The following is a 288,358-nucleotide window of genomic DNA, read 5'->3' as shown; positions in this document are numbered from 1 at the left end:
TGGGCAGAATTCATTGTTTTTTTCTCTATTTCCTCTTATTTTCATTCAGACATTTGTTATAGCATGCATGCCATTTAATTGTTAATTTAGAAGTATGTCTCTTCAAAACATGGATTATTTGAATCATAAGTTATTTCTTTTCTTTATGCCCATCAGAGTGCCTGACACATATTATTTAGTCACATTATTTGTTGGGTAAACAAATGTTGACTTAAGACCAAAACAAATTTGATTTATAACTATATCAATTTACAATAGTAAAAAATGTCTATTGGTCTTGATTGTTAACAATGGGGGTAGAATCGATCAGATTTCATGTGTTAACTCTCTGAGAAGTATTTCAATTTTAGGCCAGAGGAATGAAGCAAAGTATAAGCAAGCTACACAATGCCAGTTGGTGGCTGTCTTAGCCTGTTTAGATTGCTATAACAGAATATAGACTGGGTGGCTTATAAACAACAGAAAGTCATTTCTCATAATTCTGGAGGTTGGTAAGTCAAAGATCAAGGTGCTGGCAAATTCAGCGTATGGTGAGAGCCTGCTTCCTGTTTCACAGATGGTGTCTTTTTGCTGTGTCCTCACATGGCAGAAGGGACAAGAGAACTCTCTGGGCATTTTTTATAAGGGCACTAATTCCATTCATGAGGGCTCTGCTCTCATGACCTAAGTATTTCCCAATAGTCCTGCTTCCACATACCATCATATTAAGGGTTAGGTTTCAATAAGTGAATTTAGGGGATGGGGCACAAACTTTCCGCCTACACTAGTGGCTAAGATTTATGCTTCTGAAAGTCTAAGTTTAGGAGATTTGGTGATACCAGGTTGATATGGGGCATGAGAAAGGACCTAGAATGACTCAGCTCTCTGGGTTACGTTCCTGGAGGGAAGTTCGCAATACAGGGGAGAACAGGTTTGGTACGTGGAATGGGGAAGATGGGTGAGTGGCTGGAACATGCTCAGATGGACTCTGAACTTTCAAGTACCAGGGCAGAATGAATTGGGCCTTTCTGAGCAAAAGACAAAGAAATTCTTCAATTATATTTTTTTCTGATGGCTGAGTATTTAATGCAACTATATAGAAGCAAAAGGTCCAGTATCATGTTGTTCCAAGCAAGAAGGCCTCTCAGTCAAGGCTGTTGAGCACTGGAGAGAAGAAAGACAGCCAATAAGAGTACTAGGAACTACTGCAGCATGATAAGCAATTCAGATTTTGTAAGAAAGACTTGATATCAAGATTCTTTTTGAGCCCAGGAAATGACTCAAGTTATCTCTGACATTTAAAAAAATTGTTTAGTCGCTCTGTGTCCGACTCTTTGTGACCTCGTGGATTGCAGCATGCCAGGCTTCCCTGTCCTTCAGTATCTCCCAGCGTTTGCTCAAACTCATGTCCATTGAGTCGATGATGTCCAACATCTCATCCTCCATCATCCCCTTCTCCTCCTGCCCTCAATCTTTCCCAGCATCTGGGTCTTAAAGAACATTAAACACTAACTCCCCATTCTCCATCCACACTCCACCCCTCCCCAGCCCCCTGCATCTACCCACGTACTTTCTGACTCTATGAATTTGACTCTTCTATATACCTCATACAAGTGGAATCAAACAGTATTTGTCTGCACCTAACATATACTGGAAGGCATTTTTAAGGTTAACTTAATATATGTCCTACAAACAGATTGTACCTTCTATTTTTTCCCCCTGTTCTATACAGTAGGTTCTCATTAGCTATCTGTTTTATACATAGTAGTGTATATATATGTCAGTCCCAATCTGGACAGAGATTCAGTTTAGGAAGGAGAAAAATTTGGGAGATGGATGGTGAAAACTGCACAACAACGTGAATGTACTTACTGCCACTGAACTGTACAGTCAAACATGGTTAGAAGACAATGTTTTGTAATATGTGACTTTTGTTGTTCAGTCCCTAAGTTGTATCTGATTCTTTCACAACCCCATGGACTGTAGACGGTGGATGGTAGCCCGCCAGGCTCCTCTGCCCATGAGATTTCCAAGGCAAGAATACAGATGTGGGTTGTCATTTCCTCCTCCAGGGGATCTTCCTGACCTAGGGATCAAGTCGGTGTCTCCTGCATTGACAGGCAGATTCTTGAATGCTGAGCCATGAGGGAAGACCATGTGACTTTTACTACAATAAAAAAAAAAAAATTAGAGAACAGTTAGGCCCACAGAAGGGCAGAAACCAAAGGCAGTCACCTCTGTCCTCTTCCCTCTCCTGAATGTCCCTAGCTTTCTTTTCTACTTCTTGGCCTTTTCTGACATTTATTTCATCCTTCTCTGTCCTGGCCAGCTTTGTCTGTATCTCCATAGACCCTGGTTCCTCAAAACTTTATCATGTACAGGGTCCATTTTGTCTGTCCTTTCATGTCATAGGCTACTTCCTCCTTCAGCTCTCCAGATAAATGACATTGTTTTATTCTCCCAGATTCCAGAATTCTCAGGAGAGAATGCTTATTGTCCATTTCATTTTAAAGATACAGGGGGTACAGGCAGGGCTACCTGACTGCCATCCATTTGTCAGGTATGTGGGTAACAGGCACTGCAGACCAGACCATGGACAGTAAATTCACTGAAAACATCACTTGGAGACACACTACACCCCTTGCAATCAAGATAATTGGTTATTTCCCTAGCTACACCCTCTGTAGAAACAAGGACTTCTATCACAATAGTTCTTTTGTCATGATTTTTAATATACATGAGCAGCATAAGCTTCAAGCAGAGGTTGTTAAATCTTAACATTTCTGGGGGCCTTTTCCAGGACTCATGTAATATCTTTATGTTGTTATCAAATACTCCATGAAATCCAGGCTTGATTTCCTGCCGTAAGGAGGTGCAGTAAGATGTAGAAGCCACCAGATGTCACTATTGGAGGTAGCATTCCACATCCTCCAGCCTGCATCTGAGAAGGTCGGTGGTGCAAATATTTTAGTTAACAGTTGACAGGCCCCAAGAAGTCATCTAGACTGTCCCTTCTGATGGGAAGCCACAGTGAATGGTGGTGGTTTACCTTTAATGATTCTCAGATAAAGAGCAACGTTTATAAAAACCACCCATCTCTGTGGGCCACTTGCAGGACAGAATCACCAAAACAAGTTGGCTCCAAGGTCTTTACACTGAATGTCTGAGTCATTCTAAAGCCAGATAGCCATGGTCTCTGCCTGCTGCCCAATCTCTGAGTGCTTTTATTTTTGTCAAGATCAAATCATTTTAGTAAATGGTATATTTTACCTTCGAAATAGCAGAATCCCTAAGAGTAAGAAATGTTAAGAAAATATTAGAGTGGCGGCAAAGGTTGACTTCCCTTGGCTTAGGACAACAAAGCCCAGAAGCTGAGGGCCTAGGGGAAAGACCACTGGTTAGCAACTCTCTGCTGGCTTCAATTTAACTCTGAAATTACTGTGGAATGTGGTAGGGGAGGTGTTGTGGTTTAACTCACCATGTATTGCTGTCTTTTCGTTTTTCTCTCCCCTTCCTCTTCTGGGCTCCTCTCATCTTCCCTTGCCTCAATTCTCCTTTCCCCTTTGCCCTTAGTTTCCAGTGGTGCTGAAGGCATTTCTTAGCTCCCTCTCTAGCAATGGGTGCTCAAGAAGTTATGACTTTGGAACCTGATTTCCTGTCCCTTGTCCTCTTTTCCTAATATTCTCAACCACAAATAGAAGATTGTCAGCTACTAGAAATGTCCCATTGGGACAGCAGAACCTAAAGAGTAACACGGGAGATCTGGGTGGAGAGGCAGGTCTGACCTAGGCCAGTGTTTCCCAGAGTGGGTCCAGTAGAACTTCACTCCTCAGGATGTATCACAAAGAAGCAGTTCCATGCACATTTAATTCAAGAAATGCCATAGTTCATAGCATCTTTGGGGAGGTTTACCTTGTACATAGGGCAGTCAAGATTCCAATATGTATTCTAGCAAAGAACTGGTGAACTGGTGGTATGCAGAATGTATTTTGGGGACCATTCCCACTGCAGGAAAGTTTTATAAATCTCTTATAAAGATTCCAGTATGTATTCTAGCAAAGAACTGGTGAACTGGTGGTATGCAGAATATATTTTGGGGACCATTGCCACTGCAGGAAAGTTTTATAAATCCAGTCTTAGCTAAGAAACAAAATTTAATCCCTCTACTAAAACAGGCTCGAGCTTTGATTTTTATATTCTGAGATGTTTTATTTAAAGCAAGTAGAATAATATATAGGGGATGTCACTTTTCTATGATGTCATTTACATTTCTAAAAAAAATACTAAATTACTGATACATCTGTAAGACTTCCTTTGGAGGCATTTTTGCTTCTTGAGTTAGCTATAGCTTTAAATCATTTAGTTTAATATTTATTGGGTGCCCATTGTATTCACAGTGCTGTCCAGAGAATGCAAAAAAAAATTAGACATGACTCTGTTCCAAAGGAAAACTGGGAGCAAATCGTATAATCTTTTTCTGTTTATACTCTGCTAGCCTGGTGGGCTGACGTCTATGGGGTCACAGAGTCGGACACGACTGAAGTGAATTAGCAGCAGCAGCAGCAGGTCTGATGCCTATGTCTAGAATAGTGTACACCTTGGGTAAATCATGGTAGGCATTATTAGTTATTTTTTTTTCCTTTGGTTAAATGTTTTGAGTTGAAGAGAACACTTTATAGTTCATCTAGACCTTTCAAACATCTTTTTACCTTGTCACATAAGAAAGTTAAAAACAAATTTCAAATAAGTGGCTTCTAATGGGGCTTCACGTGTGGCTCAGCTGGTAAAAAATCTGCCTGCAATGCAGGAGACCTGGGTTCAATTCCTGGGTTGGGAAGATTCCCTGGAGAAGGGAAAGGCTACCGACTCCAGTATTCTGGCCTGGAGAATTCCATGGACTACAGACCATGGGGGTCACAATGAGTCAGACACCACCGAGCGACTTTTACTTTCACTTTCAATGGGGCTTCCCAGGTGGCATGAGCAGTAAAGAGCCTGCCTGCCAGTGCAGGAGACATAAGAGATGCTGTTTTGATCCCGGCATTGGGAGAATCCCCTGGAGGAACACCCATTCCAATATTCTTGCCTGGAGAATCCCATGGACAGAGGAGCCTGGTGGGCTACAGTCCATGGGGTCACAAAGAGTCGGACACGACTGAAATGACTTAGCACACAGCAGTCTTGTAGTCAACATTCTCTTGAATATGCAACATTGAGCTCCACAGCTGTAGGGAGTACTCCTTAACCCTCACCCCATCTTCCCTAAACCCTGGCAATCTGCCTGCTTTTGGGGAGATCATGGTGATCACTCATTTGCCATGTATCAGGAAGTTTGGTTGTGTTTTGGGGGATATGGACAGTAAGGTGACTCAACCAGATCACAGACTCTCCCTCACTCTCCCACTTGGGTCCACCACCTCTCCAAGGCATTCAGTGTTATTTTCTTAGGTTTTGCCTGAGTTCAACATTCAGGTTCTGCCATTTCACAAATATCCTGCCGTTTTACCTTCACAGCGGATGTGGGGTTCTGCCCATTTGGACTTAGACAAGCCATTCAGAATAATTTCACTCCCTTGCCTCTCTCAGGGTTGTGTTCTCAAGTCTCAGACATAGTGCAATGCGGGGGTGAAGCTCCCAAAGACCATTTCCAGGGGCCTGAATCAAGGTTCCCACACAGGTCCACTCTGCTAATGAACCACAGCACATACCTGGAAATGAGGGTTCATGAGTCCTGGTCTTTCCTGGAGATGACTCTCCATATTAGCCATATTGGAACCAAAGGCAATCACTATTTTCTTCCTATTGTTCCTCAGTGTCTCACACACTAAAGAATCTGCCTGCAATGTGAGAGACTTGAGTTTGATCCGTGGGTTGGGAAGATCCCCTGGAGAAGGGAATGGCTACCCACTCAGTATCCTTGCCTGGAGAATTCCATGGACAGAGGTGCCTGGTGAGCTACAGTCCATGGGGTCGCAAAGAGTCAGACATGACTGAGCAACTAACACTTTCACTTTCATTAGCTCTAATGTCAGTGAAAGCCTGATAAATGTTTATTGAATTGACCTATACATTTTGTTCCTTGAAATATTGTGAGTAATTCTTTAGAAACTGTTTCTTCTTTGAGGAGAAATTTTTGTGGGATGTTGGCAACTTCCTTCTAGATATATCTGTGATTCTAAAAAGGCATAATCCCACTTGGGACAAAAGCCAAGTTCATATCAGTTAAAGCTTAGCTCGTGCACAGGATGAATAAATTCTAAATAGAATTTAAGAAAAATCCTTTTCAAAGCTTCTCCTTGATTTATGGACTTTATAAATATGACCCCTGGAAGATAGCATGCAGGATTATGGGCTTTATCTTGTGTGTTTGCCATGAGGATGAAATAGAATTTTAGAATTATTGAGGCCAGACGCATGGAGAAATTAAATAAGCTCTGTGGATGAAAAGAAATTTTTAGAAAAGTGCCCTATAAGACATATCAGGTAATAAAGCACTGGGGCCAGATGGATACATAGCTATATTGTACAGAACACTCAGTCATAAATTACTTCCAGTTTTAGAAGAGGTTTATAAACATGCTTCAGGAACCAAAGAAACCTCTCCTTGTTCCAATTCCACTGGCAAGAAAAAAAGAAATGTATAGGCAATAAGCTCATTTTATTCCTTAACTCTGTCCAAAAAGCCACAACTGTTAGATTTATAAAGCTATTAAGCAGTTTCTTTGCCTTGATCCAGTGGGTTTATTCTGTGGAAAATTTCTGGAAAGTAATATTTATTACCCACTTAATATTGCAAATACAGTACTAGATAATAGAAAAATGGGTATGGCCAAGGCTTTTACCTAGTGAATTGAGACGCTGAGAAAGCACTCATTTCAACGAATATAGTCGTAGAAGGTTTTTGTAGAAATTTTAAAACTAGCTTGAATCCAGGGAAAATAAATTGGACTTTCTCATCTTGGGGTGTATATTCTTAGAATAATCATGGCTAGATTAAACTATTACTATCACATATGTTTCTTAAAGTGAGGTTTGAAATAGCAACAAATTGGGAGAAATCTTTATGTCCAGGTTTAGTTCATTCAATAGATTTATGCAGTTATTGCAAATAATATAGAATGTTTAGTACCAGAAAGATGGCCATCATATTTTAAGTGATAAAAATGAATTTCCAAGCAGTCTTCATGGTATGATTGGCATTTTGTAAACTAATAGAAAAATGTGTTTGTGTGTCTGCAGTGTCTACCCGTAGTCTTAGAGTCAAATGGACAGTAAAACTCAAGACTATCAGGGGTTTCCCAAGTGGTGCTAGTGGTAAAGAACCCACCTGCAATGCAGGAGACATAAGGGATGCGGGTTCGATCCCTGGGTCTGAAAGATTCCCCAGAGCAGGGCATGGCAACCCACTCCAGTATTCTTGCCTGGAGAATCCCATGGACAGAGGAGCTTGGCAGGTTCCAGTCCATGGGGTCACAGAGTCAGACACGAAGTGCCTGAGCACATGTCAGAGGGAACACTTAGCCCAGGCTGCTGTGGAGGGTGCCACACAGGAATCACAGCTCGTCTGCAGGGCAGGACCAGGCACTGTTTTTCAGTGGGAGTCTTTGCAGCAGTACCACTCTGGCAGATGGACAGGGGAAACACACCAATGCAGGCCAAGATCTGCCATGGCTTGGAAGCCCCAGACCTCATGGCAGCTAAATATTTCTTAAAACTACTCAATATGTTTCCATGGTCTCCAAAAGGAAATCCAGTTACAAGAGTCACCACACTCTGGGAGACCCACGGCTACCTGTCTAATCAGGTATCTGGAGCTCACTCATAGTCTCTTCCAATCCAGACGCAGTTTACCAACCAAGAGTCATCTTCATCAGTAAGCAATATAGCTTAGTGCTACAGACTGAATATTCACAGTCATAAATCCCAAGGTCATAGCATTAAAAGATGGAGCCTTTAGAAGGTTATTAGGTCGTGAAACCAAAGCCCTCAATCATGGAGTTTGTGCTACTATTAAAAGAAGACTGAGAAAGCTTGTTGCCCCTTCCTCCATATGAGGTTATAGCAGCGAGATGGTAGTTTAGGACTAAGCCATCACCCAACACTGACTCTGCCAAAGGCTTGATCTTGGACTTCCCAGCCTTCAGGACTGTGAGGAATAAGTCTCTATTATTTACAACCTGCTCAGTCTATGGTATCTTTGTTAGAGTGGAATGGACTAACATTTACTGTCATAGTTAACATTACACTTGTTGAGCAATCAGGTATTTAGGTAGTCAGTTTAAGACAACATCTAAACTGAGAATAACAATCCAGGCTTTATTTACTGACTGGGATAGTAACAAAAAAGAGAAATTAGGGGTGTCCTTACCACCTTTATCAGGTCTCCAGAAGGTAGAGCTGAATTGTTAACTGAAGGACCAGTTTTCAAAGAGAAGGGCCTTTAACGCTTTACCTGTACTTATAGTATTTATTATATTAAGCTTCTATATTTATTCTTTCTGTTTTGATTTTTTTGGTTCCTGAAGATTCAAATTACTGAGTCATTTGTATACATGTCATCTCCTTTATATTTGTTTAGTAACTTGGATGGAAGTACCACCAGCCTGCCTCAAGGTAAAGCCTCTTACATTATACCTCAGAAGATGCAACCTTAGGCCAGGCCCACACCCACCCTGGGATGACCATGGCTTCAGCAGAGCTTGCTTTTATTGTCTTTTCCCCAACTGTTCTATCAGGCTATTCACCTCTGGTGGTATCACACCCAGCTTTCAGGCTCTACAAATTTCCAGCTGTTTGTTCTATTGCTTTTAACAATATTCTGGGATATAAATTGCTCTATCGTCTAATTAAATTTTGATCCTTTTGCAGGAGTAAAATCTTTGAGGCCAGTCTTTGAGATTTGTTTTGATCCCAGGAGGGCTGTTCTCAGCCATCTTCCCCATAGTTCTCCCTTTTAAGCCTCCACTGGTCTACAATTTAGCTTATCAGTGTTAGAAGGCTACCAGGCTCCTCTTAATTGCTTACACCAACATCTTCACTCTTTTCTTTCTTATTTATTTTATTGGAGTATAGTTACGTTACAATGTTGTGTTAGTCTGTGTACAACGAAGTGAATCAGCTGTATGTATACATATGTCCCCTACCTCTTAGACCTCCCTCCCACCCTGCCCCACCATCCCACCCATCTAAGACACCACAGAGCCCTGAGCTGAGCTCCCTGTGCTTTTTGGAAGGTTCTCACCAGCTACTTTAATGGGTCTATATCCATGCTTCTCTCTCTGTTTGTCCCACCCTCCCTTTCCCCCACTGTGTCCCAGGTCTGTTCTCTATGTCTGGGTCTCTATTTCTGCCCTGGAAATAGGTTCATCTGTACCACTTGTCTGCATTTCACACCTATGTGTTAATATATGATACTTGTTTTTCCCTTTCTGACTTACTTCTCTCAGTGTACATACGCTAGGCTCATCCACATCTCTACAAATAACCCAATTCCATTCCCTTTTTATGGCTGAGTAATATTCCACTGTATATGTGTAACACATCTTCTTTACCCTCATGCACTCTTGGTGGGAATGTAAATTGATATAGCCACTGTGGAGAACAGTATGGAGGGTCCTTAAAAAACTAAAAATAGAACTACCATATCACCCAGAAATCCCACTATTGGGCATATATCCTGAGAAAACCATAATTCAAAAGGACACACACACACCCCAGTGTTCACTGCAGCCCTATTTACAACAACCTGGATGTGGAAACAACCTAAATGGCCTCTGTTTTCAGCAGTGCCCTTGGGCTTAAACTTCCCCACATCTTGTTCTTTGATAAAATCATTTCTTTGAGTGATTAAAAGCTCTCTGCTCTTATAGCTTGTCTCTCCCCCTGGGTAGAACCCTTGTGCCACCGCTCTAGAGCTTGGGAACATTGGTCAACTTTTCTCAGAAAGACACTCTTGCTTGACAAGCAGTGTGCTGAGTGGGGGAATAGGCTGTGGTCTTTTCAACTTGCTTCTCCCAGCATGGAATCTCTGCCCACAAGTGAGGTGGGATCAAGGGGGTTTAGCCTCAGTACTCAGCCTGTTATGCCTGGAATAGAGCATCTGCAACCTGAAGCTGAGAGGATGAGCTATGCTGGTGACCTGGTCCTCCTAGGGAGATATTGCAGTTCCAGACCCAGAGCTGGGGGAGGGGGCAAGGAAGCCTGTGTTCTTGGCTCCACCAGCCTGGGTTGGTGCTTCCATCATGCTGAGCTGGGGGTGGGGGGGATGCCACCAGTTCTTTTTGTTCTTGGGGCTTCCTTGGTGACTCAGACAGTAAAGAATCTGCCTGCAATGTGGGAGCCCTGGGTTCAATCCCAGGGTAGAGAAGATTCCCTGGAGAAGGGAATGGCTACCCACTCCAGTATTCTTGCCTGGAGCATTCCAAGGACAGAGGAGCCTGGTGGACTACAGTCCATGGACTGGCAAAGAGTCGGATGTGACTGAGCGAATAACACTTTACTTGTTCTTACTGAGATTTAGAATTTTTCTTGAATAAATACTTCTCTAAAGGTTCTTTCAGGGTTATATGCCCTTAGGAAAATTTCTAGAAACTTCAAACAATTTTTTAAAAAATAATTTTTACTAGTTATGATTGCTTTGCTGGGGAGGTTTGTGTAGCTCCTCTTATCGCCATTCTAGAAATTTATTTCCCCTTCTTGTTTATAATTTATGTGTCTCAAGGACCAAAAGTCTGTAGTCATTTCATTAATACTACACATTTATTAAAAAGATGGAAAACATATGCAGTCACCTATTAATGTTAATCTCTGTGGCTCAGACGGTAAAGCGTCTGTCTGCAATGCAGGAGACCCAGGTTCGATCCCTGGGTTGGGAAGATCCCCTGGAGAAGGAAATGGCAACCCACTCCAGTATTCTTGCCTGGAAAATCCCATGGATGGAGAAGCCTGGTAGGCTACTGTCCATGGGGTCGCAAAGAGTCAGACACGACTGAGCGACTTCACTCACTGGCTGAAAAATTATGCTGATTTAAATATTCTTATTTTGTTTATGTGTATTTTTTGCCTCAAACTTCTTTTTGAATGGAGAAGAAACTTTTAGTGAAATCTTAGTAGGAAGCTGCTATGTAGCCCATGGAGCTCAGCTTGGTACTCTGTGATGACTTAGAAGGGTAGGATGAGGTGGGTGGGAAGGAGCTCAAGAAGGAGGGGATATATGTATACCATGGCTGATTCACATTGTTCTATGGCAGAAGTCACCATATACTCTAAAGCAATTATACTCCAATTTTAAAAAAATAAAAGAAGCAAGTAAAAAGGAATAATTTTCCCGTTGGTGGTTGCATCATGCCTGCAATCCATTCTCTTCCTTTTACTAAGAGATTTGATGGGAAATATGTCATTAATATGTTCTCCTTATGAACATACGATCTCTTAGTAAATACACTAATAGCATTCATTGATGGGAGAGTCTTCAGTTGTGGAATGTTGTTAGCATAGCAGAATGTGCCTGGTCTGTCTAGAATTGATGTATTTCTGGGGCATGACTCTGTCGAAAAAGTCACAGAAACTATTGTTGGGGGAGGTCAAGACAGGGTGTGGTCGCTGGTTGTCCAGAGCATTGGACCGGAGAAAGCAGAGGCTCCTCATCCCCTGCCTGTCCTTGAAATCTACATTCCGCCTGCTGCAGCCATTCCATAGATGCAGCCCTGAGAGAATAATGTGGTGTCTAGTCCACCTTTACTGAATACGTGACTGAATCCAGGTTTGTTGTTGTTCTTTAAGCTGTGTTGTTGCTAAGCTGTGTGACTCTCTTTCTCTAGTCCACCAGGCTCCTCAGTCCATGGGACTTCCCAGGCATGAACACTGGAGTGGGTTTCATTTTTTCTTTCAGGGGATCTTCCTGACTCAGGGATTGAACCCGCGTCTTCCTGCATTGCAGGCGGATTCTTCACTGTTGAGCCACCCGAGAAGCCTCCTGAGAACCTCTATATAAACTTCTAAGATTCTGATGTGTGGATGTGGAGATACTTGTCTTTCAGCCACTCAAGATGATCCTTGTAAGTAAGCTCCCCTGCTTTGAAACCTGCCACCTAGCAGTCTGGAGTGACCTCTTTCTTCATGTTCTTCCTGCTTTCCGTGTACGGAGGCCAATTTGTCTATGAAGAGATGTTTTGTGACAGAAATAGTGTTCTGTGAAAGGGGGCATCGCACAAGCTAAATATTGCCCAAGGAGGTAAGAAAGGGCCTGGGAAGCTGTGTTGAAGGCCCTGGGTCTCTCCTCTGTTCCTTAAAGCCTAATATGGAGTAAGAACTCTGATTCTGTTGCGTCTGAGAATCCAATGCTTTGTATTGTTTCAACGTTAAAACAAGAAAAAGGGCCACTCTCTTTGGAGCCTGTATGAGTTTAAACACTTTATTGAAATGGCATTAGTAATCACTGAACTCTTTTAGGTAAATAATAAACAGTTAAATTCAAGAGAAGCAGAGAGATGGAGGCTGTGTTTGCTCACTGCCAGCACTGCTATTTATAACATAAATTAGGTATATTTCATCAAACAATTGGGCAATGCAGCTTTAGATCTTTGTTTTTTTCCCTGAAACCCAATTTGCTCTAAGTCAATTTGGCGATTTACTGAAATAGTTTTCTGGGAATTGATTTTTAGTGAATTGGACTGTTTCCAGGCAATACAATTAAAAAATAAAAATATTTATTCCAGTTCCTCTGGTATTTCCACGGTGCCTGAATATAAAGAGGAATTATAGAGAGTTATGGGAAGTGAATACCTTTTTGAGTTAAAACATTTTAATATCCCATGATTCATTTTAAGTAGAATACTAACTTAAGTTTGTTTTAAAAATCAATCCAGGTATCTGCCTACATTTCCCAACCATTCAAAAGGTCTGATTCATAAGAAACTCTCCACATTGCTTGTTTCTGCTTCTTCAGAGCATATACTAGTCCTGTGAACTTGATAAAAGGCACAGAGGGGAAAAAATTTCCCAATTAGCTGGGGGCAGAACTTTAATAGGATGCAGGAAAGGAAACTGATTAAGAGGTTTTAGCTCTGGGTGCATTTACTCATCACTGGATAAGTCATGTAATTGCCATGCCTGTTTCCCAGGTGTGATGAGGAAGTATATCACCGTATCACTATGGTCCTTTTCAGGTCAAATAGCCAGCAGCCATCAAAAGGCATGACCCCATGTTTCAGCTGCTTTGTTCTCATGTAAAACGTTGGTCTTCTAGAATCCTTCTGTGTGAAAGAAGCAACTGTCATCAATTTATAAATGCTTTGTATTAAAAAGAATTTCTTGGCTAACTTGGTTAGGATGGGAACACATTTTCACACAGAAATGATATTAAATTTATGGTTCAATTTCTAGCAAGGTAGCTAGAGAGAACCCTAATAGCATTATTAGTTTTATTTATTTCTGCATCCTGTTGGATCCTAAGATCTCTCTGGAATCATAAAGTTCAATAATGTATCACCTACAAATAGCAATGCCAGTCTTTAAATGCAGTCTTTTCCTCTTCTTCATTGTCCATATCCCACATACAAGCAGAAAGGTTGAATAATATAAAAAATTACACCAGTTGACATTTATGATAGTTATACTATGTCTAGTCGTTGTGCTAAGCCCTTTATGCATACTTTGTCATTTAATTCCCACCACTTTCACCATTTTATATGTTAGCAAACTGAAACTAAAAATTAAAGTGACTTGTTCAGAGAAATAGAGCTGTTAAAATGATCACCTAACCCTGTGCTCCTGCCTGCCCCCTTGTGGCAGAAACACCACAAAGGGACGTCTCCTGCAGCCATAATCGGCGTGTAGAGAAAGTGAAAGTGAAGCGTAGTCACTCAGTTGGAGTCCGCCTCTCTGCGACCCCAAGTACTGTAGCCCGCCAGGCTAATCTGTCCACGGGGTTCTCCAGGCTAGAATACTGAAGTGGGTTGCAAGTTCCCCCTTATCCGCAGTTTCAGTTACCTGCAGTCCACCACGGTCCAAAAATATTAAATGGAAAACTCCTGAAATAAACAATTTATGTTTTAAATTGCATGCCATTGAATAGAGTGATGAGGTTTCTCCCTAACCCGCTCCTTCCCACCCAGGATGTGAATCATCCCTTTGTCCAGCCGATCCAGCCCTTTAATCACTTAGTAGCTGTCTCAGTTATCAAACGCACTGTTGTGGTATCACAGTACTTGTGATGAAGTAGCCCTTATTCACTTACTGGTGGCCCCAAGATGCAAGAGTAGTGATGTTGGCAATTTGGATATGCCAAAGAGAAACAGTAGAGTGCTTTCTTTAAATGAAAGAGTGAAAGTTCTCAACTTGAAAAGGAGAGAAAAAAAAGTTGCATGTTGAGGTTGCTAACATCTACAGTAGGAACGAGTCTTCCATTAGTGAAATTGTGAAGGAAACAGAAATCGGTGTTAATTTTGCTGTTGCACATTAAACTGTAAAAGTTACAGCCACGGTGCATGATAAGTGCTTAGTTAAGATGGAAAAGCCATTAAATTCATACAGTAAGATATTTTGAAAGAAAGACCACAATTTACATAACTTTTATTGCAGTATATTGTTATAATTATTCTCTTTTATTATTAGTGATCATTGCTAATCTCTTATGGTACCTAATATATCATTAAGCTTTATGACAGGAAAGTAAGTACAGAAAAAAGCAAGATATATATGTGTGTGTTGTGTGTTAGTTGCTCAGCCATGTCTGACTCTGTGACCCTGCCAGGCTCCTCTGTCCTTGGGATTCTCCAAGCAAAAATACTGGAGTGGGTAGCCATTCCCTTCTGCAGAAGATCTTCTGGACACAGGGATGGAACTTGGATCTTCCTGCATTGTAGGCAGATTACCATTTAAGGGTTCTTGAAAGTATTCCCCACGGATAAGGGACTGTCTAGTGTGTCGACCAAATTTTGTTTCCTTGGCAAGAATCTTCTTACAGCAACTGTTAGACTAGCTCAGTTTTCACTACCTAGGTTTTCATAGTCTTGAATTTATAGTACTCATCGCTTTTATACTAGCATTTATGTAGTTGTTTAATTAAAGTCTCCATGCTTGTCTAGATAGTAAGAAAGAGGTGGTATTATGCAACAAGGTCTTCCTAGGTGGCATAGTGGTAAAGAATTCACCTGCCAATGCAGGATACACAGGACACAAATGGCGGGTTTGATACTCCAGTATTCTTGTCTAGAGAATTTCATGGACAGAGGGGCCTGGTGGGCTACAGTCCATGGGGTTGCAGAGTTGGACATGACTGAGCGACTAACGCTAACACTCTCTGTGTCAATGTTTAATTGAAATAGTTTCCTTTGAGGCAACTTCCAAAGAGTCAAGAGGTTTACTATTTGTGCAGCAATTTCTTTTCTTAAAAAAATATTTATATACTTGGTTGCACCAGGGCTTAGCTGTGGCACACAGGATCTTGGATCTTCATTGCCACATACACAGTCTTTTAGTTGCAGCATGTGGGCTCTAGTTCCCTGACCGGGGATGGAATCTGGGCCCCCTGAATTAAGGGCACAGAGTCTTAGCCACTGGACCACATGAGAAGTCCCTGTGCGGTGAGAACTCTTCCCCTAATCCATTGGTTCTTTTAAATTTTTTCATTTGCTATTTATTTTGCTTATTTTTAATTTCTACCAGCTTGATTGAGGTGTAATTAACACAAAGAACATTGTGTACATACAGCATGATGCTTTCATATACATACATTTTATGAAATGATTACATAGCATTCTTAATTGAGTGTCATTTGCTGAGGCCTTGATAAAACTTCAGGGGTTTCTTTTTGCCTTTGGGGAAGCCTTAAGGCATCAACTCAAGGTCCTCAGTATTGAATCTCATTTCTTGCAAATTGCTGGTGCAAACACTCTGCTGCAGCCAGGCTCCCTGGACCGTGTCCCCATCATAGTTTTCGTCATCTCTCTGTCCCCAGACTATTCCTTCCACTTTACCTATTCCTCTCATTCCTATTGTTGTTCAGTCGCTCAGTTGTGTCTGACTCTTTGTGACCCCATGGACTGCAGCACACCAGGCTTCCCTGTCCTTCACCATCTTCCTGAGTTTGCTCAAACTCATGTCCATTGAGTCAGTGATGCCATCCAACCATCTCATCCTGTCGACCCGTTCTCCTGCTTTCAATCTTTCCTAGCATCAGGGTCTTTTCCAAAGCGTCAGCTCTTTGCATCAGGTGGCCAAAGTATTGGAGCTTCAATTTTAGCACTTCCTCCCTTCCAATGAATATCCAGGGTTGATTTCGTTTAGAATTGACTGGTTTGACCTCCTTGCTGTCCAAGGGACTCTCAAGAGTCTTCTCCAGCACCATAGATGGAAAGCATCAATTCTTCGGTGCTCAGCTCCTATGCTAAACCCTAATGACCCTTTGGAGGCCCAGTGAGCTCCACAGAAGCCTTCCGGCTTGACCCATCCTGCACCCACACCTGCATCCTGCCGAGTCACTGCCATTCCCCCTTCTTGCCTACTTTTGGCACAGGCGTCTCACCCAGCGGCAGGATCGCCAACTGCTTTTTCTTTATCCCCCTTCCTCCCCGAGTCGTTTCCCTCCTTGAAGCTGGCTGTAATACTGCATGTTCTCCGGTAGGTGGCAACATTCACAAACAGAATTCAGGCAATTCTGTTGCTATGCGCAGCAGGACAGTATCCCTAAAGAGAGGCACAGATGCCCTGAGCTGCTACCTCCACTGATCTTGTTCACTAATTAGAAACATTTGCTTCCTTGGAGTCACAAAAATGTTCCCACTATTATTCTGTTTTGTAAGGGGAAACAATCTGAGTTGTTATTTAAGCGATTGCATTTTCCAGCCCTCACAAACTTAGAAGATCAGAAGGGATCAAAACAGAGCTCTCTTTTATCATGTTTTTTCAAGGATTTAGGGGGAAAAAATCATGATTTTTTTTTTCCAATTTTGGTGTGGGAATTTTATTTTTTCAAGATGCTACTGCTGCTGAAATTGTGTACAGGAATCTTTATCATTAAAAACAACGAGAGGGAGAGAATGTCTTAAAAAACATGGTTAGATTGCTAATTGAAAACAAAGACATTAAAAACTGGACATACTGTTCAGAATTCATTTTCTCTTTAACCCCAAAATTTGAGAGTTGGTTGCTTTATGCAATGGAGAAGTTGGTACATAACCCTGGTACATTTGGTACCCAGGCTTTTCTAGAATAATGACAGAGGCATTGTACTTATCTAAGACCACTGTTCTTCTGAGTTCATATGTTATTTGTTGCCAGTGACTAAGGCATCTTCCTTGGAAAATAAGTGTACTCCCTTTTTCTTGTGTTCCTCTGGAACTTTAGTTCACCCGTGTGAATTTTGTTTCCTGTGGCAAGTTTTTCTTGGATCACCCATTCCCTAATGTCACTTTCCCTCAAACTTTATTCATGTATGCTTACAAAATGCACGCATTATAAGGAAATGAGACTGAATTTTAGCAAATGAATTGAAATGTGTACTTCTGAATATGCATTGGGCTTCCCTGGTGGCTCAGAAGTTAAAGAATCTGCCTGTAATTGTGCTTTTCAGAGAAGCTGTGGAAGGCCATGGATTTATTTTAATGTGGCTTTAAAAAACACCTCTTTTGTCTTATTTCAGAGCCTGTTGTAATGGGATAAGATCTGTTCTGGGGTCATTCCACGGGTCCTGAGTTTTTAATTCTGTACATGTCTTTCACAATCTTGTGTTGTTCAGATGGTGTTTACCTCATGAGCTTTGTATCACCCTATTTTCTTTCTAGTTAGGGTTTGTCATTTGATTCTTGAATCTCCACAGCTTCTGGACTACCCAAGCCACTCTTTGAACATAATTTGATTTTTTTTTAAAAGAATAACTGTGCATTGTTTTATAACAGTGTTGTTTTCAAAGTCAGAATTTATTTTATGGACTATGAGAGGGCAGACGCTCAAAGTTGGCAGGGTTGTTTCAACAATGAAAATGTGTTTGTGAAAATTAAAAAACAGAAAGAAAATATGAAGATGTAGCTAGATATGCAGCCTAACCACTCAGAAGTTTCCAATGCAACAAGCTCCTTTTCCATTAGAACAATTCTCTGGTGTGGTTAATTGCTTGTGTAGTCAGTTTTGGCATCATTATAATTTGTTGTTCCAAGTCATGCTATGGACTAGAGCATTCTGTGCCTTTTGCTCAGCTCGAACGAGGCAATTTACACTTCATTGTTCAGGATGAAAGTGGATGTCCAATTAAAAAGTTGTGCATCAACCAAAAAGAAAAGGGAGGGAGAGAGAAATAGCTACTGCTGAGTAAGGGAAGCTGAAAGACAATAGTTTATTAAATTTCCTTCCAAGAGCATGCTGCGGGGGTTTTGTGTGTGTGTGCTTGAAAGGTTAAAACAGAGTCAGTTCATATTAACCTTTGTTCAGAGGAACTCTTTCCTTGAACTTGCAGCGTGGTTCCAGCCAGTGCAGAGTCTGCCTCTGACACACTCTGGCCCTTCACCTCAGGACTTGCCCAGGGTGAGGAGCGTGTTTGTTGAGAATGCAGATACCTACACGGTGGAAGACAGCATCAAAGCCTGATGTGCAAAACTCAAAAAACAGTATACGGTTTTACCCCTTTCCAATTTCCTTGCACAAAGGCATTGACAAAAACGCTGAACCAGATGTGTTGAGAGAGTGGTCTCTTTTCTGCCACATCTGTTTCTTTTAATCTGGCTGTCCTTTTTCTGCTGGTCCAACTCTGTTTGACTTTAGCACTAATCACTGTATCAAAGTAATCTGTTTGTAGGACATAGATTAAGTTAACTTAAAAATGCCTTCCAATACACTGTCAAGTTCAATTCAGTTCAGTAGCTCAGTCGTGTCCGACTGTTTGCGACCCCATGAATCACAGCATGCCAGGCCTCCTTGTCCATCACCAACTCCCGGACTTTACTCAGACTCATGCCCATCGAGTCAGTGATGCCATCCAGCCGTCTCATCCTCTGTCGTCCCCTTCTCCTCCTGCCCCCAATCCCTCCCAGTATCAGGGTCTTTTCCAATGAGTCAGCTCTTCGCATGAGGTGGCCAAAGTACTGGAGTTTCAGCTTCAGCATCAGTCCTTCCAATGAACACCCAGGACTGATCTCCTTCAGGATGGACTGGTTGGATCTCCTTGCAGTCCAAGGGACTCTCAAGAGTCTTCTCCAACCACCATAGTTCAAAAGCATCAATTTTTTGGCGCTCAGCTTTCTTTATAGTCCAACTCTCACATCCATACATGACCACTGGAAAAACCATAGCCTTGACCAGACGGACCCCTGTTGGCAAAGTAATGTCTCTGCTTTTTAATGTGCTATCTAGGTTGGTCATAACTTTCCTTCCAAGGAGTAAGTGTCTTTTAATTTTATGGCTGCAGTCACCATCTGCAGTGATTTTGGAGCCCAAAAAAATGAAGTCTGACACTGTTTCTACTGTCTCCCCATCTATTTCCCATGAGGTGATGGGACCTGATGCCATGATCTAGGTGCAGACAAATATTATTTGATTCCACTTATACTAGCTACTTAGAATAGTCAAATTCATAGAGTCAGAAAGTACAATGGTAGATGCCAGGGGCTGGGGAGGGGAGGAGGCATAGTCTTAGTGTTTCATGGGGAAGGAGTTTTAGTTTAGGAAAGTGAAAAATTTGGGAGATAAAGGATGGTTAGAGTTGCACAGCAATGTGAATGGACTTAACGCCACTGAACTGTACAGTTAAATATGGTCAAAATTGTGTGTTTTACATTATGTGACTTTTACCACAGAAAACATTAAAAAAGTAATTCATGTATATATATAAACATAATGAAATAGGACTAAAAGTTTATAAAGAAAAAGCACTCATCTTTTTGCTTCCTCACACCCTCTGTCCCAGGCTCCCTGAAAGTTGATCATATTAAACTCTTTTAGCTGTTGCTTTTAGTATTTATTATACTATTTCTAACTCATATGCTTATACTGATATTTTATATTTTTCTTAATTTGAATACTATTCTTTTACTGTGCATGAGGCTTTAACTACCTTTCTCCTCCATCCCCATCGCTTGCTCTGCCTGTGTCCCCTTCCTCATAATCTCTTTATTTCCAAATTTGGGGTTAAATCAATGCTCAGTGTTTACACAATTCTGACCATATCAGTTGTTCAGTGCAGAAGCAAGTAGTGTTTGATGATAAAATTTCCTTTCATGTCTAACTTTTTAATCCTGATGTTAATAATTGCCTTTTTTTAAAAGCCTTGAATAGCCAAAGCAATCATGAGAAAGAAGACTGAAACTGGAGGAATCAACCTGCCTGACTTCAGACTATACTACAAAGCTACAGTCATCAAGACAGTGCAGTACTGGCCCAAAGACAGAAATATAGATCAATGGAACAAAATAGAAAGCCCAGAGATAAATCCACACACCTATGGACACCTTATCTTTGACAAAGGAGGCAAGAATCTACAACGGAGAAAAGACAATCTCTTTAACGAGTGGTGCTGGGAAAACTGGTCAACCACCTGTAAAAGAATGAAACTAGAACACTTTCTAACACCATACACAAAAATAAACTCAAAATGGATAAAGATCTAAATGTAAGACCAGATTTCTTCTATAAAATTCCTAGAAGAAAACATAGGCAAAACACTCTCTGAGATAAATCACAGCAAAATCCTCTATGACCCACCTCCCAGAGTAATGGAAATAAAAGCAAAAATAAACAAATGGGATCTAATTAAACTTAAAAGCTTTTGCACAGTGAAGGAAACTATAAGCAAGGTGAAAAGACAGACTTCAGAATGGGAGAAAATAATACCAAGTGAAACAACTGACAAAGAATTAATCTAAAAAATATACAAACAGCTCATGCAGCTCAACACCAGAAAAATAAACGACCCAACCAAAAAATGGGCCAAAGAGCTAAACAGACATTTCTCCAAAAAAGACATACTGATGGCTAACAAACACATGAAAAGATGCTCAACATCACTCATTATCAGAGAAATGCAAATCGAAACCACAGTGTGGTACCATCTCATGCTGGTCAGAATGGCTGCTATCAAAAAGTCTACAAATAATAAATGCTGGAGAGGGTGTGGAGAAAAGGGAATCCTCTTACACTGTTGGTGGGAATGTAAACTAGTATAGCCACTATGGAGAACAGTGTGGAGATTCCTTAAAAAACTGGAAATAGAAATGCCATATGACCCAGCAATCCCACTGTTGGGCATACACACCCCAGTGTTCATCGCAGCACTGTTTACAATAGCTAGGACATGTCCATTGGCAGATGAATGGATAAGAAAGCTGTGGTCCATATACACAATGGAATATTACTCAGCTATTAAAAAGAATGCATTTGAATCACTTCTAATGAGGTGGATGAAACTGGAGCCTATTATAAAGTGTGAAGTAAGTCAGGGAAAAACACCAGTACAGTATATTAATGCATATATATGGAGTTTAGAAAGATGGTAACGATGACCCTATAAGCGAGACAGCAAAAGAGACACAGATATAAAGAACAGACTTTTGGACTGTTTGGGAGAAGGCAAGGGTGGGATGATTTGAGAGAATAGCATTGAAGCATGTATATTATTACCATACGTGAAATAGATGACCAATCCAAGTTTGATGCATGAAACAGGGCACTCAAAGCCTGGGTGTACTGGGACAACCCAGAGGGATGGGATGGGGAGGGAGGTGGGAGGCGGGGTTCAGGATGGGGGACAAATGTCCACCTGTGGCTGATTCATGTCAGTGTATGGCAAAAACCACCACAATATTGTAAATTAATTAGCCTCCAATTAAAATAAATAAATAAATTTGAAAAAATAATTGCCTTATTTTTTCATTGCCTTACTTTTCTCCATATACATTAATAATTTGTTTTCCAAATATATCAACAGACTTGTCAAACATCTGTCAACAATTTTTTTAAACACTCAAAGCAGTTAAAAGTAACCTATGGGTCCCATTTCCTCTTCTCACCCACCACCTTACCTTCCCCAGATTTCTGATTCACCAGACCCTGGAGAGTTTAACACAGGAGTCACTGAGGCGCATCTCTGGTCTTAGGACACTGTTTTCCAGATCCCATGCTTTTCCTATCCCTTGATTTTCTGAAGTTCAGCCTTGCTTGAGAAGCATATTTTTTGAGTTATTGGGCAGTCTGAAAATGTCTTTATTCTATTCCACACATTGATTAATTAACCTTTAGTCACTAAGCTGTGTCCAACTCTTTTGCGATCCCATGGGCTACAGCCTGTTAGGCTCCTCTGTCCATGGGATTTCCCAGGCGAGAATGCTGGAGTGGGTTGCTATGCCCTCCTTGAAGGGATCTTCCCAACCCAGGGATTGAACCATTTCTCCTGACAGTTTGACTTAATTTAGAATTATGTCCCCACCTGCCAGGATTTTGAAGGCCTTGTTTACTATTTCTGATCATCTATTTTTTTCTCTCCAGCTTTATCAAGGTACTATGCTCAGTTGCTTTAGTCGTGTCTGACTCTTTGCAACCCTATGGACTCTGGCCTGCCAGGCTCCAATGTCCATGAGATTCTCCAGGCAAGAATACTGGAGTGGGTTGCCGTTTCCTCCTCCAGGGGATCTTCCTGACCCAGAAATCAAACCCACATCTCCTGCAGGTGGATTCTTTACCACTAAGCCACAGGGGCAGCCCGGTATAACCAAGGTATAACTGACAAATAAAATTGTTAAGATATTTAAAGTGCCTAAAGTAATGATTTGATGTACGTATATATTGTGACTGGACTTCTCCCTATTGAGTTAATTAACACATCTATCATGTCAGCTATTTACCTGTCTTTTTCCTTTGGTAAGAAAATTCTATTCTCTTAGCAAGATAATCTAATTTTAATAATCTGTTTAGAAATCAGATGCTATTCCAATTCCCATTTTCTTTGTAAGTGAATTATTATTGTTGTCGTGAAATCTGTGTAATCGCTTAGAATTTTGTTTATCTTTGGTATCCTAAAATTTCATGGCAATGTGTTTTTATGTGGGTTTTTAATAATTTATTTTATGTGCATTTGTGGGTTTTTTTTTTAGCACGAAGACCCCTGTCCTTCAGTTTTTGAAAATTCTTCAATTTTATTTCCTCAGTATTTCTTTCCCTTTCCTTCTCTGTTCTCTCAGTCCAGAACTTTCATTAACTGGTTAGTGAATCTCAGTTCTAATTTTGATTAGAATTAGTAGTCAATTTTAATTTTTTAAAATCTTCTATACTATTATCCTTGGCTTTAAGGATTTTTCCTTCTTCCATGTGGTCCACATACGCATATTCAAAGACTTAAGAAATGTGTAACTCTCACCTCATCTGAGAGCCCTTTTTCTTTTAATATCTAACAAGGTTACTTGAATACTGCAAAACCATTGCCTGTAGAAATCCATCCGGCAAATTCACAAGGAACTCACATTCTGATGATCTTCTCTGACAAGGGCATTTGTGTTTTTCTTTAACCTATGCTGCTATAGTCTAGATGTGAAATGCAGATCTCCTCAAATTCCCCAAACTGCTCTCATACAAAGCACCTGTAAGCAGAATTTATTTTAGTGAATTCAGATGAAGTGAGTTATTTAAATGGAGTTTGAATGAGACTGAGTTTGAGCTGATTCAGGCATTGAATTGAGAAGGGTTTTTAACTGAGTGGAGACAGAGTCGGGAAAACTTTGATCTGAGTAGAGTTTGATTTGGGTAGAGATCAAATTGAGAAAAGGTTGAGTTGTGTAGAGACCGAGTTTTCTAAAGCTCGAGTTCTGCAGAGAATTAATTGAATAGTTTGATAGAAGATTTGGGTGACATGGACTTGGGATCATATTTCATAGAGTAAACACACTAAAAGTCTATAATAAATTCTCCAAAATCCTTTTGGGTTCCTCCTTTTTTTTTAACCTTTTCTTTTTGGCTGTCTGGGCTTTTCTCTCGTGTGGCAAGTGAGGGCTACTCTCTAGCTGTGGTGCCTGGGCTTCTCACTGCAGTGGCTTCTCTTATCGCAGAGCACAGACTCCGGGCACGTGGGCTTCAGTAGCTGCGGCTCCAGGCGCGAGAGCGCAGGCTCAGTGGTTGTGGATCACGGGCTTAGTTGCTCCCTGGCATGTGGGATCTTCCCAGATCAGGGATCAAACCCATGTCTCCTGCCTTGGCAGGAGGATTCTTCACCACTGAGCCATCAGGGAAGCCTGGGTTCCTCAGTTTGGGGGTCATCTTTTGGTTCACTCCTTATGGAAAAGGGAAGAAAGAGCTTCATCGTCAGTTATTCTCCTGGTTCTGCTCTCTCCCTTTCTTTCTCTCCTCCCCTCCTCCTGCTGATTCTAAAACAACAAATTCCTTTTCAAGTTTCCCCAGAGCAGTTTCATGATCTTCTGTGACAGCCTGATCCTTCCTGTCTCAACATGGCAAGTGCTCATCCAAGTTTCTCAAGAGACTTTTGATTCGTACAATGGAGAGAGAAATGGCAACCCATTCCAGTGTTCTTGCCTGGAGAATTCTTTGGACGGAAGGGCCTGGTGGGCTGCAGTTCACGAGGTCGCAGAGAGTCGGACAGGACTGAGCAGCTGACACACATTGATCGCTACAAAGGTATGGTTAAAATCGGTAAAATGATACATTTTTTTCCCCACTGTGTTACCTTTTTAGTTAAACTAGTGATAAATTTTAAAATGCTCCTCTTTTTTTTTTTTTTGGAGTACATTGCATTGAAGGCTGGGAGTATATTCGTCAATATTGACATGGAGAACAAAAAGGAAAACAAGGTTTGCTCATTGGAAAACGCAAAGATGTGCTTGTATATGAGCCCGTACATTGGTGTAGTTCTCTGTGGTTCCAATAAATGAATTGGTCACAATGGCAATGGTAGTTTATTTTAAAGCAATTGTGGCAAATTGACTCTGATGAAAAGATGCCACTATACTGTTCTGTCACAACCTCACCCACCTAAATCTCTCCATATGAAGTTATGAAATTCCATTTGGTGAGCATATAAAGAGCCAAGATGACATTTCCCACCTTAGATCTAACGTTTCAGAGCAAATTAAGATAACAGGCGCTGAATGTTTACTAAGTGCTAGAGAGAAACGTTGCGTGAGTCACAAGCCTGTCCTTCAGGGAAGTTGGGAATTTTATTAGTGACATGACACATGAACAGAAATAATTTTTAGGTAATAAGACAGAGCATGGATTTATGCAGGGATGAAATTGTAGGGTAAAGCTCTGTTATGGGATTTTGGAGAAGGGAAGGTTGTTAGGGTTTTTAGTGAGACTGAAGGCCTGTGTGAGCAGGCTGGCCCTTCACCTTGCCCCTGCAGGAATGTTAGGCTTATCAGGTGAGAAGGGTGTGGGGGAAGGGTTGAGTGAAGGTGAAAAAAACAAGGAGATGAGATGGTAGAGGAGAATTTCTTGGGGAAGACTCGCAGCTGAGGTCAGTTAGGAAAGGAGGCATTGATGAGTTCTAGGCAGAAAAGGCTGGATTTTGGCTCCCTGAGAAGTAGCTGCTCAGGTATGACTGTACATGAAGAACAAAGAAGGATGAAATTGTTTAACTCTGAATCCATTTCCCTGGTTACAGTGTTCTTCATTTGCTTCTACATGCTTACAATTCTTTCTCAGCAGAAAGAGGGAGAAATTTTTTTTTTTACTTTTTCAGTGATGTGAAGGGAAAAAAAATTTAAGAACTTTAATTTGTTTTGTATACATGGATTAAAATAAAAATGCTGTTCACTATGTAGGATTTCTGCCTGGCTGTGTCTGCTAAACTGCCAGCCCACCTGGAAAGGAAACCACTGTAAAAACTTATTTTTTTTCTTCAGGAAGAGCAGGCCTGTGAAGCTGATCTCCTGTGGTCGATGAAGTCTCAGTAAAGCTGCTGGCGCCATCAAAGATCATCTTCGGTTACTTATCCAAGTGAGGAAGCCTCTTCTGCTAGCTACATTCTTTTGTGTATATCCAGGTATTTCTGTAACAAAATTTTTTTTCCTATGGAAAAGGATTGAAGTATACCTGCAATTGAGTTTCAGTTATTTTAGAAAGCCTGGCTGACTGAGGAGGTAGGAGATGGTCAGAGGAACCAGATGGTAGGAAAGGATGCCCATTTTGACCTTCAGATGGATAGGTTTGACCTTCAGAGGCTCTCAGAGCTCTTACTTTAAAAAAAAAAATGGAGTATGGTTGACTGACAGTGTTGTGTTAGTTTCAGGTGTACGGCAAAGTGAATCAGTTATACATATACACGCATCCACTCTTTTTAAAGATTCTTTTCCCGTATAGGTCATTACAGAGTACTAAATAGAGTTCCCTATACTATGCTGGTGTGTGTGCATGCTTAGTCGCTCAGCTTTTTCTGATTCTTTTGTGACCCCATGAACTGTAGCCTGCCAGGCTCCTCTGTGCATGGGATTCTCCAGGCAAGAATACTGGAGTGGGTTGCCATTGCCTTCTCCAGGGATCTTCCTGACCCAGGGATCAAACTCTGGTTTCCCACATTGCGGGTGATTCTTTACCATCTGAGCCACCAGGGAAGCCCCCCATACTATACAGTTGTTCTTATTAGTTATTTATGTTATATATAATGTGTCAGAGCTCTTATTTCTGGAGAATCCACCACATATCATTTTAATAAGTGAAAACTCACCTATATTCTATGATAAATGTCTTTATATGGAAATACTATTTGAGTTGGTATAATGTTACATGTAATAACCATTTTAGTGAAATATTCATTTTGATTGTTGCAGGGTTGAAAAAGTATCTGGGGACAAATAAAGACTTTTTTGATCTCTGTTAGTTCTCAACATTTTCACAGGCTAGTTGTTGGACAGCTGGTAGGCTGTGGGCACTATGTCTCCAGGGCACTGTGACCCTGGAGGGGGGGGTCACTCAGAGCAGACCTAGAGGACTGATGTCCCAATTTAGACTGGGCAAGCAGCTTAGGGACTCAGGGCTGCTTGTTGTTGAGACAAAAACTATGCTCCTGTGTTCTTGTTCTAACCACGAACCTGCTGAACTCCTATCCTTCCTTTAAGACCCATCCCAGCTCTACTACTCTGCCTTCCCATGGGCACCCAGGGGAGAAGGCAGAGAGATGGCTGCTGTGTGTCTGATCTGGGAAGCCCTGTTCACCTGGCCCCCAGCCTGTGCCCTCCTCAGCCCCCGTCCCTGACCACGTGTTGGAAAGGGAGCCTACCTTGCCTTCTCAGCGCTCCAGAGATCCGCTGTTTCCACGCAGCCAGATTGAGATCCGGGGGCAGCCCCGCGGGGACACGCGTGGAGCCAGAGGGGCTGTTTCCAGTCCTTCAATACAGCTGCGCTGTCATGCAGGGAGGCGTGGGCTCCGAATGACCTAGGTGGAAGAGAAGTGCTAGCCGGAGCTGACTCCTGAGTACACCGGAGATGCTGTCTGAAGAACTGCAGAAAGAATTGCAAGGAATTTTGCAAAGGACTGCTTGAGCGGTGTGGCTAGATGTTTTGCCCTCCACACTGCGGTACTGTAGGCCCTCTTGCCCTCCGTATATGCAGGTTCAGCATCCTGGGATTTAGGCAGCTGGGGATGGAAAATATTAGGGGGAAAAAAAAAGCTCTAGAAAGGCTCAAAAAGCAAAACTTGAGCTTGCCAGATGCCAGCAACTATTTATTTCCCTTGTAGGAGATATTCTAAGTAATCTAGAGATGATTTTGGGTATGCGGAGGAGGTGTGTAGTTTATATGCAAAGACTATGCCATTTTATAAAAGGGACTTGAGCACCCTGCAGAGTTTGGTATGTGAGGGGGTCCTGGATCCATTTCCCCCATTGATATACCCAAGGATGACTATGTCGGTGCTGATAAGACCTGTGTGTGTCCATAGGCTGATGAGGTTGGGGCTCATTCAGGTGCTTCCACAAGCCTTCTTTCCTCCTAGCACTTCCAGCTCACTCATTGATCAGACAAGCTTCACATTAGGTGTTAGCAGCCCAGTTTAAGGGTCCAAGCGCCTTACCTTTAAATTACTCCTGAATCTATTCGAGGAGCTGTGTGTGTAAGACTGTGTGGTGGGGTCACCAGCAGGGTGGCTCCTAACACTGGCTGGGTGGGGGCGTGGTGGTCGAGGAAGGCTTCCAAGAGGAGTTTTGAGTTGGGTTTTAAAGGAAGGACAGGAGTTCAGCAGGTTGGTGGTTGGAACAAGTGCACAGGAGCACAGTTTCCTCTTAACAACAAATACATTAACAATCTGAAACAAATACAATATTATAAATCAACTATTTGTTGTTGTTGAGTTGCTAAGTTGGTTCTGACTCTTTTGCCCCATGTCCCTGCCAGGCTTCTCTGTTCGTGGGATTCCCCTGGTAAGAATACTAGAGTGAGTTGCTATTTCCTTCTCCAAGGGATCTTCTTTTAAATTTATTAATTTTTTAATTGAAGGATAATTGCTTTACAGAATTTTGTTGTTTTCTGTCAAACTTCAACCTTAACATGAATCAGCCATAGGTATACATATACCCCCTCCCTTTTGAACCTCCCTCCCATCTCCCTCCCTGTCCCACCCCTCTAGGTTGATACAGAGACCCTGTTTGAGTTTCCTGAGCCTACAGCAAATTCCTGTTGGCTATCTATTTTCCACATGGTGATGTAAGTTTCCATGTTACTCTTTCCGTACATCTCACCCTCTCCTCTCCTCTCCCCATGTCCATAAGTCTGTTCTCTGTGTCTGTTTCTCCATTCAGTTCAGTTCATTTCTGTTCAGTTGCTCAGTCGTGTCCGACTCTTTGCGACCCCATGAACCGCAGCACGCCAGGCCTCCTTGTCCATCACCAACTCCCAGAGGCCACCCAAACCCATGTCCATTGAGTCGGTGATGCCATCTAACCATCTCATCCTCTGTCGTCCCCTTTTCCTCCTGCCCTCAATCTTTCCCCAGCATCAGGGTCTTTTCAAATGAGTCAGCTCTTCACATCAGGTGGCCAAAGTACTGGAGTTTCAGCATCAAAATCAGTCCTACCAATGAACACCCAGGACTGACCTCCTTTAGGATGGACTGGTTGGATCTCCTTGCAGTCCAAGGGACTCTCAAGAGTCTTCACCAACACTACAGTTCAAAAGCATCAATTCTTTGGCACTCAGCTTTCTTTATAGTCCAACTCTCACATCCATACATGACCACTGGAAAAACCATAGCCTTGACTAGACAGACCTTTGTTAACAAAGTAATGTCTCTGCTTTTTAATATGCTGTCTAGGTTGGTCATAACTTTCCTTCCAAGGAGTAAGTGTCTTTTAATTTCCATTGCTGCCCTGCAAATAAATCTTCTTGACCCAGGGATAGAACTGGTGTCTCCCACGTTGGCAGGCAGATTCTTTACCTTTGAGTCACCTTAGAAGCCCCAGCTATACATCAATTTAAAAGAAGTGTGTTGAAAGCTTCAGCTGGTGCCTGGCATTTTTCTAAACACTTTACAGACATTATCTCACTTTATCAGAGCCCATAGACTAGAAGCTGCTTGGAAGTAAATGTTGAGTGGAACTGTATTTTGGTGTTTACCCTAGCTTTTTTCTTGGATCCTTTTATTTTTTACTTCGTTTATTTGTTTGTTTTTAAAATTGAAATATAGCTGATTTACAATGTTGTGTTCATTTCTGGTGTATAACAAAGTGATTCAGTTAAACACACACATACACACATATGTATATTCTTTTTATATTCTTTTCCATTATAGTTTATTATAAGATATTGAATACAGTTCTCTGTGCTATACAGTAGGGCCTTATTGTTTATTTTATATGTGTGTGTGTGTGTGTGTGTATCTGTTAATCCCAAACTACTAATTTCTCCTCCCCCACTGCCCCTCTTTCCCTTTGGTAACCATGAAAGTGAAAGTTGCTCAATCCTGTCTGACTCTTTGTGACCCCATGGCCTATACAGTCCATGGAATTCTCCAGGCCGGAACACTGGAGTGGGTAGCCTTTCCCTTCTCCAGGGGATCTTCCCAACTCAGGAATCAAACGGGGGTCTCCTGCATTGCAGGTGGATTCTTTACCAACTGAGCTATGAGGGAAGCCATGTTTGCTTTTTATGTAGATGAGCCTGCTTCTGTTTTTAAATAAGTTCGTTTGTATCATATTTTGGATTCCACATGTAAGTGACATATATGATATTTGCTTTCTCTGTCTGACTTATAGTATGATAATCTCTAGGTCTGTCCATGTTGCTGCAGATGGCATTATTTCATTCTCTTTTATGGCCGAGTAATATTTCATTGTATACATGTACCACCATTCATGTTTTGGACACTTAGGTTGCTTCCATGTCTTGGCTATTGTAACTAGTGTTGCTATGAATACTGGGGGGCATGTATCTTTTCAAATTAGAGTTTTTCCTGATATTTCCAAGAGTAAGATTGCTGGACCACATGATAATTCTATTTTAAGTTTAAGAAACTTCCATACTGCTCTTCATAGTGGCTGTACCAGTTAACATTGCCACCAACAGTGTAGGAGGATTCCCTTTTCTCCATACCCTCTCTGGCATTTATTATTTATAGACTTTTTGGTGGCAGCCATTCACTGTACTTTTGATTTGTATCTTTCTGATAATTAGTGATGTGGAATATCTTTTCATGTGCCTATTGGCCATCCGTATCTCTTCTTTGGAGAGATTCTATTTAGGTCTTCTCCCCGTTTTTCGGATAGGGTTGTTTGATTTTTTGTTATTGAGTTGTATGAGCTGTTTGCACATTTTGGAAATTAAACCCTTATTGGTTGCAAATGTATTCTCCCAATTGGACACTTTTATTAATGGTTTAATGAAGGCTTTACTTTTCCTGTTACTTGTCCACTGTGTGATATTTCATACCTCTTGGCACTTACATACACATCTGTTTTATCAGTTACCATCTAGCCCACGCTTTGGACAATTAACCGCGCTCCCAGCACATCTCTTGAATGATGGAATTTTTCAAGTTTGTATCTTTTCCCTCCAGTAAGAATATAGCCCCCCCTTCCCCCCACCTGTGATCCCAACTCAGAGTCGCACCCGGGGTACGTTGCTTTCTTAGTACTTCTTAGCCTTTTGTCAAATGTCTAAAAACTGTGGAGCAAAGGAGTGTGATTTTTTTCAAGGCTCAGAACAAAAGCTTCATGTGTCTTACACAACAGCCATGTGGTGTACGTCAAGTGCCCAGTTTACAAACTCTAATATAGAACATATTTGAAAAGACTCCCAGCTAATCCACACTGAGAATATCTATGCGCTTTTGGGGGGATTTTGGCATGAGTGTTTCTTTTCCGGAACAGGTGGTGAAGCTAAATTTGTTTGGTGTGCTTGACATACTTGGAGCCTGATATTAAAAGACTTCAGTGGCTGCAATAAACAGTTCTTCCTTTCTTTGTTTACAGGGAATTGGGACTTTCTCTGGGGTGTTGGATTTCTGTTGCTGCCCGCAGGCGGGCTGGAAAGTGTCCTCAGCGTGTTCTTCCGCAGGGACAAACAGCTGGGCTGACTTGGTTTGGAAGCTTTGTTGCTTGGCTCTGAGACGTGGCCCCAAGTCCTGACATTTGGGGAATAACTAGTTTGAGTGATTCCTTCAGGGTCACGGAAACTAAAGAAATGTATGCCATTTCTTCATAACGCGCATGTTTGCATATATGTGCTTCCTCACAGGGTTTCCAGGTTATAAGATGGTGGGGAAGGGATGTGGGTGCAGGAAGAGACATTGGTATAAAAACATGGGAAGATTTGCTAGTTGTTGGATTTGAGAATCTTTCAGATCTAAAAGCAGATGATTCAGTTTTTGTTTGTTTTGACTAAATCAGATGACTGTCCCCGAATCAGCTTTGTGATGAAAAGTGAGGCTTCCTGCTAAGGAGGAGGGTGGCTTGCTCAGTTATGTCCTTGAGGCAGGGCAGCCCTGATTCTTTCAAAGCATACGTTTTGGATGGACAGCTCTTCAGTTTAAAGTTCCAGGCTGCTGGAACTAAATAAAAATAAATGGAAAAAAAAAATAAAATAAAGTTCCAGGCTGCTACTGGGATTGGCTGTTAGAAACACTTTTATTGAGTCTGGTAAGCAGAGGCCACAACCAAAGTACCTTCGTTCTACCACATGTGACTTCAGCTGGGAAGTGTCACCAACGCTGTGTTATCTCTATGGATTGCTTATGATGATTGCTTTCTATAGCAAACCTCAGTCCAACTGTCAAAACTATCTTATCTGCAGTGGCCAAAACTAGTGCTTGCATAGTTAAGGTTGGTGGAAAGTCTTCCATTCTCCCAGTTGTTTATTGGTGTTTTCTTTCAAGATCCAGAGGCCTGACCTTTCAGTGTGTGGTGGTACAGGCTTGTTGCAAGGATCAAAGAGCTAAACTTAGTTTGCATTTAGAACCTTTTCCAGGTGCAAGTTTGAACTCCTTCTGGTACACTTTCCCCTTTTGTTTTTTGCAGGCGCTGCCATATGGTCTGTAAGAAAATGAGCTTTAAATTCTCAGGTTTGGGTTCAGATAACAAACTGTTATTTGTTGAGACTGTGACCTGGATAATGATTTACGACACAGGTACTGCTGTGTTAGTGGAGGACAAAGTACAGTGGCTTCACAAGGAGAGAGGCTTCCAGCTCTCTCGCATAACAGAGTCCATGCTTTAGAGTTGATGTGACAACTTCATAGTATCTGGTTTCTTGTGCTACCATCTTCAGCACACAGCTTCTGTTTTGTGGTGAAAGATGATTGCTTCAGCTCCCAAGGTCAAATCTGTATCCCAGCCAGTGGGAAAAAAAGAAGAGAAGTGTGTGTGGGAGGTGTCCCTTTTAAGGGAACGACCTAGAAATTACACATGTCACTTTCACTCAGAGCCTGTTGTCCAAGATTTAATGGTATGGCTGTTGTGCTATGTTTATATCCATCCAAAATTTGTATGTTAAGCCATAACTCCCAATGGCAGTTAATTAGGCTAATTCTCATTTACTATTTAATCAGGTTAATTTCTTTGGGAATTAATTAGGTTTAGATGAGGTCATGAAGATGGGATTCTCATGATGGAATTAGCACCCTTAAAAAAGAAGAGACCAGAGAGCTTGCTTTGTCTCTACGCTGTGAGGCTATAAGACAGCAGTCTGCAAGCCAGGAAGAGGGCTCTTGGCAGGAACAGAGTCAGTGAGCACCTTGATCTTGGACTTCTTAGTTTCCAGAACCATGAGAAATACATTTCTGTGGTTTAAACCAATCAGTCCATGGTATTTTGCTAAAGCAACCCGAGCAAAGACAGTGGTCATGCAAAGGAGTTGGGAAATGTTGTCTTTAGTCAGGTGACTATGTGCCCGGCTAAATTTGGATGTTTATTTCTAAAACAAGAAGAGGATAATGGGTATTTGGGACAAATCGCCTCTTCCAAGGACAAACTATTTACATTTGCTGTGTTTAATCTTCATCTGGAAAGTGAGATCAACTTCATAGAATTAGGAGACTTAAATGAGATGATGCTTACAAAGCTTTTAATATGGTATCTGGGACAGAATAACTGTTCAGCTAGCTATGAGTAAAAGAAAACATGTGGGTTTAGTTGGATTCTTGCCTTTTGTTAGGGTAGCTTTTATTAAACATTTTTTTGGCTTTTATGTTTATCTTAAAGCTTTATCCCCAGAAGAAGATTCACTGTATCACAATGGCAAAGTGATGACTTTTTCTTTTGCTTCACTTTAGAGCTTTAGCTGGACTTCTCTGGTGGCTCAGTCAGTAAAGAATCTTCCTGCAATGCAGGAGACCAGGGTTTGATCCCTGGGTTGGGAAGATCCCCTGGAGAAGAAAATGGCAGCCCATTCCAGTATTTTTGCCTGGAGAATTGCATGGACAGAGGAGCCTTGTAGGCTATAGTCCATGGGGTTGCAGGCAGACACGACTTAGTGACTAAATCACCACCACAGAGCTCTATCTAGTGACAAAAGAGCAAGATGTGAGGTGTTTGTGAAGGAGACCTTGTATCATTTTGAGTGTTAACCACTTCCCCCTCTATTTCATCAAGAATTGCCTCATTTGCAGCCTTCATCAGAAATGCCATAATTTGGAGCTCTAGTTTCTGAAAATGAGAAGAGAGGTTGATTGCTTATGAATCTCAGAGAATAGTTGCTAGAGCTTCTAAGAAAGAGGCAATTCCTGGAACCCAGCGAAGGGTACCAAGGCCTTTGTCCACTTGTGATGGACACTGACAGTTGGTATCTAATAAAGCTTGGATCTCATATTTCTGAGTTGCTCTGATCTCTAGAGTGAACTAATTAGCTGAATTTGAGGTTTTGATGTAAAAGTTATGCCTCTTCCCTAAGGTTTTCATCATTTCAGCTGATTTTAAGTTGTTATCCATTCTTATTACACAAATTTTGCATTTAACAATTAAAGACTTACTCTCATTGGACTGCTTTGAGGCACAAACCAGGCACAAACAAATCTGTACAACGTTAGTACAGATTACCAACTGTTGCCTGAGCCTGTGGTCTGAGGAAACAAGGGCACAGCATTGGGACCACACAGGGTGGAGGCAACCGCCACAGACTTGCTCATGTGGGAAGGAGCAGTGGAAGGTCAAGAAAGTCCTCCCTAGCCCATGAAAGGTACAGAAGCTGACAGCCTCCAAGGCTGCAATGCAACTGGTAGCCACTTAAAAAAAAAAAAAAATATATATATATATATATATATACACATATATATATATACACACACACATTTTATTTATTTATTACTGTGCTGGGGCTTTGTTGCTTCTGAGCACGGGCTACTCTCTTGTGATGTGCAGGCTTCTCTTTCTGGTGGCTTCTCATGCTGCAGTACGCAGGTTCTAGGTCACGTGGGCTTCAGCAGTTGCAGCAGGTGGGCTCAGCCTGGACTCTAGACCAAGCCTCGATAGTTGTGGCTCATGGGATCAGTTGGTCCATGGCATGTGGGAACTTCCCAGAACAGGGATTGAACCTGTGTCTCCTGCATTGGCAGGGGTTTCTTTACCACTGAGCCAACAGGGAAGTCCTGATAGACACTTCTGATCTTCCTCTACTGAATTGTTTTACAAACTGTGCAATTGTGAAATGATTTGGTAAGCTATGATAATTATTCTTTAGAAATTGAAATAGAATAGAAAATACCAGAGTGCATCACAGGTTAACAAGAGAAGTATGCAATATTTATTTTAATTATCTATGTCTACATATGCAAGTTTTTGCTATTGTTAGCGATGGGCAAAGATGTTTGAAAGCTATTGTTCTAGCATAAAATGTGCCAGTATTATCACTGTAGAGCTGATTTTCTGTGGTTGTTTTTATTTTCTTCTGATAGAGTCAGACTGTGGCGATGGGGAGACAGGCTTTTCTAGGTTTTGTAATCTGTATCTCCCCCTTTCACAAGATGGGCTGAAATCATCATAAAGGCTAGATAGCTCAATCAGTTCCATTCCACAAATCATTGTTGATCATAAACTGTGTACAGACACTGTGCTAGGTGGTGTGAGAGATATGTAAAACCCTTTACTGCCCTCCAGGGGCTCATAAACTAGTAATGGTGGCAAAAGATAAAGGAATATACAGATAATTCAACCACAAGACTGATTGTAATAGCAAATATAATTAACTTTGATCCAAACATTATGAATTAACTCTCACAATTTAATTTAGATAATTAAAATAGTCTCATTACCCAAGAATCAATTATTTTGTATTAATACTCTTTCAGTTTTGAAGTTTTGAAATTCAATATAGGCAAGGGTTTGGTAAGGTGGATACTCATGTATTGCCAGTCGGAATGGAAGTTGTTATTTTTGTGGAAAGCAATTGATGAACAATAATTGGCTTAAAAATACAGTATTTTCAGTAATTCCACTTCTAGGTATACTTTAAAAAACCGGAGACTTGGACAGAGATTTTCTCCAAAGATATTTATTGTAAATTCATTTTTTTTAAGTAAAAAATTAAGAATTTATAATTTATAGGAGGAATCTATGTACAACCTGGGTCTCCTGCATTGCAGGTAGATTCTTTACTGTCTGAGCCAATAGGGAAGCCCAAGGAAGTGTTTGTCATGTTTGACTCTTTGAGATTCCATGGACTGTGGCCTGCCAGGATCCTCTGTTCATGGAATTCTCCAGGCAACAATACTAGGGTGGGTAGCCATTCCTTTCTTCAGGGGATCTTCCCAATACAGGGATTGAACCCAGGTCTCCTGCATTGCAGACAGGTTATTTACCATCTGAGCCATGAGGGAAGTCCAAGAATATATTACATATTGTTAAAAGTCACACTTTCAAGAAATAGGTGAAAATACTGGAAAGTGCTTATATGAATTAGTAAATGAAAAAAGCAAGAGTTAAATACCGAATAGACAGTGTGACCACAATTCTAAAAAATTGTTTGTGCATTGGTGAAAGGAAAAAAAAAAAACTGAAAGGAAACCCATCAATATGTTAAGTATTTAGTCTCTAAATTGTAGCATCTGGGTGACTTTTATTATCTTCCTCAAAAGTTTAATGTATTTTCTACAGTATGTAATTTTCTGTTTTATAATCATAAATAAAAATACCATTTTATAAAAACTATAAATATTACACTAATTCTAACATGCCAAATTGAATATATTATTTTTAGAAGAGCCTTTCTTGGACTATAATGACATCTTTTTGAATTTAGTGTGTAGTCCTAATCTTTGCCTCCTTCCCTCACTTTGCCGGTTGGGGAGATGTTTGCTATGGCAACAGAAATGATGAGAACAGTCTTAACTTTTAAGAAGATTAGAATGTAAAATGTCTTCTAAGCAGTTGGCCCCATCTATATACCCATTTCTATTTCCTGGGGTCCCTTTACATTTAGCCCCCTAGCTTAGGGCTTACCCTGAAGACCTTCACACTCAGTCGTGGGACAAAAATGAGTGGCTGGACATATCTATGGATGTATTTAATTCATCCATGCTATACCTAGTTTTCCTCTACCATGGGCAATTTTGACCCAAGAGAGATTAAGCTGCTTTTGAAAGAATATTTTGTATTAGAATCTTTTGGTAAATTCTCTAAAGACAGGAAATAATAACTACTAACAATTACTGAGTGATTCTTTTAAGTGTCATGCCTTAACAGTCCAATGTAACTTAACTTGCATTATCTCATTTAATTTTAACAATAACCCATCATGCAGTTCGTTTTATTATCCCTGTTTTATCCATAAGGCACCTGAATCTCTAAAAACATTAAGTAACATGTCTAGAGTCATATTAGCACTTGTACAGAGCTGGGTCCAAGCCTATGGGATGGGGAAGAATCTATGTTCTTAGACTCTATGCCATTCAGTGTTCTATGCATTCCCTTTTCTGCCCTCTGAGATCCATGTTTCTACATAGGCTAGGTAATTTTAAAGAATCCCAATGTCAGAAGAGATGTTCTATCAGGACTATTACTGTAATGGCAAAATTATTCCGAATTGATTTTGTCATGCCAGCTGCCTTTAGGTTCATTCTATTAAAATTAGCTTTGCATATTTCTGCCCTACACTCGGTGAGACTCATGTTTTAATCTCCTTGCAAATCCAGAAAGAAAAAAAGAGTAAAGTCATTTTATTGCCAGTAAAAATCTTCTAGGTTTAGTCAAAGCAAGTTATAATTTCTGGCACTCCTTGGCTCATTAGCTCTTCCAGATGGTGCGTGTAAACATGGCAGGAGCTGCAAATTGTGTGAAGGCCGAAATGTAAATCAAGAAATAAGTATTCATTATAATTTGTATGACAAATGGAAAGCCTATAAAGCGAAACAGTGCATTGCTCAATCAATTTCATCCCATTACTTTTGGGATTCCCCCAGGGACTATTTTCGGAAAAGGACTTCCCTGATTTTGTCAAGGTCAGTTGTCATTACAGTGTTTAGAGGAGGAGGCCTTAGCTCATATATGTTTGGGGGCATCATAGCTGCATTCTTCTCTTGATGATCTATGGGCTGATTTTAGTTCTTTAAGAAAAACTAAAGAGAGGAAAATGGAACCTTAAAAATTTGAGGGTCATTTGAGCAGGAAAAGGAGGCTGGTTGCACATGTTCTCATGCCCACTGTGGTGGATGTGGTGCTGTCTTGTCCAGATTCCTCCCCTCTCTAGGACGAAGGTACTCATTTCACTATATCCTGCTGGGAGAGTTCATGGCAGATGACTCTCAACTGAGATTCTGAAGAGATCTTCCTGGCCCAAGGTCACATGTCTTCTGAGCAGTCCACATCTCTGGGCTGGTTAGTGCCTCAATGTAAAGGTTTAGTTGCCCCTCCATCCCCCCGATCTCACCCTCCATCCCCCTCCTCAACTCAGAACAATTACAAATGGCCCCCCAGTACCCAAGATCCTCATAGGATTGGCTGAGGACTTTCTTGCTACTGAATCGCAATCCCACTTTCTGTGACATTTTAAAATATATTTTTATTTTTATTTTTTTTTCTGTGAAAAAAAGTAGTAATAGTTTTGCACCCAACATAAGAAGTAACAGCATGAGGTGGTAGAGAGGGCACCAGACTAGGAATCAGGAAACCTGGGGTCTAATGAAAATGGTGCCACTATTAAGCTCTGAGATATCAGACAAGTGATTTATCTTCTATGTTCCTTATTTTTCCTATGTTTCCAGTGTAAAGCCTGTCTGGGATTCAGCAATTCTTCCCCAAGGCTCTCCCTAAGGGAGTGTCCTTTGACTCTAAAGCTCTAAAATTGTATGTGATGTCTATGCATTTTTTGTGGCAAGAGGGGCCATAACTTCCATCAGGTTCTCAAAGGGCTCCACAGAAGTTCAAAAATCAAAGCACTAGGTGATTAGCAAGTCATCTGTCTAACTCAGGCTAAAAACTGATACTTCTGTGAATACTGCATGAATTAAGATGAAAACAATAGAATCTATAGTGAAGAGGCATCTTTACTGACTCTAGTTCCTAGAATTTGGGACTAAGCAGGGAGATAAGAAACTTCAATCTAGTGAGAGAAGTTACAAAAATAGGCAAACTTTGTAGCAGTTCACAGTGGGAATTTCTTGAGAAAGCCACAAAGAACCCTGGTTCATTTGATCCTTGGAAAGTGGAGACTTTGAGGGATCAGCTTCAGCAATCTGAGGGCATCTGGCTACATATTTAAAGTTATGGGCTTCCCTGGTGGTTCCCATAGTAAAGAATTGGCCTGCAATGCAGGAGACCCAGGTTCGATCCCTGGGTCGGAAAGATCCCCTGGAGAAGGAAATGGTTACCCACTTCAGTGTTCTTGCCTGGAGAATCCCCTGGACAGAGGAGCTTGATGGGATATACAAGCCCTGGGGTGTCTGGCTGCATATTGAAATTTATACCTGTGACAAAGGCAAGCTGACCTCTGTGCTGGGAGAGATTGGAAGAGCACCTCTTTATGCAGCAGCTTATGGGAAAGGATGACAGAGGCACCCAAGATACTTGCTTCCTAGGAAGAAGAGATGAAGCTTATTCTACAGAAGGGAAAATGTCAAGTAAGCATCAGAATATAGCACAGCTTGGAGGGTTTCCTTCCTTTGCCAGTGTTTAAACAAGGCAGAGAAATCTCTCTTAACACCAATGGGGAAGGATTCCTATCCTAGAAGGAAGACTGGACTAAGCTGTCTTACAGTTGTCTGGGTCAGGGTTTTTATGAACTTGGTGAAGGATTCTGATTCATGATTGCTGCATGTGGAAGATACAATTAGTAGAAGAGCTGTGACAATTAGAATATCATGTAATGATGAAAAAGAAATAATGAAACCAATCAAGAGATAATCCAAAATTTCCCCAAGTGGAAATATTGTCTGTATAATTCAAACCTGATAGATCCAACTAAGGCTCAGAGTTGTTTTTGTTTGTTTGTAAAACATCTATACATTTTAAACACACTTTCAGTTTATGAGAGATTACTATTCGTATCTAGAAGGTGGCTGACAGTATCTTAACAAAGGATGGATCAGACAAAATAGATGAGAAGAATAGCTTCTCTTGGGTTTTCCTGCATACCTCACATCAAACGCTCCATGTTGTTGATCACGGACCATCATGGAGGTGTCTTAACTGATGCTGAAGAAAACATTTGCTGTCATGCTGCAGTGCTTCACTGTTCCTGTTGGCCTCAGGGTGTCTTAACTTTTCTTGAACAACAAGTTCAAGACAGTTGAGCTTGTGGAAACTTTTTATTTAAAACTGAAGGTGTGGTTTTCCAGGCTCCAATTCGGTGCCTTGGTGAACCATCTTAAATCTCTTGGGGGCTCTCTGAATTGTCTTTTTTCCTTATTTTAAATAGTTTGCATTTGTATTGAAATTGGCATTAATGAAAATTATTGGAGGTACAGAGATAATGCCTTTCCATGCACCTGGGTCCACAATAGTTAGCAATTTAAATGATGCAGTATGTTTGTGTATATTATGTGTTTTGGAAAAAAACCAAAATTCCTTATATAGGGTTCCTCTAACAGTGGAAATTTGATTCTCACACTACCCATTATTATTGCCAAGAACTGACATGCCTCTGAACATACCCCTGAAAGTGGTAGTTTTATCTCACTGGTGTGTTTATGTAACTGTTGAAAACAATGTAACAAAATATGCTATTAGTACATTTTCCACAGCCTGTGGATAGAGCTAAGGGCCCTTCACTATAGTCTCTGTCATTAATTGCACATGTTTCTGGATCACCAAATTTACTCAAATATTTTTGTCTTTCTAGTTGCATCAGTCATTGTTTGTGTTTCACTGAAGTAGACTTCTTTGAGCACCTCAAAAATTTAAGTTGCCTATACCCACAGCAGGCTGGTCTTTTTTCTTTATAATTTTCAATACTGCTTAATTTTCTGTTTGTAAGTTCATCTTACGACAGACAGAAATGGTCTTTTTCTTTTTAAAATTAAATCTACAAGAATTTCTAGAAATACATCATTTATTTTTATCAAACTTGATTCTTTTCTCCTTGGATATTACTTTACAAGTTAAGTTTAAGTTATTAAAAAACTGTTCATCAATATAAAATTTGTGCTTTAGGTTATGAAATAAATTTTAATATTTTTTCACAATATGTAATGAGATGATCTTACTGGTAGATATGAAAAAAAAAAGTTTCTCCCTGAAAAGTTCATTAGCTGAATTCCTATTTCACTAGCTTTTTTTTTTTTTTGCAGTATGCCTCAAAAATGCATCATGTGATACTTGAATAAAAAATGACTGAAAAACTGCCTGCAGAACCAAAGACACCAACAATATATCTATTGTAACTCAAGTTATCATTTACACTTATCATGATTACTAGTGACTGTGGAAGCATATTCTTTATATGTATGGGCTTATTAAGTCCTTCCTCATGAGATATTAGCCCATTTTATATACAGTAAGCATGAAAGGAACATTTGCATAAATCCATCACATCTTGTTTCCTTTACCATTAATCAACCCCCAGACATCATGGTGAGGTGGTTCTCTTCCTGCTACCCCTTCTTTCTCTCTCATCACATCCTCACCATTCCCACACCTAGCTGAGCTCTTCATTATTTCTCACCCCTAGATTACTCTAGTATCCTCTGAGCTGGTATGTCATTCACTGTGCAGCTGTCTTCTTCTTCTAAAATACAAGAGTGCTCTTGTGTTAGTCAGGTTTTTTGCTTGCAAGTGAGTGAAACTCAATTCAAATTGTATTAAGCAGGGCTTCACTGGTGGTTAAGTGGTTAAGAATCCACCTTGCGATGAAGAAGACACCGAGTCGATCCCTGATCAGGGAAGATCCCACACGCTGAGGAGCAATTAAGCCTGTGTATCACAACTCCTGAGCCCATGTGCCACAACTCCTGATGCGAACTCTAGAGCCTGTGCTCTGCAACAGGGGATGCCACTGTGATGAGAAGCCCATACACCACAACTGGCAGCCTTCCGCTTGCTGTAACTAAAGAAAGTCTACATGCAGCAAGAAAGACCCAGCACAGCCAAAAATAAAAGTAAGTAAATATTCTGTTAAAAAACTATGTTAAGCAAGAGATGTAGGATTTATTGGCCTATATTATTGGGAAATCCAGGAGATGGGTCTGATTAAAGGCCCAGCATGATGTAGGGTTTCAAATATACACAATGGGTATGTTGGTCACTGGCAGCCCAGGATTCAGACTCTACCAGCTGCATAGTTCTGCAAAAGCAGGTCAGCTTCCCACATGGTTTTGGCAGGATGGTCCCAAGGAGGGTCACAAGTCTATATATGAACCAATCACTGAAGCTTGAGCCATGCACATCTTTCTTTGGGCAGGAGCTGGACTTGGAGGACAGAGTCAGCCCCACCATCAACCCATGAATAGCTCCTATTATTGCTGGAGAGGAGAAGAGAGACTTGGTAGGTGAACACAACAGATGTACAATGACAGTCCATGTTGAAAGTCTTGCTACCACTCCCAGCTGCGTTTGAATAATTGCCAGAGTCCTTAACATGTTATATATTTCTTATCTACTTGTATGGTTTTAATTCTGCTTCTCTTTGTTTTTGACTGACAACTTGTCTAAGGTTCAATTTAGATAGCACATCATAACTTCCTTCTAGCCTGTCAAACTGGGTTGGGGATTCCTTGCCTGATTCCAGAGCACCCTAAACCTCTGCTGTCCTAACCCTGAACACATTTTCTTTTTGGTAATTAGTGTTTATTAACCCTGAAATTACTAGAGAAGCCTCTGCTCAGGAGCTTAAAATATAACCTATGCCTTAGCCCTGTGTGTGCGTGCTCAGTTGTGTCTGACTCTTTGCAACCCTATGGATTGTAGCCCACCAGGCTCCTCTGTCTATGGAATTTTCCAGGCAAGAATGCTGGAGTGTGTTGCCATTCCCTTCTCCAGGGGATCTTCCCGACCCAGGGATTGAATCTGCATCTCTTGTGCTTCCTGCATTTGCAGGCATGTTCTTTATCACTTAGCCGCCTGGGAAGCCCCATGCCTTAGCCCTACCCTAGCTCAAATCCATCAGAATTTTGTGATGGGAAATGGGGGGATAGCCTGTCTATCTTCACCATCATCAGCACCATCATATATCTATCCATCTATCATCAGTCTACTTATCTACCTATTACATATCTATCTATCTCATTTTTTCTTAAGCTCTGTAGGTGATTCTGAGGACAAAAAGGATGACTGGGTTTCATCATTAATGCTCCATCCAGATCTAAAATTCTGTGGTTCTGAATCAGGTTGATTATATTCTTTGCAGCCAAAGATGGAGAAGCTCTATACAGTCAGCAAAAACAAGACCGGGAGCTGACTGTGGCTCAGACCATGAACTCCTTATTGCCAAATTCAGACTTAAATTGAAGAAAGTGGGGAAAACCACTAGACCATTCAGGTATGACCTAAATCAAATCCCTTATGATTATACAGTGGAAGTGAGAAATAGATTTAAGGGACTATATGTGATAGACAGAGTGCCTGATGAACTATGGATGGAGGTTCATGACATTGTACAGGAGACAGGGATCAAGATCATCCCCAAGGAAAAGAAATGCAAAAAAGCAAAATGGCTGTCTGAGGAGGCCACACAAATAGCTGTGAAAAGAAGAGAAGCAAAAAGCAAAGGAGAAAAGGAAAGATACACCCATTTGAATGCAGAGTTCCAAAGAGTAGCAAGGAGAGATAAGAAAGCCTTCCTCAGTGATCAGTGCAAAGAAATAGAGGAAAACAATAGAATGGGAAAGACTAGAGATCTCTTCGAGAAGATTAGAGATACCAAGGGAACATTTCGTGCAAAAATGGGCACAATAAAGGACAGAAATGGTATGGACCTAACAGAAGCAGAAGATATTAAGAAGAGATAGCAAGAATACACAGAAGAACTGTACAAAAAAGATCTTCATGACCCAGATAATCACGATGGTATGGGCACTCACCTAGAGCCAGACATCCTAGAATGTGAAGTCAAGTGGGAAACATCACTACGAACAAAGCTCATGGAGGTGATGGAATTCCAATTGAGCTATTTCAAATCCTGAAAGATGATGCTGTGAAAGTGCTGCATTCAATATGTCAGCAAATTGGGAAAACTCAGCAGTGGCCACAGGACTGGAAAATGTCAGTTTTCATTCCAATCCCTAAGAAAGGCAATCCCAAAGAGTGCTCAAACTACTGCACAATTGTACTCTTCTCACACTCTAGTGAAGTAATGCTCAAAATTCTCCAAGCCAGGCTTCAGCAATATGTGAACCAGGAACTTCCAGATGTTCAAGCTGGTTTTAGAAAAGGCAGAGGAACCACAGATCAAATTGCCAACATCCACTGGATCATTGAAAAAGCAAGAGAGTTCCAGAAAAACATCTATTTCTACTTTATTGACTATGCCAAAGCCTTTGACTGTGTGGATCACAATAAACTGTGGAAAATTCTGAAAGAGATGGGAATACCAGACCACCTGACCTGCCTCTTGAGAAACCTGTATGTAGGTCAGGAAGCAACAGTTAGAACTGGACATGGAACAACAGACTTGTTCCAAATAGGAAAAGGAGTACGTCAAGGCTGTATATTGTCACCCTGCTTATTTAACTTATATGCAGAGTACATCATGAGAAACGCTGGGCTGGAGAAGCACAAGCTGGAATCAAGATTGCCAGGAAAAATATCGATAACTTCAGATATGCAGATGACACCACCCTTATGGCAGAAAGTGAAGAAGAACTAAAGAGCCTCTTGATGAAAGTGAAAGAGGAGAGTGAAAAAGTTGGCTTAAAGCTCAACATTCAGAAAACTAAGATCATGACATCTGGTCCCATCACTTCATGGGAAATAGATGGGGAAACAGTGGAAACAGTGGCTGACTATTTATCTGGGATCCAAAATCACTGTAGATGGTGACTATAGCCATGAAATGAAAAGACACTTACTTCTTGGAAGGAAAGTTATGACCAACCTAGACAGCATATTAAAAAGCAGAGACAGTACTTTGTCAACAAAGGCCCATCTAGTCAAGACTATGGTTTTTCCAGTGGTCATGTATGGATGTGAGAGTTGGACTATAAAGAAAGCTGAGCACCAAAGAACTGATGCTTTTGAACTGTGGTGTTGGAGAAGACTCTTGAGGGTCCCATGGACTGCAAGGAGATCCAACCAGTCCATCCTAAAGGAGATTAGTCCTGAGTGTTCATTGAAAGGAGTGATGTTGAATCTGAAACTCCAATACTTTGGCCACCTGGTGTGAAGAGCTGACTCATTTGAAAAGACCCTGATGCTGGGAAAGATTGAGGGCAGGAGGAGAAGGGGACGACAGAGGATGAGATGGTTAGATGGCATCACCGACTCAATGGACATGGGTTTGGATAAACCCCGGGAGTTGATGATGGACAGGGTAGCCTGGCGTGCTGCGGTTCATGTTGTCGCAAAGAATCGGACATGACTGAGTGACTGAACTGAACTGAACCCAAGATTTGATAGGATGATGACCTACTCTTCTTTTCCTCTCTCTCTTTCTCTTTCCTCTATTCCCCTTCTCTCCTTCTATATCTGCCTTTTGCCTAGAAGATATCCAAGCTAGAGTTTTCTTAAATAAATACAAAGTATTTTCTTTTTATTTTAATTTTAATTGCCCTTAGATGCTTGGAGGCCATCTCAGTGATGCTGAGATTATCTGAATTATTAAAAAATGCGTTACTTTGTCTGTTGCCTCTTTATCCTAGCTCCACGCAGCATCTCCTCCTAATGGGGCCAGCTCTGGAGCTGTGCCTGTGGGCCCCTTATAATTACGTCTCAACAGCACGGCCAGTCAGGCCTACAGTGAACAGAGTCGTTTGAGGCTCTTCCTGTAATGTTTCAGGCTGTTGTGTTGTTGACATTCAGCGCATGTGTTTGTCATTGACACACAGGCTCCCATTCCAGCTGGAAAGCTTTGCCTTTCATGTTGAAACTCTTTTAAGAAAATGTCCCTACTTATCTCCAAGCCAGAGCGAGTGGATGGGAGGGAGGAGTGTGTTTAAACGCACTGCATTTCTGGGGATGCCAACAGGACTGTTTTCATTTGCTCCCCACAATGGGAGACCTCTGCGGCTCTTCCTGAGATCCTGACAGAAGCGTGTTTGTCTTTAATGTCACGAGGAGAGATAGAGCAGCTGTGTTTATGGTGGGAGTTACCTGTAATTTATGTTCTAACTTAAACATCTGGGAAGATTAGCTGTTTCCTTTAATTTAAAGACCTGAACTCTTTCTTTCTTTTTTTTTCAAAGCTCAACTCCTTAAATTTTTTTAAACACCAGGATGACAGTTAAAAAATCAGATTTCTGGCGTCTAGTACAGAGTTGGTAGCATTTTAGAATGTGAACATATACTTAATTTCAATCCAGAAAAGCATCTGCAAATGAGGAAAAACTCACTCAACTGGTTTTCTATGTAAGAGCTGGACATTTCTTAGGGGTTTTGTGAGATCCAAGCTGATCATATCGTGTGCCTCCTTTCTCACTAGTCAGCTCTCTTACTTTTTTTATGTCATTCAAATCATGCTAAATTTTGTTATCCTGGGAAAGTGGCTTCCAGGGACATTGGGGAAAGTGAGCTGGGTCAACACAACTCAGGTTTGGGGACTGGGAAGACGAGTGGAGGGGATAGTCACTGTGAACTGATAATCTAATGGAATCCCAAGTGTTTGTTTTATAAACACCAACAGATGGATTCCTCCCCTTGCCTGACCCCATGAAATATGGTTTGCTCTCATCTGGGACCTTGAGAGGAAAAATCTATTTATTTGTTTCTCCTCTGCTAAGGGAAATCAGATGATTTGTTCACACTTATCTTTAGGACTATTTCTCTTAAAGCTAACTTGAAAAGTTTACCAGACTCTCCAAAGAAAATTAAAATATAGCATCATTTATTTATCAACTCAGCAAACACCAAGTGCCCACTCTGTGTAGGCATTATGGAAGAAATAAAAAGGCATCTGCATCTATATAAATACATTGAATAAATTATGATAAGTACTTTAATAAGTCATTACACAGAACTGCCACTGGTCACAGACATCAAAAAAGACATAAAGTATTTGAATGAGATCTAGGCTTAGTCTATAATGCTTTTGTGTTCTGTGAATCTTGGGACCCCTTGACAAGAGTCAAAGGGAGTAATCTGACTGGATTCATTTTTGTGAGCCTTCATTGTCTCATGGTGTTGCTGTTTTCTTTACTAAAATTTTCTGAATTCTGATTAGCAATCAGTTATAGAATTTTCCTGAGAATTGACTGTCACTGGTTTGTACTTTTCAAAATTTCTTTCTATCTGAATGTTATTTCGATCTTTTATGTTTCTCTAACTTTCCTCTACAGATAGTACCATCCACAGGGAATGGAGAATTAGTGTTGCAATCTGTAATCAAGCTATCAGCAATATGGGAGCTCACAGTTCTACATTAGCTTGGTCAAAGTCAACATGACTTTTGAGAAGTGTACCTAGTCCACATTCTCCCCACAAAAGACTTCCAGAATTGGTCGACAAATTCCTCTAGCTACTTAGAAAGCACCCACCAGGTTTTATGAATTCAGTTTGAATTTGTTCCAAAGTCATTATAAAGACCTCTTTGCACTGCCAAACACCTTTTAGTAAGTCTAAAATTATTTTAAAATAAGTTAAAAATAATACAGTTTATTTAAATAATTATTGGTTGTGAGCCCTTTAGATTGTTTTCTTTTTTTGAATAATTTTATAGTGACTATCTCTGTCATAAATTTTGGTGTATATTCTATTTCCTTATAATACATTCCTAGAAGTGCAAATGTTGGGTGAAAATATATGCATGTATATTTTCTCTCTTTTTTCCCTTTCAATTTTATTGAGATACGGTTGACATACAACATTGTATGTTTAAGGTGCACAGCATAATGATTTGACTTGCATACTTCAATCATGAAATGATTATCACAGTGAAATTTAATGATCATTTGTCATCTCATATACATACAAAATTAAAGAAATAGAGAAAAATGTTTTCTTACGATGAGAACCCTTAGAATTTGCTCTTAATTTTCATATATAGCATATATGAAAGCAGTGTTAATTATGTTTATCATGTTATACATTACATTCCTGGTACTTATTTATCTTATACATGGAAATTTGTGCCTTTTGATTGCCTTCATCCAATTTTTCCTCTCTCAACCCCTCACTTTCTGGTAACCACAAATCTGATCTCTATTTCTATAGTTTTTTTAAAAAATAATTTTATTATTTATTTAGACTGTGCTGGGTTTTCATTACTGCACAGGCTTTTCTCTACTTGTGGTGTGCGGGCTTCCATTTGATGGCTTCTCTTGTTGCAGAGCATGGGCTCTAGGGCATGGGGGCTTCAGTAGTTGCAGTTCCTGGGGTCTAGAGCACAGGCTCAATAGCTGTGGTACATGAGCTTAGTTGCTCTGAGGCATGTGGGATTTTCCTGGATCAGGGAGCAAACCCATGTCTCCTGCATTGCCAGGCAGATTCTTTACCACTGAACCACCAGGGAAGCCCTCTATAATTTGTTTTTGAAATAAAGTTGACCTGCAACCTTGTGTTAGTTCCTGTTATATAATATACTGATTTGATATTTCTAATGATCAAATTTCAAAATGGTCACTGTCATAATTCGTTACGATGCATCACCATAGAAAGATACTATATTCCCCACACTGTGCATACCCATAACTCATTTATATTTTATAACTGGAAGTTTGTAATTCCTAATCTCCCTCACCTTTCTTTTCTACCCTCACCTCCCTTCCCTCTGGCAACCACCTGTTTGTTTAAAGTGTATTTATATTTTTGATACACATTATCAAACTGTTCTGTAATGTTTCTCAACACTATGATTGGCTGTTTTAATGCTTAAGGTATTTTTTAGTTTGATAGAAAGCAATGATACTTCACTGTTGCTTTAATATGCATTGCTTCTATTACTAAGGAGAGTAGCGATCTTTTTATGTTTATTACCCATTTGTACTTGGTGTGTGTGCATAAATTACCTGCTTATGACTTTATGAATTTTATTTTTGGCAGTGCTCCCATTTATCTTAGTGATTTGTTATCAGGTCTTTAATGTGATTCCAAGTCTTGTCCCTCTGTGTTGAGATTCTTTTCTCAGTTGACAACTTTGGAGTTTTATGTTTAATTTGTTAAAGTATGAAAGTTTTATTTAAAAAGTATTCTCTCTTCAAGAATTGGAAGCATAATGGTATATAAGCAGCAGCATCTAAGTAACATCCAAAATTGATAACTCCACTTGTAATCAATCTTTATCCTTAGGCTTAGCTCAGGCACTCCAACTCTTTCTGATCAGATGAGTTCCTGATGAGTTTCTGATTAATCCTGACTCTTAGGGCATGAAAATGAAATACATAATCTGTGTTCTATCAGCTCATTGGTGCAAAATTCAACACAGGACTCTTCTCTCTTTCCAAATCCTACCTTCTCTCACTAGTGGTTTTCTGAGAATTTAAATAAGACCTATTATTTTATTTCCCACCAGCCCTGCTCATGCATGGACACCTCCTGTGAGTCAGACTTCTTTTCCCCCGAATCTTTTTTCTAATAGCTCCATGTCATTGCTCCCATCTTCAGTCAATTTGTCCAGAAAAGTCCCCTCCATTCCCAGCCCCACTTATCCTCTTGGAAAGTCTCTCTACATTCTTAGGACCTCAGCTAAAGGCTCATATGTAAGCCTGATACGAAGTGAGTTGATTGTTAGAGAGGAGGGCCACATGGAGTTCTTAAATATGATAAGTCTGACATCCCAGATGAACAGAAGCTTGACATGGCTTAACAATTTATGCAGGTGATTTCATTGCTTCTGACATTTCTATCATACTGTACATATAATTTATTTATTTATTTTTCCTCTGAGAAGTTAGAGGACATGTTTCCTGAGCCCTGGGGACTCAGACTGCTGTTCCCTTCAGTGGAGCCTTCTCTTGCTTCTTGGGCAAGTTCCCAGCCTCCGCTGGGCTTGTATGGTGCTGTGCATGTGTCTTTCTTAAAATAATTGCCTGTTGTCCTGACTGTTCTCCCTCTATACATTTTTTTGGCCTATTCTGCTGCAAGTTCAGTCAGAGAACCCTTGGGGTCTTATTCATTTTTCTGTCTTTTTCTTTATTTTTACCCCCAGTGATGCCCTATATATAAAATGTGCTTGATAAAAGTTTAGCATTGTTAGTCCTCTCTTTATAGGAATTATATTTGTAGCATGCTACAATTGAGAAATACAAGTTTTACTTTATAGCCAATAGTCTGTCAATCACACAGTACATATATATTAGAAAAAAGTAGAAATATTGTTAAATAAAAGGAATGAAAGGAAAATGTTCTGTAGTTACCCTTCTCAGAAGTTGCCACTGTTAATATTTGGGCATATATTCTTCCAGAATTTGAAGACAATGGTGAATAAAAACACTTACTGAGTTTTTATTGAGTCCTCACTGTGTGCTAGGCACTGCTAAGCTCTCCATGTGGAAGTTCTCACACCATCCACATGTTCACACTGTGAGAAGGCAACTCCTATTTTCTCCATTTCAGAACGGGAGACACTGAGGTTTAGGGAGGATAAATAACTTGCTCAGGGTCACGTGACTGACGAGTAGCTTAGCCTGGATTTGAACCCACACAACGTGAGCCCAAGCATGCATGAGTCAACAGACCATGTTGATGGAAGTGCGTATATCCAGAACCAGACTCACCGGGCTTTACCCCAGTTCCTTACTAACAAGCTGTGTGACTGTAGGCAAGCTAATTAGTCTTTTTGTGCCTCAATCCCCATTCCTTTATCTTTAAAATGGGGTTAATAATGATATTAACTCCAAACTCTGCACAGAATTGTAAAAAGGATAAGACGAAATAATTTATGTGAAGTACTTAGAACAGTGCCCACCTATATATAGTAAAATCTGAATTGTTAGCTTTATAATACTATGTTCATTGAATAACAGTCACCATACTATAATCTTCTTTGTAAACCTTTTATTTATTATACTGTGAGCATCATTTTAGTTCTAAATATACTTGTACCACATGATTTATAGGACCATACAATAATCTAGTTCTTTGAATGCACCATAATTTACATAACAAATTTCCTGTTTCTCCAGGATGTGGGCATCACAAGATGTGGATGGCTGCAAGAACTGTGGCAAGGCTAACGTAAGGTAGATGCTCAATAGAGATTTGTTGACTGATTGAATGAATGCATATAGTTGAAGTTATTTCCAGTTTTTCACTATTAACCATGTTTTTTTTTTTAATTCTTTTTTTTCCATTTATTTTTATTCGTTGGAGGCTAAGTACTATTAACCATGTTTTTAAGAATTCTTTTATTTGCAGGAGATTTTGAAGTTTAAAAATTTCACTGTGCTGTAATACATCACCTTCTAATCATTGTTTAAGAACCAAAATGTAACTCTTACACTGATGTAAAGACCCATTGAAAAAAAAAAAGAAACAACCCATTGAGTCTAAGGGTACCCATTTGGTCCAAGAGAAAAAAATACATAAGCTAAAGTAAAGGTACATGGTTACATTTAAAATAATAACTTTAAAGAGTCTCTTTCATGAAACTGTTTTCAAAGAGTGTTTTACTATGTGGGTAAATTTTAACAAAAATTGCTCCAATTAACTCCAAGTACAGTGACACACATATGCTTTGGTTACACATGTGAAACTCATTTAGTCAAGAGACTTCGAGTAGGAAAAAATGCAACTTTGTGGGAAAAAAAAAATCCCCATTACAATAATGATAGAGTAGTTGCCCAAGATCTAATCACATGCACATTTAGCAGAAAGCATTTTAGATTCTTTGTCACATCAACGTCTGGTGACTTTCTAACTTTTCCCAAACAGCTTCACTCTGGCTTCAGAATTCCATCTTGTGTTACACAGATCTGTGAAGTTGCCTATGGAGACTTAGGAAACTTGGAACATTTTCAGTTTCACTTGAAAAATGTGCTACTGTTCTTCAATCCATTGACCTACGGAGGAAAGTAGTGATGAATGGAGAGGCAAGATTGTTCTGATGTAGTAAACAACTCAGAGAATGCCTTTAAGGAGATGATGAGCCTGGCCAACAGAATGTATTGACCAGAAGGAAGATAAATAGTTGATGACTAGCTTGAGGAACAGCGGTAGCAAAAGATTATTCCAGAAAGGGAGGAAATCTAGAATCCACCCAAGGATATCCTTTTTTTTTCAGTTGAGACTGTGTCACTTCTAGATAGATTTTGTTTTGGGGCCTTGAACTGAACTGTAAACCATATCGTCCAGCTTGTTTGGAGGGATAAGCATTGAAGTTGCTTCAGACTTGACTGTCAGTTTCACTTTCATTTCAGTTTTGTTCAGTGTGAAAATGATAGTAGCTGGCTCCTGCTACTGTAGTTACATCACTTGGAGCCTAGACTGAAAATGTAGTAGGAGACTGCAGATCTGTGTGTGACGGTGGATCCGTTCACTAGGCGTCATAAAAGGAAAGAATTTTTGGACAGTTTGGCCTAAACTCCACTCACAGCCTAACAATAGGAGTATGACGTAAAAATAATCTTCCTAGGGTTACCTTTCCCTTATGTTCTTCTCTTTTTATCTGCCTCTCAGTTTTTGTTTCTCCTGTTCTCTACTTTTGATTCTTCCTCATCTAATCTCCTGCCCCCCACCCCCGCCTTTAAATGCATTTCTCCTTTTTTCCTACATTTTTTCCCCTGCCTCCACTGCTACCCTGCTTTTCCTCTCTCTCCCTGTTCCTCTTTCTTCTCCAGGCCTCTCAGGTTTTAAACTGCTGACTTCTAAACTTCATGGAGCTGAAGTATTATTTTGATGGCAATTGTGAAAAAATTTGACTGCTTGTAATTTAAAAATAGTTTGAGGACAGTATTTATTTTTCCAAGGAAAAACCTGGGCTCCACTTTTTCTGATTTTCATTTTATTACCTAATATAAAGCACTTCAGTAAGGTCTGGCACAGGAAAAGTACTACATTAAATCTTAGTGATTAGCTTTCCCTTGATTCAGTTTTTCCCTCTGGAACAGTCAACCTTGAAAGAAAAAAGATTTCCTCTGTTTTCCCTAAACAATTCAAGATGGCCAGTTGCTGTTGTCCTTACTGATGCTCTTAAGGATGGAATGTTCACCCTTTTTCCAGCCCCCTGTTTTAGTAGATCATTATTAAATTGTCTACCCAAACTTTATTTCAGTGTAATTTAAGCTCACTTAGCAGAAAGAACAAATAAACGATGCTTCCTTGAGGTAACAGTTCAAATTCTAGGAAATGCCTCTTAGAACCTTTTATAGCATAGTCCATGGCCAGAGCATGGGCTTTGGGGCTCAGGTCCACGAGCAAAGCATTTACACTGTTTCAGCATCTGATTCTTCATCTATCAGGAAAGATTCCAAGGACTGTTGTGAAAATTAAAGAAATCCAAGCTGACAGAACACCTAGAACCTGTGTTTGGTGAGAGCCTATTACATGGCAGCATAAACCTCTGGAGCTCCCATTGTCCAATATTCTTCTCATGGAAATGCTACTAATTCTCCCTCCTACCTCTCCATGATCTGTAAATAATTAGTGTGGTTTGGGAGTATTAAAAAAGAGAGATCAGAGATCACTAGGTATGGACAGAGAGGGAGAAACGGGGACAGCCTATCGGTCTTCGTACCTTGTACCCAAGGGCACAGAGACTGCCTCTTTGGCAGCTGAGTGCCTAAACCTGGGAACTTCCCAGTATAGAGCTAGGAGAAGAGCTAGTAGCTAGGAGAAGTAGTAACTCACAAGTATCTGGTTGGTGCAGAAACCAAGCAAATGTGATAAAGGTCTCTCTTTCAAGTGTAAGAGTTATACAAGACAGTGTCACATGTGTGTGTGTGTGTGAGAGAGAGAGAGAGAGACGGAGAGATGGAGAGACTAATGGAATTAAACCCTTCTCATAGCAATGCTCAAGTGCCCCTAGAACTTGAACAATTTCATGTACAGTTTCTTGGTACTTTCCCCAAATTAACCTAAAAATGCTGAAACCAAAACTGATCCAGTCCAGAAATGTTTTTGTGAAAACTCACATTGGGTGCACTCTTAAGGTTTCAAAGGTTCTTACTTGCAGGTCATTATTTACTGGTGTGCTGTCTGTGGTCATCTGTGAGCTGGACACCGGCCATTTAATTGTAACATCATTAGTAGATAAAGTGATCCAGCTTGCAAGTGGTTTACTTTCTGACCAAATAGATAAAAATGAATTTAAAATTTTCTCTACAATGACATCTCTTTGACTTGCTTTCATTATGCCTTTCTGGATGAGGATAAAGAGGGTGGCAAGCTGACTGGCAGGTGGAATCTTCTTTGACCCAAGATGTAAACATCACTGGTCATGGCTGTTGTGAGTAGTTATATAGAGGTAAACCTTGCAGAAAATGGGATGTGTTGAATCACTATTGATTCTGAAGTGCAACCATAATGCTTTAATAATTCAATATTTTGCTTGCTCAAGTTCATCTTTCTCAAGTATGCCTATAGACAGTACCTTGCTGATGAGTGACAGTCTGAGAAAATCTGTCTGCTGGAGAAGCTGTATATGGAGGTGTAAGATGTTTCTAGTGCTATTAGGAGAGAGATGAAAATTGGACAGCAAGAGGAGAACAGGTTAAATCCGTGGGCAGCTAGTATTTAAGAAGAAGGAAGGACAGCCACCTTTCCTCCTGGGTGACCATAGCAGAGATCCTGTGAACGAGGACACTTATTTCTCAGAATCTGAAATCATATAAAAATCTCTGAGACTGTGGGACTCTTCTCAGGTCACAGACCTCAAAGATGTGGCAAGATAGGCTGGGAGGGGTCTGAGTCTATCCAACAGAGTTTCCTTTTTCCTACAGTTTCAGGAGTCAAAGGATGATTGGGTAAGAGAATGGAATAGTAGGAGGAAATAATGGGAGAGACAGACTTCTGTAGGCATCCTATACCCCTACGCATCTTGATGGGCATGCCAAGAACACAAGGGAACATCACTTTACACTCAGGACGGTGCTCACTCAAGCAGTGAGCAAGCTTGAGGCATGAAGTCAAGTCTCCCTTTGGGACAACACAGACTTGGTTATGCTTCCCATGACATGGTGAGCTCCCAGAGCTTTGTGTTTCTCTCTCGTAGAGGAGTGCCTCCCACCTACTGTGTGTGGGCATCTGTCTGGACCTACACGTAGCCTCTACTTGAAGGCCAAGCGGAACTGATGGAAACATACTAATGCTCACAGTTCTTACTGTGCCGTGAGTTCCACATCTCTAACCAGACATCTCATGTCTTCTGCTAGCATCCATGAAAATGGTAGCAGGGTAACAAGTTAAAATCAAATCCCAGACATAACAGGAAAGCAATTCAAAAGTTTACTGAAATGTCTCAAAAAGAACTTGAACCTTCATGGAAGCACTTTTTTTTTCCCTCTGTCTTTCATAAAGTTGCTCACTTATCCTTAAAAACCATCAGTAAACTCCGAGGTTTTGGCAAAGCTGTAGAATTCATGGACTCTTTAAATTTGACCTCAAGAGTCACTGAACTTCCTGAATTCTTCCTTCAGCACAAGAAAGAGGCCATGAGGGCACTGATGGTGTGTGTTTGATAGCGAGCAACTGCGGTCTTGGAGAGGTCAGCCAGCCATTCTTGCCCTAAGGCTATATACTTAAGGCAGTCCAATTTTCAAACATCTCCAGAGATTGAGTGAATTTAGCCATATTCCCTCAGGAGCCCATTGTAACATTTCACGTTTTCCCTTTTAGGATGTTTTTCTGCTTTATAATTTAAATAGAACAAAAAGGCTTATCATGAAAGTCTTTCCTTTTGTGGACTTCCATGGATATTTAGAAAACTGATCAGAGAGGGAAAAACAAAGCATCTTGAAGTTCATTGTCAGTTTCTTTTCTCAAGGTTGACTGAATGGTGTTTCAATTTTATTTAAAAATCTTTCTCTGTGAATATCATTCCCGTAACTGTTCTATGATGATTTCTCCAAGGAAAATAGGAAATAAATTCTACTTATATTGTCTCAAGATTGTCTTTCCACCCTGATAACCCTTGCATATACTTTTCTTCGTCTGCCAGAGCACCATCTACTAGGAATTGTATTAAGTGGATCCTTTAATTGGGACACTGGAATAATTAAGTTCTAAGACCACTTCCAATATAAGGTTTATATTATTTGGTGAATCCTATATCCCTAGTTTATGCACATCTGTGTAAAGTAGCAACCACTCAATTCATTATTGCTTGAGATAGCATGAAAAATTGTTGTTATTTGTCCAACAGAGCATGTGTTTCCAAGGATGCATTCAACAAGAGACATCATCATTTCTATATGCGTCCTTATAAATATGTTTTGTCCTTGTATTTCAATTTTTAGTAGGCTCATAACTATTGATGTTAATCAGTATCTTACAATTAAAAATCAATCTCTTTTTTAAAAGTCAAATGGAGATATAAATAATATCCCACGTGCTAACTTTCCTTCATAGTCTGATAGAGAATATTGAAACTATCATTTTTTCTCCTTTTCCCTTACATTTTTCAAGTTCACCCAAAAGCAGGTTATTGTTTCCCTTCTTGACTTCTTCAACCATTCACTTATCAATCACCACATGTTTATTTGGGCCTTACCTTGTGCAGGTAGCTGAGATTTAATAATCTAATTGAGTGTAGTAATTTAGTATGTAGCTGTTTGCATAAATTCTTTATTTTTTTCCTGGTTAATTCCTTAGTGACATTTCTCTGGCATGGGATTTCCTCTATTAGGCATGGAGTTAACATGAGTGGGGAAGATTGTGCAAAGGCAGTCTTGAAGAAGATCCCGAGAAGTCATTAAAATTCTGCTTGATTAGGTACTTAGAAGAACTTTATTTCTGCTCTTAGAAGTATTACTTTGCCTGTTACAATAATCAACCATTTTAAGTGGTGTTGCTATTAGTACACTAACCATTAAAACAATATATTCTGCCTGTGAATTTAGTCAAATTTTAATAGTTTAAATAAAGTCAGGAAAAAGATGTTGTAGAGTAACTTTTGTTGGTATAAAAATGTTTATAAAATGATAAAAATCATGACTTGATGATTTAAATTTTTTTCATTTTGCTCATAGTCATTTTCTAATTTTTCTATTATTAATGCCTGTATAACTGATGTGGGACCTGTTGTCCAGAGTTGTATTTTTCAGTTGTTCAAAGGGTCAGTAAAACCCATTAGGGCTCATGGTGATCCTGCCATATTGTGGAAAACAGTACCATACTGTTTTGATTACTGTAGCTTTGTAGTATAATCTGAAGTCAGAGAGCCTGAGTCCTCCACCTCTGTTTTTCCTTTTGAGCATTGCTTTGGCTATTCAGGGTCTTTTGTGTTTCTATACACATTAAAATTTTTTTATTTCTAGTTCTGGGAAAATGCCACTGGTAATCTGATAAGAGATTGCATTGAATCTATAATTGCCTTCAGTCCACATCCTCATTTTAAATCTGTCCAATGCTACATATAGAAGGATTTTAGAGACTAACAATGGTTTTTCTTAATCTTAATTAACAGATGACTTCAGCTGCATCCTGAATATAGTTTCCTTACCTAGAACAAATTGGTCCTGTCTTGGCTACTTGAGTTAACAATTAAATTGGCATTTCTCTCCAGTATTCAATAAGTAGAAAATATCAGGAAACTTTCATTTACAACTGGAACAAGAATAAACTTTGGCTAAATTGCCTCTGATAATACCAACATCATGACTTTATGCCACCCCATGGTCGCCTTGGGACCTTGGCCATTCCCACTCTTCAGCAAGAGATTATATAGGTCCAGTACATTGATGACATCATACTGGTAAAATCAGAGGATTGTGAAGTAGTGCGCATCATAATGCTTTGGTGAGATACTTAACATGTTGGTCATGAGACACTTGTGTATCAAAGAGTGGGAAACAAAGTCCTAAAATAAGCAAGGCTTTCTCATTTATACTTTAAGCACTTTTGGCCTCATCGGCCACTGTAGAATAAGATCACCAGATGTGTGTGGGCAGTGACCAGCATCATGCAGGTACAACCTGACTGTGCCTCACCCTGGGCCTTTGGCACCTGTCTCTTACTGACCACCTTGGAGACTCTGACACTGTTGCCTGGGACACCTGCAGGTACCACCTTGACATCCATGTGTATATAAGCTATTAAGGTGGGGGAGTGATGGCTCCATAGCAATGTGACCCTGGATTAATCCAGCTGGGTACTCTTGCCTAGAACTTTGACTCTTAAAGGCCTGGCACAGAGATGCAGGGACAGCCAGAGATTATTTATATGGTATTGGAAGTAAGAGTCCAGGAGTGTAATGATGAGTGTCCAGTGTTGGTATGTCTAGTGGTAGAGTCCAGAACAGTTCTTGTGGGATGATTTTGGCTGTGTCCTACTTGGCTACCTTCCTTGGTTCCTGACCATTTTTTCAACATTGTTTTTGAGTCTTCATGTTGATTCTCTGAGCTACTCAACAGCTTTCCAACAAGTAACTTTTCTGCTTAAGTAGTTTTTACTGATTGCCATGCTGAACCCTGACTCTAAAATAAGAGAGTTATATCAAATGACTTGTATAGTGATTACCTCATCTTTTTTTCACTCTATTATTATATTGTTTCCATTGCATCAGTGTGTATGCTTTTGTGAAGTTTTTGTAAATCAACAATATTTTGATAATAATTAAGAATGAAATAAAAATTATGCTCTATTGGGCTTCCCTGGTGGCTCAGTTGGTAGAGAATCTGCCTGTAATGTTGGAGACCTGGGTTTGATCCCTGGATTGGGAAGATCCCCTGGGGGAGGGCATGGCAACCCACTCCAGTATTCTTGCCTGGAGAATCCCCATGGACAGAGGAGCCTGGTGGGCTGCAGTGCATGGGGTCACAAAAAGTCAGACATGACCAAGTGACTAAGCACACACATTAGGCTTAAGTTTTTAGTTTTTCTTGGGGTCCTCTTGAGAAGATGAGTGTAAAGAGCAGAGAATTGAGTAAACATCAGTATGATTCTTAACCCATATGAGGCTTTCTTACTGAATGTTTTGAAATAATTTTATTAAAACCCAACTGGGTGATTTATTGTAAAGTTAATGGCATGACTTTTTATTGGATAGGCTAGTTCTGTAGGTTAATGAGCGCAAAGGCAGAATGTAAAAATTTCCACGAAAAAGTTTTGTGAACAAGAAAAACGTAAGGTTTTGTTTCTGTTACTTTTGTTATATACTGTGAACTCAGTTTAACACATGGTGACTGAATGATCTGATGTTTGCTGGTCATTTCTTATATGAAGGTAGTGTGAAGGATCTGGGATGGATCTAAACTGCTCTAGCTAAAACAGTAGAGAGATTCAAGGAGACCCAGAGGAAAGATCCACAGCCAGGTACTGAAGCTGGAGAAGACGCAAAGTCTATGTGGGGAAAGGTAGAGAGAGAGGTGACCCTATGGATATAGAAGGATATGTTTTGGAGAAATGGAGATGTGTCATGGAGATTTTGGAGAAAAATACTTTGTGGGTGATATGAGCAATCTGTCTCCCATGAGAAATCATAAAGCCCATATTGCATACAGATGCTTGTGGATAGAAGTCTTTATTTTAAAGGAAATGAAGTATAGGGTACAAGTAGAAACAATGTGTCAAGGCAGTTGACACCTGGATTACAGAAATCACTTTTGTAAAGTCCTCTATATATCATTTTTCACTGTTTTTAACTGAGGCTCAGTTGAACTATAGTAAGATTTTGCTCAAGAGGTTCTTTTCTTTTTTTCCTCAAATTTTAAACTTTTTATTTTGTATCTGGGTATAGCCCATTAACAGTGTTGTGGTAGCTTCAGGCAAATAGCAAAGGGGCTCAGCCATACATATATATGCATCCATTTCCCCCTAAACTCCCCTTCTATCCAGGCTGGCATTTAACATTAAGAAGAGTTCCATGTGCTATACAATAGGTCCTTGTTGGTTATCCATTTTGAATATAACAGTGTGTACATAACCTTCCCAAATTCCCTAACTATCCCTTCCCCTCGGAAACCGTAAATTCTTTTTCTAGGTCTGTAAGAGGCACTTTTCTTAAGTTATATCTGTTTTCACACAGATTTGGCCTATTTCTACCAACCAGAGAATAGCATTTCCTGAGGTTCTACTATGCACCAGCCACTAAGCCAGCTGTGTATCAAGGTTGGGGAGCAGCTCAGTGGGAGTTGCCTGCCTGGGTGAGAAGAAGCCAATTACTGGTTTGTCTAGGATTGTCTGTGAGTTGTGATAATAAAAAACAAGTCCACTTTTATTATTGTTTTTAAATTCTCTACAAATAGCTGTGAAAAGAAGAGAAGCAAAAAGCAAAGGAGAAAAGGAAAGATAAACCCGTTTGAATGTGGAGTTCCAAAGAATAGCAAGGAGAGATAAGAAAGCCTTCTTCAGTGATTAGTGCAAAGAAATAGGGGAAAACAATAGAATGGGAAAGACTAGAGCTCTCTTCAAGAAAACTAGAGATACCAAGGGAACGTTTCAAGCAAAGATGGGCTCAATAAAGGACAGAAATGGTATGGACCTAACAGAAGCAGAAGATATTAAGAAGAGGTGGCAAGAATACACAGAAGAACTGTACAAAAAAGATCTTCATGACCCAGATAATCATGATGGTGTGATCACTCACCTAGAGCCAGACATCCTGGAATGTGAAGTCAAGTGGGCCTTGGAAAGCACCACTATGAACAAAGCTCATGGAGGTGATGGAATTCCAGTTGAGCTATTTCAAATCCTAAAAGATGATGCTGTGAAAGTGCTGCACTCAATATGTCAGCAAATTGGGAAAACTCAGCAGTGGCCACAGGACTGGAAAAGGTCAGTTTTCATTCCAATCCCTAAGAAAGGCAATGCCAAAGAGTGCTCAAACTACCGCACAATTGCACTCATCTCACACGCTAGTAAAGTAATGCTCAAAATTCTCCAAGCCAGGCTTCAGCAATACGTGAACCGTGAACTTCCAGATGTTCAAGCTGGATTTAGAAAAGGCAGAGGAACCAGAGATCAAATTGTCAACATCTACTGGATCATTGAAAAAGCAAGAGAGTTCCAGAAAAACATCTATTTCTACTTTATTGACTATGCCAAAGCCTTTGACTGTGTGGATCAAAACAAACTGGAAAATTCTGAAAGAGATGGGAATACCAGACCACCTGACCTGCCTCTTGAGAAATCTGTATGCAAGTCAGGAAGCAACAGTTAGAACTGAACATGGAACAACAGACTGGTTCCAAATAGGGAAAGGATGGATCAAGGCTGTATATTGTCACCCTGCTTATTTAACTTATATTGTATTTAACTTGTATATATAAATATATATATATATATAAATGTATATATATATGTATATATAAATACATATATATGTATATATACATATATATATATAAATATAATATTTAACTTATATTATATTTAACTTGTATATTGTCACCCTGCTTATTTAACTCCTTGGACTGCAAGGAGATCCAACCAGTCCATCCTAAGGGAAATCAGTCCTGAATATTCATTGGAAGGACTGATGTTGAAGCTGAAATTCCAATACTTTGGCCACCTGATGTGAAGAACTGACATTTGAAAAGACCCTGATGCTGGGAAAGAATGGGACCACCGAGGATGAGATGGTTGGATGGAATCACTGACTCAATGGACATGAGTTTGAGTAAACTCTGGGAGTTGGTGATGGACAGGGAGGCCTGGTGTGCTGCAGTCCATGGGGTCACAAAGAGTCAGACATGACTGAGCGACTGAGCAACTGAACTGAACTGACAGATAATATTCCTCCTTTTTACTTGCACCTGGGTGTATATCTCCTCTCAATATCCCTTTTGTAATGCCACGACTGTAAGTTCTACATATGTTACCTGTTTTACCACTTAGAATAACTCTGCAAGGCATTGTTACCCCTTATTATGGACAAGACTTGAGGAGATTAAGACCTTCACTGGAGACAAGAGCAGAGTCAAGATTTCAACCCATCACTTCAGTCCTGCAAACCTTTTCTATTCTGACTACATCGCCCTGCCTCCTCAAGTCAGCCTGGACAGTGTGCCAGGGGCCAGGTTTTCTCTAGTTGAGGATTTGGTAGATTCTCACTGCTATCTCTTCTGCTTCTACCCTCCTGGAGGATATAGGGCCACTCTGGGCAATGGATAGATACCCACTGTCCCTGATGACAAAAATAGCTTGGTTGTCTTTGGTCTATCAAGCTTCTAGCAAGTCAGCTTTGGTTGTGCAAAGGACTGTATAAAAGCAGTGACTAAATTTGGACCTATAGGACAGGAAAGCTGTCCTACTTTCTAATGCACTTGGCTCATTCTCAAGAAATAAACATAAATAGCACTGTAGCTTGCTTGTGATTAAATGCCAATCTCTTGCATGAAAAAGTTGACCTTTAAAAAAATAGCTTAAAGTAAGTCAAGTATCATGATGAACTATCAAAACTACTTCACCCTTGGTTAAAATGTGCCTTTTCTGTATTCCCCCAGTGAAAGGATGGATCCACGAGAGCAGTAGATTAAGAGTTCAAAGCACTTGGGAATGCTGGCTTTGAATGGAACTAAACATTAAGCAGCAGCAGAAGAATGCTTCTTAACTGATTTTGAATTGCAGCCTTCTTTTTCCTATTTCCCCCATTTTAGGCCTCCTGTCTTCAATTCTGAATATTTATTGTTAAAACATACTTACCAAAGGTAGGATAGTTCTTCTTTGTGGCTTTCGTGATAAAGAGTTTCTCTTGCTTGTAAATTGACATGCCAAATATTTTTGACTAAAGTCTAAACAAGACAAGCATATGGATTATATTTGTTTTGAAATAAACATGGCTTTAAGGCTTGTCTGTGGTAGAAATAGCACAGAGGGAGAGAAAAATACAAAAGTTTGGCCTTTTCTAACATCAAAACACTTGGAAATGTTTGGGGTCAGTTACAACCTCAGCAGAACAGATGTCTTCATTCTTTGAATTATCCTGTTATTCAGCTAGAATCCTACACTGCTAGTCAGTTGCAGGGGGGCTGGCTGGAAACTTTCCTGCTCACTTTCCATCTGCCTCCTAACCCCTGGCCCTTATTATTTTATGGTGGAAGTTGACTATAGAGCTATCAACCGCTTAATCTAATTTTCAGATTAAATTATGCTTTTGCCCTTGGTATCATTTTTGTCCATATGTGATCCATAGACCCAAGGAGTGTGTTAGAAATGCAGAGATCCAGCCTCCATGCCAGTCCTAATGAATCCACACCTTTGGGTAGAGCTTAGGGATCTGCATTTTAACCAGATTCCCAAACACACTGAAGTCCCAATCACTTTGTGTTCCAATCATTTCATATTAACTAAAGGTTTAGTCTTTCAAGTTGTTAGCCTATGCATCCTTGGGCTCTATCTAGGTAATAATAATTTTAGTACTGCTTAAGGTTTTAATTCCACTAGTGTGTATTGATCTCCTACATTTGTGCCAGGCATTTTCACGATCATGATTTCAGATAATGATAAATTATCCAGTGAAGTATTTTATCTCATAATAAAGATGAGAAAAAGCTGAGGCACCCAGATGTTAGGTGACTTGTTCCTACAGGTTTACACAAATAGTTAATGGTGGAAGTAAGATTGAATCAAGTTTCTGACTTCATTCAGTTCAGTTCAGTTCAGTCACTCAGTCGTGTCCGACTCTTTGCGACCCCATGAATCACAGCACACCAGGCCTCCCTGTCCATCACCAACTCCCGGAGTTTACTCAAACTCATGTCCATCAAGTTGGTGATGCCATCCAGCCATCTCACCCTCTGTCATCCCCTTCTCCTTCTGCCCCCAATCCCTCCCAGCATCAGGGTCTTTTCCAATGAGTCAGTTCTTTGCATTAGGTGGCCAAAGTACTGGAGTTTCAGCTTCAGCATCAGTCCTTCCAATGAACACCCAGGACTGATCTGCTTTAGGATGGACTGGTTGGATCTCCTTGCAGTTCAAGGGACTCTCAAGAGTGTTCTCCAACACCACAGTTCAAAAACATCAATTCTTTGGTGCTCAGCTTTCTTTATAGTCCAACTCTCACATCCATACATGACCACTGGAAAAATCATAGCCTTGACTAGGCAGACATTTGTTGGCAAAGTAATGTCTCTGCTTTTTAATATGCTGTCTAGGTTGGTCATAACTTTCCTTCCAAGGAGTAAGCATCTTTTAATTTCATGGCTGCAGTCACCATCTGCAGTGATTCGGAGCCCCCCCCCAAAAATAAAGTCTGACACTGTTTCCACTGTTTCCCCATCTATTTGCCATGAAGTGATGGGACCGGATGCCATGATCTTAGTTTTCTGAATGTTGAGCTTTAAGCCAACTTTTTCACTCTTCTCTTTCACTTTCATCAAGAGGTTTTTTAGTTCCTCTTCACTTTCTGCCATAAGTGTCGTCTGCCATGGTGTCATCTGTGTATCTGAAGTTATTGATATTTCTCCCAGCAATCTTGATTCCAGCTTGGGCTTCTTCCAGCCCAGAGTTTCTCATGATGTACTCTGTATATAAGTTAAATAAGCAGGGTGACAATATAAAGCATTGACCCATCCTTTCCCTATTTGGAACCAGTCTGTTGTTCCATGTCCAGTTCTAACTGTTGCTTCCTGACCTACATACAGGTTTCTCAAGAGGCAGGTCAGGTGGTCTGGTATTCCCATCTCTTTCAGAATTTTCCACAGTTTATTGTGATCCACACAGTCAAAGACTTTGGCATACTCAACAAAGCAGAAATAGATGTTTTTCTGGAACTCTCTTGCTTTTTTTGATTATCCAGCGGATGTTGGCAATTTGATCTGTGGTTCCTCTGCCTTTTCTAAAACCAGCTTGAACATCTGGAAGTTCACGGTTCATGTATTACTGAAGCCTGGCTTGGAGAATTTTGAGCATTACTTTACTAGCGTGTGAGATGAGTGCAATTGTGCGGTAGTTTGAGCACTCTTTGGCATTGCCTTTCTTAGGGATTGGAATGAATGAAAACTGACCTTTTCCAGTCCTGTGGCCACTGCTGAGTTTTCCCAATTTGCTGACATATTGAGTGCAGCACTTTCACAGCATCATCTTTCAGGATTTGAAATAGCTCAACTGGAATTCCATCACTTCCATGAGCTTTGTTCATAGTGGTGCTTTCCAAGGCCCACTTGACTTCACATTCCAGGATGTCTGGCTCTAGGTGAGTGATCACACCATCATGATTATCTGGGTCATGAAGATCTTTTTTGTACAGTTCTTCTGTGTATTCTTGCCACCTCTTCTTAATATCTTCTGCTTCTGTTAGGTCCATACCATTTCTGTCTTTTATCGAGCCTATCTTTGCATGAAATATTCCCTTGGTATAGCCCAACTTATATTTCTGATATTGTTGTTCTTTTTTTCCTAAATATAAGACCCTGATGCTGGGAAAGATTGAAGGCAAAAGGAGAAGGGGATGGGAGAATGAGATGGTTATGTAGCATCAATGACTCAATAGACATGAATTTGGGCAGACTCTGGGAGATAGTGAAGGACTGGGGATCCTGGCATGCTACAATCTATGAGGTTGCAAAGAGTCGGACACCACTTAGCAACTGAGCAGCAACAACAATTGAGCTTCTACCACAGATCAGGTACTGTTCTTAGTGCAGGAGATGAAGTAAGAGAAGATGAGACCCCTGCCCACGAGACCCCATTCTCATGGGAGAAGACAGATAGTAAACAGCTCAAATGGACATAAGCACCCCATTAAAGAGCATGTGATAAATGGAGATTCTAGTTTAGAATCTCCAGATTCTAATTCAGAAAAATTATTCTTATCATCTTTATTGTTACATAAAACTAAATAAGACACTATTAGTCTTTAGGGCTAATAAAGTTCTTAGTTTTTATATCCAGCAGATGATGTAAGAATTGCCGATAAATGTTAATTAATGAGAGTTGTTACCAAGGAAATATATAATCTAGAAATTTCCTTCTATCTCATCAACAATCTTAGCTGTGATCCACTGGTCAGACAGGAAAGAAATTTTTAAGCTGTTTAAGCACTTAACTCGGTGACACATCAGGTATACATTCTTTCTGATTACCTTGAGCATCTTGGCCTCTAGATAATTGGAAATGGATTTGAAAAATAACAGAAGTAAGTATCTCCACTCTTGAGTTAGCCATGGAGTCATGTGGGCCCTATGCTTATTATATTTTGAAACTATCTTGAACACTTACCAGAGAGCACTTTTATTTACTTCTTCTACCTCAATTGTGGTTCTGCATTTCCTGAAAGGAAAATTAAAATGAGTGACTAATGTGAAATAGAGAGAGAGGGAGGGAAGGAGACAGAGAGAGAAGCTTCCCATGTCTTTTCCTGAATCCAGTGAGGTTGCCTGACAACAAAGCTCTTAAATTCCTTTCACCTATTTCCCTGTTGAAGTACCTTCTTTGAGTTTCACTTCTCCAGGCTCTTGAGGGAGTTTATGAAAGGAATAATCACTGAGGACTCTTTCTGTCCCCTCTCAAAATGGCTTTTGAGACATTGCTCCTTCTGTTTTCCTAAGCTATTTTGAGGATTCATGTAAAGAGTTATTGGAACTTAATGCTCAGAGAAATTTTATTCTCCTGACCAACTCTGCCTGAGATGTCCTCTCTGTGAATGCCTGGCTGAAGCTCCATTCATTCAGCTCATTCCCTTCTTACTCACCATCCCCCTTCTGAGGAGCTAATTATCCTGTCTACCCAAGCTCTGCATTTTGAACATGGCTTCTGCGGCTGAGTTTTTCTCAGTTTCCTTGTCTGTCTTCCTCAGTGTTACCCTGAGGGTGATAATCATGATTTAGCCATCTCAGATTCCTTTCCATTCATTACAGTGGGCACCATATGTAACATTTTTTGAATTCAATTTAATTGGTGTAAGTTTGAGACTAGACTAAGTTTTGAATACTGAGAAGTTGTTCTGATAACTGAGAGAGACCGGGAAGTTATAGAATCTGTCCCAGGTGTCACCAAGGGATGTACAACTTGGTGGGAAAGGGGGCACAACACAATCAGGGGTGTTATAATGAAAGAAATTAATCTCTTTCCTGTGAATAGTGCTAGACTGTTGAGACCGCTCAACAAGTTGGTTGCAGTTGGGCTGGCTGTAAGGACTGTCTTTGCAGTTGTAACCCCGAATCCACTCTCCCTTTTTTTGGTGATAGGTGGCTTATTTTGCTTTAGAGAATTATCTCTCTCCTGTCATATATCATATATATATCTCTTGTGGACTGCCAGTTAAGGCACCAGCTCTTTTAGCCCAAAAGGGGACATGTGTTGTGATGTAAGACCAATCTCTCATGAGAAACTGAATCTTGAAAACACAGACCAAAACCTAATAATGCTGATGCTCATTCATGTGTGGATCCTAACTCTCAGTGGGTATTTGTTCCTGTTTTCCCTGATTTATTCATTCATTTACTCAATGAATATTTATTGTATATTTTTTGAGGTCCCAGGGATTTTGTAGGTAACTCCCTTATCTGTCAGATGGGGCTGACATTCTATGGTGGTTCTTTACTTTTCCTCTTCTTAGAGCTACCTCATATCCTTCTAATGCATTCTTTTTCTGCTGTGTGAGCTGAGCTGGTTTCTGTTGCTTGCAGCCACAACCATGACTGATCCCCTGATCATGTCCACTGTCCTTACCTTCCCTAGCTGATCCAGCTCAGGTTCATTTCACCACACTGCCAAACATACCCAAAAGCCCAGTTATACTACATTGTAACAGACCCTGGGCATTGGCTGATTGTTTTCAGATTTGACTATTTAATAAAGATGCAGAAGACTCTGTGAGAACTCTTGGAGGACTCCAAGGCACAGGTTTTTTTGTTTATTTTTTCCCCTTGGTTTATGACTCAGGGTACTTTCTCATGGCTTTGTACACATTGCTTCTTCCTACTAGAATGCTCCTCTTTTTCTACCATTGCCTACCCCGGAAAATTCCATCTTTGAGACTCAGTTCAAAGATCACCATTATTTTCAACCTCTGCCTCAACAGTTTATTCTGTACTAGGAGCAGGGGCACGGACTTTAGAACCAGTTTGTTTTCATTCACTAGTTCTGTATCCTTGGGCAAGTGGCTTAAACTCTTTGAGCCTCAGTTTGCTCATATGTGAAATGGGGATTATAACAGCTGCCTCTCTTTGGGCTGTTGTGGAGATGGAATGAGATGGTACGTATAAACTGCCTGGCTCAGTGCATGATCCAGGGCCATTGCTTGAAGTATTTTAGTTTCTTTTATATCAGTTTAGGTTTCAGCAAGAAATTACACCGAAATTAGGATAATTTACAAAGTTGGGAAGAGTACAAGAGAATTACAAGGGGGTAGTGCAGTAATCTAGGGTTAATAAGAGTGGAGGAAGAGCTGACACCAAGCCTGAAGGGACGGGGAGGGAGAGGTTTGTCCAGAATGTGACCTTGAGACGATCAGTGAGCTGGAGTGGAGGGACATAGCCAAGTGACATTGCAGAAAGAGGGATGGGAGTAAGTACTGTCACCTCATTCTCCTCTTGTCTCCTCTCAGTGTTTCCAACGGGAAGCCAGGGGCCAGGAGCCTGTTGATCAAGCCCACACAGGTCAGCTTTCCAGTCTATGGAGCAGGGGAAAAAGAAAGGAAAGTAGGTTGGGAGAAGTGGACCAAAGGAGCCAGGTTAATCATTTAATCTCACTATATTCAAGTACTGAAAAAGAAAAGAAAATTAGTTTAAGTGGCCCCATTTCATTTTTTCAAGTAAAATTGTAAAATTACTGTTTTGTAGGTAAGAAAGTGTAGTGTATTCGTACTTTCTCATGGCCAACTCAATAGTCATTCAGCCTGGTATAATAATTTAAGGTTGTCAGTAACCTACTGATAACCCCAGCCAAGGCCCCCACTTTTTCCTACACTGTAATGTGTTTTATGCATAGCTGAAGGCGAAGGTTCATCTCTGGACTATGGCCTCCCCAACACGATGCCTGAGTAACATGGGCCAACAGCTCCAGTGTTCTGGATGTTTCTAGGGTAGCTGGTGGAAGAAGAAAAATTATCTGGAGCTTAACCTTCTTGATTTACCTCCATTTCCCTCTATATTCCATCTACTCCTTGATCTAGGAAGAATACATGTTTTAGTGCCTCTCCTCCCTGACAAGCTGGAATGTTGCCTCTCATTATCTCCTCTTTCCTAGCCTTGTGACTTATTTAGCCTCTGTGATGAAAGGGATCAGGAAGAAAAGCTAGCTTCTCCATAAAGGAACAAAATTAGGAAGCAATTAAAAATATTTGTTATATTTGTCCCTGATTATAATTCAGAAGTCCCTAGAATAGATAATTGTATTGGGTTATACCATTAATTTTTTTATTCTTTAAAAATTTTTTTTTTAATTGAAGGATAATTGCTTTACAGAATTTTGTTGCTTTCTGTCAAACCTCAACATGAAATCAGCCATAGGTATGCATATACCCCCTCCCTTTTGAACCTCCCGCCCATCTCCCTCCCCATCCCACCCCTCTAGGTTGCTACAGAGGCCCTGTTTGAGTTTCCTGAGCCATTCAGCAAATTCCTGTTAGCTATTTTTACATATGGTGATGTAAATTTCCATGTTACTCTTTGCATACATCTCACCCTCTCCTCCCTTCTCCCCATGTCCATAAGTCTATTCTCTATGTCTGTTTCTCCATTGCTACCCTGTAAATAAATTCTTCAGAACCATTTTTTCTAGATTCCGTATATGTGCATTAGAATACAATATTTATCTTTCTCTTTATGACTAACTTCACTCTGTATAATAGGTTCTAGTTTCATCCATCTCATCAGAACTGATTCAAATGCATTCCTTTTTATGGCTGAGTAATATTCCATTGTGTATATGTACCACAACTTCTTTATCCATTCATCTGTTGATGGGCATCTAGGTTGCTTCCATGTTTTAGCTATTGTAAATAGTGCTGCAATGAACAATGGGATACATGTGTTTTTTCAACCCTGGTTACCTCAGGGTATATGCCTAGGAGTGGGATTGCTGGGTCATATGGTGGTTTTATTCCCAGTTTTTTAAGGAATCTCCATACTCTCTTCCATAGTGGCTGTATCAATTTACATTCCCACCAACAGTGCAAGAGCTTTCCCTTTTCTCCACACCCTCTCCAGCATTTATTGTTTGTAGACTTTTTGAGGATGGCCATTCTTACCCATGTGGGGTGATATCTCATTGTGGTTTTGATTTGCATTGCTCTAATAGTGAGCGATGTTGAGCATCTTTTCATGTGTTAGCCATCTGTATGTCTTCTTTGGAGAAATGTCTGTTTAGGTCTTTTTCCCGCTTTTTGATTGGGTTGTTTGTTTTTCTGGCATTGATTTGTGTGAGCTGCTTGTATATTTTGGAAATTATTCCTTTGTCAGTTGTTTCATTTTCTATTATTTTCTTTCATTCTGAGGGTTGTCTTTTCACCTTGCTTATAGTTTCCTTTGCTGTGCAAAAGCTTTTAAGTTTAATCAGGTCCCACTTGTTTACTTTTGTTTTATTTCCATTACTCTAGGAGGTGGGTCATAGAGGATCTTGCTTTGACTTATGTCACTGAGTATTCTGCCTATGTTTTCCTCTAAGAGTTTATAGTTTCTGGTCTTACATTTAGGTCTTTAACCCATTTTGAATTTATCTTTGTGTATGGTGTTATGAAGTGTTCTAATTTCATTCTTTTACATGTAGCTGTCCAGTTTTCCCAGCACCATTTATTGAAGAGGCTGTCTTTGCCTCATTGTATATTCTTGCCTCCTTTGTCAAAATAAGGTACCCATAGGTGCATGGGTTTATTTCTGGGCTTTCTATCTTGTTCCCTTGGTCTGTATTTCTGTTTTTGTGTAAGTACCATACTGTCTTGATGAGTGTAGCTTTGAAGTATAATCTGAAGTCAGGAAGGTTGATTCCTCCAGCTTCATTCTTCTTTCTCAAGACTGCTTTGGCTATTCGGGGTCTTCTGTGTTTTCATATGAACTGTGAAATTTTTGTTCTAGTTCTGTGAAAAATACCATTGGTAATTTGATAGGGATCGCATTGAATCAGTAGATTGCATTTGGTAGTATAGTCATTTTCACAATATTGATTCTTCCTACCCAGGAACATGGAATATCTCTCCATCTGTTTATGTCATCTTTGATTTCTTTCATCAGTGTCTTATAATTTTCTATGTACAGTTCTTTTGTCTCTTTAGGTTAGTTTATTCCTAGATATTTAATTTTTTTGTTGCAATGGTGAATGGGATTGATTCCTTAATTTCTCTCTGATTTTTCATTGTTAGTATACAGAAATGCAAGTGATTTCTTTGTATTAATTTTGTATCCTGCAACTTTGCTAACTTCACTGATTAGTAATTTTCTGATACTATCTTTAGGGTTTTCTAAGTACAGTGTCAAGTCATCTGCAAACAGTGAGAGCTTTACTTCTTCTTTTCTGATCTGGATTCCTTTTATTTCCTTTTTTTCTCTGATTGCTATAGTTAGGACTTCCAGAACTATGTTGAGTAATAGTGGTGAAAGTGGACACCCTTGTCTTGTTCCTGATCTTAGGGGAATGCTTTCAGTTTCTCACCATTGAGAATAATGTTTGCTGTAGGCTTATCATTTATGGCCTTTACTATGTTGAGGTAGATTCCTTCTATTCCCATTTTTTTTGAAGAGTTTTAATCATAAATGGGTGCTGAATTTTGTCAAAGGTTTTTTATGCATCTATTGAGATTATCATATGGTTTTTATCTTTCAATTTGTTAATATGGTGTGTCACATTGGCTGATTTACGTATATTGAAGAATCCTTGCATTCCTGGAATAAACCCCACTTGATCATGGTGTATGAGCTTTTTGATGTGTTGCTGAATCCTGTTTGCTAAAATTTTATTGAGGATTTTTGCATGTATGTTCATCAGTGATACTGGCCTCTAGTTTTCTTTTTTTGTGTTGTCTTTGTCTGGTTTTGGTGTCAGGGTGATGGGGACCTCGTAGAATGAATTTGGAAGTGTTCCTTCCCCTGCAATTTTTTGAAAGAGTTTTAGAAGAATAGGCATTAACTCTTCTCTAAATGTTTGATAGAATTCTCCTGTGAAGCCATCTGGTCCTGGGCTTTTGTTTTTTGGGAGATTTTTGATCACAGCTTCAATTTCAGTGCTTGTAATTAAGTTATACCATTAATTTTTTACCTTACTGGGAACAAATGAACAAAGATCCTTTCTTTGAGAGCTGGTTTTGATAGAAGTGGGGAGGAAAGAAATCTTATAGTCAAAAACATTCATGACCAAAAAAAAGTGCAAATGAAATATTAGGGAGATAAACTTCAACCACTTCCTCTTGAAAGATATCAAATGAACCTGACCCTACTCACAAAATTGTTTTCCTCCCTAGATTCAGCTATGGGACCAGCCTCATTTATTTATTGATTTACGACAGTGCTTTAGGCTGAGTTGTTTCAGAATCCAGTTGTGTTTTATTTTCTGGTATTTTGAGCTAAGTCAGGAGTTTTCATCCCCAAACATTTCAGTGATAAGAACTCTTTATTTTCCAGACACTGGATTTTACAGGCATTTCCATTCTGTGAATTGCCTGGTCTGGCTTTTGTCTAGAAAAGATGTCCATTCCAGCCCTTGCCAAATGAGAGATAGGATGCCTGAATTTCATCATTCCCCTGGGGGTAGCAGTTTGAGACAACCTCATGTGCCTGTGTATATGCAGGGTCTTTGATTTCTCCATTCCTTAAATCTCATTTAATATCAATACTTTAGTTGGGGAGTAAACATGAGAATTTCCTGGTTTACCCACAAAAAGGATGAGAAGCCTAGGAAAGTAGAGTCTTTATATGTTTAGGGATAAGTGAAATCCCAATAGCAGTTCATAACATTAGTGGTGGGTTATTTTCCCTGATAGAGAACAAATGATTTCACTGCTGGTGCAAGTAACAGTGTAGAGAGAAGTCTGGCTTCCAGTGGAATTCCTGCTTCACTCCAGTAGGTAAAAACCATCTTTATCTGGGAGTGAAAGGGAATAATCGATTGCTTTGGAGAATGTGTGGTCATGGCTATTATGTGGTAGATAAATCTGAAAGGCATGGTCTTTGGGTTCAGATGGTAAAGAATCTGCATACAATGTAGGTGACCTGGGTTGATCCCTGGACTGGGAAAATCCCCTGGAGAAGGAAATGACAACCCACTCCTGTATTCTTGCCTGGAGAATCCCATGGATGAGAAGCTTGGCAGGTTATACATAGTCCATGGGATCACAAAGAGTTGGACATGACTGGACGACTAACACACTTTGGGTTTGACCTGAGTTCCAATCCAAGCTCCATTATATACTAGCTGAGTGACATTGGGCAAGTTACTCAGAGCTTCAATTTTTTCATGACTTCAAAGGCAAAAATAGCACACACCGGAGAGACCTGTAAAAAGGGGACAGTTTCAGAGCCTGGTTCCTAAAAGGGTTTCAGAGATCATCCTTTCTGCTGTGGATGTTGCTTTTCTTTGCAAAGATGGAAAGCTAACATCCAGAAAATTAGTGATGACAAAGTAAGAAGAGATGATTTTCTCTTAATAATTGTCCACAGTAAATGGCAGCTGGCCATTTTCTCAATTCAGGGAGCTTCATTCTGTGAAATCCACTCCTCGATAGTCTTAAAGTAGTCTCTCTGAAAATTTGGTGAGTCATGTCTCATAGAAACTAGTTTTAACAAAATGCTGAAGTTTCCAATTGTGCTTAAGGGAAAGACAATGAGGGACACTGGGCATGTACATAATAAATGGCTTCTTGGTTCAGGCTGTTAGGACAAAGTACCATGGACTGAATGGCTTCTAAATGACAGAAATGTGTTTCCCCCTGTTTTGAAGGCTGGAGATTTATCAGGATGTCACTGTGGTTGGGTTTTGAGGAGAGCCCTCTTTCAGGTTGCAGTGTCATTTTCCAGTCACATCTCACATGATGGAAGAGAGCCAGTGAGATTTCTGGGGTTCCTTTTCCATTCATGAGGGTGTTGCTCTCATGATCTCGTTACTTCCCAGAGGCTCCTACCTCCTAACAACATTACACTAGCATTTAGGATTTTAACAATGAATTTTGTCAGGAGACAGGGTGGATGTAAACATTGAGTCCACAACAAACAGTGATTTTGTAACAGATTTGCCCGCATGTGGTAGTTTCTCCCTGGAAGGGAAATCATCTATAATAACAGGCCATCTACTACCTGCTAAATATTTTCATTATACACACCCTTTTCTGATCTGTGAAATACATACAAGACTTAATTCTAAACATTTGCTTGTGAACCCTTAGCAAGAAATACATTTTAATTAGGTGTGTGTGCATATACAACATAATTATATACTTATATATAAAATTAAAATGAAACTTTCAGGAAATAATGCTTACCCTTATGCTATGAAATGCACCCTTGATATTTTCTATCCTGTACCATTTCATTTGATTAAAATGTTGATAGTAACTCAAATTGGTGTTATAACCTGCCCTGTGTACATGCACGTTCAGTCGCTAAGTCATGTCCAATTCTTTGCAACCCTATGGTAGTCCACCAGGCTCCTCTGTCCATAGGATTTCTCGGGCAAAAATACTGGAGTGGGTTGCCATTTCCTTCTCAAGGGTATCTTCCTGACCCAGGGATCAAACCTGTGTCTCCTGCATTGGCAGGCAGATTCTTTACCACTGAGCCACCAGGGAAATCTATGACCTGCTAATGTGAAGCAAATTGCATTTTGAAAAATTCTGCCCTACATTCTAGGCACTGGTATCTAAGTTTGTTTTTTATAGCAGAAAAGACGTTTCAAGAGTATGTGAGACTTACCCAAGGCCACATGGCCAGGAAGTGTCAGAGTATGGGTTTAAATCCAGAATTTTGAATTCCACGTTGTTTATACCACAATACGCTGCCTTTTGTGGAACTTCCCTCTCTTCTTCTTCTGTATATGTGTATATATTTGTCTCCCAAACACACTTAGCTCTTCAGAGATCACGAAACCATTTGTTAAATCAGTCCTGGAAGCAATTAAAATAACTCCACTAGACATGAAAAGTACAACAGCCGCTAGAAATTTTCTCCTTTGCAGGGTTCTCCCTGAGCATGCTCTACACATAGAAAAACTGGTCTCTATTCATGTGTTTAAAAGTATTTTATTTTTCTATTCCAAAGAGAGGCACAAGTTGCTGGTTGAAATTGAAAAGAAAAATATCTACTTCGTGTTTGCCTTTTATTTTGCACCCACTTGGCCTAGAAAATGAATAAAACCAAGACACTAAAGTCAAGAGGGCAATGTTGCACTCCTGGATTCATTTTGGTGACGTTTTACTGACACCTTAAAGCAAATCAGAGAATATGACACAGACACATTTTATTGCCTATGATGTTATTCCAGTGATGTTATTTTTTGGAATTCTTAAAATAAGTTTGCAAATCCCATTTAAAAATGCCTAGTGTGTTTATTAAAAAATATTTGAGGAATCTGGAAAGGCTGTTAAATGGCCTTTCCCCACTTGCAGTTAGATGGAGGGATTTACCTTATCTGTGAGATTTTTCATTGAAGAGTTCCAAGAGTCTGACAAGTTAAAGCCCACCAGTGCCTCACAGACAGCGACTGCCTTGATAACTCTGCTCTGTCCAGCCTGGAGCTAAGCCTTCTAAGTCAGGCATATATTTTAACATTCTAATTCTAATTCAAGTTGCCAGCATGTATAAGTGATTACTGCAAAGAACTGCAGTTTGTTTTGGAAAAAAAAGAACAAAAAAGAAACAGATTTCAGGCTTTGATATAACTCAATAGCTACTAAAGATTAGACTACAGCCTAGATAAAAAAAATCTCCGTTATGACTGGTTATCCAATCAATCAATGAATAAGTATAAAGTGTTTACAATTGGCTCTTCATAGTCCCAGGTCCTGCATCCATGGATTCAATAAAATATGGATAGAAAGTATTTGGGAAAAAATTGCAGAAAATTCCAAAAAGCAGAACTTGAATTTACTGCATGCTGACAACTGTCTACATAGTATTTACATAACATTTACATTGTGCTTGGTATAATGAATAATTTAGAGATGATTCGAAGTATACAGGAGGATGTGCCTAGGTTATTATGCAAATACTATGCCATTTTATATGAGGAACTTGAGATACAAAAATCTGTGGATTTCAGTACCCATGGGAGTTCGGGGATCAGTCTCCCATGGATACTGAGGGATGACTGTGTTGTTGTTGATGTTTAGTTGCTAAGTCATATCTCACTCTTTTGTGGCACCATGGACTGTAGCCCACCAGGATCCTCTGTCCATGGGATTTCCCAGGCAAGAGTACTGAAGTGGATTGCCCTTTCCTTCTCAGGGGATCTTCTCAACCCAGGGATCAAACCTGCATCTCCTGCATTGCAGGCAGACTGTTTACCACTGAGCCTCCAGGGAAGCACAAGGGATGACTATACTATGTGCTGAATTCTGTGGCAGGTTGTTTATTATTAAAGGAGTACATTCATTGCAAAATTAATTTCTTTATGCCTCCTCTGTTCAGAAAGCATTTGGGTGACTGGGAGCTTGCTCTGAGTCTTGTTTCTACTTCTGACACTTGATGCAGTGCCTCTCAGAAGATCACTGGAAGCAGACTTGAGGATACAGAAGTTGATTTCCCTGCATAATGACTATAAAAATTCACTTTGCTCTGTAGAGTAAGATCCCTTTTCTTAAATTACTAAAGTTCAGAGAAGTTTGGGATTGTAGTTATAAACCAAAGTGATCCTAATTACATATAGTCTTTGGGGTCTGTTTGTGTGTGTATTTTTGTTCATTCATTTATTGTTAAAACAGAGACAAATAAAATTAAAAGCTGAAAAAAAATCCCTGTCCTCAGAAGCATCTGTTAACTTTTGACATAGTAGTGCTTAATTCAGGGATCAGGTTTCTCGAGAAAACTAATTGTTTCATAGGCTTCTTCACAGATTTTTGGTTTCTCTGGAATAAGGAATTCCAGGAAACAATGGGCTACATGTCAGAGAGCCCAACAGGGATTTTTATAGGTCCACTGAACCAACCATTATGTTGCAGTTGAGTTTTAGGAACAGGATTAGGAGATCTTTTGTTAAATAAAATTTTGTTGAACATCTGCTTTGTCTGAAATAGAGCCTATGAGGGCATAATACCTGGAACACAGTAAAAGCCTAATAGATAAGCTTAAAAAAATTTTTTTTTCATTTATTTTATTTTTGGTTGCACTGGGTCTTCATTGCTTTGAACGGTTTTCTCTAGTTGCAGTGAGCTGGGTAGCTTCTTCTTTGCAGTGCGCAGACTTCTCATTGCGGTGTCTTCTCATGGTGGAGCATAGGCTCTAGGTGCGTGGGCTTCAGTAGTTGCAACATGGAGGCTCAGTAGTTGTAGTCCATGGGCTTTGTTGCTCCACGGCATGTGGAATCTTCCCAGGGATCAAAATTGTGTCTCCCGCATAGGCAGGTGGATTCTTACCCATTGTGCCAATAAATGTGTTTTGAAAAAATGGATGCTTAATTCTTGATCCTAATCTCAATGAAGCTTGAAATCTAGTGTTATAAACAGACACTGATTTTGAGTGAATCATTTGTTCAATATGTATTTATTAAATGTCTACTACTGATTGATATTTTTTCTGAGTTCCAGACAATAAAATGGTGTTAACAATGACGAAAGTATTACCTTTGGGACCATTAATCAACCTTGAAATTGTGAGTTGAAACCTCAGTGTCATAGTAATGTCAGTAATTAATAGCTCTTGTTCAGTGATTATTATGTACCAGCTACCATATTAAATGTTTTACAAAATTATGTAATCCTCATGACCCTCCTGGGTGGTACTGTTATACTGTTTTAATTGTTATGTCATTTTATTGTTGAGAAAACTGAGACTTAGAGAGGGAAGGTAGGTAATATTCCCAAAGTCGTAAAGTGAAGAAGCAGTGAAGGTAGGATTTTAATCTTTGTGGTTATTTTTCCCCATTCTTGATAATTTTTTAACCTACAATCTAGCAGTAACTCTTCACAATTAAATAAAAAAGTAGTCTCAGAAGAAAAAAACCTAGGAAAAAAGGATCTCATGTTTCTTCACTGAATTCATACTGTAGGTGAGAAAGCAACACTTCAGTTGATGGTTGATTCTGGTCCCCCTTATGGACACCGGATTCTAGGCCAATGCCTGTGTTTAGAGACCTTAGATGATACAGCATGAGGTTTTTTCTTTATTGCCTGAGTTTAATTAATGACTGCTCTTTGGTTAAACCTTATGAATCTGTGTAAATCTCATCACAAGTGAGACTGAATCTTGTTTTGAAATATTTCTTTTTTTCCCCCTAAGTACTTAAAGGCTTCTCCTGCCAACTAGAGTTTTTAATTAAAAGCACAGTGCCCTGGATAGGATGAATTCTCTCCTGGGCTCTGCTCAGGACCTACTTTTTATAGTCCTGTTGGAGGAGAGAGAGGCTTGTGCAGAGGTTTACTCCAATCCTCAAACACCCACACCAGGTGCTAGGGTGGCCGCAGAGTGCTGTTAGGGGTTGAAGTTCAATCAGATCATAGGCTGAAAAAGTTATGGTGCAACTCCTGGGAGAGACTATTTGTGACTTTCAATAGTCTTGCTTCAACAGAGAGAGTAGATTAATAATATTCATAATCCTCAGTGCTGGGCTGATAATTATTTCCTTGGGTTTACACATCTGAAACCACTTACTCTACCTCAATCCCTCTTTCCCTATCAAAGGTCAAAAAAAGAAAGGTTCAGCTGAGTTTTATTTTCTTAATATATTTAAAATTGAAGTATAGTTGATGTACAGTATTATTTAAGTTATAAGTATACAATACAGTGATTCGCAATTTTTAAAGGTTATATACTCCATTTATAGTTGTTATAAAATATTGGCTACCTTCCCTGTGCTGTACAATATATCCTTGTAGTTTATATCATACATAATAGTTTGGACCTCTGCCTTTATATTGCCCACCCCTCCTTGGAGATTGGTCAGAGTGGTACAGGTATCTCTCTCTGGCTCTGCCTCTCCATCCTTTTTCTCTCTTCCTCTTCCGGTCCTTCTGTTAGTCCCTTTCCACTATTCACTTAGAGCAAGAACTTACTTTCTTTGATGCCTAAATGTCTAGTTTGTGTAAGTATCTACCTCATGCAATCTTGAGAGTAGAGTAAAATAAAAGAAATAATCGAAAACTTAGGAAGAGTTCTGAGGATGTCAATCACAGGATTGACTTTGTGGGTGGAAAGCCTGTGAATCTGACCTGAACTTAGTTTAATGCCGTGTTGTCACTGTCTTGAAACTATTAATATTTTTTTAACTAGGGAACCCACATTTTCATTTTTAACTGTATCCCACATGTCCTGGAACTGGTCCTGGTTAGCGGTAAAGAGGAAAGACCATGCTTTTCCCAAGCGCTGTCATTTAATGCAATGACTGTTGCTGACAATAACATGACTTAATATCCTAAAGATTTACCTTTGTGAATGTGTGTTAGCACACCAAACTTCCTTTCTCTCTGACCACTACAACAGAGCTAAAAATTGATTGCCTTGTGATATGTTTGACATAACTGGCTTTTACATACCACAGAGAAATTTGAGCTCCTTTAAAATCAAAGGATCAGCATTGTTTGAGGATTTACAGCATTTTCAAAAACATGGCCCCAGGTTCACCTGCTTTTCTGATCCCCAGGACAGAGGAAATTCTGGAGAGAAGCACTGTGAAAATATGAAAAGAAGCACTATGGAAATATTATTCATGAATCCATAAATCCCACAAATATCTCGGATGCCTATGAGGTAGGTGCCAGACATTCTCTTGCCCACTGGGGTTCTAATCATGAACAAGACACACCTGGTCCCTGCCCTCCCCGAAGCCCCAGTCTAGTGGAAGAGATCAGATGTTACAAGAGGTGCTGTGAAGAAGAGGTATTGAGTGTTATTATTGCCAAACCAAACTTGGGTTTGCTCACCCACATGCAGTTGAGTCAATCTACTGATGCCAGGTTGTGGTGAAGGAAAGTGCAGCTTTTATAGCAAGTGCCAAGCAAGGAGTCCAGGGCAGCTCATGCTCTAAACACCCAAACTCCCTGATACGTTTCAGGAGAGGATTTTTAAAGACAAGGTGAGGGAGGGTGTCTGCCAGGGTATGTGATCCACTCGTGAACATTTCTCTGATTGATTGATGGTGAGGGAACAGAGCAGTGTCACAGGGGCTAACATTATCAATCCTTAGGTCTAGGAACTATGTGCCTGTGATCATCAAGTAGTTAATTTCTTGCATTTGGTGGTGGTTTTAGCATCTGTAAAAGAACTCAGGAAATGTGCATCAGCTACTATTAACTAGTGCTACAGAGAGGAGCTACAGCAGAGGATGTGGGGGAGGGCTCTGTCCTGGAAAAGCCCCATAGGGTACTGCTCATTTACTAAATTGATACCTGAAGGATGAAAGGAAAAGAGGAATATTATCTTCTTAGTGCTGACTTTAGGGGCAGCTGGCCAGATGTGTGAAAAGACCTTGCATAGATCTACACTAAAGATCGCTTTCAGGTCAGTTTGTCCTGAGTTTGAGTGTTCTTTTTGCTGCTAACTAGCTGTATGACATCATAGAAGTGACTTAACTGCTCTGAGCCTGTATTTATCATCTGTGAAATGGGGATAATTATGATACCTACTTCACCTGGCTGTGATAAAGATTGAGGAGTTAATTTTCTCTGAAATCTAGCACAGTGCTTGGCAAAAGTTAAGTGTTAAATAAATATTGGCTGTATTGTTTCAAGACATATTAGCTGTTTTCCCGGCATAGCAGCTGTTATTTTTATGATTAAGACATGAAGTTCTGGAGCAGTATTGCAGAGATTGATTTACTAATAAGCTGGGTTTCTTGTCATGCATGGTTTGGGCACACACTTTTACTGCTTTTTAGCACCTCACCATATCTGAGCAGCCTTTCTACTGTGATGAAGGAGTTTTCCCTTCTCAGGGGGGATATGCAGCAGCCCAGGGCCTCAGTAAGACAGTCAGTCAACACATGAGATCTGCTTTGTCCTGGGAGGGCCAGAGGTCTGAATCCCATTCGTTGTGTTCAGTTGCATTGGAAACAGGAAATGATGTCATTCTCATAGGATTAAAACCAGGGATCTTTATTAGTATTATGGATATTCAAGATGTTGAGGTCATAGCCCTGAGCAAGAACTGGGAACCCTTATAATCCCTTTGAAAAGCACTGGTTGTGGGCAATTTAGCTGTGGTTTTAGCTGATAGCATCTAAAGGATGCTGAAAACATAAACGTTAGTACTCAGGTCTGCCATCCGGCCTCCGAATTATTACCATCTGTCTTCACTTCATTGATTCCCTGTGACACAGTCATACCTGCTCCACTGTGGCCAAACCAGGTCAGATAGAACAAAATCCATGACTGTTGTTTGTGGCACCCGGCCTAACAGTCTGCTCATCAGAGAGTTGATTCCTTCCCAGAAACAGGATAAAGGGCTGTTTGGTTTTTTTGGTCTAAGGTTTACAAAAGTTCTGAGCATAGGGCCAGGAACCTTTGGCTGATTTGGATCATCTATTTGGCAGAATTTGTTCTGAAATATCAGTTTCAGTTTCTTGAAGTGCTTTGGACTTCCTGTCCATAGCTGGTTTTGTTTTGTTTTTTCTTTTGCTTCCTACTCATCCACTGATACATAATCAAAACTTACATCCAAAGCACTCTAGAAAAAGGAAGCCCTAGTTTCTGCAATTAAGGAAACTACAAGGAGTTACACTCGGATTGCTGAGATGGAACAAGCTCATGTGAATGTTAATCTGTGCATCCGTGGCTGATATGTCGGCTATTAAATCTCTCATTTAATATAATGGAGGGTGGAATTCATGCTGCAGCTTTGATTCATATGTAATTCAGAGGTTTCATTGGTCAAGAATCCAATGGTCTGATTGAGAAGTCTGATTTACCATCTTGCTCAGTAAAACTGAACGATTTAACAATGATGTTGCTGCTGGTGGTAATAACATCTGGGTTGTCTGTTACTTATCTAGTACATATCTCAGTTATTATATGTTTAATCTTCCCAACAACACATATACTATTACTATGTTTTCAAAGATGAGGAAGTCATCTCAGAGAGACTGAGCAATTCGCTCAAGTCCACACAGCAAAAAAGTGGCAAAGCCAGGGTTGGAAGTCATGTCTACCAGTCCGTGATTTGTGAAATGTGTTGCTTCATAGCTATGTGATGCAGGGCATGGTGTTGACACCTTGAAGGCTATATTTCCTTTTTCATTAGATGGGATACAAAGACAATTGTTATTGTGAGGATTAAAATTAATATATCTAAAAGGGCTTGTAAACCTGTAGAGTGCTATCAATATGTAACTTCATATTATAAAGAAAACTTACAGAGAATCTCCTAAACACACAACTGGGCTGTTTTATGCCAAAGCAGGGCTGGACTCCCTCTTTTAGAATTTGTTGGTGACAGCTCTGCACATGTTCAGCAGCTTCTATGACATTTGCACTCAGATGAATGGGTCACTCACTGGTCACATTTGAGAAAGTTTTATCGTGCTCATTTGTATCTTAAGCAAAATGCTGGGTGCCGATTATGTTCTGTCACTACTTCTGCCTTTCTGGAACTTGTGTTTCCCTGGTGGAGAGATTAGGATTGAATCCATAAGCATCCAAGAGGGAAAAGTGCCATTTGGAGGGAAAACAGAGGATAGGCATAATTAAATGAAAGAGGAGGTAACTCTTGAATAAGTGATGTATAAGCTGAAACTTGAAACTCATCAGTGGGAGTCAATTGAATGCAGAGCAGGCAGCACAATCTAGGCATATAAAAGAGCAAACTTGAAGGCCTTGTGTAAAGAAATACTAATAATACTTAATTACAGTCATTATAAAAGCTAACACTTAGTGAGCTCTTATTTGTGTGCCAACCGACTATACCAAATGCTTTACCAGTATTATCTCATCTTATCCTTAAACACTCTCTGGGATAGATGCTATTTTTATTCCTGCTCTACAAATGAGAAAACAGGCTAAAGAGATGAAGTAACTTATCCAAGGTCATATAGTGTGTAGGTCCTGGAACAAGGGTTCAGATTCAGCCAGGATGATTACAAACTCACATTCTAAGCAGTGATTTTGGTCCAACCAAATAATAAAAAGTTGGTCAGTCCATCTGCTAAGGGCTCAGTTGCAGACAACAGAAACTACTTTAGCTAGGTTGAGGAAGAAGAGATTTACCAGGTACTCAGGGGTTTACAAAATCACTGAAGGAGCTGGAAGGGAAGTTCTTTGGGTGAGAGTCCAAACCAAGCTCCTAGAGACAACCTCTTACTCATTGAACCACGTCATTACTTCTATGACTAGGAAAACTGTTGCTGCTGCAGGAAATCAAATCTGGAGACCAGTGACTGCAGAACCAAGCTGATTCTGGCCCAGTTTTGTATCAGCAAAAGAGATGCCTCATTTTCTGCCTTTTCCCTGCTTAACTGGGCTCCCAGGTCATCTTCTACAAGTGCTTGTGATTGGCAGAAGGAGATCACATGCTGGTTCCTAGCTGCAAGGCGGATCAAGGAACTGTAGTTCTTAGCTTTCCCAACATGTGATGCAGGGAGGCATGCTAGATGGGAGTGGGCAGTCAGTCCACAGGCTCCAGCTCACCCTTTGGAGCTGGAGTGCAGGAGTCAAGCAGATGATAGATGGGACCATATTACAAAGGCCTTTTGGTCATGTTAAGGAATTTGTATTCTATATAGAATGCAATGGGAAGCAGGGGAGTGGCAAAGTCAGATAATTTTTTAAAAAGATTGGCCTGACTGATTCGTGAAAGGTGGATTGGAAGAGACAGCATTAGATGCAGGAAGGTTATTTACAGGCTGTAAGATGGAAATAATTGAACAGATTTGAAACAGTTTTCGGTTATTAAATCAATGTGATATGGTGTTGAGTAAGATATGGGAAGCTGCAAGAAAGGATGATTCCGTTTTCAGGCTTGAGAAACTGGGAAGATTGGTTAAAATTTGCTGAAATGAAAAAGCCTGGGGAGTGCCTTGCTTGGGCAAGTGTTGGGGGAAGAATTGGACAGTCAGGAGTTCTATTTTGTATATTTCAAGTTTGAGATCTCTCCTAGACAGACCAGTGGAAATGTTAAATGACGAGTTGTACATGTCTCTGGAGTCCAGAGGATCAGGACTAGAGATAGAAATTTAGGAGTCACTAGCATATTTATTTGGGCTTCCCTTGTGGCTCAGCTGGTAAAGAATCCACCTGCAATGTGGGAGCCCTGGGTTCGATCCCTGGGTTGGGAAGATCCCCTAGAGAAGGGAAAGGCTACCCACTCTAGTATTCTGGCCTGGAGAATTCCATGGACTGTATAGTCCTTGGGGTCACAAAGAGTCAGACACGACTGAGTGACTTTCACTGTCACTTTTTTCAGAATATTTACTTAAAGTCAAGAAACTGGATGGAATCACCTGCTCATAGAGGATGGTTTAAGAGGAGAAGGAGGCACAGGGTGGAGCCACTCCGGCAATTATAGGGTTAGGATGGAGGAGGTGGCACCAGCACAGGAGAGAGGATGAACCGCAGAGGTAGGAAGAGAACAGAAGAAAGTGGGAGGAAGCGAAGGACAGTGATTCATGAAGGAGGAAGTGATTTTTTTATGAAGACAATTGTTCATTCAACCTGACAGAATGGAAAGCTTGGTGACTTTTGGTATTTTGGGGAGGGCTAAAGAGTAAGTTGAAAAGGTTTGTAGGCAACATTTCTGAGAGTCTTGACCGAGAAGGAGAACAGCTGATGTATAACCCAAACGAACTTTTTGGCTGGCCCAGTACTTAGGGGACTATGTGGTTAAGGGCAGTTTGTTTCATATGTGTTTTGAACTCACTGGAGCATGCAGATGCCAATGGGAATGATCCCGTGGAAAGAAAAGAGGAGTATACTGCCGGATGGGGAGCTGCAAAGTGAAAAAATGAAGTTCCTGAGAGGGAGAGAGGGCGTGGGATCCTGGCCCACCATCTGAAGTGGCCTTCGATAGTCTCTTTTAACAGGAAGCGATGACAAAGGGGGAAACACAGTCTCGAACAGGCTGGGGCTTTGGTGGTAAAAGCATGCTGGAAGGCTTGTGTGTTGGTTTCTGTTTTTCTACTAAAGCAGGAGGCAAGCCTGGGGTATCAGTCATTTAAGGAGAGTATAGTGGTCCCTCGGTCTGAAGAGGCAGAGCTTGAGGTCTAGTTCAGTCCAGAAGGCTGCCTCCGTGTTCCCAGGCAGAACTCTAGTGCGGCTCTTTGTTTAGTTGGGTAACCAATGGATCTTTCTGCTCTCTGGCCCTGATAAAAGGATTTCTACTCCAAAGTGAGTTATCTTTTCCATCTCTAGAAACCAAAACCACTGAGCAAAGCTCACACAGTCATTTCCTTGCTGTGATAAAGAAATGTTAAGTTCTCTTCATTAGGCTCATCAGAGCTCATGTTACATGTATTCATTATGGACATCGGGTACTCACACTTGGATGGAAGAAATATGAATAAATAGAACAATACAATATGGAGTGAGATGAGAAATCCTGGATTGGAAGGGGGGGTGAATGCCAGATGTCTAGGGAACAAGAAGTAAACCCAACCCACTTATTTGCAGGCGTATTTTGGCCCCCAGTTTCTATGTTCTTTCCAAAATCTTCAGCCACATTATTCACAGCTTCCTTCTTTCCTGATGGGAAAACTCCTTCTCTGAGAGTGGTAGAGAAACTCACTAATGAGAAATATTAGAGTATTAAGAGCAGAAGACAAGCATTTCTTCGCAGTGGGTCCTAACAGATGAAATGCTTTATCTCTGAGTGGAGAATGAAGATGTCACATCCCCTGAAATATTGAAAAGGGCCAAGTAGCTGGAGGATACAGAGTGTGGGCACCCTGCCCCTGCCCCAGGCAAGATGAAGAAATGACTGTTTTCAGTTGGAAGTTCCCAAGATACTATGATTTAGTGCCCATTAAGAGGCCCCTGTGAGTTGTGATTGAGTGAAATAGGACACATGTTTTGCTTTATAATCCATCTGATGCCCTGACAAAGGCCAAATGTTTTGGAGGATGTTTTAAGCTCTGGTGAAGGTTGTAAGGCTTTAACAGGCAGGAACTTGATTAAAATAGCAGTTCTTGTTTTGCTTCTTGAACTAGAAAAAACATGCAACAAAGAAGGGGAGGAGCCTAGGTAGTTATATTTCTTTTGCTTTTTCCCAGTCCCTGTCTTATTTATTAGTCAGTTTTTTCTTTAGAAGCTGTTTCTGCTATTATGTTTGCAGTTGGCTTGTTACCTTAGCAAGTCCTGGTCAGAAGACATCATCTAAAGAGATCTCACTCTGGACAGTTTTACTGTTTCCTTCTTCCTCTCCTTCACAACATCGAACATCAACTTCTCTGCCCCTTTTCTGAAGATTTGTCATTATTTTATAGGTGGATTTGAAAAAAATCCTATGTATTTTAGTGTTTTCTTCCTTCTCTTTCTCTGATAATTGTTGTTGGACATCTCTCTGGGTTTTCTACTTTTTAATTTTCCCCTTTCACAATTCACTTTGAGTATGTTTCTCTTGAGCTGAAATCTGCAGAACCTGGAGACAGGTGAGCTGACATCAGATGTACCCTTTTATTAAGGCTAAACTAGGAACTGGGGAGCAGAGCTCATTTCCCAGTCTCCACCAAGAATGGATGGGGCTCCTGGGAGCAGGTGGGAGCTATCTTCCACCGAAGACTCAAGGTCACTGGGATTTCTACTTACCCTCTGAACCCAGGGCGTCACAACCCCCAAACATCCAGTTCAATTTTAAGAGGATATGAGGTTTCTGGGAGGCTGAATATGTAATCCTTGTTCTTTTGATGTCTGTGTAACCTTTGATGTTTGTGTAACTAAAGGCTTGGCCTTTAGTGAATTTTCTCATTGCTTAAACCTCTGAATGCTTATAAAGTGGGTGTTTGTGCATATGTATATGTTTTTATGATAGCATATTATACTTACAAATTTTGAAAATTGGATATCTTCATGGGTACAAAGGAAGGAACCCAGCATGGTGGTAGGCGTGCAGTGTCACAGTCGAACCCTCTTCCTAAACTTGGTCACCTTTGAGAAGCCAAAGTTGGCTCTCAATAAGAGTTGAAGCAAAAGCCTTTGTTTTACTCTAAGCCCATTCCTGAAATTCCCTAAACTTTCCCCCAAATACTCTCCATTTGGTAAAAAACAAGTTGGCTTGGGAATAAATCCTGCTGGTTACGAGAAACAGAGACCATCCTCTTCAGAGGATGTGATCATGTGAGAACTCATTCATTTTCTCTAACTGCATTTCTTTGAAGAATCTTTTGCAAGAGGTAGGGGTTGGAGGAGAATTTGCTAGTTCACCCAAGAGACAGAGTCTGGGGCTCTGGTGAGCATGGCATTTGGCCTGGGCAATCCTGGTCTAGGCTGTCGAGGCTTAGCTAGGGACACAGACTCCAGGGGAGCATGGAACAGGATTGCTTCAAACATAGATGGTCATTCTGTGTGGTCTGTGTGACCAGCATTATCATGCTTGGAGCATTCAGACACTTAGGCTACAGGATATGGTCCTCAGCCCTACCTTTGCTCTAAGAAGGAAGGAGTCCTGTCATTGCAGGAATTGGCATATTTGGCTCTGCGGAATCCTCCAGTTCACTCAAGGAGGAACTCTCTTTCCTTGTTAGTTTTACACCCAAGTGCCACTTTCTTCCTTAAAATGTGACCATAGATGGATGTTACCTTGGCCCATAGAAGCAACTCTGATATCTGGTAGGCCTGGGCTGGGCACAGAGGTGGCCATTGTTTAATTTTTGAGCTGTAGCTCTTCCTGTCCCTTTCTTCCAAGGATGAAACCTCAAGCAAATGCCTCCTGCTACTTTAAAATTTACTCTTTGATGGAAACTCTGGAGGATCTGGCTGTCAGGTTCTGCTTTCCTTCCTACATGTCTCTCCTTGAAGGGCTCTATTTTTTAAGAACAGGCTCTAGAAATTGACGTTGTCAGCCATGGTAGCCCTGGGGCCTCATGGAAAGGAGAGATGAAAGATAGCCCTGTAACAGCTGGAGATTGAATAGTAGAAACTTACCTTTTGAAGTTCCACTTTGTTCTTCCTGCCTCTGCATTGATGCTGAAAGACAAAATGAAAAGCTGGGACCCAGTACTCACTCTTCTCTTTCTAAGCAAGTAGAAGACATTCATTACAGGATGAATGATGTGATATTCATGAATGAATTGTGTGACTTTCTGCATTGATTTAATTGTGCTCTGGTTCTTTTCATGCTATTCATTGCTAAAGGGATAAAAGTATTTTCTATTGATCCTTCCTGGAAAATTCAAATGAAGATGGGTTTTCTGCATGTGGTCCTGATTGATGCTTCAAACAGTCGTCCTCTACTGAAGAAAGACATATCTTCAGGAACATGTCTGTTCCTTTCTATGGGATCTCTTCCCTTAATCCAGATGGAATAGTACCTAGTCAGAGGCTCTCAGGGTCTCAGCATTGCTCACAGATCAGCTTTAACAAAATGGGGAGGCTTGGCCTACAGACACCTAAGATAGGATGATGGCCGACAAGCCATGTTGAGGACCTGTTCACCTCAGGTGTTCTAAATTCTGCTCATATGCCACCCTGTGGCCCCTAAATTGCGGTGTTGGGGTTACTCTGGAGCCCTCTGCCACATACAGGTGAGTGGTATGTGAGCTTTGGAAAGGAACCCTGGTCCCCGTTCTCCCCTTTGCCTTTTTCCAAGCTATTCTCCTAGACTAGATGTCCTCATTTCTCCCTGGTGTTCCCATTCCTGATGTCATTCTGTTTCAGTGATTAATTTAGAGAAATGGGAAGGAAGAGAAGAAGGAAAAAACCTGAGAATCAGTCTTTTTCTGTGAGCTGTACCTAGAGTTCCTCTACCTGATTGATATCTTTTTCTTTTTCAAATGCAGAATTCCACTGAATGTGGTAAAAAAGACAGACAGAAAACCCTGACCCCATTCAAAGCAAAAGTCCCAGGACTCAGTGAAAGGGAGAAGAAACCAGTCAGCTCTTCCTTTCATCTGACATGCATTGCTGTCTCAGGTGACGGGGCACAGAGAGTACACATTCTAGTCCGAGGTTCCAGGCCCCCATCAGAGCGCTGTGGGTCAGTCACAGAGGCCTCCTGAGTGCAAATGAGAGGCCAGCCCCTCTGCCACCATCTAGCCTAGCACATCCTACCACCAGCTCCTGGTTGCTAGATATCTGCACCCTCCTCTGGTCTTTCCAGTTTTCCTCAGTATATTATATATACATATATAATGTGACTCTGATAGAGTCAGAAATTTTTAATTGTGCTCTGGTTTTTTCCATGCTATTCATTGCTAAAGGGATAAAAATGTTTTCTACTGATCCTTCCTGGAAAATTAAAATGAAGAGGGGTTTTCTGCATGTGGTCCCATCAACAAAAATTTAATCACATCCAATCTAAGAAAGAAATGGTAAATTTTATTTGTGCTAACTTGAGACTTATTAATTGTAGAAGGAAATGGCAACCCACTCCAGTGTTCTTGCCTGGAGAATCCCAGGGACAGCGGAGCCTGGTGGGCTGCTGTCTGTGGGGTCGCACAGAGTCAGACACGACTGAAGCAACTTAGCAGCAGCAGCAGAGACTTATTATCCGGAGACAGTCTGTCAGAAAGCTCTGAGAACCATTTCACCTGTGGGAAGTCTAAGCACAGTTACGTGAGTTTTTGAGACAAAGGGCTACATATCAAAGTAATATATAGACAGTCTGCATATCCTACAAGGTGAGTAGTGGGTTATTGTGACCCCTTATCATGTATGGATGTGAGTGTTGGACTGTGAAGAAAGCTGAGCGCCGAAGAATTGATGCTTTTGAACTGTGGTGTTGGAGAAGACTCTTGAGAGTCCCTTGGACTGCAAGGAGATCCAACCAGTCCATCCTAAAGCAGATCAGTCCTGGGTGCTCATTGGAAGGACTGATGCTGAAGCTGAAACTCCAATACTTTGGCCACCTCATGCAAAGAGTTGACTCATTGGAAAAGACCCTGATGCTGGGATGGATTGGGGGCAGGAGGAGGGGGGCGACAGAGGATGAGATGGCTGGATGGCATCACTGACTCGATGGACATGCGTTCGAGTAAACTCCGGGAGTTTGTGATGGACAGGGAGGCCTGGCGTGCTGTGATTCATGGGGTCGCAAAGAGTCGGACACGACTGAGTGACTGAACTGAACTGAACTGAACAGGATTGAGAAAGGAACATTATCTCCAAAGGAGTTACCCTGCTGGTGTCAGGAGGAAATAGCTTTTGTTTTTGTTGAGTAGACTTTCCTGTGTCTTCTAAGGGGGATCTAGTTAATGTATAACACAGATACACATTGCACAATAAGGGGATGCTCAAATGGACAGAGAGAGGATTTCATGTGTAAATGTTTTTCTTGTTCTGCCTTAAAATGATTTTATTTCATCCTGTCTTAATGTACTTTTCTCTCTGCTGCTGCTGCTGCTGTGTCACTTCAGTTGTGTCCGACTCTGTGCGACCCCATAGACGGCAGCCCACCAGGCTCCCCTGTCCCTGGGATTCTCCAGGCAAGAACACTGGAGTGGGTTGCCATTTCCTTCTCCAATGCATGAAAGTGAAAAGTGAAAGTGAAGTCGCTCAGTTGTGTCCCACTCTTAGCGACCCCATGGATTGCAGCCTACCAGGCTCCTCCATCCATGGGATTTTCCAGGCAAGAGTACTTGAGTGGGCTGCCATTGCCTTCTCCAACTTTCCTCTCTACTCCACCTGTAATCCATATATTATCTGATTCCCCTTTACTCCTTAGAGATACAGACTTGAACACCACCATTTCCACAGTCTTTGGAAGTTTAAGTTCTCTCAGAAATTTTTACAAATTCTCAGGGACCTTTTTTTAAAAAACACTTTTTTTTGGAAACTATAATGTAGTTATGGTCTAATCACATGTAGAATCTACCATATATTTTATTTGAAGATAGGTCCTACACGAGGGCTTCCCTCATAGCTCAGTCAGTAAAGAATCTGCGTGCAATGCAGGAGACCTGGGTTCGATTCCTGGGTTGGGAAGATCCCCTGGAGAAGGAAATGGCAATCCACTCCAGTATCCTTGCCTGGAAAATCCCATGGACAGAGGAGCCTGGCGGGCTACAGTCCGTGGGGTCGCAAGAGTCAGACATGACTTAGCGACTAAACCACCACCACCTACACACATTAAATTTATAAGGATCTTGTATTCACCTTAATAATAGCTCTTACTGATTTCCTGATCAAAGTCTCTTTCTTACTATAGCAGCAAGCATCTCCAATTCTCCCCACCTCTCCAAACTTTTCCATTCTCTGTATTTGTTTTGAACTTAGAAAGACAAAATACTTTCTTCCAAAATATTGAACTTCTCAAGGATTTAGATCTTGTTGCATTTCTCTCTCTGGGTTGGGGATAAAAGTAAATATTTGCAGGTTGTGCAAAGAACTAAGAATGGATTCCTTGGTACAGATGGAGAAATGTCAAGGATTCATTCAGTTCTTTCTAGAAGAAGGTGGAATGCATATATACAAATAAAAATACATATTGAGAAAAGTGGGGACTTCTGGCAAGTCTACATTTCCTTTTCCATATGTTTTCTAACTCTGTTAGCTTGCAGACTCTGTTTTGCAGTGAAGAGCATCCACCCAGATTCCATCAAATGCTAGCCATTCTGAGTGCCCTCAAACTCCAGTTAATATGGGAAATTGTATGGAATGGGAGAGACTCTGGATATCTCTCATTCAGGAGTTCAATTGGTGTATCTTTGTTTTGTTTTTCTTTCTTTCTTTCTTGTTTAAAGAATTTCTTCCTGGATGATAAAACAGGAGACTACAAGCTCCTGGAAGCAATGAAACCCTGTATATCATGAAAAGGACTGTGAGCTAAGATCACATCCATCATCATAAGTAAAAGGTTTTCAGTACTCTCTGTGTAATTCCTTCTGTGTATTTACACACACAACTCAGTTTTATGGTATCTAGAGATTGAATTACAATCCTTGGATACATGCTTAAGAGTTTTTGTTGTTGTCTCTATCAGAAAGAAATTTTTAGAGCCTGTGGCTCATGAACTACAGATTTAATAAGTGCTACTAGTGATTCTTTCCATTTGTTTGTGTGCAGAAATGACTCTGACTAAACAGATTTTTTTTCAACTTCTTTATATTTGTTGAAATAGGCAATTGTTCCTAATTTAACTACAAGAAGAATAATTTCATTTGTATTGCATGAAAAATACTGGTTTCTATTTTTATTATAGCATGTTTCCCAATAAAAATTATTAAAACATGTAGATTATGCTTGCCAGTGGTAATTCAATAAGTTAGAAAATAATTAGGATTATCCTTAAGCTAGCATCTCTAAGTGTATTGACCAGTTTTGGAGGCTGCTCTGCTATACCCTTACCTTCTGTAATACCAGAAGCTATCCAGCACATCGTAGGTGTCATAATACATTTGTGGTATAGGAAAGAGTTTGTGCACAATTGTGTGAGAGGATAACCTAAAGGGTAGTAAAAAGCTCAGAGAGTTAGCACAGAAATTGTATTAAACTTTTCCAGGGATTCTTCTACTGATGGCATTAAAAGAAGCAAAAGAGGAGGAAACCTGTAAGCAAAACAAACCAAAAGAATTCCTCCAAAGAAAGAACAAAAATCACCCCATATATCCCCAGCTGCAAAGGGGAATAAGCCATCTGTTGGGTTCTGGCCACATGTTCTCCACTTCTGCCTCTGTGGTCATGTCACCTGCCCCTCTTCTGTGTCTCTTCTTTTGCCTCCCTCTTGTAAGAACATTCATGGTTGCATTTAGGATTCATCTGGATAATCTAAATAATCCATTTCAAAATTCTGAATTGACTCACACTTGCAAAGTCTCTGTTGTCATAGAAGGTAACATTCACAGATTCCAGGAATGATAACGTGGATATTTTTGAGTCTTTATTTGGCCGACCCCACCTCTCTATCTTTGTTCTCTTCTTGAACACTAACTAATTGGACTGACTCTTGATTTACCTTCTCTGTCCTATTTTCCTCAGATGTCTTTGTGTTCTGTCTTCTGTCTGTCTTCTCAATTATATTTTCTGAAACATCTTTTGAAATTTTAGCTTCTGCGGTCAAGTATTTAATTTCCAAACATTACTTCTTGCTTTCTTAATACTCTTTAAAATATAGCACTGTGTTCTCGTTTCATGGATATAATATTTCCTCAAATGTCTTGTGGCTGTTAGCTATCGGTTTCATTCATATTTAAGAAAGAGGCATCTCAAGGTCATTTCTGTCTAAAGTTTGTTGACAGGCAAGAATGTGCTAAGACTTTGTGGGTAGTTACTTTTTACTCAGCTGATAATTTTCCCTAGAGAAGAGACCAAATCACACATATAAGTTTTCATCTGCTTTGTAAGTCAATTGTCATTTGTCCATTTGTTTGTCAACTTCCAGATTTTGTATTCATCTCTCATCTGGTATTGTCATCTTTAAAAGAGTGAGAAAAAATTCACGTAACATCAAAGTAAACATTTAAATGTGGATAATTCAGTGCATTTTGTACCCTTACAATGTTGTGCAATCACCACATCCATCTAGTTCCAAAATATTTTTATGATCCCTCAAAGAAACTCCATACCAGTTCAACAGTCACTCTTCATTCCTCCCTACCCACCAGACCTTGGCAACCACCAATATGCTTCTGGTAACTGTACCTTTTCTGAGTATTTCATATAAATGGAATCATAAAATATATGACTTCTGTGACTGCCTCCTTGCACTGAGAGTTAAGTTTTCAAGGGTCACCCACTTTGTAGCATGGGTTAGCATTTCATTTATTTTTATTGCTGAATAATATTCAATTGCATGAATATGACCCATTTTGTTTATCCATTCATCAGCTGATAGGCTCATCTTCTGTTGTCTTACTATTCTGTTTGGCTGAGTGAATTTGTGCCACTTTATACTTTTACTGATGATTTTTTAGAATTTGGAAAAGAAGCAGAAAAAAATACATGTTTACAATTTGCCGTATTTAACCCAAAGTTATGCCACTGTTTTAAACTAACCATGCAGATATATTGTGCTTCTCTTGACTAATACATAACTAAAAAATTGGGCTTGTACAAAACAAATTGGAATGGGCATTGTTCACTAACAGACCACAATTAGAATAATGTTATTCCTTATCAAAAATTTGTATTCATATTCTTTAATATGCTAGAGTTGGCTTTTCAAATAGCTCCTTAAAATAGTTTATTCTTATTTTTTTGTTTTTACTTTTCAGTTACACGTAGTTATACATTATGTCATCATTAACTCTTAAATTAGAGGATTGGCTCTAAAATTGATTCAAGAAACTTCACTGACTGGAGGAATGAGAGACTAATTTAACTGCCCCACTCACCTTCCAGCATAATTCTGGGTCATAATGGATTCTCCATAGAAACTGTTAGATTTGTTTAATTGGAAATATGACAGACAATGACTTAAAAGATTTTGTATATATTGAGTCTTTTATAATTCACTGTCAAAACAATATGATAACAATAATAATGAAAATCATATAATCATAAATCAGCCATAGTCTCTCAATTACAACAAATTAGGAGTTTTTAATGCTGTCATCTGTGGGTGTGTGTGCTCGGTCACTCAGTTGTGTCTGACTCATTGTGACCCCATGGACTGTGGCCCACCAGGCTTCTTTGCCCACGGAATTTTCCAGGCAAGAATACTGGAGTGGGTTGCCATTTCCTATGCCAAGAGATAGTCCTGACTTAGGGATCGAACTTGTGTCTTTTGTTCTTCCTGTATTGATAGGTGAATTCTTTACCACTGTGCCATCTGGGAAGCCCAGTGCTCCCATCTAGTTCTTACTTATTGACATCCCTAATGCTTGCATAGTTATAATCATTTAGGTAGATTACAATTCAATATTCTGTTTTATTTCATATATATATCATAAGCATTTGTTTTTATTGCTTTAAAAATCTTCATAATCACCACTTAGTGGCTGAATTGCATTTCATTATATTGGCATACCTAACGTGCTTATTCATTCTCCTAAGATTAGGTATTTGGGCTGTTATTAGTCCTGTTGAATAACTGTGAGACTTGAATGGAGGTAGTTAATACATAATTAGAAGGAAAGTGGTTCTACTTATAGATCTTAGGCTTTGTCTCAGACAAGCCTGGGTTCTGTTATTTTGGTTCAGTCACTAGCTTTTATTTATTTTTTAAGTACAGTACTCAGTTGAGATCTCTTTCATATACAGTGAAATGCACAAATATAAAATACATAGCAATGAGCTTTTAGATATGTTTATACCTCTGTGACCACATACACCACATCCCCTTCCCCTGAGTATAACCACTATTCTGATTTCTGGCACTATAAATTAATTTCATCTTTAAAAATTCATATAAGTTGAATTGCACAGCATATGGATTTTTTTGGTATGTCTTTTGTTCACTGAAATGTCTTTGAAATTTGTCCATGTTATTGTGTTTATCAGTTTAGAAGTTTGTTCTTTTTAATAGCTGAGTAGTTTTGCAGAGTAGATAGCCCACAATTTGTTTAATCTTTCTTCTGCTAATGGACATTTGTGTTGTTTCTACACTGGGGCGATTATGGATAGAATTGTTCTGATTGCCATGAATATTCTTGTAGAAGTGTCTTTTAGAGACAGGCACTCAGTTCTCTCGAGAGCCTATCTAGGAATGGAATTTCTGTATTATAAAGTAAGCAGAGTTGGTGAAGTTAACAAACATGAACAACATGCTGCAATCACAATACTGAGCAAGATGGAAAACATGCCAAGACCTGACTTGAGTAAATCTTTTAATCTCTCTGAACTTTAGTTTCACCAACTTTAAAATAAAAATATAATACCTTGCCTGAAGAGTTGCTGTGAAGATATAGTATATGTGAAGAGTATAAAGTACCAGGCATAGAATCTGGAGTGTAGTAAGGATTTACTGAATGGGAGTGGTGATGATGGTGGTAATGATGATGAAGAAGAAGATGATGGTAATACAATCCCTGTATATGCGCTGATGGGTAGAGTTGTTGAGTTAAAATATAGAGCTGACTTCTTTCTCTAATCCTTGAAAGAAGTCTGAAAATTTTAAAGACAGTCCTTTTTGACCTATGACTGGATCTATGGTTTTTAACAGGAAGCCCACATCCCATCCCTGAGATTCTAATTTATTCCTCTGAAGATGGGGCCCCAGCTCCTGTCTGTATTAAATGTTCCTCTGGTGACATGAATCCACTGTCAGTGCTCAGATCCACTGCTTAGCAGAAGAATTAATTCATAGCTCACTGTGTCAGACTTTGCCATTCTTTAGTTCTTCGAGGTAGCAGACTGGTTGCATTACTTTTATGTTCTTCTTTCTGCTGACAGCGTCACCCTAGTCACATCTGAGACTCCGAAACCATCTTTGAGATGTATGTCTTATTGTTGAGCTTCCTCCCCTCCTTTTCTCTTGTTTCTCTTATGAATCTCTAGCTGTCGATTGTACAAGATGTGCTTTTGTTCCCCATTTGTTGCTTGGCTTCAGTATGCCGTCTCAGTCTTCTTAAATGTCACCTTCTCAATATTTTCTTCCTATTTCTCCCAGTGTTTTTACTTTTCCATTGAAAACAAACACAAACATGGCAACTCCTGCAGCCTCTGGCAGCCGGCAGTCTGCGTGCCTGGCTGCTCCCACCTTGGAGGTACAGATTATCCTGGCAGACGGTTGAAAGCTGCTGCGGCGTAGGAGCAGCTGGTTTTTCTTCTCTCTTTTTTTTTTTAATTTAAATGTTAGTTTACTTTCACTTATATTTATCAAATTAATGTATGTTTCCTATGGTAGAAAATTTGGAGAGTTAAGTCTAAAGATCCAAAAAACAACTGAAATAATTTGTGCAACTTTCTCCTTTATAGTCAACAACCAATTTCAGCTCCAGCAATTCCTACTTGTATGGCCCTGGGTTACTTCTTTTCCCTGAGTCTGTAGCCTTACATGTTAAAGATGGATGCTAACAAAAACCTGATAGAAAAAATGGGAAAAGACATAAAGGGTAACTCACACAAAAAATATAAACTGCCTATTAAACATATGAAAAAATATTCAATTTCACTCATAAGATAAATGCTAATTAATGGCAAAAATGTGAGGCTTGACAGCACACTTTGTCAATGAGGCAGGGGACTTGTAGGCACTCTTCAATATTACAGAACCTTACAGAGGAGAATTTGACACTTCTTACACAGACTGCATGTATGTTTACATTTTGTTCCAATAATCCTGCTGCAGAGAATTTACTCTGAAGGTGTATTTTCACAATATGAGATATACATGCCCAAGATTACTCATTGCAACATTATTCATAATTGAAAAATATTGGAAGTAACCTAAATCCTCAAATATAGGAGATTTTTATTGAACAAGCTATGAAATATTTATGTTAAGAGGACCATGCAACTTTAAGAAAGAAGGATAAATAGCTTCATAAACACAAGAAAAAGCAAAGGGCAAAGGAGGACTGTATATACAGTATAATATCTTTGTGTGAGAAACATAGATAATAATAAAATATACGTTGCAAGAAAGATCAATCAGAAGCTAATGAGATTGATTACCTACAAAGGGTGGGTAGGAACAGGGTAGAAAATATAGGAAAGTGAGTATATTCTCTTGTGCAGTTTTTGATTTTTGGCATCATGGTAATATTATTTCAGTTTCAAAAAAATTTGCATCAATAAGAATATAGTGGAAAAAAACCTTAGAATATAAATAGAAGTAGATGAACCCAACTTTCAAACAAATTAACTCAGAATGGTGAAAAAGAGCTAAATTAAGTATCTTTGAACATGGTAATTTTGCTATCATCAGTCAAAAGATAAATCTGAACTATTTGTCCTAGGTTAGCTTTTTTGCATTATATGAATTTAGCAATTATGAAATTACTCTCTATATATGGTAGCACTGAACAGATGAGTAAATATTAAGATACTGATTTTGCTGGCAGCCAGAATTCTCACAGTTGGGGAAAAGGGATATAGACAATTATCTATAGATGTTACAATAGTAGGTGAAAGTTTGATGAATGATGCATTTATACATACTCTCAAAGAATCAAGAAAAGGTAACATCAGTGGACAGATCTGGCTGATACTACCTGATGGCTTCAGCCTTAACATCTCCAGTTATGCGGTAAACTGACATCATGTACCTCTTGATATGATGCACTGAGGACAGAATATCACATACATGGCACTCCTGTCAAACAGGAAAGGAAATTTTTAGGGAAATTTACAATGCACATGGCTCATGCACTTAAAACATGTCCATGCCATGAAAAGCAAAAGTTGAGGAAATGCTTCAGATCAGGGATGACTGAAGAGACACAACATCTGAATGCAGTGAGTGATCCTGGATTGGATCCTGGATTTGAAAAATATTGATATATAAGACATTATGGGGAGAAGATCTTGTATTGTGTGAGTGTGTAATTTCCTGACATGATCACTCTACTGTGGGTGTGAAAGAAAATGCCTGTTCTAAGGAAATACACAATGAAGTGCTTAGGAGTAAAGGGACATGATTTATACAAGTTATTCAGCTTGTTCAGAAAATGATTTGTACATGTGTGTTTGTGGAGAGAGATACACAAAAAAAGAGAAACATGGCAAAATATTAATTGGTAAATACAAGTGAAGGGTACAGAGGTGTTCTTTGTAGTATTCCTGTAAGTTTTTCTTTGAGTGAGAAGTTATTTTAAAAGAGTTATTGAAGTTAAAATAAAGACACAATAGGAGTACTTAGGGTATTGGTATAAGGACTAAATTGAATAATCTAAAAAATATTTTAACACAGGGCCTGGCATAGAGGGGAACACTCAACTAATTGCTAGATATTATTGAACTAAAATGAATAAATCACTATAGTAATATTTTATTACTATAGAAATTAATAGTCACTATCAATATATATTATTAAAACATAATATTAAAACACTTGTTATCAATATTATATTAATATTTGATTGATATATCATTTATCGATAATAGCATTTGTACTTTAATATTAATTACTACTATCAATATATAAATATTTATTGTTATAATAAATGATTTTATTAAAATAATATTATACAAAAATCATACTTTTTCACTTAAATTATATCATGAGTAATTTTTAATGATATGTGATATTGTTTGTACATTTCACAATGAAAATCTTTTCTAATTTTGAGTGTTTATTTCTACTTTTATTTTTTAATTCTTTTATAAGTAACATCTTACTTCTAAGTTTATAAAGTAACTTATAAAAACTATAAATTTCTGTACCTTTTCCTGATTGTATAGGACAAGGAGTAATATTGCAAAGTCAAAGGGACAAACATTTTAAAAGCTCTTTGGTTAGCTGCTAGTAGTTTTCCAGAACGATCGTCCCCTTTTCCTCTTGTACTGGCAAGCTATAAATGTGTCTGTTTTATCTGTCCTCATCAACATTGCATGTTATCAGTTATTTTACTTTTTAGAAGGAGCTGATTCTTAGGAATTAAACTGTTTCTGAGTGGTAGAATTTTGTTAGTTTTTAAAATTTTCCACTTTATACTTTTGTTTATGGCTTGGGGTTTCCCTAAGAAGAATTATCAAAAATATCCCAATGAAATAATTCTTTAAAAAAAAGATGAGCTTAGTTGGTCAAAGTAATAGTGGAACCAGTGTAGACTGTATGGTTTCTATATTCACTAGGAAAATCATTCTGTCACCCAGGAAAATTAGTTTCACAAGTGTTTGGACCTCAGATAGATTTCCCAGGAGGACAGATAGATATGGATTCAAATCTTGGTTCTTTCATCTACTAGCTCCTGGCTTTGGGCAAATTATTGGACTTTTCTAAGTTTTTGTTTTCTACTGGCAAAGTAAAAATAAAACCACCTTCTTTATGGTGTTTTTGGGAGGTTTAAGAAAGGTAATACAGACACCATGCCTGTAACTTACTAAATGCTTTATAAATATCAGTTTAAAAAATTGTCATGCAATTGACAGTGTTTTCAGTAATCTTATAGGAAGTGAAGCAGTGGGTGCTGCAAGCTTATAGGTAGTTTCTCTTAATCTAAGCCAGGAGAATATTACCAAAGTGTACCTAAGAAAGTGAATTTTCTGTGAGGTTAAAAGTTGTCCTAGGATTTGGATCCATGACTCCAGTGATCTTAGTTTAATAATACATTGAACCAAAGGTCTGCAGGTCAGATGACCACATCCTAAATACTTGATTATGTTCCTGCACTTGCCCAGGAGTTCAGTTCAGTTGAGTTTAGTCGCTCAGTTGTGTCCGACTCTTTGCGCTTGCCCAGGAGAGAGACCACCAAAGAACAACTTTTGCTAATTTGATGCTGACCTAAGACTTTTAGAAAGGGGAACCTTTATTTGGTTTGATTCTGAAAGTAACAAAACTAACAGTTTTGTTTGTATCTAAAAATGCTGTCAAACGGTACTTAGATTACTTAGGAATCAGACATGTTGGAAAAGATATGGCTATTTCCAGTTTCTTTAAATCAATTTTGACTTGGGGTTAGAATGGAAAAAATGTGCAATATATTCTACCACCAAAAGACCTCTTCACAGGGCAATTGTCTGTTTTTAAGTGACTGGAAAGAAAATATATTTCCTCCACTGCTAGGTTATCACTGTGAAACTGGATTATCAGTTGTAAAAATGCTCTTAATTGAAGGTTTAAAGGGAATGGATGTTGAAAAATTAAGTTTCTATTTATCTTTCCAGGAAGCAGTCATCATAAAATGCATTCCCTTGCCTCTTGATAGTTAGCAGATGCTACTACACCCCCACAAAATATGCCCCCAGAGCCTTAGCCTATGAAGTAGGATCTGCCACAAATGTCTGAGGATATTTACTTGGCCAAGATTTATGTTACACATTGAAATCAAGTCTCATCTTAAAGGAAATAATCTATTTGATTAATATTTATGCATACTCGTGAATAATTTGAAAACATATGCTATGAATTTCTAGGGTAGAGTGGTGAGACAATGTGCCAAAAATATGCATTGATGCATAGGCATAGAAATGGAGCTTGTTTTGAAAAAGAAATTCCATTTCTCTTTGGATAGTGTTTTTTTTTTTTTTTTCTGAATTCCCTTTTCAATCTGTGGAATAGGGTTCCATTAATCTACATTGATGATAACTCCTTTTAAAAGTTGAGATAAATTCAATTATACCTGAAGATATCAAGGTGAAGGGTCTTTCTTTCTGGGAGCTTATGGAAAGAGATGGGAAATTTCTTCAGCTATGCTGGTAAATGGCCTCCCTAACTTGCGGTCCAGAAGTGCTTCCTGTGGTGGTAGTTGAGGGAATATGCTAAAGTGGTGCAGGTCACATTTTCAAATCTTGCTTTATCTTCAGATTCTTCAATGATCAAATGGCTCAACCTGTGACTGTGGTGACTGGCCTTTCAAGAGGGAATTTATGATTGTTTTTGTGAAAACTGAATTACTGCTGAAATGCTGTGACTTGCATGGAACAGAGTACCACTTGCTGTTGACTGGTCATTCCCATGCAATCTAAGGGCGCTTCATTAGGAGACTGAGGGATTTCTCCCTTTCTACTCTTTTGTTCTTGGCAAGTAGAGTGTTGCAGCATTCTGTTATAAAAATAGCTCCAAAGCACCAAAATTTGGCAAATTTGTCACCTTCCGTTGTAATCATGATGGGGGTGGTTTGAGATTACTGTAATTGAATATAAGAAGATTGTTTCAAAACAGAAATTCTTACATCACTCTCCATTGCAGCCCTCAAACTTCCCTGCTGCTAAGTCGCTTCAGTCTTGTCCAACTCTTTGCGACCCCATAGACGGCAGCCCACCAGGCTCCTCTGTCCCTGGGATTCTCCAGGAAAGAATACTGGAGTGGGTTGCCATTTCCTTCTCCAATGCATGCATGCATGCTAAGTCGCTTCAGTCGTGTCTGACTCTGTGAGACCCCATGGACAGCAGGCCACCAGGCTCCTCTGTCCATAGGATTCTCTAGGCAAGAATATTGGAGTGGGTTGTCATTTCCCTCTCCAAATTTCACTACTTCTCCCTAACTCCAATTTTAATTATGCTACCAAAACGACAAGTACATCTGAATATTTTCAAATATAAAAGTTGGAAATGTATACTTCACGTTTGACATTTATTGGGAGAAGTCTAAAATGCTCTGTTAGTTCAAGGCATTGACATATCTTAACAATGATGGATAATTAATTAATAAGTGTTAAAATTATTTTATATTTAGGAATATTTGAAGTCTTTCTAGCAACCTTATTGTTTACCTATGTTAAAGATTCTCCTTGATCCACCTAGTCCAGTGTTTTCAATTTATTGATATTTCTGTGAATATAGAAATAATAAAACTTGTCTTTATTGTTTGTATCTCTTATTCCAACTAACCCCAAATTGAAGCTAAGATCCTTGTCTGCTTAAAGTCAGATCACCTTAGTCAGCAAAGAGGATTCAATTTTGTATTTATATGCCATTTTAAATCATGGCATGCCATTAATCTCAAGCAGAAATAGAAGTGTCAGTCATTACTTAATCATCCATTTAAGAAATTAATCATATTATAGGGGAAAATTCATCAAACTGTGCAGAGCATTAGAGAAAAAAGTAAAATTATCAGTATATCACAAAACAACCAATGGTTGATCTCAGAAAATGATTGTAAAATCTAACTTTTGGAATTTAAAAACTCACTTGGGTCTCATTAACTGCTACCAGTTTGCTGTGTCAGAGATGGCTTCTATTCTTTTTATCCAATATATAAGCTTAACATATAGTTCTGCCTCAGAGGATATATGTTTGCTTCTAATCCACATTAGACCATGCTTACTTTCAGTAAATGCAAAGACAAAATAGACGTCTGACTTTTCTTTTTACCCTTGAAGGACAAAGATACTTCCAGATAATTAGCTTCTCTTAAGAGCCATTGGAAGGACTGATGCTGAAACTGAAACTCCAATACTTTGGCCACCTCATGCAAAGAGTTGACTCACTGGAAAAAACCCTGATGCTGAGAGGGATTGGGGGCAGGAGGAGAAGGGGGCGACAGAGGATGAGTTGGCTGGATGGCATCACCAACTCGATGGACATGAGTTTGAGTAAACTCTGGGAGTTGGTGATGGACAGGGAGGCCTGGCATGCTGTGATTCATGGGGTCGCAAAGAGTTGGACATGACTGAGTAACTGAACTGAACTGAAGAGCCTTTCAGGTTTGGTGAAAGTATGTTTTAGAGAGAAGATAATCTTGGTTATTTAGAGAGTATTTAGATATGATTCCTTCCTTCTGCTTCATGGAAAGCACATTAGGTAGGGTATCATAAACATCTCTATTACAATCCCAGTCCAGCCAGTTGGACATGAATTTCTCTAGGTCACTTTGCTCATCAGTAAAATCGGAAGGATAATGCCTTCTCTATTCACCTCAAAATTTTTAGGATTAAATAAAATCATGAATGCAAATATGGAATCATGAATCATAACACTATTTGTGGAGATAGGAAAAATATTCTTTGAGGAGAAAGTGTAAGCTCTGTAATCTTTAATTTATTCCTTGCTTTCCAGAAGCCCTGTTTCCTTTGATTCAATCTTGGCTAATATAACCACAGCTAAAGCCAGACTGTTGATCCAGAAATTGTTACATAAGGATATTGGGAATGTTTGCAAGATCAGTAGTTCTCAAACTTTTGGTCTCAGGGTTTCTTTGTACTCTCAAAGTCTTATTGAACATCGCTACAGAGCTTTCATTTATTTGAGTTACACCTCTATTTAGCATATTAGAAATTAAAACTGAGAAATATTTAACTATTTAAAGGAACAAAAGTAAATTTATTATGTTACCATAAATATTCTGGTGGAAAATAACTATAATTTTGAAAGCAAAAAAAAAAAAAACCCATGAGAAAGTGGTGTTGTTTTATATTTTTTTGCAAATCACTTTAATGTCTAGCAGTACAAAACAGCTGGATTTTCACAGCTGCTTTTGCATTCAATCTCTTGTAACATCACATAGCCTCTAGAAAACTAAGTTTTATACCCATGAGAGAATAAGGAAGAGAATATCTTAATATTGTAAAAATAATTTTGATCTCATGGAAGTCCTGAAACAATCTTGGGAACCCCCAGGTATTCCTGGCTACTTTTGAGAAGTTTTGGCTTAGAAGGTACTTAAAACATACATTCATCCTGCATTTTGATGAGGGTAAAGCCTATTAGAATGATACCGTAATCTGATTTAGTAACCAAAAGTGTTTTTTTCTAAACCAAAAGTGTTTAAAAACCTGTTACTGATAATCTCCAATGAATTTAACCATTTTTTAAAAAATTGAGAGGTAGTTGAGATATAACACTGTGTAAGTTTGTATACAATGTGTTGACTTGATATATTTGTATTTTGTGAAGTGATTACCAAGGTAGTGTTAGCTAATCCCTTAACAGTTATTCTTATGGCTAAATATACTAATTTGTTTTCAGGAAACTGAGTTTTCTGTACTTCACTTGTATATAAAGGGACTAAAAATACCTTTTTTATTGTCAGAGACTTATTAGTACTTCTCTGACAATGGTTTTTTGTATAATTGGTAAAATAAGATTACAGACTTATTTATTCAACCAATTTAAGAGGAATACTTTACTTTGACACAAATGTAAAATGGTATTATTATTGTGAGTGAGACCCAGTAAAGTAAGAGAATCACCTCAAGTCACACAGCTGCCTGATGGGAAAACAGCAAATAGAATCTGATCTTCTGACTCCTTATATAGTGCTTATATCACAACTAGTTCTTTACTTTATTGGAACTCTTTACTTTTAGTAGAAGCCAGGAAATGCCTCCACTTTCAGACCACTCAGGTCCCTTATTGTAAACTCCTATGATGCCCACACTTTCCCCTCTTAGTACTCATCGCATTCTAATTTCTAGCTCACTGTTCATCAGCCACCAGATGGTAAGCTTAATGCAGGCAGAACTCACACCTGCCTTGTTCACTGGTTTGTTCCTGATACATAGCAGACTCTGGACAGGTTTTTATGGAGTGAATAGTGTTGCAATGAATTCTGCGGTGAATAATGTTGTAGAATTAAGAGTCAGGCTAGGTTTGACTAGACTTGGAAGTTAATGTAATTATTTAAAATCCTGCTTTAAAATGCTATAGCTAAAATATACTTTATAACATAGCAATCTCAGACCTGAAATATACCCAGGAGAAAATAGTACATAGGTCCACCCAAAGGCAAATACAAGAATGTTCACAGCAACTTCATTCAGATTGGTCCCAATCCAGAAAAACCCCCAAAAGAGACATAGGTAAGTAAATTATTGAGTATTCATACAAATGGTATATTACACTATAATAAAAAAGAGAGAAACTGTTGGTGAAAAGCATGGATGTATCTCACAAAACTTACGTTGAGTGAAAGATACAAGATAATATATACTGTATGACTCTATGTATATTAAGTTCAAGAACTGTTAAAACCCATCTATAGTTATTGAGACCAGAATAGTGGTCACCTTTGAGTTTCACTGAGTGAGGAGGAGGGTGTTGACTGGGCAGGGAAATGAGGGAATCATTGAGGGTGGTGAAAATACTCTCTGACTTGATCTGGGTTGTACTTACATGAGTGGATGTGAGCAGGCACATTCATCATGCTCTATACTTAAGATGAATGTACTTATATATACTTCTATATATGGATGGGCATTCTGGTTCTTTCCACTCCTTGGCAACTGTGAGTAGTGCTGGTATAAATGTGTCTGTGCAACTATCTCTTTGAGATCCTGCTTTCATTTTTGGGAGGGGTAGAGATCTAGAAATAGGATTGTGGGATTATGTAAGTCTATTTTTTTTTTTAATAACTTCCATACTGTTTTCTATAGTGGTTCCACCATTTTATAATCACATCAGCAGTGCACAAGGGGTCCAATTCCTCCATGTGGAATTCTTAAAGACCATCTTTCCTCTTTGAGAAATTCTCTGGGAATTGTGACCAGAACTACCCTTTTTTTACACTTTTGAATGTTAAAAATATACTTATTAGATATAATTTTTCAGAGAAATTTTAAGTTTACAGAAATATTGAATGGAATGTATCACTCAAAGTGAAAGATACAGAAATTTTTCTTATACTCACTACCCCAATACATGCACAGCCTCCCCCATTCTCATATCTCCCACCAGAGGGGTATCAGTACCATCTAGATTATATAGTCTATATTAAGGTTCACTCTTGGTATTGTATGTGATTTGGGTTTGGACAAATTTGTGAGACATCTATCTACCATACAGAGTAGTTTCATTGTCCTAAAGCTTTTCTGTGCTCTATTTATCCTTCCTATCCCTTATTCCCTTATTCTTTTTTATTGTCTCCATAGTTTGGCCTTTCCCAGAAGTCATATAGTCAGAATAACCCAGTATGTATCCTTTCAGAATGGTTTCTTTCATTTAGAAGTATGCACTTAAATTTCCTCCATCTCTTTTCATGGCTTGATTGCGCCCTTCTCTTTTAAGTGCTTGAGAATTAATGCACCATGTAGTCAAAATAGAAAATAATTTTGTATCATAACTTGCTAAGAGACTCAAACTTAATTATTCCAACCACTAACAGGAAAAGATGATTATGTGACATGATAGCAGTGCTAATTATCACCACAATGGCAATTAAATTACAGTATATAAATCTATCGAGTTAACATGTTGTACACCTTGAATTGACACTGCATTTTATGTCAAATATATTTCAATAAGAAAGGGTTCCCATTGCCTTCAAGATTGAAACTGACATCTCTCATGGTGCCTGGCGGTCCTGCCCAGCTGCTTTCCCATCCTTCTTCCCTGTTCCCATTCAGAAAATCTTCCCCCCTCTACATTGTCCTGTTGTGTCAACATTCATGGCTCCCTCTTCTTTCTTAGTTGCCCTGGGCTTCTATCTCCTGCTAAAACTAGTATGGAAGATGACTCTCTTCCTTCCGGATAGTAAGCCATAGGAACTAGACCTGGGCTGCTGGTGGTTTTCTTTATCACAAAAAAGCCTCTATGTACCAGGAGAAAATAAGGTTAATATGCAAATTAAAGCAGAGACAAAGTTTATCAATAGAGAGACAGAGAGCTAATGCTGGATTTGAGTTAATGAATCCCAAGATCCATTCAAGGTATTAGAATTGTTTAGGTCCAATGAGCTAATAAATGCATGTAAGTAAAAATGTACATTAGGTGGTACATGTTCAATAATTGTTAGTGATCTTTAATCACATCTCAGTGTACAAGTTATTTCTGTTGTCTTGTCTTCTTCTAGTGAATTGTAAGGATTTTGAGAGCAGGCACTAGGTCTTACTTACTCATCTCTGTCTTTCCTAGGATTAGCACAGTGCCTGGCATATACTAAGGTTCAATAACCCCATTGAAGATAATTTAATAGATCAGCCTGTTCTGGTTTCTGCTAGGCACACTCATTGTGTGACTTCAGCCTCAGCTTCTAAACAAGTCCGGGGGGATTTTTTAATAGATTTGTGCCATTTACTCCTGAGAAAAACATCTTTTGCCTATGGGTGTATTCTGTTACTTTCAGTGTTCACCTCTTGGACTAACCTACCATGATTTTTTTTTAATATAGCAACTATTTTTACTTTGTTTTTTTTTTTTATGATGCAAAATACATTATCTTTTGAGAGAGTTGGATTTTTTTTTTTTTTCTTTAAATCAATAAGCCAAGACTCCTAACTCCTTGTATTAGGCTTAGAAAGATAAAACTGTCCTGGTGCTAAGCTTTGAAAGACCAAATCTCTCACAAAGATAGTTGAAATGTAAAACAACTCAAAACTAAATTGCTTATGTTGCCTTTGGTACATTTCCCTTTTCCTGTAAAAGAAGAAGATAAAAAGTATTCTTGATTTTTTTCATGCTTTTAATATGTACATGGAAATCCTAATGTCTGTTTACTTTAATGCTAGTGTTTGAAGCTGTGTTAATTGCTAATGAGAAAAGTACCGTGCAGTGGAACGAAATGAGTCAGTTTATTCTGATTTCCTACCTCAGTGTGGTGGACAAATATGGAAATGATAATCCTAGGAGTTTCCACTTCCACAACCAATAGCTTTGAGTATGGAGGAGGGGAACCATTTTCTCAAATAGATTCTGTGAAGAACATGTGACTTGAGCATCCGTCCTCATAAAATGAGAGAACTTGAATCTTTCATTTCTCCAGCTGGACCACTGGCTTCAAACATAAAACAAAGCGCTGGGAGAAGGATTTTTTTTATTAACAGCTGTCTTGCTGGGTGTGTACATGTGTCTATTTAGAAAAGGCTGCTCTTTCAATGTCTCTCCTGTCAGGACACCCTCTTCTGGCACCCTTATTTGGAAGATCTTTAAGATATTTTACAGGGAGACTTTTAGACATCTTTTAGAAATATTGAATATCTTTTAGATTTTTTAAAACAAAATCTTAAAAAAAAACTTTTAGAAGTAAAAGTTATATTTTCTTCCTTTCCAATCCTCATGCTTCATTATTGTTATTATTTTTACTGTATTGGCTACAACTTCTACAATGTTGAATTGTGGTGATTGTAGCAGGCATTTTCTTTTTAGTGGTTACTAAAATTTTGCCATTAAGGATAAGATTTCTCACAGAGGTCTTTGGGTAAAAAGATTTCCATTCTGGTCTTAGCTGGCTAATAGTGTTTTTTGTTTGTTTATTTAGTGAATGAGTGTTGAATTTTACTGAATACCACTTTTTGGCATTTATTGAGATGATCGCATGGCTTTTTTCCTCCTTCAACGTATTAATGTTGTTTTTATTTTGAACTGTCATTTTAATCCTGAAATAAACCCTATTTGGGTATAATATCTTTAAAAATACATAGAAAGGTTAGATTTGAAGGTGTGTTATTTAGAATTTTGCACTTCTGTGTAAAAAAGTGATCTTGGTCTACACTTTTAGAATTTCAAGCAGAGCACATGGCTCTTTTTTCCGCCTTGCTGGGTTTATTTCATTCCCTGTTATTCTCTAGCCATCCCAAACTCTGAGGACGGCAAGTCTCTGCCTCTACACACTCCCACTAGGTTGTGTTTCTGTTCTTTTCTTGTACATAAGGGTGTTAATCTTGCTTTCATTTTACTTACTTATTTGCTTTAATTTGATCTATTTAAAGTGGACCCTTCCACTCCTAGCCAATAGTCTTTTTTGCAGCATTGTTTCCCATAGCCACTGAGTTTTACAAATTCAGTGGAGGGACTTCCTTGGTGGTTTAGTGGCTAAGACTCCATGCTCCCAGTGCAGGGGGCCAGGGTTCAATCCCTGGTCAGGGAACTAGATCCTGCCTGCTGCAACTAAAGATCCTGCATGCTGCAATGAAGATCAGAGATCCCTCATGTCGAAACTAAGACCCGATGCAGACAGATAAATAAAATAAATACAAAAAAAAAGAATTCAGTGGAAAACCATCTTCACAGTACGATGGATAACACTTCTGTGCTAGGTGTCATCAGCAACACTTAAAAGGCACACTCCTATTTTTTTTAACATAGGCTTTTGGTGAAAGTGTTGGCTGTGCTCCTTAGAGAATGCTATATTCTACGGCAGTTTAACAAAATTGTACATGTTTACAATCCAAAAAGGTATGGTCATTTCCAACACATGGCATTCTGTATTTTTCACATCACATCTAACCCTAGGGTTAGAAATAGAATGACTTCTTTAAAATGCATTTTGTTTCAGTACTAAGTTCAACAACACACGCTTTTAGTGGGAGAATTCTTCGTTGTTTCTTTGGCTAAGTTCTTTTAAAACATTCTGACTTTGCATTTCAACTCGTTCAAAGAACACTTTATTAAAGTTGATAACTATATTATTTCAACAGCCGCTATCCACTGGTGAAAGATATGAGAAAGACTCACTTATTTGTATAAGTGGGTACCTCAGATTTCAAGATATTTTGGCTAAACTAACTCTAGTTCTGTTTATTCTAGTGTATGTTCAGCACAAAGTTAGGCCAACCAGCATGTGTATAATTAACTTAATGAAAATTACATTTCCTGAAATATGTTGCAATATATAAGTTTTTGTTGTTTTTTGCTTAGAATGCTGAAGGGATTTTTTTCCCCTACAGAAGTAGTATAAAACATTTATTTCTGTTTCCATATGAATCCACAAGCTTTATTTAGCCCAGATGTTAGGAGAAGCACATCAATGCAACTACCTACTATCATTCCTTTCTCAACTAATAGCATCTAAAATCATCTTCATTTCTTTGCAGGTGAGATTTTCATAAGCTGGGAAGGTTTTAAATGTAGTCTGAGAACAGGATTGTCTATCACACTGTGTTTCCTGTCATCATTAAGGGGTTATTTCTTGTTTTTGTTTTTTTAAAGATTAGTACATGAATCATACATTGCCACTATATTTTGTTTACTAATACTTTTGTGTAGTGAACACTTTACTTATAGAGAGCTTAGTGGTTCTTGGAGACATTTTCATCCATTTATTCTCAGAGCAAGAGGAAGGATCAAGAGATTCTTGAAGATTTTAAATTTCTGCTGACTCCGAGTAAGTGTACACGTACCTTTCATTGCTAAAGCATCCATAAGGCATGTTTTAGAATGAAATAATTGTTTCTCTCTCGCCCTTTGAATTCTTTTTCATTTTTTATTTGCTTTATTCCTTCTTCACATAATTTTCTTCCCTTTCTTCTCCATTTTCTTCTTTCTCCCTCTCATTGCTTCCCAGAGAGAGGGTCTTATGTGGTGACCTTGTTCAGGAAAACAAGTCTTGTCTGAACTGGATTTACAGTGCCTTGTTCTTTAGGCAAAGGTTTAGAATAACCAGACATGTCTCAATGTAAACATTTCCCCCAAAGCAAGATAACACTCCAACTTCTCTATTTATGGTCAATTTAAAAGTTAGCCCAGATACTAATGCCACTGTTTTATTTTTTTCTGGTGGGGATGAAACACAGGAAAGCATTTTATCTTGCAGTTGTTAAGGAACAAAGCGTTTACCCACCCACTGAATCCCGCCCAGTTTAACTGAATGAATCTCTGTTGAGAGCACGTTTCTTGACCTGTGATAGGGTGGAATCAGTGGGGTCATAAACTATATGCAAATGAGATGAGATTTACAGAATTTTTCTGGGTTTTTAAAAAAGAACCAGACACATGAAAAGCCTTATAAACTGAAGAACTAAAGTGGTACTTAAAACCAACCCCTAGAATCTCCTCTTTTCCTTTAAAGGCTGTGACTAAAGTTCAAAGAGGCCAGGTCCCCTCCCTCTCCCTCCTCCCTTCTGAATGCAGGACATCTTTTCTGAATCTGAATAAAAACCTTTCAGGCTGGGAATTTATTTCAGGAGAGGCTTAGGGAAAAAAATGTTTGAAGAGTTTGAAGGTTTAGGAAAAAACTTGTGTGAGTATGAGTGTGGGTGGGTATGAGCATGTCTGTGTGTGTACCTACGCATGTGTGTGTACCTATGCATATGTGTGTTTGCACACACATGGGTATGAGGGTGTGTAAATGTGTGTGCTTGCCTGTGAATGCATGTGTCTGTGTGTAGGTGTGGGTGCATGCACATGTGTGGGTGCCTGTGTGTGGTGTGTGGGGTGATTGTGTGGATGGGGTGTGGGTGTGTGCCATGTGTGTGTCTGTGAGTGTGTGTGCCTGTGCGCTGTGACGGGAGAGGCAGCTTGGGATCAGCCAGTGGCGGAGCAGTTAGTACAGAACTAATAGTGAGAAAGGGAGCTGGGGAGAGACTAGAAGAGACGCCACCGACCTTTAACAAAAGCTCAGTTTTGTCCCTGCGGACCCAGCCGGCAGAAGGGACTGGAGAGCTGGGGCGCTCTGCCAGGGAGGTCGGCTCGCTGCAAACCGTTGCGGGCATCCCTGATCATCCCTTTTCCCTGGGAGTCCTGAGCTTGGCAATCGGGAAGTTTTCAAAGCTTCAGCAGCGACTGCAGCCTTGGAGAAGACCAGCAAAGACTGTGGAGTGTGTATGTGAACTTCAGTTCTGTATTTTCTTATGGGGTGGGTTAATGGATTTTTAGTACAAAGAGAGCTGAAACTCAGCTGACCTGAAAGACTGGAATTTCAGCTCTTCCCCTCCCTGGGCTGTTTTTCCTCCCCCTTTCCTCTCAAAGCCCTTTAAATCAGAGATTACCGGGTCAGTGACTCTTATCCCGCCTGCCTGCGCCAAGGGTTTCTAGCTTTTGACTTGGCAAGGAAAACCACTACCTGTAAGTATCTGCTTTATGTATTTCCTCTCCTCTTGACTGTGAACATTCTGCTAGAATGCCCCAGAGGTTATTTGTGTGGTAGCATTAACTCCGAGTAATGATACAAGAAGTAGATCAAGTCTGCTTGCAAAAGTTTAATTCTAATGTAAACTCACAAGGTGGCAAATTGGAGTGTTAAAGAGCCTTATGTCCCAAATGGGAGGCTCTTTATTACATAATACAAATTTATAATTCTCTTCTCAATCTATCCCCAATAGCATTCACCAGTGAAAAAACATTTTTACATTCTGAATTGTCCCTTTTCCCTGCCCCCCCAAATCAGAATATTTCTTTTCAGCTAAACAAAATGGCAAAGAGAAAAAATGCAAAAATTAACAAAACAGATAATATCCTCATGGTATAAAGATACAAAAGTTTGGATGAGATGATTTTTGGATAGCTTTGCTTTAGTTTAGTTATATATGTATATACATATTTAAAGTATGGTTTCTTTTTTTATGGAGTTGAAAGCCAGTGTTGGAGAGGCAAAGAAATCATATTGTTCTGAAGTTTCTGACTGATTTTTAATCTCTTTCATGTATCTGGATTTGGCCTAGAGACTTTTGTGCTGTAGTAAATGATTTTTTTTAGTTGTCATCTGGATCCCAGAAATAATTTTCAAGGCATTTAAGTTTTGTTTCTGTTTTTTTCAATGCTTGTGTGCAGTCTTGTTGTGTGGTATGAATTACAAAGCTTAAAAAGAGCATTTCGGGGGCTGGTTGGAGTTTATGGCCTGGGAATCTTGCTGGAGAGATTAACCTCTTCAGGACTATTTTACAGACCTAAGCAGGAGATCCTAATGTTTTACAGGTTTCTGCTCCAGAAAAGTGATGCCACCATATTCAGCACTGCTTAAAGCTTGAAGCTTTGCTTCTTAGTCCTCTGCTTTTCTTTGATAAAATTGCCTTCAGAAATAACACTAGGAAAGTGTTAAATACTTTCCCTCTTTCTCTTCATCAAAGATCCTCAAAACCCAATGTCCCTAAGAACCACTTGGGGTAAGGCAGGCACCTAGGCCGCACCCCCAGAGGAGTTTAGACTTGGTGGGCCGGGGGTGGGGGGCTGAGGGGGTGGGGGGTGGAGGGGGCAGGAATTTCCCCGGTGATTCTCATGCAGGCAAGATCACACTTGGATGAGTAGTGCTTTACATCGTTCTTGGCAAATTAAATTCTTGTCATGTGCTCAGTTAATGTTAAACCTCACACCTAAGTAATAAGCTTGAGTGTGAGCTGATGTTGAACACAAGTTACATGAAGCATGGTTTTGCATGCTTGACTGACAAACTAGAACTTTTAACCAGCTCTTCTGCCATGAGTAAGAAAAGCAGTCAGGGAAATGTGCCCCGATTCCTTGTGTTGGACTGTGTGGTCTGACCTGCTCTGCATGGCCAAGTTATGTTTGTCTTGGAAACTTTAAGCCCAAGGCTCTTCTTAGTTCTTTATCAACCTGCTGGGAATGGTCTGCTCTTGGGGACAGATTAGGCTGAGTGGGTTGAACTGAGTTGGATTATTTCTTGGGACCTGTTCAGTAGAAGTATAATTCCTAGAAATCTGTTTTGATTGGACAAACTCACCAGGATTGGGAGAAATAGGAAATGATTCCTCCATCATGTTGAGGTCCTCATTAGACAGCATATGAAAGGAAGAACTCAGCTTCCATCCCTGTCACCAGTGACAATGAATGACATAATATATTTACAGTAAAAAGAAAATAGGATATGGTCATCAGTGCCCTTTTCTTTTTTTCCTCTCTTCATTCCAGATATTTGTAGGTGCCTGCTACATGCCAGGCTCTGGGCTGGTGCCAAGGATTCAGAAAGATCAGTGTATATAATATGGATAGACACTTTGTCTTCATGGTGTTTCATGTCTTAGGTGTCGCTAACCGATCTTATATGAGTCACCTATTCTTGCTAACTTTCACTTCTGCCATCAATAAAACAAAAGTGTTGAATTAAATGCGCTTCCGGTATCTTTCTAACTCTGATATTCTGACATTGATGGGTATGCCTCAGTCTTCTAAACATAGATATAGAGGGGTAAGAGCTTTTCAGTGTTTGCTTTGACCACAGGCCCAAAGATTTGGCTTATTGCTTTTCTTAAAAATTTAAAAAAAGTACCATTGAAGTTTTCTTTCACGAAGAATCAAGACTGCTGATCTAGTGAGTTATAGACAAACACCACCTTTTCAGAGCACACAGTCATGCTCACAATGGAAGCCTGTAACTCTCTGGAAAAGCTGTTCCCTGGGCTGGGTTACATGGGCCAGCAGCCTCTTATCTTGTCTGAATCTGGTGTTGCTCAGCCTTTGGAGAGCTGGGTGGTCTGAACAGGGCTTGCCGGCTTCCATACTTGCACAGCTTGCTCCTTGACCCTTTCATTCAAGTGGTTTGATAGCTTTTGTGATGCTGGGTGAGGCTCAAACAGAGACCTTAGAGGGGCTGGAGGAAAAAAAAAAACAAAACAAGTCCCTAATGAAATCTTACATTTTTTGTATACTGTAGTTTCTTTTACTGCAGTGAATGGGGCAACATTTCAAAGGGTTCTAAAACTTGACCATCAAGATAAGAAGATCAAAATATAGGCATGATCTATGTGTTTTTCTGACAAAATGAAGCCTCCAGCTGTCTGAAGACACTGCATTAGGATGGGGAAGTGCTCACTGGAGGACAGAGTATAGGGATCTTGCAAAGTTAAGATATTTTTGACAAAAAATCTTCTCTCTTGTTGGTAAGTTTAATGGGGAGGGCAAAATAGGCTTTGGTTTCACTTTCACCCCTCTCTTTTTCTGAGTTGTTGATAGGATGTCAGAAGACTCCTTTAGTGCATCGTCAGCAGCTGCTAAGATTGTCATTCTTTGCTCTCAACTTTGTCCCTGAAACCTTCGTATCTGGCTTCCTTAGAGAGAGAAGCAGATAATGCCCCAGGACTCAGCTGAGCTCCAAGTCCTTCCATTGACATGGCCCACCTCCCTGGGATCCATCTCTGCATCCTATCAAGTGTTACCATCTGCTCAGTATTTACAGATGCTCCTTGAATTCTTCTCTTACCATAAACAAACCAGGACTTTATCTTATGAGGTTGCACTCAATACCACAGTATTTTCTATCCCAGGTCTAAATTTCTTGTTAGCACAATTTTTTTTTTTTCATTTTGTAAATTATAAGCCAAAATCATTGAGTAGTTATGAGAATTCCAGAGGGGATCAGAATTCCCAGATGAAGATTCATCCAAATGTTCAAATGTTGTTGAGTGTTTCCTATCAAATCCTGTTTATTGCCTAGATTTGTTTTTGTTTCCGTAAAAGTGATTCTTCTTGAAAAAAAAAAAACACAATAACATCCAAGAGCAGTGCTTTAGTTCTGTTTTATATAAATCTTCTCTTTTGCTATCACGTGGTAGGATGAAATATTGTTGTCAGTAGGCATTAGTGCCTGTTGTGAAAACAAAAGGTAGTGTTTGTAGACAGCCCTCTTCAATATTAAATCAGAGTGGTATAGTAGAAAAAAAAGAATGGCCTTTGGATAAATTTCAATTGGGTTCCCATCCTAGGCTGTAATGTTCTTTGGTTTTATGATGTTGGCCAAGTTACTTACCAGTTTCCTTGGGAGTAAAATAAATGTGTTGATGCTTACCTTCCCAGGTATTTAGAAGGGCTAAATGACATTTGGAAAGCACCCAGGATGGTATATGACATACGACTGGTTCTCAGTAAACATTTCTTCTTTAGAAGAGGACTAACAGGTATGAAGGCTGGAAAGAGTTGAATGTGTGACAAGCCACTCAATTTATAGGTCAAAGGCGAAATGGGAAATAGAGCTTTCTTCCAGGCCTCATAGACTGGGCAGAACGGATATCTGTCCACCACTTCCTCAGCCTTACCTTGATTCCTTCTTCCAGGTTAAGAAGAAGCATGAAACAGATTCATAAGCTCAGAGATCGCCAGAGGGATTCATAGGGAGAGAACAAAGGCAGTGTGAAAATCATTCTGTCCTCTTCTACCTGACCCTTCTGAATTAGAGACTTGTACAGCCGTTTCAGATGCATATATAAGGAGAGGAATCAACTTGTTTCTCTTGGGATTTTGCTCTACTGTAGCAGGCAGCCCAGCCTCAAGGGGGAGTATTTGTTTGTGATTTTGAAACTCTCCAGTTGCCCTGTGGTCAGCCTAGGAGCTGTCACCAAATGGAAAGACACAGTCATTCAGACATGTGGTGTGAGTACTCTATCTCTCTCTGTCTTTCTCACTCTTCTAACCAGTTTTAAGGCCGAAGTTTAAACTGGAGTAAGTCAGTCTCTCAACTTACATCTATGGACCTCCTCTGCGCCAAGTCCAGTGACCAAAACTGGAGATAATTTGAGTGAGCAGAACAATCATGGTTGTTATCTTCAAAAAGCTTTCAGACTAAGGTCAAAGGCAGACATGTTTTCAATGACTGCAGGTGGGCATCGTGTGGTAAGGGTATTGCAGGGTTCTATGCCAGCAGTTAACCTAGTCTGGGAGGTTGAGACCTGCAGGAGGCGTAGAATTTAGCCAAATGTAGGAGTAGGCAGGAGAGGGGAAAGGGCATTCTTAGCAGAGGGGACAGCATGAACAAACCATGTAAAGGCCTGGAATGGGGAAATGCCACAAGTTTAGGAAAGAAATGAAAACCCGAGTGACTAGCTTGTTAGTGGCGAGGAGGAGAGTTGTGTGAGAAAGAGGCTGGAGAGATGTCAGGGGACAACTACATAGGAAAATCCAGTCCCACAGTTAAAGGGACCCCAGAAAGTACCTGACCTACACTCACTCCCTGAGACAAAGAACCCTGCTGACGTCTATACCTCAGCCCTTGCTGTTACTGGATGGCTTTGAAGGAAAGTTCTTTCTCAGAGGAACCCATCCTCCTGGTTCTGTGTATGGGAACCACAGAATAAGACAATTTTTTTTCATCAATTATTGCTCAAGTAAATCTCTGTCCCATACACATGCAGTTGATGTTTTGGAATGTAAATTTATATGTTTGTGTTTGTTGAAAGTGAACTTGGTGGCTTCCATTCATCATTCCAGCCTCCATTATCTAAGATATACATCCTGACTATGTCCTCAGTGATAACAGTTAACCTTGCTGGATTTTGGCTGTCTGTGAACTGGATAAGCTAATCTCTTTATCTTTGTTTAGGAATTTGGAAAATTGTTGAGCCAGAGGGTGCCAAAAGTGGAGCTCTGGGCACCACCCAAGCTGTTTCTCACAGAAAGGTCCAAGTATAAATGAGAAGAACTCAACAGTGTCAATGTGGGCTGATATTCTTGATTTGACAAGAATGCTAAATGTACAGTTCAACTCATCACTGATTTCATCTGTCAATACATGTGTTGAGTGCATATCACACACAGCAGAGAGTTCTGTCCTCCAGCTTTGAAAAACAGAGTCACGCAATTGTGTAGGATGTGACACATGCCCCATGGTGGGTTTAAGTAAAGTGTGACTTCTTTGCAATAGCAGGAAGAAAATCTTTCCAAATGGAATGATGAGGTCTTAGGACATCTTGAAGGAGGCAGTTCACAAGGCATTAACATGTGAGAAGGATTTTAATAAGAATGGAAGCAAAGACATTCCAGGTAGGGCAGACATGAGGAAGGGCATACAGGTGAGAATGTCCATCAAGACCCAGTGATGTAGTACCTGAGGTTGCAGGAGGGGGACGCCTGTGGTTTGGGGATACAGAAACCCAGAGGTGATGGCCAAAGACCATGGAAGCAGCTATGTAGTGGGAAGCCAGGTGAGGTCAGATTTTAAAGAATACTGTATTTTCAATGATACTATATGACCAAGAGAGAACAAAACAGAGGATGGAAAGAAAAGGAAGAGAAGATAAAGGAGAAAGAAGCATTTGTGAGATAGAAAGGGAAACGGGAAGTGTATTGAGTCACAGAAGCGATTGTGCAGACAGTGTGGGTGGAGGGCATTGTTGGGCACTATTGAGATCAGAATGGACTATTCAGAGATCAGAATGGACTGATCATCAGAAAGAACTGTTCAGAGAAAAGTCCAGTTTGCTGTCTCCATTGGGCAGTCACTGGCAGCCTTTGAGACAGCCATTTCAGTGGACTGGTAGTAATTTCCTTTTAGGAAATACAAGGCTGGTGAAGGAGTGGGTAGAGATATGTTTATTTGGCTGTGCCAGGTCTTAGTTAAGGCATGTGGAATCTTCAGTCTTTGTTGCAACACATAGGCCCTTTCAGTCGCAGCATGTGGAATCTAGTTCCTTGACCAGGGATCAAACCTTGGCCCCCTGCATTGGGAGTGCAGAGTCTTAGCCACTGGACCACCATGGAAGTCCTGAGACAATGTTCCAAGGAGACAGTATTGTTGGTCATATTGAGATATATAATGGGAAAGGGGAAAAGTAAATGTTTGGTGACTATTATAGCAATAGTCACAATAACAATAGTGGTAGTAAAAAGCACTAACATTTATTGAACACCCACTCTGTACTTAGGTGTGCTCACCATAATGACCTCATTTTATTACCTCCTTATAGACTCTTTCTCTAAATACAGTCACATACTGAGGTCCTGGGCATTAGGATTTCAGTATATGAATTTTGGATGAATGAAATTCAGCCCATAACACATTACCACCATATCATCTTGCAGTAGTTAGCTGATCTTCCAAATTCTTTAGATATTACTGCAGCCAAAGAAAATAGAATAAAACCTGTGGTCTCATAAACCCACATTTAAAAATAGTTTCTATTGCACTCTGGATTTAGAGTTTGCTTCAGGATGAGGTGACGGGGAAAATTCCTCAAGCAGGACTCCCTTTGCATTTTCGAAAATCTCAGATGGCACCCATTTTGCCTTTTCTTATTTGGCCATAAAGCCCACACGGTGCTGACCTGTTTGTGTTAGGAATGAGCAGTCTGCCCTGTGCACCATTTTGTATTACAGAGGCTATGTCACTTCAGTCATTAATTGTTGCTGAATCACTTTATTGGGAACTACTAGTCTTTATTTACTTCTCATGAAGTGGAATTCCCTGGTCTGTGGCTTTATAAGTTGCTTTGATGCCAGGCCCTTATGGTGCATGTACATCACACGCTATGGGATACAGTGGTAGGATGACTCTGGAGGTCCTCAAGTATCTCTTTCTGCACCACAGTTTGCCTACATTAAGAATGCCGATTGATGGTAACTGTGTGAGCTGACACAGACACGGCCAGAGATCGCATGGCATTGCATAGCAGCCTAACTGTCAAAGACAGCTCTGTGCTTACAGGCCCCACATCTGAATTGCTAGCTCTGTGGCCAGAGAATTCTGACATGAGGACTTTAAAACCTAAAACTTAAGACTTCAGCCTTTCAAAATTAAGATTTTTCAGAATTTTTAAGACTTAGACTCAAGACTTTAACATAATAACATGGTAAGGAGAACATGTACCTTTGATGTGCATGCTCAGTCATGTCCAACTCTTTGCGACCCCACCAGGCTCCTCTGTCCGTGGGATTCTCTAGGCAAGAATACTGGAGTGGGTTGCCGTTTCCTCTTCCAGGGGCCTTGGAGGTGGCTCCCCAGCCCTAGTCTTACTACTTCACTCTACTGAGGTGGTTTTCAGACATGTCAAAGAACCTAGCTTCAGTCTGGGCACCAAAGTTCCTTTGACCTCTTATACTTATAGGAGAAGGAAAGAAAAGTGCAGTTGTTTCCAGCAGCAATTCTCAATTCTGGTTGCTCATTAAAGAAGTTTTGAGTTCACGTGCCTGGACCCCCACCAATATAAATTAAATCTCAAACTCTGGGAGAGGTGCTTGAATGATGGGGAAGGGAAGTCAGTGATGGGCCTCACTAGTGTAGGGGTGATGCCAGAGCCAGCTCTTTCACTTGGTGTTTCCCGTTGTCAACACTAGGGCAGACCACCTTGAACCTTCACGGAGATTGCTGCTTCCTTCTGGGCCAGTGGAGTGGGGCTAAAACCAGGAGGGTGAAGTCTCCCCTGCAGCCAGTTCGTATCCTCAGGTCCTGGGAGACCTGGATCAACCGCCACATTGCATACCTCTAGGGGGCGCCATTCACTTTGGGGGCTGTGAAAACAGCACCTTTGGCCCCCTTGGGGCACAGTTACGACACAGACATTGCCCTGGAATTTGGTGTACTGACCTGAGTGAAACTAAGGGAAGGACTCCCAATGCCTCTGGTCAACACTGTAAACATTAATTTGGTTTCCCACGAAAAATTCTTCCACCATGATGAGTTTATGTAGTGCTGAGTGGCATCACATTTCGAATTGCACTTGCCAGTTAGTCTGGACACCCATGCCTATGGTAAACGTCTTCTTGTGTGTGCATGCATGCTAAGTCTCTTCAGTCGTCTCTGACTTTCTGCGACCGTATGGACTGTAGCCCGCCAGGCTCTTCTGTCCATGGAATTCTCCAGGCAAGAATACTGGAGTGGGTTGCCATTTTACTTCTAGACAAATTATTTGAAAACCAACTTTAAAAAAATAGCTTATTTGTGTCTTGGAGACTCTAAGGAAGTACTTTAGCCAAGAGTACTTTTGTGCTCTGTGTTTTTTTCCTTTAAAATACTTCTCTAACTTATTGGTGTTTGGTATTGTTTTATACTGCTGTTCTTATATTGTACATTGCTTTATTCTCCACCACAGATTTGTTCAACAGTAAGTCATCTAATCAGACTTTCAGATACTTTATTTACAGCCTGTGATGTTTATGGAGATTTCATTTTTGAACCAGTACTTGAAGCGTTTTTAGTCTGGCTGGCTGAGCGCATCTTCGCACTTTCCATAGCCCACCCCAAGTTCTGCCAAAGGAAGCAGATCAAGGTTGGCTTTTGTTCATGCAGTTAAGAATCTTAAAGCAGTTAAGCTCAGTGGGTCACAGAGGTATCAGGGACTCCTGCGTGTGCAGAACTAACCCTGGCGCTGGGTTATGTGTTCACATGTGGAGTCTCAATGTGGGAGCGTGTCTTAGGAACCAGAGAGACTTGATGGTATCTGAGTGGCCCTTGAGAAGCAGGGGACACACAGATCCCCAGAAAGGACAGAGCTAGGCTGCCTGGAGAAAATCACACTCATTTCCAGGCTTTAGAAGTGGTGCAAGTGAGAAGTCGCTGTGGTTTGTCTTGTTTGCTTTTGGCTGCTGGTGGCTCTACACAGCTTTATGTAAAATTTTCTACCTCTGTCTGGATGTTACTGGAGGGTCAGTTCAACCTCAATTGTGGAGCATGTCCAAGGATGGCTCAACTAATAACTTTTAGAAAATTAATAAACTTTAGTTTTTGAGCAGATTTAGGTTTATAGGAAGACTGAGCAGAAAGTGCAGAGAGTTCTCACATTCCCTCCCTTCAGTTTCCCCAGTTATTAACATCTTGGTTTAGTCTGGTATGTTTGCTACAACTGATGAGCCAATAACTAAATCAATATCTAAAGCCCATAGTTTATATTAGGGTTCATTTAGGGTTTATATTAGGGTTTATTTGTGTTGTCCCTTCTGTGTGTGTTGACAAATGTTTAGTGACATGCATCCACTATTACAGTGGTAACATTTTCAGTGTGTTTTAGAAAAAAAAACAACAAAACTTTGATTCGCCTGGGGTAGAAAGGGGAGGAGAGGAAACTGGCTTTGGTTGAGCCTTGTGTGTGTCTTGGGGACCTCAGTTGAGCCACGATTTATTTATATATAATAGTACATTTAACTATTTGGCAACCCTGAAATGTGTCAGTTATTGCATAGATGAGGAAACGGAGCCCAGGGAAGAATGAGAACCTTGTTCAGGGAAATGATTGAACCAGGAAAGATATACCAGTCTGGTAGAGTTGATTCAGAATCTGTGCTGATTACCACTATATTTTCTTTCACTTCAGCTCCAATCCTGCATCAGAGAATTAAGCCCTCTATCCTTCTTTGTATAGTACTGATAAATCAGAAAGTTGTTTACAGAGTTATTTGTAAACAAACAAGTATTTGTTTAAAAAAAAAGTGAACTGTTAAGTTTAAGTATCACAATAGTTTACTGCATCTCAGTATATAATACTGTGGTTTACTTGCCACACTCTGCTTATGTTAATGAATAAAGCAGCAGGCCCAAGCAATTTTTTTCAACCTTTGGCAAATCACAGCCTCTTAGGCCCCTATTTCCTCACCTTGACCTTGGGTGCTACAGCGAACAGGGTGAATCTGGGCTCTCCAGCTTGTCTGCTGCGATTGAATTCCACCTCCATGGTTTATTAACATTTGCCTTGAACAAGTTATTTATCTGTTTTCTTAGAGTCTTTGGTATAGGATCTATTCCATAACTTGTTGTGAAGATTAAATGAGTTAAAACAGTACCAGAGGTGAAGTAAATACATAACACATGATGCTGCTGTTGCTGAAGATAACATGTACAATTTGGAGGAGAAGCTCCTTCCAGTTCTGTAATTCTGTCAATGGATATAGTTAGTTATAGCGAATGTGAGTGTTTTCTATCCTAAGTTATTCAATTAAAACAAGCTGTTGTGAAAATTTGTATGATACAACCCTCTGACTAGAAGCAAAATGAAAATAAATTATGGCCATTTCCTAATGTTCAGGTAAATACCTCTGATAACTTAAGAAACTTTAATAGTCATTAAGAACAAAACTATAAATCGAGGCGCAAAGTCTTTTCCCTCTGTGATCAGTTTTTTCTATCTTTGAAGGTAGTTTTAGTAGAAAGTCTTCGTAAAGAAAGGTTGAATGTCTGGTTTCCAAAGAGTGCCCTGGAATTTGGATTTCTGATGTAGATTCATTAACTGTGGATTTATCAAGTGTGAACAGAAACTTTGTAGATACCATGTGGCCATCCTGTATCTTAATCATTTTAATTCTATGACTAATGTCTCTTGAATGATTTTTCAAAGAACCTGGATTTTTAAATTAAAAATGGTTTTCTATAAGTTTGCAAACTTTGGACTTAATGGATTTCTTTCTGCAGGAATTCTTAGAGCCTTTAATAAGCTCATATTATACTGTAAATCTCTAAAAGGAGTTTTTGGCATTCTGTACTTCATGTATATTTGGATATAGAAGACTTGTGGAAAACTTTTTAACATCTCCAACATGTGCATTAAAAAAAACACAGCTTGCAAACTATGGCCCTTTTCAGCAAGATAGACACTGAAGTGTTGAAAAATCTGAGAAAGGAAACCTTCTAATGAGTTTTTGTGATAGTCAAAGATCCGTATTGGCAACCCTGTGCTTGATGGTACAACCCAAGGGGTCTTTCTTTCCATAGTTTTCTGAGTCTGTGCTTCCTTTGACTGAAGCCAAATGTGGCCTCTGTACCCTGACACCAAATTAAATCTCAGAGGTAGACTTTTGGGTGGAGTAGAAAAGAATAGCTTAATTGCTTTGGCAGGCAAAGGGGCCACAGTCGGCTAAGGCCCTCAAAACTAAGTGTCCCAACCTGGAGTAGGCAGTGAGAAGTTTTATAGTAATGGTTCAAAGAGAGTGTGACAGCTCAGGGCATTCTTCTCATTGGTTAGTGGTGAGGTAGTGGGAGTCAGCATCCTCAACCTTCTGGGTCCAACTGATCTTGGGTCTAAGTGCTTGTGGGCAGTTTATGGTTAACTTCTCCCACCTGGTGAGAGTTTCAGTGTCTGCAAAACAGCTCAAAGATATTGTCATGTATGTCCCATGAGGGGGAACCAGGACCCTACCCCAAAGCTGCACTATTATTTCTTAACTGTTCTTCCCTTGTCTCTGCATCCTCTCGCTTCCCTAATTAGTGACTATTTGAACCTGCCAGTGGAAACTCAAGGAAGGTCACGGTGGCTGAATGAAGCCTATTTCCTGTAATCAAGAAATGGGGGACAAAGAAAGATTTTCATGTTTGGTGGCTCCACAAGGTCCAGCTTAATTTCATGATCTAGAGTCAGTTCAGTTCAGTCGCTCAGTCATGTCCAATTCTTTGTCACTTCATGGACTGTGGCATGCCAGGCCTCCCTGTCCATCATCCACTCCAGAGTTTACCCAAACTCATGTCCATTGAGTTGGTGAGGCCATCCAACCATCTCATCCTCTGTCATCCCCTTTTCCTCCTGCCTTCAATTTTTCCCAGCATAAGGGTCTTTTCCAATGAGTCAGTTCTTCACATCAGGTAGCCAAAGTATTGGAGTTTCAGCTTTAACATCAGTCCTTCCAGTGAATATTCAGGACTGATTTCCCTTAGGATTGACTGGTTTGATCTCCTTTCAGTCCAAGGGACTCTCAAGAATCTTCTCCAACACCATAGTTCAAAAGCATCAATTCTTTGGTGCTCAGCTTTCTTTATAGTCCAACTCTCACATCCATACATGACTCCTGGAAAAACCATAGCCTTGACTAGACGGACCTTTGTTGGAAAGTAATGTCTCTGCATTTTAATATGCAGGTTGGTCATAGCTCTTCCAAGGAGCAAGTGTCTTCTAATTTCATGGCTGCAGTTATCATCTGCAGTGATTTTGGAGCTCCCAAAAACAAAGTCTGTCACTGTTTCCACTGTTTCCCCATCTATTTGCCATGAAGTGATGGGATCAGATGCCATGATCTTAGTTTTCTGAATGTTGAGCTTTAAGCCAACTTTTCACTCTCCTCTTTCACTTTCATTAAGAAGCTTTTTAGTTCTTCACTTTCTGCCATAAGGGTGCTGTTATCTGCATATCTGAGGTTATCGATATTTCTCCCGGCAATCTTGATTCCAGCTTGTGCTTCTTCCAGCCCAGCATTTCTCATGATGTACTCTGCATATAAGTTAAATAAGCAGGGTGACAATATACAGCCTTGACATACTCCTTTCCCTATTTGGAATCAGTCTGTTGTTTCATGTCTAGTTCTAACTGAAAGGAATATTATTGGACTAAGCACCTGTGATTTAGGGTGAGCTGCATGGGTTAGGAGACATTGCATGGGTCTGGATGTCAGGAGACCTTAGGTTCCAATGCAGGCTCATTTCCAGATTATGGATAATCTTGGTGTTTAAAGACAATTAAAGATGACAATTTAGGTGATACACACAAACTTAACACTTCATGGAGTGAATAGTCTCCTTTGAGAGAACTGCAAATGGGCAAAAGGCGAGAAGCTTTTATAAGATAATGAATAAAAAGAAAACATCTGATTAGCTGGGGCTGGGTTGACAAAGTCAACCTTCTTTAGGGTAAGAAGGCCCAGAATTGGTGTTTGGGGATTGGCTGACTAAATACACCGTGTTTCTGGTCAAGCAGAACATTTACAGGGACATGAAGGTTTGGTTGGCTGACATGGCATCCTGGGAGGGAGTGGCTCCGTCTTGGGCCTTAACAGTTATTTCAACATTGGGTAAAATCACTTAATTGCCATAGGGCTTCCTTTCTTCTGTAAAATAAATGGGCTTCTACATGAGGAAATCCAGTGTTCATGGACATAAAAAAAAAAAATAAGCCAAATCTCAAGTAAATAAAGGAATGCAAGTTAAAATAGTGACAGGCTACATTTCACTTGGAAAGTGAGGAACAATTAAAGGGGATGATATTGAATATCAGTGGGACCAAGGCTGGTAAGGGGGTAGATTAGTGCCATCTTTCCATATAGTATCACAAGTGTGATATCAAGATATCAAGAACCTGGTGTGCTGCAGTCCATGGGGTTTCACAGAGTCAGACATGACTGAGCAACTGAACTGAACTAAAGAAACTCTAAATAAGTTGTGCATCCTTTGATCTTATAATCCCACTTCCAAACAACCATCAAAAGGAAAGAACTAGAAAAACAAGCTGATTTAATTAAAGATTTTTCAACACAATCTATTAACCTAGTAACTAGCTCAATGTAACAATGAAATGACTATAGATGTCCATGTAGAGGAGGCAGTGCACAAATGAAAAGTAAAGATCACAAGGAATGTTTAATAATATGGAAAATGCTTAGAAAAGAATCTTATATTACTGAAAAAGAATTATATGCAATTCTTTTTATAGTGTAGTTCTAATTAAATTTAAAAACTGTGTACATATACATACTTAAGAAAACCTAAGGGTGTTTTCTTTGGGTATTGGGAAAGTGTATTTTTTCCTTTTCATTATGTTTTTATATTTTTGTCCTTTAGTTAATGAGCGTGCATTTCTTTTATACACACAAAAGGAAGTTATTTTCAGAAAAAGCTAAATTGATAAATGAAATGAAGGATAAAAACTGATTGATTTCTGAGTGTTCTTATAAACCACACATCTGTGATTTAGATTCCATTTTAGAAAAAAATTGGCAGAATGAAGGAAGCAAAACGTTATAAACAAAATCAATACATATTTTATTGATTTAATAGAGTGGAATTTGGAACTGGCTTGCTTGCCTTGAGGTCTTTAAACTGTGCTTGTAGTGTAAGGAGTTGGAACACTCAGATATGGATAGGCAGGATTTCTGCGTTAATTAAATGATCTTAAAGTAACAGCTACTTCCTTGAAAGAACATTGCCTCCAGTGAAACTTTAACTCCTGCAATAGCCAACCATTACTGTCTGGGACCATATAGGAAATTGTTTAGGGTTTGCATACTGTAGGAAAAAGGCCCCAGGGATAGTGAAGCAATAGCAGAGTTTAAGATTTTGTTGTAATGCGAAGTGGTATAATACAGCAGTTAAGTGCACAGGTCCTGGGGTCAGTAAATATGGGTTATAATTGCAAGGACACAGACTTGAGTCAAGCTCAACACGTTGGGCCAGTAACTTAACCTCTTTTACTTTATTTTCCCAATCTGTAAAATCATTGCTTTTGAAAACCACTGTCGGAGTTGAGATATCGTATACAAAGTCCTTTGAACAATGCCTAATCCATAGTAAGCACTTAATATATTGTGTTTTTTACATGATTATGATGTCACGTCCTTAACTCATGGTTTATTTATCTATAAAATCAGCATGATAATAGTAACTGCTTTGTAGGTTTGTTGTGAGAAATAAATGAAAATAAACATATAAAGAATATGTCTCAGTGCTGTATATATATATATATATATACACACACACACACACACATAGTAAGCAAAAAGTACTAGTTGTCAAAAAATGAGAAAAGACATTCAGCCTTCCATATCTGTGCATTTCGTATGTATGTAGCCAATGACTGAAAATATTTGAAAAAAAATTCCAGAAGTTTCCAAAAAGCAAACTTTGAATTTGCTGTGTACTAGCAACTATTTACACAGCATTTACATTGTATTAAGGTATGATAAGTAATCTAAAGATGATTTAAAATATATGGGAGAATGTTGCATGGGTTATATGTAAATACTATGCTATTACTGCCAAAATATTGACTTTCTCTGCCCACTGAACCTGAATAAATCCTCTGCCAACAGAGAACACAGCAGGCTAGTACCTCAGGACGGTGCCTCTCTTCCTTGTGGAACTGAGAGACTTCATATAGCCTGGGTCTCCTGGTTTTAGGGTAAATGATAAGACTCAGACTAATAAAGTGAAAGTGAAAGTTGCTAAGTCTTGTCTGACTCTTTGCAACCCCATGGACTATACAGTCCATGGAATTCTCCAGGCCAGAATACTGGAGTGAGTAGCCTTTCCCTTCTCCAGGGGATCTTCCCAACCCAGGGATAAAGTCTTGCATTATCCTTCTTGCTTTGTTTCAAAGCCATCATAGCTGGCAACAGGTAGCCAGGTAATTGGGTCCCTTTGTCTCTGGTCTATTGTGCTGCGGCCTTCTTTCTGAAATGTAGAAAGAAAGAAAACTACTAGGGATGGTCTGTGGTAAAGGTAAGCACCAGGTGCAGGATATAATTAGCACAGAATTAAAGAATGATAGGTGCAGAATGTAGCTCCTATGGAGTTAGGGGGCCAATAGGTGCAGGATGTAGTTTACACGGGGTCAGATTTGTTGTTCAGTTGTTCAATCATGTCTGACTCTTTGAGACTCCATGGACTGCAGCACACCAGGTTTCTCTGTCCTTCATTATCTCCCAGAGTTTGTTCAAACTCATGTCCATTGAATCAGTGATGCCGTCCAACCATCTCATCCTCTGTCGTCCCCTTCTCCTGCTGTCTTCAGTCTTTTCCAGCATCAAGGTCTTTTCCAGTGAGTTAGCTCTTCGCATCAGGTGGCCAAAGTATTGGAACTTTAACTTCAGGGTCAGCTTAGTTTGGAGAATAGTAAGCCTTGTTGTAGACTACAGATTAGGAACACTTAAAGTAAAAATTAAGAGTGATCAGTCCTGCTCACTGTTCTCTTTATCTTCTTTGTTCTCAGGAGAGAAAAGAAAGAAAAACTCGTTCCTCTTTTTTCCTTTTCAGTGCAACAGTGTCACTCAGGACTTGAGCATCATCCTGCAGTTTGGTGTCTGGGGGAGTGGGGGTGGGGCCTGGAACCAACCTCCGTGGACACAGAGGACAACTGTACTAAAAATTGTTAAGAAAAAATGTTAGAAGTCGCAGTCTATTTCTTTCTTCTCCAGTATTCTATTCTCCCTTTCTGAGAGAATTCTCTCTGGAAAAGCCATGGAGGGTAAGATCGCTGAGGATCCTCTACCCTTGTGGGATCATTGAACAATTAAAACTCCATCTGAGGTGATGAGCTTCTTGAAAGAGAAGAACCAGCTTTGTATTTGTGTATTCTCAGGACTGTTTTTTTGGGCTTCCCAGGTGGTGCTTTTAGTAAAGAATCCACCTGCCAATGCAGGAGACACAGGGACTCAGGTTTGATCCCTGGGGTCAGGAAGATCCTCTGGAAGAGAAAATGGCACCCCACTCCAGTATTCTTGCCTGGAAAATTCCACGGACAGAGGAGACTGGTGGGCTACAGTCCATGGGGTCGCAAAGAGCTGGACACCACTGAGCACAGGGCTGAATTTTGTAGTGGCTCAAAAGCAGCTCTATGATGGAGGAAATGGAGCAAGATTGTCAGGATAGAGGACAGAGCGCTTTCCCAGGTTGCCAGAGCCCTGATTCTCCCAGGCTCTGCTGCCTCTGGCTATGACCTCAGGCCAGCCTTAGATTGACTCCTTATTGCTTGTAAAAGGAGCAATTAGACTTCTTTATCTCTCTCAGGGAAAGAAGGTCAAAGCAGGTGGTGGATCTGAAGTCCTTGGTAAAGTCTGTCTAATTCTTAATTTTCTCAACTACAATGCAAAAGAAGAGAACCACTTTCTCTGAGTTTGGATAGTTAAGTTTTTCCCTGGGGGCAGTTCTCCTGATTTCCAGTTCATTGTTCCTGGGTGAATCAATTTATGTCACATTTGATTCGGAATCATTTCAGCTGTTCTATGGATAATTATATTCAGCTACGAGTTTGTGTTTAAAACTTTTATCCTTGATTCATATAAATTACTTTGAAAATTAACTTGAGTAAAATCATGGTTTCAAAAATTCATTGTAAGTCATTCCATGATGGCTTCTATGTTCCTTCTCACTGACGTCTCACAGATTTTAATGTAGAGTACAAGTCAGAAAATCTTCATTCTAGTCAAAGATCTCAAAATCTCTCTAGGTTTTAGTGAGTGGGAATGGATTGATCATGAGTTGGCCATTTTTTACTCAAAATGTTACTTCTCTATTAGTTTATTTTCTTTCTTAAACACTTTAGGGTACTTGTAGGATCTGAAGCTGTGAGTCATGAGGTAATAACTTCAAGTATAGGGAAGATAAAAGATTTTGTTGTTTATAGCATCTTTGGTTGATTGGTGATAACTATCCAGAGTGCCGAGAAGGATATCAGGCCAGTAGGGGCTCTGCAAATAGCACAGCAAGCCAGCAAAAGCTATGATAGACTATGGATGATGTTTCTGTGTTGGGCAGATATGGGGAAGGTGCTTGTATTGTGTAGGTATCATTGTAAAATTATTCAGAAGAGCAATAGTAAATATGAATCTCTTCAAGGCACATTATTATCATTGTCCATCAAGAATTTCCATTGCAGAGAGAAAGGATAGCTGGGATCCAGTTTTTTTCCTTGCTGTGCACAGATTATCTCAGATACATATGATGTTATCTCAGATACATATGATGCCAACATATGATATCAGCATATTTATATCAACATGGAGCATACATTCTCCTCTGATTAAACTGAATGTGTAATTATGAAATAAACTGTTGGTTGTTCAGTTGCTAAATTGTGTCTGATTCTTTGTGACCCCATGGACTGTAGCATGCTAGGCTCCACTGTCCTCCACTGTCTCTCAGAGTTTCTTCAAATTCACATCCACTGAGTCGGTGACACTATCTAACTAGCTCATCCTCTATGCCCCTTCTCTTTTTGCTTGCAATATTTCCCAGCATCAGTCTTTCCAATTCCTCTCTACCAAATTAAATGTTACTAAATCATTTTCTTCTGTTCAGGAAATTTACTAAGAAAGTTTGGGTAGAGAAACCTTTCTGAAATTTTTTAAGGAAGAATTCAGAGCAGGGTGGTTTTTCCACTTTGCAAACATCTTTGAACATTTTTGTTGGCTTGTACAGGTATCTTTAGAATACATGATTTCCACATGAAGGAAAAAAGGCAAGAGTGGGAAATGGCTTGTAAGAGCATCATTGATTTACAGGGTTAACATGAGGGTTGTGAAATACTGAGGAGCAGCTGAACTGTACAAGCAAGCAGACAGAATTTGTTTCTATTGCAGCATCAAATTAAGTCCCTCTGGCGAAAAGTCAGTTTATAAGAGTCCTTATGGAATCTGACCACCTTTTTGCTTCCCCTTGCAAAAATGCTACCAGTCATTCGGCTGACCCTGAGGTTGCCCATAGCAGTGATCAGAGCAAGCTGGGAACAGATGGATTCTAAGGCTCTGACTTGGCCCTGTGTTGGGGTCAAGAAATGGAGTTCTCAAGATGTGTTGTTAGGTTTCCCACTGGGGTGTTGTCCAGTGAATATTGGCTGCCCCTGGACATTGCAATTTTGTATCAGAGATAAAACAATTCTATCATTTTATTTGGTGGAGATAAAATGAATTATCATCTCTGAAATCTTGTTTGATTCAGAATCCTAATTTCCTTTACTATTGTTCTGTGGGTTTTTTTTTTGTTTGTTTGTTATTTACTTTTTTTTTGGCCCTTTTCTTCTCTGTTCATCCAAATCTTTCTCTCTTTCCCCTCCCCTGCCACCTTCTTCAAGTAAAAATTCAGAAAAATACTTTCCATGTAATATCTACATACTCGGTTTTCTCAACACCAAGAGAAAAATATAAGAGCAAAATTAGAATATGAGTAACACACAAATATAGCATACTCTTTCTGATCTGTAGTGCACCTAATTTGGTAGACCAGTTGACTGAAGGATGAATTTTGCTTGATTTTTGAACTTGGAAATTATTACTCTTGTTCTCTTCCTCACTCCCTAATTGTGTTGCTTCAGGTTGTTTCTGAAATATTAGGATTCAGTGTTTTACTACTATCTCTGTCTTAGGACACTGGGGAAGAAAAAGAGAAAATCTGAATGTCAATAGAATATATTTTATTTGACTTATACTGAACTTTATTCTGCTGCCTGCTGCCTGCATCCAGGACCAAGTTCTGCCATTCTGTTTTTCTTGAGACAAGCTTTGCTGTCTTATTCCTTTGACATATTTTGTAATAGTAGTGTTACATTTACATGGGGCTTTGCAATTAAGAAAATATTTCCACATGGACTATTTCATTTGGCCTCTCTGGGGCACTGGAAGAGGCAAGATGGATGGCCCCATTTTTGAAAGAGGAAACAGATGTTCGTAAAAACCAAGGTTAGAATCCAGATCTTCAGATTCATGTCTACCCTTCCTACATCACTGTGGCACAAGGAGCCACAGAAACAGATTTACTTTTCTTTCTCCCCTTTCTCTTCCTGGTAGATGAACATTAGAATCTTAGTTTTTAACCTTATTTTCTGATAAAAGACTTACTATGATAGAGAAAGAGCTATTGCCCCATATGCTATTAGGTAAGAAGTTACAATACTTAGCTGATTAGTGACTAAATGAAATTATTATAATAAAAAAACTTGAAGAATAAGGTGGTTATTAACAGTGTAAAAGTTCAGTCACAAATAATGAAATAAACCCCAAATAAAAGTCGGTAGCTCAGCTGGTAAAGAATCCACATGCAATGCAGGAGACCCTGGTTCAATTCCTGGGTCAGGGAGATCCATTAGAGAAGGGATAGTCTACCCACTCCAGTATTCTTGGGCTTCCCTGGTGGCTTAGCTGGTAGAAAATCTGCCTGCAGTGCAGGAGACCTGGGCTCAATCCCTGGATTGGGAAGATCCCCTGAGAAGGGAACGGCTTCCCACTCCAGTATTCTGGGCTGGAGAATTCCATGGACTATCCATGGGTTCACAAAGAGTTGGACATGACCGAGCAACTTCCACTCACTCACTCAACAGTGGCTTAAACTGGAAAGCAGTTTACATTCCCTGCCAAGTAAAATTCTGGAAGAACAGGCTGGTATGCTGACTTTGCCTTGCAAATGCCCCGAACACCCACACTCCCTCGGGCTCACTGCTCTGGTAGCCTGAAGTGTGGTTCTCTTTCTTAGTGTAAGGCAGCCTTTTCAATCTGGGCAACAAAAGGGAAAGAAGCATAAAGATAAACCCATGAATAAAAAGGAAGTTCTTACTTTCATGAGAGAAGTAGACATGAACAATATAAATAAGCAAATGTATTATGTTAGGTGGTTATCACTGCTCAGGAAAAGGACCTGGGGATGAGATTATCATAGTTTTAATGAGATAGCTAGGTGTGGCCACAGCATCAAGGTCACATTTGGTGGAAAATTTGAAAGGGGTGAGGTAGAAAGAGGGATGTCTAGGGGAAGAATGTTTATGCCAGAGGGAGCCACAAACGGGAAGGTCGATTTTGGTTTGTTTGAAAAAAAAAAAAAAAAGCAAAGATGCTAGTGTGGCTGGAGAAGGGTGAGCAAAGGGAAGACAAACAGGAGATGAGAGAGGTAAGGGGGAAAACAGATTACGTGGTAAAATACCTTACAGGCCATCACAAGGCCTTCAGCTTCCACACTAAGATGAGAAGCTGTTGGAGGCCTAGGGCAGAGAAGGGATGTGATATAAGTAAAATCCAATAGGAACCTTGGCTGCCGTGCTGAGAAATGCCTAAAGGGGAGGCAAGAGGAGAAGTAGGGAGGTCCAGTAGGATGCTCCTGTAGTCCAGTGGAATTGGTGGTGGCTTGGACCAGTGTGGTACCAATGGAAACAGTGAGAAGTATTTGGATTCTTGGTATGTTTTGAAAAAAAGTGGTGTTTTACATTGCTGTACTAACGCATTACTACAAACAGTGGTTGAAAACAACACAATTGATTATCTCACAGTTTTCACTGGTCAGAGTCCAGGCATGGCTTATCCTGGTTCTCTGCTTCAGGTTGTCATCACCCTGAAATCAAGGTGTCCATGGGTGTCCCTTCTTATTCGGAGGCTTGAGTCAGGAAGAACCTTCTCCCAAGCTCATTTAGGTTGGCAGAGGTCATTGCCTTGTGACAGCAGAACTCCTAGCGGCAAGCTTCTTTAAGTTCATCAGGAGAGCCTCTAGCCCACTGGCTAAGAGAGTCGTAGTCATGAGAATGACATCCCATCACCTTTGTTTTATTCGGTTGGTTGGACATATCATTAGTTCTGTTGTCACTTAAAGGGAGGGAACTTCTGTGTACTAGGAGACTGGAATTTATTGGAGGTCACCCTAAGGTTCTGTCCACCACAATGAACAAACAGTTTTATTTGTTTGTTTACTTAGATGTGTGAAACAAAGAAGAGAACAAATGAAAACCTGGAGTTCCATTTACTGAGATAAAGAAGACCCAGGGAGGGGAGATCAAGAGCTCAATTTTGGCTACAGCAACAAAAACAAAAAACTGAGCTGCCTGTTACACACCCACAGGTTGCTGTGTCCTTCTCCGAGGGATCTTCTTGACCCAGAGATCAAACCTGTTTCTCTTAGGTCTCCTGCATTGGCAGGCAGATTCTTCACCACTAGTGTCCCCTGGGGTGTGTTCACGTGCACCCACAGGGAGATATCAAATAGTTGCATGTATGATTTAGAATTAAGGGAGAAGGTGAGAGATATAAATGTAGGACTCATTAGCCACATTTAAAGTAAGTGGTATTTAAAACCAAGGAATGAGGTTGCTAGGGAGTTGAGAGTAGACAGAAAACAGTTCTAGACCTGGAGGTCCCCAACATGAAAAAGCCAGAGAGTCTGTGGAGAAGCAGGAAAGAAGGGAGATGAGTGTCTGAGAGTATAGAGTCCTTGTAGTATCCTTTATAGGTTGATTTAATTCATTTCAATCTCAGAAAGCCAAGTTTTTTTCTTTGATCTCTCAGTTTGGGGAGACACCTACCCACCCTGCTGGCTCTTTCTCTCTGAAAGCACTGCTTTTTTGAATGCCCTTAGATGTCAGAGGTTAATAGAAACAAGTTGTGAAAGTTCAACAAACAGTTTGCATTCTTGCCCAAACAAGCCAACCTAATTCAGCCTGAGAGTGTGTAACATGGTCAGTGGGAGGGTGGTACTGTTTTATTTTGGGACTGACTGAATAGAAAACAGGCTGCTCTGTGAAGCATGTAACCCCTGGTGTCAGGTGACACAGATCAGGCACTACCTCAAAAGCAAAGGCTTCAAACAGTGACAAGAGAATGAGCCTTCCACTAATGTCCTAGAAGTGGATGAGACGGGCCTTTCTGTCTACACCTTCCGACATTTATTTTCATGTATAGAAATCATTAAAAGTATGAAAGTGTAAGACCTTTCCATGGGCATAATGAACTATGCTTTGTTCACCTAATCATATGTTGGAGTTAAAGATATGTTTCAATACCATTTACTTTGGGTTAAAATCATTTCTGTTCTCACAGGACACAGAAAAAAAATCATGAAATTCTAAGTGGTTAAAATAGAAAAAAGTACTCCACTTGGGCAAATTCAGTACTTTCTATGTAATTAGCATTGTAGATGATGTATAAATGCATGTACATCTGCCATGTCATTAGCTGTGTATGTTGAAGCTATGTTACTCAATTCCTAGTGCTTGTTACACCTAAAACAAAACCCCAAATGTTCACTTAGAAAAAAATATCTTTTCGCCAATTTCCACTCAAGCATTTCTTAGGTGTCTTCATTGCCTGGCAAAGTGTGCACAGGTGACAAATTATTAAGCCTTTTTAAAAAAAGTGGGTAGCACTGATTCAGAATTAATCATGTTTTCAAACAGTGGGCAAATAATTCTATCAGTTCTCTTGCACAAATTTGGTTACAGTCCTCATTTATCAAGTGAGGAAACAGAAGCACAGTTCGACAACTTTCTCTGAAGGCAGGGGAGCAAACCCTGCCCTTGGCAGTGAGGCGGGCTGGCTCCTGTAAGACCACACAGCTGACATCCTGGTGGGGACCCGTGGAGTCCGGAAGCAGGAGTTACCTCAGGGGAATGAAATGACTGCATTGCTTTTCACATGGGCCTGGAGGTCAAGTTAGTTTATTTGTTTTTAATTTAGCTGAAATTATAGGCTAGTTGAAAGATTCCTTTGGTGGTGGGGGTCTTTTGAATGAGTCACATAAACTTTTGGTTTCTCTCTCACTTTCCTCCAACCCCTTGTCCCATTTGCAGGATTAAAAAAGCACTTGGGAGGTATACATTAATCTTGCTGGCGTTGTCAGGAGTGATCAGCGAGTTTTATTAAAAGCTCTGGGACTGCCTGAAAGACCTCCTTGTCTGAGTTTGAAATGAAAGGGACATGTTAAGATCTTGGGGCACGTTGTCAGGACCCTTCTCCCTGCCTCTTGGACTATGAGCTGACACCCCTGGAGGAAGCCAAGAAGCCCTCCTTTGTTGAAGGGATTTCCCTGGTGAACGGAAACGACTTGGCCCCTGTCAGCATGAGCTCTCTGAGCTGGGCTGGGCTTGGTGCCCTGCTCCTGCTGCTGCTGCTCTCAGGCTGGGCCAGCTCCACCTTTGTCCGTGTTAACCAAGGGGTCAGGGTGATGAAGGGCAGTTCTGCCTTCCTGTCTCAAGATGACCTGAAGTTCACCATCCCCAAAGAGAAAGATGCCTGCAAAGTGGAAGTTGTGATGAATGAGCCAATAACCCAGAGGGTTGGGAAACTCACTCCACAGGTAGGTCATATCTGAGATTTGCTATTTAGTAGTGTGTATGAATCTGAGTGTGTGAGAATGTTAGGGAGGGAGGGGGGAGAGGAGAGAGAGAGAAAGATAAAAGGTCTTCTTTCAAGCTACCAGAGGTGAGTGATGTTAAGAAGTTCAGATTTGAAATGGTGGAGCTGCAATTGGTTGGCATAATAATGTGTTGTTTTTTCTATGCAAGGTGAAACCTGTTAAATTTTTTTTGAGGTATAATTGACATACAACATTGGTTTCAGGTGTACCAGGTAATGATTTGATATTGGTCAAAACTATTTTTGAATGTTCTTGGCTGACTGTAAATTACAAATCCAACAGGAGTTACTCCTGTTTATGTTAATACCTGTGGTGGAAGGCTGGTTCAAACTAATGGATGGATGGATTTTTAAATGAAAAATACATAAATTGACAAGTCTTTCCAATTTATCCTCTTTATTGAAGAGAATGCATGTAAAGCTTACTAAGATCAGGGAATCAAATACCACTCATTTTAGGTACATCAGCGCTCTCTGAGAAACTTAGCGGGGAAACAGAGAGAGGAAAATGGGGACAGAGAGAGACAAAATGAAAACAGGGCCAGCCTTCCAAGGGTTGGAGTGGGCAGTCTCCTGTGTAGTGTGATATGGACAGTCTTTATGGGGCTATAACTGCCCCAGATTATCTCACCCTGGCCAGTCAAGGTGCCTTTGGATAAGATGTCAGGGTTCCGGGACAATTTTAGGACACACTTGTACCACAGAATAGCAAAAATAAAATGTGAAGACATTTTCATCTATTACCATCATTCAAACAGTCCCTTGAGTAATGGAAGAGATCTGGAAAAGAGATATGAAGATACTTTAAATAGTCACTGTTCTTCAAAAATGCTCACGTACATTTTTTTCCTTTTAATCATGGCCTTGGAGACCTTGTCATTTAAGGGTATTCTGTGCTCAATCCTTTTGTAGGATAAAGAGTTATCCTCTAATTCACTGGGTTTAGGAAAGCCTGAATTATCAAATATTTGTTTAAAGTAAAAGTTTTTCTCTATACACAGTAGAATATTACTTCTGGTATTATTACTTCTTCTTACTGTAGTTTAACTTTCCTCTCAATGCAAACAGTTTTGATAATATTCAACACTGGATGTGACTACTTCTTCTGGCAAAATACATCATTTCTATTTGCTGAACTGTGAGCATCAGTGTTCTTTCTGTCTATTTAGCCGAAAATAAAAAAATCCATCAGCTTATTCAAAAGTGATAATAGATGTTGTAAAGAAGAACTAAAGAGACAGAGATAGGGGACTTCCTTGGCAGCCCAGTGGTTAAGACTTTGCTTCCAGTGCAAATAGTGTGGGTTTGACTGATGAAAGAAATCAAAGATGACACAAATAGATGGAGAAATATATCTTGTGCGGGGTCAGAAGAATCAATATAGTGAGAATGAGTATACGACCCAAAGCAGTCTATAGATTCAATGCAATCCCTATCAAGCTACCAACAGTATTTTTCAGAGAACTAGAACAAATAATTTCACAATTTGTATGGAAATACAAAAACCTCGAATAGCCAAAGCAATCTTGAGAAAGAAGAATGGAACTGGAGGAATCAACCTGCCTGACTTCAAACTATACCACAAAGCTATAGTCATCAAGACAGTATGGTACTGGCACAAAGACAGAAATATAGATCAATGGAACAAAATAGAAAGCCCAGAGATAAATCCACACACCTATGGATACCTTATCTTTGACAAAGGAGGCAAGAATATACAGTGGAGAAAAGACAATCTCTTTAAGAAGTGGTGCTGGGAAAACTGGTCAACCACTTTTTAAAATTAGAACACTTTCTAACACCACACACAAAAATAAACTCAAAATGGATTAAAGATCTAAATGTAAGACCAGAAACTATAAAACTCCTAGAGGAAAACATAGGCAAAAACACTCTCTGACATAAATCACAGTAGGATTCTCTTTGACCCACCTCCCAGAGTAATGGAAATAAAAGCAAAAATAAACAAATGGGACCTAATTAAATTTAAAAGCTTTTGCACAATGAAGGAAACTATAAGGTGAAAAGACAGCCTTCAGAGTGGGAGAAAATAATAGCAAACAAAGCAACAAAGAATCTCAAATATATACAAGCAACTCCTGCAACTCAACTCCAGAAAAATAAATGACCCAATCAAAAAATGGCCAAAGAGCTAAACAGACATTTCTCCAAAGAAGACATACAGATGGCTAACAAACACACGAAAAGATGCTCAATATCACTCATTATCAGGGAAATGCAAATCAAAACCACAATGAGGTACCATCTCATGCTGGTCAAAATGGCTGCCATCCAGAAGTCTACAAGCAGTAAATGCTGGAGAGGGTGTGGAGAAAAGGGAACCCTCTTACACTGTTGATGAGAATGCAAACTAGTACAGCCACTATGGAGAACAGTGTGGAGATTCCTTAAAAACTGGAAATAGAACTGCCATACAACCCAGCAATCCCACTGCTGGGCATACACACCAAAGAAACCAGATCTGAAAGAGACACGTGCACCCCAATGTTCATCGTAGCACTGTTTACAATAGCCAGGACATAAAAGCAACCTAGATGTCCATCAGCAAACAGATGGATAAGAAAGCTGTGGTACATATACACAATGGAATATTACTCAGCCATTAAAAAGAATGCATTTGAATCAGTTCTAATGATGTGGATGAAACTGGAGCCTATTATACAGAGTGAAGTAAGTCAGAAAGAAAAACACCAATACAGTATATTAATGCATATATATGGAATTTAGAAAGATAGTAACAATAACCCTATATGCAAGACAGCAAAAGAGACACAGATGTAAAGAACAGTCTTTTGGACTCTGTGGGAGAAGGTAAGGGTGGGATGATTTGTGAGAATAGCATTGAAACATGTATATTATCATATATGAAATAGATCACCAGTCCAGGTTTGATGCATGAGACAGGGTGCTCAGGGCTGGTGCACTGGGATGACCCTGAGGGATGGGATGGGGAGGGAGGTGGGAGGGGGGTTCAGGATGGGGAACACATGTATACCCATGGCTGATTCATGTCAATGTATGGCAAAAAACCACTACAATATTGTAAAGTAATCAGCCCCCAATTAAAATTAAAAAAAAGAAATATGAGTTTGATTTCCAGTCAGTGAGCTAAGATCCCACATCCCACAGGCCTCATGCCCAAAAAACTAAAACATAAAAAACAGAAGCAATATTGCAACAAATTCAATAAAGACTTTAAAAGTGGTTCACATTCCCCCCAAAAATCTTAAAAAAAGAGACTGATAGCTCAAATTGAAATCTCTAGATATTCCACTTACCTCCCTATGGTTATATCTGATTATGAAACACATCAGAATTCTACGGAGGGCTCTCATGTTGGGAGTATTGCTTATGATATTGTAACTAAATGTCTCCTTCCAGTTTCCCATGAGCTTTTTCTTTTATCAGTCAATGATCTTCAGATGGGCATCTAAACAGTGTTAGTTTGTGCTAATGGCCCCAGGTCACACTTGTATTCCCAAGTGTGTAGTGATTGCAATATCTCCCCACTTTCTTCCAACATGTAACTTCTGCTGGAAGGTGTGTTTGATTGACGTCTATAAGTTAGGGGAAAGGTAGAGGCCTGGGATGGCTCACGCCTCAAGCCCTGATGCACTAAATGTGATAGTAGCATCAGTGGAGCCCTCACTACAGGCACTGGGGTCAAAAGTAAAACCTTGGGGTTTTGGGGAGCAGCAAAATAGAACCCTAATCCTACATGACTGGAGTCCTTGATAGAGTGGGGACTCAGGGCTGTATGGAAAAAAGTGGATGCCTTATAAAGACTGAATTTGATAATGCTTCCAATCAATATATCAAAAAAAATTGTTCAACATTTATTTAGAAGTAAAGTTGACTATTTTGTGAGGGAAGAAGAGAGGGAAAATTCCCCCTGTAGTGCAGAGATATTAAACTCTGGCCTCAAGCATGCAAAAACAACACCCTCTTATTCCCCAGATTCTCCCTCCTTGGAAAGCATTTTGGGGAGAATCTACTGTGACTTAAACCTCTGGGGATATCCTGTCCCTCTCTCCATTACGAATAGCCTATGACTTCTAAACACATACAGCACTTTCTATGAGAATAATGAAAATGTCATCATTTTTAGTGATACTTTAATGGTCCTCATCACTTGGCCAGTTCTGAGGCCCTGGAGAGCAAAAAGGGATCCCTGTGACCAGATGTAAGCAGAACACTTATTTGGTCACAAGAATCAAGGATTGTAGGAGATCTCTAAGTCACCTCCTTTTCAAACTTTCTCTGATCTTAGGGCAAAAATCTATTACTAGAAAGATGATGTGGAACAAAAACAATGTACCTGTCTGGTTTAGGAAAGTCAGCATTGTAAGTCAAAGGGACATGGCTCCAAACATCCACAGAGGGTCCCCTAGTGTGCTGTGGTTCATTAAAGGATCATGCTTCAGTGTATGCATAGCCAGAGGTACCTCTGACATCTCAAATGAATTTTTCTCATCTAAGAATCCACCTGCCAATGTAAAATTCAAGACTCAAGAGATGTATATTTGATCCTTGAATCAGGAAGATTCCCTGGAGTAGGAAATGGCAACCCACTCCAGTATTCTTAACTTGGAAAATTCCATGGACAGAGGAGCCTATTGGGCCACAGTCCATGGGGTCACAAAGACTCAGACACGATTGAACATGCACACATGAAGTAAATATATTTATTTTCTTAAAATGTGGAGTTTCATTACCTTCTGGACAAATATTGGAGCTTTGTACTACCAAGAAATCTGTATATCCGGAAAAACTTTGTTTCTCAGATCACCAGGTGATCTTCCTATTTTCTTATTGTGATAATTTCAACAAAACCAAGATTCCTAAGTGAAAAGTGCTTTTTTGAGGAATATGTGCCTGTTTTTAATACAGGCAGATGCAGTTCTCCCTAGGGATTTATGTCTTTTGGAGTTTTTGAAATTAAGCATAACCATGTGCATGCATGCACGCAAGTGCACGCACACACAAACACACAGTGTAAGCATTACTCTTCAATAGAGCTTACTAGGAAGGTGAAAGCAAGCTTATGTGAGCCCATTCCTAGTGAGATGACTGTATTAACAACACCCTGCTGTGTAATGAACAATTTCATGTGATTTGCACAGAAAATGTTTTGTTTAACATCTGTTCAATTAGTGTTTTCATTTCATTACTGAAGTTTGTGTTAGGACCAACAGGTTCATTTTCCTATTGGATATTTGGAAACGGATGCGCTTGGCGCACACCAGTACCTTCTGTCTAGAGAACCCTCTTGACATAGTCAATTAGAGAAGGTCGATGGCGATATGTTTTCCTCATGTTTTAGGACAAGACTTACCTCCACACAGTATTGCTCACACCTGTCCCAAAGCAAGAAATTTCCTGGGTGGAAAAGCACCACGGTTTAGAGCTGAGCTTGCTCTTCTGAATAGGAAATACAGCGGTAAGAAAATATCTCTCGTTTGAACCAGTTTACTGTCATTAAAGTGAGTAATGAGTTAGGAATGTGTGACCATTTAATTATAAATTGTAATTGAAAAGCAGTTGGAGTGGAAAAAAACAAAGCTAGACAGTAATTAGAAAAGGATTTAGCTCTCCTTTGTTTTGCTTAGTAAATTTATGGACAATTATGGTTGTCGCCTTTTATGAAAGGAAAACATATTACAAAACATAAAACAGATGTTTCTTTTAACAAAGCAGATTGTCTCTTTATTACCATGACTATTTGTCAATGATATGGGGAAGGTCTTTCCTTTATCTCCTTCCTTGTTGTCAATTAAAAAGAGGAAGCGAAGATGTGTGTAGAACAGGAATACAAATAAATGATCTCCTCTTCTACAGACGTCTTTGCTCCCTCTTTCTGACAGTAAGGAAGGAGATAAAGAAGAGACCTTCTGACTAGAGTAGAGTCAGAAAGGATTATGTTTTTGGTAAATGTGTGAGGCTGTACTTAGGTACAGGCTAAGAAGCATGAATTCAGCAGTGATGACATGTAAATACCTCGAGAGTATTTCTTAGTACTCTACCAGGTCAGATTGTACAGAATGGTATGACTGGAAGAGAAAATTTTTTTAAAAAATATGACCCCAGAATATAACAATTAGAAATTTCCTTAATAGTTCTGAGTTAGGTGGTACAGTTAATTATAATTCTGCTTGAAGAGAGAAAATTGCCTTGATGTTGCTGTTTGTCTCATAAGTCATTTCTGTTATTACATGACTATTAAACACAGTCTTTTGCAAATAACTGAGAAACTACTGTGGGTCTTGTTTGTCTTTGATCAAACACAATAGTGTCCATATTAAGCAGCTTCATCTTTAAATATAAAAACACTATTTGGAAAGGAAAGCAATAAAAGGAGAAGAAAAAATACACACAGAGCTAATATAGCATGTTGGTATGTGGGGTAAGACATGTCTTTTCCTGTGTACATACAGGTATACCTCCTTAATTGCTGTAAACCCCTGAAAGGTGTTGGTAAATAATGTTTTGAAAAATGGGACCATATTTTAAATATAATATAAAAAGATAATTATTTAGAGATCATCACTGTTTAATTTATCTGCTTCATCTGCTTGGACTTTCATAATTTAGACATTCTCAAAACAGGCAACAGCTGTATAAGCAGGATGGTCATGGACATGGCGGAGAAGGCAATGGCACCCCACTCCAGTGCTCTTGCCTAGAAAATCCCGTGGACGGAGGAGCCTGGTAGGCTGCAGGCCATGGGGTTGCTAAGAGTCGGGCATGACTGAGCGACTTCACTTTCACTTTTCACTTTCATGCGTTGGAGAAGGAAATGGCAACCCACTCCAGTCTTCTTGCCTGGAGAACCCCAGGGACGGGGGAGCCTGGTGGGCTACCGTCTATGGGGTTGCACAGGGTCGGACATGACTGAAGTGACTTAGCAGCAGCAGCAGCAGCATGGACATGGGGCTGGGTAGAGGTGCTGGTGGTTAAAACACACACATACAGGGAATTCTTGGGTGGTCTAGTGGTTAGGACTCCACTTCCACTGCTAGGGGTAGAGGTTCTATCCCTGTTCAGGGAATTAAGATCCTACACAACTAAACATACATACGCATACATAATGCTAAGAGAACATAATTTCTCCAGGCCGTACTTATCTGCTGGAAAAACTAAAAAGTGTACCAATGATTTTCACATATGTGTCCCTTTCTTCTCATGAACTAGGTCTTTGACTGCCATTTCCTTCCCAATGAAGTAAAATATACTCATAACGGTTGCCCAATTCTCGATGAAGACACAGTGAAGCTTAGACTTTACAGGTAAGTGGCACAGGAGCGTTCTTCATTCTTTGTCAGATAACCATTCTGTGTGATTCTGTTTCTTTGGTTAAGTATTGCTATGGTGGGAGTTACTAGATTTCAAACAAGTAAGTAATTAGTAGTAGGAACTGGAGACCTGAATGGATGAGGCAAGAATTGTAGCAACCTTTCAGTTACTTTTATTTATATCCTCTTCCTTGGGGCTTTTCTATGGCAAATTATTAGCTTTCTCCTGTTTCCCTTTATAGTTCTTGTACAGGTATCTCTGGTCATTCAACTCTCCATTTATGATTAAAAATGGAGGTTACAATCTACAAATTTTTAATGAGAATTAGGAAGAAAATATATTCCAAAAGTGAATGAAATTCTTCATTTTGATTATCAACTGCTTAGTTTTAAGAAGGGCAATATCTTCTATTTTTAAACATATTATATTTTAAAAAGGTTTAAAATGATCAATTATGCAGTTGGACAAAGTGACATTATGACCCAGCAGTTCTACTCCTAGATACACATATGTACAAGAGAAATTAAAACGCATATTCACACAAAAATTTACACAAATGTTCACTGCAGCATTTTTTGTACATGTCAAAAAGTTGAAATAATCAGTCTGATGAATGAGTAAACAAGATGTGGTATATTTATACAATGGAATATTATTCAGCCACAAAAGGGATGAAGTACTGTTACATGCTATAGCACAGCTGAGCCTTGAAAATATGCTAAATGAAAGAAGTCAGACATAAAAGGTTACACATTGTTTAATTTCATTTATATGATATGTCCAGAAAAGGCAAATTCAGAAAGGCAGAAAGTAGATTGCAGTTGCCAGCTTTTGGGGGTGGGGTGAAGGGGGAGTGACTGCTCATGGGTGTAGATTTTTATGGGGGGAGGTGATAAAAGTGTTTGGAATTAGAGAGCAGGATGGTTGCATAGCCTTCTGAAAATACTAGAAACACTGAGTTGTAAACTTTAAAAAGGTATATTTTAGGATTATGTGAATTATATCTAAATAAAAAGTTAATTGAAAAATTAAGCTCATGGTTATGTTATTGCTCACTTCATAGAAGCAACTGAAAATTCAGTGTAGGTGGAGTAGGCCTTATATAGTTTTTTACTTGGTTTTTGTCACTTTTAAGAGTATTTGACTAAAATACAGCAGCATGAGTTTCCCATAAGTACCAGAGGAATACTAGTCTGGAGTTTTGTAGCAGACAGTGAATTATCCTGATCACCTATTATAGGTCAGGCTTGTGCTAGGTAGGCTTAGGAAACAAAAGCAAGAGGATAAATGGACTGGTTTTCATGGCCTGATGCAAAAGATGGCTAGATAATTGTGATGCAGAATGACAAGCCAGAAGAGAGGCATGAAGCAAATGCCGTGCTCAGAAAATGAGATGGCACCCAAGGATTCCTTGAACTAGGCAATCAGCATACAGGGCTGTTTGATCTTCCTAAGACTTTAAAGGTAACAAACTAATTGGCTTCAGAAAGCTTGCTGATGAATTCTGGCTGTTCCCATTTCTTTGAGTTTCTAAAGGATGAGGCGGGTGGAGCAACACCCTTGAAGTGCAGAGTTAGAGGACCTGTCAATCTTCTTGGTCTTGAGGATTTAAAGTCGAACATTCAGAGGAGGTGGAGGCAGAAAAGCAGACAGCATGTTTTTTACACTCTTACCTCATCTCTGGCCCTTTTGGTAAGCTACTTGACCTTTCTAAGTCTCAGTTTCCTCATCTGTAAAATGGAGTCAACAACACTGCCATAGATTCCTGTGAAGACTGAATGATAAACTCTTTGTAAGGAGTCTAGCATGTGCTTGGGCCATTATAAAGCACATCAATGGAGAATCTATTATTGATGCACGACCATCACTTTAATTTTCTCCCTTCAATAAAGAATGACAGCCCATCAGTTTGCTGTATGATTCAGGGAACTCCAAGCAGGACTCTGTAACAACCTAGAGGGGTGAGATGGGGATGAGGTGGGAGGGATGTTCAAGAGGGAAGGGATCTAGGTATACCTATGGCTGATTCGTGTTGATGTTTGGCAGAAACTAACACAGTACTGTAAAGCAATTATCCTTCAATTAAAAATAAATAAATTTAATTAAAAAAAGAATGACAATCCATCCCTATTAGGTTCTGCAAATATCCAGAGAACGTAGTTCCTAAGCGAATGAAGGGATTGGAGGTTACAGTCACTGATCACCCTTTACATGCCACCCACTGAGCTGAGCTTCCCCAGCTAGACTGCAAATAACTCCTCTTGTGGCATTTGTGAAAAGTGAAACGGGCATGATGCTTCAGAAACCCCTCATCCCTTCACTCCTGAATTAAAAGTCAGTGCATAAACTAGATATGCAGGATACTCTTAAATTGCACACATGCTCGAGATGAGACTCTGAGCTCAGAGCAGTCATTAAATACCCGTATTGATGATAGATTTGAGAGAAGGTATTAAAAGGAGGGTCATTGGAAAGGGAAGTATCATAAAAAGGAGTTGACACCAATTTAAGGAGCAGGGAAAAGGATGGGGAGGTGGGGTGTAGAGTATAAAGTAAAATCCAAGCTCTACCTGATACACAGATTGTGTGAAAGGCAATCTTTAAGCTTCAAGTCAACTTAGTGCACAAGTATCAGAAGAACCTGCTCACCGATAATGTTGCCTTTGCTCTGTTCTGCCCTCAGGTTTACTGAGACAGACACCTTCACGGAAACCTTTATCCTGCGGGTCTACCTCCTGGAACCAGACTGTAACATCATCCGCATGAGTGATAATGCACTGGAGGTGTCTGAGTTCTATGGCCTGTCCCGAGTCATTGATAAGAACCTGCTCAGATTTGATTACGAGAGGATGGCCAGCCTGGAATGCACAGTCAGACTGGACCCTGTGGGAACTCAGCTGCCAGCCCACGGCCAGCTGGTTCTGGTGGAGCCCCAGCTGGAGGAACCTCGTGGAGATCAGCCACATAGTTTCTTTCCTGAGTCTCGTATGATATGTTTTAATACTTATCTGGATGTTACTAAATCTGCCAGATCTTAAATGGTCATCTTCCACCGTGACAAAGAGTTTTACTTAATAGAATTTGTAGCTGGTTGAAAATGTAGGTTAGTGGCTAAGAGTGCAGACTTTGGAAACAGAAAAACTTGGGCTTGAAAACTGCCTCTGCTATTTATTTCCTGTGTGATGTTAGGTCAGTTTCTTAACCTAAGTCTCTGAAAAAAGGGCAAGGATAGTGGCTGTTTCATAGGGTTGTATAAAGGTGACAGTGAATGAGATCACACACACACAAAGCAATTAGCACAGTGTCTGGCTCCTAGCAAGTGCTCAGTAACTGTCAGCTCTTATTATTAATAGTAAGTAGCAATAGCAGTGATAGCTAGAGTAACTGGGGAATTTATTAGGTGTTATTAGACTTGAAGCAGGTTTGGGGTAAAGCTGGTAGGCAGGAGATATGGTTTAAATCAGGAAGAGTTGATGGATAATGTTCCTCTTGTTATTCATTTAGTTATCACATTTTGGGCACCTCCTAGACACATAGTAGTGTTGTAGGCACTGTGGAAAGACCAGGAAATATAAGGGAAAATCATGGTTGTAGTCATACTGGAATTTGGACAGTAAGTTATGACTAAAGACATGTTTGCACATATGTCATCTCATTTAGTCTTCGCAGCCTTCTGGGTAAGAATAGAATACCCAGTTTTTACATCAGGGAAGTGTGCAAAAGGCCACTAACATAAGTGGCCTGTGCATATCATAGACGTGCAAGAGTGAAAAATACAGTTGGCAGAGACAAAAAGGCTATGTACTGGAGAGATGACTGCAGTTTTTAGTGGAGGAGATTAGGTTGGTTCAAGTGGTCAATGAATATTTGAAGAAAGCTTTAGTAAAAAGACTAAGTGGACCTGGAAAATATGCAGAATTCAGATGTGTTTAAGTGGGGGTTGAATTTCAGTGAATAGAATATTCTAGCAGAGATTGCATGGTGGGGTTATAGAACTGGATGCTGTAAATACAGACAAGAGCAGGATTGTAGAAGGCCTACAGTGAGCCTATTCGTCAGAGACGGTCCACCACCAGAAAATGCATTTTATTTTTTCTCTCAAGCACTTTTGGTGGGTAAGGACCTTGTTAGAGAATCGGTTGATTGTTTTTACAGTAAGGAAATGGCAGATTTTCAGAATAATGACCACCCACTCAGTGAACGATTGGCGGGTACACATGAGTGTTCTTTGGTCAATGAGAGGGAATAAGTGTCCGTGGGAGGGAGGGTAGGTTTTTAAAGATAATCACTAAGGTACAAGTGCCTCTCTTAATTCCCTGCTATACATTCTAGAATTGGGAACAGAGCTGAAGTGTCCAGGGGGCAGGTGTACCCTGGGACTGAAGAAAGTCGGAAGTCTCAAAGCGAGCTGTGAGGAGTTCCTGCTGATGGGGCTTCGATACCAGCACCTGAGTTCCCCTTCTCCCAACATTGATTACATCTCCATCCAACTGGACCTCACAGATAGCAGGAGTGAAATCACATACAAGGTAGAGTCTATGGGCTTACGTGTCTGGGTCCCCAGCTAGGAGCTGGTTCCCTGGGGGCACTTGTGTTGGCTCCTGTGTCAGTGAGGGTTCCTGTATGCTTGTGGGTGGACCAGCCTAATGACTCACTGTAACTGCAGGCTTGTACTGCCAGTGAGTGCTTAAAACAGGATTGATTTTGCACATAATATCCATGTATAATTTCCCTTTTCCGGCAATCTTGTAGCTCTACCATTGCAACTTAGAAAGGACCAGAATCAGGTTACGTGCTAACCTTTCTCTCCCTTGCCCTTCACTATTCTTCAACTTCTCATTTTTGCTTTTGTAACTCCTACTCTTTGATGCTTCATTTACCCCTTTATTAGACCCTCTGTTGGAAGAAATCAAAGGGTCCACACACCCATTCAGCAAGGCCATAGGAAACTGGGAGAGAGGGGGTCCTCATCTCACTGCTAGGGCTATAGCAGGGCCACCTCCATCTGCCAGTCTCTTTTAAATTCTCCTTCTCTTTCTTCCTCTTGATTTCTTCTTATTGAAACATGACAGAAAGTGAAGTCAATCTAAATGAAAGATTGGCATGCTTCTCTACTAACTCATGTACTCTGTAATGTGTTTATTTGGGAAGCTGGAGTGACTATGAACCTGCTGAAACAGTTCAGATTTTGTGCTCATTTAAGATGATAAGAGATGACATTTGTGAAAGACCTCCATCTTTCAGTCTCACTTCTTGGTACCATTTCTCCTAAGAGACCCAGTTGAATGTTGAACATTATTACCACAGGAGTTAATAAAACAAAGAATGATAAAGAAATGATTAAACAGGCTTGTAGTATTTTATAATTGAGAACTGGAAAAATTGTGAGGTGGTCTGGTCAATTTGATCCGGTAAATCACTTGGGGAACTTTGAAAGAAGAGATTTAAGTCTGACATTAATAGTGAGCCTGCCCTTGGGCCTGGGTTGCCTGGGTTCAAATGTTTACTTAACTAACTGTGTGATTTTGTACTTTATGCCTCATTTTTAAGATCTTGCAATGGACATAGTAGTATTTCTTATTGAGAGGATTTAATGAGGTGATGCTTACAAAGCTTGGCACAAAGCTGAACACATAGTAAGCTCTACACATATTTTTTGCTAGTGAAAAAACTGATGTTTTTGGAAACAATTGGTTTAGAGCAAGCCCCTTATTTTATACTGGGGCCACAAAAACTGCATATCTTGACCATACATGCATGGCTGAATCAAGACTAAATTCTCAGTCTCCTAACGATTAGTACATGCTTTCTGTTTGTTTTGACATGAAACATCTTTGACTTTTAATGCTTTCTTATCTCCATAAAAAACAAAATTTAGAGACATTTTTCTTCCTAATTGATTTTTCTTCTTTTTCCTCGTATATTGATATAGGGCTTTCTTTGTTGATATTTTCAGATTAATTTTATTAGCAGTTTCCTCTCTCAAATGACCTTCCTGTATTATTTAGAATTAACTTATACCATAGTCAGTTTGGCATGTCATAAACAGATTCTTTTATGGTTATAGTAATATGCTCAATGGCAGAGGCTATTTTTTAAAAAAAAAAGCACAGAAAGAAAAAATAAGAAAATGGAACTAGGGTATTTCTAATATTTATATGTATATAAATGTATGTGTATATATACGCATACTTACACACAGACACACAGAGGTGGAGACATGCATGCCAGAGTCAGTTTATGGAATTGAATTTATATTATATTTGAAGTTTTGAATTTTGTTATTTTATCATTTTTATGCTGGTATAATCCATCCTCATCAAGAGACTAACTTATTATTCACCCATAGTTTCTTATAGATTTAAAAATATTTTCTTGTTTATGTTTGCCTTTTTAATCTGCCTGAAATAAATTTTATCTTATTGTAAAACAGCAGAACAGTTTTTTTCCAAGTAGTCAAAATTTTCAACACTATTTGGTGAATAATAAACCTGTTTGCCATTGATTTTTTGATTGTTCTGTTGTATAGAAAGACATTATATGTCTGTTTCAAGGCTAGTTCTCTTATTCTTTAGATTTGCCCACTTATTCTTGTGCCAGTACCTTACTATTCCAAAATAAAAGGTCTAAAATGGACTTTAATATTTTATAGGCAAGTTTCTCCTCATGGTCCTCTTCAAAATTTTCTTATCTATTCTTAGTTCTAGACAAATAATTAATATTTATGTTAGTTTTTTTTAAGCGCCTAATTATTTTTTATCAGGATTGGATTAAAATTTCAAATTATTTTGAGAAAAATTGGAATATTGGAACATTTACCATATTGAGTCATCTTTTCCAGGCAAAGGTTATTCACTTCATTGAGGCAAATCATCTTTGATATGTTTCTCTTAAGTTTGCAGTTTTCTTCATGTCACTTGCAGACACTTACTAAGTCCAATCCTAGGCAGTTTGTTTTCATGAAATTATTCTGACTAGTCTTCTTTTCCTCCACTATTTCTTCTTGTTGGTTAGTGATGATAAACAGGAAAGCTATTTCTTGGTCTAATTTTCTTTTGTCTGGCTTCTTTCTTGAATTCAATTATTCTAAAATATTTTCAATTCTATAGGTTTTTAAAGGCTGTACTAATTACATCTTCCACCGATGATAATAATTTTTCCTTTCTTTTTCAGTAATTATTCCTCTTTTTTCTGCTGTATTCCCCACTAGTTTGGTCAGAATAACATTAAATACAGTGATGCTTATCAGAATCATTGTCTTGTACATTTTATCACTATTAACTGCACACACTGTCCTTTTTAGTTCTTCTTGCCTTGAATTCATCTCTCTTTGAAATTCTTACAGTCACATCTGCAGACTTTTTTGGGTCATCCTTTTACGTTTAACCTTTGTATATAATTTTAAGTGCCTCTCCAGTGAGGCAGATATAATTGGATATTTAATTTCAGAATATTTGTTTTAAACAAGAGAATATGGAAAATATTTCTATAATAATGGATATCTGTTTTTTTTCCTATCATCTTGTTTTATGTTTTCTTGCTAATTAATAAAATCATCTTGCACTCTAGGTTATATTTTATTTGCCTTTGTCTTTATTTATTTAATATCCCACTTTAAAATTTAGTTCTAAATTGAAAAAATTCTTTAACCTTTATTTTTAACATATTAAGTAAAAAATACAGTGAAGTCTTTTGCTTCCTTCATATATGTTATGAGGTCTGATCCTATTTATCCTTTCTCACTGCAATTACCCACCACCAGGCTTGGTTAACATAATCTGCAACTTTAATTCTAGCATATCATCTTTATACCTTATGATACTTATTTCATCTTTTATTTCAAGTATACTCTTTTGAAATTTGTATCCATTTTGTTAGTGTTTCAAGTAATATTTGTTCAGGCTTAACCTCTAGGTTTAATACTTCTTATTGTTCGGCACCAATCCTTTTATACTATGATTTCCTCATTCTTGTTTAAGTATAAATCTTCAAATGCTTTTCAGTGGCACATTAGGACTACACAGTCTAAACTCAGCATTATCACTCTTTTGTTTTTATAAACCACAGTGTGGGAGGGAGAGGAGTTGTCACCTTCTGTTTCTCTTGCTTTTCTCTCTTTCTCTGAGCCTTGCTAGCAAGTTTCTGAAATTCCAGGCTGAGGAGTGGGTGATTTTGGAGGAATGTTGGAGAGAGAGGTCTTATTTGACCAGGCATCGATGGAATATGGCTTTGTGCTCTCTGCTTTGGGTGGATGTTTCAAGCTTCTTAATCTCGGGGCAGTTTCATTGTTCTCCTGGAGATTCCCCTCTGCAAAGGCCTCTCATCTTTTCTAGTCAATTGCAGTTCCTCCCAGTGCTTCTAGGATATGACCTCCACCTCCAGCTTCTTTCTGCGGAGATTTTTGTCTTCTCACAGATGCACCTACAGGTCAGGAACCCAGATGACCCTAGACCAGCCCTCTGTCCCACTTGCTCCGTATCTGAGAGCACTCACATATTCCTTCCTGCTGCAAACAAGGCCTAGAGACTGATCCCAGCACAGATACCATATTTCTTCTGCCTCTGGCCATGTAGCCTTCTCAGGGATGAGCCCAGCATCAATCCCCTCTGTGCTCCACTGGTAAAAGACACATTTAAGGCTGGTGTGTTAGAAGCTGACACCTGAAACGAGGGATGCAGCATTCCCCCCCTCCCCTCCTCTTCACAGAGGGCGTACAGTGTGAGGCATCAAGGCGGTGACTCAGCCCAACACAGAGCAACTTCTGTCGGTAAAGAAATCTCTTTCTCTTACTTCTCTCAGCCCTTTTATATTCTTAGAGTGGGTGAGAAGGTTCTAGAGTCTGGAACTGGTTCCAGACAATTTGTTTTGTAAATTCTGCCTACAGTACGTGTCTTACATTGTCTTTGAAATGCTCTCTCTTGGACCTTCAGTTGAGACTAAGTCAAGAACTTCCTTTTAAACATTCCATTATATAAGTATCCAGTGTTCAGCAGTACTGCACTCGTGTGGCTCTGATCATTAAGCCTGGTCTCCCAATAATGGGGGACATCAAATTCTGTCATCACAGACCAGTTATCTTCTGCTGAGGATCCTTTCTGCCCATAGCTCTTGTTGGGACCTCAGATCCCAGGATGCACGTTCATGATTTCCCTGGAGATCCCCACAATGAGAACCTCTTCCTCATAGCTCTCTTACTTGGGGAAGGTATATTTCTAGCCTGAAGAGTTACTTGCAATTTTGAAGACCTACTCCTCACTTAGAGACCCAGGGTCCTAACTAATACACGACTGAGCAAACGTCCTTCAGTTTCATGAGCAGCTATTTTAAGGACAGGTTCCTTCATCCTGCCATTGTCACCTTTGAAACCTATAAGAGGTGGATGGGGTGGGCAGGGGAGGTTTGTTGTGTGTGCCAGACACTGCTAGTGCTTTGTTTTTTCTTAAGATTAAAAAAAAAAATTATTTATTTATTTGGTTCTGCCAGATCTTAGTTGTGGCATGCAAGCTCTTAGTTGTGGCATGTGGGATCTAGTTCCTCAGCCAGGGATTGAACCTTGGCCTTTTGCATTGAGAGTGCAGTGTCTTAGCCACTGAACTGCTAGACAAGTTCTTGTGCTTTACTTCGGCTATCTCTTGTAGTCCTCACTCAGTACTTAGGACCTCTAGGACGTCCATGTTATAGGTGGGGGAAATCAAGATTTAGAAGTTAAGTAACTTGTCCAAAGTCATATAAACCATATGTGCTGGACATGGAATCAAAAGAACAGTTCCATCTAATAACAAAATTGGTGCTCCACCTCAACCCTGGCTAAATATTGGAGTCACCAGAGAACTTTAAGAATATCAAGTTGTTTTTTTTAATCTCCTCCTTAGGAAAGTTAAATTAGAACATCTGGAAATGGAATTTGGGCATCAGTATGTGATTAAAATCTCTCTAAATGATTCAGATCACTGCTGGATGCACCCACTAGACTGTGGCTTTGTGTTAAATATCGTGCGATTTACCCTGCTATTATATCAATAGCTTCGTTTATAGTTTTCCCCTTTATCTTTTCTTTCTCCTTCCAAAGTCAGAGCGCGCGTGGCTGCCTGTTTATATCAGACCTGGAATTCCTAATCAGATGCCAAGAGCTGCATTCATGGCCATGTTTATTCTGGAAGTGGATCAGTTCATCCTGACCTCATTGACTACATCGGTTCTGGACTGTGAAGAGGATGAGACCCCCAAACCCTTGCTGGTGTTCAACATTACTAAAGCCCCGCTCCAGGGCTATGTGACTCACCTGTGGGATCACACCAGACCAGTGTCCTCCTTCACCTGGAAGGATCTAAGAGATATGCAGATTGCCTATCAGCCTCCAAACAGCAGCCATTCTGAGAGGAGACTTTATGAGGTGAGAGGGAAGAGAGACAGAGCTGCTAGACTCTTTGGTAATCAGAGAGTCACTGAAAAAGCCACTTCTCTTTAGCCTGCAGGTTACCTTGTATGGTCATTGCCTCAGAAGAGAATCAGTCACTGCAAATCAGGTTGCAAACCAGGCAGGTTATGCAAATGAACAAACCCATCTGGAGGGAGACTGGGGGGAAGTGAGGAAGGAGCTGGCAATTTAGGGAGCAGAGGTAACTCAGCTCCAGCTGACTGCTGCACGTGAGAATATGGATGTACCCAGTGTTGCTGTAACTTTCCTTTTTCAAGAAAAGTGGAAAACTCTACTTTTTTTTGGGTAAAAATATTTAGAGTTTCATAATACAAGTGAATGTTTATGCAAAACTGAAACAGACTTACAGACCTAGAAAACAAATGTGTAGTTACTAAAGGGAATAGGGGAGGGGGAGGGACAAAGTAGGGATATGGGATTAATAGATAAAAACTACTATGTTAAGCAACAAAGATATACTGGATAGTATAGGGAATTGTAGCCCTTTTCTTGTAATAATTTTTAATGAAGTATCACCTGCAAAAATACTGAATCACCATGCTATACCTGAAACTAATATAACATTGTTAATCAACTATACTTCAGTTAAAATGTTTCAACTTTTAAACATAGAAGACATTGTAAATTTAAAACATAAAATACCAGCTGCAAAACATTTCTGAGGCCACATTTGGCCCCAGGTTCACCAGGTTGAGACTCTGGTGCCTCCAACAGCCTTCTTGCATTACATAGACCATTGAAGTTAGAGATGGTCTAACTTCTATTTGTTTATAATTCTTTCAATAATAAATTATTTTATATTATTTTCCATCAAGGTTTTCTACTGGAATCCTTAAGTTTAAGTAATAATGCTTACTTAGGGTAGGAGATTCCATATTCTCATTAAAATGACTCATTTCACTATCACTTTCCATCAGGAAAGTCCTCTTTCTATCTAATCTTAATCATTTCTGCTATTTCTGCCTCTTTCCTCTTGTTTTGTATTCAATGAGAGTAGAGAACAGCTGGTTACAGACTTGTGCATAATAACCCTTCACAAACTTGTAGACCTACCAGCAAGTTGATTAAAAAATGATGGAAAATTTAAATAAGCAGGTTAACACAGACTTGAGTTCAGGTCTATTAAGGAAAATACGTGTCCCTGGGGTTACCAAATTGCCCTCTATCTAGTTTAGGCACTTTTAGCCTTTAGTCTCAAGGGCGGACTGTAAATGCCATGCTTTGTCCTTTACTTGTATTTCCTTCACTTCATGATAGTAAGTGGCAACTGGTTTTTTCTTTCCTGTCTTCACTTCTCATTTCTTCCATAGCATGAGGTAATTTCTCTTTAGATGTCCGGTTTTATCTCACGTTCACAAATAAAGCATTGCGACTCTGTCTGCTTTGCATGTGTTATGTATGGCATTGTACAATGTAATACTAAAGAAGAACCTGTCCAAATGTGTCCTTTTTTGGTTTGTTTTGTTAGAAGGTGACTTTCAACTTTCTCAGTGGAGATTTTGCACTGTTCAGTTATTTTGGCCGGAAGCCACCTGGGGTGGGATTTCTGAGAGCAGAGCCGTGGCCAGTGCACTTTAAGCTAGCTGATCCTTCCCTTGGCTGTTATACCTGGTAGTCTGTTCTTGTAGGCATGAAAATTCAACTTCACTCTAGTAGGTACTACATTTATCTTAGAGGAAAGTTCCTTAGTGATAGGGCTCAACCTAATATATATTTATATTAGACCGCCAAAATGATATCCCCCACATCAGTATAGTTTCATTTTCAATGTGTTTATTTGTCACTCTGGAATCTCTTTCTTTTTTTATGTAGTATTTGCTGATATGGTATTATCTGATTGTTTCTTTTATCCTCTCAAATGGACCACACATTCTTCAAAAGTAGGTAGCCTGCCTTCCTTTACAGTGTTATACCTCATCCTTCTCTGTCAGCACCTGATGTAATACACACATAGCATGTAATAAAGCTCAAAATGTATAAGCCTGTTTATTAGCTATGGAATTCAAGGGAGCAAATAAATATAGATATTTAATAATATATCTAGTGGGATAGCTGCCTGTAGATCAGGATCTCTGCCAACATTGTTGGCATTTTGAATTGGCTAATTCTTTGTTGTAAGGACTGACCTGGTCATGGTGGTATGTTATTAATAGTAGCCTCCTTGGCTTCTATCCATTAGATGCCTGTAGCACCTCCATGGGCATACCTATTTGTGAGACCGAAAATGTTTTCAGATATTCCCAAATGTCCCCTGGGGGTGAAATCACAGTCGAGAACCACTGCTCTAGATCCTACACCTTTGCGAGAAGCTGAAGTGGTCTGATGCTGGACTCATGTAGTCTCCTGAACAAATGCAGGGACACATTGCTAGCACACTTGCTTATTTCAGGTTAAGAACTTCATTCATAGAGAAGAAAATTTGAAAACACTGATAAATTAAGGAATGAGACATAGAGATGGAAAAAGTGAGATTACATTGTCAAAAATGAGGTCAGGCAAGAGCAGAAACCTGAATTAGTTTTGCCTCCATCTGCGGTATATATCCCAGAATTAATGGTATTTTATATTATAAATTGTCAATATGTAGTTCATATTCAACTCTTTGTTTACAGGTGGAGTTGGAGGTCTATGACTTCTTCTTTGAGAAGAGTGCACCTATTACCGTCCATATCTCCATCAGACCAGCAGATACAAATGCCCCACGAGTGTCCTGGAACACAGGTGAAGTGCAATATAGGAGTCAAACGAAATAGGGAAGGGAAGAAAGTACACTGGTCAGTGAAAAAAGGTAGCTTTATTCCCATTTTACACACAAAGCAACCGAAACCAGACAGGCTATGGGTATCTAGTTGGTTTTTTGGTTTTGTTTTTCCTACTGTCAGGGTGAGAAATTTAAATTGAGGATTCTCGTGTCCTGAAACTAAGTTCTTTCCTCTGCAGGAAATAAGCCAAAAGGTCTCTTTCAGCTGATTGAGACAAAAAAGTGACTGTTGGTGATACTGAGCATAGTTGGACTGAGAGAGAAAAGGTCTCCAACTCAAACTTGTTCAAAGGAATCAAAGAAAGACACAGACTATAATCCATTATCTTATTTTTAAGTTGTGTTGCATGGACATGAAAATACATAATTAAGAGTTTAAACTGCTTTGTCTTCTTATTTTTAATATATAACTGACTTATAATCTTACATTAGTTATATGTATACAATATAGTGATTCAATATTTTTATATATTATACTCCATTTAAAGTTATAAAATAGTGGCTATATTCTCAGTATTGTACAATATATCCTTGTGGCTTATTTATTTTATATTTAGTAGTTTGTACTTCTTAATTCCTTCTCCCTATATTGCACTTCCCCCCTTCCTTTTTCCCACTGGTAACCACTAGTTTTCTGTATCTGTGAGCCTGTTTCTGTTTTCTCATATTCATTTGTTTTATTTTTCAGACTCCACACATAAGTGATAAAATAGAGTGTTTGTCTCTCTCTGATTTATTTCACTAAGCCCAATATGCTCTATGTGCATCCACATTGCTGCAAATGGCAAAATTTCATTCTTTATTATGGCTGAGTAATAGTCCGTCGTATAAATAAGCCATAAATCTTCTTTATCCTTCCATCTGTTAACGGACACTTGGGTTGTTTTCATATGGTGGCTATGGTAAATAATACTGCTATGGACATTGGAGTGCATGTATCTTTTCAAATTAGTGTTTTTGTTTTATTCCGGTGTACTCAGCAGTGTAATTGCTGGGTCATATGGCAGTTTTATTTCTATTTTTTGAGAAACCTCTCTACTATTTTCCACAGTGGCTAATCAATTTTGTTTTTGTTGTTCAGTTGCTCAGTTGTGTCTGTCTCTTTGTGACCCCATGGACTGCAGTACGCCAGGCTTCTCTGTCCTTCACTATCTCCTGGAGTGTGCTCAAACTCATGTCCATTGATTTGATGCTGCCATCCAACCATCTCATCCTCTGTTGCCCTCTTCTCCTGTCCTTAATCTTTCCCAGCATTAGGGTCAGTGTATGAGGTTCCCTTTTCTCTATATCCTTGCCAACATTTGTTATTTGTGTTTTTTTGATGACAGTCATTCTGAGAGCTGTGAAGTAATATCTCACTGTGCTCTTTCTTGATTTGCATTTTTCTGATGGCTAGTGATGTTGAGCATCTTTTCGTGTGCCTGTTTGCCATCTATGTATCTTCTTTGGGAAAATGTCTATTCAAATCTTCTGACCATTTTTAAATTGGATTATTATTATTTGCTGTTGAGTTGTGTGAGTTGTTTATATGTTGTATATTCACTAAGTTGTCTTTTCATTTTGTTTATGGTGTCTTTTACTGTGCAAGTTTCTTTTACTATATATTTACCTTTACTAGTGGATTTTTCTTTTGCTATAGATTCTTATTTCTTGTTGGGGCCCATTCGTTTCTTTTCCACTTAGAGAAGAGCCTTTAACATTTCTTTAAGAATTGGTGTAATGTTGACATACTCTTTCAGTTTTTGCTTATAAGTTCTTTATCTCTCCTTTAATTCTGAATAATAATCTTGCTGGATAGAATATCCTAGGTTGTAGTTTTTTCCCGTTTAGCACTTTAAATATATCATGCTATTCCCTTTTGACCTGCAAAGTTTCTGCAGAAAAATCCACTAATAGCCTTGGGGGAGGAGGGTTCCCTTGTATGTGATTCTTTGTTTTTCTCCTTCTGCCTTTAGAATTCTCTCTTTAACTTTTGCCATTTTAATTATGATACGTTTTAGTGTGGTTCTCTTTGGTTTCATCTTGTTTTGGACCCTCTACGCTTTCTGTACCCAGAAATCTGTTTCCTTATTCAGGTTCAGGAAGTTTTCAGCCATAATTTCATCAAATATCCTTTGACCTCTTTTGTTCACTCTTCTCCTCTTAGGACCTCTGTAATGTAAATGTTATTATGCTTGATATTGTTCCAGAGGTCCCTTAAACTGTTTTCAGTTTTTAAAATTTGTTTCTCTTTTTGTTGTTCTGACTGGATATTTTCCATTATTCTATCTTCCAGAGCACTATATGTTCTCTGCGTCACTTAGTCTGTTAATTATTCCTAGTGTTTTTTTCATTTTAGTTATTGTATACTTCAGTTTTGACTTTTTCAAATTCTCTAGTTCATCTATTCTTTCCCCTCAGTTAGCATTCTTATTACTAATCTTTAACTTCTTTGTCTGGTAATTCATTCATCTCTGTTTCACTGTATGGTTTTACAGGTTTCTTTTTTTTAATTTCTTTCATTTGAAATAAAATCCTCCATCTTCCTGCTTTGGTTAACTTTTTCTGTCTCTATAAAACGAGGTAAAAGTTACCCGTCATGGTCTTAAATGTATGTCCTTGTGTGGGAACATCCCTGTACAGTCTGAGCATGTTCCCCATGGATTTCAGGGGAGTGCTGGATCTGACATGAACACAACTCACGTCTTTCCTCAGAGTATAGTGGCCTCTATTGACTTGGTAGGTGTTGGGGCAGGAGACGGAGGAGCTAGAGCCAGAGCCAGGAGTGAACCAGGGCTTCTCTACTCAATTGCCAACACCACCACCCTACTGGGGCAGGGCCATGCCCCAAGGTACTGGAGCAATAGCCGTGAGGGTTGGGCCCAAGCCAGCTCCATCCCCCGCAACTGGGTGCTCTCCTCAGCTCTGGCAGCCTCATTCTAGTGGGGAACTGTGCCTCTGAGCAAGTGGGGCTGGGAAGGGCACTCAGCATGGGCCAGGACCTGCATTGAGGCAGTTGTGAGAAGCCAGCCAGTGTCCTGAGCAATTTCAGTCTGCTTTCTCTATCTTGAATTGGGAGTAAACAAGAATGTGTGTGTGCTTCATGAGTAGAGTTTAGATCTCTTACAGCCCTGTTGTTAGTCCTACTGATTTTCAAACCACCCAATGGTCTTCCCACCATTTGACCCCAGGGCTGGTGCACCCAGTGTGTGGTTCAAGCCACTCACTCTGCAGGGGTATCTTCATCCTTGTAACGCCCCTCCTGTCCTGTGGCCCCTCCTAGGGGAGCAGGCCCCTACGTGATTGCTACTATTCCCTTCCTGCACAACTTTGTTTTAGCCTTGGTTGCATAAGGGTCTTTCTGTCAGTCTTCAGTCCCTTTCCAGTGAGAATTGCTCCATGTATAGATATATTTTTGATGTGTTCATAAGGTAGGAGGGAGAGGAGAGGTAAATTCTGCATCCTCCTACTCTGCCATGTCAATTTCCTCTTGCTTTACTTCTTTTAAAAGAAGGCTTTGTACTGTTTCTCATTTCTAAGAAGACTTACAATGCAGTGTATATATTTAGATCAGATGTAAATGTGAAATGTAAGTGAAGATTTTTTCCTTCCCCACCATTACCATCAATGGCATTCAAAATATACTTATAAGCAGTGTTGGTAGGTTCATTTAACACAGAAAATATCTCTGTCTGATTTAAATCCTCAGGTGGCAGCTTATATGGATTATCTTTTGTGCACATGTGTGTATGTGTGTGCTTGCACATGGGTAACACACCATTGTGTGTGTTTATATATGTGAGTTTCAGTAGGGACGAACAATGTCAGTTGGGCATCCTTGATTTACAATCTGGTTTTTTGTCCTGCTCTACCTCTATTTGAGGGATAATGAGAGAAAAGAAGGAATTAGTGATCTAAAGTTTGATGCTTTCGAATTGTGGTGTTGGAGAAGACTCTTGAGAGTCCCTTAGACTGCAAGGAGATCAAACCAGTCAATCTTAAAGGAAATCAACCCTGACTATTCATTGGAAGGACCGATGCTGAAACTCCAATACTTTGGCCACCTGATGTGAAGAACTGGAAAAGACCCTAATGGGGGGAAAGATTGAGGGGAGGAGGGGAAGGGGGTGAGGGAGGATGAGATGGTTGGATGACGTCACTGACTCAATACTCAATAAATATGAGTTTGAGCAGACTCCAGGAGATAATGAAGGACAAGGAAACTTGGTGTGCTATAGTTCATGGGTTGCAAAGAGCTGGACATGACTTAGCAACTGAATAACAGCAAAGTTTAGTATACAGCATAGAGACTTAATGGTCTGCATGTGTAAGTGTGATCTGTGAAACCTAGGCTTATTAAGAGGTCTGGATCTGGTTTTCACTACTTTGGACATCTGAATTATTTTTAAAATAAAATTTTATTTATTATGAACTTAATATAAGATCATTGAAAACTTGGAAAGCAAATAAATAGAGTTAATAATAATGAATAACTGAATGAAATAATAATAGTTGAATAACATTATTCACTACTCTACCACAAAACATAATCACCATTAATATCTTGCTACAGAAATTTCTAGTGTTCTTGCTTGCTCCTCTGTGCATCCCATGATGCCTTGTTCTGAGCTGTACTGTGCACTCTTGACTTCAAAATCCTTATTACCAGCCACAGAGATTCTTTACATGTGCTTGTCCTCCCTTCATCCCTCCTTCCCTGCCTTCTTTCCTTCTACTCTCTTCTCCCCCACTTCTCTCTCTTTCCTTTCCCCGTCTCTCTCTTTTTGTTTCTTTCAGTATTCCTTTATGTCTTAACTCAGGTTCCCTAGCAAAGAGCCCCTGAGGCAGACTAACCCTGTACTGAAATCTGGAGTAAGGGGAAGGGAAGTTGGGAGTTTGAAGGGTAGCAAATAGAAGGGTGGTTTGACTGAGCTGGTCATAGCTTTACAAGAAAATAAAGCTTATTGCTCAATAGTGCTGATGTCTGCAGGAGGAGATGGAAACATCCTGTGTGGGAAGAGTCAGGGGTGCGGCTGGGAAGGGGTGAGCAACCCCATGTCGGCATCTTCCATCTCATCTCACCTCAGTCAGTTTGCCTCACTGGGGTTAACTTCCCACATGCCCGGGGTTGTGTCACTTGGCTCTTCTTAGCAGTCACTGTGCAAATTCCTTGAGTCCCATGGTGTGAGACCTGGCCATGGTCACAGGGAAGGTCATGCCAAAACTTGGTCTGGTGGGCAGTTGAGGGCAGCGACATCAGAAGATGAAGCAATGATGGCGGCCGGGGCTGTACTGTGTGGGGATTGTGGGAAATTTGTTGGAGCTGCCAGGCTAGAAAGCAGGCAGTTGGTCAACATCGGGGGCAGGGGAAGCCAGGCAGATTTGAGGGGAAGCATTAATGCATTCGCTGTGTCTACCAGTACACCGTCTTTAAATTTCATCCACTTGTTTCTTTTTTTTTTCAATTGGAGGAAAATTACTTTCCAAGGTTGTGGTGGTTTCTGCAGTACAACAATGTGAATCAGCCTTAAGTATATATATAGTAATATATAATATATGGTATATATAGTCTATATACAGTATACATATATACCCTCCCTCTTAATCCCTCCCATCCCACCCTCCACATCCCACCCACCTAGGTTATGACAGAGCACCAGCTCCTTGTGTTACACAGAAACTTCCCACTAGCTATTTATTTTACACATAGTAATGTATGTACTTCAGTGCACTCTCTCAATTCATCCCACCCTCTCCGTCCCCTGCTGTGTCCACAAGTTCATTCTCTACATCTGTGTCTCTATTCCTGCCCTGCAAATTGGTTCATCAGTACCATTTTTTAGTAGGTTTGTATATGTGTGTTAGTATATGATATTTGTTTTTCTCTTTCTGACTTACTTCACTCTGTATAACAGGCTCTAGGTTCATCTACCTCAGTTCAACTGACTCAAATCCATTCCTTTTTATGGCTGAGTAATATTCCATTGAATATATGTACCACAACTTCTTTATCCATTTACTGGTTGATGGACATTTTGGTTGCTTCCATGTCCTAGCTATTGTAAATAGTGCTGCAGTGAACATTAAGGAAAACGGTTATAGCCACTGTGGAGAACAGAATGGAGATTCCTTAAAAAACTAGGAGTAAAACTACCATATGACCCAACAATCCCACTACTGGGCTTATACCATGAGAAATCCATAATTCATAAAGACACTTGTTTTCTTTGAAAGGCTTTGCCCCCTTTCAAAATTCTCTTCAGTCTGTTGACCCAGCAACTCTACTGGGTGATGGGAATGGTTGATGGTACTACAGTTCCCTATCTCTAACCACAGTATTCAGTCTGGATTCTGTCTTCTTGGCTCTGAGCAGCACTTCCGTTTCTCCCCAGATTCCCTTCAGCATGCTGAGTCCAAGGATAAGCTTTTATTGTTAAATTCCTTTAGTTGCAAAAGTCCCTTCCTTATTAGTATCTAGACTAAAACACAACTCTCATTACAAAGTGTCAGACTCTTCCTGTCTAACACCATTAAATGCTCCCCTAGCACAGTAGCTCTGTATTTGTACATTTAATGAATATTTAACCACTTTAATACTCTATCCTGTGGGCTACTTATGCTCTTAGAATTTATGTGTGAAAGCGCTTCTGACTCTTGCCCACTTAAAATATGTGAACACAGCCTTTGAAATATTCCTTGTGTACATTTTTGGACTAGAGACCCCTGTGAACATAACATCTGTTATTTCTTTCTAGTGTTTATTTTTGGCACCATTGTGCCTCTAAAGAATAGATCATAAGGAACCAGTCATCAGGTTGGAGTTAATAGTACTAAAAGTAAAAAAGTTACTTAAAAGCTAAATTACAGTTTCTTGAGAAGTTTTTGAAGATACAATTTTTATCTAGTTTTGTGAGTGAAAATTTATTACTCTTGTCTGAAAGTAGCCATCTGGCATGCTGTAGAACTTTTCAGGACATTTTGTTTGTTTGTTTGTTTTCTCTTGTAGGTCTGAATCTCCTGGAGGGACAGTCTAGGGCCATCACGTGGGAACAGTTTCAGATTGTGGACAATGATGACATTCATGCTGTGCAGGTAGTCACCGTGGATGGCTTACAGCGCGGACGGCTTACTCTGAGAGGTGAAGGAACAAACTTTGTCACTTAGAATCAAACCCAACAATTATTTTCTCCAAAAGCAAACCATATTTAACAGGGTATATGTGTTATTTCTTGGGCTCCATTTCTCAGTGAATTATCATATTCCCTCAGTCCAGAGATCTTGAAACCATTGACTTTTGTAGTAGATGCTCAAATCAATGGATGAACATTTATGAATGATATTTTATATTTGAGCCATAATTTAAATCTCAGATTTGCTTTTTGAACCCACGTAGGGCTCCTTCTAAATTTACTCTTTAACTGATTATTTTAACCTGGTTTAAAGACAAAATATTTCCTTTTCATTTCTCTGGTTCAGAGAAATGTGATGAAAAACAGAAAAACATGTTGTTAATACTTTAGTAATAATTATGCTCATGTTATTAGTAGCAGCTACCATAGTTTAAAAGAAATGGGTTTATAATTATAAGGGTGGTAGTTAACAAAGTAATGGCCCTAATAAAAATATCCATAGTTAATAATAATATAGTCTTTTCCTTGTAATGAGTTCGGAGGAATTAATTCCATTATCGTCTTAGTTTACCTATTTGTAAAGCAGAAAGAGAACTCTTGTTTATCATTATGTGTGATTAGGAATTCTGAAACAAATAAAAATAAAAATGATAAATTCTCTTGCCTAATCCTAGGACAATGGGAGCTTAGCTCAAGGCTGGTTGTATAAATTCAGATGAGTGTTCAGTTGCATGTAAGAAAAATCCAACTACAGCAACTTAAACTTTCAAGAGTTACTTTCTCTTTGTGACAAGTTACATAGAGGTGGATATTCTGTATTTATGATGCCAGCAGCTATATTCTGCCCTGTCAGTGGTCACAGAATGGTACCTACACATCTAAGCTTCTAATGAGCATTAGGGGAAGGAAGAAAGAAAAGGAACAATAAAAAAAAAGCTATGCCATCTAAGTTTGCTTTGTTTAACAACTTTTCCCAGGAGCCTGAAGAAATGAAGTCTAATTACATGTCTTACCTAGTTGCATACTATCCCCCTAGGTGCAACAGAGTCTGGGAACCTGAGTATTTTTAAATGGTTGTATTGCCATTCCAAATAAGACTAGGATTCTGGTACTGAGAAAGAGGAGAAAGTGGCGGATGGGCAAGTAACCCACAGTGTTCACTATACTCATGTTTAATCTATAAAACCATCTGGAGTGGGAAAAGCTATGGGCCATCTGCAGAAAGAATTGAAATATTAGTAGTTTGTGCAGAGTGAAGCAATGTTTATCACTACTATAGAAATGAAGCGGAGAGTCATACCCCATAATGATATTCCAGCTCAGAGGCGGCAGAAAATAGTACAAACATTTATTAAACATTTACTTTGTGCCCAGTTGTACAAAGCATTCTGCATACTTTATCTCACATTAACTTTATGAAGCAAGGTACTGTTATTTTTACTTTGCAAATGAGAACCTGAGACTAAGAGAAATTGACTCGTCTAAGGTCTAGAAAGTGGCTGAGCTGGTATGTGAACTCAAGCCATTTGCTACCACAGCTCAAGCTCTTGGTCGTTAAGCCAGTGCTTCGCAAACGTTAGCACGCATTAGGCTCCTGGAGGGCTTGATAAAACATGCATTGCTGAGTTCCAGTCGCAGAATTTCTGATTCGGTCGGTCTATGGTAGGGCCTGAGGACTTGCGTTTATAATGACTTCCCAAATGGTTCTGATGTTGCTAGTTCGAAGCCACTACTCTAAGAAGTGCTGTCGGCTGATAACAATGAATTGAAGAACAATGAATACTTATTGTAGATACGCTATGTTTGAGCGCTCTCATTCTTAAGAGGGAATATTAGGTAGGTATTATTATTGCTGTTTTATATATGGGTCTCAAATAAATTAAATACCTTGCCTAAGTCCACCCTGCTAATAAGTATTACAACTAGCTAGTATTCAAACTGGGTCTTTGGAGCCCCAGAGCCCACTAAACAATCTATGGTTTTTCCAGGTAAGGAAAGTATTGCCTGCCCTACTTTCCATTTCACACCCACTCCTGTAGTGCTGCTTTTACTAACCTGCTACCTCCGTATCTTTCTCATTCTGCCTCATCTCTGTTCTTTCTATCAGGGGGGAAGGGATTTCTCTTCACTGTGGCTGACCTTCAGGCTGGAGTCGTTCGATATCATCATGATGACAGTGACTCCACCAAAGACTTTGTGGTCTTCAGGATATTTGACAGCCAACACAGCATCCAGCATAAGTTTCCCATCAACATCTTGCCCAAAGATGACAGTCCGCCATTCCTCATAACAAATGTTGTGATTGAACTGGAGGAGGGGCAGACCATACTAATCCAGGGTTCCATGCTGAGAGCTTCAGACATGGACTCCAGTGATGACTACATCTTCTTTAATATCACAAAACCCCCACAAGCTGGAGAGATCATGAAGAAACCAGCGCCAGGGCTGATAGGTGAGTGCTGGGCAGTTAAGATCATTTGTGTTAGAATTTGTGCTAAGAGAGACATCAAGTTTATGAGGTAAGATTCTATTATTATTATTCCCATTTCACAGATGGGAAGACTGAGACTTAGAGAGGTTAGTTGATCTATCCATCTGGAATCTAGAAAGTTCCAGAACTGGGCCTCAAGGTAACCATTACACTATGAAAAATTAAGTCTGCCATGCGAGGTGATAGGACAAATAATGTTGAAGAAATATTTTGACCTATTCTAGATTATTGATAAAAAATTTCATGAATAACTTTTATTTACATTTTGTTAGAATAATTTCACAACTACTTTTTGAAGTAGATAGGTAAGGAGCTTGATAAAATAGGCATCAAGCAGTTTTACCTAAGACTAGTTGTTTTTCAAGCATATTTTGTTTTATTTTTAATAGATTATTTAAAAATTGAGGTATAGTTGATGCACAATATTATATAAGTTTTAGGTATACAGCATAGTGATGCACAATTTTTGAATGCTATACTCCACTTATTGTTATTATAAAATATGGTTATATTCCCTGTGTTGTATAATGTATTTTATGCATAGTAGTTGACATAGCAGTTGGTACCTCTTAATCCCATACCCCTATATTGCCCCTCTTTCTTCACTCTCCCCACAGGTAGTCACTCATTTGTTCTCTATATCTGTGAGTCTGTTTCTTTTTTTGTTACATTCCCTAGTTTGTTTTAGTTTTTAGATTCCACATGTAAGTGATATGTAGTATTTGTCTTTTTCTGGTTGACATTTCATTTATCATAATACCTTGCAAGTTCATCTATGTTGTTTCAAGTGGCATAATTTCATTCTTTTTAATAGCTGAGTGGTATTCCATTATGTGTGTTTGTGCGTGTGAATGGCACATCTTCTTTGCCCATTAATTTATTAACGTCCACTTAGGTTGCTTCCATATCGAGGCAATTGTAAATACTGTTGCAATATACACTGGGGTGCGCATATCTTTTCAAATTAGTGTTTTCATTTTTTTCAAGTGTATATCTAGGAGTGGAGTTGCTGGGATATATGGTAAATTCTATGTCTAGTTTTTAAAGAAACTTTCATACTGCTTTCCACAGTAGTTATATCAATTTACATCCCACCAATAGTGTACAAGGTTTCCTTTTCTCCACATGCTTGCCAGCATTTGTTATTTGTGTTAGCCATTTCTTACTTGTGATGGCCATTCTGATAGGTGTGAAATGATATCTCATTTGCATTTCTTTGATGATTAGTGATATTGAGCCATCTTTTCATCTGCTTGTTGGCAATCTGTAAGTCTTCTGTGGAAAAATGTCTATTCCAGTCTTCTGCCATTTTTTAGTTGGGTTTTTTTGTTACTTTGCTGTTGAGTTATATGAGCCGTTTGTGTATTTTGGATTTTAACCCCTTATTTGTCATATTATTTGCAAATATTTTCTCCCATTCAGTAGATTGTCTTTTTGTTGTGGTGATAGTTTCTTTCACTGCACTTTTAAGTTGAACTAGGTCCCATTTGTTTATTTTTGCTTTAGGAGACAGATCCAAAAACAAACAAAACAAAACAAAAACTCAGTGTAGTTTATGTCAGAGTGTTCTGCCTTAGTTTTCTTCCAGGAGTTTTATGGTTTCAGGTCTTACATTTACGTCTATAATCCATTTTTGAACTTATTTTTGTCTGTGGTATTAGTTCAAAGCTCCGTTGTGTCCAACTCTTTGTGACCCCATGAACTGTATGTAGCCCACCAGGTTCCTCTGTCCATGGAATTTTCCAGGCAAGAATTCTCTAGGGGATTTTCCTGAACCAGGGATCGAACCCAGTTCTCCCAGGAAAGCCATATGGTGTTAGAGAATGGTCTAATTTCATTGTTTTACATGTAACTGTCCAGTTTTCCCAGCACCACTTATTGAAGAGACTGTCTTTTCTCCATTGTATAGTGTTGGCTCCTTTGTTGTAGATTAATTGAGTATAAGTGCATGGGTTTATCTCTGGGTTCTCTATTTTGTTCCATTGATCTGTGTGTCTGCTGTGTGCAAGTATCATACTGTTTTGATTACTGTAGCTTTGTAGGACAGTCTGAAGGCAGTGTGTGTTTCCTCCAGCTCTGTTCTTCTTTCTCAAGATTGCTTTGACAATCTGGAGTTTGGTGTTTCCATACAAATTTTAAAGTTATTTGTTCTAGTTATGTGAAAAGTGCCCTTGATATATTGATAGGGATTACATTGAACCTGTAGATTGCCTTGGGTAATATGGTCACTTTAACAATTTTAATTCTTCCAGTACATGAACATGGTATATCTTTTCATCTGTTTATGTTGTCTTCAGTTTCTTTCATCAGTGTCTTAATTTCAGATACATTTTAATAACCCTGTACTCTTCTCTCCTCACTGCTTTTGATGTCATGGTGGTGGTGGTTTAGTTGCTAAGTTGCATCCAGCCCTTGCAACCCCATGGACTCCTCTGTCCATGGGATTTCCAAGGCAAGAATACTGGAGTGGGTTTCCATTTCCTTCTCCAGAGGAGGTCCTGACCCAGGGATTGGACCTGTGTCTCCTGTGTTGGCAGGCAGATTCTTTACTGCTAAGCCACCAGGGAAGCCCTTCTGATGTCATATATTACATCTAATTGTTTTATGAACCCCTTAACTGCTTATTGTGGATATAGATGATTTAACCACTTTTGGTTTTTAATCTTCCTCATATCTTTGTGTGTGAATGACTTACTAACTTTGTGCTATATGTTTGCCTTTACTAATTTTCCTTTTGCAATTTTCATGTTTCTAGTTGTGGTATTTTATTTTTCTCTTAAAATTCCTTCAACATTTCTTGTTAAGCTGTTTTGGTGGTGTTGAACTCTTATCTTTTGTTTGCCTGTAAAATTTTTGATCTCTCCATCAAATCTGAACAAGAGTCTTGCTGGGTAGAATATTCTTGGTTGTAGGTTTTTCCTTTTCGTCACTTAAAATATATTGTGCCTCTCTCTTCTGGTCTGCAGGATTTTTGTTGAAATTCACCTGATAGATTTATGTGGGGTTCCTTTATACATTATTTGTTGCTTTTCTCTTGCTGTTTTTAATATTCTGTCTTTATATTTAATTTTGCCATTATCATTATAATGTGTCTTGGTGTGTTCCTCTTTGAGTAAATCCTGTATAGGACTCCCTGTACTCCCTAAACTTAGATAGCTGTTTTCTTTACCAGGTTAGGGAAGTTTTTGACTTATGTCTTCAAATATGCTGATAGGTTCTCTCTCTCTTCTCCTTCTGTGACTCCTATAATGTGAATATTAGGGTGGTTGATGTTGTCCCAGAGGTCTCTCAAACTGTCCTCATTTTCTCTTCATTCTTTTTTCTTTTGTCTACTTCGCATCAGTGATTTCTACTACTCTGTCTTCCAGCATGCTGATCAGTTCCTCTGTATCATTTAGTCTACTCTTGATTCCTTCTAGGGTATTTTTCACTTCAGTTACTGTACTCTTCATCTCTGTCTGGTTGTCCTTCATATTTTTTAACTTTTCATTAAAAAAAAAAAAAACTTCTCATTCTGTGCATCCATTTTTCTCTTGGGTTATTTGATCATCTTTGTAATCACTACCTTGAACTCTTAAGTAGATTGCCTATCTCTACTTTGCTTAGTTATTCTTATGGGGTTTTATCTTATTTGTTTGAAACATGTTCCTTTGTTGCCTCCTTTTACCTAGGTTGCTGTTTTTATTTTTATGTATCTGGTAGGCTAGTTATGCTTTCTGACCTTGGAGAAGCAGCCTTTTGTAGGAGACATCATATGTGTCCTAGCAACACGTCCTGCTCTCATCACCCGAGTGATATGTTCTAGGGGATGTGTGTGTCTTCCTATTGTGCTGGGCTGACTGTGTAGGCAGTCTTATATGCTTGGTTTACTCCCTTTCTGGTTGGTTACCAGGCCCTGGGTTGTGTGGAGGTTGCTGGCTGCTGGTTGGTGGGACCGGGTCACAAGGTGGCATTAGTGCTGGCTTATTCTTGGGTTGGGTCAAGATCCAGGAGACTCTGGGGCTGTTACCACCCAATGGTGGGTAGAACCAGGTCCTAGGGCTAGTGTGGCCCACTGGCAGGCAGAGTCAGATACTCGAGTCTAGTTACAGGACCTAAGGGTTCTAGAGCTGGTTTTGCATCACTGGTGCGTGGGACTACTTCTTGACACTGTTGAGTGCAGGGTCTGGGTTGTCCTGAAGCTTGTGTTGGTTTGGTAGTGGGCAGGACCATGGTCCAGTTGGTCAGGATGTGTTTGCAGGCTGCATATCTGATTTTATGCAGTTAGTACCTGCTCCCTGGTGGATACAACTAGTTCAGGGGCTAGAGTAGGCTCCCTGGAGAGTATGTCTGGGGTCCAGGCTATTCTGGAGTTGGTGTCTACCCAGAGATGGCTGGAGCTGGGTCCTGCACTCTCTGGTGGGCAGGGCTGTGTCCAGAGGCAACTGTTGGCTCAGGAGGTCTTAAGACGGCCTGAGTAAGGTTGTGTCCCTACCCAGTTAGTTGCTTGGCTTGAGGCATCCCAGCACTGGAACCCCTAGGCCTGTGGGCTGGATCGGGGCTGGGTCTTGGCCCTAATAAAATAGAGGGAGGATTCCACAATGGTGTTTGCTAGAGCCAGTGTCTGTGTGGTAGAACAGGTTCTCAAAAATGACTGCTGCCAGTATCTGTGTCCCCAGAGTGAACTGTGGTTGCCTCATGTCTCTCCAGAAGGTTCTCCTAGATAAGCAAGTTGTTCTGACCCAGTTCAGTCCAGTTCAGTTCAGTCCAGCATAGTTCAGTTCAGTTCAGTTCAATCCAGTTCAGTTCAGTTCAATCTCTCAGTCATGGCCAACTCTTTGTGACCCTATGGACTGTAGCACACCAGGCTTCCCTGTCCATCACCAACTCCCAGAGCTTGCTCAAACTTGTTCATCATATTAGTGATGCCATCCATCCATCTCATCCTCTGGCATCCTCTTCTCCTTCTGCCTTCAGTCTTTCCCAGGATCAGGGTCTTTTCCAATGAGTTGGCTCTTTGTATCACATGGCCAAAGTATTGGAGCTTCAGCATCAGTCCTTCTAATGAATATTCAGGACTGATTTCCTTTAGGATTGACTGGTTTCATCTCCCTGCTGGCCAAGGGACTCTCAAGAGTCTTCTCCAACACCACAATTCAAAAGCATCAGTTCTTTGGCGCTCAGCTTTCTTCATGGTCCAACTCTCACATTCATACATAACTACTGGAAAAACCATAGCTTTGACTAGATGGACTTTTGTCAGCAAAGTAATGTCCCTGCTTTTTAACATGCTGTCTAGATTTGTCATAAATTTTCCTCCAAGGAGCAAGCATCTTTTAATTTCTGACCTAGACTTCTGTCAAATTACTGCTTCTTCCCTGTGTCCTGAGGCATGTGAGATTCCTTGTGTGACTTTTAAGAGTGAAGTCTGTATTTTCCCCATGTCCCAGGTGGCACAGTGCTAAAGAATCTGCCTGCCAGTGCAGGAGATGCAGGAGACCCATGGATCATGGGTCAGGAAGATCCCCTGGAAGAGGAAACGGCAACCCACTCCAGTAGTTTTGCCTGGAGAATCCCATGGACAGAGGAGCCTGGCGGGCTACAGTTCAGGGGCTTGCAAAGAGTCAAACGTGACTGAGTATGCATGCACACACTCTATTTCCCCCAGCTGTCTGGGTCTATCAAGAGTAACCCTATAGGTCCTCAAAGTCAAATGCCCTGGAGACTCATCTTCCCAAGTGCAGGATCCCTGGGCTTAGACTTGGAGCTCTTAATCCTTTGAGAGAAACTCTGCACTTGTAATTATTCTCCTCTATGTGTATTGCCCACCCTGGGGTATGAAACTTGACTATATTGTGACTTTACTCCTCCTACCAACCTTATTGTGGTTTCTTCTTTATAACTTTAATTATAGAAGATCTCCTCTGGTATGTTCTGGACTTTTTCATGGATGGGTATTCTGAAGATAGTTGTAATTTTGGTATGCCCACGAGAGGATGTGAGCTCAGGGTCTTTCTCTCCTCTGCCATCTTGTCTGACTTTAAGACTGTTTCTTGAAAATATTTTTCTCATGCTAATTTTTCTATATACCCTAAGGCAGAGGTAGTAACTTTAATTTTTATGCTTTATTATTTATAAGTTGTGATTTTTGTTTTTCAGTCACTAAGTTGTGTCTGACTCTTTGAGACTGACCCCATGAACTGCATCACGTCAGGCTTCCCTTCCTTCGCTATCTCCCAGAGTTTGCTCAAACTAATGTCCATTGAGTCAGTGATGCCATTTAATCATCTAAGCTGTCACCTCCTTCTCCTCCTGCTTTGATAGAGCATTTAATAATAATCACTCAAACAAACTACTATACACAAAATTGATAAGCAATAAGGATTTGCTGTATAGCACGGGGAACTATATTCAGAATCTTCTAATAATCTATAACAGAAAAGAATCTGGAAAAAAATATAAATTACTTTGCTATATACCTGAAGCTAACACAATATTGTAAATCAGCTATACTTTTAAAAAAATACTCCTTGGGTACATCCAACTTACTAGGCAGAAAAAACTTGTAAATAAATCCAAAATTATTTTACCCCAGCACCTGACAGATGGTTACAAAGGTATGTGGTATTTTGTGGACTCTATAGGCTATCCAGTCCCTGGCTTCATTCAGAGGGATCTATTCAATGGCGTCATTTACTATCGTCACTTTGGTGGAGAAATCTTTGAAGATTCATTTGAATTTGTCCTGTGGGACAGCCACGAACCTCCAAATCTCTCAGTGCCACAGGTAAGAGTCCATCTCTGAACACTTTCCCAAAATCTTGTCCACAGATATCAGTTCTGGAAGATATTATTAGAAACTCTGTGAAAACAGATTCCAAAGTTTGAGGAGCAATGGAAGAAGCAAAATTAAGTCAATATCCTTGCAACATAACTGCTTTTTAAAATTTACTTTCCCCCAAATTTACGTGAACAGCTTATGTTCACATTGTTCAAACTTACGTGAAAGTGAAAGTCACTCAGTCACGTCCGACTCTTTGCGACCCCATGGAATTCTCCAGGCCAGAATATTGGAGTGAGTAGCTGTTTCCTTCTCCAGGGGATCTTCCCAACCCAGGGATCAAACCCATGTCTCCCTCATTACAGGTGGATTCTTTACCAGCTGAGCCATAAGGGAAGCCCAAGAATACTAAAGTGGGTTATGTACATTTCCATGTAGGCAGTGTTTCCAAAGTTAGTTAACTATGGGACCCTTTTATGAAGAGTATCTTATGAGATTTGCTTGCTTCATAACATTAAAAAAAAAAAACAACGCTGATTTATTTTGTGTGTGGTGGTTAAAATATAGGCTCTGTAGTTAGACTGTCTTTTTCTCCTGTTCTTGGCATTAACTGACCTGTGTCTCAGTTTCCTTATCTGTAAAACAGATAAAAGAACTTCCTTTATGACATAATACATATGACTATGGTGAACCTTCTGGCACCTAGTAAGTACTCAATGAATATATTTGCTTTTATTTATTATTGCTTTTGAAGAACTAAGAGTTTTATTAACATTCAAGGATTTTATTTAAATATACAGAATATAAAAATAGGCTTAAGGATCCATCATCCTACAGAAAAAAAAGGGTCTGGATAGCTATAAAGGGGTAAATTTCTTGTGAGGAGAGGGCAGTTGGTGGTAGGGATGGACAAATGTCTTCTAAAAATAAGTGACACACACTATATATAGTTCTTTTTGCTAGGCATTTTATACCTCTTATTTCAGAAGTTAGCATATATAGGGGTCTAAACAAATTTTGAACCTGATCCCTATTGGTTATATAATATCATCTCATAGTGTCACCGTCATTGACATTAGCCAAGACATAGATGATTGGGTTATTTATCTGTTTGCCAGGATAAAAGTAACAAAAGGGGATGATCAGGAGGAATGATAGGGATGGCTCAGAAACTGAAGGAGGTAGATGCTCCTTGCTAAAAGAAGTAATGGAAAAATGAATGAGGAAATTCTCAATTCATCTGCTTATTGACTAAAAAAAAATTCCTTTACGTAGAACAGCCTCCTCTTTTCATCAATGTATATAATTGTGCCATTTATTGATTCTTTTTTTTCTTGAAATCTTAGTTGATCTGATAGTCCAAAATGAAAACTATTAGTAGGATTTACTTCTACATCTTCTGTTGTATCCATTAACTATGCTATGTTTCTGACTAGAATACCATATCACTTTTAGCAAACTACGGGCCTTTTTGAAAATAGGAAATTCAGGACTACTTTTTACTTTTCTGCTATTGTATATTTTATAGATCATATTTTTGATACTCACAAGTATAGACATCAGTTTTCTCTAGTAAAGACAGCAGTAATGAAAACTTTACTGAACTAAAATTATTTGTAAATCTTGACAAATAAGTCAGATTAAATAAGTCAGATCCAGTTATGTTTATTTCCCATTATGGTTGTGCTTCTAAGGAAATCATATCATATTTTTCTCTGCTTTTATTTATCTTCTTAATCTATGTTGAATGGGGAGGGAGAGAAGAAAAAAAAGGAAGGGTTGGAAAAAGAGAGAAAGAAAGAGAGGGATGAGGAAGGAGGGAGGGAGAAAGAGAGAGAGAAATGGGGAGAAAAAGAATTTTGCTCTGTTTTCATGTACCACCTATTTTCTGACTCCTAAATATCCTCCAGCTCAGACTTTTGTACCTACATCTTTACCTGACATCTCTACATTTATTTTAAACTCAACATGTTCACAAGACATTTAGCCTATTTCGCTAAAACTGTGCAAAGCCATTGTAAATGGAATTTCTGTAGTCACCACTACCCTCTTTCTGCTGAGTTATCTGTATAACCAATCAGTCAGCAAGTATTACTAAATCTACTTGAGAAATTTCTCTCATCTATCTCTACTTACCCCACCCCACTGTCATTGCTTTTGTTTCAACCTTCACCTTTTTTGAACTAGATTATTCTCCGAATCTCTCACATGGTCTCTTAAGAAAAGAAGCAATTAACTTCATCCTTTGAGGACAATTATTTGAGGACAAATAAAATTCACTGATAGACTTCCCTGGTAGCCAGTAGTAAAGAATCTGCCTGCCAATGCAGGAGACATGGGTTTGATCCTTGGGTCAGAAGGATCCCCTGGAGAAGGAAATGATAACCCACCCCAGTATTCTTGTTTGGGAAATTCCATGGACAAGAGGAGACTAGTGGGCTGCTGTCCATGGGGTCACAAAGAGTGGAACACAACTAAGTGATTAAACAACAAAAATAAATTCATTGATCCAGAAGCAATATGTTGAGTAGAATTCATCTAGTTGTTTTTTTTCCCGCAACTCTCCCTCTTCTGGTCTTTAGCAGCTTTAGCATCTCTAGATATGGACCAGCTCTCAGCTATAACATCATCTGCTCTAGGAATCCTTCTCTGATCCTCTTATTCCCATTTCTCCAGGTTTGGCTATCTGGTCCTTTTACATGATCTGATACCAAGTTACTATAATGTGAGGCCATTATTTATTTTATTGGATCAGTGGTGGGCTCGTTAATGACAGGGATCCTGATATATTTATCTCTGTATCTTCAGATCTTGGTACCTGCCTCAGAGTAGAACCCCAAGAATTGTATGTTGGTTCTAAAACGAACTCTGCTTCTTTCAACTTGTAATGAAACTGGGAGGAAATAAGAAGACCCAACCATTTGGCAGGGACTGGGAAAGAAGTGAGATAGGGAGGTACTAAGTGTAAAGCTTTAGTTTTCAGAGTTTTCAGGAATTAGTGTGGTGTATAAAAACAAAACAATTATTGTGTATACGTGTGTGCTGGTAAGAGTTTCTATGTTATAATTATCACTGAAACTGATTCTTAAGGAATACAAATGATTACCTGGTCTATTTGATGATTGCATCTTCAATTTGTACAAGTATCTAGTCATGTCCAACAGATAAAAATGTATTTAAAATATTCAACAAAATGTAACTTTCAACTGTTCAACTATAAGACCAGATGAAATGGTTACTTGATTGGAGCTTTTGTGATCAGAAGGTTCCTGGGTCACTGAAGATTAAACTCAAACCCTGGATTTTTTTCAGCCATACTGTTAGAATACTTCCTTCCATAGGGACAGGGACCAAAGATTTTCTCACGTGAGTGTCTGGTCAAAGCAGGGAGGAAGTTGCATAAGTGGAGATGCCACTTACTTCCTCTCATCCTTCCCATCTGGATATTCCTACTGAGCAACCTACCTATCCATCAACAAAGTGTTAGCCAGAAGCCCGTCTCGTTCCATCTTGGTTATCATGACTGTTGCCAAATAAAGCCGCACTTACTCAATTTGCTTTTGAAAAATATTTTCTTAGATTATTAAGTGTATAATTGTTTGTATCAGCACCCACAATACTCATCAGCAGAAGACTGGTTTTAAAAAAATATGGTATATCTATACAATGAAATCCCCTGGAGAAGGAAAAGGCAACCCACTCCAGTGTTCTTGCCTGGAGAATCCCATGGATGGAGGAGCCTGGTAGGCTACAGTCCATGCAGTCACAAAGAATCAGACATGACTGAGTGACTTCACTTTCTTTCTTTCTATATGATAAAATACTATCAAACCAACCAACCAACCAAAAAAAAGAGCAAACCCATGGGAGATATTATGTATCTTAATTGCGGTGGTGTCTTCATAGATATATGTAATTGTCAAAACTCATCAAGTTATAGACTTAAATTGAATGCAGTTCATTGTATGTAGCATAGTCCTCAATAAAGCTGACCATAAAAAGAAAATATTTCTTCTTTATTCTTCTCAGTAGAGAACTTTATAAAGCTTACACTTGAGGTCTTAGTCTAGGAGAGCGTAATGTTAGCAGTAAAATAGAGAGACAAACATAAGAAGAGAAGAAAGAGAACTAAGAAACTGAAAAAAAGGAAGCAGATGCCACAAAGGCCTGTGTGTGAAGTGGGAGGAAGGAAATGTAATGTGACCAGTGGAGAGAACAGGCAGCTGGGATGGGCATTTATCAGAAGTCAGACTGGAGAGTGGAGTGCGCAAAACTAGCTTTGGGTATAATTCCAGTGCAAGAATTTATTTGGTATAATTGTTCTGCAGTTGTGGGTTGTCTGCTCGGTGGCTCTATGGTGAGGTTAATGGTGACCTCCTCCAAGAGGGCTTATGCCACATGCTCTGTGACCCAGGTCTGCTGGAATCAAGATTGCTGGGGGAAATATCAATAACCTCAGATATGCAGATGACACCGCCCTTATGGCAGAAAACGAAGAAGAACTAAAGAGCCTCTTGATAAAAGTGAACGAGGAGGGTGAAAAAGTTGGTTTAAAACTCAACATTCAAAAAACAAAGATCATGGCATCTGGTCCCATGACTTCATGGCAAATAGATGGGCAAACAATGGAAACAGTTAGAGACTTTATTTTCTTGGGCTCCAAAATCACTGTGGATGGTGACTGCAGCCATGAAATTAGAAGATGCTTTCTCCTTTGAAGAAAAGCTATGACCAACCTAGACAGCATATTAAAAGGCAGAGACATTGCTTTGCTGAGAAAGGTCCATCTAGTCAAAGCTATGGTTTTTCCAGTAGTCATGTACGGATGTGAGAGTTGGACTATAAGGAAAACTGAGTGCCAAAGAATTGATGCTTTGAACTGTGGTGTTGGAGAAGACTCTTGAGAGTCCCTTGGACAGCAAGAAGATCCAATCAGTCAATCCTAAGGGAAATCAGTCCTGAATATTCATTGGAAGGACTGATGCTGAAGCTGAAACTCCAATACTTTGGCCATCTGATGCGAAGAAATAACTCATTTGATAAGACCCTGATGCTGGGAAAGATTGAGAGCAGGAGGAGAACTGGACGACAGAGGATGAGATGGTTGGATGGCATCACCAATGCGATGGACATGAGTTTGAGCAAGCTCTGAGAGTTGGTGATGTATAATGAAGCCCGGCATGCTATGGTCCATGGGGTTGCAAAGAGTCAGACACAACTGAGTGACTGAACTGAACTGAACTGAAGTGATAATTCCTGTGGGTGAAAAATAGCTTTGAAAATCTCAAAGGATCAGCTTCACAGGTGGTGCTAGTGTTAAAGAACTCTCCTGCCAAAGCAGGAGACATAGAGATGCAGATTTGATCCCTGGGTCAGGAACATCCCCTGGAGGGGAGGGCGTGGCATCCTACCCCAGTATTCTTGCCTAGAGAATCCCATGGACAGAGGAGCCTGGAGGGCTCTAGTCCATAGTTTCTCAAGGAGTCAGACACAACTGAAGTAACTTAGCATGCACACACACAATCTCAAAGGAAGATGAAAAAGAAGGAATCAGATAGGAATCAAACCTCAGAGCAGAGAAGGGATCAAGAATTCAGGTCCACAAGAAAGGTAGATACTATCTGGTGGAGTGTCATATTGTTACCTGTATTGTGAGGGTCAAGGTCAGTCATTGTCATTTTATATACTGATTTATTTCTTTATGTACTGATTTCCCGCCAGTCTGTCTGTGGGTGCCTGTGGCCTTAAGTGGACTGGAGGCATGTAGGGGAAGGCAGCAGGCAAGAGCCCAGTGACTGGTATGGGCACTAGTTTTCCACTGTGTGGGAATGGGTATTTAATTAGGTCCTTTTTACAACCAAATTTCAGTAAGAATGGGAACAGTTTATTTCTCTATAGAGTTTGTTAAAATTGGATTTTTCTCACCCACAGAATACACACACACAGTAATTATTTGGACATGCATAAATATGTAAAGATACATCAACTTAAGCAATCATAAAGCATGTTGAAAAATGGGCCCACCAAGAATTACTACTGGGGTATAAAAAAGCATTGCTTGTACATTCTTTTTCTACAAAGAGCACACTAGAGAATAAATTTGCATAGAAAATGGTCTCTTTGAATGCACAATAAGTATTGTTTCCTTATTAAATCCAGTTTTTCAATTAAGTGGAGCCTCACTGATCCACACCATGACTGGGAGGTCCCATAGAGAATTTCTGAACTTTGTAGATTAGCAAAAAACTGTAATTGGGAAAAAAAAAAATCATGACATAGATTCCAGGAAACTAAAGAAATGACTGTCATTGTGTTCCATTATTTTGATAACTGGGCTTAGTTTTTAATTATTGAAATACTTCATAATGGAGTAGTAAATATGCTATATACTTTTCTAAAAGTGATGAAGAATGGAGATAGGGAATTGATTTATTGAGCACCTACTACCAGGTACTCTGTGTGATGTCAGATATCTTGTTTGATCCTAACAACACTTCACTGTAATGGCCATTCTTATTATTCCCAATGTACAGAAAGAAAAACTGAGCCCCAAAAGGGTCAAATGATTTGCCCCAGGCAGCAGAAGTTTGTAGGTGGCTGAGCTGATGTTCCATATATTATAGCAAAAGCTTAACTATGTTTTAATTTTTGCTTTGTAGGTTAATATTAAAAAGGAATTCTCTTCATTTTCAAACTGGTTATTGTGAACACCACTTTCTTAGAAAAAACTGGCATTATTGATCTGTGTTTCAGTGACAATATTAAATAAATCAAAACCAGGAGAAGAATATTAATACTTTAATGTGCCAGTACTTTGGCCACCTCATGCGAAGAGTTGATTCACTGGAAAAGACCCTGATGCTGGGAGGGATTAGGGGCAGGAAGAGAAGGGGACGACAGAGGATGAGATGGCTAGATGGCAACACCGACTTGATGGACATGAGTTTAGTAAACTCTGGGAGTTGGTGATGGACAGGGAGGCCTGGTGTGCTGCGATTCATGCGGTCGCAAAGAGTCAGACACAGCTGAGTGACTGAACTGAATTGAACTGAATGCATCAGGCTTTCATGATGCCAAGCAAATGTACCATTTCAAGAGAGAGTAATTGCTTTCTTCCAACCAGGCATGGATTATTCTTTAAAAAAAGAAAAAAAGTGATGCTAAAAACTGTTTGGCAAAATCTCCTTGCCCTCCTTGCAAGATCTAAACCTGTGAATGTTTGAGAAAATTCTTAACATCACAACAGGACATGTAGACTCATTCAGTGAGAAAACATGATAAAGTGCCTCCTACCTACAAAATATCATGCTAGATGTGGTGGAGCTGATATTATGCCTAAATTTACAGATAAGAAAATGGACACTCGAAAAAGATGAATGACTTGTTCAAGATAGGTAATTACCAAGTGGTATACTCAGGACTGTCCATTCACTGGCACATTCCATGTGGAACTATACTGTGATCCTCCTCTTGTGGAACTTACAGTCTAGGAGAGATGACATGTAAACTACAAACTAATAATGCAAGACAATGCAATTATAGTGTTTGTCAAGGGATAATGAAAATTCAAGAAAAATGAAATCCAACTGAGAGACTGGAAAACGTTTCAAGAAGAGCCTTCAAGAGTACGAAAGAATTGAGTTGCTAGAGAAAACAGGAGAAGAGCATTCCAGACTGAAGAAACAACGTGGTCCAGAGCAGAGAGGCATGTTTGGGGACTAGGACTGGATCTGCTTTGTGCAAGCAGGGTGCTAGATTAATGTTAAAAGGTGGCAAAAGACAAAGTTAAAGAGTGTGTCTAAACCGTGAAGGGTCTTGAATACCATGCTAGGGAGTTTGAATAATTCTATCCCTCCTGGGTGGTTGTTTAAGATTTCCTTTTTACTTTCTTGTTTTAAAAAATTTTACTGAAGTATAGTTAAAGTGTTGTGTTAATTTCAGGTATACAACAAGTGATTCAGTTACACACATTTATGTATATATATTCTTTTTCAGGGGCTTCCCAGGTGGCTCAGGGGTAAAGAATCCACCTGCCAAAGCACAAGATACAGGAGATGTGGGTTCAGTCCCTGGGTCGGGAAGACCCTTTGGTGGAGGAAATTGCAACCCACTCCAGTATCCTTGCCAGGAGAAACCCATGGACAGAGGATTCTGGCAGGCTATAGTCCATAGGGTCACACACAGTCGGACATGACTGAACACAGACATGCATTCTTTTTCAGATTCTTTTCTTGTATAGATTAAAAACTAGTGAGAATATTTCCCTGTGCTATGCAGTAGGTCCTTGGTGGTTATCTATTTTACATATCGTAGTGTATATGTGTTCATCCCAGCCTCCCAATTTATCCCTCCCTTGCCTTTCCCCTTTGGTAACCATAAATTTGTTTTCTATGTCTGTGGGTCTATTTCTGTTTTGTAGATAACTTCATTTGTAACTTTTTTAGATCTTTGAGGAAGTGAATAACCTGATTTTACTTGTGTTTTTTAAAAGATAAGACCAGAGGTATGAAAATTCAAGATTAGTTATTGAAATTAGGGATGATGGAAAGCTGTTAGGATGATACAAGGAAGAAATTATGCAAGCTGGAGCAAGATCAGGAATAGTGGGGCTGACAGCTGGGGAGGAGGGTGTGGTCACTGTTTGGAAAAATTTATAAATGCATACTCTAGGACTTAGTGATGTGTTCTATGTGGGTAGAAAAAGAGGAACCAAAAGTTATGTTAAGGAATTATGACAGAGTGGAAGGAGGAAGAGTCTCCTCCAGCACCACAGTTTGAAAGCATCAGGTTTTACTTTTACATCTCTTTACCAACAGCCTGGGCTTTCTCTTCCTCCTTCCACTCCGTCATAATTCTTGCTCTATGTGAAGGCCCAATACTCTGGCCACCTGATGAGAAGAACTGACTCATTGGAAAAGACCCTGATGCTGGGAAAGACTGAAGGCAAAAGGAAAAGGGGGTGGCATAGGATGAGATGGTTAGGTGGCATCACCGACGCAATGGACATGAATCTGAGCAAATTCCTGGAGATAGTGGAGGACAGAGGAGCCTGGCATGCTACAGTCATTGGGTCACAAAGAATTAGAAAAGACTTAGTGGCTGAACAACAACAACAACAAATAAAACCAGGAATATATTTTGTGTGTTGGGTGCCCATTTGATAGCACTCAGGACTGCATTAAATGTAATTGTGATAATTGTATTCTTAAGATACAGTGAAAAATGGATGGAGAATGATCCATTTTTAGCTCATGCTCTTAATAGCTCCTGAACTTTTTCACTGGAAGTGTTTTATTAAATGGCAGTTTTTGAAAATCATAGTTGATTGAATGATAGTGGAGTGTCTTTTTTCTGATGTCTTTTTGGTATTTCAAATGAATGACACAGATAATTTCTTTCCAGGTGGTGACAATCCATATCACCCCAGTAGATGATCAGCTTCCAAAAGAGGCTCCTGGAGTTTCTCGGCATTTAGTTGTCAAGGAAACGGAGGTGGCCTACATCACTAAGAAACATCTACATTTTATAGATACAGAATCACATGACCGGGAGCTGCTCTACACAATAACCGCTCCTCCATTTTTCTCCTCCAGCCACAGGTATCTCTATGAAAAGTCATCACTTGGGCTATTAGTTGAAGGTTGTGTTCTAGGATTGAGTTGAAAGTGTCACTGTGTAGTCCTTGGTTCGCTTGTTTTGTTAGTCAGACATAAACTTCAATTCAGCATTTATTCTAATCTCAAGCTTGTCTCATGCCTTCCTTCAAAGGCTATGTTAATAGGTAAATGGCCTGCAACTTGTAGTGTCTTTAGCTTAAGTAGGTTGAAAACAGTCTTTAATCCCTTTTTCTAAAGAGAACACTTTTTTCTTTTAGGTACAATTTATTGAGTCTTCATAGCTTTATTTTTAGATATCTCAGGCTATAAAAATGGTCATATTCTATGATTCCAATCCAGAAAGTGCCATGAATATCCCTTAGGCTTGAATTATGTACTAAATGATAGTGAGTAAATGTTTTTAGGATGAGTATCTAACTGTATCTCATTGTAGTTAGATTCCCTTTCATCTTGTCAGAGTAGAAATTTTGTACATACTTTTTACAGTTATGATGAGAATGGCATTCATGATATTAGACTTAAGGCTAGTAAGTCTAAGTCCCTGCCCCTGATATAAAGAGAGAATATAAAGATGGAACATTTGATTTATTCTGACAATGAGCACTTTTAGCTTTAGAAAATGTGGTTGCAGGTAATGTGTGACTTACTTTTTACCTGGAAAAGTAGCTGATGTGCTCTCTTTTATTTTTCTTTAGACACTTAGATGCTGGGAAATTATTCATGGTGGACAGCATACCAAGGCTAACCAAGACTCCTGCAGCTCCAGGGTTAAAATATTTTACTCAGGTATGATGCTATGCTCAAATGTTGACAAACAGATGAAAGTGTCCTCTGAGAAGGTCTGGTGCTCCTAGCATTTTACTTGAGAATTTTGGTCTTTGACATCCACCACAAGCAACAAATACCTGATGTCTATATTCTTTCTGCTTGCACATTTCCATTAAGCAAGTGACATGTATTTGAAAATGCTTGAGCCAGCTGAATATATTTGTATAATAAAATCTCATTATAATTCAATACAGACTTTTGCATCAACTTAGGTTCCTGGTTTAGGGCTCTAATTTAGGGACCTGATGCATATGTTTTATTCCATCAATTTCAGTTCATCTAATAACCTATATGTTAGTTTCCTAGGGCTGCTATGGAAACTGCCACAAACTAGGTGGCTTTGAAGGACTGAGTGTGTAGGCTTATAGTTCTGTAGGTGAGATGTCTGAAGTCAGGGTGTCAGCAGGGATACCATCCTCCAAAACCTTGTTCATGGGTGGGGTGGGGGGTGTCTTACCTTTTTTCTTCCCAGCAACTAGTGGTTTGCTGGGAATCTTACATTCCTTGGCTTGTAGATGATCACTCCATTCTCTGCTTTGGTCACCCCACGGCTGTGTTCTCCCTATGTCTCTCTCTTCTTATGAGGACACAAGTTACGTAGGATTAAGGGCCACTTTATTCCAGTACAGCCTTACCTTAACTAATTGTGAGTTTTGCCACGCCCGTTTCTAAACAAGGTCATATGCTGAGGTGCTGGGGTTTAGGACATCAGCGTATCTTTTTGTGTGTATGGGGTACATAATTCAATGTATGTACTTAATATCTACTGCTTTCCAAAATCCTTCCTTAACCTTCTCCCTACTCCTATGGGTCTCTATTCTGAAGGCCTGAGTGAGGTCACAGAAATAATGAGTGCTTAGGCAGGAGCGCCGCCTCAGGTTTAAGGTTCATTGTGTTGAATCTCACTGTAGTTTGTTGTTCAATCTCTAAGTCATGTCCAACTCTTTGTGACCCCATGGTAGTTAGACGTGGTAAATGAACATGCCAACCCTCATGATAAGTACTATTATTTTATTACCTTATTTTATAGATAAGGAAACAGGGGCCTCATAATTATATTATTTAATTATTTACTCTTGGCTGTGGTGGAACTTCGTTGGTGCACAGGCTTTTCTCTAGTTGTGGTGAGCAGGGGCTACTCTCTGGTTGCGGTGCTTAGGCTTCTCATTGCAGCGGCTTCTCTTGTTGTGGAACTTGGGCTCCAGGGTGCCTGGGCCTCACAAGTTTAAGTAGCTTGACCAATATCACACAGCTCCTTCATGGTGGAATAGAGTTGAAATTCAAGTTCCCTGTCTTTTATAGAGTTGCATGACTTTAAACACTTGGCATAGTTTCTTAATTTCTTTGTTCTTTTTCCTCCCATTTTTAAAAGTGATTTGTAAGATAGAGCCTTGTGGAATCTTCAGATTGATGATGGGAGTGCTTGCGATGTTCCATATTAAGTTAACCCGAAGGGTCTCTTAGCCCCAGGTCTTTAAATGTCTCTGATCCTGGCAGTCAGTACCCACAAGTCCATCTTGATTTGCTTTGCAGCATGCTGTGAACCATATGAAAGTGGCCTATATGCCACCCATGCAAGATGTAGGTCCCCATCCAAGACACGTCCAGTTTGCCTTTTCTGTCAGTAACCAGCACGGTGGGACGCTATATGGGATCTGCTTTAACATCACGATTCTTCCGGTGGACAATCAGGCCCCAAAGGTAGGTATCATGCTTGATACGAAGGATGAAGAGGAGGGAGGACCTAAGGAGAAAAAGGTTTTTAAAGACTTACTCGAAATGCTCACTTCTCCTTAGGCTGTTTCTAAGGACTTTTCTATTTTCCAACGACAGTGTAGGGAACACGAGCGTGGGGAGGGGAGTCCTTCACCTCCTATGGGACTTTCTATCTAAAAGGTGAGATTTTCCAGTTGCTTTATTTGGCATGAAAATCATTTGGCATGATTTTCAAAGCTTTATCAAAATCTCTTTCATTTCCTTTCCTTTTTACTGAGTTTCATGTGTTGATCAGGGGAAGGAGATTAAATTAGGAGTCTCTTAGCAACCAGACAGGCTTATTTGCTCTCCCCACAGACTAGCTATGCTGCTCTGTCATCTAAATAAGCGCTTTAATTTTCCAAAATGAATTAAGATGGACCCTTGCATCCTATCCTGTTCCACTCCCTCATGTTTGTGTCAGCTTTAAAGCACTCGGGTCTCTCATTAAAACCAGACTATCAAGGCGATGCTACCTTGCACATCTTATCTTCAGGGCTAGGATTCATCATGAGAGTTTGTTCCCCACCTGCCTCCTCCCCATCAGAGTGCTAGGGTTAATGAGTGTGGCTATTCCTAGGCTTGTTTTTCTTCCCTCATAAGTGGAAAGACAAAGTGTGATTACCCATTCATTAGGAACCAGCGGGGACTAGAACCCATCCATGTCATATCCCTAGGGAGAGAGGCCACCTTCCCAGGCCCCCACCTGAAATGAAACCAGGAAAGCTTGGATGCTCCCTTTCCTGTGCTTTCCTCACCATCTCTGCATCCACCCAAAGTTGTGGGGCAGAGGTCTCACGCTGAGGGACCGAGGCACTTATCCAACCTGCACAACTGTTCTGATGAGTCTAAATGTTACTTGAAAGGAATGGATTGCCCAAATTTCTGTTAGCTGCTGAATGGATCAATGAAATGTGGCAATCCACACATTGGAATATCAATCCTCAACTATAAAGGAATAAAGTACTAATATGTGCTACCAATTAGCTTAACTTGGAAAACATTATTTCAAAGACAAGTACCCAGTCACAGAAGACCACATGTTATACAAATCCATCTATATGAAAGATCCAGGGTAGGCAAGTCTATAGGAGAAGAAAGTAGATTAGTGGTTGCTTAGGACTGCAAGGGGGCTTTCCGGGTAGCTCAGCTGGTAAAGAATCCACCTGTAATGCAGGAGACCCTGGTTCGATTCCTATGTTGGTAAGTTCCCCTGGAGAAGGGATAGGCTACCCACTCCATTATTCTTGGGTTTCCCTGGTGGCTCAGACGGTGAAGAATCTTCCTATAATTTAGGAGACCTGGGTTTGATCCTTGGGTTGGGAAGATTCCCTGGAGGAGGGCATGGCAACCCACTCTACCATTCTTGCCTGGAGAATCCCATGGGCAGAGGCACAGCACAGCATAGGACTGCAAGCTGGGGGAATGGGAGGGTGGGAGAGGGAAGGATTGTAGGGAAATAAGGAGTAATTGCTAACAAAGACAGGGTTTTTTTTGTGTGTGAAAATATTCTAAACTTGATCATAATGGTTACATAACTTTGAATGTGTGAAAATACTAACAGAAGAATACTAAAAGACATTGTCTTTTACACCTTCAAGGGGTAGATTGTATGGTGTGTGAATTATCTCAATGATATCATTCTGTGTTTGTTTCTGGATTTCTGGCTTCTGCAGCTTCCCCACCCCCACTCTGCAGCAGTTGGACAGGGCATGTTCCCCAGTCACCAAAGTATCCATGCAGCTCAGGACACTCATTTACCTCATTGGCCTGACCCCTCAGGCCTCTGAGCACGCAAGTTTTGGTAGAAGATGGGCCCCCCAAGAGGTCACACAAAATAACCTAAACTGGATTCTTTGTCTCCTTCCCTGCTGGGGACCAGATCATGTTCCATGTTGAAAATACAGTTTTGAATGTCTGTGAATTTGATTAGATATTATTCAGATCATCCTTTGTATGAGATGCATGCACTTAAATAGCTCAGCATCCAAAGACGCTACCGTGTTTTCCAGAACAATCACAGAGAAGCTGTTTTTTTTTTTTTTATGTAAAATATCCAAACCTTTTGCTAGAGAAAGATGATCTGTGGGGTGGGGAGGTGGGAACCAACAGAAAGAGTGAAGTGAATAGTTACCTCTGTTGTTTGAAGGTAAATGGAAGTTACGAGGACTTGGGGCTCGAGAGGCATAGGGGCTTCTGTATTTTTTCTACAGTGTATGAGACAAATGAAATAGTACCATAGAGAACTGAGAATAATACAACAGAAGTCAAATTAAATGAATCTCCTGTGTGAAAATGGTTGTGGGAGCTGTTCCCTGATGTTAAAAATCCACAGACCACTAGGTTGAGTGAAACCATGAATCTTGATGCCATACTGACCTGAAGTTCCAGAAACCTAAGCACTGGGTTCAGGGAGGGACTGGAAGGTGAATGACGAAAAAGTGGGAGTAAGTTAGCCTTATGCTTTTAGTCTTCGAAAGTTGTTCTAAAACCATATATATTTAAAAGTCATTGAATGAGGCAAAGTATATTCCTTGAAACTTAGCATCTTGGGATCTTAATTGATGTAACTCAGGACAAAACGAGGCTGGCACACGTGGACCATGTTTCAGTGATAATAATCCTCTTTAAATGTGAGCTCCCTTTCTTTCTTTCTCCTACAGTCAGTGAAATGTAGGTGTGGCAAATGAGAGTAAGCCTCTTGGGAAAGGTAGGAGTGAGTGGTTGTAGGGAGAAAAGGCTCTTTATGTTTTGCTTTGCTGAAAGAAGTCGTCTACTAAAGAATACAAGGCAGCTGTCCCAGGGAGCTTGGTGTCATCATTTCTATGGCCCACGGGCTGCCCTTGGGGCAGCTGTGGGTGGGTGGGAGGGAGGATGGAGCAGAGATGTAAGTGGATGCTGTGATTTCTTGCTCACTTCCCTTTCCTCTGCCCATTTCTTTCCCCCTCACTCCCAACCCCCTTTTCAAGATCTTTCGTTGGGGAAACTTCTCCTTTCTAGGAGTGGCAGCTGCTCTGAAGAGAGTAGCTGCTTCCTTGGAGAACATTGTGTCCTCACATTAGCAGAGCGTCACCCCAGACCGTTGGTGAGGAGCCTTCAAAGCCCATGACTTGTGGCCCTGCTGTATCAACTTGTTTTTGATTCTGTGTAGTAATACAAATTTGAGAAAATAGTAGGTTAAATAAAGTCAACAGATTTTCCTACTCTAGGATCTCAGAGCATGAAGATGATTATGAGTCTTATAAACCTCCAAGGTGAAGATATTGTATTAATATGTGACTATTTTCAGGTTGTGTTTGACCATGGAACACTTCTTGCTTACTCCCAAAGTAATGATAAATATCCCAAGTTGTTCAGACTTGCTTTTTACTTTCAAATGAATTTTTATTGAGCAGTGGGTCTTTTCTATTATAGAAAATTATCTTTATGGCTTTAATATTTCAGTCTAATGTTTGAATAAATCTATTTCCTGTGAATTCTTCAATTTCCAGTCTTCAGTTTCCCTGTTCTACTTCCATCTCTAAAATGCTCACTACCCTAACCCTTAAATGCTCCAATCAGTCACTCCAGTCTTTAAGAATTTTTAGGGTGTAAGAAAACATGGATTCTTTCCCTCAGGAAATTTAATATAGGTTTTGTTCATTTTGTAAATTAAGGTACATATGTGCCAAGCAATGATAGATACAGACATAATGAGGAATGTTATTTTCTTAGTTTAGATACATAGTTTAGATATTATACTCTGATGATAAATCTGATTGCTGCTGATAGATCTAATTGCTCAGAGGATGAGATGGCTGGATGGCATCACCGACTCGATGGGCATGAGTTTGAATAAACTCCAGGAGTTGGTGATGGACAGGGAGGCCTGGCGCTCTGTGATTCATGGGGTCACAAAGAGTCAGACATGACTGAGTAACTGAACTGAACTGAACTGATTTAGGATCTGAGGTCAATGAAATGTAGATGCTTTCAGGTTTCTAGATCTGCCTTGTTTCTTTGGGTCCATCAATGCTTAAAACTGAAAGCATTTAGCAAAAAATATTTGTTAGCCAAGATGTTCAACTATGAATTTGTCCCCTTTAGAACATTCTTGAAAGTTGGATTGACATGTAAAGATAATGCTGGAAGTTTTCTGTTGCTTTCATGAGTTATGTTTTCAGGTACACCTCATGGACAAGGCTTTAAATGTTTCCTCCTTCCTTCCAGGTGTTGACCAAACCTCTGAGAGTGGCTGAGGGAGGTCAGTGGGTCCTCAGCACAGAGCATGTCCTGGTTTCTGACGAGGACACCAAACTGGACAACATCCACCTCTCCTTGCAGAGTCCGCCTCAGCATGGAATGGTGGAGCTAAATGGATTCCCGCTAAACACGGGGGCTACGTTTTCCTGGGGAGACCTCCAGGCCTTAAAACTTAGGTTAGAACATTTCCTAGATTCTTTGTTTTACACGCTTTGGCTCCCATTTGAATCAATTGTGAGGCAGTGTAAGAAGTTTATTCAATTCTTGCAGGAGTAGCAACATGCCACCTAATACTTTCAAGGGGCAGTGGAACATTAGAAATAACAACCCTATAGTTTTCCCTCCAGACATTTTCTTCCCCTTTGGCTTGCTGTACTGATGGGAATGATATTATGAATATTTGAACAACAAAAATGGAATTGCCATGAATATTAAATTCGCTGCAACAGCACATATCACAAAGGGTAGCAGTCAAACTAGATGAATTGAGTCTGAGCTAATCTATAAGGCTAATCTACATAATTGAATTTGGCTTTCAGAAAAGCCAACTTCATAACCTGGGAAATTCTGGGATAGGATTCTGTTGATTGATGTCTTTAGTGTGACTTTTTAATCCATTCTACTGGGGAGGTGATTTGCAGGTGAATAAGTAGGGTAGGTTAGGTAGGTAGGACACAGACTAGTACTTGGGTCTCTTATAGTCAGGGATGGAGTAATCCCTGCTTCATAGTTCTGTAGTGGGCCTATAGTATTAATAGTTCCCTTCACCTTGAGGATGTTCCTTTCCTCTGCCTAATGTCGTTATGTAAGACACTTAAAAAAATATCTAGTAAAACCCTTTCTCTGTAAAATAATGCAAGATACTCAAAAGCAGTTGTCAGGTAGACAGACATACTGGTTAACTTCTCACTTGTGCAAATTCAAGTTACAAACTAGAATTTTGGTCTTTTTGATAAAGTATAGGCCTCAAATGCTTAGTTTTGCATTTGGAAATTGATAAAGAAGGGGGATTTGTGTACAGGAAGAACATTTTCATCCAGAAGTTTAGTTACACTGTTTTATTTATAGCTTCCAATATCTTAAGCTCTTTTCACTACTTTTATTTTCATTAAAATTTTCTCCCCCAACCCCAGGATCTCAGCTCTTTCCTACCCTTCAGAAAGAGAGCTCTGTTTAGGCAATTCTTTCTAGGGAATGAGTAATTGATAGAAAAAAGGTACCAATTTTGCCAGCACATAGTTCAAGCATTCTTGAGCTATAGTTCAAGCATTCTTCTAGAAACTTGCAATTATGTTTCGTTCATTAAACTTCATAGCAACCAAACCTGATAAGGCAGATGGTTCTGTTCTCATATTATAGTTGAGTTAACTAAGGCACAAAGAGGTTAACTAACATCACTTAGCAAGTTTGTGAATGAGTCTGGTTTTAAAAGAAGTTCTGTTTGATTCCATTGTCATAGCTTGAAATGTGTACTCCTAGATCTATTTGGCCCTTTTAAGGATAATAGCATGGTAAAATTTATTTGAATTAGCACGTTATCACATATCAGTCTACTTTTGATCAGGGAGCATGACAAAATAAAGCATAGGAGGCACATTTGGAATGTTGGGAGGGAAACTGGAGGTTGGAGGTGGGCTTTTTCCACCACTGAAATTGAATCCCTAACTAGTGCATGAGTGAGTCAATATCATCGATAAGCTAAACATTTGGCTCAGTTCAACAATTATTTAAAACTTACAGTGTATCACTACAGTAGACTGGAGAGTGAATGGAAAGTCTAGAATTAGACAATTCCTTTAAGAAACTTGATTGGAGAAAGAAAAGAAAATAGTGTCAAGAATAGATCAAGGAAAAAGTATTTTTAAGTCTGAAGAGATTCAAGAATCTTCTTAGGTTGAGAGGAAAAGACCTAGTCATTGGCAAGAGGGAAATGGCAGGAGAGAGGTAGAGAGTAATCCATAGATGAGGTTTCAGGGCAGAGCTACACCGATTCAGAGCACAGAAGGATTAGCCCTAAAAGTGGGAGAGGAGGGAGAATCACCAAAATCCTCTCATTGTCCCACTTCTGTCTATCACTACTCAGTCTTAGGGTCCCCTTGGCCCCAGGCAGTGTTTTCTGTATGTAAGCAGAGCTACATCCACTGCTTCCCATTTTTACAGTGACAACTTAAAGGGCTGCTTTTTGATTTGGGGACAAGTTACGGGCCTGGTGCACTGGGAAGACTCAGAGGAATCGGGTGGAGAGGGAGGTGGGAGGGGGGATGGGGATGGGGAATACATGTAAATCCATGGCTGATTTATGTCAATGTATGACAAAAACCACTACAATATTGTAAAGTAATTAGCCTCCAACTAATAAAAATAAATGGGAAAAAAAAAAGAATGCACAGAACACATTTTTTCCCGGGTGGAGCAATTTTACCATCAAGGATGCTTGAATGGTTATGTAAGTGACTTCAAGATTATACTGGGATTTTGGTTATATGTTTATTTGATTGAACATAGGGCCAAAACCATGGAAAAGCTCTTGTGACAGGAATCTCAGCGCACTCTCACTGTGGCCTTGAGAGATTAGTGACAACTATCATCCCCACAGATATCAGCATGATGGATCTGAGGAACTTCAGGATGACATAGTACTGCAGGTCACAGATGGCACAAATGCAGCTGAATATGTTCTACGCATTGAGGTATGTAGTAAGTTTCCTCCTTGGTTCATATAGAAACAAAGTTTTGGATTTGGAATCTTCATAGGGTCTCTGATAGAAATGAAGATACATGGACGCCAAAGCAAGAAAGTGCCTGTTTATGTCTTGGAATGTGTCAGGACAGGCAATAGAGGGCAAAAATATATTGGTGAGATGGGCATACTGGTTTCTCATTCCAGTCCATTTAAAGATAGGAATGCTCTGTCTTCAAACTCAGAGACTTAATTGAAGAAGCAATTGGTTCCTTATATAAATTATTTCCAATATTTTGAGCAGTAACATTCAAAAATATTTATCTAGCAGTTGGATGGGTTAGGCTAGCATCATAGGGGTTTTTCCTGTTGTGTGCAAGGAGCCATATCTGTATGCACAATGTGAGTTTTTGTGAATTCCTGTACTGTACATTCCCCTGGCCTGTTTGAGATGATTAATTTCCCCCTTTTGACAAATGAAGGAAAATCTGCACATAAAGGCTTGATGGGAATCCTCAGGTTTCTTTGTTGAGTGACTATCCATGTCCACAAGCATAACTCACAGGATTTGCAGTTATTTATATTTAGTGACAAAGGAAAGTCTGCAGAAGACTTACCATGCTTCTTAAAGACCCTCTAATTACTCTTACTGTACCAAATTCTATTTCTGTTACAGTTGGTCAGATCTTCATGGTATGAAATTATTGTTAAAAATCATAATAATGTGTTTGCAAGATATTTTACAGTTAATAATTAATTTAGAATGATCACACCCATCTAGTGTTTTTGAAAGTACACAGGAAAGGAATTATCTTTATTTTATAGCAAAGGTCTGAGAAAGTTCAATGACTTGTCTAAAGCCATGAACTTGACCATGTAGACCTGGGCTGACATCTCTACTCTGGTCATCAGGCCAGCGTTCTTTCTTCTTCACCACTGCCACAGAGCTCAATTAACAGGTGATTGTAATTCAGGAGCACTTACGCATGCCAGGTTCAATGCAGAGTCCCTTCCTATCATTTTCCCACTTAGTTCTCATGATGGTCTTATACCTAGATGAAAAGAAGTATGTCATTTCAGCTTCATAAAGGTGAGTTTTCTTTATCGGTGGACTTTTACATATCAAGAAAGCTTTTCCGAGTTACATTTTTTTCCTGAAAAGAAAATTTCCGGTGAAAATCCCAACTCTATCTTCTGTCTGTGACTATCTTTTATCAATGACAATAAGCTGTGCCTTTGAGGAAAAGAATCCCTGTTACTTTTTAGACAAAAGAGCATGTCCTTTGAAAGCCAATCAGAAGTTTAGGCAGTTTGGGGACAATTATGTATGACTTTTTTTTTCATCCAGGAGAAATGTTTTTAATTCTATCACCTTTGGACTTTTATGCATTTGAAAGCTGAGGCTATTTTGTGAACTGCTGCGTGGTGATTATCATGAATGTGTTAGAATCAGATGGGGTCAAGAGCAATAATGAAGAGGGTCTTCACTCAATCTACTTTGAGGACTTGAACAGAGATATTGTCCCTTAATAAGCCAATAGAAAATGCGATAGAGTATTGCATGCTTTTTCTACCTTTAATTAAAGAAATAAGCCTGGGCTTATCACTCTATTCTCTACCTGTTAAAGGAAAGTGTCAACGTGATTTCATGTATATTTGTTGTAGAGTTGTTAGCCTGTTTAAATAGCAGAGTGACCAGGGCATATATACATAGTTATATTCATCCATTCATTTATCCCATTGATGCTTAATAAGTGCTTTGTATATGCCAGGTCCTATGCTAAATGCTTGGGCTATGATGATGAACAAGACAAATATACTTCCTCTTCTTGTGGAGCTTATGGGCAAGGGAGGAGGTGGGCTTTAAACAGATTATCACTGAAATAATTAGTTAAAATATGGATGTGTTCTACAAGTCAACAGGGTACTAAAAGAGGGTAAATGAAGAAAGTTTCTAAGTGAGTCTCAGTTGTCAAGAAGTTTTCCTGGAGGAATCCATATGTAACCTAAACGTGGAGGAAGTCAAATAAAAAGCTAGGGGAGAACATAGCAGGCAAGGGACAGGGCGAGGATGCAAAGATGGTACAAAGACCTGATGTGTGTGGAACACAGTGTCTTGGGGATAACAGTGGAGTGGAACGGATTGTCAAAGGCACCCCATTGCATGAGATGAGGCCAGAGACCCTAGGAAAGTCCCTGAGAAGCTAGTGAAACTTCAGTGATAAAGAATCTGCCTGGGGACATCTCTGGTGGTCTAGTGGTTAAGTTGTTGCCTTCCAATGCAGGGGGCATGAGTTCAATTCCTGGTCAGGGTGCTGAGATCCCATATGCCTCCTGGCCAAAATAACAAAACATAAAACAGAAGCAATATTGTAACAAATTCAATAAAGACTTAAAAAAGAGAGAGAGAAAATCTATCTGCAATGCAGGAGACTCAGGTTCTATCCCTGGATCAGGAAGATACCCTGGAGTAAGAAATGTCAACCCACTCTAGTATTTTTGCCTAGAAAATTCCATGGACAGAGGAGCCTGGTGGGTGACAGTCCACGGGGTCCTAAAGAGTCAGACATGACTAACCTTGCACATGCACCCATGCACAGAATGGTGACTTGATGAAAGCCACATTTTAAAAAGATCACACTGGGGACTTCCCTGGTAGTCCAGTGGTTAAGAATCTGCCTTGCAATGCAGGGGACATGGTTAGGGATCTAAGATCCCACATCAGTTCAGTTTAGTTCAGTCCCTCAATAGTGTTCAACTCTTTGTGACCCCATGGACTGCAGCACATCAGGCTTCCCTGTCCATCACCAACTCCCAGAGCTTACTCAAACTCATGTCCATCTAGTCAGTGATGCTATCCAACCATCTCATCCTCTGTTGTCCCCTTCTCCTCCTGCCCTTAATCTTTCCCAGCATCAGGGTCTTTTCAAATGAGTCAGTTCTTCGCATCAGGTGGCCAAAGTATTGGATTTTCAGCTTCAGCATCAGCCCTTCCAATGAATATTCAGGACTGATTTCCTTTAGGATTGACTGGTTAGATCTCCTTGCTGTCCAAGGGACTCTCAAGAGTCTTCTCCAATACCACAGTTCAAAAGCATCAATTCTTCAGCGCTCAGCTCTCTTTATAGTCCAACTCTCACATCCATACATGACTACTGGAAAAACCATAGCTTTGACTAGATGGACCTTTGTCAGCAAAGTAATGTCTCTGCTTTTTGATATGCTGTCTAGGTTGGTCATAACTTTCCTTCCAAGGAGCAAGGGTCTTTTAATTTCATGGCTACAAGTCACCATCTTCAGTGATTTTGGAGCCCCCCAAAATAAAGTCTCTCACTGTTTCCATTGTTTGCCCATCTATTTGCCATGAAGTGATGGGACTGGATGCCATGATCTTAGTTTTCTGAATTTTTAGTTTAAAGCCAACTTTTTCACTCTCCTCTTTCACTTTCATCAAGAGGCTCTTTAGTTCTTCTTCACTTTTTCCATAAGGGTGGTGTCAAAGTAGAGAGAATATCATAATAAAGTTTCATATACCTATCACCTCATCTTAATAATTGCTATCGTTTTACCATATTTCCTTCATTTATTTTCTCTTTCCTTAATTATTTTAATTTAAGCCTCAGATATCATGACTTTAGCCTCTAAATGTTCCAATATACCTCTGAACTTAAAGATGTTTTCACTCTAGCTTTGTCTTGTGATTCACCCATCAACTCAGATTTTCTTACTTTGAACTTGGACTATGCTTCTTTTCCTGTCTTCCTTCCTTACTGTGTGTCAGCAGAAGAAAGTCATTGAATAAGCTATATATCATAGGCACTGTGCTCAGCCTGGGCATATAGAAATGAATAACATCATATCTCTAGTCCGAAAAAGTTGGGACCTAATGGCTCTCGGAGAAGTCCTCCATGATCTGCCAGATTCTCATATACAATACCTGTATGCCACCTTTGGATAGCCATTTAGTTGGTCTGTTCCTTTTGGCTTTATTGACTATGCCAAAGTCTTTGACTGTGTGGATCACAACACACTGTGGAAAATTCTTAAAGAGATGGGAATAATAGACCACCTTACCTGCCTCCTGAGAAATCTATATGCAGGTCAGGAAGCAATAGTTAAAACCGGACATGGAAAAACGGACTGGTTCCAAACTGGGAAAAGAGTACGTCAAGGTTGTATATTGTCACCCTGCTTATTTAACTTTAATGCAGAGTACATCATGTGAAACTTAACTTATATGCAGAGTACATCATGTGAAATGCTGAGCTGGATGAAACACAAGCTGGAAAGAAGATTGCTGGAGAAGTATCAATAACCTCAGATATGCAAATGACACCACCCTTATGGCAGAAAGTGAAGAACTAAAGAGCCTTTTGATAAAAGTGAAAGACAAGAGTGAAAAGATCCCACATGCAGTGGGGCAACTAAGCTCTCACGCTGCAACTCCTGAAGCCCATGTGCTGCAGCAAAGACCCAGCATAGCCGAAATAAAAAATAATATATTTTTTAAAAAGATCATATTGGTTGAAGTGTCAGGGAAGGAAATATAGGGTTGAGGGTATTCACAGGCCACACTTCATAAATAAATGTGCATCACACACCAAGTTGTGGTTGTGAACTCAGAGGAGGACTGTCCTTTATTCCTATTTAGAAAACATACTTTTTCAAATTTATACAAAATCTTTTAACATTATGGATAGTCACTGCAATCTCATGTTGCTTTTCTTTCCTTTCTCCTTAAGAGTTTTATTTTAATGACAGTGAGAGAAAAATGTATTACCACGTTGAAAACTAGCACTGATTTAACAGTTAGGGAGCTTCAGAATTTAACTCAAAATGTTTGAAATGCAGCTGCTACTTATTATATGTCCAGAGAAACTTCCTGGGTGGCAGGAAGTTGAAAGGGGAGGAGAGTTTTGTAATCACCAAGTAATTTGAAATATAAATAACTTTGATGTGGTAAATGTAAATGCTCAGACCACAAGGACTAGGTTTCCTCCAGAATATGCATGGATTGGACGAAGGAGGATAGGGGCTTAGGTGACAGACGCTTTATATTACATTTATATTTTGTCTGTCTAGAAACAAATGAGAGCTTTGGGTCCCAAATCATAACCATACTCCCCCATTCCTACCTTAACTGTCTCTCATATGGGTCATTTCTTCCAAGATGGTTCGTATGGGGAAAGTTAAAAGATACAAACTGCTTGGCCAAATTCCATAGCTATTGTTTTGCGTGTCTGGAAGACTGAAAAAGTCTGTCATTCCAGTTATGAGCAATGAGTTACCAGTTGGACAGTTTGTCATTGCTTTCTTTTTCTCGAAAACATGCATTTTCCCCCCCTGCTTAGGTGTTCCCTGTAAATGATGAGCTACCAGTGCTAAAGGCGGACCTCATTCCCATGATGCGTTGCTCCGAGGGTGAAGAGGTGGTCATCACTTCTGAATACATTTTTGCTACTGATGTGGACAGCGATGATTTGAAGCTGATGTTCGTGATTGTTGGAGAACCTCAGCATGGGACTGTGAGGCGAGCTGGGGTCACGGTACATCAATTCTCTCAGGAAGATGTTGTCGCAGGGGCTGTGACATACAAACACACAGGTAGGTGACAGCATTGTGATGAGTCTGGGCGCGGGGATGCGATAGCATTACAGAGTCTTAGCTCACGTCTTGCTGTGGGCTCTGATAATCTCAGTCTCAATCCTATTTTTCAAATATGATCACCATATTCAGCAGTGTTTCTAGATCTCTCAGTAATACAGTGAATTTCACAGAAAGAGCAAATGTTATTGCTGCTATGTTCCTCATGCTTCCACACAGACTTTCAATTCACTCTGGCTCCTCCCCATCCCTATTTTGGTCAATTTGAAGAAGGCTATTTGGCCATCCCACTTTGGTTCCATATATCATACCAAAAATGCCTGAAGTAGGCTCCCTAAGGCAATTATATTATTAACTTGAGAAGTTTTCTGATTATCAGCTAGTTCCTAAGAAGTAACTGGTTTGCCCTTTGAGTTCTTGAGGAGCAAAGATGATGTTTTATGCTTTGCATAACTTGCCCACAGCACCTGACAGTTGTGAACACAGATTGGAAATACAGTAAATGCTTGTTAGCATTGTAGTTACATTTCTGGCATTGCATTATATTGCTATTTAGGTGGCATTTGTTCCTTATGTAAAATATTCATATAAAAAATGTTGTCAACATCTGAAATCTATAAATCACAGTAGTAGGCATAGTATGCTCAAAGGAGTATAATCCAGACCTGAAGATGAACCCCATTCCCATGGAAAGATGATAGTAACACCTCTGTCCTTCATGACATCACTACCCCTGCCACAGCTGATTTCTGGGTTGGGGGCACTTCCTCAGTAATAATGCCATGGACTTCCTCTAACTAACTTTTATCACACTCCATTACTGTTTCATGTTTACTCATCTGTATGCCTCGCTAACCTAGATTCCAGGGGGAATTATGACTGAGTGTGCCAGGCCAGGTGAGTGGTACAGGAAAGAAGAGGTATCAGAACTCAAATCTTTTTATTTGAAAAGGCAGAGAAAGAGAATACAAGCAGTGATGTGGGAGGGAATTCAAGGAGGGGAACTGAGATAGCTCAAGTTTAATTTGGACATGGGGGAAAACATTTTGAAATAATATTTTTAAATGTACTTTGGAAAAAGACAATTTATTAGGATATCAGTTGCCTCAGGGCCAATTAGTATGGCATACTTTAATCACTCCACTAGACATCTTTTTTCTTGAAATAATATCTCTTTATCCTCGCTCTGTTAAGTCTCTGTTATTGTTGTTCAATTGGTAAGTCATGTCTGACTCTTTGCGACCCCATCAACTGCAGTATGCCAGGCTTCTGTATCCTTCACTTTCTCCCACAGTTTGCACTAATTCCTGTCCACTGAGTTGGTGATACCATCCAACCATCTCATCCTCTGTCGTCGCCTTCTCCTCCTGCCTTCAATCTTTCCCAGCATCAGGGTCTTTTGCAATAAGTTGGCTCTTTGCATCAGGTGGCCAAAGTATTGGAGCTTCAGCATCAGTCCTTCCAGTGAATATTCAGGGTTGATTTCCTTTAGGATCGACTAGTTGATCTCCTTGCTGTCTAAGGGACTCTCAAGAGCCTTCTCCAGCACCATGGTTGGAAAGCATCAATTCTTCCATGCTCAGCCTTTTTTGTGGTCCAACTCTCACATCTGTACGTGACTTGGAAAAGGTTTTGTTGGCTCTTTCCTTGTCCTGAGAAGTATAGTCCACTTACTCAATGTCTGTCGATGTCAGAGTTCACAAATAGGTGCTTCTTTTTGATTTGCCCAGACTATCAGAAAAGTGATCTAGAGACCAATATTATGGTTTGTTACATAATTTTAACATCTTTGAAAGGCTCATTTGGCATAGATACATTATGGGTGAGATGAAACTGTCTTTTCTTTAAGCCTGTGCCTTGTTCCAGGTACTAAACAACAAGTAGACATACATATAACTCTCGTTTAGTGTGACGGCCATACAAGGGAGTGTTAACACATTTTTTTTTTTTTCCTTCAAAGACCTAGTAGGACACTGGTACAAATTCTTTCAGATAGACATTTTTGTTATGTTAATAAATAACAGAAATACTGTATTCAAAAAATATTTTATTTGAATGATACTTTTGCTTGTAATGTTCACTCAGTTACTCGGTAGTGATTAGCGCTGTTTAGAATGAGTAAAGAGAAACTCAGAATAGGAGCTAAAATTTCAGTGGCCCTGTGCTAACCTTCATACATTGGTTGTCAAGATTACCAAAGAACAATTGTTGTTGTAGCTTTAGTTGCTTAGTTGTGTCCAACTCTTTTGCAACCCCGTGGACTGTAGCCTGCCATGCTCCTCTTGTCCATGGGATTCTCCAGGCAAGAACACTGGAGTGGGTTGCCCTTCCTACTCTGGATCTTCCTGGCTAGGGATTGAACCTGCATCTCCTGCATTGCAGGTGAATGCTCTACTGGTGAGTCACCAGGGAAACCTGATATCAATTGTATCACCATTATTTTGTTTGTTTATTTATTTATTTTTGTGATTATGAAAATAATATATACTCATTACAGAAAGCTTAGAAAATTATGATAAAATTTTGAAAAATCAACTTATTTACCTCTGAAAGATAATCACTGTTAACATTTCAGTATTACAATGTTTTCTTTTCCTTTTTCTAATTATAATTTTTAATATAGTTGCAATCATGTTGTATCTGCAGTTCCTTTAAATATTATTACAAAATTATTGTAACCATGTTTTAATCATTGAATAATATTTTATGATATAAAATTATTACTAATTTGCTATTCTCCAAACATTAAATATGAGGCCATTCAAAAATTATTTAATAAATAGCAGTCCAGTTAACTGTTTTCAATATAAATTGTATCTTTAGACTGTATCTCATTTCAAGGTAAAGAATTCTTCGACCCATGTTGTAGCTGTTTTTTTGTGGCTTAACACTCAGCCAACTTTTCCAGCTCTTTCTACGAATGTCTCACATGCTTTTCTAATATTGAAATTACAGTTACTGAATGTACTATATTCAGTTTTTTGGTTCTCTAGGGGATCTTCCTGGCTAGGGATTGAACCTACATCTCCTCAATGCATTGCAGGTACATTCTTTACTGCTGAGTCACCTGTTTTCATTTCCTAGAATTATTTTTCCATTTCTCTTCCCCACTCCCTCTTCCTACACATCTTCTCTCCCATCTCCCAGTTCTCTGCCTTATCTGCCTTATAAACCACTCATTAGTTAATGTTCAGTACAAAGTGAGCAAGGCCATCTGGAAAGATTTCTCTGACTTTCCCTGGCATGTGCATTCTGTCCCCATGCCATCATCAGCCTATGTTCTCATCCTCCTTCACCCTCAGCACCTAATGCATAATAATCAGGCTGAGATAGATGAATGTTCCATTTAATAGGTTAAAAATGGCTAAGAGTAGCAATTTTATATGGTTCCACTTAATATATACACACATCTGTGATATTTTAACCGGATTGCATTTCTTTCCCTCCCATTAGACTGTGTCCCCTCCTGACATATAGTAGGTCTTTGAACATTTGATATTTTTTTGAACTGTCTTGACATTTTCAACATGTCAGTCTTTCCCTCCTCTGGAGCACGCAGAACACTAATTTTCACACAACAAGCATTAAATAAGTATTTATCAAGTGAGTATTGAATAAAAAAGCTTTATGCCAATTAACTTTTTTTATAAATATGCATAGATGAGTGGTGTCTTCCCCCACTTTTCCTAAAGTAGGAGGCTGATTTTTTAATTTTAATGTCTCAACTTTATTCTTTAAAAAAAAATAAGCCCAGTCTTCTCATTCTTTAGTCATATGGTTACTCAATAATATCATCTTGAATATTTCCTTGTCTGCCATTTTTTTATTGGAGTATAATTGCTTTATAGTGTTTATTAATCTCTGCTGTACAGTGAAGTGAATCAGCTATATGTATACTTAAATCCCCTCCCTCTTGAGCTTCCCTCCCACCCCAGACCCCATCCCACCCTCCTAGCTCATCGCAGAGCACCAAGCTGGGATCTCTATGCTCTCCAGAAGCTTCCTACTAGCTACCTGTTTTACACATGTAGTGTTTGTATGTCAATGCTACATTCTCAATTGGTCCCACCCTCTCTTTCCCCTTCTGTGTCCACAAGTCTGTTCTGTACATCTGCATTTCTTTTCCTGCCCTGCAAATAGGTTCATAAGTACCATTTTTTAAGATTCCCTATATATGCATTAGTGGTGTTGTTCAATTGCCCAGTCATGTCTGGCTCTTTGCAACTCCATGGACTGCAGCATGCCAGGCCTCCCTGTCCCTCACCATCTCCTGAAGTTTGCCTAAGTTCATGTCTGTTGCATCGGTGATGTCATGCAGCCAGCTTATCCTCTAACTCCCTCTTCTTCTGCCCTCAGTGTTTCCCAGCATCAGGGACTTTTCCAGTGAGTCAGCTGTTCATGTCAGGTGACCAAAATATTGGAGCTTCAGCTTCAGCAAAATTCAATGAGTATTCAGGGTTGATTTCCCTTAAGATTGACTGGTTTGATCTCATCAAAAGGTTCTTGATTACCCTCATCAAAAGGCTCTTTACTTCCTCTTTGCTTTCTGCCATTAGAGTGGTATCATTTGTATATCTGAGTTTGTTGATGTTTCTCCTACCTATCTTGGTTCCAGCATATAACTCAGTCAGCCTGGAATTTCTTATGATGTGCTCAGCATATAGGTTAAACAAACAGGGTGACAGCAGACAGCCCTGTTGTACTGCTTTCTCAATCCTGAACCACTCAGTTTTTCATACAGAGTTCTAACTTTCTTTTTGACCTGCATACAGGTTTCTCAGGAGACAGGTAAGATGGTCTGGTACTCCCATCTCTTTAAGAGCTTTCCACAGTTTGTTATGATCCACACAGTCAAAGGCTTTGGCGTAGTCAATGAAACAGAGGTAGATGTTTTTCTGGAATTCCCTTGCTTTCTCTATGATCCAGTTTGAATGTTGACAATTTGATTTCTGGTTCCTCTTCCTTTTCTAAACCCAGCTTGGATGTCTGGAAGTTCTTGGTTCATGTAATGCTGAAGCCTGGCATGCAAGATTTTTAGTATGACCTTACTTACATGGGAGATATATGCATTAATATTTGTTTTTTTTTCTTTGTGACTTACTTCACTTTGTATGACAGACTCTAGGTTCATCTACATCTGTACAGGTGACCCAGTTTTGTTCCTTTTTAAGTTCCATGTCATTTTTTAAAACAGGTGTAATAATTCCAAGTACAATGCTCTGTAGATTTGACCAATGTGTCTTGTGAAAAGAGATGTTGCTCCTGATCTTTTGTGCCCTAGTCTCATTGAAACTTCAAACATAATTGCTTTCCTCTTGGCACTTTTAGAGTAATGTATGAGAATTATCAAAAGCACATCTACAGAACTTTTCTGCCCCCTGGATAGTAAGCACTCCTTCCTACTTCTGTGCTGTTCATTAGTAATCTAAGAATAGATTGTCCTATTTACTGATAAAGTATCTAGTCCTGATATTTTTTTCCTCCTTCCTCTCACAACTTAAGTTGGGACCATTTTGAATCCCATAGATGGAAGCTCTCAAGAGTAAAAAGAAGATGAAAATTAGGGTCTCTTCTTATCCAGGTGCTGTTGCTATTTTGCTAACATCTTGACTATACGTAATGAGGAAAATACTGAAACAAATGACAAAGATGTGGGTTATCTTTGTATTTCACCTATCCAGCTTCTTCTGCAGTGAGTGGTTGTTCAATTAAGGTGGTTAATGCAGATGGGAGGACAATTACCAGAGGGACAGGGTGCCTTCTGTTTTCCCTGCGGTTGGTCCTAACACTAATAATTATGGGAGAAGAGTGAAGCCATCCCGAGTCCAGCTCTGTGTCTCCCTTGTTCATTTGTGAACTGTCAGGCCCTTGTTAGCCCTGTTTTGCCCCTCCATATGGTGATAGATGGCTGGCAGGGTTTTCACCAGAGGCAACAGATGGGCAAGCATTTCTGCATTATTTTCATGACTCTATTTAATTTCGTAGTAATAAAATTGAGTTTCACATTTTAACCACGTAAGTTCCTTTCTATACTTGTAGAGGAAGTCTAAGGCAATTTCATCTTGGTATTCTGCATTTTTTAAAAGTCATCTTTCAGCTGTAGTTGTGTCTTCCAGGTGGTGAGATTGGCCTGATGCCTTGTTTCGACACCATTACATTGGTGGTTTCGGACAGAGAAGCTGGTCCTTTTGTGAATGGCTGCTGTTACAATGGACCTCATCCATCTGTTCCTCTTCATGAGTCCTTTCCAGTGTATGATCTCAACATCACAGTGTATCCAGTGGACAACCAACCACCTTCAATTGCAATAGGTGGCCATGTTTTTTCTCTTAAGCTTCTGTTATCTCACCTAGTGGTCCTGTGAAATAATGCCCTTTATTAGAGTCAAAATAGAAAACCACCATACAAAATTGCCTCTAATAATTGTCTCAATACAGATTTGTGGAAACCTCAGATCTGTGAAAGATTACAGGGCAAAAGAAATAACTTGTTTAAAAATTTAGATAAATCCATATGGAGAGAGAATGCAAATGTGTTTGTGTGTGTGTGTCTGTGTGTGTTTTAAAATGAAGACAACATTGTACTACTCAGATATTCTGGTTTTATTTCACATGGGAAAGTATCATTTACCTGGTAGAGACAGTAATTTATTTTATCCATAATAATTTCTGTTAGAATAGAATGAGTATACCAGTGGGACTATTTATATATATTTAACCTTGTTTGCTTTTTAGGAAATCATCTCTTTGTAGGCACTATGTATATGTTCTGACTCTCAGAAAAGAAATGCAAGCATATGTATGAATGTTATTGTAATTTGCAAACTGTCTCCCAAGCAGTGTTCTGGAAAGGAAGCATTATCCCTGCAGAATAATTAAGCACTACGGCATGAAAAAAAATGCTCGTTATGAGCAATTCATAATAGTTCTCAGGCAATTAACGCTCTGACAAACAGAGGTAACAACTGATCTTGAATAGTATATAAACCACATTCAGTGGCTTATCATTAAAACATTTTGGCAATTCTTATTTTCATTTGTCACTTCTATAGAGACACATGGGAAATCAGAGTTCCTTGAGAATGACTAAAGGGCTGTACTGGAGCATTTAGTATTTCTTCTATCTTTCCATAATAGTCTGGCTTTCTTAGACAAGAAAAAATATAATTCCATAAGTCAAATTAAATTCCACCCATTACCCCTGAATATTTTCACCATAAGGAGAATTATGCCAAAGGAAATGAACATCTCCCATGGAAGTACATTTGCTTATAGGAGGCATCTCTGAATTGGAATTTCAATCACTCCCTTTTGTCCTCACTATTCTGATTAGAGGATTTCACAGTAAGTCATAATTGTGTTATTATTTGTATGCAGGTACCATATTCGTTGTAGATGAGGGTTTCTCAGCAGCCCTTACCGTTAACCATTTGTCTGCCGCTGACCCTGACACTGCAGCAGATGACTTGGAGTTTGTTTTGGTTTCTCCTCCCCAGTTTGGCTACCTTGAAAACACACTCCCTTCTGCAGGTTTTGAAAAGAGCAATATGGGCATCAGCATAGGTAAGTCATGGTTTCATGTCCAGCAATAATCAGCCTTTGTTTGAGACTCTCATTGATTAGGTTATGTGTAATAACTGGGTTAGGACTTAAACAATGTTCAAAGTACTACACTTGAGGAATTATTATTATCACTGATACTTTCAAATACTATTGTTTTTCATTCTAATTTTTCATTTAAAATTTCCCATGTATGGGAGTTTACTTCAAAATAAATGGAAATTACACTTATGGAAAATTTAAGGATAAATATTGAAGAAATAACATTTTAAAAGGCCCTCATAGCAACACAGAATACTGTGATAGAATAAATCTGATGGAACTCACAGTCTTATTCTCACTTTTAAAAGATACAGGCAGAAAAGAGTAGGAAATATATCATGGAAATACTGAAGGTAATGACATTAATTTTAAAAACAAAGTGTGTCTTGGAAACTTGAATAGCTCTGGTGTTTCAGTTGAAAAGAAAACAAACCAAAGCAAAAACAAACGCCAAAACCAAAATCATTCAAAAGCAACACTTCAGAAGTAAATTATTCTGTAAGCATCTTTTGGGGCATATCCATTTTAAATACGAGAGTAGCTGGGTTTACAATTAGTTGTGTTAGTATAATGAATAGGAAAAACAAGACACCTCTAAATGCTGCCTATAGGGAACTCACTTCAGCTTCAAGGACAGACACAGGCTTAAAATGTTAGGATGGTAAAAGATATTCCTTGCAAATGGAAACCGAAAGAGAGCAACGGTAGATATACATAAACTAGACAAAATAGTCTTTTAAGTCAAACCTATAACAAGACACAAAAAGGTCATTATATAATGATAAAGTATTAATTCATTGAGAGGATATAATAGTGGTAAATGTATATGCATACAATATTGGAACACTTAAATATATTAAGCAAATACTAGAAGAACTGAAGAGGGTAATACTCAATAATACAATAATTGTAGGGACTTCAGTGTCCCATTTTCAACAGTGGATGAATCATTCGGATGGAAAATCAGTAAGAAAACATTAGACTTGAACTATATATTAGACCAAATGAACCCAACAGATATACATATATTCCATTCAACAAAAGTAGAATGCACATCCTTCTCAAATGCATAGGAAACAGTCTCTGGGATAGATCATATAACGAATGAGTCACTAAGCAAGTCTTAACAATTTAAAAAGATTGAAATTGTACCAAGTATCTTTTTTTAACCACAATGGCATGAAGTTAAAGTCAATAACTAGAGTTAACTAGAAAGTTCCCAAATATGTGAAAATTAACATTCCTGAATAACCAATGGATCAAAGACTAAATATAAGAAAGAAATTTAAAAATCTTAAATAAAAATAGAAATACAATACAGCAAAATACATGGAATGCAGCAAAAGCAGTGCTGAGGAAAGTTTTATAATGATAAGTGCTGCATTAAAAAAGTAAATAACCTATAATTAGAAAAGCAAGAACAAATTAGGCCCATATTTAGCAGAAGGAAGGATATAATAAAGACCAGAGGAGAAACAAACAAAGAACAGATAAACAATGGGGAAGGTTAATGAAACTGAGTTGATATTTTTAAAAGGTAAAGGAAATTGGCAAACTTGTAGCTAGACTTAACAGTGAAAGTTTGAAAAATTTCCCTCTAGGATCAGGAACAAGACAAAAATTCCCACCTGCATCACCCCTATTCAATGTAGTACTGAAAATCATAGCCAGAGATGGAAATAAAGGGTATTCAAATCAGAAAGGAAGAAGTAAAATGTTTCTATTTGCAGATGATGTGATATTATATATGGAAATTCTTAATGACTTCACCAAAAACCATTAGAACTAATGAACAGATTCAGTAGTTTCATGGTACAAAATCAACATACAAAACTCAGTTGTATTCCTGTACATGGACAATAAACTTTCTGAAGAAGAAACAGAGAAAGCAATCTCATTTATAATAGCATAAAAAACAGTAAAATATATAGGAGTAATTTTAACCAAGGTAGTGAAAAATTTATATACCAACTGTAAGACATAAAATTAGTGTCTTGATGAAAGAAATTGAAGAGGACACAAACAAATGGAAAGACATCCCATGTTCATGGGTTGAAAGTGCTAATATAGTTAAAATGTCCTTACTGCCCAAAGCTATCTGTAGATTCAGTGCAATCCCTATCAAAATTCCAATGACTTTTTTTTCTTATAGAAATAGAACAGATAATCCTAACATTTGTATGGAACCGCAAAAGACTTCAGATAGCCAAAGAAATCTTGAGAAAAAAGAGCAAAGTTGGAAGTATCATACCTGCTAATTTCAAACTATTATTGCAAAGCCATCATAATCAAAGCAGAAAAAAAAATAACAAGCACATGGATCAACATAACAGAATAGAGAGCCCAGAAATAAAGCCATACATATATGGTCAATTAATTTTTAATGAAGGAACCAAGAGAATACAATGGGCAAAGCATTCTTTAAGAAGTGGTGTTGGCCTCTTTAACAAGTGGTGCTGGGAAAGCTGGTCAACCACTTGTAAAAGAATGAAACTAGAACACTTTCTAACACCATACACAAAAATAAACTCAAAATGGATTAAAGATCTAAATGTAAGACCAGAAACTATAAAACTCCTAGAGGAGAACATAGGCAAAACACTCTCCGACATAAATCACAGCAAGATCCTCTATGACCCACCTCCCAGAATATTGGAAATAAAAGCAAAACTAAACAAATGGGACCTAATGAAACTTAAAAGCTTTTGCACAACAAAGGAAACTATAAGTAAGGTGAAAAGACAGCCCTCAGATTGGGAGAAAATAATAGCAAATGAAGAAACAGACAAAGGATTAATCTCAAAAATATACAAGCAACTCCTGAAGCTCAATTCCAGAAAAATAAATGACCCAATCAAAAAATGGGCCAAAGAACTAAACAGACATTTCTCCAAAGAAGACATACAGATGGCTAACAAACACATGAAAAGATGCTCAACATCACTCATTATCAGAGAAATGCAAATCAAAACCACAATGAGGTACCATTACACGCCAGTCAGGATGGCTGCTATCCAAAAGTCTACAAGCAATAAATGCTGGAGAGGGTGTGGAGAAAAGGGAACCCTCTTACACTGTTGGTGGGAATGCAAACTAGTACAGCCGCTATGGAGAACAGTGTGGAGATTTCTTAAAAAACTGGAAATAGAACTGGCATATGACCCAGCAATCCCACTCCTGGGCATACACACGAGGAAACCAGATCTGAAAGAGACACGTGCACCCCAATGTTCATCGCAGCACTGTTTATAATAGCCAGGACATGGAAGCAACCTAGATGCCCATCAGCAGATGAATGGATAAGGAAGCTGTGGTACATATACACCATGGAATATTACTCAGCCATTAAAAAGAATTCATTTGAATCAGTTCTAATGAGATGGATGAAACTGGAGCCCATTATACAGAGTGAAGTAAGCCAGAAAGATAAAGAACATTACAGCATACTAACACATATATATGGAATTTAGAAAGATGGTAACGATAACCCTATATGCAAAACAGAAAAAGAGACACAGAAGTACAGAACAGACTTTTGAACTCTGTGGGAGAAGGCAAGGGTGGGATGTTTCGAAAGAACAGCATGTATATTATCTATGGTGAAACAGATCACCAGCCCAGGTGGGATGCATGAGACAAGTGCTCTGGCCTGGTGCACTGGGAAGACCCAGAGGAATCGGGTGGAGAGGGAGGTGGGAGGGGGGATCGGGATGGGGAATACATGTAAATCTATTGCTGATTCATGTCAATGTATGATAAAACCCACTGAAAAAATAAATAAATTAATTAATTAAAAAAAACAAAAAAGAAGTGGTGTTGGGAAAAATGGGCAGCCACATTCAAAAGAATGAAACCGGACCATTATCTTACAACACAAAAATAAATAACTCAAAATGGATTAAGATCTTACATGTGAGACGTGAAACCATAAAGCTCCTAGAAGAAAACATAGGCAGTAAGTTCCCTAATGTGGGTCTGGTGACAATTTTTTTAATTTGACACCAAAAGCAAAGGTAAAAAAGCAAAATATCAAGAAGTGGGATTACATTAAAATACTTCTTCAGAGGAAGAGAAACAATCAGTAAAATGAAAAGAGTATCTTTAGAATGGGAGAAAGTATCTGCAAACCACCTATCTGTTAGGAGATAAAATCTAAAATATATAAATTACTCATACAACTCAATACAGAAAGCTAAACAATCTGATTAAAAAATGAGCAGAGGACTTGAATAGACATTTCTTCAGAGAAGACATACATGCTTGTATCAAATCAACATGTCTTACACCTTAAACTCATACAGTGATATGTGAATTATGTCTCAATGGAGTTGGAAGAAAGATTAATGCATTAAAGATTAATTGCATTAATTGCAATTTCTCCTGTGACTTAGGGTGGGGGCTTTAGCTAGCTCAGTTCAGTAAAGAATCCGCCTGCAATGCAGGAGACCGGGTTCAGTCCCTGGGTCAGGAAGATTCCCCCAGAGGAGGACATGGCAACCCACTCCAGTATTCTTGCCTGGAAAATTCCATGGACAGAGGAGCCTGGCAGACTACAGCCCATGGGGTTGCAAGAGTCGGACACGACTTAGCGATTAAACTGCCGCCTGTGACTTAATACACAACACAGAGTGTTTTTATCTTTTGATTTAAGTCAATATCAGAATACCATAATAGCAGGTCAGTTAATTTCACTCATTCCTGCCAGTTGCTTGATATGCAATCAAGTAAGCTGACAATAGGCTACCATCCTGGTGGCTCAAATGGTAAAGAATCTGCCTGCCATGCAGGAGACTGGAGTTAGATCTCTAGATGGGGAAGATCCCCTGGAGAAAAATGGCAACCCACTCCAGTATTCTTGCCTGAAGAATTCCATGGATAGAGGAACCTGGCGGGCTACAGCTCATGGGGTTGCAAAGAGCTGGAGACAACTTAGCGACTAACAGGCAGATGATTGATGAACTCTTGATTTGCCTTTATATGAAAGAGATGGTTCCTTTCTTGTTCAAATATGACAAGAACTGCTCACTCCGGAGTAGTGGTTTTAATCAAGGGACGGTCTCTCTGACATTCACTCCAAGTATGTGAATGATGGCCACAAAGTCCCTATATCCTAGTTAGCAGTTACAGCCCTTCTGTTCTCCATGCAACTTTTAATTCTTCCTGGTAATTTATGGATATGTTTTTATGTTGATGGGTATAGTCATTATAGAAGTTTGTGATAACTGATCCTTAGGTCAACTGCTGTGATCTCTTATTTGCTCTGCTGAGAAGTAGGCTATTGGGTTAAGGACTAAGGACCAGTAGCTTGGGAAAATCTATTTTTCTTATTTACCTACTCCATTTTGTTGTGCTCTAGCTTCGTTTCAGTGGAAAGACATGAAGGCTTTACATATTAACTATGTGCAGTCCAGGCATCTGGGGATGGAACCAACGGCTGACAAGTTTATGTTGTATGTCACCGATGGGAAGCGACACTCCATGGAGATACCATTTTACATTATAATCAACGCTACAAATGATGAAGCTCCTGATTTTATAGTGCAGAATATTACTGTAAGAAAGATAATTTGAATTTTTAGCCTCTCTTTATCATTTTCTAGCTTTTGTTTTCACCTAATCTATTTACATTGGTCTATGTGCACTTAACACATCAAGTTAGTGAGTAAAGAGGGCAGTAACCTATGCTATGTAATGCAATCACTTGATAAATATTTTTCTAATAGTAATGATGATGGTCATGATAATAATAATTGCTAACAGGTAGCAATTGCATAGTTTAAATTATAGTTGTCTGTATATAGAATGCAGTACTTGCTAGTAGGTCCTGTTGCAAACCCTTTACATGTGTTCATATTGAATCCTCATAATAGGCTTTTAAAGTGATGGCATTATTATTGCCATGTAATAACTGCAATAAATGAGACTAAAAAGGTTAAGTTAGTGTCCCCAGATCACAGAGCTTGGCAGTAAGTAAAAAGCAGGGGAAGCAGGGGATTTGCACCCAGGTGCTCTGATTCCATAGCATGCTACCTTAAACAGTGTTACAATAGCAAGGACTCTTAATTCACAAACTACAGGCATCTCTTTTTATATAGCTGTTTATAAAGATATATGACTGGAAAAAATACAATTTGGACCATTATTTTTGTGCAGTTTTAAAATGCCATTATATTATATAATAATATTTGTTAGTTTTATTTAAAAATTTAGACATAGTTAAAATGGCCCAGCATATCACTGCTGAGATAATTGTTGTCTTAAAAAAAATAATAAATATGTGGTTAAACAAGTTAGAATGTTGTGAAACTTACACAGTGAACTATGAAATTCTCCCTCTTTAACAGTCCCTCTGCATGGTCACTCCCCATCAGTTGAGTTTTTAGTAATTAATTTCCACAGAAGTAATTTGTGCCCATGCTAATGATATGTATGTATGTATGTATGTATATGACTTTTCTGTATGTTTTCACCTACAAATCAGAGATCATTAATATACCCTGCTTTCTGCTTTAAAAAGCCTTTGATTGCTATATTTTAATATTTTCATATGAGCATATAATTCTTTTTACACAATCCTAATTTTTATGCAATTATTTAATCTAGACATACTCATAGCATATTCTGATTAAATGAATGAGTACTGGCTTTGGAATATGAGGGACTTGGTGTTGCTGTTTACTAGTTGTAGTGTCCTGTTTAGTTATTTCTCTCTGTGTTTTTGTTTCCTCATCTGCAAAATGTGTATCAGATCTTCCTTTAGGGTGGCCATGACTATCATGATGGTCAGGCACATTTTGCTGTTGTTCAGTTGCTAAGTCATGTCTTACTCTTTGCAACCCCATGGACTGTAGCACCCCAGGCTCCTCTGTCCTCCACTGTCTCCTGGAGTTTGCTTAAATTCATGTCCATTGAGTTGGTGACACTATCTGACCATCTCCTTAGAAACCCTTATTAAATAGGTGTCATTCATATTAGTCTTGTTACGTCTGTCGTCTTTTATCAGACATTGATCAAAGTTGCTTTGAAACCATTATTTTGTCTTATTTTTCACTAAAAATCATCAAATTCTAAATGCAAAAGTCTTTATTTGATTTTAATTTTCTGCCAAGTCTTAATGGTATATAAGACTTAAAAGGATGAGACTTAAAAGTCTCAGAATGAGACTTAAAAGCCAGCGCCTGCCATTCCTCTTCTGTTGGCACATGGATTTCTCCAGAGAGCACTTCAGTAATTATGAGAGAGAGAAGAAATTACAAATGATTCCTTCTATACCTACCTCTATTGTCTTGTATCTATCTAGGGTTGGAGTTTCTGAAATAATTAGGCCACTGGGAATTTGTCTCTTGCTCTCCTCTGAAAGTAATCATGCCTTTTTTCTCCCCTGTGAATTGCTTACAGAGGCTGTTGAAGAGTAACAAATATGGAGCCCCATGTGTTATTGGCAGAGCTGGCTTTAAGCTTCCAGTGATTTTTTAAAATAGTCATATGTATTTTGCTTTCTTGTGGAAAAGTGTATTTATTTTATAGCTAGCTGGGCTTCCATCAAGTTGTGCTGCAACTTGCAGCACAAAAAAATTGAGATTTTAAGTTATTATAATCCATTTCAAAGCTGTCTACTAGTTTCTGTGTTTTATGTCTATTTATCTAAACCTTTTATTTATAATCTCAATAAATTATTGAATGTGCAAAGAAGAATCTCACATTTTTTGGATAAAATTTCCCAGTCATCTTGTGAATGAATTTACCATTTTGTAAATGGGAAAGGTTGCCATACAATGAGTCCAGGAGTCCCAAGCTTTATAAAGAAAGATGATTAGAACATCTTTTTTGGGTTGCTTTATTTAAGTTTTTGGAGAAAAATGCAAGTTACTATCAAAGATGATTCCCTACTTCTATCACCGTGCATTAAATTATTATGCCAGCTCGTTGTTTTTTTTTTTCTTATTTTTTTGCCATCTCAGTTTTTAGAATGTAGGCCAGATAAAAGGGAACCAGCACAATTTTAGCCTAAATGTCAGATATTATGATTCTTGTTATGTACATGCAAGTAGTTGTAGGAAGGCTCTTTTCAAAGTCCTCAAGAGAGGCTGAAGAGAGAGTATTTTCACAAGTCTAAAGCCCATGTCTTCTTCAAACCTAAAATGTCCACTCAGCCACAAAGACATTCCTGGATTCCTCCACCCTCTCCTACTTCTTGTTTATCTGTATTTAGTAAAGCTAGATATTTTCTTCCTTGTCTTATAATTAATGATGAACAGGACATCACAGTCTCATCTGGACTTTGATTCTTTAGAATATTCATATTCTTACAGTGATTCTGTATGTGCCCAATAAACACATACTAAACTTATATACTCATATTATTTAGATCTTGCTGTATTTCACAGTAGGAAGCAGAAATACTTTTTTTGTTCCCTTGCTGTGAGAAAAGAAGATGAAGATGACTAAGCACCATGTTAATGGTACAAATGTTTCAAATAACTAGATCCTACATGAAATGAAAAACATTCAGGTCTCTTTATGCTTAAAGGATTATGAAACTTGAAGTGGGATATGGGGTTGTTCAGGCAAATTAGTGGTGTGAGGACAGAGAAGAGATCAGGGACCCAGCATTAAAATATATACTGTTGTGTATCCAGGAGCATCCTCTCAACTGTGGTTGACTGTAATTGAGATATAGCAGTGTTTGCTGCAATGACAAAAATTAAATACACCTAACACCCCCCAGTGTGTGTAGCAGATATCTATGCCATTTGTAAAGCAGAAAAAAAGAACTGTGAGAGCAGCAAGGTGCAGAGGTTAAAATGGCAGGTTAGGACAGCCAGGGTCTACACCCAGTTTTACAACTGAACTCTGTGACTTCCAGAAAGCAAGCATCCTTTTGGTTGCTTTAGTCCCTGATCTTTGAATTATGAACCATATATATGAGATTATGTGTATATATATATATTTATATTTATTTATATCCTTATTTATTTATTTATATCCTTAGTCCTTCATGGAAATGAATAAAGTGCTTTGAAATCTTCAGAAAAACACATGAGAAAGATGAATAGATTTCTTATTGTCTTCTAAGGTCATGTTAAACTAGCAATTTCTTTTTAGGATTCATTACACACAAACCTCATGGAAAATTTGTGGGGATCTCTTAAAATTATTTTTTGAGCTTTTTGCCAAAAGAAAGACAGGTTTCATTTCACATGTGGCTGACTTCTCTTGTCTTTGTTTAGGTGTGTGAGGGTCAGATGAGAGAGCTGGATTCTTCCATCATCAGTGCTACTGACCGGGACATTCCCAAGAACCCCTTGCTCTTCAGTATCACTCACAAACCACATCATGGCCTCCTCATCAACAGGGCATTTAGCAGAAACTTTTTTCAATATAAGCAATCAGCCAACCCTGACCAGAAGTATGAACTTGTCTACAACTTTTCCATGGAACTTCTCAAGAATGGTATATCATGTTTCATTTCAATTTGTTTGCTGTTGTTGATTTAATAATTTAACCCAGAAAAGATAGTAATAAACCACAGAAAGAGGAATTGAAGAAATGACCTTTGCCTATATTCATTTATCTCTCAAGGGTTTTCTCTGGGCTCTGGATTAATGCAGAGCATAAAGTCTCAGCTAGACAGAGTGGGTAATTGAAAAAGAAATAGTATCTTTTCTTTCACCTTAAGAGCATCAGTAAAAGTGATATTTTTGAATTTTGGTATTTTACCCCAAGGTTTTAATCACATAATAAAAAAATTCCTTTTTAAAACTATTGAGATTATGGAACTAAATTTAAAGAGATATGTCTGTCAAAACCTCCACATTTGAAACAAATATAGAACAACCTATAATAATTCATTATTCTCTGAGGTGCTAATTTGCTCTTTAAGGAAATGACACATTGAAATAGCAGCCTAAAGTATTTTTTCATTACTGTTTTTGAAAAATTGATCTTATCCCATATGCTCATGTGCTCAGATGTGTCCAACTCTTTGTGACCCTATGAAGTGTAGCCTGCCAGGCTCCTCAGTCCATGTGATTTTTCAGGAAAGAATACTGGAGTGTATTGCTGTTTCCTTCTCCAGGGGATCTTCCTGAGTCAGGGATCAAACCTAAAACTCTGTCAAACTGTTTTCCAAAATAGCTGCATCATTTTACTTTTCTACCAGCTACATATGAAAGTTCCATTTTTTCCCATGTGAATGTTATATAGGCTTTAAAAATAGTTTTTTATTTAAGTTTTGATTCACCTAAGATTGATTTTGATTGTTGGCTTGAGGTAGGGATCTAAATACAAATTCCCCTAAGTAATGAACTAATTTTTTGTTTCATTTAAATACCCTGTCACCATTGTTCTCTTTTGGTTTATTGAATAATATATTTTTCCTCAATGACTTTAAGTAAGACCCTTATCAAATACTAACTTATTTAAATAGGAGCTTTTAATGAACTAGAGGGTACTCTTACTTTATAAAATAATTTGATTTTACCTTATTGTGCTGATTAATGAGCTCATGCTAATAACAATGCCTTGGAAATTAAAACAAATTATTTGTGACAGGTTTTGAAATGGTTTAATCATAAGAAAGATTTACTTTCTCTCTTTCTTCCCTTTGTCCAGGAATGAGGTTGATGTACATGCATGATGATTCAGAGAGTCTTGCTGATGACTTTACAATCCAGGTGTCAGATGGGAAACATAAAATACTTAAAACCATTTTTGTAGAGGTCACCCCAGTTAATGATGAAAAACCAATGCTGAGCAAGTAAGTTACCCGAAAAGAGTCCATTTGAGATTCTATATGAAGTTCTAAGGTCTGGAATACTAGATGCAAGTGTAATGTATTTCCTCCAGAGAGAAGTCTTTAACAAGGATCAATATCCTGTTGCCACCTGAGGTTAAGATGACCACCTTTTAAAAATTCTGTACTGATATTATACATTGCGAACTTTCTCAGTACCTGGTCAGTTTGATCGTAGATACAGAGTCTTCATCAGTTATATTTCTTTAGTTCCAGCCATTTCTCTTATCATTGGCAACTGTAGAGAACTAAAAGGTTAACTAAAGGTTAAAACTTTAGGAAGCCCATCTCTTCTAATGTCCTAGATCGAGGGAGCTGTGTGCTTCTTGGTACCTCTCTGACCATGTCAATGGTGTAGCATGATGGGCATTGAGTAGACAGTCTAAGTTTTTATTAGGAAGTGAACAACTTCTTGAAAGTGTGTAAACTCCCAAAATCTCCTCCACTTTACAGAAAAGAAACAAATCCCTTCCTTATCTTGCTGTTTCCTTATGGCCACTGAGTTCCTTGGATGCTGGAGATAATTTTTTGGAGTGTTGCATCTCAGACATCAGTTTGACTAAGAGTATTCAATAGGAAATTTTTGTGTGTGTGTCCTTAGGATTTGTGTATTTATAAAAATTTTTTCAAATTGTATTGATTTCTGGGCTTATAACTCATCTTTCTTTAGAAACGTTTTTCCTTATTTAAGGAATAATTATTTGTTTAAATTTATTTTTATTGGATTATAGTTCCTTTACAATGTTGTGTTTCCTGGTGGCTCAGATGGTAAAAAATCTGCCTACAGGAGACCCAGGTTTGATTCCTGGGTTGGGAAGATCCCTTGGAGAAGGGAATGACTACTCACTCCAATATTCTTACCTGGAGAATACCATGGACAAAGGAGCCTGGCAGTCTATAGTCCATGGGATCGCAAAGAGTGGGATCGCAAAGAGTCAAACATGACTGAGTGACTAAAACCACTTTCTACTGTACGGCAAAATGAATCAGCGATATACATACTATTTCCTTACTTTCTAGCTGGAATGTTGGATTAGTATCATCTTAATTTATAAAATTGAAAATCTGAAAGATATTTTGGCAGTAAAAAGCCTTCTTTCTGATGACCTCACTTTATCTACAAAAGAGGGAGAGAGGTGAAAAATGATGTTTATTAAATACTTTCTATACAACAGTGTGCTGGATTTGTTCACATATATTTATTTAAATCCTCACCAAAATTGTGTGAATTAGCTATTGTTTTCTTCACTAAGACAGCTGAGACCAGAAAGGTAAAATGACTTAAGGCACTCATTCAGTCTTATCTGATTTACTATTTCTTGCTAGGTTCTTGCCATTAAACTTCCTGGCATAGCTTCATCTACAGAATCACCAAAGTTCCCTCAGCCCAGCTTTGAAATCTCTCCTTTTTCCCCTTCTCTTCTTTTCCCTTCCATATGTGTCCTTGAGCATATCACCTCTTGCCTTCTCTCAGAACACGCTCCATTATTTTTTCTCAACTGCATCTTCCATCTCTTCCCTTTTCATTCCTTCTGCTAACAAGACACAGGGATATAGTTAATAGTGAAGGGAACAAACTCTGGAACCAAACTGTCTTGATTCAGCCATTTGTGGGTAGTGTGATCTTGGGGGAAAAAGAAAGTGAAAGTTCTAGTTCTTCAGTCATGTTCAACTCTTTGTGACTCTATGGACTGTAGCCCACCCGGATCTTCTGTTCATGGAACTCTCCAGGCAAGAATACTAGAGTGGGTAGCCATTCTCATCTCCAGGGGATCTTCCTGACCCAGTGATCAAGCTCAGGTCTCCCATACTACAGGCAGATTCTTTACTATTTAAGCCACTAGGCAAGCCCTGATTTGATATTGAATGTATTACTTAACCTCTTGCTACCTCTTTGTCAACGTCTTTGTAAATGAGGGTAATGACATATCCTTTTCATGTGGTTATTGAAAAGGCTCAATGAATTAAAATATGTAAAAGTATTTGAAATACTGGTTAGTACATAATAAGTTCTCATAAATGTTAGTTATTATCATTATTGCTAGCAGATATCTTCATTTTAGATTGCAATGGTGACCCAGGCCCTCATTCATTTCAGTGCCAAACTGTTTGAAGAAATAGCTTGTGCTTGCTTCTTCCATTTCTGCCAACTGTCTCCAAATCTAATGGCTTTCCCACCAAATCTAATGGTTTTTCTCATCTGGCCGGACGTTGTTAGTGCCCCTCCCTCTCACTTGTTCCTGAGGTCACTTCCCAAATAAATTACCTACACTAAGCCTTTGTCCCTTTCAGGGTAACACACGGTGACACACTTTCTTCTCTCTTGAACCCTCTGACATTTATTTCTGACCATTTCTTTCTACCAGACTCCTTATCATCTTCATTGTATTGGCTTCCTGTTTCAGTTCATCTATTTCTGTTAGAAGCACTCTGGGAATTCCCTGGTGGTCCAATGGTTGGGGCTCCATGCACTCATTGCCAGAGGCTGGAATTCAATACCTGGTCTGGGAACTAAGACCCACAAGACGTGAGGCCCAAAAAATAAATAAATAAAATCACCACTAATCTCCATAGCCCCAAACCATCATTCTAGCCTCCTAGAATGATGTTGATCTTGGAGAGACAGCAATGAGTGTTCCTGAAGAAAGATCTTAGTCTCTTGCCCCAGAAATGAACCTGGGTAGCCTGGATGAAAATGAGGAATCCTCGCCACTAGACAACAAGGATCTGAAGGCTAGAAGCAAAGTGACTCTGGCTCTTATCCTTATTGAAAAATGCGTTTCTCAAGGAGGCCAAAACTGTAACAACAGGTACAAAGTTTATTATCAGAGACACAGCATAGCATATGGGAGAGCACATAGAGAATCGTTTTGTGTGTTTAAGAGTGAAGCAAGGGAGAAATACACACCTGGAGAGAAAGGGTATGTGTGTCCACCCTAATGAGGAGGAGTGCAGTAAAGAGGTGATTTAAATCACTTACATAGGACAATACTTCCAGATCTATGTTTACCTTTGGTCAACTGTCTTGTTTCTTTTCCCATATGTGACCTATTCAAGGAGTCTCCCCAACATGTGTGCGCACCTTTTTACTAAGATGGATTCCACTGCAGATGCTTGTGGGTACATGTCCACACAGGTGGCGCCTCCTGCCTTTTGACCACCAAGGAGTCTTCCTGCATCTGTGCAGACAGAGAAGTTTTCCTTGACCTCAGGATTGGTCCTCTTGTCTCTTTACTTCAGCAGCGCCCAGCTTCTGCCACTAGCTTTGTCCTTGGAGTGTCTGGGTGAGAACAAAGCTGCAATTTTACTCCACTTGACAAACACCAGCTGTTCAGCCCAGGGGCCCATCTATCTCCTACCTCAATGGTACTATAGTCTCTTGTAAAGAGGAGAGCAAAACTTGCCTCCTACTACCAGGGAAGGTGTCAGTTCTGAGGAGGCAAGAGAAACCTAGTAAGGTTAGAACTGAGGTGTTTGGGCTTTGACTTCTCAGCAGAGGATTGGAAGGCTGTTGAGAATGGTCAGTTTGCTACAAAAATGTCCTTGATCTTAATCCCAAGGAAACTTCCCAGTTTTTCTCAGAAACAAAGTGTCACAGTTAGTTCATGTGTGATGACCAAAACCAAGAACAAAAAACAACAGCTGGAAAGAAATCCCCTCTTTAGTTTGGTGAGACCAGGGAAAATGGCAATATTGGCTATGAAGGCGGTCACCCTTTACAGGACACATGAAACCACAGAAGCAGCTTCTATGGCAGAAGGAGCAGCTGCTCCCTGCCCCAGCCTTCTCTTCAAGATGCCAGGAGTTGGCCGGGCAGCTGTGGCACTTGGAAAAGATGAATTGCTGTGAAAACAATGCTAGAATGCTAGTTATCCAGAAGATTATCAAGGAGAGAGAGTAATGTAGAGGGCTACAGATTGCCTGAATATCACCAAATTCATAATGGTCTAGCCATTTCAGCTTTTTAAGTTTCTGTCTATAAAATTAGAAGGAGGATACCTAGCCCACTTACTTCATGGAGCTGTTGTTGTATTTGTATCAAATAAAATTTTGGAAAAATATCAGTTTATAAAATAAGTTTTAATATAAAATTATAAAGTCTATACATGTAAACAGGAGTAGGTAATTACCTCATGCCATACTCATCAATCCTGGCTAAATGTTTTCAGCACTTTCACAGGTAAGGTGAAATGAGAGCTGGTTTCACAAGACTGACTCATCATGTTTAGCACTTTGGAGACTGAAAATCATTCCCTAATTTTTGAAGCTTGAGCACTGTAATAATCATTATGACTGCCCCCTGTTAAAGCAATGTCTTCTGTTTCGGTATCAACCCAGGTATCTTTTTTACAGGAAGGCTGAAATTACAATGAACATGGGTGAAACTCGTATTATTTCTAGTGCTGTTCTCTCAGCCATAGATGAAGACTCACCCAGGGAGAAGATTTACTATTTATTTGAAAGACTTCCCCAAAATGGGCAACTTCAACTTAAGGTTGGTCGCCTTTTTACTTTTATTTTTCAGACTGACTGTAACAGGTTTAAATTTTTTCAATGCACAGATTTGCATAACTGAATTTATTCTGTCGTAATCATATTTGGCCCAAAAGTAGAAATTTTAATTTTCCTACTTTGGAGTGAGCTCACACTATTCTAAATTTACTTACTCATTTCAGGGTAAATTCAACCAAAATCACGGTTTTTCACTGCTCATTTTTCCTTAGGATTGTACCTAAATTGGAGGATAGGAAGTTACGGGGGAAAGCAAGTTGTCTAGTTTCTGATGAGAATCAGGCATACTTTGAGATATCTTTGTTTCCATCATATTTTTATTTTAAAAAATGGGCTTTATTCTTTAGAGCAGTTTTGAATATCAACAAACTGATTCTAAAGCTTCTCTGGAGAGGCAAAATACCCAGAATAGCTAACACAACATAGAAGAATGAAATTCAAGGACTGACACTACCGGACTTCAAGACTGACTGTATAACTATAGTAATCCAGACAGTGTACGTTTGGTACAGGAATAAACAAATAGATCAATGCAACAGAACAAAAGTAAAAGTGAAATCGCTCAGTTGTGTCTGACTCTTTGTGACCCTATGAACTACATGTAGCCTGCCAGGCTACTCCATTCATGGAATTCTCCAGGCAAGAATATTGGCCTGGGTTGCCATTTCCTTCTCCAGGGGACCTTTGCGACCCAGGGATCGAACTCCATCTCCCACACTGTAGGCAGACTCTTTACTGTCTGAGCCACCAAGGAATCAGAAATCTCTATTTCTGAGAGCTCAGAAATAGACCCACACCAGTGTGGCAAATCGATTTTTGACCAAGCAGTGGAGAAAAGATAGTCTTTTAGCAAATGGTGCTCACAAGACTAGTTCAGACTTTGTATGTGATGCCCAAGGATCAACTCAATACCAGTTACAGATCTGTCACTTGAGAAGGTCACTCGGGTAACTCATCAAAATGTCTATGTGATTATTTGAATGCTTAACTTTTAATAAAATGTAGACACAGCCTGATAATAGCAGCAAGGACGTATTCTGTGTGGAACAGCTTGATTGTCTTAGATTGTGGGCACCACAGAGAATCGAAGTGAAGAGAAATCACTGATTTAAACTGAGGTGCAGCTGTGGCCTTATTTCATTTCAGAGAGTAATGAAGCAGAAATGCAGTGAGAGCTCACACATTTGGGTGGCATGGGAGCAAAAGTGTTTTTGGTTATGTAAAAATCCAGATGGGTCCAGGTTCCCAATGTGGCGCCATAGGGTTCTCTCCCAGCTCCCTAGGGGTTCTTCAAGTCTCTCCAAACCAGGGACCAGGCCTCCTGGACTTTCTTGTGCATGTTTGTTTTCTTGTTGACTATCTTGCATTTTACCCACCTTGAGTCCAACTCTTATTTTTTTCCTCTTTGGGGACTTGCAGATGGATTTTGTCAAGTCAAAGCTCACACTTGGGGATGCAAGTAGGGAATTAGATGGAGATGAGGGAAAGCAAAATGTATCTTCTTCTGTATTTACTTTCTGGGAAAAGACTATAAAGAAAAAAGTTAAATAGATTACAGGCTGTCTGGTTTAAAACCTGAAGAGTGTCTGCTTTAAAAATTAAATTTTCAAATAGACCTTATAATGCAAACAAACAATGAACTTAATTATTAGAATATAATTAACTTTCACCCAATGAGAACTGGGGCAGAGCATACCTATGTGTAAACATTAGCTGGGCATAAACATTAAAGAGGAGGGAACTTTATCAGATAGAGTGACAAAAGGAAGTGGTAACATGGTGAGGTGAGAGGAGGGCATGTGAAATAATGTGTCAAGGGAAATAAAAAACAAATGTTTAAATTTCTGTTACAGTCTCTTCAAACATAGGAAAAGCACTAGAGATAATATCATATAGTAAATTTTTAAGATGACATTTTTCTTGAATTATGTCAGATGACTTTTACAAGCTACTCTTAGGGAAAGCTATACATCTTAAGAGAATAACAACAGAATTATTAATCAGAGACACATTTATTATTACTGCATTTTCTAATACTCTCAGCTGTTAGTTCTCCCTCAGCATAAAGACCTCTTTTCATTGAAAATGCCACAGTTTCTGCACTGAGTTCTGTATAGAATATATGCTTAAATAATGCTGGGTTATTTTTAGAAGAGTATAATTAACAATACATATATGATATTTGTAGTTATTTTTGTGCTGACTCAGGATATAAATGTAGGGAATAATAGAAGTTTTGATCATTTTCTTTGGTCTTTAGGAAATCTGAAAAACATAGGGACAGTAAATACACCCATTCTGTTTGTGTTTTATCTACTTCAGATAACTCCAGTAACAAACTGGTTTGAAATACAGGTTTTATTAGTTGGACAATGATATGAACTAAAAAGAAAAAAGGAAATCCCAAGTGAAACACGTTTAATTTTTAAAGAATCAATTCCAATAGCTCAATTACCCACCTGCTCTCCTCAATTGAAATATTTAATCAGCTATGATGGCTTATGATAAATACCTTAGTAGCACTGCTGTTGAATTGCCACATGACTTTGCCAAAAATTCTTTGCTTAGAGCTAGTTTTTCCCCCCAAGGTCTGAAATGATTTCAATACATTTATTTCAATGGAAAATATGAGGTGGAATGGCAAAATAATTGAATCTGGAAGTTTTCAGAGGATATGGAAGATGTTCACTAACACACCTTGGGAGGAGGGGAAAACCTGCACAGCTGACTAATTCTGGCATCTTTCAGATAGGGAGGGACTGGGTCCCTCTGTACCCTGGCATGAAATGCACTCAGGAAGAAGTGGATTTGAACTTGCTGAGATATACACACACCGGGGCCATGGACTCCAAGAAGCAAGACAGCTTCACCTTCCACCTCTGGGATGGTGACCATAGGTCACCGGCCTTTGACTGTGACATCACCATCAAGGATATGGGGAAAGGTAAAACATTTCTAGCGGGCTTTATCGGGACAGACTTGCACAGCAGAAGTGCACTGGTGTAAACCTTCTCCCATCTTCTCTCCCTCTCTTCCTCCTTCCCTCTCCTTTCTCCCTTCCATCCTTTAGACTTGAAATTCCATCAGTTATGATTTGATCCTTGGGCTCCTCACTTGTTTTGCCTGGTTTACAAGAGTAGCCAATTCATGTGTTATTTTCAGTATTTCAAAAAGCCCATGAAAAATCCAGCCTTGTCTGCAATATGGCTGCACAGGTTACTTTAACTGTCAAGGTTTTATGCTTTCAGGAAAATTTTACAAATCAATGTGCCAACTCTACTTTTATCTTCAGGAATTGAATGGATTACTTGAAAACAGAATTTGAAAGGGAAAAGATTTCCAATGCACTAATGATAAAGGAAATAGAAATGAACATATTTTTTAAAAATTTAAAATAATAAAAAGGAATTTTGTTGTTGAAAAGGTTGAAAGTTGTTACTCTTTTCACTTTGAAAGTGCTAACACATACTCTTTAGGGATGAGGGAGAATGTTGTAAGATAATAACGTTTTTCTCTTTTTAAAAAAAAAATTATTTTGTATTTATTTGGCTGCACCGGGTCTTTGTTGCAACACGCAGGATCTTTAGTTGCAGCAGGCGAACTCTCATATGCAGTATGTGGATCTAGTTCCTTGACTAAGGATTGAACCCAGGTCCCCTGAATTGGGAGGACAGAATCTTAGCCACTGGGCCACCAGGGAAGTCCTGATAGTAAGCTTCTCTTGAATTAATTAAGCAGACCATTTGCATGATGGGACTCAACAGCACATAAATGTCAGAAGGAGGAGAGTAAAAAAAGTACTGAAAGCTCAGCAAGGGAGACAGTAGGTCTTTGATTCTCAACTGTATACTTTCACTTAGAGCTTGTGTGAGGAGAGTAAGGATCCTGTCTCATTCATCTGTATAGTCCAAGATCTATATATTCTCAGGATCAAGCAAAGTCTTAGATCCTTAGTACATGTTTGATTGACAGATTAACAGAATGCTCTTTTTTTTTTGCCTTGGCTGCCAGAAAGCTCAGAGCTAAATTAAATTGGATGCTTAGGTACAGTAAAAGTTTTACTTCATGTTTATGGTAAAATTACAGCTGTTCTGAATTTTTTTAAACAAATTTTATGCCAGATTGATTGATTTTGATTTTTTTTTTTGAGAGGGAAGACTATATATTTTATTTGCTTATTTCCTTGAAGATTCATAATAAGTTCATGTTACTGTACACATTTATTTCTCTTTGCAAAAGTAAGACTACATTCTTCATAAATACTTGTCCAGGCAAAATGCAATACTAGTGAAGTATCTGGGCAGACAACATATGTATTAGGGTAGCAGACTACCCTGTCATTCTTAGCATGGTGCATTCCCTGGAGTCACTTTGGGCCTCGGAGTCACTTTGGGAATGAGATGTGGATGACAATGGACTTCCCACGTGGTGCAGTTGTAAAGAATCCTCCTGTCAGTGCAGGAGACACAGGAGACATGGGTTTGGCCCCTGGATCAGGAAGATCCCTTGGAGGAAGAAATGGCAACCCACTCCAGTATTCTTGCTTGGAGAATCCCATGGACAGTGGAGCCTGGCGGGCTACAGTCCATGGGCTTGCAAAGAGTCGTACACGGCTGTGCATGAACACATGGGCATGTGGAGGAAAATGGGAGAATTTCATGGGCTAGGCTTGGAAGTAGGGTACTTGTCCTCTATACATCCCAGTGGCTGAATCCTTAAGGAGGCTGGGCGGTGGAAACTGGAACAGTACATCCAGAAGAAAAAGTACTGAAGCTGGTGAGGTCCTCCCTAGTCTCTGCTACAACAGGCATGTGATTATTTTCTAAAAGGATTTGTGAAAACTTAATCAAGTAGACACAGTAACCTGTTGAAACTTTCAGTAGTTCAGAAGTTTTTTTTTTAATTTGGTGGTATTTTTTATCTCTGTACAGAATTCTATCCTTCCTTCTTTCCTCCTCCTTCTTCACAGCTTTGATTTTTTTTCCTTCCTTCCTTCTTTTGGTGGAAATTTTCTCAGGTTGCAGTGTAACTTTATAATCAGAATTGTTCATGTCTAAATAAAATTATACTGAATTGTTAGACTAAATTAGACCCTAACATTAGCATATTTGAAAACTTTTTGGGAGCCATTATAAATAACTTTATGCTTTCCCATAGTGCCATGACTTCTGATTTGCACGGTGGCAAAAATGACTTGGACATCTTTGAGAGAAGTTTAGAAGGACATTGCCTATAGTTGACCCTCATCCATACTCTGACTAATGTGAAAAACAGTGCTGAAAAACTGGGTTCAGGCAATATCTAGATATTTTTCCTCCCCTCAGCTCTATCTTCTGCCCTTCATCTTGTGGGTGAATTTTGTTTCCCGGCTTTGTTCATTCTTCTTTATTCTTTGATGTATTCATCTTAACTCCCTCTGAAGCGTCTGCGGCTCAGGTTTTGGTGCAACATTAGGTTGACTGCTGATTCTACATTAAACTTAAGTTGCATTTTGAGTTAAAAAGCATAATATATGAAAAAGACTAATTTGATCATCTAAAACAGGGTTTCCCAGTCATGGCAATATCAATATTTTGGGATATGTAAGTCTTTGTTATGCACTATATAATTTTTAGCAGCAGAAAATGAAGAAGAACTAGAGTTTCTTGATGGAAGTGAAAGAGGAGAGTGAAAAAGTTGGCTTAAAACTCAACATTCAGAAAACTAAGATCATGGCATCCGGTCCCATCACTTCATGGCAAATAGATGGGGAAACAATGGAAACAGTGACCGACTTTATTTTTTGGGGCTCCAGAATCACTGCAGATGGTGACTGTAGCCATGAAATTAGAAGATGCTTGCTCCTTGGAAGAAAAACTATGACTAACCTAGACAGCATATCAAAAAGCAGAGACATTAGTTTGCCAACAAAAGTCCTAATCGAAGCTATGGTTTTTCCAGTAGTCATGTATGGATGCGAGAGTTGGACTATGAAGAAACCTGAGCACCGAAGAATTGATGCTTTTGAACTGTGGTGTTGGAGAAGACTCTTGAGAATCCCTTGGACTACAGGAAATCCAACCAGTCCATCCTAAAGGAAATCAGTCTTGAATATTCATTGGAAGGATTGATGCTGAAGCTGAAACTCTAATACTTTGGCCAATGACACGAAGAACTGACTCATTGGAAAAGACCCTGATTCTGGGAAAGATTGAATGCGGGAGGAGAAGGGGATGACAGAGGATGAGATGGTTGGATAGCATCACCGACTCAATGGACATGAGTTTGAGTAAGCTCCGGGAGTTGGTGATGGACAGGGAAGCCTGGAGTGCTGCAGTCCATGGGGTCACAAAGAACTGGACACGACTGAGTGACTGAACTGAACTGAACTGGTCTTTACCTATTAGATGTTAGTCATTGTTCAGTTTCCAAATCGTGTCTGACTCTTTGTGACCCCACGGACTGCAACATGCCAGGCTTCCCTGTCCCTTGCCATCTCGCAGAATTTGCCCAAGTTCATGTCCTTTGAGTTGGTGATGCCATCCAACCATTTCATCCTCTGTCACCCTCTTCTCCTTCTGCCTTCAATGTTTCCCAGCATCAGGGTCTGGATGCTAGGCATGGATTGGCTGTTTGCATCAGGTGGTCAAAGTGTTGGAACTTTAGCTTTAACACCAGTCCTTCCAATGAGTATTCAGGACTGATTTCCTTTAAGATTGACTGGTTTGATCTCCTTGCAGTCCAAGGGACTCTCAAGAGTCTCCTCCAGAACCACAGTTCAAAAGCATCAATTCTTCAGCACTCAGCCTTCTTTCAGAGAAGGCAATGACACCCAACTCCAGTACTCTTGCCTGGAGAATCCCAGGGATGGGGGAGCCTGGTGGGCTTCCATCTATGGGGTTGCACAGAGTCAGACATGACTGAAGTGACTTATTAGCAGCAGCAGCAGCCTTCTTTATGGTGCAGCTCTCACATCCGTACATGACTACTGGAAAAACCATAACTTTGACTTTATGGACCTATAGAAGCCAGTAGTTCCCCTCAGATAGCATAAACAAAATGTCTCCAGACATTGGTAAATGTCCCCTGGAGAGGAGGCAAAATTGTCCCTCATTGAGAACTCCTGGAGCAAAATTATACCTCCTTGATGTTTTCTTTTCATTTTGTATTTCTTTATAGGACTAAATATCTTTTCAAAATCTTATTGACTGTATATTTAAATTAGAAATGACCTGACATTTATTTCACACATATTTCCTTTGGGATATTTGTCCTTTTAGTTTTGGTTTATAAGAATTCCTTATATATATTAAAGAGTCAGTTCAGTTGCTCAGTTGTGTCCACCTCTTTGTGATCCCATGGACTGCAGCCTGCCAGGCTTCCCTGTCCATCAACAACTTCCAGGGCTTGCACAAACTCATGTCTTTCGAGTCAGTGATGCCACCCAACCATCTCATCCTCTGTCGTCCCCTTCTCCTGCCTTCAATCTTTCCCAGAATCAGGGTCTTTTCCAGTATTAAAGAGCATAAGCAAAATAGTGACATGTTTGAGTGTGTGCTCTTGGGTCAGATGGCTTGGGTATAAATTTTAACTCTATGTTTCCTAACTGTATAATCATTACCACGGTGGTAACATTTGTATACCTTAGTTTCCTCATTTATAGCCTAGACACTTGGCAATGGCCTATCACAGTGTTAGTGTAAAGTTTTAAGAGTCTTTATCCCTTACCTAGCACAAAGTTGAAGCTCAAGGGTATTTTAATTATGATCATTTTTTGATGAACCTCAGGTGAGCAAACTTTGCTATAACCTTTAATTTATGAAGCTCTGTATCCTTTGTCTGTGTGTGATCAACTTCTTTACTCGTTCAGACATTCACTCATAGAGTCTTTTAAATACATATAATAGCACCTGTGCAGCCACCATACATACAAGAACTGGAATATTGCAGTATCAGAATCTACCTATCTACCCGTTCCATCCTCCAGAGAAAGCCACCTCCTGAATTTTGTGTTAAGTTTCTTGCTTTTGTTCATAGTTCTCTGGGACTTGCTCGCTCAACTAATACATGTTAATAAGCTACCTCTGTGTGACTGCCTGTAGCTCTAGTGCATTCATTTTGCTACTCTGCAAAATTCAACTGTATGAATAGGCCACAGCTTGTTTATACATTCACCTTCTGAAAAGGCATCTGGGTTGTCTCCAGTGTTTTCAGTTACAAACAGCGCTGCCATGACCTTTCTAGCTGAGGCCTCCTGGGTACAAGTGCACATGTTTCCAGCACACCACTGTAGTGGCATCACTGGGTCAAGGCAGATGTGAGTATCCAACACTTTGCAAAATAATTCTAGGTTGTGTACCAGTTTACACTCTAACTAGAACTGTATGCAAGATTCTACATCCCCTTCCACACTTGCTGTCTTCAGCCTTCCACATCTTGGCCTATCAGAGCGATGTGAGATGGCAATTTATTGTGATCTTGATCTGTAGTTCCCTGACTCTTCCTGAGATTGAGCATATCTTGCATCTTTATTGGCCTTATGTATTGCCCCTTCTCTGTGATATCTGCCCACATCTTTGGCCAAATTCTTTGATTAATCCCAGTCATAGAAACCTTGCTATATCATATTAGCATTTTTTTTGTCGCTTCTTAAATATTTTTTTCATTGGCGTATAATTGCTTTTCAATGTTGTGTTAGTTTCTGCCATACAACAGTGTGAACCCCTCTATGTGTACATGTGTTCATACATCCTGTCCCTCTTGGACCTCCTTCCCAGCAACAGCACCCCCCATCCCACCCATCTAGGTCATCACAGAGCCCCGAGCTAAGTGCCCTGTGCCATACAACAGCTTCCCCACTAGCTATGTTTACGCATGGTAGTGTATGGGCTTCCCAGGTAGCTCAGTGGTAAAGAATCCACCTGCCAATGCAGAAGACACAGGAGATGCAGGTTCAATCCTTGGGTTGGGAAGATCCCCTGGAGGAGGAAATGGCAACCCACTCCAGTATTCTTGCCTGGAGAATCCCATAGACAGCGGAGCCTGGCAGGCTACAGTCCGTAGGGTTGCAGAAAGTCAGACACTACGGAGCACCTGAGCACTCATGCATATGCATGTTTGTATGGCAAACCTAATCTGCCAGTTCATCCCTGTCTCTGCTGCCCCTCATGTCAATACATCCGTTCTCTACATCTGTGTCTCTATTGCTTATCCTAGAGTTGAGATTTTGATTTCTGCACAGTTTGGCCTTTGCTTTTTACCTTCACCATGGATGTTTTATTTTTCAAATGTTGACCACCATCTCTTCTGCCACACAGGTGATATTGTCATCCTGGCAAAACCTCTTGTGGTGTCTAAGGGTGACAGAGGTTTCCTGACGACCACCACTCTCCTTGCTGTGGATGGAACAGACAAGCCTGAGGAACTTCTCTACGTCATCACCTCCCCACCGCAATTTGGCCAGGTTGAGTACGTCCGTTATCCTGGGGTCCCCATTACAAGCTTCAGCCAAATGGATGTAGCAGGACAGACAGTCTGCTATGTAGATAAGAGCACGACACCTGTCCACAGAGACATGTTCAGGTGAGCCCTGAGGGAACTTTTCAGAATGAATGCTTAGAAAGACAAAGGCAGGGGGAAATATGTCCTTTTCCAGCTCCGGGATAAATCTGCTCTTCATCCACTGCCTCGATGGATGAGAGAGAAGGGTGCACAATTAAATTGACAGTAGTAGCCAGGCAAGAAATTAGGGCTTGTTTTTTTAAAAATGAACACCTAAGCAAATCTCCATGCAAGCTGTTCAGTGAAGAGACATGTGAAGACCTGAGGATCTCCACTAATGAGAGATGTGGCAAAGTAATTTACCTCTTTATTTGAGTCTGTTTTTCTATCCAAGGAAAAGAAATTTGCTAGTAAACATTTGGCATAAGCAGACAGTGCCTTTTGACACAATGTGTTCGGGTAACTATATCATAAATCATGTTGTCATAAAGTGGATCATATTTCCCCATAGAAACAGTGTTATAATTGGGGGCTGTGCACCTGTTCAAGGATTCTGTATCAAATAAATCACTGGGAGGAATAACAATCTGTTGAAAAGGCAAAGATACAACATTAATGAAAGTCTACATTCATTTAAAATACTGAAATCTGTTTCCAGTCACATAAAGCAAGAAAAACTCTAGAGGGTCTATCATTTAGCAGTTATCAAAACTGGCTGAACCTGGGGTTCTTGATAGAAATACAGATTCCCAGGGCTGGGTTGAGAACCCAGAAATCTTGGACTAGCCTTTGGGGGGCCTTGGTGCACATCTAACCCTGAATTTTCCCATTAAGAAAGAGGCTCTGAGAGCATTGATTCATCTTCCATACACACAAGGCTTCTGTCCTCCACTATGATTTTTATCATGTCAGAATACATCCTCAAAAGAATGCTATAAAATAACACAACTGTAGCGGACTCCTATGTTATTTGACAGGCTCCCATAAACTATCAGGTACATGGATAAACCCATGTCCAAATGCCACTCTCCTCTATCATATATCTTATCTAATTCAGTATGTCTGCTATGATAAACAATGTTTAAATGTCAGTAAAGATTATTTTGCTTGCCTTTTTGCTATTTGGAATGATGATTTGAAAAGATGAGTTGTATGGTTAGGTAAAAAAAATCCAGGGAAGTTTAGACTAATACCTCCTTTTTTCTTTAGACAAATGTTTTTAACAAGCAGATAATCATTTTGTTGCTCACTATCTTATTACCAATTCAGTGCTTGAGTGTTTCTCAGTTCAGTTCAGTTCAGTCACTCAGTCGTGTCTGACTCTTTGCGACCCCATGAATCTCAGCACGCCAGGCCTCCCTGTCCATCACAAACTCCTGGAGTTTACTCAAAGTCATGCCTATCGAGTCAGTGATGCCATCCAGCCATCTCATCCTCTGTCGTCCCCTTCTCCTCCTGCCCCCAATCCCTCCCAGCATCAGGGTCTTTTCCAACGAGTCAACTCTTCGCATGAGGTGGCCAAAGTATTGGAGTTTCAGCTTCAGCATCAGTCCTTCCATTGAACACCCAGGGCTGATCTTTAGGATGGACTGGTTGGATCTTCTTGCAGTCCAAGGGACTCTCAAGAGTCTTCTCCAACACCATAGTTCAAAAGCATCAATTCTTTGGCGCTCAGCTTTCTTCACAGTCCAACTCTCACATCCATACATGACTACTGGAAAAACCATACTAGAGGGTGTTTATAAAATCATTCATCCCAGGAATTTCTAAGTTTCTAGATTCTCAAGAGAGTTAACTGAGAGATTTACAAAATTTAAATTCTTGGGCCTCACTGCAAAGAGACAACCTTAGTAAGTCCAGTTTCAGGCCTAGGAATCTGTATTTTTAAAAGCTCTCCAGGTGATTCCAATGCCGTTGGGCTAGCCATGTCCAGTCTGGTCCAATCCATTGTTCCCAGTGTGTTCTGAGGTGTCTGAAAATTTACAGGAGTCTCTGAGGTCCTCTCCCAGACAGCACATGAAGGGGCAGAATTGTTGGTGTTCTGCAGCTCACATCTCGAGTTACTGAGATAATTCTGTTTTGTTTAGTTTGTTGGTGGTTTGATTTTTAGTTTGTTTTGCACAGAGAGCTTCTGGGCAAGGTTTTCATTTAGCAGAAACTCTGTGACTCAATTTTGTAAAATGAGTGATTAGTACCACCAATGCTACAAAGATGCAAAATGATGTTTTCTGGCTGTCTCCAGAAAGGAGACATTAAGTCATAGAGATTCAAGAGTGAGAAACTCCTTTTTAATATTCTCAATCCTTCTGTTTCTAGAAGGAAGTCACAGGCGGCCTGTGCTCATATGTCCTTAACAGCTCTCCAGTATGGACTGTTTTTCCCTTTTTAGCAAACAGAGTACAGGCCTCAGGCTCCAAGCCATCGGCCAACAACGTCTAGCGCGAATGAAAGACAGTTGGTTTCTTGTATTTATTTTTGTCGTGTTTATGGTGATTTCGTTTTTATGAGTGAAAACTTTGATCTTTTAGTCGTTAAAAGGTTTCTTCTCAAGTACATTTATTTAAGAAGAACAATGAGTTGATATAAAGCAAAATAGTAGGTAATAAGAGTACAAGTAGTACCAGAAAATGGCAAAAATTGTGAAGATGGTGTTTGAATGACTCAAGATTAGGAAACAGGTTCATCGAGACAATGAACAGCAAGGGTAGGAAAACACTGATTTAATCCAGTCCCTTCATTTATGCGTAAGAAAGCTAGTCTTGATACACTTGTAATGGATCAAGCAGTGTGTGTGTGCATGCTAAGTCGCTACACTCATATCTGACTCTGTGCGACCCTATGGACTGTAGCCTGCCAGGCTCCTCTGTCCATGGGATTCTCCAGGCAAGAATACTGGACTGGGTTGCCATGCCTTCCTCCAGGGGATCTTCCCTACTCAGGGATCGAACCCTTGTCTCTTATGTCTCCTGCCTTGGCAGGTGGGGTTTTTTTTTTTTTTTACCACTAGTGCCACCTGTGAAGCCCCATCTAGCAGTGTACCAGACCCTTTTTATACAAGTATCATTGCTCTTAAGCCTTACACCACCACCTTAAGAGAGATGTCTTGTTCCCATTTTATGGGTGAGAAAAGTGAGTCTTGAAGAGGCAAAAAGTCACCTAAACTGACATAGCTGAGTATCAGAGATAAATGTGGGCTGAGAGCTCATTGTGGAGAGGTCTTTCCATTATCCCTGACTGTACCAAAAACCTTGTGGAGAATCTTTACTTGTGGGAAGGACCCTTCTCCGTGTGTGTCTTTCTGATGTTTGGCCAGCAGTTTTACATATTTATAATGCAAGAGCCTCACATCTGCTGAAGACTCTTGTTTTAATCTTGTCATTTCACTAACCCAACCGTTGTGTTGTTGTCAGGTGGTGTTCAACCAAAGCTGAAAGGCTGTTTTAATGAAAGTGTGATCATGGTGCTTTTTAAAAATTAAATATATGCAACCAATCTAATCACCTAAATTTATGTTGCTTGCTGTTAAATCTGGCAAGGAATTTGGCTGGGGAGAAGCGATAAATTTGTGGCAGAGAGCTTCCCTCCTCCCTTTACTTTTAATGTAAGCTATGGCAGCATTAATTAAACGGGGGAGTTTAATGGTCAGATTTTACCTTCTGCAAAAATATTTTGTGAATCATAAATTTCTCCTGTATTGTTTGGTGCTGCTGGCCTGGAAGAAGGATTTGGCAGCACATTCTGGGACAGCTGACACCAAGTGATTAGCAAGCTGACTTCAGCTGCTGGCAGCCGGGTTCTAAAAGAACATGCTAATGTCCTCCATTTTGACATGCTGGTTGGACTTTTTTTTTTTTTTTTCCTGAAGAACTGGCTCTATTTATGATTCCATTTTTATCTTTTAAATGCCATGACAGATGGCAGATTCTTCAGCCAACTCTATTGCCAGGAAATGCAGAAAGCTTGAAAGAACCATGGTAATGGTGAAATCAGGCTGGGCAGGCACCCCACACAGATCTGAGAGTCATTCCCCAAATTTCATGAGACAGTGGTCATCTTGGCTGCGTTTCTTCTCGGGGGGGGGGGGCATAATAAAGGGAATTAAACAAAATGGACCCACACAAGGAGCTTCCACCTCAATACCACTGGCTTTGTAAGCTTGATTGGATGCCACAATAGCAATGGCACTGTTGTTTTAAAACTTGAAAATCTAATTGGAAGGTTTCTTCTGAGGGGGATGGTGTGGGCCATTTGCAAGATCATCTGGTCAACTTTTGCAGGCACAGAGCATTGACCTTGTCACACTGGTTCTGCTAGGCTTTTTTTTCTTTTGACTGGGAAGCCAACCATGACCAATTCACCCCTTCTCTCACTCTCTCTGATAATGTTCTCCACTTGTGAATAGTTTGCACTGTGACTTGTGAATGTGGAGCGATGTACTTGATCCAGTCATGTTGGGACATTGCATCCTTTTAGCCACTGGCTTGATAGCTTTCTGTCAGTGCAGACAGCTGCCGGAGCATCCCAGCTGGGAACACTGGCCTCAGGAAACATGTTTCTTATCTTAAATGGTCCCTAACCCACTCACCCTCATTCCCTTCTGACTGAGGGCAGACTGCTGATTTTCACTGTGGTCAGATGCCCATCAGAGGCAGAGAGGAGTCTGAGATGGACTGCCTGGATCATGAGGAAACTTGAGTGGCCTCACACAGGTCACATGTATGTGGCTAATGCAGCCACCTTGAGACTGAACTTGGGGCACCCAGTGGGGCATTTTTTGGAATTCAGTCTCCAGAGGAGAAAGTCAGAATCAGACACTCAAAAGTGGCCACTTCTGATGCAGCCCTGGGACTCCTGCTTCGCCTCCTTGCTCCTGATGGCTGTCTCTCCCCTTCTCTCCCATTTTCTTTTTCTTCCTTCTCCACCAGTATTTGACATGCCTACATGTTCTCTGGCTTAAGGCTGTGCTCAACTATAAACTGCTAATTTAAAACTCTCCAAAGAGCATGTTTTTACATAGATAGCCACTTTATTGTGAAAGAGGGCAAAGTTGAAGGCATGAAGTGTGTTTCTGGAGAAGTTACATGAAAATGGAGGCCCTGAGAGGATGCCCAGTCTCCAATTTTTACCTCTGCTCAGACAGACTCCAGGGAGGAAACATAAGAAAGTTAACCAGAAAACAATGGAATATGGGCATAAGTCCATGAAAAGCATCCCCTGAAAACAGACCATGATTTTTGGACCTAAAAATGTGTATCACCTGATCTTTGACATTGTCAAGGTGTCTAATAACTTAAAAGGTGAAGAGCATACACAAATATTTTTCCTCAGGTGTGATTTTTTTTCTTTTTAAAAAATAATGGATTTTGCAAACACTCCATGATCCAGCAATGAAATTACCTATTTGCTTAGAGTATATTTATCCAAACATATTGTTTTGTTTTAAGGAAACTATGATTTTGTTCCATCTACAATTCTAAAGTTGATTCCATATTCTTGTTTGAGCTGTGGGAGGAAAAAAAACAGGTTGTATTCTTTACAAGTCAAGGTATGTGAAATGTCCAAAAATGTGTTTTATTTGGAGTATTTCACTTAGCAGTTTTAACTTTTTGGACAAGGATTCCTTTTCCATGCATCGCATCCTATTTTCCTGGTAGGCAGTCTTACCAGCTTGATAATTAGAAAGCTCAAAAATGTTAGCCTAGCCTTCAAAGCAAAATCTGTATCTGCCAAACTCATCTCCCTGTAACTTCTGGTCCAGCTGCTCTTGTCCCTGAGTCCTTTGCCTCAGGCAGGCTGGCAGACTCATCACGCCCACACAACCTGGTTTCATATTCCTTCATGTTCAACAGCAAAGCATCAACCTTCTATCCCTGAAAGATAAGATAGCTTTTGTAGAGAATAAAAAACTTGGTAGTCACATTTGTCAAATTAATAAAATAAATATAAACCCCATATCTTCTCTAATTTTAAAAAAGAACCTCCAAAGAAAATTCTTTTATCATTCAGTGTTATATGCACTGCAGTGTTTTAGGAGATTTTTACATCCATGGAACATAAGCGTGTTTCTATCCTCCATGACTATTTCAGAACTGGTACGTGGAAAAAAACAAATAGACACAATTCCATGATTGTTTTGAAGTACGTTTCTTTGGCCAGTGGTGAATGTGTCAATTCCATTTGAGGTTAGTGATTTCCTAACTTGTTGGAGTTTCAAGAGCAGATTTTGTTGGCTTAATTTCATCATAGTCTCCACTGTCCTTTGTATAGAAATTACACATTGAAATGTTCTAAGGATGATTTTGGTTAGTTTAACTTTGAGATTGTTGGTGTGGGTGGAATGTGATTTAGAGATCAATGTAATCAGAAGCTTGCCATGGTATCACAGAGCTTCAAGTGTAAGAAACATCTTGCTCAGCTTGGATTTGTATCATTTCAGTTTTCTCTTCTAGGTCTGCAGTGACACTTAGGCACCACAACCCTTTCTTAGTGGACTGTTAAACCAGCAATCACTAAAACTGCAAGAACAGAAGGTGTGGCGTCAGAGGACCGGGTGTCCATCCCAGTTCTGTCTCCTCCCTGCCTTATGATCTGCCATGTTTCTGAATCTTTCCACTCTAGTTTTCTTTTCTTTAAAGCAGGGGAATAATCTTTGTCTAACATAATTCCCCCATATCTTGTCATGGGCAAATGTAAAAACAGACAGAAAAATATATGAATTGAGTGAATTAGCCAAATTCAGCCTCCTCAGTACTTTATTGGATGGGCTTCCAATGATCAGCCTTAAGAACTGAATCTATTAAAATATCACAAAGAAAATGCAATTGCAAAAGAGTCTGGTGTATGAAATTCCTGTTTGGGGCGAGAAATGACACTAAGTATTGACAAGCCTGAGAAAGATCATTGGCACAGTTAACCTGCCCCATCCCAGGAGTCCACCATCCATGCTGCTGAGCAATACTTGGGGGGTTAGAATGGTCCGTGGACACATTGTCTAGTGACTGGTTTAATGGACAGAATGGTGTCCTCTTGAAAGATCTGCTCTTGAGCTTTCCTTCACATCCCAACACAACATGTCCTTGAGTAAAGGTGTGTGTTGTTATCATTTCATTCCAATAGATGGTGACACAAGAATCCATGTTGAAGGCTGCCTTGCCTCTCTTTGCCAGATTCATCGTCAGCAATGGACTTCAGACCAAGCCTGGGGTTTTTGAGATCACACTGGAGACTGTGGACACTGCCTTACCTGTGGTGACCAGGAACAAGGGGTTGAGACTGGTTGAAGGGGCCATGGGCCTGCTCTCCCCTGACCTCCTGCAGCTGACTGACCCTGACACTCCAGCCGAGAAGCTCACCTTTCTTCTGGTCCAGCTCCCACGGCATGGCCAGCTCTACCTGCGGGGGATGGCGCTGATCCCACACAATTTCACTCAGCTGGACGTGGACAGCGGGCATGTGGCCTATCAGCACTTGGGAGGGGATTCTCGGACTGACCACTTCACTTTTATGGCCTCAGATGGGACAAACAATGGCTTTCTTGTGGATGGGAGAGTGTGGCAAGAACCTGTATCATTCACCATCCAGGCAAGTATAACAAATACACAGTTCATGACCAGAGATAGGAGAACACGACTTCCAGGAGAACTGTTTCCTATTGCCTTCCTTCTTTCATTCAAATGTATAATGTGTGTCTATAGCATGCCAGGCACTAAGCAAGGCGCCAGGCACGTTAATATGAATACAAAACAGATGTGCTGCCTGTGTACAAGGTGATGACTGACCTTTGGAGTCAGTGGTAATGCACAAAGGACCAAAATACATTTGGAGACAGACACCTAGGTTGGAATTTCTGCTTTCAGTATTTTCAAAGCTGTGTGAACTTAAAAGAGTTCTTTGACTCTTCTAATTCTATGGTTTTCTTCTTAAAAAACATGCCTGACAGCATTGTGGTAAGAATTAAATAAGATAAGGTATCCAAGGTACTAACATGTTGCCTGAAATATGTTAGGTATTCAGTCTCATAATTGCTTTTATAGTATCTAATTATACTGTTATAATGATGCTTATTGGCCTATGTTAATCTACTGACATTGTTGTTCAATTGCTAAGTCTTGTCCGACTCTTTGTGACCCCATGGATTGCAGCACGCCAGGCTCCTCTGTCCTCCGCTGTCTCCCAAAGTTTGCTCAAATTCATGTCCATTGAGTCAATGATGTTATCTAACCATCTCATCTTCTGCCTTCCCCGTCTCCTTCTGCCCTCAGTCTTTCGCGGCATCAGGGTCTTTTCCAATGAGTTGGCTCTTTGCATCAGGTGACCAAAGTATAGAGCTTCAGCATCTGTCCTTCCAGTGAATAATCAGGGTTGATTTCCTTTAGGATTGAATGGTTTGATCTCCTTGCAGTCCAAGAGCATGTTAATGGTTAACTGTAATTTTAATGGTTTTCAATTAAACACCCAAAAACTTATGGAGCTGCATCAGTACTAGCCATGTATTGATGAGAAAAATAATTATAGAAGCTTCAATTTTAAAGTGTTAACTGTAGGTCAGACCTGCTTTATATAAATCTCATTTAATTTTCATAAAAATCCAATGAACTAAGTTTTATTGTCTCCATTTTATAGATGTTCAGAAGTCCAAAAATTAAACAATTTGGTCAAACACACAGAAAGAGCTCCAGTCTTCCTCATCCCCAGTGCTGTGTCCTTCCTGTGGTACTGTGCTGCCACAGTTACGATGACTGTTACGATGATTCTTGGAGGGGATAACGTGTTTTTCTTTTTTTAGTCAAAACACATCAAGTATATTCTGGCTCTCAAAGCCTTGAATCCACTCTCCTTGGATACAGTTCACCCTGTTCTACACACTTCCACCAACAACATAAAAGATGTAAATCTGTCTTAATGCAGAATACATTCTGATTATGTAAAATAATAATAATTTCCCCTTGCTCTTTCATCTCTGTCTTAGGGATCTCCAGAGAAACAATCAATAGGATTATATAATTTGTATGCATATAAATGATAAGAGAGAGAGGAAGAGAGAAAGATTGATTTCTGTTTAGGAATTGGCTCTTGCGATTGTGGGGTCTGACACATTCCAAAACCGACAAGGCAGGCCAGCAGCCTGAAGATTTCGGAAGGAGTTGATATTACAGTCTTGAGTCCAAAGGCAGTCTGGAGGCAGAATTCCTTCCTCTTCAAGAGACTTCAGTCTTTTTTTTAAGGCCTTTAAATGAATGGATGAGGCCCACCCACATTATGGAGGGTAATCTGCTTTACTCAAAGTCTATTGATTGAAATACTCATCACATCTAAAAAAATACCTTCACAGGAACATCTAGCTTGACCAAACATCCTGGCTAAATTGGCATGTAGAAATAACCATCACAGTCTCTATCTAAGGTGAGATCTGAGGATGAAAGTGGGGAGTTATAATAACATGGAGTGGATATAAGATGAATCTTTGACTATGAGGAGGTCCAGAAAGTGGAATGAGATTATGATATACTGGGAGAAGAGAGAAAGTGTTGATATTATTGGTAGAGTATGTAAGAAATACCTTGTGCATAGTAAAGTTAATTTTTTTTTATTACATGTCTTAATTGTTGTTAATTCCCTCCCAGTCTTCAGTCAGTTAATATTTTTCTTGACTCCTGACTACCCCTACCCCCATGCTATGTAGAGAAATGTCATAGTACTGCCCAATATGAAATAATGTTCCAGTCTATCTGGAGAAGGAAATAGCAACCCACTCCAGTACTCTTGCCTGGAAAATCCCATGAAAGGAGGAGTCTGGTAGGCTACAGTCCATGGGGTTGCAAAAAATCGGACACGACTGAGTGGCTTCACTTCACTTCACTTCACTTCTATTTGGTTACAACTTTGTAGAAATTATCAATTCTGGATGCCAGTGTAAGAGTTCCTATCTACACTCCAGAACAGGGAGGGAAAAGGGGTTAGAGTTTGAAGAGAGTACTAGAACTTCAAACAGGTTTCTTCTAATAGCAAAAGTATCTTTTAGAGTGTAGTTATCGCAAGAGCCTTATCTCTTGAAGTTGTAGAGTTAACTGATAGGGAAATGTTGAATACATGTTGCAAAAGTTTTTCATCAAAAGTACAAGGTTTTCCTTGCCTTTAGTGTAAACAAAACAAACAAAAAAACCTCAGAAGGAAAGCCTCAAACTTTCTCCCATAACTCCCCTGAACTTCCTGATGTCTCTGAGCAGAGAAGTCAAATAATTCAGGAATTGACTGACCCATCTGTAATGCAGAAGAGGTGATCTCCTCAGTCTCTTGCTTTTAAGAGCTCTTTCTGGCAAGAAAATATGACATTGACCACCACTGAGTGATGAGTTAGGCAAAATGGTCAATACCGAAATCAGATTGATTATATTCTTTGCAGCCAAAGTTGGAGAAACTCTATACAGTCAGAAAAAACAAGACTGGGAGCTGACTGTGGCTCAGATCATGCACTCCTTATTGCTAAATTCAGACTTAAATTGAAGAAAGTAGGGAAAACCACTAGACCGTTTGATTTAGTTATAACCTAAATCAAATCCCTTATGATTATACAGTGGAAGTGACAAATAGATTCAAGGGACTAGATCTGATAGAGTGCCTGAAGAACTATGGAAGGAGGTTTGTGACATTGTATAGGAAGCAGTGATCAAGACCATCCCCAAGATAAACAAATGCAAAAAGGCAAAATTGTTATCTGAGGAGGCCTTATAAATAGCTGAGAACAGAAAAGACACAAAAGGCAAAGGAGAAAAGGAAAGATACACCCATTTGAATGCAGAGTTCCAAAGAATAGCAAGGAGAGGTAAGAAAGCCTTCCTCAGTGATCAATGCAAAGAAATAAAGGAAAAAAATAGAATGGGAAAGACTAGAGATCTCTTCAAGAAAATTAGAGATACCAAGGGAACATTTCATGCAAAGATGGGCACAATAAAGGACAGAAATGGTATGGACCTAACAGAAGCAGAAGATATTAAGAAGAGGTGGCAAGAATACACAGAACTATACAAAAAAGATCATCATGACCCAGATAATCAGGGTGGTGTGATCACTCACCTGGATCCAGACATCCTGGAATGTGAAGTCAAGTGGGCCTTAGAAAGCATCACTACGAACAAAGCTAGTGGAGGTGATGGAATTCCAGTTGAGCGATTTCACATCCTGAAAGCTGATGCTGTGAAAGTGCTGCACTCAATATGCCAGCAAATTTGGAAAACTCAGCAGTGGCCACAGGACTGGAAAAGGTCAGATTTCATTCCAATCCCAAAGAAAGGCAATGCCAAAGAATGCTCAAACTACCACACAGTTGCACTCATCTCACACGCTAGTAAAGTAATGCTCAAAATTCTCCAAGCCAGGCTTCAACAGTACGTGAACTGTGAACTTCCAGATGTTCAAACTGGATTTAGAAAAGGCAGAGGAACTGGAGATCAAATTGCCAACATCCTCTGGATCATCAAAAAAGCAAGAGAGTTTCAGAAAAACATCTACTTCTGCTTTATTGACTATACCAAAGCCTTTGACTGTGTAGATCACAATAAACTGTGTGAAAGAGATGGGAATACCAGACCACCTGACCTGCCTCCTGAGAAATCTTTATGCAGATCAGGAAGCAACAGTTAGAACTGGACATGGAAAAACAAACTAGTTCCAAATTGGGAAATGAGTACATCAAGGCTGTATATTGTCACCCTGCTTATTTAACTTATATGCAGAGTATATCATGAGAAATGCTGGGCTGGAGGAAGCACAAGCTGGAATCAAGATTGTCAGGAGAAATATCAATAACCTCAGATATGCAGATGACACCACCCTTATGGCAGAAAGCGAAGAAGAACTAAAGAGCCTCCTGATGAAAGTGAAAGAGGAGAATGAAAAAGTTGGCTTAAAACTCAGCATTTAGAAAACTAAGATCATGGCATCTGGTCCCATCACTTCATGGCAAATAGGTGGGGAAACAATGGAAGCAGTGAGAGACTTTTTTTTTGGGGGGGGGGGCTCCAAAATCACTGCAGATGGCGACTGTAGCCATGAAATTAGAAGACGCTTGCTCCTTGAAAGAATAGTTATTAACCTAGACAGGATATTAAAAAGGAGAGACACTACTTTGCCAACAAATGTCTGCTAATCAAAGCTGTGGTTCTTCCAGTAGTCATGTATGGATGTGAGAGTTGGACCATAAAGAAAGCTGAGCACCGAAGAATTGATGCTTTTGAACTGTCGTGTTGGAGAAGACTCTTGAGAGTCCCTTGGACTGCAAGGAGATCCAACCAGTCCATCCTAAAGGAGATCAGTCCTGTGTGTTCATTCAAAGGACTGATGCTGAAGCTGAAACTCTGATATTTTGGCCACCTGATGTGAAGAACTAACTCATTGGAAAAGACCCCGATTTTGGGAAAGATTGAAGGCGTGAGGAGAAGGGGACAACAGAGGATGAGATGGTTGGATGGCATCACCGACTCGATGGACATGAGTTTGAGTAGGCTCCGGGAGTTGGTGATGGACAGGAAGACCTGGCGTGCTGCATTCCATGGGGTTGCAAAGAGTCAGACACGACTGAACGACTGAACTGAACTGAATCTCCTAAACATAGGTGTACCACTTATGTTCCCAAACTGAGTAACTTAGGGCAAAGCTACAGGACTTAAACACAAAACACAGTTGTCTTTTATTGACACCAACAGGCACCAATCTGACATTCATTTTGTAGGAAATCCTGTCTGTCTGTCTAAGATTCTGCATCTGTGTTTTAATTGAATATTTACAATGTGTTACTTACTGTTGTACAGTAAAATGATTCAGCTGTACATATATTTACATTCCTTCTTTCTTAAGGTATTCTTTCCCGTTACGATTTATTGTAGGATGTTGAATATAGTTCTCTATACTATATAGTAGGTCTTTGCTGTTTATCCATTCTATTAATATATATTAGAGCTTACATGTGCTAATCCCAATCTCCCACTGCATCCCTCCCCCAACCCCTTCTCCACCAGTCCATTCTCTATGTCTGTGATTCTGTTTCTGTTCCATAGATAGGTTCATTTGTGTGATCTTTAGATACCACACAGAATGATACATGTACATGATATTTGTCTTTCTCTTTCTAACTTACTTCACTTAGTATGATTTCCAGGTCCACCCATGTTGCCGCAAATGTCATTATTTCATTCATTTTTATGACTGAGTAATATTCCATTGTGTACCACATCTTCTTTATCCATTTATCTATCAATGGACATTTAGGTTGCTTCCGTGTCTTGGCTATTTTGAATACTGCTGCTATGAACATGGGGCACATGTATCTTTTTGAGTTATGGTTTTCCTGTGTTGCTGACCAAGATTCTGCAGTCTTGGTGCAATGATTTCTGTAATCTTTCTTAGAAGGAGATGGGGGTGGGGGTGAGGGACAGAGGACCAGTGTCGCTGCTTCCTATGGTTTAGGCAAGTGTGACATAAGTTTTAGTAAACCCAACACAAATGGTTGTAAGGATGTAGCCTTTTTAAAAAAAATGTCTGTGCTCTAATATTTTAAAATGCTTCTGATATCCTGAGTCAAAAGACCTGCTTTTGAAGAAGAAACTAGAAATTTAGGATGGATTTTAACACAGAGTAGGACCAAAGACACAGCAGGGGGCCCAAAGACCAAAGTGTAGATATTAACCTTTTTAAAAGCAAAGGATCACAGCAGGCATTTATTCCTTTTATAATACTTCTATTTTTTAAGGAAAATATAATTTAAAAAAAAAACCCAGACATTCAAGTATTTACCAACTTTGAGGATTACTCACATGTCTTAAAATATCTTTTTTTTCTTCTCTTGCCATTGACTGTACTTCCTACTAGTCACCCTGGAGCTTCTTCCCCAAAAGGCCATGATAACTGCCTCCCCACCTCACAGCTCTGAGGGTGCCATCCTCACTTTTTTAGGAAAGGAGAATGACTGTAACCTTTGGAACTGTGTGTTGCTATTTCAGCTTACAAAATAACTGTTGTTAAAAAATTCATAAACTACAGAAAAGGTCTAGAAAATAATTCTTCCTTATCCCACTGTCATCAGTGGCTTGCTTGCAGTCTTTTACTGAAATAAAAAAGAGATGATATTCTATGTACTATTAAGCATATTACTTGTTTCCACTCATAAAAATTTCCACACGTCATTAAATCTTCCTTGATAACATAATTGATAAAGGCTGCATGGCACTCAATCTCAGGCAGAGATAGTTTACAATTCCCCTGTAGGACTTCCAAGTTTTATGGAATTTTTTATTAATTGCTATTACAAATTATATTTTAATTAATATTCATATATATATTCTTTGTCTACATATCTATTTTCTGTAGGGTATACTGAAAAAGTAGAAATTTTGAATCACAGTATATGCATATTATTAATATACATATATGTCAAATTTATCTCCAAAAGGTTTTCACTAATTTGCTTTCCTTCCAACAAAATATAAAAATGTCTATTTCTTCAAACATTTAACAAGGTGAGGTGTGATTACTTTTTTATTTAAAAAAGCAGATTGCCAACTTAACAGAAAAATATTTCACCGTTAAAAAATTCCATATAGAAATAATCAAAGAAGTTATTTTTCCCATCTGAAGACAAATGAACATGTTTGTACACATGCTCCCAAAATTTTGTCTATGTCTGTGTGAACATATTTATGTATTTGTTTGGAACAAAAATGGTAGTTGTCTCCTATTCTGATACTTTCTGGTTTTTATTTTTTATTGGTTAACACTGAATTGTGGGACTTTTTTTGTTACTAGTTTATCCTATCTCTTTTTCTTATCAATAGCTGACTGACAGTTTATTATATAAGCACTCAAAAAATATATGGTCTTATTGTGGACACTCATTGTTTACTTTGCTAGAATTACAATAGTTTCATTTGGGGATAAAGTTAAGATTTGCGTGATTAGAAATGAAGGGAGCAAAGATTGTGTTCTTGTATCTCGTTGTGGTATCAGTGATGAATTATGCTAACTCTTCCAAAAATGTTCTCTCTGTAACCGATAAGAGTCATTTCTATTTCTGATGATTCCATACCATATGCAAGTGAGGTCCTTGGTAGTGTCTGACTTATGTACCTCTTCCACTCATGAGTAATTGCCCATCACAGCCTTTACAAATTGAGTCTACCTGTTCGGTTACCTGGTTCTATCAATAAAACAAATACTCAACACCCATAGCTAAGCACCTTCCACTTTTTTTACTGAAGTATTTTTATTGCTACTCAATATTTTTGCTATTTAAACCAAGACATGACAAAGAAAGTTTCAGTGTATTTGTAGACCTTTATAGCATCGTTTCTGTAAATTACCAAGCACTGGGAGAAGGGGGAAATGCTTTTGTAGAACTAATATTAAGTTTGCAATACAGTTCCTGGGTCAGTTTTGATATATTCATCCAACAAGCATTTCCTGAGCTTCTCTAATGGTTGGGCATTGTGCCAGGTGCAGGGAATAGTTGAGGGGGAAAAAAGACACAGTGCCTGCCCTCAGGGAGCTTAGGTCTAATGGGGGAGGCAGACAGTGGGCAAGTAAAGAAAGCTGAGTCAAAGCTTATAACAGGAAGTTAACCTCTCTTCTGGGCACTATGATATTTGTTGAAGATATTGTGAATGAGGTAGCTTTTAACAAGGGTTAACCAATGAGGAGGATAAGGAATCTGAAATTCAGGAGAGTTTGTCATTGTTGAACCATTTAAGCCCCCGTGTTGCTTGGGAATGAGAAGCCTTTGCTTAACGTTGTGTGTGATTATTGATCATTCAGGTGGACCAGTTGGACAAAGCGGCCCCCCGCATCACACACTTGCATTCCCCTTCTCAAGTAGGGCTCCTGAAAAATGGTTGTTACGGGATTTACATCACTTCCCGCGTGTTGAAGGCATCAGACCCTGACACTGATGACAATCAGATCATCTTTAAGATTTTACGAGGCCCCCAACATGGGCATCTGGAGAACTCAATGACAGGTACTCCCTTCCTTAATCCTTGCTCATTTTAAAATACTCAGTGGTTGGCAATCTAGAGGGTAATTTGTAATTGAGTTCAGGCCCATTTGGTAAATACTCCCCAAGCCTTACTGATAGATGCAGTTTATAAGTCAGTATCCATGCTAAAGAGGATTTAAAGCTGAGTTTTCCTAAATTCATCTTGAGAGGGAGAACTAGATACTGATACACAGCTGTTTCTTATGTATAACTTTTTTTTCAACAGCTAGATTGTAAGGTATTCATTGGAATACATTGTCAGGACCAAATTCATATTCGTGACTCATTTTCTTATATCATGAATTTCTGAGCAGTGTAAGTTCATTAAAAACAGTTTTTTGATGTAAGTTTTCTCTGAATTGTATGTTATTTCTACTTTATGAAGATAGTGATCACAGGATGGCACAGAATTTTAGATTTTATTGCTAGATTTTCCTATTCACTCTCTGTTTTCATATTTAAGGTACAATGTTTGAAACAAAGTAATTTTGAAGCCTAATTTAAGTTCATTGACTTTGAGTTTTAAGATGGTTACATTTTATTAATTTCTTTAAAAGATTTACTTTAAATATTTTAAAAGAGGAGTTTAAAAATAAAACAGCCATAAATATTGTATCAGCTCTTATCTAATATTTTGTTTGATTACTGATGAAAATCATTTACTTCTTTTTTGTAGGTGAATTTATCCATGAGAAATTTAGCCAAAAGGACTTAAATAGTAAGACCATTCTTTACATCATAAACCCATCTTTGGAAGTAAATTCAGATACCATGGAATTTCAAGTCATGGATCCCACAGGGAACTCTGCCACTCCCCAAAGGTAGATTCTTTGGCTTATTAAATAGTCCTGCATATAATGTCCAGAATGTGTCTGATGAGGAAAGTAAAATGTTCTTTTTTAAACAGAATCTAAGAGGACAAATTGATAGGTGACTTCCCAAGCTCATAGAATTTATTTTGGAAAGAGAAACTTCTATTGTTGCTGTTTAGTCACTAAGTTGTGTCTGACTCTTTTGCTTCCCCATGGACTGTAGTCCTCCTGGCGCCTTTGTCGGTGGAATTTCCAGGCAAGAATACTGGAGTGGATTTCCATTTTCTCTTCCAGGGGATCTTCCTGGATCAGGGATCAAACCTGTGTCTCCTGCTTTGGCAGGCAGATTCTCTACCACTGAGCCACCGGGGAAGTTCAAACTTCTGTTGCTGCTTGATGATCACAGAATATGGGAGTGTTAAAAAGTTTAGTTGTTTGGGGCTGGGTCATTCATTTTATGCATGCATTTACAAATGTATATCCTTTCACACCCACAGAGGTTTCTGTCTTGATGATTCACTGGTATCCAGGACTGGGCTTGTAGGCTCATGTACATATCATGCAGCAAGAGGTCACTCTAGGACTGTGTTAGGACCCACAGTTTCCTAAATCTAAATTTCTAAAATATCTAGAGAATGAGGGAGTCAGGAAAGTTTAGCAAAACAACTTCTCTTCCCCCAAAACCCAAGCAATTACTAGCGACTCCTTTTGTAAGTTAATAAACCTAACATGGGTAAGGTGAAGACAGTGTAAAAGAGGAAAACAGACTTGGGGGAGGTATTAAGTAATACTTTGAAGTTATGTCAAATATAGGACCCTCAGAAAATCCAGAGTATCAAATCCTCAAAACTAACCATATTAACAGACCATAGTAATTTCACTTACCAGGTCACTAAGTCTAGATTTTTTTTTTAAGGTACACCTTGAATAACAGCTATCAAATGGTCCCAGAAATCACAATCCAGTTCTCCACATACAGTGGGTTTTCTTTCTTTCGAAGTTTGATACCCTTCCCACTCACCTCAGAGAAAAGTTGTTCATTTTTTCTAGTTTTAGTATTGACTCTATCAAACCACACACCATAATGAGGACAGCTTCTTATGGGGCTTTTATGACAGAGTATGGACAAAGAAAGACAAGAAAATTGAGAAATTCACCTCTGATCTCTTCATTTTTGCTTTTTCTTTCTGATCCTGAATTGTAGTTCCAGTATCTGCCAGCAGAGGTCTCTGTAGTCATTGTTAGAAAAATGCATCTTGAACAAAACCTGCTCTCAGAATTGCACCTCTATTGCCAGTAGTATTAAAAGAAAATCTGGTCCAGGTTTTTATTGAGTGGCTACTATAGGCCAGATGCACAGTATAAGCATCTGGGAAATAGTGTGGGCAAGGAAGAACTGGACCCTGACATGAAAATTCTATCATGACACTTTAAAATTAGAAGAGATGCCCACTTCCCATTAAAATGCTCTTGCCTCAGAAAAATGGCTCCTTGGGATTATAATCTTTATAGAAAATATGTTACCTACTTGCAATTTCAGACAAATGTATTCAATTCCCAAGAATTTTTTAAAAAATCCTACTCAAAAATATTAATAACTTGATTTCACTTGCTTTTTAATAGTTCAACATATAAACATAAAAATATTGATCAGACTTGCTCCTGATCTAATGCTGACCATTGGTCTTCCACATGGGAACACAGAAATAGAGCTAGACTGATATTGCTTCACCCACAAACCTCTTTTTACCCTTGGCCACATCTTGCAGTATGTAGAATCTTAGTTCCCCAACCAGGGGTCAAACCTATGCCCCCTGCATTGGGAGCACAGCATTTAACCACTGGATCACCAGGGAAGTTTCTACATACTGTCCCCTGCACCCCCAATTCCTCACTGTAACCAAGGACACTGCTTTTGAAGATGATTTATGATTTTGAATAATCTTCAAGTTTATTGCAGAACCTCAGAATTTAGAACTTTACTTGAGACTTTTAAAATAGACTCCTACTTCTACTAGATACCTATTTTCAGGTACCTATGCTGAAGATGTTTCTAATTCAGCTTGTGATGATTGGAGTCAGTGGAACATAATGCAAAATATGTCCACTGAGAGTTAATCCCCAAATAACTTTGAATTGATCTGACATATATTAAGTGGTTTTCTCTAGAGTGGGTGGAGGGGAAAGCAGATAGAAGTTACTAAGCACTTATCTTTATAGGTTTTGAAGGATATAGTTGTCTCTAAACTCGTTGTAAGTAGATACTTTTTGGAACAAGAAGAACTTTATTTTTCCAGTAGAAAACAATGTTACGAATAATGATCTGTCTTCCCAGAGCTAGCAGGAACGTAGCTGCCTATATAGAATAAATCATAGTCATTTATGCTATAGCTTTCTGCTCCCACTTTATTGCTCTTCATTTAATCATCACAACAACCGTTAAGTTAGGTGCCATCATAATCCAGAATTTACAGGTGAGGAGACTGAGGCAAGGAGATAGGAAGTGACTTTTCCAAGCTCATACAGCTCATCAGAGAAGGAGCTGAGATTTTGGTACAGAAATTATGACTCTCAAATCTGTGGTTTTCCTCACTGCACTAAAGGACTTCTTGCCTACTCTTAATGTGTGTGCTCAACTGGCCTAAGGGGAAAGAAGCCATAGACTCAGCTCCAGAGTTTTCTCCAATCTTTGGCCATCAAAGCAACAAGAAAGGAAGAAGACTTACTCCTCAAGGAGCTTGAGTGTAAATTACAGGTCTCAATATGAGTGTGTACTCCATGGATAATAAACTGGGGGTAATGGGATAGATAATATACAGTAAACCACTGGACTCAGAGCCAAAGAACAGGGTTTGGGCTTTGACTTTGCCATTGACCTAGGTCAAGTGCTTAGTTATCTTAGTTATCTCATCTGTAATTTGGAGGCAGTATTACAATTTATTTAGAGGAACAAATGAGGTAAAACATGTGGGAGCATCTATTTAAAGTCCTTGACAAACAGGACCTGTGGTGGTGATTACTATTGTTGTGCATTCATGCAGGGGACAATGACTGACTGAAGAAGTATCTCAGAGGCCTTTGGTGGCCAGCTAAGGTCCATCATGGGTTAGAAATGGACTCTGAGATGTTAACAAAGTGAACAATCCATATTCTTGTTAATAATCTAAATGTGGTGAACTTTGTGTTCTTGTTTGGTTTAGGATTAATAGATTGATATTCTGTATATTTCAAGGGGTGAAAACATTCTGCAATGAAGCTAAAGGGACTGGTGGATGCAATCAGGAGCAGAAAGGAGGCTCTTCATAGAATAAGAAGGACTCATGTTCAGTGAGAATTGTCCCGGAGTTTTGATTGCTAATAAGTTTTTGCTATGGCAGCATTTCTATTGTGCATCAGTCCTGAAGGGTCAATAGACTTTCCATTAGAAATAGTGTTAGGAAATCTTGATGTGATCAAGTTATTATGACTCACTAATTAGCTTGAGTGCTGCGTAATGCATCACATTGCCAAAGTCACAAAGATGCATGTGTGCATCGGGAATCTTCAAGAGAGGGATATAGTATGCAACATACCTCTATATGATTTGATTATAAAACCAAGACCACCCTGCCCCAGAATAGCTCATGGCACAAGCTTTTCATGTGATATGTTTAGGAGACATTTGTAATTAGAAGTTACTATAGAACATTGAAATCCACAGGAATTTGCATCAAAATTTAGATTTGGTTGAGTGCCTAAATTTCAGGCACTGTGCTAGATGCTTTCACATATGTTTTCCATTTTAATCTGCAAAAAAGTTCTCTGAGGGTGATAAGGAAATCAGGCTCAAAGCATTTAAGTAATTGGCCTGCAGCCACTAAGTGAATAAATGGCAGAGCCCACAGTGCACCATGACCTCCTGACCTCAATGTGAGTGCTCATCTTCTCGGCACATGCCTTAGCATGCCGTTCTCACATCCAGTGTGAATCTCAAGATGGTCTGCATCCCACCCAAACTCTGTCACATAGGACCTCATCATTCATCAAAAACACCTTCGCAGACCACAGAATGTAGCTGACGTCTGACCAAGGCAGTTTCTTAACATGCGTTCAGTGTTGACCTCTTTCTTGCACCCACTGCAGAAAAGGTGAACTTCAGAACGAAAGTTGACCCCTGCTGAAGTTCTTCATAACTCAGCGACTGCTTCTCCAGCTGCTCCATGATTCCAAGCACCTCACTCCTTCTCCTCCCTAGCAAGCGAATTTAGTGATGCTTTAACAACTTTTATGAAACACATTGTAGGGGAAGAGGTTGAAACTCTTGGTTAGGTAAAGCTTTCATGTTACCTGCAAGCCAGAAGTTAAAGTATTTGTCTCTAGATTAGATCTAAGAAACCACAGAGGAAGGAAAGGGAAATAGCCCTTATTAAGCACCCACTGTGTACAGGTGCTTTATACATATTAGCAAATTTTAATTTGCATCATTTGACATGAATGTAATTTCCCTCATTTTACAGATGATGAAAATTGTGGTCCAGAGAGACTGAGTAGCTGACCATAATCACACGCTAATAAGTGGTTATGAGATGTATCTTACTCCAAAGCATTTGTTTGGGGTACTCACTATGCTGCTTCCTAACTAAACACCGTTTCTCCATTATCATGAGAGAAAGACAGAAAGGAAAACACAGGTGTTCATAGCATTTTTATGGAGCTTAATAGCATCCTCTTTGAATTGATAAGTCTTGGATTGAATCCTTAGAAAATATTTTTTAACATTTTGATTTTCTTAAGTCATATGCTACTTGATTATAACTGAAGATCTAGTTATAAGAATAATTTAATCACAGTTTTAGCTACTATAAAACCTTTCACTGAGAAGCTCAGAGTACTTAACGAGTGTTCATTAAGGCTCATTCAAGCTCTTTGAAGTACAGACTCATTATTATTGTACTTGGGGAAGTGAGGAAACTGAGGCAGAGAGCAGCCAAGTACCTTTTTTACATTTGCTTGTTAACCTAGATTAATGTCCCAAATCCCAAAATAGAGTTTAATTCCAAATGGTTCTTTTGGTTCATTGTTCCTTCATATAAATGAACCAAGTAGCCACAAAATGGTTAGATAGCATCACCGACTCGATGGACATGAGTCTGAGCAAACTCTGGAAGATGGTGAAGGATGGGAGAGGCTGGCGTGTTGCAGTCCATGGCGTCACAAAGAGTCAGGTATGACTTAGTGACTGAGCAGCAACAGCCACAGAATAGAATATAAGGAAGTATATATTTTTGACTCTGCTTCAACACTCTTGACTATTTGGTCCAGACAATTCTTTGTCATGGGGCTTGGGTGGAGGGTGAATTGGGTGTCCTGTACATTGAAGGATATTTAGCAATATCCCTGGACTCCACTCACTCAATACCAGTATCACTTTCCTCCCATTATGAAAAATAAAGCTGTTTCTAGATGCTGTCAAATGTTGAGAAGCACGCCTGTGCCTTAGAAAATAAGACATCATGTTTTATGATAGAATGCTCATTTACCAATCTCATCTTTCTCTCAAGCTAATACAATTCAATATGACCTAAAGAATCCAGAATAAGTCAGGGCTAGAAAAAACATGTGAGGGTCATCTGGCCTAGAATTTTTCTTTTCAAGCTGTGTGAAATATGTGAATAAGACTGGGAAGAAAAAAAGTTTCAGTGGTTAATTTAGCTTTTCAAACAGTAGGTTAAACAAAGTTCATTATTTCCTTGAGCAAATATTTTTTATTTTTTTTATTTTTATTTTTTTCCTTGAGCAAATATTTATTGAGCACTTACTATGTCCCAGTCACCCTACAAGGCACTTGGTGATACATCAATGAACTAAAGACCCCTGTTTACTTAGCTAACTACCTTAGTACCTAAGTGAATTAAATAGTATGTTATATGTACTTTGGAAAATGAGTTAATCAGATTAAGGGGGATTACATATGTTGGACTGTGGAGGTAGATTGCTAAATTGGGTAATTAAACAGTTTGTCTTGTCTTTGACTGAAAGAAGAACTGGAAGTCTCATCCCATTTAATTTCTTTTTCATGTGAGATGTTATATCTTTTTATTACATATGCTAGGTACTGTTTTTAATTTTTATTTTAATTAGAGGATAATTACTTTACAATATTGTGATGGTTTCAGCCCTACATCGTGAAAGACATAGGATAGAGGAATAGAAATTAAATAGTCTGGGCAGACCCCACAGACTATGTCTTTCATTCATGATAGTTGTTGAGAACCACAACTTGGCTTATAGATTAAATAGAATTTTCTGTTGTGATGAGTCTGTGAAATCACTTCAGGAAGGTTTCTCACCTGAGGATGACTTTCCCCATGAGGGACATTTGGAAATGTCCGGAAACAGTTTTGACTATTGTAACTGGAATGGAATGGCATGGCTGCATCTAATGGATCTAGTGAGTAGAAACCAGGGATGTTACTAAACTTTTTTTTTTTTTTTTTGCCTGCACCCCACAGCATGTGGATTCTTGATTCCCTGACCAGAGATAGAACCTGTGCCCCCTGCATTGGAAGGCAGAGTCTTAACCACTAGATCAGTGAGGAGGTCCCCTGTGGGACACATCCTACAGTGCATAGGACAGCCTCCCACCACAAAGAATGACCTGGTCCCAAATGTCAGTAGTTCCAAGGCCAAGAAATCCTGACCTCGGGGCTTGAGGAGTTCTTGTGTCCTGCTGACTTACAATGATTGCTATGTGGGTTTCACAGAAAGTGTGTCTGTAAACTTCATTTCTGACATCAGAACAAGCTTAACTTTATGAGAAAAGAAGAGGGGAGTCATTAAAATGTGAAGATGTGAACCAACCCCTGTCTGCCTGACACCTCCCAGTCCAGAGCTTTTCACAGCTCTCTCATGGGCTTCTGCACCTGCTTATCTACATGATACCAAACGTACTTCTGTGTGGCTTCTTGCAGGGAGAATTCCCAGCTGACTGACTACATCTCTTACTTTTCTTTCAAGTGTTTGTGTAGAGTTTAAGCAACTGTAGGCTCAGTGTAGAAAGACCTTCTTAAATACAGTATGCAGAAAACAAAAAACACTTTCAAAGCATGTGTCACACATATCCTCTAGGTATGCAAGTGCCTCATGATTTATATATTTTTCGGAAAAATATATAGCCTGGTTTAAATTTCGTAGCTTTTAAATAAGTATTTATTATTTGCAGGGAATAGTTTTAAGCAAGTAAAATAGAACATTGTGTAATTACAACCTTAACCTCTAAGCATTGTGCAGCATTCCAAAGATATATCAGGTGATGTGTTCACGTTCCCGAGCACCAAAACCCTTGCTTTGAAACTGAATGTCACTCTGCATGATCCACTTATGGATCTAGATCAGCAATCAAATCACACTTCACTTTAGACCTCAAGGTCATCTGGACCTGCAGAGTGACATTGATGAATTTTTGCTGGTCGTGGTTAGCATTAGCAATGCATAGATTCTTAGAAGATTGAACCTTGAAACTCATTTGAATCTTACGCAGACTTAGTTGAAATCCATCCCTGTGTATCTATTTCACTGGTTCCCACTGCTCCTTTTTCCTTCCTGTTTTATCTTCCTGTTTTCTCTTCCAATCATTCTTGTTGATTTTGTTTCCCTTTCTTATGTGGCTGGATCCTTTAGGAATTCTTTGCAACATGTTATTTCTATTGGCGTTTATAACATCCGTGTTGCTTGTTATCTTGTGATTCTTTAAGCATTGTCATTTCTTTCTTTCTTGATCTGTCTCCTGTCAGATTTGAAATCAATTTCAAGGCCCATGAGGTTCCCAATATTATTTAATAAAAGTAACCTATTTTCATGTCAAAGTTTTGTGAAGCCCAGCATGCCAATAACAATAAATGTCATGTCTATTGATTGAATAAACATATATTTTAATACAAATTCTTGAACCTCTGGAATAATTCCATGTTTCCACACTACCTTTGTCTCACTGGCTGCTGGTTGGTAGAAGAGAACACAGTGCTGTTGAGTTTGTTTAGCTAGTGAACTTAATATATAGGATGTGACTGTAACATATGACTGACTGGTATTACTCTCTATTAGGAATGATCTCCAGGAAAGTGTGGCATGTTCTTTGAAATTGTGAACTCCACACTCTACTTGGTAGCACCCAGGATTTCTAACTCTGCAAGGAAAAACACTGTAAGAAGCAAATTTAAAAGTCTAGAGGAAAGACCTGAATCTAAGTGGACATTTGGGAATACAGTAAGGCAAACTCCTGAGGGTTTTATGAATGGAGAGTCAAAGGAAAATGAATAAAACCAAAACAATGGAAGTGACTTAAATGATCATAGTGAAGATTGTTCATGTCTTTATGTTGCTGAAGGTTATGGGGGTAAAAAATGGAAGAAAACCTTTGAAGAGAACTGTTCAGGTGAACCATTTCAAGTTTTCTCACCTCAAAAAGGGAAATATTTCAGGATAAAGATAAAATTGTAGTCCACTGCTTGAGCTCAGACCACAAGAGTCATGAAGAACTTTAGTTGGGAAGAAGAATGGTAGAGAAGGAACAAGACATTTGGTTTCAGGTTTATGCTAAGGATTCTATCTCCGCTGTCTATTAGCTTGGTCATAGCATTTTGCCTTTGAGCTAGTTATTTAACCTCTCTAAGCTCAGTGTTCTTTTCTGAAGAAAAGGAAAAAGACAATAAAAAGTACCTCTTTGTATTACGAGGATTAAAGTCTATCCAGTGTTGGACTCACTAAACATAGAGTGGAAAAAAAGACCTCTCTCTCTTTATCAGGTTGATTCAGTTGTATAAGCTGCAATAAAGCTATATGTTAGTACACTCCTTTCACATGCACAGAGGAGAGATGGATAAACTTGTAACATACATGCACATTCTAATTCCTAGACACTCCTCAAAGACATCTTGTTATTAAACTGAACCTGAGTTTAGAGGAGATCTGTGCCTAGAAATGATCTTGTACCCCTGAAGGAGACCAAAATATAGGAGAGAAGTTTCATATCTATGTCCTTTCCAAAAATGAATGTCTCCTTGAACTTAACCACCTGCTCCTTTCCCTTCCAAACACTGTCAAGTTTGAGTCCCTTTCTTTATCATTGATAACTGCGGAGCTTGGATAGGCTTTTAATCTTATTTCTGCATTTATAAAATAGAATTCTAATACATCCTCTGTCTACCTCATAGCAGTATTGAGAGTAACAAATGAGATAATGCTGGCAGATGTTCTTTGTGAACTAAAAGGTACCAGACATATGCAAGGAGTTTGTAGCACTGGTATAGGTTGATGAACCACTTTTTTCTCCCAGTTTGAACCAGTGGTTGCTTTATACCCAGCAGAGGAGCCCCACAGGCTTCCACTTTGCATGTCTCATGATTTTCTTTTTTCTTTTCTTACACACATAGTTTGGAACTGAAGTGGTCTCATATTGAATGGTCGAGGACTGAATATGAGGTCTGTGAGAATATGGGCACGTTGCCCTTGGAAATCACCAGAAGGGGATATTCCATGGACTCAGCCTTTGTGAGTGTACAGGTAACAACTCTGAACTATCATCTTTCAAGCTAAAGCCTAGGTTGCTGGTTGGTGCCTTTGACTATTTCCTTAGAGAAATTCAGAGTAACTAAGGAAACTTCAAACTGCAGAAGTGTTACTCTGTTCCGGAGAGTCTAAGGACAAAACCTCTTTGTCCCTCCATCATTTATCAAGGTCCATTAGCTCCTACATATGCTATTTCTAACCCATCTTTAGTTTTTAAATCTGATCTTTAACTCTTGAAGTTTGATTTCATAAGATCTACCCAACTTAGTGAACTTGGGCCAAACTCTACTTTGGAAAGGAAAGTTGTCTGCAAATTTCAGTCCCTGTATGGCTTCCTTTTAGCATGCACCAAGATCACTTCCTATGGTCTCAGTGGATGATAAAAGTCAGGGATTACACCTGTCTTAAGCATCAGCCAAGTCATGCAAAGTTAAGAGGCTATGTAGCAATAGAGACACCCTGAAATATAAGAAATTTTCAATAATTAATTTTGGACTAGTCACCTGATATTTCTTTCTGCTGACGTGGAACATGGAGCAAATGGAAGCGTTTTTAAGGAGTCACTAGAAAAACTGCACATTGGGAGAATGAGAGCATGAAAAGCCTGTACATACTAATGCTGGTAAAGACTTCCTCCTTAATCTAAAGGGGAAAAAAAAGCAGTGATATTAGGTCCTGGGGGGAAATGCCATCTCAGTGAAGTCTCAATTACAATAATAAGTTCAAATCACCTTCAGAACCTTGTGCACATAGATTATACTATATACCAGACTCAGCATTTATCTTTCCAGTGGGCACAGGTTCTGTTTCCCTGATCTACGGGTGCTTTATGATTGTTAAAGGATCAGAAAACTTGGTGTCCCCTATAACTTCCCAGTACATTGGTTACGGAAAAAGAAAGACTCTGCGTGGATGGTTTCCTAATAATCTTCTGGGCCTCCAGAGAAAGCACCATATGCTCTAGTCTGGAGTTTTGGGCCACAGAACTGTTCACCTTGCCAGGCAGGAAGAACAGTCCTGGTGTGGCAGGGAATCTTTTGTCTGCTGAAGCTGAGCATGCACAGTCAAGCTGCCGGTTGTGTCTGCAGGCCTTTCTCAAATAGCCTGAGTCTTTCAGGGACCACTCTGCCCACAGCACAGCCTGCCACTTTAGACCGGAGCTGATTGGCTGCTTAAGAAAGCGCTTCTACCTTCTGTGTTGCCTTGGTTTGAATCACCAACCTGAGCTGGACTGACCTCACTCTAGCCCATTTCTTTTCCCACATAGGATTCTGTAAACTCAGTGGTGGTAAATACTAGGTAATTGCACGTGCAAGAACCACACGGGGAAGTGTAACTCCCAGCATATGGTGGGTACAGGTGTAGAATGGGCTGCCTTTCCACAGGGAAAGGTTGTTTGGGAGGAGCCTTGGCATCGTAGAGAAAGAGCAAATAGGGGCTTAGGAGGCAGTACTCTTCTTTTTTTTTTTTTATTGGAGTGTAAATGTTTTACAATGTTGCGTTAGTTTCTGCTGTATAACAAAGTGAATAAACTCTGTGTATACATGTATCCCCTCCCTCTTAAATCTCCTCCCTCCCACCTGCAGCCCACTCATCTAGGTCATCGCGGCAGCAAGTTGAGCACCCTATCTATACAGCAGCTGTCTGTTTCCCACGCGGTAGCTACCTATTTTACACATGTTGGTGTATATATGTCGATGTATCAATATATATAGCTGTTTTGCACTGGTAGTGTATATAGGTCAATGCTACTCTCCCAATTCGTCCCACCCTCTCCTCCGCCCACTGCGTCCACATATTGGTTCTCTATGTGTGTAGCTTTATTCACCTGGCTGGACTCTTCTTGAGCAAAGCATTTCCACTGCAGACCACTGGCAGATGTTAGGGTGTTTGGTAGAAATGCAGATCATGTCTGAGACCAAAGAAATAGGAATCTGTGCATTTTGAATTGTGCCCTTCGTCCCTTGTAAGAAAGTGAACAAATGAGTAACCCACTTTCCCAAACATCTCATTCAATGACCTCTTTTTCAAACCAGCTGAAGCCTCTTTTTCAAACTCTTTTTCAACTATGTTTCAAACTAAATATGGGTTCCTCACATATATTTAGGCTCCTCGGGGGAAGTTAAGGGCATGATGTCAGAGTCCTTAAATCATCTCTGTCCTTCAGCCCCAGGGAAAGGGGAACAGGGGAGCAGCCAGTAGTCTCTTTAGACTAGAGCAATTTTTTTTTTTTTTACAACTTACTTGAAGGAACTTCTAAAGCCCTGAGTTCTGGGTGTGGGTGGCCTTTGTGTGGGTGTTCCCCGGGTCCGTCATCCCCACAGAGCCCTCCTTCCTGCCTGTGAAGGGGAATGGCTTCATCCAGACAGGAGAATGGACCGGACTTGTGTTCATTCATCTGGTCTGAAGGCTGCTCTCTGAGCTCATGGGATCCCTCCAACTGGCTGACAGAGCAGCATTCTGTCAGGAGAGCCCACTTTTCCTTCTCTCCTCTGTTCCCTTCCTTTCCTGTAGGGCATGATTTTAGGACCATGTTGGGGTAGAGGGAAGGCCCTGGAATAAAATTATATCTGTAGCAAAGAGAAAAATATTGTTTAAATTTCACATTACTTTCTCCAACAACTGAATTATTTATAAAGGAGAAGCCAAAAAATAAGAAGTTTTATGTTTACTTCCATTGATATTAGTCTAGGAAAAAAGTTAACGTTAAGGAAAATGGACCCAAAATGATGTATTATAATAAAACATAAGTTTATGTTAGAAACAGATTTAAGAACATGAGTTAGTCTAGTATGAGATTAGACTCAGTATTTCTCTATCACAGCATATTTTTGTTAAAAGAATGTCTTCTTTTTTTTTTTTTCCCCTCTTAAGGTCAACCAAGTGTCAGCTACACTTGGAAAGGATTTCACCATGACTCCATCGAAGCTGGTTCAGTTTGACCCAGGTACACTGTGTGTCTAGACTTTGTTTCATGTTTTTGTAAGACGGTCTAGAGATTGTGGAAAAGACAGACTATGATGCAACTTCAGCCAACTAGAACTCCTCAGGGAACAGTATCACCTCGCTTCCAGAGAGATCAGTTTGGCCTTGAGGTTTTGTACCTCATATTTTATTTTATTACTAGTGGATATTTTATTTTAAATGAGATGAAAGATCATAACAAATAAAATATATAAAATATTAAAGCAAACATCCAAAAATCCAGAAGAAATGCCATTTTAGAAAATGATTTAAAGGTCTGACACAAAGCTGAAATAATGTAATTGTCTCATATTCTGATGGAAAACTTCAGAATGTTATAGTCATGTAGATTCCAATTCCTAAAGGGCATTTCTAAATTATCTGTCTTGGAATAGCTTGATATGAGCAGCTTTCAGGGAAAATCATTATTTAATTAGATAACACCTATTTTGTTTTAGGCCTTTGGAAAAAACTTGCTAGGTGCAAAAGTGAATATAAAAGCATGGGGCCCACTCTCGTAGATGTTCTGTGCTGTGCTGTTTTGTCGCTCACTCACTTCCGACTGTTTGCGACCCCATGGACTGTAACCCGCCAAGCTCCTCTGTCCATGGAGATTGTCCAGGCAAGAATACTGGAGTGGGTAGCCATTCCCTTCTTCAGGGGATCTTCCTAACCCAGGGATTAAATCCATGTCTCCTGCATTGCAGGTGGATTCTTTACCATCTGAGCCACCAGGGAAGCCTGAGAATACTGGAGTGGGTAGCAGGGGAACTTCCCTACCCGGGAATCGAACTGGGGACTCCTGCATAGCAGATGGATTCTTTATCAGCTGAACTACTAGGGAACTACCCCACAGATGTTCTATCCTTTGGGAAATACAGACATGAGAACAACTCATTGATAGAGTGCATCGGGACCCCAAGGATTCGCCACTGTGCTGACTGAGAAAAATCCTGGAAGACATCCTAGAGGAGATAGCAGCAGCAGAAGGGGAGTTAGCCTGAAAGACAGACATACTTTTGGCAGCTGTGCCTGGCAGGGGCACCAAGGCAGAAGCCATGCCCCCTTCCCCCACTTTCTCTGGCTGCTATAGATGGGGGCTGGTAGCTCCCCCTCACTGTACTGCATGGCTCTCTCTCTTTCCCTCTGTGTGGGAGAGACCTCGATCACCTGCCCAGGGATGAATGGAAAAGCTCTGAGAGGCAGCCAGGGCTTGTATCTTTGTGCTCTCCTGCAGAGGACACGTTCTGTACTCTAAGAACCGGCCACCTGATCAAAACTTTGGCCATTGTCTGCCACTGACCCATGACGTTTTGGCAAAGGCAAAACAAAATTGCCTGAATACCATCACCACTTCAAAACTGATAATTTACTATTATAGAAAAGAATGCCTTTCTGCAGCTCAGGCTTCCCTGGTAGCTCAGTCAGTAAAGAGTCTGCCTGCAGTGCGGAAGAACTGGGTTTGATTCTGGGGTTGGGAAGATTCCCTGGAGAAGGGTATGGCCACCCCCTCCAGTATTCTTGCCTGGAGAATTCCATGGAAGGAGGGGCCTGGTGGGCTACAATCCATGGGGTCACAGAGTTGGACGTGGCTGCAAGTTGTATGATGTTTGGTGACTGTATTTGCTTGCTGGGGCTGTCCTAACAAAGTATCACAAACCTGGCAGCTTTAAAACAGGAATTTGTTTTCTTACAGTTCTGGAGGCTAGGAATTCAAGATCATAATGTGGGCAGGGTTGATTCCTTCTGAGGGCTGAGAGGGAATCTGCTCCATCCTCGTTTCCGTGATTTGATGCTCTGCTGGAATCCTTGGGCTTCCTTGGCTTCTGCTGTATCACCCAATCTCTGCCTTTGTCTGAGTCAGGCATTCTTGTGTGTGTCTGTGTCCAGATTCCCGCTTTTTATAACAACACTAGTCATAATAGATTAGGGGTCCACTCTACTCTACTATGACTTCATGTGAATTGCATCTGTAATGCCCTTATTTTCAAATAAGTTTAGGACTCCACCGTAGGGATTTCTGAGTGACACAACCTATAAAAAAGAGCCTCACATTTGATATGCCACAATCGCTGATGCTGGGAAGGATTGAGGGTAGAAGGAGAAAAAGGTGTCAGAGAATGAGACAGCTGGATGGCATCACTGATACAATGGACATGAACTTGGGCAAACTCCGGGAGAAGGTGTGGGACAGGGAGGCCTGGTGGGCTGCAGTCCATGGGGTCACAAAGGGTCAGACACAACGGGGTGACTGAACAACAGCAACCCCAATATTGCTACTGGCCTCCTTCCTATGATGCTTAAGTTTCTGACTTGCCTCAGCTTGTTCCTCAGCCTGACCGCCCTTGGTGAGAAGAACTATTCCTATTACGTATTGAAGTTTACCTTTGGGTTGCCACAGGCACTGGTTCTGATCAACCTCAAGGCGAAAGGACTTGATGCACTTGCACTGTATGTACTTCAGATTAAGGCAGGTTTGGTCTTTACACTTTTTGAGAGGCAAGAGTCTTTGTTGTCTATTGTCTTTATTACTTGAGGTCTGTTTGTGACAAGATCAGGAGTGAGTTGGGCTTTGGGTGGATTTTGAGCAGTCCCCTTGCAGGTTTCTCTGGGTGAGAGAAATGCCCATTTTTCTGGAAGAGTTTGCATGCTGTTTTGAGTAGATATTAAAGACCTCTGGAGGCTGTAAAGAGTTAAGAGTGTCAGTTCAGTTCAGTTCAGTCGCTCAGTTGTGTCTGACTCTTTGCGACCCCATGAATGGCAGCACGCCAGACCTCCCTGTCCATTACCAACTCCCGGAGTTTACTCAAACTCATACCCATTGAGTCAGTTTTACCATCCAGCCATCTCATCCTCTGTCGTCCCCTTCTCCTCCTGCCCACAGTCCCTCCCAGCATCAGGGTCTTTTCCAATGAGTCAACTCTTTGCATGAGGTGGCCAAAGTATTGGAGTTTCAGCTTCAGCATCAGTCCTTCCAATGAACACCCAGGACTGATCTCTTTTAGGATGAACTGGTTGGATCTCCTTGCAGTCCAAGGGACTCTCAAGAGTCTTCTCCAACACCACAGTTCAAAAGCATCAATTTTTTGGTGTTCAGCTTTCCTCACAGTCCAACTCTCACATCCATACATGACCACTGGAAAAACCATAGCCTTGACCAGATGGACCTTTGTTGGCAAAGTAATGTCTCTGCTTTTTAATATGCTGTCTATGTTGGTCATAACTTTCCTTCCAAGGAGTAAGCATATTTTAATTTCATGGCTGCAATCACCATCTGCAGTGATTTTGGAGCCCCAAAAATAAAGTCTGACACTGTTTCCACTGTCTCCCCACCTATTTTCCATGAAGTGATGGGACCAGATGCAAGTTAAGAGTTTATAGATTATTTAAACATTTGAAGAAAATAAGAAAACATAGTTTATAAATGAAAAAGAAACAGCATTTGGTTGGTCATTGTTTTGGAACTCATTAGCCAGAAACTTTCATAAACTGTTATCTTCCTTTGGAAATTGTTACATTTCCCCCTGTCCACTGATCCTGCAAATACTTACTTACTCCCATCTTGTTAATCCTTACCTCTTTTAGATCTGATGTCTTCATCCCCATTCCCACCCCTTTTACCCAAAGTAATCTGCTCGTTTCTTTAAAAGCAGCGGTTTCCATGATTGGGGAAGAACAGAGAGTGAGAAACCAGAGAGAATATTTTAAGGTTTGAGGGCTCTTGGAAGAAGCTGAAGAGAAACTGAGGGACTTTCTGCTCTAGGGATCTGTACTCGCCTGGCAGTTTTGTGCCAAATCGAAAACAAACCCTGACTACTTGGCAACCTGCGATTGTGTCTAATCTTGAGTCAAAGTGCAAATATTCTTAAGAAAATGATTGTTTTCCTTTAAAATAGGTGTTCTTGAAGGCTTTGCTACATTCTTAATTGAGACTTCACCATGCCTAAGAGTCAAAATGTTTTCTAAAGGAACAGCTCTCTCATGTGGCATTTGCAAAAAAAAAAAAAACAAAACATTGAGAAAATGTCTTTCAATAGTGAAATCTGTTTTGCAGGGAAATATCCAGGAATTAACTCACTCTGTAAAGTGGGCTCTGTCTGCATAGCCTGACACTTCTCTTTCCTCTTCAGCACCTTTTGTTTATGGGAACAGGGGGCCAGTTCAAGCCTTCTGAAATTGTTTATAATCACTGTGACTTCACAAATACTTTGCACCTTGAAGGTGGGAGAGGAAGGAAAAAGAAAGACTAAGAAAATTCTTATTTCTAACCCCATTAACCAAAAAAAAGTGGGTCTTATGTGCACACCTGGTAAACATAGAAGCAGAGTTGAAATGCAGGCAAACAAATCAAAAGTACTTCAGTGAAACTTGGAATAGATTTTCTCTAATTATATGGTTCTACTCCATAAGGTTTTAAAAAACTTTAAGGGGTTTTCTTTAAAGGTGGGAGGATGGAGTTACTATAATTAAAAAAAAAAAATCCTTAAGAGGGCAAATGGTTGAGACTTGGAAAAAAATTTTTTGTATTGGATTTTTATTTGACCGCTGCTTAACTTTACGGGCTTTGAGAGTCAAAAGAGCTCTCTAATTATTAAAAGCTCTAGTATTCATATGCTTTCTTCATTGTCAAGTCTTTTCTCTTCATGCCATTTTATTACAACAGCTACCTATGTGGACTCCCAACTTCTAGCTTCGTTGCTTGTCTGCTTGGGCCCCTAAATCTTCCCACATAATACTTTTCAGTTTCAGTTTTCTAAGACACCCATTTTCAAGAGCCTTCCTTGTTGCCTGGGGTTTAAAGCCTGAATCTGACCACCTAGGGTCCAGGGCTCTCTGCAGTCTGGCTACAAGATGTCATTGCTGCCTTATACCTGTCTTCCCTGGCAAGACCCTTCTACTCCAGCCAGCTATTCTGCTCAGCCCTCCTGATTAAGGCCTCTGCTTTGCTCTCTGACTTTGCTCATGTTGTTTTCCCATTCCTCCCTCCTGGTCTTTCCAACTCTGGAGCCCACATACATGTAGTATTTACTGTCTGTTCTGTATCTGTTGGCAGATGAGAACAGTGAGAAAAGAATTCAGATTTTTAGATGAAAAGGCTGGAAAAAAAATGTTTAACTATTTATATAAATGAGTTCATGGGAGTGGTAAAGAATCTGCCTGCCAATGCAGGAGATGCTGGTTTGATCCTTGGGTCAGGAAGATCCCCTGGAGGAGGGCATGACAACCCAATCCAGTATTCTTGCCTAGAGAATCCCATGGAAAAAGGAGCCTGGCGGGCTACAGTCCAGGGGTTTGCAAAGAATCAGACACAACTGCAGCAACTTAGCACATAGAAATAAAAGCACTTGAATAGCCGATGAGTAAATGACCCAGAATAAAGTTTCAAAACCTAGTTCTTGAATCTTACACCATAAGTTTATTTTTTCCCCTTAAAATTGAGCCATCTTTCTCCACTAAACAATACTTTCTTTTCCTCCCGCCAACTCTTTTTCTTCTAAATAAACCCTTGGGGCGGATGTCCTGCTATACATGTCATGGAAAATAGTCAGGATTCGACAATCTCTGAAGTTTCTTCCAACATTAATATTTTGTGCTTCCGGGGTTGCTTTGCATCCCATCTGAGTGGTGACAGGATGGCTGGAGATACACTTGTAACATCAAAACTGTTTTGTATTAAGTTCGCAAAGTTACTGTGATCCAAGCTTGATTGTAACTCCGTGAACAGAGGCAGACAGAAAGTGAGAAAAAGAAAAAATTGGCTCCGTCTATTTCTAGAACACCCCCAGCCTATAAATTCTCCATAGGAGGATATCAGACTCTGGAGTATTACATCATCAGAAAAAGCGGTTGCGGGCTACAAGGATCGCAGGAAATAGGGCAGCCGATGGAAGCAGCTGTCGTTAGAAATCAATCATTTCAAGGGTTCCATGAATAGCGTGGAGTACCATCCAATAATCACTTCTGACTGCATCAACATCTTAAGATTTTCCAAACTATTAAGATTTTAAGATTGCAGTACTTGTTTATTCTTAAAATAAGAAGGGGCAGGTCAGGAAAAAATTAAGTCTTGGGGTCTCAACAGCTCACCATTTTTTGTTCATCCCTTCCCTAATGCAGCTTGCTTTTTTTTTGCTACAGTGTTTGCATTTAAACGGAATCATCATTGTCCAGGAACAAATGTGGTCTTTTAATATTATTTGGGAGAACAGCACGACTTCAGCAAGTTGGTTGCAGTACAATGGCTCACTCAGGCTACTGCAGTCTGGCTGCAGACATGTTAATTAATATATTTCGCTGACACCTAGTTGATTGAAATAGCAATTAAAGAGTAATTAAAATGTTTACTTCTTGTAGGAATGTCAACTAAGATGTGGAATATAGCAATTACCTATGACGGATTAGAGGAAGATGATGAGGTCTTTGAAGTAATTCTGAACTCCCCTGTGAATGCGGTTCTTGGCACAAAGACAAAAACTGCAGTGAAAATTTTGGACTCAAAAGGAGGTATTCTTTTGATCCTCATCTTGAAATCACGAGCAGTCTTGGCACTGTAGCTGCTTGCTTTCAACAGCCAGTGTGCTGGATAACGCTTTCAAATCAAAATGCTTAATTTCTTGTCAAGAAAGCAACCTCAGTCATGATGTAGGCCCTTTATTCTGGTTTCTGCTTCATGTGGCTTTCCTCCTGCTAAGAACGATCGTTGGAGAAAAGCAACAAGTCAGTGCCTCATTGTTTTTTTTCCCTACCCGTTTGTTGTTCTCACCAAGGGGGAAACAATGTTGGTGAGAATCTATCGACAATTATTTCCCCGCCCCGAGTTTGTAGGGCTGTAATTATCTTCCTCTGTGGAAGAGAGCTCTTAATGCCTAAAATCTGAGCCCTCACTGTAGTGTGACCACGAAAATTCTGAGGGAGGAAAATAGATGTGAAAGGTGCAGCTGGCGTGGGGATTCAGGAGCAGCTGGAGAATATTAATGAATAACCTTGGGTTGCAGAGCCAAACAGGTCCTGGATGGTATATGCTAAAGAACAACCTGTGAACTAAATAAAGATCAGCCAAAGTCCTTGGTACACTGACTTTTTTCTGCCAAATAACCTCTACTTATTCATCTTTTTAGCATTTGACAAGTGTCCAGTTACAATGCTTAGTCTTACGCTCCAATTTTTACACCAGTCATGCCCTATGGGCCATATATTTTTCTTCGCTTAATTATCTCCACTTCTCTTTCTCATTCTATAATAAATATAGACACTTACCTCTTTCCTTTACCATACTCATATTTCCACATCTCTTCGCAACACCTTGCCTCACCAAATTCTTTTTATTTCCAGTAGACTTTTCTGGTCACATTAAGTACGTAAACAGATGAAGTACACGTTTGACACATGAAGTATAAGGTATCCAAATGTGCCTTCTGGGTTTAGACTTTTTTCATACTAATTGGCAATATTTCTATTCAAACGAGAGCCATTAGGATTGACTGAATCTTTGTTCTAACAGTTGAATGCTCATCTGAATAACTGTTATCTGATTTCACTAACATCTTCCAACAATTCCAGTTTCTACCTATGGAGACTGGGGAGAGGGTGAACAAGTAAAAGTGTCTGTGGAATGATACTTGATCAGGGAATAAACCCAATAATATGGAGGCGTTCTGTTGATATGAAATGAAGGCAGTCTATTTTCCAAGTAGATGGGATGATTATAAAATCACCACAATGGTTTTCATCTGTGGTTTGTGAAGTCAGTATCATGACTCATAATCACCTGTAGATGTGCAGAAGGGCATAGCTTTCCTGTGTGGAAACTGATGAAGAGTAAAGGGGTTTCTGGCAAATGGCAGCAAGACAACATCTGGTGGGAAAATCATCCATCTGAATTTAATGACAAGCTGCGTTGATGTGATCACTTATCTGTTTGTGTAAAATGAACTGACCTACCATTTTGTGTGCTACCAGGGCAGTGCCATCCTTCATATGCCTTCAATCCAAACATGCCCCGTGCATGGGAGAAGGGCATTTGGCACCTGCTCTCCCCAGGGGCTTCCTCACCCACCACTTCTGGTTCCTTTCATCTGGAAAGAAGACCCCTTCCAGCTTCTAAGCAGCTAGCAGTCACCAGGGGTGATGCCCTGCAGGACTTTGGTTCTGAAGATCTTTCTCCAGCGAAGCTTAGGACCCAAGGGGATGGCAAAACAGTAAGGATGGGGACCTCCTGGGTTTTGATGTGTGGAGTGCATATGAAAAGGATCAAAGGATCTTAATAAGTAATCTGAAATTACTGAAACAGCTGAGGAGGCTGTTTTGGTTCTCACAGTGAATGGGGGCCATAGAGATTCTCATGGTTCCTTGTCCCATCGCGAAGTGGCTTTTACATACAAACATCAACATAGTTCATTAATTGTACTGACTGAAGTGATAGATAACCTGACTCATCCATATGATTTCTGCTTTGGTTCCTTTTGTGGTCAAGACAGATAGGGAATGACTCGTGGTCCTGAAAAAGAATGAGATTATTTGGGTGTGGAAACCATGGCTTTGAACTTACTAGCATAGCATTCTCACTAGGCATACTCATGAGTAAGTGTGTGTTTGTGTGTGTGTGTGTTTCTTGGACCTCTGTGCACTATAGATGTACCAAAAAAAATAAGGATGTCTTTTCTAACTGGGACTAAGAATAGATGAGTCAACACTGATAAGTTGTGGTTAGTCCAGTGACTTTTTAAAAATTCCAATTATTTGGGCCTGGAAATTCTTTTAAAAATATGTTTAGAAATTTTTAGTTACTAAAAAATCTCATTGGAAGGGTTTTGCCCTATTATTAATTATTATTCAAGCCAATTTTGTTCCTATTTATTTCCTGTCTTGATTTCAGGTGCCTCCATCCTCTGTTTATAGAAATAGAACAGACAGCATCTATAACGTAAGCATATGTGTGTAAGCAATGTGTGTTCTCAGTCACTCAGTCATGTCCAATTCTTTGCAACCTCCAGGCCTGCCAGTCTGAGAGAATTGCTAAATTTTTTTGTATTTATGGATGCAAAATATCTAGCTAAACTACCTTTCGTAACTTTTATATTTATATATTTTCCTTAAAATCCTGTTTGAATTTTGTTTAGAGGCTTCGGTGGTCAGGAAAAAATCCTTTTATCTCTTTATTTTGATCCAGTTTTTGGATTGCCTGTTTTCACAACAAATGTTTTTGCTGTCTTGTTTTGTTTTGTCTTCATTGTTGTTTGCTGATTTCCTCAAGTATCATGGGATGATTTCCCTGAAACTGGAGGATGACAGCTCCCCAACTCACAGACGGAAGGCCAGCGTATCCATTATTAGTGAGCCCCAAAAGGCAACCAAAGTGACAGAACCGCCTCGAGCCGATAAGGAGGAATCCACAACCGGCTCACACTTCCCCAGACAGGTATGAAAATCTCTTCACTTCCTACTCACCTTACAACAAGCTGTTTCCTGAGCCGAAAACAGCCTTCAAGTTTGGGAATAGTTTACTCAATTCAAACACTATTCAGCAAATGATGACCTAAAAGAGGTAACAGTGTGATCAATTTACAGGGTGTCAAATCTAAATTACCTTTCCTTCCCATAGGACCCATTGCCTTCATTCCCAAAGAACTGCACACTGGAATTAAAGGGACTCTTCCACTTTGAAGAAAGCCTCCAAAAACTGTACAAGTGCGATGGAATTGCCTGGAGATCCTGGAGCCCCCACACCAAGGTGGGACAGGCCAAGCAGTCAAGTCCCATCATAACCCGAGAGAGGGAGAGGAGGTGCCCTGTCCACTACTGTTTCCTCTGCCTGCCCTGTTATGCTTTGAAGGTGAAGAGGAAAAGATGGCCAGTTGATGTTTTAAAAATCACAAAACACAGTAGTTAAGCACTACAATTTAAAAAGAGGCTTACTTATTTTATTCAATTATTTAATGTTAAAGGTGTAAAATTAAAACATGGCTGACTTTACCAGTGTGTCCCATAAGAAGCCATTGCAGTTCTCAAAGTGGAGAATTGGGATCGGGGCTGACCTCTTGCTAGTGACAAAATTATTTTCATTAGAGGACTCACAGGATTCTCTATGTTGAGAACAGACTCTAGATTGTAAAGACCATTGTGATGTGAGCATGGACAACTATTTTTCAGGCAGTGGAAGATAAATCCTGTCCAGCTGGGTGGCACCGTCATTCAGGCTATTGCCACTCCTTGATCACAGAGCAGAAAGGCACGTGGACTACAGCTGCCCAAGCTTGCAGGGAACAGTAAGAAACCCCATTTCTCATTTGGTTGATGTTTCTTTGTTAATGTTTCTGTTTTCTCATGGAACTCTAGTGTTTCTTCATTCATTCAAGTGTTGAGTGTCTAACATCTACCTGGCTTTGTTTTAGGAGCTTGGAGGGAGTTCTGTAGTTCAGAACAGATTTGGGCTGACCTTACTGATATATCATAGCTCTTTTATGATAAACTCTGCCGATGTCACAGTTTTCTTTTTTAGCCTCTCCAACTTTTGAAGAAAGTTAGAAGATTCTCGGAGTCAGCAGCATGGCAGAGTCTATCATTTATTGATTAAATAGGAATCCCAGCCCACTGATTTGGAAATATATAGCAATGGAAGATCTCATAGCACCAGGCCTAGAACAATATAAGAGGCATTGATGGTTATGAAACCAGACAGGTTGGACAAAGTGTAATTAGATAACAGAACACTCAGTGAAAGATGACTTGTGGTCAAATATTGACAAAATTTATCCATTTACTCTACAACATAGTCAGTCTCTGTGATTTTAGCCATTCTAGTGGGTGTAGGTGATGTTTTATTATGATTTTAATAGATGCTAATGCTACTCCAAAATTGCTGATTTATCCCTCACCCTTTGCTGCTTTGATAACCATGAGTTTTCTGTGTCTGTGACTCTATTTCTGTTTTATAAATAAGTTCATTTGTTTTATTTTTTAGATTCATCAGCTGATGTACATTTAGGTTGCTTCCATGTCTTTGTTTTTGTAAATAGTGCTGCTATGAACATTGGGGCGTATGAAAATCTTTTCAAATTAGAATTTTCTTCTTTTCCAGATATGCCTAGGAGTAGGATTGCTGGGTCACATGGTAACTATAATTTAAAATTTTTAACAAACCTCTGTACTGTTCTCCCTAGTGGCTGCACCAATTTACATTCCCACTAACAGTATAAGGGGGTTCCTTTTTCTCCCCACCCTCTCCAGCATTTATTAAATATAAGCTTTTTGATGTTGGTCATTCTAACCCATGTGAGGTGATACCTCATTGAGTAACATTCACATAGCAACACTGAGTACCTTTCCATGTGCTTGTTGGCTATTTGTGTGTCTTCTTTGGAGAATTGTCTATTTAGGTCTTCTGCTCATTTTTGATTGGGTTGCTTGTTTTTTATATTGAGCAATATAAGCTGTTTATGTATTTTGGAAATTAATCCACTGTCAGTAGCATTGTTTGCAAATATTTTCTCCCATTCTGTAGGTTGTCTTTTCATTTTGTTTATGGTTTCCTTTGCCGTGCAAAGGCTTTTAAATTTAACTAGGTCCCATTTGTTTATTTTTGCTTTTGTTTCCGTTACTCTAGGATACAGATTAAAAAAATATATATTGCTGAGATTTATTTCAAAGAGTGTTCTGCTTATGTTTTCCTCCAGGAGTTTAATAGTATCTCTTCTTAAATTTAGATCTTTAATCCATTTTGAGTTTATTTTTGTATATGATATTAGAGAATGTTCTATTTTCATTCTTTTACATGTAGCTTTCTGTTTTCCCAGCACCACTTATTGAAGAGACTATCTTTTCTCCATTGTATATTCTTGTCTCATTTGTCATAGATTAATTGACCAGAAGTGTGTGGGTTTATTTCTGGGTATTTCCTGTTGCATCTGTCTATGTATCTGTCTTTGTGCCAGTACCATACTCTTTTGATTTCTGTAGCTTTAAATTATAGTCTGAAGTTAGGGTGTACCATTCCTCAAACTTCATTCTTCTTTGTTTTCGCTATTTGGAGTCTTTTGTGTCTCCATACATATTTAAATTTTTTTGGTTCCAGTTCTATGAAAGATGCCACTGGTAATTTGATAGAGGTTGCTCTGAATCTGTAGATTGCCTTGGGTAGTATGGTCATTTTAACAATATTGATTCTTCCAACCTAAGAACACAGTATATGTTTCTACCTGTTTGTCATCTTCAGTTTCTTTCATCAACACCTTATAGTTTTCTAAGTACCGGTCTTTTGCTTCATTAAGTATCCCTAGGTATTTTATTCTTTCTGATGCAATAGTAAATGAGATTATTGCCTCAAATTCTCTTTCTGATATTTTGTTGTTAGTGTACAGAACTATAACAGATTTGGGCAATTAAGTGGATCAATAAAATAAAAAATATATTAGGATACTAATGCAGGGTTAGCAAAATGATGACATCAATAAGATTACCTTAAATTGCCATGGTTTCATAACAAATGTTTTTTGACACCAAAATCTGGAAGATCATAATCTCAGAATAATGATATTAAGAAATACATACATAAAATCTAGTATAAGAGTGATGGAAATTTTCTGTTTCCCCTATTAATTTAAAGGGATTGGTGACCATATACAGCAAATCAAACATTATGTAATAAGCAGTTTCAGAATTAATTTTTTCATATCTTTGTGAAATTAATCTTGTAAACTGGTTTCAGGGAATTGCTTTAAACTATTGTACTGAGACATTTTTTTAGATGTAAAACTGAAAAAATTTTCAGAACAAGAGAAAGTTTTTAGGGGGCAACTGGAGATTTTCCATCATATTTTAGAAAGTGACTCATTATGTATCTATCAGTAATATAAAGTATTTTGAAGTGTATGTTATGTATGTACCATATTACTCCAGAAATTAAGGTGTCTATCAAATACCATTTCTGATGGTATTCCAAGGTGTATAAGAGGTAAAGAAAAAATATTTGCTATAAGATTTTTTAAATATCACAAAAATACTTCAAATTTTCTAATTTTAAGTGAAGAATGGGTATAAATATTTGACCTGCTGACTTTTGTATGAATCTTCAATATGCATTTTATTTCAAAAGGACACAAAGAGTGATTATCCCAAGAACATTTAAAAATAGTTAGAGGCATTTCAGAAAATATCTAGCAGCAGATTAAAAACAAACTAAAAGATTTGGATCAGTCACTTTAAAAGGAACATTTTTGAATGGTAAGGCCACCTCCTCAGTATAATTTTCCTCTGAGCCCCAAGACCTCCTCTGTCATTCAACATGTTTTCATTCATTCTATGGGCCTCTGCTTTCCCTCACCCATTACTTTTCAGGTTCATCTAGACCTCTTCTTCTCTAACCTCTTTGCCTTGAACAATGAATATTCCCCTGGGAATTATCAATTCTTTCTATGATGTAAAATTAATAGTTGCAACATTTTATAACTTGGCTATTTACTTTCTCATGAATACATTTTAGGAGATGGTTTTAGAGTCTATAATTAGAATTAATACACATCTAGTGTGTTTTTTAGATCTCAGGGACCATTTTTCAATTCTGATTTATATTTCCTCAGGCTCCCTTGCTACCTGATGGTCTTTTACAGATGGTCATTTACAGCATGTATATTTTAAGAAACACAGCAAATTTTACTTTATCTGTTGCCCCTAATCAGATTGCTAACTCAACTCAATCTTTATCTCCTTTCTCCTTTCCTCCCCATTGGTGTTTTATTATTTTTCTAGCCCAGAGGAACCAGACTCCGAGATTAAGTATTTCTTGAATTTACATATCATAATCTCATCTGCTCATTTCCTTAGGCAGTCACTGTACATTTGGTAATTCTATTATTATAAATCATTATCTCTGAAACCATTTTGGTTTCCCACAGGAGTGTCTGGAACCCCTGCTGACCTATCCTTAAAGAGTTAGTCTAAAATATATCTATATTTAATCAAAAAGTTCTAACGAAGTAGATGTTTATTTCTATAACTGGAAAAATTCAGATTTATGTTTTTAATTCTACACTTTGAATGCCTTCAAATTTCAGAAATGTCAAAAGATTTTTATTTGTATGTTTCTCTATATTTTATTTTTATATCTCTATAGTATATATGTATCTATATGGTTAATATTCTCTCTTTTATTTGTATATGGGAATAAAAGGAAATGATTGGCATTTTTATAAAATGAAAATTCCTAAATATTTATTTTTGTAAATAACAGTGGCCGAACATTTTACCTATTCTAAACACAGCTATTTTCTCCTCTTGCTCTTGCTCTTCTCAGAGCATCAATAAAGAAGTCAAACTTGTACTTGAGCAGCTAAAATGGATTTTGCAAAGTCTTATTTTAAAGATAGTTTCAAGGATCTTAAAGCAGAAGGAGGTGTTAAATATCCTTGAATAAAATCTATTCCTTCCTGATAAAGACTCTGAGGCTGAAGTTACATCCATAAGGAAATTGGGGACCGAGCAGGAAGTGGAACCCAGGTCTCCCACACTCTAATATGTCACATTAATTGAAGCAGCCCCTCAAACCCTCCCTTGGGCTATTTTTAATACACATTTCATATTCTGTGTTTTAAACACAGAATTGCCATATTGGATCTGAGGGAGAGGGAAGAGAATTGGCTATCAAGTCTGTTGCAACTGTCAGACAGAAGCTGACAGTAAATAGAAATGTCAGAACCAAGTCACACGACCTGAATCCGGCACCATGAGGACATTCAGAGAAGTAGAAAAGTGCCTACATATCTCAGAAGGCCTAGGAGTCATCACTGCATTATATCACACTAAAGTACTGTATTAGTAGGAAAAATATCAGTAAGAGATAGATTAGATTATGTTTACCACACATGATCTGGAAAAGCAGAGAAATGAATCTAAAGCTTGGATAGTTGTAGGTAAAATGAAAAAAAAAAATTCAGTTCAGCAACATAAACTTGTGACAAGTGTGTATTACTAATTATGTTTCTTGATTTTTAAAACATCAATAGATATTAACTAGGCAAGAAGATCGTGGTGATTTTTTACCCTTTTTTGTTGTTGAAACTTTCTGTATCAGAAAAAGAAGAAAAGAAAAAAGAATTATCTATTGGCTTTTTACTTAGAGCATTTTAAAGAGTTTTAAATGAACACTATTGGGGAACTGGGATCAAACATTACTTATAGGAATAACTTAGCTAGCTGCAAAAATAATTCATAAAGAATTCCCTGTTAGTGTCTGTCACAAAAAAGACAAGATGTAACAAATGCTGGCAAGGATGTGGAGAGAAGGAAACCCTTATGCACTGTTGGTAGAATTGTAAAATGGTACAGCCACCATGGAAGAGTACTGAGGCCCCTCAAAAGTTAAAAATAGAAATATGGATATGATCTGGCAATTCTACTTCTGGGAATATGTCTAAAGTAAATGAAAGTACTAGGTTGAAAAGGTGAAAAGGTATCTGCACCCCCATGTTTATAACAGCATTTATTTTTTTTACAAAGTGAAGACATGGAAACAATGTAAGTGTCCATCAACAGATGAATCAAATTTGTGGTTATAAGAAGTGAGGAATTTGGGGTGGGAGAGTTGGATGAAGGTAATCAAAAGATACAAACTGCCAGTTACAAGATAAAGAATGTGGCTGTGATGTGTAACATGATTATTGTGTGGTAGTTGTGAAAGGTGTTAAGAGTAAATTCTAAGAATTCTCATCATAAGGAAAAAACGTTTTTTCTTTTTTTTGGTGACTATATGTAATAGGTACTAACTAAACTTACTGTGGTAATCAAATTTCACAGTTTATGTAAGTCAAGGCACTACGCTGTAAACTTTAAACATATAAAAAATACAATTATATTTTGGAGAAGATGTTTATATGTATTCGTAAGAACAGGTGCTTTAATTTCGTCATAACATACAAAGGTTTGATGGTGAGGCTGAGCTCCTTTCCCTGAGTAGAATGAAAAAGAGTCACATATATTTGGGCATTTGACTAAACACATCAAGCTCAAAATGTTGGCTTCCAGTAATTTTATCTGGTAGTTTGGGTTACCTTACTAATCAAATTAACCAGGTAATTGCCAAATTTATGCAATTTAGAGATAAACTTCCCATGAGAGAGGTCATTTTTTGACACTAAGTAATTAATCTATATAAGGAAACAGCTGCTGATTTTCTGAAAAGAATTTGTGCTTTAAAGCCCAGATATTATAATACAGTATCACTTCTTTGCTGTTACCTACCCCACCCTGTGACCTAGCACGGATGCAAGCGCCCCCTCCCCCACAGATACTCATTAATATAAAAAAATGGAGTATTAAAATCTTGGAAAGTTCTTTCTACATATATGCCAGTTTTCTAGTTTGAACTAGCTTTGATTTCCGTTTTGCATCTCACATCAGCAGAAATGCTGAACTCCCCGTCACTGACGCTCTGATTTTTCTGTTTGCACGTAGTCACCAGGGCAGCCTTGTAACTGTCATCTCCAGGCAGCACATGCGATGGCTTTGGGACATCAGCGGAAGAAAGCCCTTTTGGATAGGCAAGTATCGGTGTTACCCTGAGGAGGAGGGCAAGACCATAAAGAGAATGTCTCCCTTCCATGGGTCAAATACATGTGGTCTACAATAATAAGCAGTGGTTAGATGGTTGGACAGTCTATCTTTTAAAACTCATTTTAATTACATAATACTTTCATTTATAGGCATCTATCTCAAAGAAGTAATGTGGTTCAATTTAAAAGCAAGATAACTTTTTAAATGTTATTTCTAAAGGCAAAGAATTTAAGATGTAAATAGGGAATGGTTTAATAAATTATAATATAGCCATATGAAAGAATATTAAAGATATGACTGCCTTATGTTTATCGATTCATTCAATAATGGATGCATATTATATATAAAATATGTAATGTACTGCATTGGTGGCAAGGTGCTAAGTGAAAAACAGTCTACAGCCATATGAAGCATGAAATAATTTAGAATAAAAAAGCATATATACAAGTGATGTATACACATGTAATATATACCTATATGTATTGACATAAAAAGAAATGAGCCAAAGAGAAATACTTTTTATCTCTAGTTAAAATTATAGCTAATCCTAATTGTGTCCTTTTTTTCTAAAGTTTTAATATTTTCTACAATTTTAACAGTAATCACAAATCTTTTCAAGCCACTTTAGAATTAGAGTTCTCAGGATATACTAAAGTAAATATTCTCACCATCTCTTCAAGATACTGTATTTAAGGAAATAATAATAAACCCACTCAGCTTCTTAAAAATCTCTGAGAAAAAAAAAAAAATCTCTGAGATACTCAGTGAGTATGTAATTCTGAAGCCATCTGAGAGTATTAAGTGAAGCCTGGAAGATAAATTTTCCCTGTGTCCACAATGACTAATGTCAAGTTTCTAATTCCACAAAGTTTTGGGACGTAGCATCACCTGATCAATAATTCACAGAAACAATCCAGGAGACAAGTCATTCCCAACCAAGAGGACTTCATTTTATTCTCCCCCAAAATATCCAATGAGAACCAATGGGGAGAAGGTTACATGCTGCATAACAAAGACCATTTTCACAGTCACATTTGGTTTGTGAGCTGCCAGGTAATCCTATTGCACAAGATTCTTTTTTTTATTCTTTTATTTTTATCTCTATTCTAAAAGAGAGTGAGGAGGGGAAATTCTTTAAAGTTTTTTTTTTTTTTTTTAGTATTTTTAAATTGGAGTGTAATTGTTTTACAATTTTGTGTAAGTTTCTGTTGTACAACAACATGAATCAGTTGTATGTATACATCCCCTCCCTCTTGAGGCGCCCCCCGCCCCATTTCACCCATCTAGATCATCACAAGAGCATTGGTCTGAACTCCCAGTATTATAGAAGCTCCCTACTAGCTAGCTATTTTTTTTTTTTAATTTTTTTATTAGTTGGAGGCTAATTACTTCACAACATTTCAGTGGGTTTTGTCATACATTGATATGAATCAGCCATAGATTTACACTTATTCCCCATCCCGATCCCCCCTCCCACCTCCCTCTCCTCTCGAATTCCTCTGGGTCTTCCCAGTGTACCAGGCCCGAGCACTTGTCTCATGCATCCCACCTGGGCTGGTGATCTGTTTCACCATAGATAGTATACATGCTGTTCTTTTGAACATCCCACCCTCACCTTCTCCCACAGAGTTCAAAAGTCTGTCTGTATTTCTGTGTCTCTTTTTCTGTTTTGCATATAGGGTTATCGTTACCATCTTTCTAAATTCCATATATATGTGTTAGGTATGCTGTAATGTTCTTTATCTTTCTGGCTACTTCACTCTGTATAAAGGGCTCCAGTTTCATCCATCTCATTAGACTGGTTCAAATGAATTCTTTTTAATGGCTGAGTAATATTCCATGGTGTATATGTACCACAGCTTCCTTATCCATTCGTCTGCTGATGGGCATCTAGGTTGCTTCCATGTCCTGGCTATTATAAACAGTGCTGCGATGAACATTGGGGTGCACGTGTCTCTTTCAGATCTGGTTTCCTCAGTGTGTATGCCCAGAAGTGGGATTGCTGGGTCATATGGCAGTTCTATTTCCAGTTTTTTAAGAAATCTCCACACTGTTCTCCATAGTGGCTGTACTAGTTTGCATTCCCACCAACAGTGTAAGAGGGTTCCCTTTTCTCCACACCCTCTCCAGCATTTATTGCTTGTAGACTTTTGGATAGCAGCCATCCTGACTGGCGTGTAATGGTACCTCATTGTGGTTTTGATTTGCATTTCTCTAATAATGAGTGATGTTGAGCATCTTTTCATGTGTTTGTTAGCCATCTGTATGTCTTCTTTGGAGAAATGTCTGTTTAGTTCTTTGGCCCATTTTTTGATTGGGTCATTTATTTTTCTGGAATGAGCTGCAGAGTGCTGCTAAACTCCTAGAGGAGAACATAGGCAAAACACTCTCCGACATAATCACAGCAGATCCTCTATGACCCACCTCCCAGAATATTGGAAATAAAAGCAAAACTAAACAAATGGGACCTAATGAAACTTAAAAGCTTTTGCACAACAAAGGAAACTATAAGTAAGGTGAAAAGACAGCCCTCAGATTGGGAGAAAATAATAGCAAATGAAGAAACAGACAAAGGATTAATCTCAAAAATATACTAGCTAGCTTATTTTACATGGTAGAATATATTAGGGGCTTCCTAATAGCTCAGTGGTAAAGGAATTTACCTGTAATGCAGGAGACCTAGGTTCGATCCCTGGGTTGGGACGATCCCCTGGAAGAGGGCATGGCAACCCACTCCAGTACTCTTGCCTGGAGAATTCCATAGCCAGAGGAGACTGGCAGGCTACAGTCCCATAGGGTCGCAAAGAGTTGGACACGACTGAGCAATTAAGCACAGCACAGAACACAACACAGTATATATACATTGAATGCTACTCTCTCAACCCATCCCAGGAATGCTTCCTTAAGAAAAATTTTAAGAGCTTTGTAACACTGAGGTGTAACTAAAAAAAAAAAAAAAAAAATTGCCAGTGGGAGTAGAGAAGCAAATTGAGAAAAGCTGCTTTTTATTAAAACTGTAGCAGATTAAAAAAATCTTAAGCTCCAGACTAAAAATAATACTTAATAAGCTACTTTCAAATATGATACCCAAGAATCACAAGGAAGATAAATAGACAGGAATGTATCTGTTTCCCTGTGATGGGTACTCTGCCTGTAGGAAGTATGAGTAATAAGTGCCATTTATTAACACTTCTATGTCATGAGCTTTATGTGCCTTATCTTATTTAATCTTCAACATAGAGCTAGTTCTTCTTAGATACACATTTCTGAGATGAGAAAACTAACACTCGGAGAACCCAGAGAGGTTAAATAACCTGCCCAGGTATGTTCACCTAGCAAGCGGTGAAGCTAGGATTTGGATTCCTACCTGGCCTTACACCAAAGCCTCATAGTCTCAGGGTATCTTACAGGATTCCCAGATCCTAGTGCATGCTTTAGAATGTAGGCTCACAATTGCATGTGATTACTGAGCTTAGAACAGTGGGTTGATATGACATCAAGTTGTAAATGTAGTAACGATCATTTGGCGCCCTTCTTTGATTCATGTTAGGTTTGAATGACCAAGTGCGTGCTGGCCACTGGGAGTGGATTGGCGGCGAACCTGTGACCTTCACCAACTGGAGGAGAGGGCCCCCGCAACGTTCAAAGCATGGCAAAGACTGTGTTTTGGTTCAAAGGCCAGGAAAATGGCACACAAAGGACTGTAGAAAGGGAAAATCTCACAATTATGTGTGCTCTAGGAAACTCTAACTGGCCCTACAAGTGTCCACTTGGGATGTTTTTATCTATTTATTTCCAGGATTTGTGCATATTACTCAAAAGAAAGCAAAGGGTCGTGACTGATGTGGTACATTTCTTCTATCAAAGTGTTTGAAGGATTCTATCTAGGAAAGAAAAACAATAGTTCCAGGAAGATCGATAAATGAATGTTTCTTAGAGGAAAAGATAAATTTTTTGCAACTCAGTACATTTTGAAATAAATCCTCAAGGTATTATGTGGTACAAAATTTGATTATTCTGGAGACTTTATATTTCAGTCAACAGTAATTTCATGGTCCTCAGATTTTTCCCCCCAATACTTTAAATGAGTACATTCTGAAATCTATATTGCAGGTGCTTCCACCACTTCCATCTGAATGAGGCTTACCCTGCCAGTTCATTAAATCAAGGTTGAACTGCAAAGGGTTGCTTTGTCCCTTTGGAGTCCTTTCAAATGTGAAAGCTGAGAGGCTGTGGATAAAAAGGAGAATTCTCTGTGGTGAAAAAGGAAGGCTTTATGTGGAAGAATCTGGCAGATGGAAGGTCATCTGCAAAGCTGTAGTTCAGGTAAGAATTCAGGGGTTACCTGTCCTTCAGAAGTCTACCCGTCACTTCCCACAACAGAGTTCCTTTTCCAGTAAGACGGTTGTGCCATTCTAAAGCGAATAATTGGGTTTCCCCGGCTTTACAGAGTCAGGAGACATTTGAAGCAACAATGAGCTTCTCTGTTCATTCGTGCTTGTAGCACTGAGTAGTGTTTCTCAAGGACACTTGGAATAAAAAGTATATATGGATGATGGTTAACACATGGAAGAAAAATATGGCTTCTTCAAAAGTGTCCCAATGAACTATGCAAATGAACAAAGAAAAGGAGTACTGAAAACAGAGTCCTTGAAAGCCTATATTCTCAGAAAGGATTTTGATATAATTGTGAGCCCTTAAATATTTAATATGTGTAGAATTGCCATGTTAACCTGATCCTCTAATGAAAAGGTACCTTATTAATTTATAATGGCAGCTGAGTGAAACATTTTTGTAGCAGTAAAGCATGTTGCAGCCTTACAAGAACTCCCTTCTGAAATCAAAGCTTAATTACAGGAAATTAGAAATTTATTTCTGAAACATTTACTCACAATTTTCCTTTTCATAATCCCTGAAAAATATGGTTGTGCCCCATGTAGCTTGCTATTATGAGTACCAGAGTCACTTCAGAATCAAAACAGTTACCAAAGATCAAAGTTTTGGTGCAGGTTTTATTATAATAATACCTTGCGAGAAACTAAAAGTGACTGAAGAAATTCAGTCTCATTTTTTGGATGTAAGAAACAACAAGCTTGTTTTATTCGCACTTGTTTATCAAGATTTTGGTTAATAGAAATATATACAAAGACAGATTGGAATGAGATTTAGACATTCTACCTCTTATTAAATTCCAACATCAGTGTGGAGTCAGGAGGCTCCTTACCTTAGATATCACAAGTAGAATCTGAATTGCTCTGATATAGAGGTCTTCCATATGACACAAGCAGCTTCTGGTGTTGAATCAGAAGGGGTAAACCCATTCTCTGTATCAGTTGATGTCCCTTCTGATCCATGGGCCTCTGCAATGTTGAAAGATGGGATGCTGAATAAAGAAATGAGGAGTTGTTTACTTGAAGGATTGTATCCTAGGATGGAAAGTAAATGGTCAAGGAATGAGGAATTCCTAGATCTACATTGACTGGAAATCCAGAACCATGGCAATTGCGTAAACCTAGTCAGTGTGGTAGGTTTTATTATACATTTCTGCCATGTCAGTGATATTAAAATGTAATGCAAATGTTAGCACAAGGAGAGAATGCTTTGCTTTTTATAGCAACTGAAAGAAATCTAGAAGAATGTTTAAAATATTCCTGGTCATGAAAACATTAATCAAGTGGTAAAATCCAACTAATTGGAAGAAGGTACAAATAAAAATTCAAGCAAGTGTGGATGCTAAGCAATATGTGGGTGCATGACCTTCATCTCCTTCTCATGACTGGTCTTTGACTGATGGGGGAGTAGTAGTAAATGATCATCATGTTTCTTTCCACCTTGATTGGTTATTGTCATCCTTTAGGTTATGGCGGGGAGTGGGAAGGAAGGAAATGGAGTAATGGTATTGATAGAATGGGAAAGGGAGATTATAGATAAGGGGAGAGTGGAGAGAAGGATTGAATAGGAAGAGATGGGAGTTGATTGGTAGCTAAGAAAGAGAGCATCAGAAAGAAGGACTTGAATGCCACCCAGCTCTTCTCTCCAGACTTGAATACTGACTCAGGAAAAGTCCCATATAATCCAAGGGCATTAACCCAGCTCAATAATGTGTAGCTTTCAGAATCTTGTGACTGTTGGTGTTTAACAAGACATACATATGTGTAGTATATATCTGCTAAATATAAACTCAAAAAACACATGACAATTATTCCATCTTCTTCCAAGGGGTGGTAAAAATGAACTAGGTGATGTTTATTTACCTTTTTTTTTGGTTTATTTTTAAGACAGCCAAAAAGAATATGCACATATTTAATACTATGGTTCTGTATAATCTAAACCATATACTAGTACTGATTAATTTCTGTGACAAAGCAGCATATTAATTGTACTGTACCTAGTGTTGTACAAAAATTAATAAAATAAGCTATTTCTAGTTCTGAATTACTATTCCTTTAGTGTTTAACATTTTGTATTTATTTTACCCTTTTAAGAAGAAATGGAGAGAAAAATTGAACATGTATTTTTCATCCTTACTATTTAGATCAGCCTTTCATTTTACAGCTTCCATCCATTTATCTATCTATCCAGTCATCCATCCACCATCCATTCAACAAATATTGACTGTGAAGTGCCTGATACTGTTGTAGATACTGAATATATGTGGTGGATGAGATAGGAAGTTAAAGTATAAAAGCATGGTACGTATATGTAAATTTCTAATAGTTGTTTCTAAGCATGGAGCTGTTTTTTTTTTTTTAATATATATATCAGGGAGAAAGTCACAGTAGAAGTGATTGATTACATTATCCCTTTTCAGAATCGAAGGGAAAGCCACGCTGATACAAAGAGCTCAGACTGTCTTTTGTTTTATTTCTCAACTGATTAAGAAATTGGTGTGAACTTCCTGAATTTATAATCAGGTCAAGGTGTTATTGATAACAGCTGTTTCAAATTTCCTGTCTCCAGATCAGGTTAGGAATGAAAGACTTCAAATCTGGCTAATTAATTTTGCAACAATTATTTTTTCCAAAGAGACAAGCAGTGTGTGTCTCTGTGTCTTTGAGATCCCTGGAGTAACAGGAATAAGGAAGAGAGATCTTTGATGTCATCTCCTCTAACATCATACGGCAGAAAGGACCGAAGTCCTCAGAAGTTAAAGTGAGAAGAAATCAGCGCCAGAGAGCTACAGTCTTCCAAACTGTAGGCTGGGTCTCTTCTAATTATTCCATATGTTTATTACCACTCTGAGCAAATGGTTTATTATATTCCAGTATTATGAGGTTCACCATATACCTAAAAACATTATTCTAAGTCAAAGGAGATGGACACAAAAGGCCACATATTGAGTGATTGCCTTTATGTGAAATGTTTAGGCAGAGGATCGGCGGAAGGGGAAATTGGACCTAACTGCTTTGGGAACAGGGTTCTTTCTGAGGGAATGGAAGTGCTCTGGAATTAGATGGTGGCAATGGTTGCACAACACAGTGAAAATGCTAAAAACCACTGAAGTGCACACTTTAAAATGGTGAATTGTATGTTATAGGAAGTATATCTCAATAAAAAATGCTATTAAAAATCACCATGTAAAGATGTATTTTAGAAAACTATAAATGGGTTGATGTATTAGCTGTATGTTTATGCAATTCATCCAAGATACTTTTTCCAGTCTTTGCCCCAGGTCTCTCTCAGGTTTCTGTTTATTTGTTAATACAGTTGGTTAAGGGAAAGAAAATGCTGATGTGACAGAGTTTTAAATTTACAGTGCTGCTTTATTGATCTTCCTCCTCTTTCCCCCCATTAATCATGGGAGAACGGTTATTGATGGCGGCATGTGTCTGGACGCCTGTAATATCCAGAATGCCTTGATTTTCTTAAAATTAATTTTATAAGTCTTTAGAACAGGATCGTGCAGGAAATGAATATACTGTCCTCATAACTTACACATATAACTGTTCATTTTGAGTAGTTTTTATGGGTCTTATATATTCTGCTAGGCAATAAAATTTAGTTTATCTTAAGACAGAAAGGAACAAAAATCAACTGACACTTCCATTAAAGGCCTTATGGTAACCTGCAATCCTTTTTCCGAGCAATGAAGTATATGAGTTCACCTTTTACTTCTATTCCCATCTGTATTTTTGTTTCCCAAAGGCAATCAATCCCAACTTACCCTACAGAAGAAAAATGGAAAAAAGATACATTGTCCTAAAACTAGTCAAAGGAAAGCTGGAGTGGCTATGTTATCAGAGTAAATTTTAGAGCAAAGTATATTATCAAGGATAAAAACTTAACATTTGAAGGAGTTGATAAATCAAGAAGACATTTATGCATCTAATAACTAAGTTTAAAAGTACATGAAGCAAAAACTGAGAGAACTGTAAGGAGGAATAGACAAAATCTCTAATTCTAGCCAGTAATGTTAATACCCCTCTCTCAAGGATCGATAGAACAAGTAGGCAGGAAATCAGTAAGGTTATAAAACTACGGACACTGTTAACCAAATTAACCTCATAGACATTTATCGAACACTCCACCCCAAAACAGCAGAATATATGTTCTTTTCACGTTCTCAGGGAACATGTACCAGGGCAGGACATATTCTGGGACATAAAATGAGTCTCAATAAATTTTAAAAAATTCAAGTCAACAGCAAAATTCTGTAAAGCAATTATCCTTCAATAAAAAATAAATTTAAAGAATTCAAGTCATACAAAGTATGTTCACTGGCAACAATGGAATTAAACGAGAAATCAATAACAGAAATATCTCTGGAAAACCCTTAAGTGTTTGGAAACTAAATTATAGACTTCTTTAGTGCAGGAAGTAAAGAAGAAATCAAAGAGGAAATTAAAAAGTATGGTAAACTGAATGAAAATGGAAACACATTAAAGTTTGTAGGATACTATTAAAGCAGTACTTATGGGGAATTTTATAGCACTAAATGCCTATATTAGAAAGAAAGAAAGAATTAGCCTCAGCTTCCACTTCAAGAAGATAGAAGACATAAGTAAGGAAGTGAAAAATATCAGAACAGAAGCCAGTGAAATAGAAAACAAAAATCAGTAGGGGAAAATCAGTGAAACCGAAAGCTACTTTTTTGAGAGTATTGATAAAGTTGGTAAATCTCTAACCAGACTGATGAGGAAAAAGATGAGAAGAGGACACAGATGGCTAATATCAGGAATGAGAAGTAACATCAGGTGACAACACTACGTATTTTGTAGCTGCTAAAAGAAAAATAAGGGACTGTCATGAACAACTTGTATCAAAAGACAACTTGAATGGTCAAATTCCATGAAAGACACAAACTCTCAAATCTCAATCCAGCAAAAATAGGTAACTTGAGAAAACTCTAAAACTTGCAGAAGCTGAATTTGTAGTTTCTTACAAAGAAAATTCCAGGCTCAGATAGCTTTACTATTGGATTCTACAAATATTTAAGAAAGAAATAGTTCCAAGTCTACAAAAGTCAGAAAATTGCAGAGGGAAGAATATTTTCTGACTCCTTCTCTAAGGCCAGTGTTACTGTGACAAGTAAACCATGCAACAATATTATAAGAAAAGAAAACTACAGATCAATATCCCTCATGAATATAGATGGAAAAATTCTCCCAAAATTTGCCACTTAAAATCCAACAATACTTATAAAAGGATAATACATCCTATCCAAAACACTGTTTAAAAAAAATGATAGGCTATGGACTGGGAGAAAATATTTACTATGCATATATCTGATAAAGACTTGTGTGCAAACTATTTTTTAAACTCCAGCATATAGAATATAAGAATATATTATAAAAAAAGAATATATTATATCATATTATTAAGAAGTCAATAATAAATTTTTTAAAGAGGTAGAATATTTGAACAGATACTTTACCAAAGAGAATATATGGATGAAAGATTACATGAAAAATATGTTTTCCTATATTAACTGGAAATGGAACAACAGACTGGTTCCAAATAGGAAAAGGGGTACGTCAAGGCTGTATATTGTCACCAAGCTTATTTAACTTATATGCAGAGTACATCATGAGAAACACTGGGCTGGAAGAAGCACAAGCTGGAATCAAGATGGCTGGGAGAAATATAAATAACCTCAGATATGCAGATGACACCACTCTCATGGCAGAAAGTGAAGAGGAACTAAAAAGCCTCTTGATGAAAGTGAAAGAGGAGAGTGAAAAAGTTGGCTTAAAGCTCAACATTCAGAAAACTTAAGATCATGGCATCTGGTCCTGTCACTTCATGGGAAATAGATGGGGAAACAGTGTCAGACTTTATTTTTGGGGGCTCCAAAATCACTGCAGATGGTGACTGCAGCCATGAAATTAAAAGACGCTTATTCCTTGGAAGGAAAGGTGTGACCAACCTAGATAGCATATTAAAAAGTGAGATATTACTTTGCCAACAAAGGTCCGTCTAGTCAAGGCTATGGTTTTTCCAGTGGTCATGTATGGATGTGAGAGTTGGACTATGAAGAAAGCTGAACACCGAAAAATTGACACTTTTGAACTGTGGTGTTGGAGAAGGCTCTTGAGAGTCCCTTGGACTGCAAGGAGGTCCAACCAGTCCATCCTAGGGGAGATCAGTCCTGGGTGTTCATTGGAAGGACTGATGCTGAAGCTGAAACTCCAATACCTTGACCACCTCATGCGAAGAGTTGACTCACTGAAAAAGACCCTGATGCTGGGAGGGATTGGGGGCAGGAGGAGAAGGGGACGACAGAGAATGAGATGGCTGGAGGGCATCACCGACTCGATGGGCATGAGTTTGAGTAAACTCCGGGAGTTTGTGATGGACAGGGAGGCCTGGCGTGCTGCGATTCATGGGGTCGCAAAGGGTCTGAGCGACTGAGCAACTGAGCGACTGAACTGAACTGAACTGACTGAAGGAATTATAAACTAAAGTCACAATAAGATAGTACTACTCTCTACTAGAATAGCGAAAATTAAAGAGGCTGACCGTACTATATGTTGAAGGAACTGGGGCTCTCATACATTGCTGGTGGAAATATAAAGTAGCCCAACAACACTGGAAAGAAATTTGGTGATTTATTCAAAAGTTAAACATGTATATGATCCAACCAATCCACTCCTAGGTATTTACCCAAGAGAGAAAAATGCATATCTCCATTGAAAGACTTGTACATAAATGTTCATAGTAGCTTTATTTGTAACAGCCAGAATTGTCAACAACCATCTGTTATCATGTGAATGGATAAATAAATTATAACATATCCCTATAATGAAATACTATGCAGGAGTAGAGCAAATGAAAACTTTCTACAACATGGATAATTGTTAGAATATTTATGCTGAGTGAAAGAAGCCTGACAACAAGAAAATACACAGTGTATGTGTACTCCACTAACAGAAAATTCTGGAACATGCAACATAATCTATGTTGACAAAAAGTAAGTGAGATGTTATCTGGAAATGACCGAGGAGGACAGGAAAGGACAGAGGAAAGGATTGCCAAGGGGCACAAAGAAAGTTTAGCAGGGGATGGATGTGCACACTATTTTGATTGTAGTGATAGTTTCAGAGATACACGCATATATACATATCCAGCCTGCCAATTCAGGAGATATAAGAGACACAAGTTCGATCCATAGGTCAGGAAGATGCCTTGGAAGAGGGAATGGCAACCCACTCCAGTATTCTTGCCTGGAGAATCCCATGGACAAAGGAGCCTGGTAGACTCCTTTGTCTGTGTGACATAGGGTCACACAGAGTTGGACACAATTGAAGTGACTTAGCACACGTGCATCCACACTTTTATGTGTGTATGTGTCTAAATCTGTCCAACCATACACTTTAAATATATCTTGTTTATTGTATCTCATTTATCCTTCAATAAAGCTGTTTAGAGAAGTAAAACAATGAAATAATGTCTACAACATCATGGAAAAGTTTCAAAAGAAAAGGAAGGCTATATGAATTGTTGTTCAGTTGCAAAGTTGCGTCCAACTCTTTGTGACCCCATGAACTGCAGCATGCCAGGCTTCCCCTGTCCTTCACTATCTCCCAAAGATATCTATTTC

At 39.3% G+C, this 288,358-nt stretch overlaps 1 protein-coding gene across 7 annotated transcripts; it reads left to right on the top strand.

The window, feature by feature from the left end:
• Positions 1-111,645: 111,645 nt before the first annotated feature.
• Positions 111,646-282,745, top strand: FREM1 (FRAS1 related extracellular matrix 1). 7 transcript variants are annotated; one of them, XM_043487094.1, is made up of 37 exons: positions 111,646-112,044; positions 135,882-136,387; positions 143,659-143,753; positions 146,444-146,745; positions 148,093-148,289; positions 153,830-154,153; positions 156,811-156,919; positions 163,945-164,076; positions 166,176-166,520; positions 173,183-173,325; positions 182,722-182,918; positions 183,632-183,722; positions 185,298-185,465; positions 189,729-189,937; positions 192,358-192,451; positions 197,793-198,045; positions 204,162-204,356; positions 205,422-205,607; positions 211,003-211,199; positions 214,877-215,099; positions 216,261-216,405; positions 220,795-220,936; positions 223,702-223,897; positions 230,250-230,514; positions 237,600-238,014; positions 246,235-246,436; positions 247,131-247,275; positions 256,677-256,806; positions 259,687-259,759; positions 266,131-266,280; positions 267,736-267,974; positions 268,652-268,699; positions 269,030-269,194; positions 269,378-269,506; positions 269,926-270,041; positions 276,220-276,305; positions 279,869-282,745. In XM_043487094.1, the coding sequence occupies exons 2-37, from the start codon at positions 136,151-136,153 to the stop codon at positions 280,066-280,068; spliced, it is 6,543 nt and encodes a 2,180-aa protein (XP_043343029.1). In that variant the 5' UTR covers positions 111,646-112,044; positions 135,882-136,150; the 3' UTR covers positions 280,069-282,745. The 7 variants fall into 7 exon arrangements, with proteins under 7 accessions (XP_043343029.1, XP_043343028.1, XP_043343031.1 ...); XM_043487093.1 differs by having other exon boundaries at positions 111,646-112,287; XM_043487095.1 differs by lacking the exons at positions 111,646-112,044; positions 135,882-136,387; positions 143,659-143,753 and adding an exon at positions 145,335-145,452.
• Positions 282,746-288,358: the final 5,613 nt, after the last annotated feature.

This window comes from Cervus canadensis, chromosome 14 (genome assembly GCF_019320065.1).
Source record: "Cervus canadensis isolate Bull #8, Minnesota chromosome 14, ASM1932006v1, whole genome shotgun sequence".
NCBI lineage: Eukaryota > Metazoa > Chordata > Mammalia > Artiodactyla > Cervidae > Cervus > Cervus canadensis.
Note: the sequence above shows the minus strand (reverse complement) of the source record. Positions and strands in the feature narration are given on the sequence as shown.

What these genes read in the sequence shown, in the direction of transcription:
- FREM1 (XM_043487094.1), top strand. Translation starts at nt 136,151, where the DNA reads ATGAGCTCTCTGAGCTGGGCTGGGCTTGGTGCCCTGCTCCTGCTGCTG. An exon ending in CAAATCTCTCAGTGCCACAG is followed by an intron (nt 173,326 to 182,721) that starts GTAAGAGTCCAT and finishes ATTTCTTTCCAG; the next exon opens with GTGGTGACAATCCATATCAC. An exon ending in TGTGACATACAAACACACAG is followed by an intron (nt 198,046 to 204,161) that starts GTAGGTGACAGC and finishes TGTGTCTTCCAG; the next exon opens with GTGGTGAGATTGGCCTGATG.